Source organism: Hemiscyllium ocellatum, chromosome X (assembly GCF_020745735.1).
Source record: "Hemiscyllium ocellatum isolate sHemOce1 chromosome X, sHemOce1.pat.X.cur, whole genome shotgun sequence".
Lineage (NCBI taxonomy): Eukaryota > Metazoa > Chordata > Chondrichthyes > Orectolobiformes > Hemiscylliidae > Hemiscyllium > Hemiscyllium ocellatum.
Genome location: NC_083453.1, coordinates 5,177,486 through 5,465,843, shown reverse-complemented (window position 1 = coordinate 5,465,843; position 288,358 = coordinate 5,177,486). Strand labels below are relative to the sequence as shown.

Here is a 288,358-nt window from a genome sequence, read left to right as displayed (position 1 = left end):
GTAGGTTAGGGTGGATTGGCCATGCTACATTGTCCCATAGTGCCCAGGGATGTGTAGGTTAGGGTGGATTGGCCATGCTACATTGTCCCATAGTACACAGGGATGTGTAGGTTAGGGTGGATTGGCCATGCTACATTGTCCCATAATGCCCAGGGATGTGTAGGTTAGAGTGGATTGGCCATGCTAAATAGTCCCATAGTACCCAGGGATGTGTAGGTTAGGGTGGGTTGGCCATGCTACATTGTCCCATAGTGCCCAGGAATGTGCAGGTTAGGGTGGATTGGCCATGCTACATTGTCCCATAGTGCCCAGGGATGTGCAGGTTAGGGTGGATTGGCCATGCTAAATTGTCCCATAGTGCCCAGGGATGTGCAGGTTAGGGTGGATTGGCCATGCTAAATTGTCCCATAGTGTCCAGGGATGTGCAGGTTAGGGTGGATTGGCCATGCTACATTGTCCCATAGTGCCCAGGGATGTGCAGGTTAGGGTGGATTGACCATGCTAATTTGTCCTATAGTGTCCAGGGATGTGCAGGTTAGGGTGGATTGGCCATGCTACATTGTCCCATAGTGCCCAGGGATGTGCAGGTCAGGGTGGATTGGCCGTGCTACATTGTCCCATAGTGCCCAGGGATGTGCAGGTTAGGGTGGATTGGCTGTGCTAAATTGTCCCATAGTGCCCAGGGATGTGCAGGTTAGGGTGGATTGGCCGTGCTAAATTGTCCCATAGTGCCCAGGGGTGTGCAGGGTAGGGTGGATTGGCCATGCTAAATTGTCCCATAGTGCCCAGGGATGTGCAGGTTAGGGTGGATTGGCCATGCTAAATTGTCCCATAGAGTCCTGGTATGTGCAGGTTAGGGTGGATTGGCCATTCTAAATTGTCCCATAGTGTCCAGGGATGTGCAGGTTAGCGTAGATTGGCCGTGCTAAATTGTCCCATAGTGCCCAGGGATGTGCAGGTTTGGGTGAATTGGCCGTGCTAAATTGTCCCATAGTGCCCAGGGATGTGCAGGTTAGGGTGGATTGGCCGTGCTAAATTGTCCCATAGTGTCCAGGGATATGCAGGTTAGGGTGGATTGGCCATGCTAAATTGTCCCATAGTGCCCAGGGATGTGCAGGTTAGGGTGGATTGGCCGTGCTAAATAGTCCCATAGTGCCCAGGGATGTGCAGGTTAGGGTGGATTGGCCATGCTAAATTGTCCCATAGTGCCCAGGGATGTGCAGGTTAGGGTGGATTGGCCATGCTAAATTGTCCCATAGTGCCCAGGGATGTGCAGGTTAGGGTGGATTGGCCATGCTAAATTGTCCCATCGTGCCCAGGGATGTGCAGGTTAGAGGGGATTTGCCATGCTAAATTGTCCCATAGTGCCCAGGGATGTGGAGGTTAGGGTGGATTGGCCATGCTAAATTGTCCCATAGTGCCCAGGGATGTACAGGTTAGCGTATATTGGTTATGGGAAATTGTTCCATAGTGTGCAGGTTAGGGTGGATTGGCCATGCTAAATTGTCCCATAGTGCCCAGGGATGTGCTGGTTAGGGTGGATTGGCCATGCTAAATTGTCCCATAGTGTCCAGGGATGTGCAGGTTAGGGTGGATTGGCCGTGCTAAATTGTCCCATAGTGCCCAGGGATGTGCAGGTTAGGGTGGATTGGCCATGCTAAATTGTCCCATAGTGCCCAGGGATGTGCAGGTTAGGGTGGATTGGCCATGCTAAATTGTCCCATAGTGCCGAGGGATGTGCAGGTTAGGGGGGATAGGCCATGCTAAATTGTCCCATAGTGCCCAGGGATATGCAGGTTAGGGGGGATTTGCTATGCTAAATTGTCCCATAGTGCCCAGGGATGTGTAGGTTAGGGTGGATTGGCCATGCTAAATTGTCCCATAGTGCCTAGGGATGTACAGGTTAGGGGGGATTGGCCATGCTACATTGTCCCATAGTACACAGGGATGTGTAGGTTAGGGTGGATTGGCCATGCTACATTGTCCCATAGTGCCCAGGGATGTGTAGGTTAGGGTGGATTGGCCATGCTAAATTGTCCCATAGTACCCAGGGATGTGTAGGTTAGGGTGGGTTGGCCATGCTACATTGTCCCATAGTGCCCAGGGATGTGCAGGTCAGGGTGGATTGGCCATGCTACATTGTCCCATAGTGCCCAGGGATGTGCAGGTCAGGGTGGATTGGCTGTGCTAAATTGTCCCATAGTGCCCAGGGATGTGCAGGTTAGGGTGGATTGGCCGTGCTAAATTGTCCCATAGTGGCCAGGGATGTGCAGGTTAAGGTGGATTGGCCATGCTAAATTGTCCCATAGTGCCCAGGGATGTACAGGTTAGGGTGGATTGACCATGCTAAATTGTCCCATAGTGCCCAGGGCTGTGCAGGGTAGGGTGGATTGGCCATGCTAAATTGTCCCATAGTGCCCAGGGGTGTGCAGGTTAGGGTGGATTGGCCATGCTAAATTGTCCCATAGTGTCCAGGGATGTGCAGGTTAGGGTGGATTGGCCATGCTAACTTGTCCCATAGTGCCCAGGGGTGTGCAGGTTAGGGTGGATTGGCCATGCTAAATTGTCCCATAGTGCACAGGGATGTGCAGGTTAGGGTGGATTGGCCATGCTAAATTGTCCCATAGTGTCCAGGGATGTGCAGGTTAGGGTGGATTGGCCATGCTAAATTGTCCCATAGTGCCCAGGGATGTGCAGGTTAGGGTGGATTGGCCATGCTAAATCGTCCCACAGTGCCCAGGGATGTGCAGGTTAGGGTGGATTGGCCATGCTAAATTGTCCCATAGTACCCAGGGATGTGCAGGTTAGGGTGGATTGGCCATGCTAAATTGTCCCATAGTGCCCAGGGATGTGCAGGTTAGGGTGGATTGGCCATGCTAAATTGTCCCATAGAGTCCTGGTATGTGCAGGTTAGGGTGGATTGGCCATGCTAAATTGTCCCATAGTGTCCAGAGATGTGCAGGTTAGCGTAGATTGGCCATGCTAAATTGTCCCATAGTGTCCAGGGATGTGCAGGTTAGGGTGGATTGGCCGTGCTAAATTGTCCCATAGTGCCCAGGGATGTGCAGGTTAGGGGGGATAGGCCATGCTAAATTGTCCCATAGTGCCCAGGGATATGCAGGTTAGGGGGGATTTGCCATGCTAAATTGTCCCATAGTGCCCAGGGATGTGTAGGTTAGGGTGGATTGGCCATGCTAAATTGTCCCATAGTGCCCAGGGATGTACAGGTTAGGGTATATTGGTCATGGGAAATTGTTCCATAGTGTGCAGGTTAGGGTGGATTGGCCATGCTAAATTGTCCCATAGTGCCCAGGGATGTGCAGGTTAGGGGGGGATTGGCCATGCTACATTGTCCCATAGTACACAGGGATGTGTAGGTTAGGGTGGATTGGCCATGCTACATTGTCCCATAGTGCCCAGGGATGTGTAGGTTAGGGTGGATTGGCCATGCTAAATTGTCCCATAGTACCCAGGGATGTGTAGGTTAGGGTGGGTTGGCCATGCTACATTGTCCCATAGTGCCCAGGGATGTGCAGGTCAGGGTGGATTGGCCATGCTACATTGTCCCATAGTGCCCAGGGATGTGCAGGTTAGGGTGGATTGGCTGTGCTAAATTGTCCCATAGTGCCCAGGGATGTGCAAGTTAGGGTGGATTGGCCGTGCTAAATTGTCCCATAGTGGCCAGGGATGTGCAGGTTAAGGTGGATTGGCCATGCTAAATTGTCCCATAGTACCCAGGGATGTGCAGGTTAGGGTGGATTGGCCATGCTAAATTGTCCCATAGTGCCCAGGGATGTGCAGGTTAGGGTGGATTGGCCATGCTAAATTGTCCCATAGAGTCGTGGTATGTGCAGGTTAGGGTGGATTGGCCATGCTAAATTGTCCCATAGTGTCCAGGGATGTGCAGGTTAGCGTAGATTGGCCATGCTAAATTGTCCCATAGTGTCCAGGGATGTGCAGGTTAGGGTGGATTGGCCGTGCTAAATTGTCCCATAGTGCCCAGGGATGTGCAGGTTTGGGTGAATTGGCCGTGCTAAATTGTCCCATAGTGCCCAGGGATGTGCAGGTTAGGGTGGATTGGCCGTGCTAAATTGTCCCATAGTGTCCAGGGATATGCAGGTTAGGGTGGATTGGCCGTGCTAAATTGTCCCATAGTGCCCAGGGATGTGCAGGTTCGGGTGGATTGGCCATGCTAAATTGTCCCATAGAGTCCTGGTATGTGCAGGTTAGGGTGGATTGGCCGTGCTAAATTGTCCCATAGTGTCCAGGGATATGCAGGTTAGGGTGGATTGGCCATGCTAAATTGTCCCATAGTGCCCAGGGATGTGCAGGTTAGCGTGGATTGGCCGTGCTAAATTGTCCCATAGTGCCCAGGGATGTGCAGGTTAGGGTGGATTGGCCGTGCTAAATTGTCCCATAGTGCCCAGGGATGTGCAGGTTAGGGTGGATTGGCCGTGCTAAATTGTCCCATAGTGCCCAGGGATGTGCAGGTTAGGGTGGATTGGCCGTGCTAAATTGTCCCATAGTGCCCAGGGATGTGCAGGTTAGGGTGGATTGACCGTGCTAAATTGTCCCATAGTGCCTAGGGATGTGCAGGTTAGGGTGGATTGGCCATGCTAAATTGTCCCATAGTGCCCAGGGATGTGCAGGTTAGGGTGGATTGGCCATGCTAAATTGTCCCATAGTGTCCAGGGATGTGCTGGTTAGGGTGGATTGGCCATGCTAAATTGTCCCATCGTGCCCAGGGATGTGCAGGTTAGGGTGGATTGGCCATGCTAAATTGTCCCATAGTGCCCAGGGATGTGTCGGTTAGGGTGGATTGGCCATGCTAAATTGTCCCATAGTGCCCAGGGATGTGCAGGTTAGGGTGGATTGGCCATGCTAAATTGTCCCATAGTGCCCAGGGATGTGCAAGTTAGGGTGAGTTAGCAATGGGGAAAATGCAGGGTTGCGCGGTGGGGCTGGATCTGGGTGGGGTGTCGGGGTGGATGTGATGGGTGAAATGACCTGTTTCCGCGCTGGGGGGGGGGCGGATTCTATGATTCTCGGCCTGGCAGCAGGAGTGGAGAGAGAGAGAGAAACACAGATAACTTTTACAATCAGAATTGAAATCTAAAATATGAACTCTGTTTTCCTGTCTGTGAGGGAAGCCCCTCCCAAGGGTGGAGCCCCTCCCCAGCCTCTGTCAGAGAAACCCCGAGACCAGCCTGAAGGAGGCGCCCCAGGGTGTGAGCTGCCTTCTTGTTTCAGTTGGAAACGGCTCCAGATCAGACGCGGGTGTGGAGCCCATGTCTGGTCACCGTGCCCACCGTGTATCAGTGTGTGTTGTATGTTCTTCTCTCCCTGAGCAATTGCAAAAGGGAACCAAGTCAGGTTTCTCCTGGGGTTGGGGGGAGGGTCGATCCGTGAATGAAGAGCAATTCAACGAGCCTTTGCTCTTGTCTTTCGGGCCCGCAGGTCCATTTCACCTCGGAAGGGAGCTGGAGCATTCCCGGAAAGCGATGGCTGCATCTCCCCAAGTGCGCCCCTTTCCAAATGCCCCGCTGTCTCTGTTCTATCAAACTGCGAATTGAACCGACCGGAGATTTCCACTTTGTGGCCGGAGCCGATGTGGAAGCGCTTGACGCCTGGCGAATTCAGTGACAATCTTCATCGCCAGCCAAGGGAAGGAGAGGGAGTTGAGGGGGGGGAGAGAGAGATGTGTGATCAAGGTCAGGAAGTGCTTTGGGAAGCTGCCTCATTTCCGCCGAGAGCTTCTTCCTCGCTTTGGTTTTGTGATCTCCTGTGCCCACTCCAAATACAAACTCCCAACTCTGCTCCTTATCGATTCCGTGCTATAAAGGCAAGACATGATCACTCTTCACGCTGTGTCCACCTCTCTGCAGATCTCTGTTAACATATGCTCGCTGTTCACGCCTCTATCACTCTTAACTGCTGCTCACTTATCCAGGCAGGAACTAATCCACAATAGTTCTGGCGGCTTCAGGTGGACCTGCTCACAGAATGGTCTCTGTCCTCATGCCAATCAGCTTCAGGACTATTTTTCCCTTCACAAGTTTTCTCTTTGTCATTGCACAGAATGTCCATTTCAACCAATCATAGAGTCCTGGAGGTGTACAGCACAGACCCTTTAGTCCTACTTGCTGACCAGATATCCCAACCCAATCTAGTCCCACCTGCCAGCACCCGGGCCATATCCCTCCAAACCCTTCCTATTCATATACCCAACCAAATACCTCTTAAATGTCAGAATTGTACCAGCCTCCACCACTTCCTCTGGCAGCTCATTCCATACCCGTTCCACCCTCTGTGTGAAAAACTCACCCCTTCGGTTCCTTTTCGATCTTGCTCCTCTCACCTTAAACCTATGCCCTTTCTGGACACCATACCCTGGGCAAAAGACCATGTCTATTTACCCTATCCATGCCCCTCGTGATTTTGTAAACCTCTATAAGGTCACCCCTCAGCCTCCGACACTCCAGGGAAAACAGCCCCAGCCTGTTCAGCCTCTCCCTGTAGCTCAGACCCTCCAACCCTGGCAACATCCTTGTAAATCTTTTCTGAACCCTTTCAAGTTTCACAACATCCTTCCTATAGCAGGATTGCATGCAGTATTCCAACAGTGGCTTCACCAATGTCCTGTACAGCCGCAACATCACCTCCCAACTCCTACCCTCGTAGAACAGTACAGCAAAGTATAGACCCTTCGGCCCTCGATGTCGTGTGGGCCCTTTATCCGATCAGATGAACCTACATACCCTTCATTGCATACTCGAAGCACTGACCAATCACTACCTCCCTTCCCATCACTTCCAATCCAGTCAAACGCTGACAATGCCAAATGTTTTCTACATGACTGAGGTGAAAGTAAGTTCCCATCCACAATTTTTGGCTGTATTATAATTTAGAATCGTGCACTGACACTTTCTTGACTGCCTCAGCGTTTGTCAGCGTTTGACTGGATTGGAGGTGATGGGAAGGGAGGTAGTGATGTGCACATCCCGTGAATGAAAACAATTGCCTCTCCACAAGTTTATCCCCAACCCCATGACATATCCACAAAAGGCAGGCACTGATGGATACCTCCGGTGTTTCGCACAGGCTGTGTGGGTGCGTTGGATTTGTTGCAACCTATTTATTGTTCTGGCTGTTTGGGTGTGTGAAGTAACTCCTTTCCTTGCTGCTGTTCTCGTCTGACTGATCTATATTGTCCTGCAGAGCTTTATTCTGAATTAAATTGCGCTGTGCCAACAGAATAAAAATGCAGCATGCAGCTACAGAATGCATTTCAAGGCTGGAATCTTTATTAAAATAATCTATTTTAAACGAAGAAACGCAGTACCCAAGTTCCTAAACTACAGACAAAACAAAAACTCCCACTGTGTCAGACCAAGTTAGTCCCTTTAACTGCTAAGGATGAAATCCCACAATAATCTCCATCCCATTTTATCAATTATTTATATTTTAAATTATAGTGCAAAAGACAATTATTCACCAAACCAGCCCCTTGCTATAAAAAGGGCATTGTTTTATTTGACAACAGTAATTAAGTCGTTACCAAATGACTCATGATGAGCTGTGGCAGGAATCGGGGTCACCTTGTCGCAGTTTGTTGGAACAGCTTGTGGAGTATTCACGGCTGGGCTCTGCCTTTTCTGGTCTGAAGGTTGGAGGGAAGGGGTATTCTGCCTCAGGCCCAGGAGGTGAGCAGTGGGGGGGGGGGGAATGATGTAATTGAAAGCTGTGTTTTGATTGTGCCTCTTCCTAGCTGGGCCAGAAGACAGCCTCATAAGCCCCACGGTCTCATAATGGCGGTGACAAACAGCCTTACGAAAGGAAGATGAGAGGGGATAACACTGACAAGTGCTCCCTCCAAAAACAAAACGACAGGTCAAAATGTGCAGTCGGATGGAGCATTTGATCACCTGCTTGTTTTATTCAGTGCCCAATCCCATCGACTGCAAAGGAACGACATTTTTATCGATATTCATTCACAGAACATGGCTCGGCCCAGCATTTATTACCCATCCCTAATTACCCAGAGGGCAGTTAAGGGTCAACCCCATTGGCTGTGGGTCTGGAGTTATATGTAAGCCCAGACCAGGTAAGGATGGCAGCTTCCTTCCCTCAAGGACATTCACAAACCGAGTGAGATTTTTCCATGCTCATCAGTAGCTTCTGAATTCCAGGGTGTTTCTGGCGTATTTTTATTCAAATGCCACCATCTGCCGTGGCAAGATTCGAACCCGGGTCCCCAGAGCATTCGCTGAGTTTCTGGATAGTGATAGGATCATCACCTCCCCCATTGAATCTTCGCGACCATCTGTCTCCCCACTCTGCCAACCGGACAAAGTTCAGACTTGGCCATGACAAGTGGCAATTAACATTGACAACATACATGTGTCATGTAAGCCGGACCAGGTCAGGAGGGTAGTGTCCCTCCCTAAAGGGCATGAGTGAACCAGATGGGTTCCTCCCCCCTGACAATCAGCGATGGATTCACAGTCAATAGGCTCTTAATTCCAGATTTTGCAAAATCAAATTCAAATTCCACGTGTCAGCATTCGAACCCAAGTCCCCAGAACATTACCAAGGTCTCCAGGCCATCATCTCTCCGGGCACCAGCTGGCTCTGAAACATATCTAACCCCCCCCCCCCCCCCCCACCCCCCCCACCACCATGCCATATCTTGGGAAGGGTGACTGGGGATTTCCATAATCTCTGGACCGTGGGGTCTCTGGATAATCTCGCGGAGGGACAGGTGTTGCCACTGAGTGCCAACAGGGAACGCCACTGGGGCTGACGATTGCTTCAGACATGTGACCCATTCTGATCGCTGAAACCAGGCGTTTGAAAGTGAGGTTGCTGTCCTGACTTCGCCAGTGCTCCCAGTATTCACCGTATTGCGTGCTGCTGTTTCTTCGTAGCCGTGAACTCACTGGAATGGTGTCAGAGGGAGCGATACTGCAGGTACGAAAGACTCCTGGGCTTGACTTCTGATTGTGTGGCCATTGTCCAGCTCAGATTTATAGGGGATTGCGAATCCTGAAACAGGCAATGAGTTAAAAAAAAAGTTGGATCTATTCAAGAGAGCACTTAGAGTCATAGCAATGTACAACACAGAAACAGACCCTTCGGTCCAACTAGTCCATGCCAACCAGATATCCCAACCCAATCTAGTCCCATTTGCCAGGACTTGGCCCATATCCCTCTAACCCCTTCCTATTCATGTCCCCATCTAGATGCCTTTTAAATGCTGTAATTGTACCAGCCTCCACCACTTCCTCTGGCAGCTCATTCCATACACGTACCACCCTCTGTGTGAAAAAGTTGCCCCTCAGGTCTCTTTTATATCTTTCCCCTCTCACCCTAAACCTATGCCCTCTAGTTCTGGACTCCACCTCCCCAGGGAAAAGACTTTGCCTATTTACCCTATCCATGCCCCTCATGCTTTTATAAACCTCTATAAGGTCACCCCTCAGCCTCCGACGCTCCAGGGAAAACAGCCCCAGCCTGTTCAGCCTCTCCCTGTAGCTCAAACCCTCCCACCCTGGCAACATCCTTGTAAATCTTTTCTGAACCCTTTCACGTTTAATGACGAATGATAGCAGGGAGGCCAGAATTAGGTTCAATTCCCTACAGTGTGGAAACAAGCCTTTCAGCCCAACAAGTCCACACCGACCCTCTGAAGAGCAACCCACCCCCCTCTGATTAATACACCTAACACTATGGGTAATTAAGTAGGGCCAATCCACCCTAACCCTGCACATCCCTGGGCACTATGGGACAATTTAGCATGGCCAATCCACCCTAACCTACACATCCCTGGGCACTATGGGACAATTTAGCATGGCCAATCCACCCTAACCTGCACATCCCTGGGCACTATGGGACAATTTAGCATGGCCAATCCACCCTAACCTGCACATCCCTGGGACACTATGGGACAATTTAGCATGGCCAATCCACCCTAACCTGCACGTCCCTGGGCACTATGGGACAATTTAGCATGGCCAATCCACCCTAACCTGCACATCCCTGGGCACTATGGGACAATTTAGCACGGCCAATCCACCCTAACCTGCACATCTTTGGACTGTGAGAGGAAACCGGAGCAAACCCACGCAGACACGGGGAGAACGTGCAAACTCCACACAGTCAGTTGCCTGAGGTGGGAATTGAACCCGGGTCTCTGGCGCTGTGAGGCAGCAGTGCTAACCACTGTGCCACCGTTGTGTTTTAACATTGCTGCTGTGAGAATCCAGCTTTGTGAAGCCAGAGAATAAAGCAAGAGTTGTGTTATATGTGTGGAAAGCGAGTTCCTATGTTGATGCACAGTAGAAACATTACTGAGGGTGCTCTCTTCTGTTGACACACTCATCGGCCTAAAGTACCTCACACCTGCTAACCCTTGCACTCGCAATCCATCTCTGAGTTTGATTCTTTTCAGTTGCATGACACTGCAATCTTTTGAAATAAATTCTGTGTCTTATGATCCTGCTCCACAGTTACCTGAAGGAGTGTCGCTCCGAAAGCTAGTGTGCTTCCCAATAATTCTGTTGGACTATAACCTGGCGTTGTGTGATTTTTCACTTTGTCCACCCCAGTCCAACACCAGCACCTCCACATCAAGACTCAAGAGCAATAGTTTCACTAAAATCGTGGAATGTGCCAGTGTTTATCTTCATCTCGTTTGATCAGACCAAACAACTCCTCCCATGTATGTAAAATTAAAAAATATAGAACATAGAAAAATACAGCGCAGTACAGGCCCTTTGGCCCTCTATGTTGTGCCAACCCAAGCCCACCTAACCTACACTAGCCCACTATCCTCCATATGCCTATCCAATGCCCGCTTACATGCCCATAAAGAGAGAGAGTTGAAAATGTGTTAAAGCACAGCAGGTCAGGCAGCATCCAAGGAACAGGATGGCCAATCCACCCTAACCTGCACATCCCATAAAGAGAGCGAGTCCACCACTGCTACTGGGAGTCCACCACTCCCATATATTCCTCACAATGGATGGGACTTGAACCCAGACCACGTGGTAGAGACAGTATCACTGTGCTACAGGAGCCCTTACACACTATCCTAATATGCCATTAATACTGTATGTCTGCATTTTAATATGGGAGGAATTTGCTCTTCAAGCACTATTGGGGTTCACTCTCCTTTATCCACCACATGGGTATCACCTATCACTGGCTGCTTTTCTCCAGTTCCTTAAACCTTCTGTTATGAAGTTGAAGGCGTCTACTGTACCTTTAAGAAGACAGTGACTGCTGTTCTGAACTGACAGCTTATAAGTAACTGTGTGATATGACTAGATGACAGTCCCAGAGTGTGCTGGAAAATTGAAAATATATAACATTTGACTGTGAAATGGATACTTGAGTTTTGGTGGCTGTTTTGACAGCAATTTGTATTGAACCAATCAGTTGAAATTATGCCCCAGGATATGAAAACCCAATCGAGTAGGAATTAATTGTTTTGCCAATATCGAACCAATGAGACGATCCGATGTTGGGGATATAAAAATGCGGACATTTTGAAAACTGGAGAGAGAGCAATTGCAATAGAGATGGGAAGTTAGGAAACACTCTCTATCTCTACCTAAAAGGTACCCTTTCATGTAAAATATACTCACAGTAAAAATAAAGAAGACAACCCAGGGAGATCCTCAACTGGAAGAAGAAAGACACTAAAGATGACAGCGGCTGTGGGGTGTTGAAATTAAGTTGATGTAATTTGAATAAGTGTTTTACTGGAACAGCATATTGTTATAGAGTTTGTGGCAGATAATAAGCAGTTAAGAGAAAGGGGGAGCTAACAGTTGTGAATAGTTGCTGTTTCATGTTCACTTTTAGAGTTAAAAAATAATTTGATGTTATTTTCTTTAAATAGTGGAATTTGGGGAGTTCTCTGGCACTCATACTTTAACAGATTACAACACAAGGTGAACTTTTCTGGGGGCTTGGTTTAATTGAACAGAGGGGGGTTCACCACCGTGTCGTAACACTTGCCCCTCCTCCCTCTGAGTGTGAGGTGTTTGTGCCTCAGGTCGCATCCCTCCCCACCCCCACCCCCACCCAACGTTGAACCCACATCACGTTCTGTTCCTTTAACTGCTGCCTCCCCTCCAATGGCCCATCTCCTGTGAAAAGTCCTCGAGCCTTCTGTCAGCTGCCCAGTCTCTCTGCCATGGGTCACTAACCAGGGCTCCACCTAGCTTCCACAGCTCTTACAAGTTCCCATCAGAACCAGGAGGAGGCTGTGCGGCCTTTCGCGCCTGCTCCCACCATTCAATAAGATCATGGCTGATCTTCTCATGACCTCAGCTCCACTTACCCGCCCTCTCACTCTAACCCTTACACCCTCTACTGTTCAAACATCTACCTATCATCACCTTAACAACATTCGGTGAGGTCGCCTCAACTGCTTCACTGGGCAGGGAGTTCCACAGATTCACAACCTTCTGGGTGAAGACATTGCTCCTGAACTCAGTCTGAAATCTGCTCCTCCTCAGTTTGAGGCTATGCCCCTTAGTTCTAGTTTCAACCTCCCTGCTTTTAGCTTATGCATTCCCTTCATTATTTTATATGTTTCTCCAAGAAATCCCTCATTCCTCTAAATTCCAATGAATATAATCCCAGTCTACTCAATCCCTCCTCACAAACCGACCCCCTCAACTCTGGAACCAATATCGTGAACCCGCTCTGGTCCCCCTCCAGTGCCAGTACATCCTTTCTAAAGTCAGGAGACCCAGACTGCCCACAGTACTCCAGGAGTGGCCTCACCAGCCCCTTGTACAGTTGCAACATAACCTCCCTGCTTATAAACTCCATCCCCCAAGCAATGTTCCATTTGCCTTCCTAATTACCTGTTATACCAGCAGTTCAACCCTCTGTGATTCAAGCACAGGGGAAAATAGAATTGTTTTCTATTCTTCTATGTTCTATGACACCCAGCTCCCTCTGCACAGCTTCCATTTTTCACCACTGAAATAATAGTCCATTTTGTTGTTATTCTCTCAAAATGGTAGCTGTTGTGACACAAGCCATCTCTCCCCATCCTGATAACAGCCTTCACCCATCTCTCCACAACCTCTCTTCCTTTGTCCAGTCGGATGGCACCGTACCCATTTGGCTCCAGTCTTGCCTTCTCCCGCCGTAGCCAGCGAATCCATTTGGAAGAAAGCCGCCACCGTTTGCATTCCCGGCTCCAAGCTGTCCCCTCGTTACCAGCACCAATCTCTGGTCTGGCAGCCAGCTGAGTCCAAACCAATCGAATCCCACAGCGTGGCGCCATCGCTGATCCCGAGTTGAGCTTCCTGAAGTCTGGGCCCCAGGACAGCTCCCAAATCCCGCCGCCCCAGCCCCAAATGGGGATGAAACCTTGTGCTGAGGGTACCAATCTGATCCACATTACCCACTCTGCGAAGGAATCACAGTTGCTGTTTCTAAAAACTCAAGTATGCTTTTCATCGATAGCTCGCAGTCTGTGTGAAGCTGCAGGGAAACAGGGTTTTAGTTTCATTTTTGGTGCTGATGGTATTAGACAGGAACTTTCAAAGTTGATTTGGAGGAGACTGTTTGCAGGTAAAGGCACGTCTGGCAATTGGGAACTTTTCAAAAGTAAGAATCTGGGGCAGCACGGTGGCTCAGTGGTTGGCACTGCTGCCTCAGGCGACTGTCTGTGAGGAGTTTGCACGTTCCTGTGGGTGTCCTCCCACAGTCCAGGGATGTGCAGGTTAGGGTGGATTGCCCATGCTAAATTGTCCCATAGTGCCCAGGGATGTGCAGGTTAGGGTGGATTGGCCATGCTAAATTGTCCCATAGTGCCCAGGGATGTGCAGGTTAGGGTGGATTGGCCATGCTAAATTGTCCCATAGTGCCCAGGGATGTGCAGGTTAGGGTGGATTGGCCATGCTAAATTGTCCCGTAGTGTCCAGGGATGTGCAGGTTAGGGTGGATTGGCCATGCTAAATTGTCCCATAGTGCCCAGGGATGTGCAGGTTAGGGTGGATTGGCCGTGCTAAATTGTCCCATAGTGCCCAGGGATGTGCAGGTTAGGGTGGATTGCCCATGCTAAATTGTCCCATAGTGCCCAGGGATGTGCAGGTTAGGATGGATTGCCCATGCTAAATTGTCCCATAGTGCCCAGGGATGTGCAGGTTAGGGTGGATTGGCCATGCTCAATTGTCCCATAATGCCCAGGGATGTGCAGGTTAGGGTGGATTGGCCATGGTAAATTGTCCCATAATGCCCAGGGATGTGCAGGTTAGGGTGGATTGGCCATGCTCAATTGTCCCATAATGCCCAGGGATGTGCAGGTTAGGGTGGATTGGCCATGGTAAATTGTCCCATAGTGCCCAGGGATGTGCAGGTTAGGGTGGATTGGCCATGGTAAATTGTCCCATAATGCCCAGGGATGTGCAGGTTAGGGTGGATTGGCCGTGCTAAATTGTCCCATAGTGCCCAGGGATGTGCAGGTTAGGGTGGATTGGCCATGCTAAATTGTCCCATAGTGTCCAGGGATGTGCAGGTTAGGGTGGATTGGCCATGCTAAATTGTCCCATAGTGCCCAGGGATGTGCAGGTTAGGGTGGATTGCCCATGCTAAATTGTCCCATAGTGCCCAGGGATGTGCAGGTTAGGATGGATTGCCCATGCTAAATTGTCCCATAGTGCCCAGGGATGTGCAGGTTAGGGTGGATTGGCCATGCTAAATTGTCCCATAGTGCCCAGGGATGTGCAGGTTAGGGTGGATTGGCCGTGCTAAATTGTCCCATAATGCCCAGGGATGTGCAGGTTAGGGTGTATTGGCCATGGTAAATTGTCCCATAGTGCCCAGGGATGTGCAGGTTAGGGTGGATTGGCCGTGCTAAATTGTCCCATAGTGCCCAGGGATGTGCAGGTAAGGTGCAGTGGTTGGGGGGGGGTGGAAATGTAGAGTATTAGGAGTAGGGAAATGGGTCTGGGTGGGTTGCTCTTTGGAGGACGGGTGTGGACTTGTTGGGCCAAATCACCTGTTTCCACACTGTTGGGATGCTATGATAACGAATGTTCAGGGACAGCATGTGATGGAGAAGGATGGCAGGAGGAGGGAGGCTCTGGTCCAGAAAATGGCGGATGCGTATTTCCGGTATGGACAGCTAGGATCAAGTAAATCCCTCGAGGAGTATAGAGGGTGTGGGAGTACACTCAGGGGAAATTAACAGGGCAAAAAGGTGACATCTGACAGTTTTGGCAGTTAAAGTCAAGGCGAATCCAATAGTAAGGGCAAAAGACTAGGGCCCCTTAAAGTTCAACGAGGCCATCTATGTGTGCACTCACAGGAGATAGGTAAATGAATGGGAAGGTCCTAGGGAGTGATGCTGAACAAAGAGACCTTGGAGTGCAGGTTCATAGCTCCTTGAAAGTGGAGTCACAGGTAGATAGGATAGTGAAGGAGGCGTTTGGTATGCTTTCCTTTATTGGTCAGAGTATTGAGTACAGGTGTTGGGAGGTCATGTTGTGGCTGTACAGGACATTAGTTAGGCCACTGTTGTTGGAATATTGCGTGCAATTCTGGTCTCCTTCCTATCGGAAAGATGTTGTGAAACTTGAAAGGGTTCAGGAAATATTTACAAGGATGTTGCCAGGGTTGGAGGGTTTGAGCTACAGGGAGAGGCTGAACAGGCTGGGGCTGTTTTCCCTGGAGCATCAGAGGCTGAGGGGGGACCTTATAGAGGTTTATAAAATCATGAGGGGCATGGATAGGATAAATAGACAAAGTCTTTTCCCTGGGGTGGGGGAGCCCAGAACTAGAAGGTTTAGGGTGAGAGGGGAAAAAAATTTTAAAAGCCCTAAGGGGCAACATTTTCACACAGAGGGTGGTACGTGTATAGAATGAGCTGCCAGAGGATGTGGTGGAGGCTGGGACAATTACAGCATTTAAAAGGCATCTGGATGGGTATATGGATAGGAAGGGTTTGGAGGGATATGGGCCGGGTGCTGGCAAATGGGACGAGTTCAGTTTAGGGAAACCTGGTCAGCATGGACTGGTTGGACCGAAGGGTCTGTTTCTGTGCGGGATGACTCTGTGATTCTTATTCTTATCAGAAACATTGAGGAGGGAGTCCGTCAGTCTGTGTGTGTGTGTGTGTGTGTGTGTGTGTGTGTATATCAGAAAGTGAAGGCAGAGGCATTAAACTCTCAAGAAAGAAGTCCTATGAAACTGCTGGAAATTGTGGGATCCGACAGCTTGGGTGTGTCCTGGAGTGAGAGCAGGTTGCAGTTTGTTTTAAGTGTCTTCAAGACAGACACCAGCTGAAGAGAAGAAAAGCAGCTGGTGAATGCACAGACATGAGCCGAAAGGAAGCAGTGACAGCCTGAGCAGGAAGCCTTCGTGTGAAGATAGTGATAAATGGTCACTGGGCTTTTTTTTTTGATGGCATTTTTTTCCTGAGGAAGGGCTCATGCCCGAAACGTCGACTCCCCTGCTCCTTGGATGCTGCCTGACCTGCTGCGCTTTTCCAGCAACACATTTTCGGCTCTGATCTCCAGCATCTGCAGTCCTCACTTTCTCCTTGTTTATTTGGCGTTGTAAGGTGAGGTTGTTGAGTTTGAATCACTTCAGTGCTGGCAATGCAACCTTCCCATCCTTTCTGTCCAGTATAATATCGTTCATGCCTCGCTTGTTTCACAAGCGTTTGATTCTTTGTGTTAAAACAGGTTCTTGTAAATGGGCTCAGTACCCAGCACGGTTTAGAAGAAAAACAGATCTATCAAGCCAATTTTCACTCTAGGATCTAACTTGTTGAATATTAATATTAACTGGGATCATAACACTGCAACAACCCCAAGGATGGAATGGGAACAGTAGATGGCAACGATGGCGGTTCAAGCTTCGTTCCATCACTGGGCATTCTTATCCATAAGACTGTAAGAGATAGGAACAGAATTAGGTCATTCGGCCCATTGAGTCTGCTGGACCATTTGATCATGGCTGTTACATTGCTCAACCCCATTCTCCTGCCTTCTCCCTGTAACCCTTGACCGCCTTCCCAAGCAAGAACTTATCTATGTCTGTCTGCAATCCACGCAGTGACTTGGTCATGCTCAATCACGTCACGTGTGTGCCTTGCTGCAGTGGGATTTGAACTTGGAGCCTCGTGCTCAGAAGTGGGGACAATATCCATTGTTCTACAAGAGCTCCTCTACATCTGTACTAAGACTGCCGCAGAGATGGACATGAGTAATGTCCATCTGCCACCCCAGCCTCTGCTCATCTGTCGCCGAAGCCAACGCTGTTGCATCGAGATTTAACTGACCAACGTTCTTCTGGCTGGTCTCCTATCTCTCACCCTCCATAAACATCAGCTGATCCAAACCAGCGGTGACTATATTCGAAAAGGTGTCAACCATCCCAACATATGGGTGGCACAGTGGCTCAGTGGTTAGCGCTGCTGCCTCACAGCGCCAGGGACCTGGGTTCGATTCCAACCTTGGGTGACTGTCTGTGTGGAGTTTGCACATTCTCCCCGTGTCTGTGTGGGTTTGCTCTGGTTTCCTCCCACAGTCCAAATGTGTTCAGGTTAGGGTGGATTAGCCATGTTAAATTGCTATAGTGTTTAGGATGTATAAGTTAGATGCATTAGTCAGGGGTAAATGTAGAGTAATGGGGAATGGATCTGGGTGGGTTATTCTTCAGAGGGTTGGTGTGGACTTGTTGGGCCAAATGGCCTGTTTCCACACCGTCGGGATTGTATGATTCCCCTCTGTACGGGGGAGCCAATGTTAAAATTCTCAGTTTGTCTCCATGATCTCAGCCCTTCCGATCTCCGAAAAGCCCATGACAACCCAACCGCATCCACTCACTTACTTCGGCCTCCATGCTCCGCACCTCCTCCCCCTGCAAACCCTCTCCATCACACTCTCCGTCCCCTTTAAAACCCTCCCTCAAACTTACTGCAATGATCTTCCTTCATATCATCCCAACCCGTGTCTCCTCCATTAGCCTTGGCGTTCATTCACTTCTGATCACTTCTGGCAAAGGTCTGTGGTGTTTTTCAGTCTGCACCATTGTGGCGGTTGGAGTTAAGTTCCTGTGCACTCTCATAATATCCCATCTTCAAACCACTGAGGAGCATCTTCTGGACAAAGACGGCCTTGTAGGTTGGAAGGACCATTTTGTTTTTGAGATTAGATTAGATCCCCTACAGTATGGAACCAGGCCCTTCAGCCCAGCAAGTCCACACCGCCCTGAAGATGTTTTTTGAACAGCAGCTGTGTTGTATGCTTCAGGGGACCATACACACCAGTACCTGGTTCAAACACAGGGAAGTGACGGTCACTGGAGGAGAAAGTGAGGCCTGCAGATGCTGGAGATCAGAGCTGGAAATGTGTTGCTGGAAAAACGCAGCAGGTCAGGCAGCATCCAAGGAGCAGGAGAGTCGACGTTTCGAGCATAAGCCCTTCTTCAGGAATGAGGAAAGTGTGTCCAGCAGGCTAAGATAAAAGGTAGGGAGGAGGGACTTGGGGGAGGGGTGTTGGGAATGCAATAGGTGGAAGGAGGTCAAGGTGAGGGTGATAGGCCGGAGTGGGGTGGGGGCGGAGAGGTCAGGAAGAAGATTGCAGGTTAGGAGGGCGGTGCTGATTTCGAGGGATTTGACTGAGACAAGGTGGGGGGAGGGGAAATGAGGAAACTGGAGAAATCTGAGTTCATCCCTTGTGGTTGAAGGGTTCCCAGGCGGAAGATGAGGCGCTCTTCCTCCAACCGTCGTGTTGTTATGGTCTGGCGATGGAGGAGTCCAAGGACCTGCATGTCCTCGGTGGAGTGGGAGGGAGAGTTAAAGTGTTGAGCCACGGGCTGGTTGGGTTGGTTGGTCCGGGTGTCCCAGAGGTGTTCCCTGAAACACTCCGCAAGTAGGCAGCCCGTCTCCCCAATATAGAGGAGGCCACATCGGGTGCAGCGGATGCAGTAAATGATGCGTGTGGAGGTGCAGGTGAATTTGTGGCGGATATGGAAGGATCCCTTGGTCCCTTAAGGGGCTTGACAGGGTAAATACTGAGAGGATGTTTCCCCTCATGGGGGAGTCTCGGACCAGAATAAAGGGCACCAATTTCAGACTGAGAGGAGGAGGAATTGCTTCCCTCAGCGAGTTTGGAACTCCTTACCACAGAGAGCCGTGGGGGCAGAGTCCTTGTGTACAGTTACGGCTGAGATAGAGAGATTCTTGATCAGTCGGGAATCAAGGGTTATGGGGAAAGGGAAGGACCGTGGGGGTTAAGCAGCTCAGACACGGTTGTGGTCCACACAGGTACCAATGACATTAGATAAACTGGGCCAGAGGTTCTGCTAAGTGAGTAGAAGGAGCTAAATTATTAAGCAGGACCAAAAAGGGTAATGATCTCTGGGTTACTCCCTGAGCTAATTGGCACAGGGTCAGCAAGCTTAAGGTAAACGTGTGGCTCAAAGATTGGGGTGGGAGAAATGGGCTTCACTGCATGGGACATTGGTACCAGAACTGGGGAAGAAGGGACCTGTTCCAATGGGATGGTCTTCATCTGAATTGTGTTGGGATCCATGTCCTAGCGAAATGGGGGTGGGTGGGGTTCAGTTGGAGGGGAACTCAGAAAACCCCCAATAAAGGAGGAGGTAAGAGTGCGATGTGGTGGATGGTTACCAGACAGATCAGGTGAATATCTTTATGCACCAAGGAATTATTTTAAAAGTAGGACAATTTACCAGTAGAACAAATGCATTTAGCACTCGAAACAAAATCAATGAGTTAATTTCGCAAATAGAAACGAAAGGGTCCGATTTGGTCGTTGAGACATGATTACCAGGTCTGGCAGTTGAATATCCAAGGGTACTCAGCATTTCCGATCCATAGACTGAAAGGAGAAGGAGGTGGGATGGCCGTGCTGAGGAAGGAAGGGCTCAGTGCTGTAATGAGAAATGACCTAAGCATGGGAGATCGACATTTGGAATCAGTAAAAATAAGAAAGAGGAAAGAAGTACTTAGGATCATAGAGTCAGAGAGATGTACAGCACGGAAACAGACCCTTCGGCCCAACCCGTCCATGCCAACCAGATATCCCAACCCAATCTAGTCCCACCTGCCAGCACCCGGCCCATATCCCTCCAAACCCTTCCTATTCATATACTCATCCAAATGCCTCTTAAATGTTGTAATTGTACCAGCCTCCACCACTTCCTCTGGCAGCTCATTCCATACACGTACCACCCTCTGCGTGAAAAAGTTGCCCCTTAGGTCTCTTTTATATCCTTCCCCTCTCACCCTAAACCTATGCTCCTCTAGTTCTGGACTCCCCGACCCCAGGGAAAAGACTTTGTCTATTTACCCTATCCATGCCCCTCATGATTTTATAAACCTCTATAAGGTCACCCCTCAGCTTCCGACGTTCCCGGGAAAACAGCCCCAGCCTGTTCAGCCTCTCCCTGTAGCTCAAACCCTCCAACCCTGGCAGCATCCTTGTAAATCTTTTCTGAACCCTTTCAAGTTTCACAACATCTTTCCGATAGGAAGGAGACCAGAATTGCACGCAATATTCCAACAGTGGCCTGACCAATGTCCTGTACAGCCGCAACATGACCTCCCAACTCCGGTACTCAATACTCTGACCAATAAAGGGAAGCATACCAAACCCCTCCTTCACTATCCTATCTACCTGCGACTCCACTTTCAAGGAGCTAGGAACCTGCACTCCAGTAATCTATGGGTCCCCAATCAGGAGTTCCACAGTGGGGCACAGTATAAAGCAGGAAATATTAGAGGCTTACAAGAAAGGTACAGCAATAATCGTGGGTGATTTTAACATCGATTGGAGGAATCAAACTGGCAAGGGTAGCCTGGAGTCAGAGTTCATTGACTGTATGAGAGATTGTTTCTTAGAACAGTATATTGTAAAATTACTCTAGCTACTCTGGATTTGGTACCATGTAATCAGGAGACATTAATTGATGACATCATAATTAAAGGTACTCTCGGGAGTAGTGACCATAGTATGATAGAATTCAAAATGTAGTTTGGAGGTGAGAAAGTGGAGTCCCACAGTAGTGCTCTGGAATTAAACAAAGGAAATTACATTGGCATGAGGACAGATTTGGCTCAAGTAGATTGGACAGGAAGGCTAAAAGGTAAGACAGTTGATGAGCAGTGGCAAATGTTTAAGGAGCTACTCAATTCCTCACAACCAAAATATTTCCCAGTGAGGAAGAAAGATGGTGCTGATTGGCGGGGGGAGTGGGGTCAAAAATATCCATGGCTAAACAAGAAGGTCAAGGACAATATAAAGTCTACAACTAAAGTGGGCCATATTGCAAAGGCCAGTTGCAGGCTGGAAGATTGGGAAACTTTCAAACGTAAACAAAGGGATACTAAAAAAAAGCTGAGGTAAATTATGAAAGAAAACTAGCACAAAATACCAAAAAGGATAGCAAAAGCTTCTACAGGTATATAAAAGGGAAGAGAGTCGCTAATGTGAATGTTGGTCCCTTGGAAGATGAAACCTTCATAGTGGGGAACACTGAGATGGCAGAGATGCTGAATCAATACTTTGTCTTAGTTTTCACAGTGGAGGACAATAGTACAATTCCCACTGGAACACCGACGCTCAGTAACAGCAGTGTGTACCATCGACAAGATGCACTGCAGACACTCACCAAAGATCCTCAGGCAGCACCTTCCAAACCCACCACCATTTCCATCTAGAAGGACAAGGGCAGCAGATACATGGGAACACCACCCCCTGCAAGTTCCCCTCCGAGCCCCTCACCATCCTGACTTGGAAATATATCACCGTCCCTTCAGTGTCACTGGGACAGAATCCTGGAATTTCCTCCCTCAGGGCATTGTGGGTCAACCCACAGCACATGGACTGCAGCGGTTCAAGATGGCAGCTCACCCCCCACCTTCTCAAGGGGGGCAACTAGGGACGGGGCAATTAAACTCTGATTATCCCAGTAATGCCTAAACCCCACAATATATACTTTCTTTTTAAAAAAAAGTGAAATATTAAACAGATGGAAGCTAAAAAAAAAGTGGATTAGACACTAAACAACTAGATGGGATGACCATCACTCGCAACAAAATGGCGCTTGTTTGAAATTGGAAAAAGATAAAGTGTCTCCAACTTACTAAGCCATGGAGCACTGTGGAATTTTTGTTAAAGCGAGCTGGAGGAAAGTACCTCCTGCTGGTCCATGCCTATTAATGTTGTCCTAAAGCTGCACACCCTATTGTGAATAAAATATGGAGCATTCAGAGATGAACGCTCACTCTTAAAGGCAGCACGTTCAAATTAGCAGGAATTTGAGATTGTCTGCTGATCAGCCATTGTGGAATTCAGAGGTGTCCCACGGATATTAATTACCTGCGCACCTCAAGCATTGCCCACGGGACAAAAAGAACCAAAACCTCATGTTTGAAATTTAGAATATTAAATACTGCTGCTTTTAAGCAATGTCCCATTGGAACACAGATGCCATAAGTGCTGCTTTCACAACTAGGAGCACGACTGGCTCAGCATCGCCACCAAGAGGAAGCAGTTGAAAGTACCAGGCCATTTTCGTAAGAACAACTTAAGATTTTTTTTATAATTGCACCTTTAACATAATAACGTGTTCCAAGACACTTCGCAGAATTATCAGCAAGCAAAAATTTGAGTGCGGAAAAAACAGCAAAATGATTGCAGATAAATGAAAGCTTGGAGGCTTTTAACAGGGTCATCATAAATGTGTCAAGTCACGCATAACAGTTCCTCAAAATAGTTTTTCTGCTGGACGGAATTGGAATGCAGAGTCATTTTGTGCTGGGTGGTGTTGAGCTTTGAGTGTTGTTGGTGCTGTGCCCACCCAGGCGAGTTTTGTTTGTCGTCGTAACGAAGAGGATTGATGAGGGCAGAGCGGTAGATATGGTCTATGTGAACTTCAGTAAGGCATTTCAAAAAGAGTAGGCTGTTTAACAAGGTTAGATCCCATTGGAACACAGGGAGAACTAGCCATGTGGATACAGAACTGGCTCAAAGGTAGAAGACAGAGGGTGGTGGTGGAGGGTTGTTTTTCAGACTGGAGGCCTGTGACCAGTGGAGTGCCACAAGGATTAGTGCTGGGCCCACTACTTTTCATCATTTATATAAACGATTGGGATGCAAACATAGGGGGTAATGGTAAGTAAATTTGCAGATGACACCAAAATTAGAGGTGTAGTGGACGGTGAAGAAGGTTGCCTCTGATTGGTGGGCGGCACGGTGGTTAGCACTGCTGCCTCACAGCGCCAGAGACCCGGGTTCAATTCCTGCCTCAGGCGACTCCCTGTGTCTGTGTGGGTTTCCTCCCACAGTACAAAGATGTGCAGGTTAGGGTGAATTGGCTGTGCTAAATTGCCCGTAGTGTTAGGGGTAGGGGTATGGGTGGGTTGCGCTTCGGAGGGTCTGTGTGGACTTGTTGGGCCGAAGGGCCTGTTTCCACACTGTAAGTAATCTCTTGATCAAGATGGGCCAATGGGCTGAGTTGTGACAGATAGAGTTTAGATAAATGCAAGGTACCACATTTTGGAAAGGCAGCACTTAAACACTTCATGATTCAGCATTGCTGTACAAAGGGACCTTGGAGTACAGGTTCATAGCTCCTTGACAGTGGAGTCACAGGTAGATAGGATAGTGAAGGAGGAATTTGGTATTGTTCCCTTTATAGATCAGAGCACTGATTATCAGAGTTAGGAGGCCATGTTGCGGCTGTACAGGACATTGGTTAGGCCACTTTTGGAATATTGTGTGCAATTCTGGTCTCCTTCCTATCGGGAAGATGTTGTGAAACCTGAAAGGGTTCAGAAAAGATTTACAAGGATGTTACCAGGATTGGAGGGTTTGAGTAATAGAGGGGCTGAACAGGCTGGGGCTGTTTTCCCTGGAGCATCAGAGGCTGAGGGGTAACCTTATAGAGTTTATAAAATCATCAGGGACATAGATAGGGTAAACAGACAAGGTCATTTCCTTGGGTTGGGGGAGGGGGGGGGCGAGAGTCCAGAACTAGAGGGGCATAGGTTTAGGGTGAGAGGGGAAAGATATAAAAGGGACCTAAGGGGCAACTTTTTCATAAAGTGTGGTGCGTGTGTGGAATGAGCTGCCAGAGGAAGTGGAGGCTAGCAATGACAACATTTAAAAGGCATCTGGATGGGTATATGAACAGGAAGGGTTTAGAGGGATATGGGCCAATGGGACTAGATTAATTTAGGATAAATGGTCTGCATGGACAAGTTGGACCAAAGGGACTGTTATGCTGTATAGTACTATGACAAAGTCAGGATATTCCATCACACTCCTAACTTGTGTTGTTTAGACAGTGGACAGGCTTTGGTGGCGGGAGGGTGGTGGAGAAAGGAGTCAGGAGGGGGCTTATTCACGGTAAGATACTCTCGTTGTAAAGATAAGGAAGCAGGCATGTGAGTGAATGTTACCCCAACACCATCTACTGCCCAGACCAAAAGTAGAGGCAAAAATTAAAATACAGCAATCTAGACTAAACACAAGTACCAAAGCTTTGGTGATTAAAAAAAGGTGAAAGTACAATTAGATTAGATTAGACTTACAGTGTGGAAACAGGCCCTTCGGCCCAACAAGTCCACACCAACCCGCCGAAGCGCAACCCACCCACACCCCCACATTTACCCCTTACCTAACACTACGGGCAATTTAGCTTGACCAATTCACCTGACCCGCACATCTTTGGACTGTGGGAGGAAACCGGAGCACCCGGAGGAAACCCACGCAGACACGGGGAGAACGTGCAAACTCCACACAGTCAGTCGCCTGAGTCGGGAATTGAACCCGGGTCTACAGGCGCTGTGAGGCAGCAGTGCTAACCACTGTGCCACCGTGCCGCCCACTAAAGTCTTGCTTTTTAATAGCTCCTTCAAAACCTTTGTGATTGGCATTGAAATGGCTGAGGAGAAAGTGAGGTCTGCAGATGCTGGAGTATCAGAGCTGAAAATGCACAGCAGGTCAGGCAGCATCCAAGGAACAGGAAATTCTGTACCATCCGTGAGTACTGAGACTTGCATGGCTTAATATACCTGGGTGATCCTACCAGTAGCATATGCTTGTCTCAAAGATTAAGCCATGCATGTCTAAGTACTCACGGATGGTACAGAGTTTCCTGTTCCTTGGATGCTGCCTGACCTGCTGCGCTTTTCCAGCATTGAAATGGCTGAGCAGGATATAGGTTTGTTTGGTCATGTTTCAAACATAGTATTTGTATTTATGCAAAACCTGCACCCCAGAAATATCGCAGGCCCCACCCTGATCTGGGTCGATAATTCCAATTGTGAATGTAAGGTCTTAAATGACTCAAAATGTCCTCCCTTCCCATTTTGACTGTACTGGTCATTTCTTTAGCTGCTTAACATTAGCATTTAATTCTCCAGTCACAAGAAAGTTGCTGGATGCCAAACGTGGAGCTGTCACATACACAGTATGAGAAACTGCATGATCATGTGCCAATTCTTGTGTAATGTTGTCATTGTTCAACAATTTTAAAAAAAACACATTTAAAAATGTGTGATTGGAAGCAACTGTATTGGCGTGGCTATTTCTATCGGTGAAGGACTTTTGCCCGAAAGGTCGACGCTCCCGCTTCTCCGATACAGCCTGACCCTGCTTCTCCAACACCACTTTTTTTTTTGACAAGCAGTGCCCTTACACGCCTGCTTATTTTTAAAAAAAATTAACCCCCACACTACCACCTAACTGCGGTAGTGCTTATTTTTTCCCAGCACCCATGGGGTGTGTGTGCGCGCAGTTGTGAGAGACACAAAGTACACAAATCTTTATTCAATTTCCACCACCAGGAAGATAGGAAAACACCCGGGTGGCAACCAGTCTCTTGCCTGACCTGCAGTCCTCACTTTCATCCTGGCTAGTTAGATTGTTGCAATCGAATTCACGAGAACACTTGGTTCACCCGAACAAAACTATGCAGCAGGTACCAAAACAGATTGAAAAAAAACAGGCTGGACTTTTGTGGGACTTCAGAACTACTTTTGCAGTCAAGTTGACCTGAAATTCGAGAGTAAAATATTTTGATAAGCCAGGACGTATTCCACTCAAAGGTGGATGACAGATACACACAAAAAAAAGATGCACTGCGGATGCTGGGAATCAGAAATTTAAAAAGAAACAAAATGCTGGTCAAAGTCAGCAGCTAAAGGGAGATAAACGGTGAACCTTTTGAGTCAACATCCTGAGGACTCCAAAGAAGGGCTTCCTAATGTTACCGTGGATTTGAAATGGTTGTCACCTTGTTCTAGACTCTGCCCGTAGAAGAATTCGTCTCAGCCTACCCTCCAATGGCCATTAATGATCAACATCACAAATAGAGAATTGCCTTTTTTTTCCAAATATTCAAGGAAATATGAACCTAGTCTACACCATCTATCCTTGAATTCAACCTTTCTAGGTAGTGTTTAATTCTTGAGAACATGCAAAGCAACATCCTCGTCTGAAATAAAAGGCCAACATTCCATTAATCTATTCGAGTGCTTTGCACCCACAAAGAAGTCTGTATAATCCTCTGCACCACCAGGTCCTCACTTCCATTAACTCTTTCGGTCCAAAATGAGTCGCCTCACTCTTCCTTATAGTGAGCTCTCACCAGTCAGGGTTTTGCCTACTCACTCAATCTCGTGTCAGAACCAAAAAACCTGCAGGCGCTGGAATCCAAAACAGACAGACAGGAGGCTGGGAGAACGAAGCAAGCCAGGGAACAGCAGGAAGTGCAGAAGCGGATGTTTCAGCTGTAACCCTTCTTCAGTCCTGAAGGGGTTCCAGCCGAAACGTTGCCGTCTCCACCTCCTGACGCTGCCTGGCTTGCTGTGTCCTTCTAGCCTCCTGCCTGTCTACTCGATCTAGCACCCTGCCTTTGCAGCTTACTGTCCCGATCCATTCTGCCACTCCAATCTCATCAGCAAACTCAAAATAAAAGTTCTCCACTCTTTCATCCATGTCTGAATATATATTTTAAAAACGTCTAAGCCCCAGTGTGGATCTGTAAGGGTCTAGCACTTAAGTCTCAGCCTATCAACTGGAGAACCTTCTCTACTCCAACTTCCTAGCCATTTCACCATCAAGAGTTAACTAGTCAAATGCCTCTGGAAGTCCATACTTGATAAATCCTTTAAGATTTCAACTAATGTTTGTTAAACACGACTTGCCTGATGGAAAATACACACTGGCTCTGATCAACTCACATTTGTCCAAATTCTAAGCTTCGATCGCTTAATTTCAATGTATTAATCAAAAGCTCTTGCCACCAAGGGTAAATACAACCTAATGCTGGGGTTTAAAAAACTTTCACCAAGTGTTTGAGTCAGTCAAAAAATGGTTAAACACCATGTAAACAGGATACAGTGTTTTTATTAAACATTATTCAATCACAGTGTTGCCCAAATATTGTTAAGAAATGGTGGAAGTAGGTACCAACTTGGTCTAAGTATGGCAGACTGCTGCATTATTCACAAAGCTCAAAGGTTTGTTTTTTTAAGATTTACAAAGCAGTTAGCACAAAAAGAAAATTATTAGGAGACGAACATATACACAGAACTTCAATAAAAATGACAGGTTCGCTGCCAGAGCGTTATCTGACAGCCACAATATCTGATCAATAATCTTGGCTCTGCTCATCTCAGCAGCATGTCACCATCTCCAAGATGGCGACTTAGGTAATCCGGGTCACGGGTTTGGAGATATAAAAGCAACAGGAGACGATTATTTCTGGGGTCTGGCTTTGTAACTTGGCAGAATGTTACCATCAGGAAACAAGTACTTCCCTGGAAGCTAGTGATGGCATCAGAAAGCTGTTGGCTTTCTCTGAAGTTGGACTGTCCAGGATTCTACCACTGTCCTGATGCAATAAGCACGCTGATCTCTGCCACCAGGTTGCTCAGTTGCCTGAGTTTTTTTTTCAGCTATCTACATTCAACTTGAGAGAAATTCCATTTTGGGACAAAAATATGACATTCATTGCTGACTCTTCACATTAATGGACTGTCCTTACTTTAACTGGCTGTTGGCCAAGGAGAATGAATGTCAGCCTCAGGGTTTTGCTGATTAGATTCATTACCAAGATATACATTCATATATGTTTGTAGCACTACTCATCTGTACCAGTTCCACCCCAAAAAGATGACTGCAGCAGACAAATGCAAAATTCCACTTTAGCCGATCAATAAAAATGCACATTTCTGACTGTTCGTCTGCAGGTTTGTTTATTATCTCGTGATCGGTGATCACAAAACGTGCCATTACACATGGCAAAGTGCAAATTGACTGGTTCGTGTGCTAACACCCGAAGATGTATTTGCTTTATACTACGTTACGGATCCCTAGAAGTCCATATCATCGGAATCTGTGCTGCTCGATGACTGCGCTTCTTCTTGGCTTTCCCCCCATACAAAACGGTAGTTATCTTCCAGCTGCTGCTGTCTCTGCTGCTCTTTGTAAACTTCTTCAGTACCTCCAGTCTGTTGGGGACAAAAATACATAAACTACTTTAGATTTCCAATTACACACAGTCAGGGCATTGCCATTTGTCAATAGATGTTAATCTGAGCTTCCAGATTTCAAAAAGCAAGAAAAAAAAGGAACGACTCTTCTCAATGCTGTTCCTTTTCACAGCACTGCCTTTCCTTCATAAAAAGGAAAAGAACTGCAGACGCTGCAAGTCAGAGACAAAACCAGAAATGGCTGGTAAAGCTCAGCAAGTCTGGCAGAATCATCGGTGTTAGTTAACGTTTCAGGTCAAAGTGACTCTTCCTCAGAACTGAAGGCAGCTAGGAAAATGCTGGGTTTGTTTGTAGAAGGTAAGGGTAAGGAGGGGGTAAGGTGTAAACGATAGGTGGGGGATAGATCTCAGAGAGAGAACAGTTAGACAGGCAAAGGAGTGGATAACAACCAGCCAAGGAGAATTATGCAGCTACTAATGAGGACGGTTATTGGCTCACAATGTGTTGCATGTAATAGCAGACCATGTGATTATAAGGCCAGTGTTTGGGGGTACAGGAACACCATGGGAGAAGGTGTCTTAAACCCTGATATTGTTTAGCACAACATTGAGCCCGTAAGGCTGCTGGGTCCCGAGTGGAAACCCGTGTGCTGTTCTTGCAGCTTGCACGGAGCTTCCCTGGAGCCCTGCAGCAAGCCTGAGACAGAGAGGTTGGAACAGGGTGGGGCGTGAAAGTGGCAGGCAACTGGAAGCTCAGGGTCTTTTTGTGGACAGAACGTAGGTGTTCTGCGAACCGGTTCCCCAGGCAACACTTCATTGCCCCAGTGTAGAGAAGAGCACATTGTGAGCAGTGAATGCAGTCGTCTAGATTGTGGGAAGTGCAGGTAAAGTACTGCCTCACCTGGAGGGTGGACTTGGGCCCTTGGATACTGAGGGGGGAGGAAGGAAACAATTGCATGGGAAGGTGCTGTGTGCGCGTGAAGGAGGGGAGGGGGAAACCAGGGTGTCCTGAAGGGATTAGCCCTTGTGGAAGGTGCCAACTTCAACAAGGAGGCCACCACAATGTCGTTCTTTCTCAACCGAGCATTCCCCAACACCATAGCTGGCAGGGCCCATGGCCAGGTCCAACCCACCTCCCGCACTTCAGCCCTCACTTCCCACCCAGCCCCACCCCTTTCCAGCAACAGCGAGCATCCCCCTTGCCCTCACCTACCATCCCACCAGCATCCACAACCAGAGGATCATTAGCAGGCACCTATTTCCCTTCCCTCCCATCATCCTTCCACAAGGACCCAAACTGTACACTGCTTTCTCTCCACAGCTGCTGCCAGACCAGCGAAACATTACCAGCAATTGCTGGTAAAGCTATGTTGAGTCTTCCTTCATGTCCTTGCAGATGCTTGCAGCCAGACTGCTGTTACTCCTGCTCCATTACAGAGTTGGCTTGTGGAGCGACCTCCGTGGATCCCATTACGTTGGCACTCAGACTGGCAATAAACAAGGCAGCCAATATCACATGCCTTGGGTGGGGGAGGAATAGTTCAGCGATTGATCGCACGGAATTGGAGTTTTCACTCAATTCCCTTCTATTATTATCAGAAGTAACAGTTTGAGCTTGTTCATAATTTGGATACAAGCAAGCCTTAAAACAAAAACATACTGTCAGGTGAACTTTAAGAACTGGCCATGTTGTACAGGACATTGGTTAGGCCACTGTTGGAATATTGCGTACAATTCTGGTCTCCTTCCTATCGGAAGGATGTTGTGAAACTTGAAAGGGTTCAGAAAAGATTTACAAGGATGTTGTCAGGGTTGGAGGGTTTGAGCTACAGGGAGAGGATGAACAGGCTGGGGCTGTTTTCCCTGCAGCGGAGGCTGAGGGGTGACCTTATAGAGGTTTACAAAATGGTGAGGGGCACGGATAGGATAAATAGACATAGTCTTTTCCCTTGGGTGGGACAGTCCAGAACTAGAGGGCATAGGTTTAGGGTGAGAACAGAGCATGTAAAATATCAATGTTATTCTCATAAACAGCCCACTGACACCCCCTCTGTGGGGTCAGGGTCTTAAATTCACCCTTGTGTCTAGGAATTGAGAAGGCACTGGGGATGACTGCTCTGAACACTCCGTAGGGAAAACACCAATCTTGCTCACTGCCTTTTTTTTAAAAAAAAAAGGTTTATTCATGGGATGTGAACAGATAGGATTCAGATGCATACTTGCAATGCTAAGGCATCCAAGGCTGGTAAGTAGGATTAGAGTATTAGGTGCTTTTGTTTTGGCCAGTGCAGACTATGGGCTGAAGGGCTTTGTTTCTGTGCTGACAACCTCTATGACTATGTGGGCATCACTTGCTAGCACAGTATTTATTGTTCACTCCAAGGTGTCCCCAGGTTGATGCAACGGAACAGCTTGCTTAGCAGCAGTTAAGAGTCAACCAACCATGGTGCTGTCATTCTGGAGTCAGATGTCAGCCAGACAAGCTAACAATGGCAGGTTTCCTTCCCCGAAAGGACATTCAAACCAATCCTGCCTGGTTCCCGAAACAACCTACAATGGTTTCGCACTCATCACGTTCATTTCCAGGGCTGGTGGGATTCAAACTCCACCCCAGAACATCCTAGGTCTCTAGCTTGCCTGCCCACCAACAAAACCACTACGGCATTACCTCTGTTCCAGTTACAACATAAAAAGGCAGAAACATTGGTACCAGTAAGTTGATGAGAAGCTCGCGGAAGGATTTAGTATCTTCTTCCGATAGCCAGTGCATGTCATCATCATCGCCAAGTGATCTGGTTGTGACAATCTTCACTTCGATTTTACCTGAGAAATAAAAATATCCAGGTGTTAACTCTGTGAATTGGTATCACACCCTGTAAACCTTACTCTGCAGAAACAGCAATTTCTTTCAAAAACTTTTCTTTGTAGCCAGTAAAATGACATTTTTTGTACCTTTAATTACTACACAGTCATTGCTACTTTAGGTCAGACAAAAGTGCGCAAAGGACAGATTTGCATCCTGCTCACTAAGACTCTGCATTCTTCAGTATTCCAAGCTATAATTAGTGGGTAATGCTTCAATCTTAGCCCTTATTTAACCACTCCGTTGCTAATTAAACTTGGCTGCAGCCACTTATTCAGATTGCATGAAACGTTAACCTTGTACAGAATGGTGTCACCACTGGGAGACTACTCTTGCTTCCTGTGGCTTTAAACTTGAACAAGATGGGGGCTGAGGAACCCACCACCACTCACTCCCGCTTCCTTAAACCCCAAAAATAACTGCACATTTGCCGGACTTCCTTCCGGACTTCAGAGACCACACCCGAAACCAAACTCTAGAGAACTTGCCTTCCAGTGGAAGCAATGTCCCACAGTTGCACTAACATGCTAGTTAAGTGACTAAATGGGCAGCCCAATTTAAAAACCACTCCATCCCTTTACATTCAAAACCTGTGAAACAGTCAGATTTAAACTGAGCTCTGACAATAACCTGGAATAAACATGTCACAAATTTTTAAGTGAGCATAAATTAAGAAACAGGACAAAACAGAATTAGTAAAATGTACAGGAACAGTAGTCATGGAAGGAACTACGTAACTACATGCCCATTTCATTGTCAACTGGAACATTAGACAGAAGCAAACTGCCTCAAATACATGGGGAGAGGTCGGGTGTAGGAGTGGACTTTACTTGGGTGTTGACCAGCCAGCAAGGCCTTGGCTTATGCAAAGGGTTTAAAAAAAAGTGTTCAATAACAGGTTGCTGGCAAATCAAACTTTCAGGACAATATTTTGTTTTAAATAAAACCATATTCCCCTTCAATTGAGGGGAACAGCTCCTCAACAAATGGAGGGCGGACCTGTTTAAACTAATGCAAAACTGAAAGCACCACAATTCCAGCAAATTAAAACATCAACCTCAGGTTATCCTAATACTGCCGCAAAAAATTCTTTCATGGGGTGTAGGCGTCACTGTCTAGGCCAGCAGCATTTATTGCCCATTCCCAATTGCCCTGGAGAAAATGGCTATGGGTTACAAGTCCACATGGTGTAGATACATTTAGTGACACTGAAGGAACAGCGATATACTGCCAAGTCAGGATGTGGAGTGGCTGGGAAGGAAGCCTGCAAGCGCTGGTACTCCTTATGTACCTGCTGCCTGGAAGTGGGCTAGGTTTGGAAGGTGCTGTCTAAGGAGCCTTAGTGAATTTTGCAGTGTATCGTGTAGATGGTACACTGCTGTCAGTGATGGAGTTGAAGGCAGTGAGAATAGGGGGCCAATCAAGCGGCTGCTTTGTCCTGGATGGTGTGGAACTTCTTGGGTGTTGTTGGAGCTGCCCCCATCCAGGGGCAAGTGGGGAGTATTCCATCACCGTCCTGACTGGTGCCTTGTAGATGGTGGACAGGCTTTGGGGAGTTACTTGAAGGTACATGTGCATGTCTGTGTGTGAGAGTGTGCGCGCACACGTGGGTCTCTGTGTCAGAGTGTCTGGTCCAGCAGTTTCTGAACAACAGCATCCCTGAGGATGCTGATAATGGGGGAGTAATGATAAAGTCATTGAATAGCATGGGACAATGGTCAGACATGTTTTTCTTTCAGATGGTCATTACTTGGCACTTAAGTAGCAATAAATATTTGTGCCAACTATCAGTCTAACCTGAAAGCTGTCCGTGCTGCACATGGAGATGGACTACTTTAGTATCTGATGAGTCACAAAGAGTGCTGAAAATTATCAGTCAACATCTCAAATCCAGAATTCATGGTGGAAGACAATTGGTGAAGCAGCTGAAGGTGGTGGGGCCGAGGACACTACCCTGAGGAACAGCTGCAGCTTAGGTGACATCTCCTCCACACCACCCCCCCCCCCACAACCATCTTCCTTTGTGCCAGATAAGAGTCCATCCAGAGGACAGCTCCTTCTCTCGACTCCCACACCAAGTTGCCACAGACTCCAGCTTTGCCAGGCCACCTTGCTGCTACTGTCAAATTCAGCACTGACCACAAGGGCAGTCACTCCCCTCTCACATTGTAAAGAATTTTATGCTTACAATAATTTGGTATCTAACCTGTACAGTCTGGAAAAATGCTGAGAACCGAACCAAAATGAAAAAAAAATCATATAGCAGCCAGTCAGCCTCGAAATTGCTATTTTGAACCCTTGCATGCAGTGAGGAGAAAGTGAGGACTGCAGATGCTGGAGATCAGAACTGAAAATGTGTTGCTGGAAAAGCGCAGGTCAGGCAGCATCCAAGGAACAGGAGATTCAACGTTTTGAGCATAAGTCCTTCCTGAAGAAGGGCTCATGCCCAAAACGTCGAATTTCCTGCTCCTTGGATGCTGCCTGACCTGCTGCGCTTTTCCAGCAACACATTTTCAGCCTTGCATCCAGTGGCCCAACATGTATTCGAGCTGTGTCCATACACGTGCCCAAAAATGACAAGAGGCTCAGAGAGCATGACTAGGTCACAATCCAGTGCAGTGTTAAATAAAAACATCACCTTCTGCTCATCAAGGTGACGGAGATCAGGGCTGGGGACAGGAAGGTAGTGCCACTTCTGGCACCCACTGGTGGGGAGGGAGGGGGAGATACAGATGGAAAACCCAGCTTTATTCTGTCAGCGTTTCAGCATGACAATGTACAGCCTTCCACAGAATGCGCATTATTGATTTCCCCAAAACAAAGCTGAAATTTCGCCATTGTAGGGCTTGTATGGTTTTGCATCAAAAAGCTGCCAAACCCATTTCACATGGCTCCTTATAGCTGGCAGAAACTCATGAGAGCCACCCAAGCACTACAGCAGAACAACTGATTTTCTGGACTGCTGAGGTGGAATGTCAGAAGCCCTCCACTGGTCTTGTTTTTAAGACAATGCTTGGCTCCCATTGGCAGGAGGGGGAGATGCAGGAAGCCTTACTGTTGCAGCAGTAGAAATAGTCTCCAAACTACCTTCTGCTTTCAATCCTGCTTTCTCCAGCTGCTCTTTCACCACATTCTGAATCTGCCTGAGCTGGGGGTCTGTGCCACTCATTTCACGCACTTTCATTTCTTTATGGAGTGGGCTGCCTGGGTTGATTTTTGTGACTCGAACTTTAACGTGCCCCTCAGTATCTTCATCAGTTTCTGAAATGCAGCAAGAGGTCAGTCGCAAAGGTACAAAAGGATATTCCAGTTTATTTAAAAAAAAACAGTACATAAATCCTAGCATTTCGTAACATTGAGATTGCAGTTGCCACAAAAATACCTACATCCCCACACTTGGATAGCTGTTAACAGTTTAAGGAAATTAACGAGAGAGTAGCTCTAACAAACCAGCAGGGCACAGGACTCGGTGAAAAACATCTTCAACATCCATTTTTAAAAACCTTGGAAGTTTTTAAATCTGGCTGTGCTCCTGTCTGAAACCACCAGCTACAACCCAGAGATACCATACTTTTAAGACCAACTTCAGAAGAGATTTTGAGGACAACTTTGATTACTGGCTATTATTCAAATAACACTCCTGGACTAGTGCCTCGAGAGTAGAATTAGTAACGGGAAAAGAAAAAAAAAAGCAAGTTCCAAAGCAGCTGAAGGTGCTCAGAACTGGTGAAATAAGCAGAGATAGATGGTACATAGCCCAAAGATGGGAGACAAGAGAGATTTTTGAGGCATTGGTAATCATGAGTAAGCTACTGTTCCAGTTGGCTGAAAAACAGGCAAATAAAAGGCAATTTACAGTGCAAAATAATGAAACTTCTCAAATAACCCAGCAAACAAAAGTAAACTCTAAAGGGAAGACTTTGCTCACCAGTCCTCGAACCTTTACAATCTCAGGGAATTGCAGCAACTTCTACTACCTGGAGGTGCTGAGATTTCCCAAACAACCAAAAAAACACTTTTGCTAGCTCAAAGCGGTGGAAATTCAACATCAACGGCCAATGATAGAAAGGACAGGTACTCGACAAAGTCATGACAACGCAGAGATACAGAATGGGCTGATCCAAGGCTCAGAATTGACGCATTTAAATCAAACACTTGGATTTATAAAATTATTCAAACTTTTAGATGAAGCTAAATTAGGAAAGTTGGTCACGACAGAAAATTAGGTAACGTAAAATGCATAACATTTAAATACAAGAGGCAGATGAAATTAACACAGATATTGAAAGAACAAAATGAACAATATGTACATTCTCATGAATGGTCATTGTTAAAATGGAGACCTCAGGGCCTTAGTTGACACCAAGCTCAACATATCCAACATTGACTGAACAGCAATTAATAAAGCAAACTGAAGTCTATCGTCAATACAATAGAAAACAAGTCAGAAAGCCATGTCAGATCATATACTGCCTGGGTGAATCCAACTGTCACCAAGACACAGCAAAGACAAACGTACGCAGGGAAAGTTGCAGGAAAAGAGCAAGGAGTTTCGTTCCTTAAATTAGAGATCAGCACAATCAGGAAATCTTTGTAAAAACAGTCAGTCAGTCATTTCACCTTTCAAAAAGGACAACACCAATAGGGACCTGCAAAGCAGTGTTAAAAAAGATTAAAACTGCTGCCACCACTGCCCACTAGAAAAAGAAGGAAGTCTTTCATTAATGTCAGGATATCCTTCAAAACTGCACAAGATGCAATTCCAGAGGAGGTGTACAGCAAAAGCTCTGGAATCATTTAAGGAAAAAAAAAAGCTGTGGGTGATGAAAGAGGAAGAGATAAAGTAGAAAATTAAGGCAGAGGAGTCATGTTATGGCTGCAGAGCCCCCTTTTCTCCTCACTCCCAAATGCCTGTTACCTCCCTTTTCAACTCCTCGATGGAATCAGTTTCTCCTCTGCCAGATCCTGACAATTCAGTGGAGTTTTCATCGCCCTTCACATCTTCCAAATCAGTCTGAACAGACATCTGGCTGCTTACCAAATTGCCAGCGGAAATGTTTGCCTACTCTATTCAAAACCTCTTTTCTACTCATCAAAACCCCCTTGTCTATCTTGAAAACCAAAACCTCGGACATTTTAACCTTGTGCTTCAAAAAAAGAAGTGTTTTAACCTTTTCCAACTTCCTCACAATAACCAAGGTATCTCACTCTGATAGCATCCTGGTAAGTCTCCTCCTTATCTTAAGGCATTTCCTGAGCGTATGTATTCTGGATAATTCTAGCCCAGAGGCCTAACCAATGAGTTATGAAACTGTTTTTAATATTACACACAGCTATTTATAATCCCAAGTAAGCCATCTGCTTTTTTTAAAAACTAGTCCTGCCATCTTGAAGGATTAGTGTACATGGATCAAGGTACATCTGTTTGTCTAAACTTTATTGCATACGACCTTTCAATATTAACACATCTTCTCAAGGATCACCATAGTGAACTCCATGTGCCATGCTTGTGCCCACTAGACCATCCTTTTGAAAGGATTGTCGTGAAGTGGGAATTATCCTTGCCTAGCATTTGTGCGTCTACATGTGGATCTGCAAACTTCAAAATGCTGCTCAACAAGAACACCAAATATGCCTCCTCTACTATCACACCTACAATCTCCCCTCTTCTTTCATCCATCCTCTCCCCATGTAACGGCAAAAGCAAAGAACTCACATAGTAATGCTGTAGGTTAATAACATTTGCTGCCTGTACATGAAACAAAACCCCCACAAGAATTCTGGCAGTGAATGAAATCCATGTCACATACCATCTGTCTGTTTGGAAGCAGGACTGGGACTTCCCTTTGATGTGTCACTATCCTTTTCACCGTGTGCAACTTCCTTTTCTTCAAGTTTGTCGATGAGTTTATTTAGGGTCGTGGCCAAGGTCTTGGAGGCTTGATTGCGATCAAATTCCCCTTTGAGACCCTCTGCTTCAAGCTCATCTTGTGCCTGAAAACAATGTCATGTTAGACTGTGTCAGGGTAGAAGACTAAATGGTGTGCTACTCACCAAGGTTCCACCATGCAAACAAATAATGACAGAGAATACACAAATTATGTGGAGAGATGTTATCATCTTGTCATTTCAGATAAAGCTGAAGATCACATTAAGTCTTGGGTTATTCCTCATTGCATGCTGCAAAAGGCACAAATATGGCTACAGCAACATGGTGCCATTCATCTTCAAGTCCCAGAGTATCCCACTAAGACACAGTACCTTAACATTTTCAAAGCCCCTACTCAGATTAGTTTAGCCTCGTGTAAAGTGGCCAAACAGGAAGAATACATGCAGCAGGACACGCAAATCTTTCTACTTATCCACATAAAGGGTGATTGATATCTAAGAAGTGATGAACAGAACCGGAGGTTTCTTGTCAATACAAGTGCAATGAGAGCAATAGAACCACCACAAAAAGTTGAACCAGCTTTCCTCTCTCTGACCTTGATCAATGGTTGTTACATCAAATGAGTCACTTATTCGGCTTTCCACCCAGGACATTGCAAGGAGAGCTGAAGCAAACATTTCCCCTTGTGTATGAAACATACGCACCACAAATTTGATTTTAGCTGCTGATTTCAAATCAGTGGCCAAGCTCAAAAGGATATAATTTGTTTTCTAGCCCAGTGTGCTCTTGGTGAACCTGCACACACCACTGACAGTCAGGTCACTTTAGAAACTGCAAAATAGCATCTTACAATGAAACAAAGAGGGCAATGAGACAAATCAGCACAGGAGATGGATCATGCTGCAGATCAACTCGCTTATTTGAAGTAAGTGGCCTTGCATAGCACATGTCACAGAATCATGGAAGTGTTCCAGCAACAGGCAGACTTTCAGTCCACCACACTGGCACTAGCTCATTAACTGGGCATCATTGGCTGGTGCCAATCCCCTCCCTGCCACCCACCGTGTCATTCTAGCACCAGCACCCAGTTGAAAAAAAGGTTTGTTCTGACCCGGTCTTATCAGCTACGTTTACTGACTTTTAACTCGCATGAAAACTGCTGTAAATTCACAAAGCATATTACTCACTTCATCAATTAGATTTTCAAATTCTTTTTCCATTTCTTCCTTCACTTCTCTTTTAATTTCAGACATCTTTGATTTAGGTAGGGACACGTCTTCAAGTTCCTTTTCAAAGTCTTTAATGAGCTCATTTTCTTCACTATCAATCATCTCCTCTTGTTTTGCTGAGAAGTCTTGGTCAGTGGATTCGTCAGAAGATCTTGCAGAGGTATCCACAGTCGGATCCTTATCCTCATCACCTTTCCGCTGTCAGACACCAAACAAAACAGGGAAAAAAAAAAGTTTTAGGTGTGACATATGCACAAGTGGAAACACACGTCACTATCCTCTACACTTGTCAACCCATGGGTATTTTTAACCGGAATACATTTATTAGTATACACAAGGTGCAATTAGAATTTCTCAAGTACATTGTCACTTCCAATCTAACTGGCCAATGGAACGGATGCTTCAAATCAGACGTGAATGGATTTTATGTTTTAAAGAGAAAAGGCACAGAACTTATCATATTCTGCAACTGCTGTTCGAGCAAAGCTTTTAATACTATGACTACTGAAAAAAGACTGTACAAATTCTTAAGCAGCCAAAAAAAAAAAGACAGATTGTCTGGAATTTCTGAGCATGCCTTGGCAATGGGATTGATGTGTGGTTTTATCATGAAGTGTGCATGAGGGAGAACAAAACTGAATTCAACTAAGACTCGGTCTTGGGCTCTTGCCCGAAATGACGATTCTCCTGCCCCTTGGATGCTGCCTGACCTGCTGTGCTTTTCCAGCACCACTCTCTCGACTGATCTCCAGAATCTGCAGTCCTCACTCTCCTCCTCCTCAATTGTTGAATAGCCAACATTGGCAATCCAGGTGACTCCAAGCAGACTGGGTATTGTCTGTCAAGTAATAACTTAAAAGTTGCCTTTTTTTTTAAATGGACCAGGTTTGTGGAAAGAAAACGAGAGAAATAAACTTCCCCTTAAGTACTTTGGCATCATAAATCCAGATCAAGTGGCTCCACACCAGATTACTAGTTTTGTAATCTTTTAAACTATTTGCACAACCTCTTTCTCCGCCCCCACCCCCACCTGAAATGGAAGCTTCCTGCTTTTTCTTCCTTTGCTTTGATTTCTCTAAACTTGAGCAGCAATGAGGGAAAGGTATTAATAAAAGGGATGAGCTGAATAAATTAAACAAGCTCAAAAGAGGACAAAATTCTGGGAATGGATTGACTGCATCTACACACTTTAAATAGAATCTAGGGATGAACTCTGAGGCATTACAATTTATATTTGATAACTTGGTAGAAAGGGTTAGTCTCAGAACTGACAGATAGCGAATCTGATTCCTGCATTTCGAGAGACAGAGGGCTTTTTAAAAATAATAAACACAGGAGTTCAAGTGTGGAAAGAACTGCAAGAGGAAGTGGTGAATGCAGGTACAATTACAGGGTTTAAGAGACATTTGGATAAGTACATGAATAGGAAAGGTTTGGAGGGAGATGAGCCAAGTGCAGACAGGTGGGACTAGTTCAGTTTGGGATTATGGTCGGCACGGACTGGGTGGACCAAAGGGGCCGTTTCTGTGCTCTATGGCTCTATAATGTGTCCAGGAAATTTTAGGCTAGTCAGTTTAGCATCTGGAGTAGAAAACAGTGGCATTCGGACGTAAAAATAGAAGATCTAGAAATGAGGAATATAATGATGAATAACCAGCATAGACGGCAAAAGTGAAAGCTGAAAATTGGAGGAACAGAAAATATAACTCGTTGTAAATCAAGAGGCCTTTCAAAGGTGGCCTATAAAACACTGATGAAGGAAGTGAATGTGGAGCCGGGGGCTAGCTGGCTTCCAGTTCTAAATCACTGGAGCACAGAGCAACTTCACAGGTGGGAAGCAGTGGCCACAAGGATCAGTGCTAGCACCACTCATTCTCAAATCTTCAGCGATGATTTGAACGCAGATCAAAAATGTCTCTAACTTTGCAGATAACATCCAATTGGAAGGATACATTGGCGCCAAGGAGGACCGTGACTAGCTACAGGAGAATTCTAATGAATTTACAAAGTGGACAAATAATTGGTGAGAGAAGTTCAAACCAGGTAAGTAAGGTAGTACATTTTGGTTGGAAGAACAAAGAGGTCACTTATTAGTTGGAAGGTAAGTCGAGGTAGGATAGAGCAACAAAGGGGCCTTGAAACAGGAATACAATTACTACAAATGAAGAGGTTAAAATCAGAAAAACAGCAAGCCAAGAAGTTAGTTTTATTTTTAGTAGGGAATTTATGCTAGCCCTGTACTGAACCTTTCTTGGACCACACACAGTACTATGAACAACTTGATTATATTTTACAAAGGCTAAAAAACTGGGGAGGGTGCGAAGAAGGTATACAGGGATGCAAGCCAACACATCAGGAAAGGAACAGGCTGGGTTTCGCCAGACTTGGAAGCCAGCCACTTGAGGGATGACCAAACAAAATTAATGAATTCCTTTGTATCCACGGTTTCAAAATCTAGGTTTCCTCTGGTAGGGAAGAGCATAAAGTACAGGCCGTTAAGAGAGGGACTAAGAAATTTCTTCATCCAAAGAGCGGTGGGAATACAGTGCTTGATCCCAAAGGGAATGGATTGAAGCAAACAGTATATGAATATCAGGAGAAACTGGGCAAGGAGATAGGAATAGAGGGTTATGATGACTTACGTGAGCAAAGATGGGAGGAGATTTGAATGAAGCATAAACATCAGTGTGGATTTATTGGACCAAATGGCCTGTTTCTATGCTCTACACCCTCTGCAGAAAAGCACAGCGACTAAGCGAGGAAGTGAGATATTTATTGAAATGAATGCTAACGAGGAGCAAAAATAAATTCCATCAAGTCCATTGAGCACAAAAAGGGATATGGTTAAACTGCTACAAAATCTAGTCATCCATTAACATCCAGACAAGCACATTATAATTTTTTAAAACAGAATACCAACAAAAAAAAAGGTAACCACCTTGCTTCAAGATCAACATTTAATGACAATACCACTGGAATGCTCCATCAGTACCTTTGCAGTCTGGTCTTTTAATTCTCGAATCAACTTGAGCAGATCCTCTGGGTTCCGGGTTATTCTGAACTGGACTTCCTGTTTGCCTGAATAGAAAGTGGGTGGGGGTGTATGGAAAAATTACAAGATCACGGTCACGTCAGAACTGAACTTTAAAAGTAACTAGCTAGTAAATTATACAACTCAATGATTGTTGTTTAGCTCAAGTTAACTATGCGTGAGAAAAGTTGGATGGAATGCTTGGTCCTTTGATTTTCAGGGGTTTTTGTGATATATCGTAATAATTATATTTACCTTGGTCACCTTGAAGGTTGTCGTCCCCAGTTTTAAATGCATCACTCAATTTAGAGTCAGCCTAACAAATAAACAAAAACATTCTATTACTGTTACTCCCTGGAGTTCAAGGGGGCAGTCTTACCAATTTCCCATTGAGGGCTGAGAAGGGGCAGATGGAGTTTAATTCAGATAAATGTGAGGTGCTGCATTTTGGGAAAGCAAATCTTAGCAGGATTTATACACTTAATGGTAAGGTCCTAGGGAGTGTTGCTGAACAAAGAGACCTTGGAGTGCAGGTTCATAGCTCCTTGAAAGTGGAGTTGCAGGGAGATAGGATAGTGAAGGCAGCGTTTGGTATGCTTTTCTTTATTGGTGAGAGTATTGAGTACAGGAGTTGGGAGGTCATGTTGCGGCTGTACAGGACATTGGTTAGGCCACTGTTGGAATATTGCGTGCAATTCTGGTCTCCTTCCTATCGGAAAGATGTTGTGAAACTTGAAAGGGTTCAGAAAAGATTTACAAGGATGTTGCCAGGGTTGGAGGGTTTGAGCTACAGGGAGAGGTTGGGCCTGTTTTCCCTGGAGCATCAGAGGCTGAGGGCGACCTTATGGAGGTTTACAAAATTATGAGGAGCATAGATAGGATAAATAGGTAAGGTCTTTTCCCTGGGGTCGGAGAGTCCAGAACTAGAGGGCATAGGTTTAGGGTGAGAGGGGAAGGATATAAAAGAAACCCAAGGGGCAACTTTTTCACACAGAGGGTGGTACGTGTATGGAATGAGCTGCCAGAGGAAGTGGTGGAGATTGGTACAATTGCAACATTTAAAGAGGCATTTGGATGGGTATATGAATAGGAAGGGTTTGGAGGGATATGGGCCAGGTGCTGGCAGGTGGGACTAGATTGGGTTGGGATATCTGTCCATGCTGACCAGATTGGACCGAAGGGTCTGTTTCCATGCTGTACATCTAAGTCTCTATGACTCTGTGAGCCATCCTGACAAACACCATCAAATTGAGCACATCAGAAGTGCTGCATTATTTCAGATTAAAGGAAAGCATTGACACATTTCAAAACAGATAAGTTGAAAGAAAAAGGGGAAATCAAACATTGCAAGAAGTCAAAACAAGGGCTTAAAAAACCTGACGATTAAAAGTTACATGCCAGCTCTCAATATCTTTAATAGTACAGCAATTTGCTCAGTTAAAACATGCATATGGCATTGCAAATGCTCAAGTGTACTAGGTTTGAGGGAAAAGAACCATTAAGGTTGGGGGGCTCAAGACAAGATTCCCAACCCTTTTCAGTGGACATCAATTTCAGACTGCTCCCTGGCAGTGAAGCATATCGCCAATCTCGGAATAGTGCAAAGGATACATGCCTAACCCAATGCATTGGTAACTGTAATACTTTACACAGTGACTAGGCAGAAATTATGAACAAATAAAAGCCTTGATAATTTCACAAAAACAAATCTGAATTTGAAGTGTTGTTATTCATTTTTAGCATGACAGAGTCACGACATCAGTCAGCATTTATTGCCCATCCCTAGTTGCCCTGCAGAATGGGGTGGTGAGCTGCTTTCTTCAACTGCTGCAGGTCACTTGGTACAAGTACATCCACAGTATTGTCAGGAAGGGAGCTCCAGGATTTTGACAGTGACAATGAAAGAGAGGTGGTAGCTTGAATCAACTATAACAACAGTGTCTGGTACGTACTGGCAAATGCATACATTGGATCACCATTGAATGCAGGGTCACATTGAAAACTGGACTCCAAGTGCATTGCATTATTTACTCCACACTGCATGACGTGTCAAACATGACAAGGGATACCAAAAAACATGATTAGGTGCACAAGAGCTTATCTTGGCACATGGCTTTAACAAAGCCGATATTCACTGCAGAAATATGAAGTGATTATTCAACACTTTATACATTCTTTTGCTCAGCTCTCATCTTGTTGTGAAGGGAGTAGTTAAAACTTCCTTTAGGTGTTCTGAAAACCCAGATTAAACCCCCCTCCCCCTCCAGGTGTGGTAATTTTACACAAAAAGTAATAAACCGAACTCAGACAGTAGAGCACGATACAAGGGAAAGAATCTTCACGATGAAGGGACAAATTTGAATTTTAAAGTGCTCTTCTTCTTTAACACAAACTTGATCATTCTTTTCCGAATGCTCCCAAATTTGAAGAATGGAAATTTGTCTATCGGAATAGATCTTTATCCATTATAAACCACACTCAAAAAGTAGCAGTCACCTCAGGCCTCCTCCTTATAAATCACTTCCATATGGAAACAGGGAACAATATTGGGGATTACAGAGTTTGCTAAAATTAGAATGGATTGGGCATTTGACACAAGTCCTCGGAATAGTAAAATTCTAGATTACAGGAGAAGATTATATGCACAGAGCTAAGCTTTTTGATAGCTTTGACTAGATTCGTACTTTGCAAGTAAGAACTTTGCATGCAAAATCGGTATCATTACTTCAACATCCAGCCTACCATTGTCAAAAGTTTAAAATGTTTATTAACAGAAATCCTGACAGAATCCACTGCTTTCCCAACATGAAGGCTCACTATAACATAGATGTTTTAAAATCCTGCAATACCTCTTCTAGCTTCTCTTCTGAAAGGGGACCCTCCTCACTCACTGGTTTGCTGATTCTGTCCCAGAATTTCTCACCATTATCCTCGTCTTCTGTTACCTCCTGCGAATTTAAGGTTTCAATTCCTGGAATTCAAAGAAACCCCAGCTGTGTCAGTTAATAGTCACAGGCGCTTTGTGATTGCAGTGAAGGCAGCAAACTCATTATAGGTACAGTCACAAGTGAAGGGCTCTTTCCTGTTGGAACGACACAGATGGATTTTGTTGGGGTACAATACAATTAGTTAGCACAAGGGATTGAAGATGGGAATCTGCCACACAGCAAGAACAAGCCTCTGGTAAAATGACTGGGGGCAGTTTCAGTTCCAATTTCAGTGAACAAAAAAACCCAAAAGCCAAACCCTGCAGATGCTGGAAATTTTACATAAAAACAGAAGATGGTTCGGAGTGTGCACATTCTCCCCGTGCCTGCGTGGGTGTCCTCTGGGTGCTCCGGTTTCCTCCCACAATCCAAAGACATGCCAGTTAGGTGAAATGGCCGTGCTAAATTGCTCAGAGTGTTCAGGGATGTGTAGGTTAGGCGCATTAGTCAGGGTTAAAGAGAGGATAGGTGAATGGATCTGGGTAGGTTACTCTTTGGAGGGTTGGTGCAGGAGGGCCTGTTTCCCCACAGTAGGGATTCTAAGATAATGAAGATACACAGCAGGTCTGGCTGTTCATTGGTCCCTGAATGTTTACTTGGTCCCAGCGAAGCACATGACTGTTGTTCTATTCCATGATTACCAGAAGCCATTCCTGTCCTGCTGACATGAGTCCTCACATGTCCCCAAATCCCCAAACAGAACATACCAAAGATTGGTGGGAGATGGAGAGATGTCCAGAGAGACAGTTTGAATATTAAAAATGACAAAATAGTACTCCGATGTCTATTTGTCTAAGTGATTTTCTGCAGATCTTTGGTGTATATGAACACTAAAAGCAAGATGCTGTACTCCCAGCAGCAATTTAAGAGAGTCAAAGCAGCAGACTGAAGTCACTGGCTCAAACTTCAAATACCCAACACTGGCAAGTTTACCATTTATGCACAGAACAGTAATATTAGCATGCAGCTGGTTAAAAGACAACACAAAAGGAAAGATGCTCAGGATGTTTGTTATGCTGAGTGGTTGCCCGGTCTGGGTGGTTTGCATCATAAAATCCCGATAGTGTGGAAACAAGCCATTCAGCCCAGTAAATCTACATCACCACGGAGATTGCTATTGGAAACGGCAGAGGAGTTAACAGAAGATCTTGCTGCATTCTTCCAATTTTCCCTAGACCTGGGGAAGTGGCAGAGGATTGGAGGAGACGACAAATTTGATATTATTACAATCACGGAGTTACAGCACAAGAGGCGATGTGACCCGAGTACATGGCAGCCCTGCAGAGCAATCCATCCGATGGGTTTCCTTTCTCCTGCGGATCCAATATCCTTCTGAAATCATTCACGGTCTCTCTCTTCACCACCTTCACAGGCAGTGAGTTCTAACTCATTATCACTTACTGTATAAAAGCAGTTCTTCCTCATATACCCTTCTAAAAACTTAACCCAGTGTCTGCTACTAATGGGAACAGTTTATTTTTGTCCTATCCTATCATAGTCTTTATCTAACTTTCCACTCACCCTCCTTGGCCTGAAGGAGAACAATCCCAGCTTGGTCAGCCTAACCTTGTAGCTAAAGCTTCTCACGCCTGAAATCATTCCAGCACATCTCGGATCCGACCGAGTGTGTTACGACCAGAACCGGATCATAATCCCAGCAAAGACTGAGCCAGGGGTTTATGAAGGATGAGCATAACATCCCTGCTTTTGTATTACCTCCTAAAAAGTTTAGAACGCCGAGCGCTCACGTGCTTTGCTCATTACTATTTCAACATTTCCTGCTACCTTCAAAAGGTCAATGCTTGTGCATCCCAAGGTTACTCGGTCACTGCACGCTTTGGAATGATCTGTAACCGCCTTCTGCAAAAACGCATCACCCTGCAGTTGTGTGCTGAACTCCAGCTCCCTCTTCTCTACCTTTGCTAGCCTATCAAAAACAAATTGCTGGCAGCATCTGGGGAGAGAAAGTAGTGATAATGTTTTGGTCCAGCGATCCTTCTTCAGAACGGACTTCTCTCCACAGATGCCGCCAGGCCAGAGTTTTGCCCACAATTTCGGCTTCTGATTGCCAGCATCAGCAGCTCTTTTGGGTTTTTTGTTTGACTAGCCTATCAGCTTGTTGCAGTCGATTGCTATCATGCTCATAGTCGCCATTCCGCCAGTCTGAAAAACAACCATTTATGATGCGCTGTTTCCTGAGTTGGTGTCAAACTTTTGATACACCACGAGGCACAATTTGTTTCAGTAACGTTTTAAGTGGTACTTTGCCAAAAGCATCGTTGAGATCTACAGTGCATTCCTTGCTTTCGACATCTGTAATTTTAATTTCAATTAGATTAGTCAAGTGCAATCTTCCTTTTACAAACCCGTGCTGGCTTTCCTCAACATAAACTTAAGTGCCTGCTGATTCTTTTTTCTAAAATCTAATCCAACACAACGTTAAATTCACTAACTTGCAGTAGGCAGGAAGGCTTTCTCACTCTTTCTTGAATGAGGGCATTATATTTACCATCACCAGTCCTCTGATACCTCCCCATATCAAGGGAGAACTGGGAAGAAATACAGCAAGATCTTCTGCTGTCCCCTCTCCCATCTCCAACAGCTACATGGGATACAAGCCGCATGAACAAGACAACCACTCAGAGCAGGAGCAACACTGAATAAGTCTCCCAAAGGAACCTACAGCACTCAGCTTTCAGCCCACTGTGATAGTTGTGTCTCCTGATAGTTTGCTAGCTTTGTCTTACAATTAAATGCTGATACCACATACCCAAACATTAGTCGAGTGTGGGGTGCTGGAAAAGCTTATAGCTGAAACGGCGATTCTCCTGCTCCTCGGGTGCTGCCTGACCTGCTGTGCTTTTCCAGCACCACACACTCGACTCTGACCTCCAGCATCTGCAGTCCTCACTTTCTCCAACCCATCAAACATTAGACCTGCATTGTATCATATACCACCCTCTTTATCCCAAATACAGCCAACTTCGGGACAAATGGGAGGACTTCAGCCCACACTTTGGGCTGAAAACCATCATCAGCCTGTATGGTTACAGAAAGTGGAGACAGCCATACCTTCCAACTCCAATACGTTCTCACCAGTGTCTGAAAGCTCCTCCGTCTGGTTTTCAGATTCCAGAGTCAGGTCTTTCTCTTCATCAGTCTGTGCATTTTGGTCTTTCAACAACATTTCATCCAAGGTTTTCAACTCCTCAGAGATTTTTTCTACTTTGCGCTTGGTATCAGCTGTGCGGGGGTGGGGAGAGAAGAGAGACAGAGAGGTTGGGGGGGGGGGGGGGGGGGGGGGGTGAGAAAGGAAGAGGAGAAGAGACAGAGGGGTGGGAGAAGAGAAAAGTAGTTAACGGTACTGAAATAATTGCAAAAACAATGTTTCCCATCAACAACTGCACTCCATGTACTCCTCTTTTCCTTCAATTGTCATGTTTGAGGCAGTTGTAAACTAATTTATGGAGATAGATTACCTCAATTAGTTGACTAGTTATTTAACCTCACAGCTACTAGGCAGTGAACCTATGGACCTCAGTATCACATTTGCATTTGGTGCAATTGTATGGAACAATGGACAGACTGCAACTTAGGGAGGGTATAATTGTGAAGGGGGTGCAGGAGCAGAGGGAACGGTGGACATGTGAACATATTGAAGGTGGCGAGAACAGCTAATGAAGCAAACCTATTTCTAGGTTTCATTAAAAGAGAGTATAGAGTCCAAGAGCAGAAGGTGATGTTGAATATGTTCAAGACACATGTTAGACCTCCACTGGAGTAGCGTGTATGGCTCTGGGTGCCACTTTATGGCAAAGCTGCAAATGCAGTGGAGTGTGCCGAAGTGATCTACAAGAATGGTTCCAAGAATGAGAAACATTGATGTGGATAGGCTGAAGGAGCTGCAACTGCTCTCCTTAGAGAGAGAGGGCAGTTAAGGAGATTTCGGAAAAATAGATTCAAAATCACCAAGCAGATCGGGAGAAGCTCACAAAAAGGAACGAGAGCGCATGGATTCAAAGTGATGCACAAAAGAAACAAGGGCGATTTAAGGAAAAGGAAAACTGATACAAGTCGCTCAGATCTGGATAACATGAAGGAGGCAGAGTCAATTCAAGGAGCAAACTAGCTTGTTTGAAGAGGCAGTACAAGCAGAGTGGGCCAAATGGCTCCTTCTGTGTCAATAACAATTCAGTGACAGAGGGTGGTGAATCGTTGGGATTCTCTCTCCCAGAGGGCCATGGAAGCTCCGTGATGAGATAAATTCAAAATCAAGATTGAAACATTGCTGGTTATGACCAACATCATGGGTGATGTGGATCACAGGTGATGTGGTGTTGAGGTAGATCAGCTACGACCCAGAATGGTGAAGCAGACTCCACAGGTTGAATAGCTGACTCCTGCTCCTATGTTGCTGTACAATGAACCGTTCGAAGAATCACATATACTGTACATGTAACTGGAGTGAAAGATTAATCAGCAGAATCCATCAGAAGGGCAATTATTTAAAACTCAGGTGGGGATTTGTTTTGCTTCAACCTATCATTGAATCACCATTTATGGATATATTGTTATTGCTCACTGGAATCAATCTTAAAAATAATGATTTGAAGCTTTTTGAGAAGAAATGTACAAAAAGTAGCATTCGACATTAAAAAAATGCCCTCATCTAATGTGGATACACATCTTTTTTCCCCTCCGTTTTCTTATTTGTAGCATTTCCATTAAGAGACCGCACTTTTTAGGTCTACTGCCATAATCTTTAGCCAAGGTCCTGTTAACCAGACCTGGCAGCAAACAACTCCACCAGGAGTTGTGGCAGCTGATAAGGCACCTTCCCTTAATAGAGAATCAATAGGCATCCCAAGCCCAAAGAGAGAAAAGCCAAGGTCCCTTGACAGAGAGGACAGCGTCTTCTGCAAGGTCAACAAGCGACCTATAAATTTAATTGAGATTGTGAAGGAGGGGAGAGCAATGAGTGAACCAAATACATATCCCATACACTCGCCACCTTAAATGTTACTTCATTGACTTTAGATTAGATGTAAATGCTACTAAAGTCCAACCCTTGTTTCCTGCTTGGTTCCAAAGTTAGGGACATGAAGCATTAGGGTAGGACAGATAAAAGTCACGGATTATCAGAATACTAAGCTTCGTTAGACACAAGGCCATTACAGTTATACCTTCATAAGGAAATACAATCATGCATAAAATACTGGTGTCAGTACAGGTCTAATCATGCACAAATCATTAGCTCACCCTTGCTGATTGGAGGTATTAAAATTGTAGTACTTACTCACTTGGGCCTTGACATACTCTACGTACTGTTCTGGGCTGAGGGCAGGTTGGCATCTAATTGGTTGAGGCTTGGAAACAACAGCAGGGCGCAAGTAAGGGTGATGGCAAATCCGAGTGGTGTGTACTGTTAGCACGTAATTACACGACTGAGGCTCATCCACTCGAGCTATGTAATCCCCGGATCCTTCTTCACACATAAACTATTAAGAATACAAGTAGTAAAAAGGAAATAGAACATTTTGTTAGCATAGGAATGGCCCAAGTCATTTACCCATCAACATGATCAATAACGTCCCTGCCTTTGAAGCAATTCATTTCAAGGTCTCCCCAAAATCCAGGCATGTCAAGGAGGAATTCCACATACTGTATTCGGAGGCTAAGATTGGGTGGCTGCCAATTTGGAAGACATCAGGATCCTTTTCTCGGGGGGACTCAACGACATTTCCCAGCTCTCCTGGGTAGGTTTCTTAATGGAGTTGTTCCTGTTATCAAAAATCATGACAATTCATTGCTGTTGCTCAGGACTACCAACAGGGAGTATCTTCACCAGCGCTTTACACGCTGTTCAAAATGGTTTCTCAGGGTAGAGAAGTGAAAGAATGCAGGAAGCCAGTGTGGATATTGTAGGCTGAAGCGGCAGAAGTGCAAACCAGGTGCTTTTTGAAAGGGGTACAGTATATGTTGGGCATTATTTCAGAAGGAAATGTAGTCAAGAAAGAGAAACTGAGTTTTAACAAAAATGCAGACTAAGAGGTCATTAAAAAAGGGACCAAACATGGATTTCCATTGAGAAGCTATTTATGGAAACTGTCGCCAAACAATATCATGGCTTCCTTCTCATAGCGCCCCAATTTACCTATAGGATTCTACTTCCCAAGAGGTGATACATGGATGCTTCGATATATTAAAACAAAATCACAAGATATAATGAAGAGGGGTTGACTAATCTCAGACTTTTCTCTCTGGAGAGGAGGGAAAAAAGGTGACCTGATCGAGGTATACAAGGTAATGAGGGGCATGGATAGCCAGAGGGGTCATAGTTTTAAGATATTAGGAGGAAGGTATAAAGGAGATGTCAGAGGCAGGTTCTTTATGCAGAGAGTTGTGAATGCATGGAATGCGTTGCCAGCGGTGGTCATTAGGGACATTTAAGCGACTGCTGGACATGCACATGGATAGCAGTGAATTGAGGGGGGCAGAGGTTAGGTGATTTTATTTCAGATTAGGAGTCATCCTTGGCACAACATTCTGAAGAGCCTGTCCTGTCCTGTACTTTTCTATGTTCCATTAAACTCTAGTTCCTTTCTTTAAGCAAGCTTCAGTACTATAGAGCATGTGGAGATTAAACAGATGGTGGCATATGCATGTCAAGTCTTCCCTAGTTGGCCGAAAAATTGAACCATTAAAGTGTTACTCTTAAAAACAATGTAGTACCTCCTTAAAAGGGCTACTTCTTTTTCCCACTGAAATTATACAACTGCAGCTTTGCAGAGTGCTACAGTCACACATGCAATTAGTGACACCACATGGAACATTTAGGTACAGCACTACATAAAGGAACTAGCACTGCCCAAGGGAAACAAGAAAAAGAGGCCAGTCAGTGAATCTACACTTACTATGCTGCAATTACATCTATATTACTCTAGTATCAGACTCCCAGCTATTTCAGATCATCTTAAACTAATCATGATCAGAGATTTAGTCCTGCAAAGCAGTAGCCTGCTATTCATCCACAATGTCATATACACTACTTGAAACAGATTGTGGCACGCTTAGTTTGCAGGAGCAAATGTCAGGCTGTTTGCACATGTTTGTGTTCCGTCTCTATTCCCGACAGGTCTCGATCTACAAGAGAGGAAATACAAGCAAAAACATTTGCAAACAGCAAGACGCAGGGGACTTGCTGCACAGTGAGTTTTATGTAGAAGCCTAGATTATCTTTCATACTGAAAAGTTGTGACAAAAAAAAAGGACAAAAGCAGCTTTGCAACTTGGAAGGTTTTGGCGGAAATCCAGCTCCACTGCTGGAATGGAAGTCTTAACGGACAGCTCCAACAGTCTGGAAAACAGACACGTTCAAGCAGTTTACTGCAGTGATTACTCAAGCATGTTTCACATCAGCTGGTGTTGTAGCAAGTTAATTTACTGGGGTGTAGATGACAGGATCAAAGCAGTATTTATTCCCCACTTATACATCTCTCAAGAACAGCACAAAACCAAAAAAGTGTGTGGCTGGAGTCACATGTGGGCAGAACTGGATAAGGGTTCTTGGAGGGATATTAGTGAAACAGTTGAATTTTTTAAATTAAAAAAAAATTCAATCCCATAACTATGCTCTTGGCACCAAGCCACAAATTGATGGGATTTAAACCTCACTTCTGGGTCCTCTCTTCAATACAGTAACCACTAGGTTAATGTATTTCCTTAATCAATGCCACACTGATACAATGGAGACCAGCTAAAGTCACAGTCAAGACATGCTGCTGAGACAAACCATTGAAACCATGCTCTATACCTGTCTACGGTGTTTCATCAAGTACCCCACAGGTTAATTTCCTTTTTCTCAGCAACATATTGCGAACCCATACATTAGGATGAATGCTCCATTTCCCCCCCTCCATCTTAACTGGCAAAGCAGAATGCTGCAGTGCTGACTTTTCAATCAATACTGGAAAGGAAGCCTTTACTAAAATTATGGCAATTTCTGCGTTTCAACGCTTCAATCAATGGGATGCCTGGATTGAAGTGTACAGCTTCAGTTAGTTTCTAGGATGAAGAGCCTGTAAACTTACCCTTACTTCAGCCTCCCTTGGCTTTTCATTAAGGTCACATTTGGATCCATTTACATAAGTCTGACTATGGTATCTTTTCAACTTATGCTGCTTTGAAGCCTGCAAATAAAGGGAATTCTTAAAAAGTATATAAACTTGAGGTTTCATAACTACAAACAAAAAAAATGCATTCAACTCCTAAACTGCAAATGGTCCATGGATGATTTAAAAAAAACACATCATAGTGAGATTGGAAGCAAACCGCATTGGATAGAATTGGCCGTTCTCTGCCCCTTTAGGATGTAAAATTCAACGGACACCAGCAACCTTCCATGACCTGATCAAGTGATCATTTCTCACATGCGGATTCACAAATTTCAAACAGGTTATTCAACCAGAGCAGCAGGAGGAAACATCTGCCAACATCCATGCTTCTGGCAGCTGGGATACGTAGCGATTGGAACCCGGGTCAATTTACTCTTTCCAACTCAAAGGCCACGTCTTCTGACTGACATCAGGCAAGTCAATTAAGATCGAAGACCAAACCTAGCACTTTCCATCAGTATGGCTCAAATGCCTTGTTAGTTTAATTCGTGAGCCAAACAAGGTCACTTACCCAAGCAATAAAACAATGTTTGACACAATAACACAGTTATACCTACAAATGACACAGGAGGTTGAGTCACTTCAAATTAATGCAACATTTTTGAAATTTGCAGGCTGAAGGCAGGAAGTAAAATATTAAGAGGTATCAGATATATATTCTGAAAGCTTTTACACCTTTGACATCAAATATCATGCACTTTTTAAAAAAAAACTGCATTTCAAAAGTTAGCTAATGACAATGCCTGAACGAGAAAGTATCGATTAGCTGTTGACCGAAAGAAGGTAACTCTGGAAGATTAGCTTAATATTTGAACAGAAAATGCTGGAAATACTCAACAGGTCAAGCAGAATCTGTGCAGAGTGAAACAGAGTTAAATGTTTCAGGTTGAAGAACACTCATCAATAATGTCCTAAAAAAGTCACTAACCAGAAACACTGAATTGCTATTCTCTCCACAGATGCAAGCTGATCAGCTGAGCACTTCCAGCATTTCTACTTTAATTTCATATATCCCAGCGTCTGCAAGATTTCACTTTATTTTAGCTCAGCATTTGACGGAGGGAATTTTGTCTTTTTAAAAAAATTACAAAATTTCTGTTAAGCATTCATTTTCCATATCCACATGAAACAGAAATTAGGTAAAACCTGTCCAGGCATTAAAATGCTGCAATTGCACTGCCCTATGATCTTACCTTGCAGTCCCATGGGCTTGCAGTACTCGAGAAAGAGCAAAAACAAAAATGCATAGCTTCTATTTATTAAGGCAAGGAAATCAGAGATAGATATTTGCGCACAATTCAATGCTGCAATGGTGAACTATATATGTGGGAAAAAAAAACTTGCATTTGATTGCGCCATTTGTGGCCTCAGGAGGTTCTATAGCCAATGAAGTACTTTTGAAGTGCAGTTGTTATTGTAAAGAAATGCAGTTGCCAATTTGCGCACAGCAAGGTCCCATAAATAGCAATGAGAAACAACCAGATAATCAGTTTTAGTGAAGTTGGTGGATAGAGATGGACACTGGTCAGGCCACTAAAGAGAACTTCCTTACTCTTCTTCGACTAACATCATGGGATCTTTAATGTCCACAGAAGGGAGCAAGTATGATTTTGTTTAAACGTCACATTTGAAAGACATCACCTCCCATGGTGCAACACTCAGGACTTCACTGAAGTGCCAAGTCTCCAGAGTGGGACTGGAACCGGAACCCACAACTTTCTGACTGAGGTGAGGGGGCTACCATTGAGCCCCAGCCGACACATACCATTCAGTGTCGAGATTTGTTCAAACCTCAGAAATTCAACTTAAAATAAAAGGGAAAATAAAACCACAGAGTTAATCTTGCATCAGTTGAATGATTAACAGCCAAAGCAAATTGGCTAAGGACAGCATTTACTTAAAGCATTGATCTTTTGGGACCTGCAGCAGATTGACACCAGACTAGCCTACCTATGATCGGAATTCATCCTTACCTTGGCAGTTTCATTGTTCCAGTCAAATTCAGATTCATAAAACCCAAGATACATCACATCTCCTTTAACTTCAGAATCTGAGCACAACAAAAAAATTAAAGCTAAAATGCAAACTCTGTCTTGAAAATAAAGGAAAAATGTTGAGAACTGCATGCAGTGCGACACGAACACTGCATTTACATTATCGAGCTGACAATGTCAGCAGCCCTTTAACATTGCATGTCAATCCAGAATGACTCCTGCAGCAGAGTCCACCTTCTGGAGGCAGCTCCTTACTATGTTACTCGTTTGCATTCAGTGCTTTGCCTTCAGTCACCATTAAGTTCTTGCCTGAGCTCTCAACTCACCTGTTAAGAGGTCAGCATTACAGTTTTTACATTGCTGGCCTGTTCGAACATTATCCCTAACTTTAGGAAAGCTTTCAGGCCAGAAATCTCTCGTCATAAACAGGCCACGACCAACACTGCAGATGCAGTGATTTGGCAACGAGCCTTAATGTAGCACAGACACTTTAAATAAAACAAATTTACTTCGAGTTCAAGTCTGCCGAGCAGCATCAGGCATATGCACTGACACAGTAAAGTGAAGACAAAGAGTTGAAAAATCACACTTTTATTAAAATTATTGCTTGCATTATAATATAGACGTTCCTAGCGTAAACATCTCCAAGGGATGAGGGCAACTTTTATCTGGAGGACAGGGATAGGTTGATACCTACCATTTCAATTGCAGACATGGGTTGGGGAGTAAGGCTGACAATGGGGAAGGTAAAATATCCATTTCTCTGCACAGGTTACCAAAGTCAAAAATGAGAGCTCTGTACTGGTTTATAGTCAACCCAGATTAGTAGGAATATCATAACTACAGAGAAATATTTTGAATCTCATTTCTATTGGCAGCACACGTTAAATATTCTGAATATATGACTTTTGTGATTTTGGTTAAGTTTTGACTTTGTGGCTGTTTCTCCAAGACCAGTACCAGCACCAGAATGCTACAAACTCCTATAGCTGCTTGTTCCAGTACAAGGGAGCAAGGTTTGTCAGTAAGTCTCACCAATTAAGAAAGTTGGAGGGAAGTGGAACACCAGCTTTGCACTTGAATGGAACTGGATCAGTTTTACAAGATCAACAGGTTTTGGCAGTTTTTGAGAAGATTTGTAGCTCAGGTTGATGGTAAGTATAGAAGTAAGCTCGCTCGCTGAGCTGGAAGGTTTTCAGATGTTTCGTCACCATGACTAGGTAACATCATCAGTGAGTCCCCAGTGAAGCGCTGGTGGTATGTCCCACCTCTCTATTTATAGGTATTGGTTTCTTAAGGTGGGTGATGTCATTTCCAGTTCTTTTTTCTCCCCAAGGGAAGGTAGATGGGATCTAAATTGATGGAGTTTTGGTTAGAATGCCATGCCTCTAAGAATTCTTGTGCGTGTCTTTGTTTTGCCTGTCCTAGGAGGGGTGTGTTATCCCAGTCAAACTGGTGTCCACCTTTGTCTGTATGTATGGAAAGCAGTGAGAGTGGGTCATGTCTGTTGGTGTTCATGTATCCTGGTGGCACGTTTCCTGCTTGTTTGTCCAATGTCGTTTTTTTTAAAAAAACACCTTGTATGATATGTTGTAAACAATGCTAGTTTTGCTGGGAGTATCTAACGGATCCTTTAGCTTCGTTAACCGCTGTTTAAGTGCGTTGGTAAGTGTGTAGGCTACCGTGATGCCAGGGGACTGAGTCAATATCATAGTGGTCAGCTTGAAAATCCCGAAAGTAACCCATCACCCGAAATTTTGGGACTGGTAGACAGATAGAGAGCTGATTTAAAGTCCAATAAAATGGCTTTACAAATTTATATAGCACCTCTAGTGCTAAAAAGTTTCAGAAAATGCAGGAGGGGGAATGTGAAACGCTGAGAGCCAACATAGTCCAGTGAGAAGTTACAAACAACCCAAAACCAACATTATATTAACAAAAGCATTTTTTATTTACCTTCTGTGTGATATTGCTTGATATGTTGGCCATAACAAAATTCATATGTCCACCAGTCTTTGGTCTATAAGTAAACAGAGAAAAGCAAGCTCCAACAATGAAACAGATTTGACAGTGAACTGCAATTTAACCAAACCAAAAATACCGTTGGAAAAGAATGGGACAGTGTCATATTTTTCCGGGTCGATAAAGCATTACTTTTGTTTCAGGTTAGTTGTTCCTTTTCCTTACTACTTCAACATTTGGGAGACTGTAGGACAGGGTAGGAATTAACATTTTATGGTGTAGTTCATTACCTAGTCACAGCCAGCTTGCAGAAGCCAATGTGCTGGGCTCCATTTTCAATTGTTGTTCTACATGCAAGACTACCAGAAACCATTTTTAGCAACCTTCTCAAATCAAAGGACTAATATGGAAACACAATGATTGTGTTAGTGAAGTAAAACACCCATCTTCTGAAAAGAGATTAGGCCCTGGTTTCAACTTCTGCCACTATGTGCCTCTCTACAATACTGCACATTTGAATACGGTCTTGGAAAGTTACACAAAACAGAAACAGGTTGCAGTACACTGGCACAAAGGAAGAGTTACAGCCCTAATTACATGCAGGGTTCACGGCTCTACAATGCAGTTGGTAAACCTCACCATCAGATATCAAGGATCTCTTGTTTGACCCCTGGCTTATTCAGTCGTCCATCATCAGCCAAAAAGGGCAAAACGAAAATCCTCCAGCAAAAATAAAAAGGACCAGAAAATATTCAAGAAAAGGGAAAGGATTTCTGATCCTGGTCGTTGTTGTAGATGTAAGCATACATGGACGTTGTAGGGGTCTCTTAGGTCTTTGCTAAATTTAATGCTTCAAACCTGCAGGTAAAATAGCCAATAGGAAGAGCTACCGCAGGGTCTGCAGAGCCAGGATTATATCACAGCAAAATGGCAAATCCCCCAGGCGAAGAACATTGGGGAAGAGTTCGGTGGGAGAGAAGGCAGCTGTTCAAACAGCAATCAAAAATACTATGTATTATGACATTAGTGCTGCACAACTTTGCTCTTACAATTCAACTGCTTGGGAAGAGGGCAAGGACACCAGCAAGACGACAGAATGACTAAATAGATACAGATTTAAAAGAATAGATATTCACTTAAAGCGACAAACATTTAACTTCATTTTGCCAAAACGAGACCCTCACCTTTACAAGACAAGGTGCTGCATGCATCGGCTTCAGTAGCTCAGAGATCCCTAGCCCAGAGTAGGATTGTGTCTCATCTTCAGCTTCCTGCTGAAATTTCAGGGCTTGAGCCGGTAGCCTGCACTCATACATCTGCTTGTATTTGGAAGATACTACGACAACATCGTCGGATTGAGTCTGGATAACGAGAGGGAAAAAGGCAAAATTAGATAGTAATCGCAGCAATGTTTTTGACCCCAGACCAATGGATCAAACCGTTCCATCAATGGTCAAGATGCTGTTTAATTTTAATGTGAAGGCAAAACTTTACATGCCATAAAACCAGCTCATGTTTAACACAAATTACAGCTTCAGGGCAGCTGTTGGCATGGGAAAATATTGCCCAAGGGGCTCTCGTGGTGCAGCGGTTAATGCCAGAGTGCGCCAGAAGGCCTGGGTTCAAGCCCCAACTGCTCCATAGGTGCATCAGAAAATCAACCTCTTCAGATACATTAAAAAATCTAGAGAGATCACCATGAAGCAGGAAAGGGCTGAACCATTCTGATTAATTTCAACTAACAGGACAACAAAAACATTATATAACTTTATGAATTAATTCAATTATTAAGGAATGCCTGGCATCATTTATACAATTTTATAAATGCATAGCTGAAAATGTGTTGCTGGAAAAGCACAGGTCAGGCAGCAACCAAGGAGCAGGAGGGTCGACATTTCGGGCATGAGCCCTTCTTCAGGAATGAGGAATGTGTCCAGCAGGCTAAGATAAAAGGTAGGGAGGAGGGACTTGGGGGAGGGGCGATGGGAATGTGATAGGTGGAAGGAGATCAAGGTGAGGGTGATAGGCCGGAGTGGGGTGGGGGCGGAGAGGTCAGGAAGAGGATTGCAGGTTAGGAGGGCGGTGCTGAGTTGAGGGAACCGACTGAGACAAGGTGGGGGGAGGGGAAATGAGGAAGCTGGAGAAATCTGAATTCATACCTTGTGGTTGGAGGGTTCCCAGGCGGAAGATGAGGCGCTCCTCCTCCAGCCGTCGTGTAGTTGTGTTCTGCCGGTGGAGGAGTCCAAGGACCTGCATGTCCTCGGTGGAGTGGGAGGGGGAGTTAAAGTGTTGAGCCACGGGGTGATTGGGTTGGTTGGTTCGGGCGGCCCAGAGGTGTTCTCTGAAGCGTTCCGCAAGTAAGCGGCCTGTCTCACCAATATAGAGGAGGCCACATCGGGTGCAGCGGATGCAATAGATGATGTGTGTGGAGGTACAGGTGAACTTGTGGCGGAACTTACTTGCGGAACGCTATCTATTGCATCCGCTGCACCCGATGTGGCCTCCTCTATATTGGTGAGACAGGCCGCTTACTTGCGGAACGCTTCAGAGAACACCTCTGGGCCGCCCGAACCAACCAACCCAATCACCCCGTGGCTCAACACTTTAACTCCCCCTCCCACTCCACCGAGGACATGCAGGTCCTTGGACTCCTCCACCGGCAGAACACAACTACACGACGGCTGGAGGAGGAGCGCCTCATCTTCCGCCTGGGAACCCTCCAACCACAAGGTATGAATTCAGATTTCTCCAGTTTCCTCATTTCCCCTCCCCCCACCTTGTCTCAGTCGGTTCCCTCAACTCAGCACCGCCCTCCTAACCTGCAATCTTCTTCCTGACCTCTCCGCCCCCACCCCACTCCGGCCTATCACCCTCACCTTGACCTCCTTCCACCTATCCCACCTCCATCGCCCCTCCCCCTAGTCCCTCCTCCCTACCTTTTATCTCAGCCGGCTTGGCTCTCTCTCTCTTATTCCTGATGAAGGGCTTATGCTCGAAACGTCGAATTCTCTATTCCTGAGATGCTGCCTAACCTGCTGTGCTTTGACCAGCAACACATTTGCAGCTGTGATCTCCAGCATCTGCAGACCTCATTTTTTACTCTTCCATAAGTACCAAATCTTGGAAATTCGGTTCCATTAGTTCTGGTTGTCCTCCAGGTACCTCACCCCGTACTGGTTCTAGACAGCGCTGTGCTTGAGCCATTTTGCAGCAAAGGTTCACCACGCCAACTCTTGTTTCAAGGTAAGGCTGCAAGCTGGTTTCATAAACCGGAACATGGCAAACATCAAAACGTGCTGCGTGAGGAGCTCTGGCTTTTCACTTCAGTGGATCTTTCTTTTCAGATACAGGCACAGTGCGCTAGTCCTCCAATGCATGGTATAACTGGTGCAACCAGAGTGTGTCTGGTCAGAGAAGAGTACAGACTGCCCCTCCACTTAGCACAGAAAGCAAAGATTAACCTGTAGTTTCTATTCGGAGGAGTTCCACATATTCCTTTATCAGAGCAAAAATGGAAGAAACTTCTTTATTCAACAAGACGAACTGCAGGATGAGGCTTTTAAATGGCACCTCTCAGAATGGACACCCCAGCTAACCCACAATGCAAAGTTTAAAAATCACACCAGGTTATAGTCTAACAGGTTTATTTGGAAGCACTAGCTTTCGGAGCGCTGCTCCTTCATCAGGTGGTTGTGGAGAAGAAGATTGTAAGACACAGAATTTATGGCAGAAGTTGACAGTTGTGATGTAACTGAAATTGTATATTGAAAAAGACCTGGATTGTTTAAGTCTCTCATCTTTTAAAATGACAAACAATCCAGGTCTTTTTCAATATACAATTTCAGTTACATCACAACTGTCAACTTCTGCCATAAATTCTGTGTCTTACAATCTTCTTCTCCACAACCACCTGATGAAGGAGCAGCGCTCCGAAAGCTAGTGCTTCCAAATAAACCTGTTGGACTATAACCCAGTGTCAAAATTCACTGTTCCAGACATGTCATTTTTGATGAAAACAGCCGAGTAGGAAAAACAGCAATTTAATAGTGAGGTCCTTTCACCGCCTATCTCCCAAGGAGGTGACAGAAACGGTTTTGAAAGAGGAATTTAGGCAGTTAGAAAGGACAGCAACAGCTCTCCATTTTCCCCCTGCTCCCATCCCACCCAGGCACACAGAGCACAATTACTAACTCTTCACAGCACCCCATCACTGGAACTGGAAAACACAACTTGGCAACTCAGAGGCCTTTGGTTGGATGTTTGCCAAAACTACATGGCATGCAGCTTAGCATACTGCAGACACAAAAACATGCATGAACGTGGTGGCATTTTGTAATTAAATAAGCATACAAAAACTAATCAGTTAGCAGGGAAGCAAATTATTAAAATGAAAATATCAAAATGATTTAAGTTACACTACACATGCCATTACTGTTGTGGCAAGATAGGATCTTGCAATCTATAAACAATACTGTTCCCTTTTAATTCTGTTCTTGGTGGGGCTCCAGGTAAATCAGGAACAACCTGACATTTGACTGCAAGAATTAAACACATCTGTTTACTTTCAGATTTAGCAATAGGTTAGCTAAATGCAGAGCAGAACAAACCACTTCAAATCAAATAGAGAAGCACAATGTGGCGCGGCTTGGTTTTATTATATAACAACATCCACTCATTTAAACAAATGGCTTGCACCGTGTAATTTTAGATCGGACCTTTTCAGACTCTACAGTCACTACTTTGAACCAATACCCAGTGGCTTTCCCGCTCGTGCTGAGCTTTTTGATACTCAGCATTAATTCAGGTATCTGAGAAATGGCATAATTACAAAGTATGTTGCGTGTCGATATCACCTTGCTTGCCTAGAAAAGTTACCAGTTGTATAACAATCCTGATAACAGCATGAATACGGAGAAAAACTCAAAGATGTATTTGGAACTTTTCGATAATTATCACATTGGAAGTCAAACCATATTGCAGACCGAAGTCACCTTTCCAACCTATCCATGGCAATGTCTGCTGCAGTGGCCTGGCCAGAGGCCTGCATTGGTGGCTGACTAGGAAGAAACCGGAAATGCAGCCTAACTAGCATCACATCCACATTTCAAAAAGCCTGATAACTGTCAAGATAATCAAACCCACAACTGCAAAGGAAATACTACTTGGTGAGTAACACTATTTTTGAAAGCTGTGTATTCAAAAACAAGACAAAAACATAAAAGTGCGTCCAAAATATATTTGCAAGGATGACACCAGAATTGAGATAATACAAACTATTGGGAAAGACTGAACCATACAGGGCTGCAGACATTTCAAATAAATACCTAGAGGTGATCTTGTAGAGCTCCTGAAAATGATGGGGGAGATGGACAGAGCAGAAGTGGAAATGGAATTCCAAATTGGACCATAATTAGATCCTTGCCAATCAATTCAATGGAGAAATAGGGAAAAATTAACCAAACAATGACAAGGTTGTAGAACTCATGACCACTAGAATGATATCAATGATATCAATGCATCTAAAAGAAAACTAGGTCTGTACACAAGAGGAAAGGGAACTAGGATATGTACTGACAAAATTACAGTAAGGTAGATAAACCAGGTGGTGGAACATATCAGGAAGCCGGTTTCTTTCTGTATCTAGCTTCCTGTAAATTGCATCTACACTTTTTGTCTGACTCCCTATGGGGACAAGGTCCACATTCCAACAACTTCCAACTTAAAAGAAACTTTCTTCTAAATTCCCATTTCATTTATTCATGGCTGGTTTATACTTATGGCCCTTCACCTGGTCACCACAAGATAAAGTATCTCGTCATGTCTAATCCATCAAACCACTCCTACCAGGTCACCTTTCTTTTTTGAGCGGTATAAGTCCTAGCCTGTTCAATCTCAATTCCACATGTTGCAAATAACCCTTGCATTCAGTCCAAGAAAACAGACATTTTTGTCACTGCAAAAAATCAACAATTCAGTGCAACCTAAAGATGTCTGTGCATTGGTTAACCCGCTGAATTTTGCACTCCCTCACCAACATTTGATACTATAAGACATTTCTACCTTGCAAATGATCCTGTCACACACTATTCTGCACACACAGAAGTTTCTGGAAGTCAAGGACAGTCAGTCAACAGTACTAGAATTGAACAGCTGCTAAGCTATTTTAATTATGGTTTCTTCAATTTGCATAAATTAGTGTGAGGGGTTTAATTTTGGCTTTTAAAAGAGGAAGGTGGCTCATTGTAGTACTGCTGCCACTCAAGCAGGGAGGAGATGGTCGAGCCAAGAACAGAGTCAGCCATGCTGATCCAAGAAACTGAAATTTGAAACCAAGTTTATTTTGGGGTCTAACTTGCAAGGTTTTTGGTTTCACTCATTTCAGGACAGGAGCTCAAATTTGTTCTGAACAGTGAGTCCTTTGAGAAATTATAGATTTTCAGTTTTTCACCTGACTGTTTTGACAATTTGCGCTCCCCGAAGAATGTAGTTGCTACAATCCTCTTACCGTTATCCCAATCAACTACCACCAAGTACCAGCAGACAGCAGTGAGGTATGCGCACTCAATTCACAGCATGACCAATTCAGTCTCTCTCACATACTGCAGTAGAAAGTTACTGAGTGAACACTTGGCACTGTGCACATGGGCAGAAAGCAGAGGCAAGACCAATTACCATCTGATCAGTCAACTCTCAAATGATCAGTCAAGTGATGGGAGGGGTCACCAATGGTGCTTGTGTCACAGTAACCTGCTCACTGACACTCCGTTTGGATTCTGCCAGGGCCACTCAGCCCCTGACTTCACTACAACCTTGATCCAAACATGGACCATAGAGCTGACAAGAGGAGAGTAACTCCACATAATATCAAGGTCGCAGCAGACCAATTGTGGCACCAAGGGGCTCTCTCAAAGCTGGAGTCAGTCGGAATTGGAGGGCTCCTCTGTTGGTTGGGGTCATACCTCGCACATCGGAAGATGCTTGCAGCTGTTGAGAGGTCAGTCATATCAATTGCAGGGTATTTCTGCACAAGCTCCTCAGGGTAGTGTCCTTGGCTCAACCATCTTCAGTTTTATCAATGACTGTCCCTCCACCATAAGTTCAGAAATGGGGATTTTCACCAAAGATCGCACAATATTCAGCACTATTCACCACTCCTCAGGTACTGAAGCACACCACGTTCGAATGCAACAAGACCTGGGCTGACAAGTGGCAAGGAACATTCACACAATAACCAAGAAGATGGAACCCAAATTTAGAATTAGATTACTTTGTCACATATTCTCTAGCACAAAAGTACACAGTGAAAAGTGTACAATGTTGCCATTCCTGGCATCATCATAGATACAAAGGTACCTCAGTACAATAGTACAAACACAAAGCATGGAAATAGAGAAACAGAGTTAAATATTACAGTCCTTCTTAGGACTAAGCTAAAAATTCCTTCTTTAAGAGTTTAGCCATACAGGGTTCACACTCCCTCCAAGGGCTTGATCTCCTCCATTTTGGCCCACTCTCCAGGAGACCTCAGTCTGCCTACTCTCCCCACCATTGCCACAGATGCCAGGGAACCCCCCTCACTGCCACATTGAGCTCAATCTCCAACTGTCAAAGTCCTGACCCAGGTCCCCAGCTGCTGCCATGCTCCAGGTCGCAACAAGCTGCCAACTGCCAACCTCTTCAAAGTTTGTGCGAAGATTTGTAGCTCAGGTGCTTGTTGTAGTGGTTCTGTTCGCCGAGCTGGAAGTTTTAGTTGCAAACGTTTCGTCCCCTGGCTAGGAGACATCATCAGTGCTGTGGAGCCTCCTGCGAAGCGCTTCTTTGATGTTTCTTCCGGAGAGTGCCAACCTCTCCACTCTGGACCTGGCAAAGCTGCGATGGTCACTGTCTCCGTGACAGAGCGTTCTCCAGAAGGCAAGTAGAAAGAAACCAAAAAAAAGGAAAAGATCAAGGAAAAAGAAAAGCAGACAGAGTGGATTAGCCTACTCAACTGCTGCTAAGTTGGATTAAACAATCTAACCATTCCCCTTTGACACTTGAGGATTAACTAAATCCCCTCAAATCTTCCCAGCACAGGATTATCAGTATTGCAGCTTAGCATTGAGACCTTAGGATCCAGACTCAAATTTTCCCTTTTGAAAAGCAATGCAACAGAACTGACCAACAGACAACAGCTGAAAATACAGGCACTGAAAGATGACAGATGAAAACCTAGAATGGAGCAAGCTCAGAGTCCAACAGTCACATTGCCAGATTTTGACTAGGACTCATACTGGGGTTTGTGTGGGTTATGCAGAAAAACACCAATAATCATTCGAACGCCTCTATAGAAGAAACAGTGTATTTTATTAAAAAACAAGCTGCAATCTTCAGACATGATCCTGTTTATCCTTTTCAATGGGTCCAAGAGATCCAATGGTATTATTTACACGAGTAGGGAAGTTCTACTGGCCAATATTAGTCCATGAATTGGGAAAGAAATGATCCGGTTACTTGCCCGAGTGGTCTGTGGAACAGGTTAAAAAAAAAGGACTGCAGATGCTGGAAACCAGAGTCTAAATTTGAGTGGTGCTGGAAAAGCACAGCAGGTCAGGCAGCATCTGAGGAGCAGGAAAATCAACATTTCGGACAAAAGCCCTTCATCAGGAATAGAGGCAGAGTGCCTGCAGAGTAGAGGGATAAATGAGGGGTGGGGTGAAGGTAGCAGAATACAATGGGTGGAAGGGGGTGGGGATGAAAGTGATAGGTCAGAGGGGAGGGTGGAGTGGATAGGTGGGAAAGGAAGATAGGCAGGTAGGACAGGTCATGGGGACAGTGCTGAGCTGGAAGGTTGGAACTGGGGGAGGGGGCGGGAAGGGGAGGGGAAAATGAGGAAACTGGTGAAATTCACATTGATGCCCTGGGGTTGAAGTGTCCTGAGGCAGAAGATGAGGCGTTCTTCCTCCAGGCGTCTGGTGGTGAGGGAGCAGCGGTGGAGGAGGCCCAGGACCTCCATGTCCTTGGCAGAGTGGGAGGGGGAGTTGAAATGTTGGGCCATGGGGCGGTGTGGCTGATTGGTGCGGGTGTCCCGGAGATGTTCCCTAAAGCGCTCTAAGAGGCACCTGCAGGTTTTGCAATTCCTGCAGGGGCAGGGGATGGTGCCAGAAGGGAGGGTGGGTTGTTTTGGAGGAAGGGGGGGGGAGAGAAGAGGAGAGGCGAGGACCTAAACAGGTAGTCACGGAGGGAACGGTCTTTGCGGAAGGCAGAAAGGGGTGGGGAGGGAAATATATCCCTGGTGGCGGGGAGTGTTTGGAGGTGGCGGAAACGTCGGCAGATGATTTGGTTGGTGCGAAGGTTGGCAGGACAGAAGGTGAGCAACCAGGGGCGTTCTGTCCTTGTTACAGTTGGAGGGGTGGGGTTTGAGGGCAGAGGGGCAGGATGTGGACAAGATGCGTTGGAGGGCATCTTTAACCACGTGGGAAGGGAAATTGCAGTCTCTAACGAAGGAGGCCATCGGTGTGTTCTATGGTGGAACTGGTCCTCCTGGGAGCAGATACGGCAGAGGCGGAGGAATTGGGAATACGGGATGGCATTTTTGCAGGAGGTAGGGTGGGAGTCGGTGGGTTTGTAAAACCCACCGTCGGTGGTTTGTGGAACACTGCTGTGTACGTCTGCCTCCATTACAACTGCAGAAATATTGCAGTAGGTCATTGGTTGTAAAACATTTTGGGCCATCTTAATCCTACATACATTCCAGTTTGACTAAGTTAAATGGAGCGATCAAGAGATTAGATTCACAGAAATAGCAATGCTAGGAAATGTAGGCTGGAAGTCAGGTAAAACAAGTTAGTTGAGAGAGTCCAATGAGCAGTCACCTATTGTGGGGAGGACATTTCTATTCAACTGAGCCAGTATGAGGCAGTTGCAAAATAAAACATCGGCTATACAAGATGTCCAATTTTCTCAGGGCAATATATGTAGAGTAGAAGGTGGTGCTGGAAAAGCACAGCAGGTCAGGCAGCATCGGAGGAGAAAGAGAATCAACGTTTCAGCCATAAGCCCTTCATCAGGAATCCTGCCGATTTTCCTGCTCCCCTGGTGCTGCCTGACCCAAAAGACGTAGAGTTGCTCGCGTCACCCACAACCTACAAATTGGAAACAAAATATAAAAAGCCAAGACAACAACAACAGGTCCAACAACGCCACGCCATTGATTAGATGATGAGTCTCATGAGCCATTTTCTCCTACCAGAAGGAGTGCTAACTCCTGGGGCAAATGGAAATAAAAATCTAAAATAAAAGAACTGCAGATGCTGGAAATCTGTAATCAAAGAAATTGCTGGAGAAACTCCAGTCTGACAGCATCTCGAGAGAGGAGGTTAACATTTCAGGTCCAGTGATGGATGCTCAGAGCATTCTGAAGGGTCATTGGACCAGAAACATTTATTCTGCTTGCTCTACAGATTCTGCCAGACCAGCTGAATTTCTCCAGCAATTTCTGATTTTGCTACAGGAATCTTTTTTCAGGTCACCTGATGAAGAGGTAGTGCTTCGAAAGCTAGTGCTTCCAAATAAACCTGTTGGACTATAACCTGGTGTTGTGGCCTTTAACTGCGTTTAGGAGAATGAAAGATGACCTTACTGAACCACACAAGCGTCTTCAAAGATTTGACATGGTAGATACTGAGATGTTATTTCCCCTTGTGGGATAGTCTAAGACTAATGGGCATAATCACAGAGTATGGAATCACTCATTTAAGATAAATGAGAAGCAAATTTCTTCAGTGAATCTGTGGAATTTGTTATCACAGAGGTCTGTTGAAATTGGGTCACTTCATATATTTAAGGCAGAGATAAACAGATTTTTAAATCAATAAGGGAATTGAGAGTTATAGGGAAAAGGCAGGAAAGTGGAGTTACCAATTACAGGGCAACCCCCCCCCCCCTCAATCCGCAGAATCATTTTCTGCGGTTTCCCATGGCCCATACATATAAAAGGGAATGTTCCAGAACCAGGGAGCAGGAGGCTGCTGGGAAGGTACTCTTCCCATTTAAATGGATGGGATTGCTCCTATCTGTGGTTGATCCTGGAATGCATCCCTCGCAGGGGGGTGGGGGTAAGAATCTGCTCACCATTGTTTCATTGGACCAAATGTCTAACTTCTGCTCCTAAATTGTCAGGCCTTATGCAGAGACAGTCACAGGCACATTTGATTGTATCTGTGCAAATTACAGCCTTTTTCCAATTCAGGCAAAATGCCACTTTTCTAATAGCTACCATCTCACTTTGCCCAAATTACACTGAGGTACACTGTAATTAGTACACTAAAGGCAAACAGGCAGCAGAGTGTTGCTTTGACACATTTCAGTTCAATTCGAGGATTGTTATAAATGGATTTAATATGCTCCCAACATAATTTCTGCTGAATGAATGAGGTTTGAACTGAAGTAGCAATGTCAGACATTAAACCCTCAGTTCTATAGGATAGAACAGATACCAAAAAGCTGTTGAATCTATTTCCTTCTGTCTGCCAAGACCTATTCCAGAATCTAATTAACATTTCTCATCACCTGCCTACACCAAGGTCTGTTGAGCAAGAGAATGGATTTCAATTACCTTTTAATGCATTGACGGTGTGCTCACTGGAGTGAACTTACAGGAATACACAAGTGTAAACCTATTTCCTTTGTCAAATTTGGTTTCAATTGGAACCTTTGTTGCTGTATGTCAGCACTGCACAAATTACCCATCATCTGAAATAACCTCCATCCACACTAAATTGTCTTTTTGTTTTGATCTAAGCAAGTGTAAAACATTGTCAAAAACACTTAACATATTAAAAGGTGTAAAGCGTGGCAAAATAGGCATAAATCTTAGCCGCCTCAAGATTGGAGCACACAATTTAGACTGGCAGCCCTGTGTATTGACTGTGCAGTCAGTCGTTCCTCTTTTCGAATGAACCGAGAAACAAACCAGGGGACCAGCACCAATTCAAAGACAGCGTCAGAGTGTATTACCAGAAGCAGCAATAGGCAGAGCTAAAAACAAGGCCCAAGGTGAAAGCTACAACACAGGATGATTTGTATGCAAAACAGCGGGAGCAGCATGCAATAGATGGGGCTAATAGATTTCACAACCAACAGATCAGATCAAAGTTGTGCAGTCATGATGGTGATGGACAGTTAAACAACTAAAGGAGGCAGCTCCACAAATATCCCCATCCTCAATAGTGGGGGAAGCCAACACATCAGTGCAAAAGGTTAGGCTGAAGCATTTGCAACAAACTGCATCCAGAAATGTGAGTGGATTTCCACAGCCTCATCCCAGATGCTCGTACCTAGCCAATGAGATTCTCTCCACACAATATCAAGAAACAACTGAAGGTACTGAATATTGCAAATGCTATGGGCCCCTGCCAATATGCTGGCAGTGGTCCTGAAGACTTGTTCGAGAACAAGCTGCACTCCTGGCAAAGCTGCTCCAGAACAGAAACAATACTGGCACCTACCTGGCAATTTGGAAAGTGGCCCAGGTACATTGTGTCCACAAAAGACAGCACAAACTCAGTGCTATTAATTACCGCCTAACCAATTCACCATCATCAGTATTGAAATGAAAGAATCACCACAGAGTTATCTATAGACACTTAATACAACCGGCTGACAGATGCTCAGTTTAGTATCTGCCAGCTTTCCTCACTTCATTAGAGCCTTGAGTTGGGGGCAGTCAGTCTAAACATCATTTCATCAAGTCTTCTTAGCAAATTGAAGTTGATGAGAATCCACCAAAGAACTCTGAACAAGCCTGAGTCATATGGAGCACAAAGGTTGTGGTTGTTGAAGCAAATTACCTTAGCACTGGGACATTGCTGCAGGAAATCTTCAGGGGATTATATGTTCTAGTAAGTCTGTTCAACGACATTATTACACACTTCTGAAGTAGGATTTGAACCTGGGTCTCCTGACACAAGACCCCAGTTCTTCAGGACAGGTATGTTATCAAATCTGCTGAGAGACATCTTTACACACTTCTGGAACAGGTAGGACTTGAACCCCAGCCACCTGGCTCAAAAGCTCATCAGGATAATATTCTAGGCCTAGTCATCATCAGCACCTTCCAGCCCCATGACCATGGCTACCTATAGAAGGACAAAGGCAGCAGATACATGGGAACACCACTATCTGCAAGTTCCCCTCCAACCTACACCATCCAGATTTAGCAACTATATGGCGCAATTTCACTGTTGCAACATCCTAAGCCTCCCTCCCTAACAGTACTGTGGGTGTACCTGGGCCTCACCACTGCTTCAAGGGCAATTACAGTTTGGCAATAAGTGCTGGCCTTGTCAGCAATGCTCACATCCTGCAAATATTTGTTTTAAAAATTAAACCCGACACTGCAGAAAGCCTGGAGTATGAGAAGTGCCGAGGTGAAATTCAAATGGAAATTAGGAAAGCAAAGAGGGGGCATTAATTTGGACACTAAAGCTCAAAGATGTATAAATGCATAAAGGTTAAAACGATAGCTCAGGAAAAAGTTAAGCCAATTAAAAAAGATAACTTATGCACAGTGGAGGAAGATATACATGGGCATGCTTTGTAATGATTACTTTGTGTCAGTCTTCACAAAAGAGGGACAATGCCATTTTTGTAGTTAACAAGGCAAGATGAGAACTGTCAGCTGGGATAAACAGAGCTGAAAATGTGGTGCTGGAAAAGCGCAGCAGGTCAGGCAGCAACCAAGGAACAGGAAATTTGACATTTCGGGCATAAGCCCTCATCAGGGCTTATGCCTGAAACGTCGATTCTCCTGCTCCTTGGATGCTGCCTGACCTGCTGTGCCTTTCCAGCACCACATTTTCAGCTCTGATACTCCAGCATCTGCAGACCTCACTTTCTCCAGCTGGGATAAACAGACAGGAAACATTGAGCTATTTAACATCCTTGAAAGTAATTACATTGCCAGACCTGGATAAAATATATCTCAACCTGTTAAGGAAAGAAACAGTGAAGACCCTGACCATCATTTTCCCATCCTCTCTGGACATTGGATAGTTACTTTAAAAGTGAGCAACAGTTAACCAGATGAAGTACTCACCAGTCAACTTAACCTGATGAGAAAATCAGATACAGATTAGTCAAGGACAGTTGGCATGGATTTTTTTTTAAAAAAATGTTAGATGGTGAATGACTAACACAACTAAAGCTTGTGTATTCATGGATAGGGTAAATGCACTCAGCCTTCTTCCCAGGGTTGGGGAATCGAGGACTAGAGGGTATCAGTTTAAGGTTAGAGGAGAAAGAATAAAAAGGAACCAGAGGTGCAACATTTTTTTTTTAAAAAACAGAGGGTGGTACGTATATGGAATAAGCAGCCAGTATAAGTGGTTGAGGCGTACACATTAACAACATTCAAAATGCATTTGGATAAATACATAGATAGGAAAGGTTTAGAAGGATATGGGCCAAGTGCAGGGAAATGGGGTAGGCCCAAACTAATCCATGCCGAAGGCCCGGTCTCTGTGCTATAGGACTCTATAATGACGATCACAGAGATGAGCACCTTTAAGTCTACCTAGGTTTCGACAAGGCTTTTGACAATACCCCACATTGATAGACTGGTCAAAAAATTGCAGCCCACGGGATCGAAGGGAAAGAACCAAAATTGGCTCAATGCAAGGAGTATAGGAAAACAGTCAGCTGGTATTTGCAAACATACAACTGCTTTCAGTAGGGATCCGCAGAGCACAGTCCCAGGTACCATGCAAAGAGTAGTATATATCAATGATGCCAACTTAAATGTAAGGGCATAATTAAGAAATCCACAGGCGCTAAGAATTTAGTCGAGAGATCCTCAAGGAAGAAAGCTGGAGACTATAAAAAGATACTAATGCACTGGTCAGGTAGCAGAAAAACAGCAAAAGGAAGTCAATCCAGTAACGTGTGACGTAATACCTTTGGGGTAGACAAATAATTGAGGAAACATACAAGAAAACTAATAGGATTCTGAAAAGAGAGAGGAATAGATAGGACCTTCAAGGTCCCTAACAGGTTAAACACAGTGGTTAAGAAGCCATATGTTTATCAACAGTGGCCTAGGGGATAAGAAGAGAGGCTGCATTAGAGGGGGCATGGAGAAGATTTACTAAGGATGGCATCAGCAATGGAGAATTTTTATTATACAAAACAAACTTTTGAAACAGAAGCAGCCATGAGAATATTTGATTGAGGGACAGAAAATCATGAAGGGGCCAGGGAGTGAAAATGGAGGTCTTGTAACATAGAAGGTACAGCTCCTGCCCTTTGAGCAGTGTTCGAGTCTCATTCCAGAACTTGATGGCCAAGGAAGCCATGTGCCAAAACAAGTTGATTATCAACCTGCAAATCCTTCCATCATGTCTACTGTTGGCAGTAAGAACAGGAGTGTCTCCTGGTTAGCCATGCTTAATGACAGGCTGATGACCTGTTCCAAAGCAATTTAACCAACGTAAACAGGCAAATACTGCTTCGTCAACCTCATCCAGCACTGGGTACAAAGGGAATTAAAAATGGACGGAGTGTGGATAGGAATGATGCACTTTTGTTGGTAGAGGTTTCACTAACCAGGAAGACCAGAAGTGAGTCAAACATTTTTTTCACCCAGATAGTGAAGGAACCCACTGCCTGAAAAGGGGGTAGAAACAAAGGCTTTGCGATTTGAAAAAAGACATGCGAACATGCATTGTAAGCTCCAGAGCTAAAGGCCAAGAACTGGAAATTGGGATTCAGCAAGACAGCTGTTTTAACCAACACAGACGGACAAGGCAAGGCAGCTTCCTTCTATGCTCCAAAGCTCTGATACCTACATTAGAAAACTATTTTGAAGATTAGATTACTTACAGTGTGGAAACAGGCCCTTCGGCCCAACAAGTCCACACCGACCCGCCGAAGCGCAACCCACCCATACCCCTACATTTACCCCTTACCTAACACTACGGGCAATTTAGCATGGCCAATTCACCTGACCCGCACATCTTTGGATCACGCAACGTTTAATCGGTTAACATTGAAATCATTAAGAACAAGTCAAGGTCGACCTATGGCCCAAAGTACATTATGTAAACAATAAACGAATTCATCATAAGACAAAGAGCAGATTCTTTTCCCTCCACCTTTTAACATACGTCAGGTCAACCACAACACCGTCACTCATATGCAGTCATGACAAATAAAGAACGAAAGGTCACCCAGCGTTTACTCAACTAGCTGAAAGTGAAGTCAATACATTGGAATCAGGCTAAAGGGTAGTTGTCAATGAGAAGCCTCCGTTGGCACGCCGGCCAGCGGCACTGGAGGGTAGCAGCGCCAACCCCCGTTCTGGCAGCACTCGTCAACTCGCCTGTCCTTTAATGATAGGATCCGAGAGGATCTCGATTCCGTATTTCATCTCGTTGAGCTCTTCGATGTTGAGGAAAGCCGATAGGCACAGGAACTGCATCGACCAGACGCCCGCAAGTACGAAGGCCCTTGCCGCAGCCGCCATCTTGAAACATTCGCCGAGAAGCCTGGGCTGCTCAGCCGAACTTTAATGGCACTGCTCCCGCCTCCCCACCGAAGCTATTGGTCAACAGCTCCCGCAGAGACCAATCGGACGGCGACGCGACGTTGTCTCAAAGCTGAGTGGCTCCACTGTCACGTCACTCTGGCGCTGCAACCCAACCCTGCTTGCGGCTGCCTGGCAACCAAAGCCTGGCCTCTCCAGCTCCTATGCCTGAGTGGGTAATGCTCTTGTCACTCCCAATGGGAGGCCTTCTCCGATTGTCCGATTCCACGTCCGTCATGGCTGAGACGTGCCTCCAGCCCCCCCGTCTTTCCCTTGAACAAGGACATTTGCCGCTCGGTGATTGTGGGACTGAAATGTCAATCGTCGGGGGAACGACTTCCCTCCAAAGGCAACAAATCTTGCGGATGCGGGAATTCTAAAATAGAGAGAGAAAAAAACACTGTGCCCTGGCATTCATCTTCAGGTCTGGTAAACTCTGTGGGGAGAGAGAAAAAATAAGTTATCGTTTCCAGCCCATGGCCTTTCACCGGAATTGAAGGAAGATGTGGAAGAGATGTTCTGCAAGTGATAGGTCCTGAAACCCCTGTCTGACTCCTTCCCTCCATAGGCTCTGGAATCCTTCCAGAGCTCCAAACTCATCCAAATGGCCTCTTGTACATCCCCAATTTTAAATACTATTGGTGGCTATGCCTTCCACTGCTAAAGTCCCATACTGTAATATTTCTCTGTTTAGTCATATCAACCTCTCCTTCTTATGTGCCACTTTTTACCTATTATTTACTTATCTATGCTACCTAACTCTGTGATCTACCTGTATTGCTCACAAGACCAAACTTTTCACTGTGCCTCAGTACAAGTGACAATAAATTCAATGCAATTCAGAATCGGAGTGGGAATAGGCCATTCAGCCCATCAAGCCTGTTTCCCCATTCAATATGTCTGATCATCCAACTCAGTCCCCTGTTCCCACATTCTCCCCAAACCCTTTCATCCCCTGAGCTTTAAGAACTATTATCAAACTCCTTCTTGAAAACACTCAATGTTTTGGCCTCAACTGCTTTCTGTGGCAGAGAATTCCACAGAATTCCCACTGTCTGGATGAAGACGTTTCTCCTCAGCTCAGACCCATACGCTTAGGTTTCAACTGTTGACACTTCATAAAACGTACAGCCCGGAAAGAGGGCCTTGTATCATAGAATCCGCACAGTGTGGAAACAGGCCATTTGGCCCAACAAGTTCACATTAACCCTCTGAGGATAGGATAATTAGACAAAGTCTTTTCTCTGGGGTGGGGGGAGTCCAGAACCAAAGGGCATAGGTTTAAGGGAGAGGGGAAAGATATCAAAGAGACCCAAGGGCAACTTTTTCATGCAGAGGGTGGTACATATATGGAATGAACTGCCAGAGGAAGTGGTGGAGGCTGGTACAATTGTAACATTTAACAGGCATTTGGATGGGTATATGAATAGGAAGGGTTTGGAGGGATATGGGCCAGGTGCTGGCAGGTGGGACTAGATTGGGTTGGGATATCTGGTCGGCATGGACGGGTTGGACCAAAGGGTCTGTTTCCATGCTGTACATCTCTATGACTAAGAGTCACCCACCCAGACCCATTCTCCTACCCTGTTGCTCTACATTTCCCATGACCGATCCACCCTAACCTGCACATCTTTGGTCTGTGGGAGGAAACCCACACAGACACAGGGAGAACGTGCAAACTCTACACAGACAGTCACCCAAGGCCAGGATTAAATCCAGGTCCCTAGCATCGCAAGGTCACAGTACTAACCATTGAGGCACAAAGGGCTTTGGACCATCTTTTCCACATCAGTCAAACATCCATCTGTTCTAATCCCATTGCCCAGCAATTTGAATTGATCTAGACTAATATCTTCTTATGTGGCTGAGTTTCACATTTTGTTTCCTTAGTTGGTTTCACAATAATGAAAGGATTACAGAAATATAAAACACTTAGCTTTTGCCAAAACAGGTTTCAAAGACTAACAGGGGTAAACCTAAAATCAGGCTTATCAGCATCTCATCTCCAGAGCATTTTTGTTGAGGTAAGAAAGGCTACCCACCCTCATGTTGCTGGGAGCTACTGATCAAGCTAATAAAGAGCCTTATTAAGTCCAATTAAAATAAGCTAATTTGGATTTTCCAATCTCCAGGTCTTTGATGTGGCTTTTGCCTCCAGAGTATTTCCTTGATCCTAGTAAGCTGTTGTGTGGAACATGGTATTGAAAAATCTAACATATTATACTACAACTGCCTGTTTTAAACAAATATTACACTCACAGGCACATCATCTGGACTAATATTAAGCTATTATATTACAAAGAGCAGTGTGCAATTCTTCAGGTGATCTGTTTAAGACAGAGTACAAATTTTGATACCCTCAGGTCACATGCAGTGATGATATCACGAGCGTGTATTTGACTTACACTCTGCACAGTTTTAGGAGTTCTCTCACTGCTTGCTTACCGTTGGCTGTTGGGCAAACTCATCTGAGCATATTTTATGCTGAGGATGATAATCCCTTCCCTGCATTTTCATGCACCCTTGGAGTGACAGTCCTATTTTGTGGCTTGAACTTAATGATCATTGAATTGGTCGGAGCATATCATATGTTCACCATGGATAGCATACGGTAACAATGTGATATGGGTCACTCCCCACTTAGTATACTTGTCTTGAAATGGTTTGCTTGAAATGACTTGAAATCATCAGACACTATTCCTTCCAAGATTTTGAATAAACTGAAAATAGTGCTGATTGTGTCAGTGACCAGTGCACTTGTTGTGTTGCTAAGTTGTTGACTACAGGAGTGTTAAAGCAGTAATCTGTCGCTGGGATGTAATCTCACCCATGCACTGTGAATGGCTTTGTTGTCAATGGAGTGGATAGGTCATTGTGTTGATGTACAGTCACCCCCCTGGGGTTTGTATGTTAGGCCTCCCTCACAAGCATTTGTGAGTTATGGAATATCCTGGCCAGTACGGATTCACCTGCGAGCCTACTTGTGTTTTTAATACTTATGTGTCCCTGGTGGAACATGGGGTCATGATGTATCTTGGTGTAGTGCATTTAGTATTAGGACTTGTTAGCCCTAGAAAATGACTTGAAATACCAAGTTCATCTCTACATAACCAAACTTAACAACTCTTCACAGGTCCTTCTTTAATAATGTCAGGCTACCTCTGGATAACGATCTTTGTCAAGCCTTGAAGTTGCTCATCTTTGGCATCTCCTCAGACCATGAGGCCATTGCAGTGGTGGGCATGGGCTATTTGGACTTCACATGAGCACCAGGAAGGACATAATGGAAAATTTAAATTCAAGTAATTAATTTTTTTAAAATTTGGAATTGAAAGATAGTCTGTTTTTTTTAATTCATTGATGGGACGAGGGTGGGGCATTTCTTGTCCATCCCTAATTGCATTGAGGGCAGTTAAGAGTCGACCACATTGGCTGTAGGTCTGGAGTCACGTGTAACTCAAACCAGGAAAGAATAGCAGATTTCCCTCCCTAAAATACATTAGTGAACGAGATGGGTCTTTATGACAATGGGTTCATGGTCATCATTTAATATGAGATTTTTATTGGATTTAAATGCTACCATCAGCCATGGCTGACTTCAAACTTGCCCCCCCACCCTCCAGAACATGATGTGGGTCTCTGCATTTATGGTCTAGTGATAATCCCACGGGGCCAACATCATTATCATCATCAAAAACTTCCTCCTCTTCCTCCTCATTCTTCTCTTCCTCATTATCCTCCTCATTCTCCTTCTCCTCTTCCTCATCATCATTCTCCTCCTTCTCATCATCATCCTCATTCTCCTTCACCTCATCCTCCTCATCATCCACCTCCTCCTCATTCTCCTTCACCTCATCCTCCTCATCATCCACCTCCTCCTCATTCTCCTTCTCTTCATCATCATCCTCCTCACCATCCACCTCCTCCTCATTCTCCTTCTCTTCATCATCATCCTCCTCATCATCCACCTCCTCCTCATTCTCCTTCTCTTCATCATCATCCTCCTCACCATCCACCTCCTCCTCATTCTCCTTCTCTTCATCATCATCCTCCCCACCATCCACCTCCTCCTCATTCTCCTTCTCTTCATCATCATCCTCCTCATCATCCACCTCCTCCTCATTCTTCTTCTCTTCATCATCATCCACCTCATCATCCACCTCCTCCTCATTCTCCTTCTCTGCATCATCATCCTCCTCACCATCCACCTCCTCCTCATTCTCCTTCTCTGCATCATCATCCTCCTCACCATCCACCTCCTCCTCATTCTCCTTCTCTTCATCATCATCCTCCTCATCATCCACCTCCTCCTCATTCTCCTTCTCTGCATCATCATCCTCCTCACCATCCACCTCCTCCTCATTCTCCTTCTCTTTATCATCATCCTCCTCATCATCCACCTCCTCCTCATTCTCCTTCTCTTCATCATCATCCTCCTCATCATCCACCTCCTCCTCATTCTCCTTCTCTTCATCATCATCCTCCCCACCATCCACCTCCTCCTCATTCTCCTTCTCTTCATCATCATCCTCCTCACCATCCACCTCCTCCTCATTCTCCTTCTCTTCATCATCATCCTCCTCATCATCCACCTCCTCCTCATTCTTCTTCTCTTCATCATCATCCACCTCATCATCCACCTCCTCCTCATTCTCCTTCTCTGCATCATCATCCTCCTCACCATCCACCTCCTCCTCATTCTCCTTCTCTTCATCATCATCCTCCTCACCATCCACCTCCTCCTCATTCTCCTTCTCTTCATCATCATCCTCCTCCTCCTCATTCTCCTTCATCATCATCCTCCTCACCATCCACCTCCTCCTCATTCTCCTTCTCTTCATCATCATCCTCCTCACCATCCACCTCCTCCTCATTCTCCTTCTCTTCATCATCATCCTCCTCACCATCCTCCTCCTCCTCATTCTCCTTCATCATCATCCTCCTCACCATCCACCTCCTCCTCATTCTCCTTCTCTTCATCATCATCCTCCTCACCATCCACCTCCTCCTCATTCTCCTTCTCTTCATCATCATCCTCCTCACCATCCTCCTCACCATCCACCTCCTCCTCATTCTCCTTCTCTTTATCATCATCCTCCTCATCATCCACCTCCTCCTCATTCTCCTTCTCTTCATCATCATCCTCCTCATCATCCACCTCCTCCTCATTCTCCTTCTCTTCATCATCATCCTCCTCATCATCCACCTCCTCCTCATTCTCCTTCTCTTCATCATCATCCTCCTCACCATCCACCTCCTCCTCATTCTCCTTCTCTTCATCATCATCCTCCCCACCATCCACCTCCTCCTCATTCTCCTTCTCTTCATCATCATCCTCCTCATCATCCACCTCCTCCTCATTCTTCTTCTCTTCATCATCATCCACCTCATCATCCACCTCCTCCTCATTCTCCTTCTCTGCATCATCATCCTCCTCACCATCCACCTCCTCCTCATTCTCCTTCTCTGCATCATCATCCTCCTCACCATCCACCTCCTCCTCATTCTCCTTCTCTTCATCATCATCCTCCTCATCATCCACCTCCTCCTCATTCTCCTTCTCTGCATCATCATCCTCCTCACCATCCACCTCCTCCTCATTCTCCTTCTCTTTATCATCATCCTCCTCATCATCCACCTCCTCCTCATTCTCCTTCTCTTCATCATCATCCTCCTCATCATCCACCTCCTCCTCATTCTCCTTCTCTTCATCATCATCCTCCCCACCATCCACCTCCTCCTCATTCTCCTTCTCTTCATCATCATCCTCCTCACCATCCACCTCCTCCTCATTCTCCTTCTCTTCATCATCATCCTCCTCATCATCCACCTCCTCCTCATTCTTCTTCTCTTCATCATCATCCACCTCATCATCCACCTCCTCCTCATTCTCCTTCTCTGCATCATCATCCTCCTCACCATCCACCTCCTCCTCATTCTCCTTCTCTTCATCATCATCCTCCTCACCATCCACCTCCTCCTCATTCTCCTTCTCTTCATCATCATCCTCCTCCTCCTCATTCTCCTTCATCATCATCCTCCTCACCATCCACCTCCTCCTCATTCTCCTTCTCTTCATCATCATCCTCCTCACCATCCACCTCCTCCTCATTCTCCTTCTCTTCATCATCATCCTCCTCACCATCCTCCTCCTCCTCATTCTCCTTCATCATCATCCTCCTCACCATCCACCTCCTCCTCATTCTCCTTCTCTTCATCATCATCCTCCTCACCATCCACCTCCTCCTCATTCTCCTTCTCTTCATCATCATCCTCCTCACCATCCTCCTCACCATCCACCTCCTCCTCATTCTCCTTCTCTTTATCATCATCCTCCTCATCATCCACCTCCTCCTCATTCTCCTTCTCTTCATCATCATCCTCCTCATCATCCACCTCCTCCTCATTCTCCTTCTCTTCATCATCATCCTCCTCATCATCCACCTCCTCCTCATTCTCCTTCTCTTCATCATCATCCTCCTCATCATCCACCTCCTCCTCATTCTCCTTCTCTGCATCATCATCCTCCTTATCATCCACCTCCTCCTCATTCTCCTTCACCTCATCCTTCTCATCATCCACCTCCTCCTCATTCTCCTTCTCTTCATCATCATCCTCCTCACCATCCTCCTCCTCATTCTCCTTCTCTTCATCATCATCCACCTCATCATCCACCTCCTCCTCATTCTCCTTCTCTTCATCATCATCCTCCTCATCATCCACCTCCTCCTCATTCTCCTTCTCTTCATCATCATCCTCCTCATCATCCTCCTCCTCCTCACCATCCTCCTCATCATCCACCTCCTCCTCATTCTCCTTCTCTGCATCATCATCCTCCTTATCATCCACCTCCTCCTCATTCTCCTTCACCTCATCCTTCTCATCATCCACCTCCTCCTCATTCTCCTTCTCTTCATCATCATCCTCCTCACCATCCTCCTCCTCATTCTCCTTCTCTTCATCATCATCCACCTCATCATCCACCTCCTCCTCATTCTCCTTCTCTTCATCATCATCCTCCTCACCATCCTCCTCCTCATTCTCCTTCTCTTCATCATCATCCACCTCATCATCCACCTCCTCCTCATTCTCCTTCTCTTCATCATCATCCTCCTCATCATCCACCTCCTCCTCATTCTCCTTCTCTGCATCATCATCCTCCTCATCATCCACCTCCTCCTCATTCTCCTTCTCTTCATCATCATCCTCCTCATCATCCACCTCCTCCTCATTCTCCTTCTCTTCATCATCATCCTCCTCATCATCCACCTCCTCCTCATTCTCCTTCTCTTCATCATCATCCTCCTCATCATCCTCCTCCTCCTCACCATCCTCCTCATCATCCACCTCCTCCTCATTCTCCTTCTCTTCATCATCATCCTCCTCACCATCCTCCTCATCATCCACCTCCTCCTCATTCTCCTTCTCTTCATCATCATCCTCCTCATCATCCTCCTCCTCCTCATTCTCCTTCTCTTCATCATCATCCTCCTCATCAACCACCTCCTCCTCATTCTCCTTCTCTTCATCATCATCCTCCTCATCATCCTCCTCTTCATCATCATCCTCCCCCCTTCGTCTTCCTCCCCCCTTCATCATCATCCCCCTCTTCATCATCCTCTCCTCTTCCCTCGCCTCCCCGTCCTCCTCCTTCTCCACCTGATCATCCTACTCCTCACCATCACCATCCTTCTCATCATCCTGCCTCTGCTCCTCCTGACCATCATCCTTCTCATCCTGCCACTCCTGGTCATCCTCCTCCTCATCTTCATCATCCTCATTGTCCTGTTTATCATTCTCCTTCTCCACCACTTTATTCCCTTCATCCTCCTCCTCCTCGTCCTCCTCCTCCTCCTCCTTAAACCCATCTCAGTTACTCATGCCATTTAGAGAAGGAAATCTGCTGTCCTGACACTGTCTGACAGTGATGTCGTTGACTCTTAACCTGAAGTGGCCATTCTGTATGTACAGAAGATATTTAAAATTAAAACAACAGTTGGTTCTGATATAACGTGACAGTTCCATTCTCGTGCGATCTCGCGTTATAAGAAAATCCCACAATGGCCGCACCATCTGAATGAATGGGGCCAGAATCGCGTTCTAGCCAGTACAGGTAAGCAAAGCTCATGTTCTACAAAGAACAGTTAAAGCCGACTCATGTTTAAGAAAGAGACCTTATCGCGGAACCGACTGTACACAGAAAGGTCAAAAAGGGGTCAAACGGATTGGACCACACTTCAGCACTGGAAACTCGCAAGGTGAACCCAGGCCAGTCACCTCTGCAAAACCCTTCTTCCAAACATCTGGGAGCCTATGCACAGTGGGAGGGCCGTTCCACCTGTTAGTTAAGTAACAGCCTGGCATGGTTATACTAATTATATCTTACAGCATCTCAGATTTCACCATCGCCATCCCTCGATGTTATCTGTCCTATCCCACCTGCACCACCTGCACCCACAAGACCAGAATTAGGCCATTCAGCCCATCAAGTCTGCCCGCCATTTGATCATGGCTGAAATGTTTCTCAACCCCATTGTCCCGCCTTCTCCCTGTAATCCTTGATCCCCTTTCCAATCAAGAACCTATCTGTCACTGTCTTAAAGGTATTCAATGACCTGGCCTCCCCAGCCCTCTGCAGCAACACGTCCCACAGATTCCCCACCCTCTGGCTGATGATATTCCTCCTCATCTCAGTTCTAAAAGCTCGTCCCTTCACTCTGAGGCTGTGCTCCCAGGTCCTAGTGTCTCCTATGAGTGAAATGTCAGAGAGTCCTAGAATAATACAGCATGGAAATAGGCCCTTCGGCCCAGACTGGTTCATGCTGACCCCAGTGTCCATTCAGCTCCTTCCAATTTCCTACATTTGGTCCATTTCCCTCTAAACCCCTCCCATCCATCTACCTATCCAAACGGTTTTTAAATGTTGCTATTGTACCTGCCTCAACCACTTTCTCTGGCAGCTCATTCCATACACACACCACTCTCTGTGTGAAGACATTGCCCATCAGGTCCTTCCTAAATCATTCCCCTCTCACCTTTAACCTATGCCCTCTAGTTTTCCGTTCCCCATCCCTGGGTAAAAAGACTATCTGCGTTCATCCTTATCTATGCCCCTCATGATTTTATACACCTCATTCTCCTGTTCCAAGGGAATAAAGTCCTATCCTGGCCAACCTCTCCTGATAACTCAGGCCTACTAGATCTGGCAACCTCCTCGTAACTCTTCTCTGCACTCTTTCCAGTTTAACTATGTCTTTCCTATAACAGGGTAACCAAAACTGTACACAATACCCCAAGTGCAGCCTCACTAGCGACTTACACACCTGTAACAGAGCGTCCCAACTCCTATACTCAATAATTCAACCGATGAAGGTCAGCATGCTAAATGGCTTCTTCACCACCCTGTCTCCCTGTGACACCACATTCAACAAACTATGTACATGTACTCCTCACTTCCTGTGTGCCACAACAGTCCCCAGGACCTTACCATTGACTGTATAAGTCCTACCTTGGTTTGACGTTCAAAGGTGCAACACCTTACACTTATCTGTCTTGAATTCCATTCACCGATCCTCAGCCCACTTTCTCATCTGATCAAGTTCCCTCTGTAATTTTGGATAACCTTCCTCGTTATCAACGATGCCTCCTCATTTTGTATCATCCACAAACCTACTAATCATGCCTTGTACTTTCACATCCAGATCATTTATGAAAATAACAAATAAGAAATGCCCCAGCACTGATTCCTGTGGCACACCACTAGTCACAGGCCTCCAGTCCGAGAAACGACTTTCAACCATCACCCTCTGCTCCCTACCATTGAGCCAGTTCGAATCTAGTTAGCTAGCTCTCCCTCGATCGCATGCGACCTCACCTTCATGACCAGCCTTCTGTGCATCTTCTCCATGTCCACTCTATCCAGGCCTCTCAGTATTCTGTACGTTTCAATCAGATTCCCCCTCATTCTTCTCAACTCCATTGATTACAGACCCAACACTGCTCACCAATATCCCAAATAATGTCTGACCAGAGCCTTATACAGCCTCAGCAGTACATCCCTGCTCTTATATTCTCACCCTCTTGGAATGAATGCTGACATTGCATTTGCCTTCCTAACTGCCAAGTGAACTTGCACGTTAACCTTGCAGCGTGGGTTGGTACCTGGGATTTCGATGTTGTGGCGATTACAGAGACGTGGGTAGAACAGGGACAAGATTGGCTGTTGCAGGTTCCAGGGTTTAAATGTTTTAGCAGGGTCAGAGATGGGGGTAAAAGAGGGGGAGACGTGGCATTGCTTGTCAAAGATAGTATTACAGCGGTGGAAAGGACGATGGAGGAAGACTCGCCATCTGAGGTAGTTTGGGCTGAGCTTAGAAATAGGAAAGGTGAGGTCACCCTGTTAGGAGTTTTCTACAGGCCTCCTAATAGTCCTAGAGACGTAGAAGAAAGGATTGCGAGGATGATTCAGGAGAAGAGTGAAAGTAATAGGGTGGTTGTTATGGGGGACTTTAACTTTCCAGATATTGACTGGGAAAGCTATAGCTCGAGTACGTTAGATGGGTCGGTGTTTGTCCAATGTGTGCAGGAGGGTTTCCTGACACAATATGTAGACAGGCCAACAAGAGGTGAGGCCATACTGGATTTGGTTCTAGGTAATGAACCAGGCCAGGTGTTAGACTTGGAGGTAGGTGAGCACTTCAGGGACAGTGACCACAACTCGGTGGCTTTTACTCTAGTGATGGAGAGGGATAAGATTAGATTAGACTTAGATTAGACTTACAGTGTGGAAACAGGCCCTTCGGCCCAACAAGTCCACACCGACCCGCCGAAGCGAAACCCACCCATACCCCTACATTACCCCTTACCTAACACTACGGGCAATTTAGCATAGCCAATTCACCTGACCCGCACATCTTTGGACTGTGGGAGGAAACTGGAGCACCCGGAGGAAACCCACGCAGACACGGGGAGAACGTGCAAACTCCACACAGTCAGTCGCCTGAGTCGGGAATTGAACCCGGGTCTTCAGGCGCTGTGAGGCAGCAGTGCTAACCACTGTGCCACCGTGATAAGTGTGCACTGTAGGGCAAGAGCTATAGCTGGGGGCAGGGAAATTATGATGCAGTGAGGCATGACTTGGGATGCGTGGCTTGGAAAAGTAGGCTTCAAGGGAAGGGTGCAATCGATATGTGGAGCTTGTTCAAGGGACAACTATTGAGTGTCCTTGATAAGTATGTACCTGTCAGGCAGGGAGGAAAGGGTCGTGTGAGGGAGCCCTGGTTTAATAAGGAATTGGAATCCCTTGTGAAAGGGAAGAGGGCGGCCTATGTAAAGATGAGGCGTGAAGGTTCAGTTGGGGCGATTGAGAGTTATAAGGTAGCCAGGAAGGATCTAAAGAGAGAGCTAAGAGCAGCAAGGAGGGGACATGAAAAGTCCTTGGTTGGTAGGATTAGGGAAAACCCAAAGGCTTTCTATAGGTATGTCAGGAATAAAAGGATGACTAGGGTAGGTATCGGTCCAGTCAAGGATAGTAGTGGGAAGTTGCGTGTGGAGGCTGAAGAAATTGGGGAGACACTGAATGAATACTTTTCGTCAGTATTCACTCAGGAGCATGACATTGTTGCCGATGTGAATATTGAGTCACAATTAATTAGAATGGATGGCTTTGAGGTATGTAGGGAAGAGGTGTTGGAAATTCTGGAAAGGGTGAATGTAGATAAGTCCCCTGGGCCTGATGGCATTTATCCTAGGATTCTCTGGGAAGCAAGGGAGGAGATTGCAGAGCCATTGGCCTTGATTTTTATGTCCTCGTTGTCTACAGGAATAGTGCCAGAAGACTGGAGGATAGCAAATGTGGTTCCCTTGTTCAAGAAGGGGAGTAGGGATAACCCTAGTAACTATAGGCTGGTGAGTCTTACTTCTGTTGTGGGCAAAGTCTTAGAGAGAATTGTAAGGGATAGGATTTATGAACATCTGGATAGGAATAATGTAGTGGTAGTTTGGCGCACTGACCTTTATACCGCTGAAGCCAAACGCCAGCTCGCGGACGCCTCCTCTTGTTGCCCCCTTGACCATGACCCCACCTCCCACCACCAAACCATCATCTCCCAGACCATCCATGACCTCATCACCTCAGGGGATCTCCCATCCACCGCCTCCAACCTCATAGTCCCACAACCCCGCACCGCCCGTTTCTACCTCCTGCCCAAAATCCACAAACCTGCCTGCCCTGGCCGACCCATTGTCTCAGCCTGCTCCTGCCCCACCGAACTCATCTCCCAATACCTCGACACGGTCCTGTCCCCTTTAGTCCAAGAACTCCCCACCTACATTCGGGACACCACCCACGCCCTCCACCTCCTCCAGGATTTTCGCTTCCCCGGTCCCCAATGCCTTATTTTCACTATGGACATCCAGTCCCTGTACACCTCCATCCCCCATCACGAAGGACTCAAAGCCCTCCGCTTCTTCCTTTCCCGCCGCACCAACCAGTACCCTTCTACTGACACCCTCCTTCGACTGACTGAACTGGTTCTCACCCTGAATAACTTCTCTTTTCAATCCTCCCACTTCCTCCAAACGAAAGGAGTTGCCATGGGCACCCGCATGGGCCCCAGCTATGCCTGCCTCTTCGTAGGATATGTGGAACAGTCCATCTTCCGCAACTACACTGGCACCACCCCCCACCTTTTCCTCCGCTACATCGATGACTGTATCGGCGCTGCCTCGTGCTCCCACGAGGAGGTTGAACAGTTCATCAACTTTACTAACACCTTCCATCCCGACCTGAAATTCACCTGGACTGTCTCAGACTCCTCCCTCCCCTTCCTAGACCTTTCCATCTCTATCTCGGGCGACCGACTCAACACAGACATCTACTATAAACCGACTGACTCCCACAGCTACCTGGACTACACCTCCTCCCACCCTGCCCCCTGCAAAAACTCCATCCCATATTCCCAATTCCTTCGTCTCCGCCGCATCTGCTTCCAGGAGGACCAGTTCCAACACCGCACAGCCCAGATGGCCTCCTTCTTCAAGGACCGCAGATTCCCCCCAGACGTGATCGACGATGCCCTCCACCGCATCTCCTCCACTTCCCGCTCCTCCACCCTTGAGCCCCGCTCCTCCAACCGCCACCAGGACAGAACCCCACTGGTTCTCACCTACCACCCCACCAACCTCCGTATACAGCATATCATCCGCCGTCATTTCCGCCACCTCCAAACGGACCCCACCACCAGGGATATATTTCCCTCCCCTCCCCTATCAGCGTTCCGCAAGGACCACTCCCTTCGTGACTCCCTCGTCAGATCCACACCCCCCCACCAACCCAACCTCCACCCCCGGCACCTTCCCCTGCAACCGCAGGAAATGTAAAACTTGCGCCCACACCTCCACACTCACTTCCCTCCAAGGCCCCAAGGGATCCTTCCATATCCGCCACAAGTTCACCTGTACCTTCACACACATCATCTATTGCATCCGCTGCACCCGATGTGGCCTCCTCTATATTGGGGAGACAGGCCGCTTACTTGCGGAACGCTTCAGAGAACACCTCTGGGCCGCCCGGACCAACCAACCCAACCACCCCGTGGCTCAACACTTTAACTCTCCCTCCCACTCCACCGAGGACATGCAGGTCCTTGGACTCCTCCACCGGCAGAACATAACAACACGACGGCTGGAGGAGGAGCGCCTCATCTTCCGCCTGGGAACCCTCCAACCACAAGGAATGAACTCAGATTTCTCCAGTTTCCTCATTTCCCCTCCCCCCACCTTGTCTCAGTCGGTTCCCTCAACTCAGCACCGCCCTCCTAACCTGCAATCCTCTTCCTGACCTCTCCGCCCCCACCCCACTCCGGCCTATCACCCTCACCTTGACCTCCTTCCACCTATCCCACCTCCATCGCCCCTCCCCCAAGTCCCTCCTCCCTACCTTTTATCTTAGCCTGCTTGGCTCTCTCTCTCTTATTCCTGATGAAGGGCTTATGCTCGAAACGTCGAATTCTCTATTCCTGAGATGCTGCCTAACCTGCTGTGCTTTGACCAGCAACACATTTTCAGCTGTGATCTCCAGCATCTGCAGACCTCATTTTTTACCATAGGAATAATGTGATCAAGGATAGTCAGCATGGTTTTGTGAAGGGCAGGTCGTGCCTCACAAACCTTATTGAATTCTTTGAGAAAGTGACTAAGGAGGTGGACGAGGGTAAAGCGGTTGCTGTGGTGTATATGGATTTTAGTAAGGCGTTTGATAAGGTTCCCCATGGTAGGCTACTGCAAAAAATACAGAGGTATGGCATTGAGGGGGAGTTGGAGGTTTGGATTAGGAATTAGCTGGCTGGAAGAAGACAGAGGGTAGTAGTTGATGGTAAATGTTCATCTTGGAGTGCAGTTACCAGCGGTGTTCCACAAGGATCTGTTTTGGGACCATTGCTGTTTGTCAGTTTTATAAATGACCTGGAGGAGGGGCTAGAAGGTTGGGTGAGCAAATTTGTGGATGATACGAAAGTCGGTGGATTTGTTGACAGTGAGGAAGGATGTGGCAGGTTACAGCGGGATATAGATAAGCTGCAGAGCTGGGCAGAAAGGTGGCAAATGGAGTTCAATGTAGCTAAGTGTGAAGTGATTCACTTTGGTAAGAGTAGCAAGAAGATGGATTACTGGGCAAATGGTAGGCTACTTGGTAGTGTGGATGAGCAGAGGGATCTTGGTGTCCATGTACACAGATCTCTGAAAGTTGCCACCCAGGTAAATAGTGCTGTGAAGAAGGCATATGGTGTACTGGGCTTTATTGGTAGAGGAATTGAGTTCCGGATTCCTGAGGTCATGTTGCAGTTGTATAAGACTATGGTGCGGCCGCATCTGGAGTATTGTGTGCAGTTTTGGTCGCCATACTATAGGAAGGATGTGGAGGCACTGGAACGGGTGCAGAGGAGGTTTACCAGGATGTTGCCTGGTATGGTTGGAAGATTGTTTGAGGAAAGGCTGAGGCACTTGGGGCTGTTTTCATTGGAGAAAAGAAGGTTTAGGGGTGACTTGATAGAGGTGTACAAGATGATTAGGGGTTTAGATAGGGTTGACCATGAGAACCTTTTTCCACGTATGGAGTCAGATATTACGAGGGGGCATAGTTTTAAATTAAGGGGTAGTAGGTATAGGACAGATGTTAGGGGTAGATTCTTTACTCAGCGAGTCATGAGTTCATGGAATGCCCTGCCAGTAACAGTGGTGGACTCTCTCTCTTTATGGGTATTTAAACGGGCATTGGATAGGCATATGGAGGAAAGTGGGCTAGTGTAGGTTAGGTGGGCTTGGATCGGCGCAACATCGAGGGCTGTATTTTTCTATGTTCTATGTTCTATGTTAACCTGAAGAGATTCTTGAACTAGGACTCCTAAGTCAACTTTGTGCAGGTCAAACATGGGCAAGGAAACATTGCCTCAATCTTCAGCTTCTCCAGGTTGAACGTCACTTGGAGAAAGCACTGAGGTGGCAAGGCCACAGAACGTACTCCGGGTGGGGGACATCAATGTAAAACTTCTATGAGGCAAGTTGGTCATGTTGTGAGAAACGTATTTGCCAGACTGGGCCTGAAGCACGTAGTGAGGGAACCAACATGAGGGAAAGACCTCGAATTTCCTGTTCCTTGGATGCTGCCTGACCTGCTGTGCTTTAACCAGCAACACATTTTCAGCTCTGATCTCCAGCATCTGCAGACCTCATTTTTTACTCACTAATCCATAACTTACAGTGACAACTGTCCACGATAATATTGGCAGGATGGACCATTTGGAATGTTACAATGTCTCACAAACCTGATTGAGTCTTTTGAAGAAGTAACAAAGAGGATTGATGAGGGCAGAGTGGTAGATGTGATCTATATGGACTTCAGTAAGGCGTTCGACAAGGTTCCCCATGGGAGACTGGTTAGCAAGGTTAGATCTCATGGAATACAGGGAGAACTAGCCATTTGGATACAGAACTGGCTCAAAGGTAGAAGACAGAGGGTGGTGGTGGAGGGTTGTTTATCAGACTGGAGGCCTGTGACCAGTGGAGTGCCACAGGATCGATGCTGGGCCCACTACTTTTCGTCATTTATACAAATGATTTGGATGTGAGCATAAGAGGTATAGTTAGTAAGTTTGCAGATGACACCAAAATTGGAGGTGTAGTGGAAAGCGAAGAGGGTTACCTCAGATTACAACAGGATCTAGACCAGATGGGCCAATGGGCTGAGAGGTGGCAGATGGAATTTAATTCAGATAAATGAGGTGTGCATTTTGGGAAAGCAAATCTTAGCAGGACTTATACACTTAACGGTAAGGTCCTAGGGAGTGTTGCTGAACAAAGAGACCTTGGAGTGCAGGTTCATAGCTCCTTGAAAGTGGAGTCGCAGGTAGATAGGATAGTGAAGGAGGCGTTTGGTATGCTTTCCTTTATTGGTCAGAGTATTGAGTACAGGAGTTGGGAGGTCATGTTGTGGCTGTACAGGACATTGGTTAGGCCACTGTTGGAATATTGCGTGCAATTCTGGTCTCCTTCCTTTAGGAAAGATGTTGTGAAACTTGAAAGGGTTCAGAAAGGGTTTACAAGGATGTTACCAGGGTTGGAGGATTTGAGCTATAGGGAGAGGCTGAACAGGCTGGGGCTGTTTTCCCTAGAGCATCGAAGGCTGAGGGGAGATCTTATAGAGGTTTACAAAATTATAAGGGGCATGGATAGAATAAATAGACAAAATCGTTTCCCTGGTGTGGGGAGTCCAGAACTAGAGGGCATAGGTTTAGGGTGAGAGGGGAAAGATATAAAAGAGACCTAAGGGGCAACTTTTTCACACAGAGGGTAGTACGTGTATGGACTGAGCTGCCAGAGGAAGTGGTGGAGATTGGTACAATTACAACATTTAAGAGGCATTTGGATGGGCATATGAATAGGAAGGGTTTGGAGGGATATGGGCCGGGTACTGGCAGGTGGGACTGGGTTGGGTTGGGATATCTGGTTGGCATGGATGGGTTGGACTGAAAGGTCTGTTTCCGTGCTATACATCTCTATGACTCTATAACTAAAGATCCAAATATGGAGCTATCCTAGAGGATGCTATCCAACAGGTTTCGATATGTGCGATCTTCTTTAAGCCAGCAGTTAGTGGTGTCGATGGTAGCCATGATTTGAAGATGCCGCTGTTGGGCTGGGGTGTACAAAGTTAAAAATCACACAACACCAGGTTATAGTCCAACATGGGAATCTCCAAATCATGGAGCTATCCCAGTTGGTATATCTCTCAACTGACTCTTCTCAACTTCTACTAGAGGGAGCCAGACTCAAAGCCATGTAACTGGGTCCACTACGTCTGGTCAGCTTTCAGTCAAAGGAGTCCAATCAGTTGAGATTATTACCATACGTTAACAGATTTATTCCTCATTCATTTTTAGCTCAATTCCCAAATCTTCTAAGGGTCTGGGGGAAATCTGCAGTAAATATTCCTCTACCAACAGGGATTAGGAACTGGGTTCACTGCATGCTTAATACAGAACATGCTGATGTCTCTATTGTTTCCATTTAGATGGGGTGACACAATGGCTCCGTGGTTAGGACTGCTGCCTAACAGCGCCAGGCACAGGGTTCGATTCCAGCCTTGGGCGACTGCATGGAGTTTGCACATTCTCCCTGTGTCTTCCTCTGGCTGCTCCAGTTTCCTCCCACAATCCAAAGATGTGCAGGTTCGGGTGAATTGGCCATGCTAAATTGCCCATAGTATTCAGGGACGTGGAGGTTAAGGTGGATTAGTCAGGGGTAAAGTAGAGTAATAGGGGTAGGGGAATGGGTCTGGATTGGAGGGTTGGTGTGGACTTGTTGGGCCAAAGGGCCTGTTTCCATACTGTAGGAAACAATTTAAGTTTTCAGTGCCCAAATGAAAAAGCATGTGACTTGGTGGTTAAATAAAACTTGAGTCACACAAGCAAATAAATCTCAAAAGGGGAACATAGTCAGTTCTTATTTTTTATGACTGAATCCAAACTATAAACAATAAAGAAAGTAGGAATATCCATCCAGTACAGTAGAACCCCCATATCCGAGGATTCAGTTTCCATCATTTGAGTTATCTGAAAATAATACATGGAACATTCCAGAAATAATTCCAGTGGGCTGCCAGGGAGGTACATTTCCCATTTAAATGATCGCAATTCGCTACTATCAGCGGTTTTGAGCATCGGCGGAAGGTTTTGGAATGTATTACCCATGGATATGGGGGTACACCTCTACTCACTTAACATTCCCTTCATCTTTCAGTTTGTACGTGACTGATTAGGTTCAGAACAAATCTGAAATGAATGTAAGCAAATCTCATTTGTTCTGATGAAGAGTCAGCTAGACCTCGTGGGCGGCACGGTGGCACAGTGGTTAGCACTGCTGCCTCACAGCACCAGAGACCCAGGTTCAATTCCTGCCTCAGGCAACTGTCTGTGTGGAGTTTGCACATTCTCCCCGTGTCTGCGTGGGTTTCCTCCGGGTGATCCGGTTTCCTCCCACAGTCCAAAGATGTGCCGGTTAGGGTGGATTGGCCATGCTAAATTGCCTGTAGTGTTAGGTGAAGGGGTAAATGTAGGGGAATGGGTCTGGGTGGGTTGCGCTTTGGAGGGCCTGTTTCCACACTGTAAGTAATCTAATCTAAAAAAAACCTTAGCTCGCCCTCTCTCCATGGACGCTGCCTGACCTGCTGTGATCTCCAGCATTTGTTGCTTTCAGTACAGATTCCAGCGTCTGCAGTAATTTGCCCTTAAGCAAATCTAAAGTTATTTGAGTTATTTTGAAATATTTATAATTTTCTGAAGGGGTTATGCAATTAATTGTTCGGTGAAAGATCTTCATTCAATATTCGCACACAGGACGATGGTTGTGGTCGTTGGAAGTCAGTCATCACAGGACATCTCTGCTCAGCACCAAGCCGGAGAGGAGCTAGGGTGGGGGGAGCAGTGTCAGCAATCAAGGACTTGGCCCACATACACAGGGTGGAATCGGACCGGGGGACAGGTGGGTGGCACACAATGATCCTCAATGGCCAGACACTGCAGAGGTGTAGTTACACTGTGGGGAACCCAACTATTCAAGGTTTGTGCGAAGATTTGTAGCTCGGGTGCTCGTTGTTGTGGTTCTGCTCGCCGAGCTGGAAGTTTTTGTTGCAAACGTTTCGTCCCCTGGCTAGGCAACATCATCAGTGCTCTGGAGCCTCCTGCGAAGCGCTTCTTTGATGTTTCTTCCGGTATTTATAGTGGTCTGTCCTTGCCGCTTCCAGGTGTCAGTGTCAGGACCCAATATACCAACCACTACAGCGGACAGCTGAAACTGACACCCGGAAGCGGCAAGGACAGACCACTATAAATACCGGAAGAAACATCAAAGAAGCGCTTCGCAGGAGGCTCCAGAGCACTGATGATGTCGCCTAGCCAGGGGACAAAACGTTTGCAACAAAAACTTCCAGCTCGGCGAACAGAACCACAAGAACCCAACTACCTCAAGCAGGAGAATGTCTGGCTGGTCCTATGGAGGGGTTGGTGGGGGCCATTGGAGAGTCCGATCCAGCACCCTTGGGATCTATTGGAGAGGAGCTCACACCTTCACCATTGGTCCTTGGGACTGAAGGCATGGTGAGAGGGGGACAGGGAACCTGGCAAGGACTCCAGCTGTCCCTTCCTCACGAGGAGAGCGGGCAGTGCCAGGAAGGACCCAGTGAGAGGAGTAACCACACACAAGGCCTTGCAGAATTCTCCTCTCAGGATGCCCCGGGGGCGGCTGAGCCCACTATCTCCACCCTGACGTTTGGAAATCCAAGCTGAGGTGGATCCACTTGCTTCTGGTAAGAAGACCCTCAACATTTCAGGGACATCCAGGTACAGATGCCTCTGGGATCATTCCAGCGATCCTCCAAGGATAATCGAGTGCACTATCCAGGGAAGCACCCAGAGCCGGGATGTGCACTGAGACAGAGTGGGAAGGAGAGAACGGGAAAAACACTTTTGGAGGGCACTTCAGTGACAATGCACTGCATATGAAGTATCACATTTATATTAACTTACTTGTTTTTGTACTAGACCTGTTTGTTTGAATCTCTGTGTAGCCCACAATGTAACTAAACCAGCATCCCACTGAACATCATGGCCACACAGGATGGACCATGGATCATGTCTATGTTGAGCTTCTTGGAAACAAAATGACCCAGACGAATGTAGGGCAATAGGTCTCAGTGCCACCATTGCCCCTAGTCCTAAAACACCTCGATTCTTTCCCTGGCCTCCCTGGTGTGAATGAGTTGCTCAGTGATGTTGAGGGCAGGGTGCTGCTCAGTAAACATTAAGATCACCAAGGATTAAGGACCCCACAGCTCTGTGTCCTGGATAGTACATGGTTCTGTGGAATGTCCATCATTGGTGGGTCTTCCATCCGTCTCCCTCCTATATCCCACCCACTCTGGGTGTGGTCACAGCCATTTCCTCATCTTTTGAATTTTCTTTCTTGCTAACGGGCGTGTTTATTGGATGTTACTACATCAGAATTATTAATAAGTAATAGTTACTGTATCTATTGTTCTGTTAAGTTTTAGAGTTGTTATTCTAAATTCCTCTTTCTTTGATTGTATTTTAACTAGAGTGTTTAAATAAATTGTGTTTTGCTCAAGTGTGTTCCACTCGCATAGCATTTGGAACATCTGTCTTTAAAAATAAGAAAACATTAGGCTCTAGGTTACCTTCTTACAATATTTTGAGGGGGTCTGGTCTGGTCCATAGCAGTGCCCATTCCAGCCTGCACCTCTGCACATCCCAAATTCCTTCCTGATAGTTCTCCCCATAGGATTCGCCTCCTCCAGGTCTCCACCAACCCATCTCTATAAGGGTGCACCTCCCTTTTTTTAAATATTCACTTACAGGATGTGGGCAGCACTGGCCAGGCCAGCCTTTATTGCCCATCCGAATTACCCAGAGGGCAGTTAAGAGCCAACTCCATTGGCTGTGGGTCTGGAGTCACGTGTAGGCCCAGACCAGTTTCCTTCCCTGAAGGACATTAGTGAACCAGATAGGGTATTCCCCCCAACAATTGGCAATGGATTCACCATAACGTTCTTAATTCCGGATATTTATTTCACTCAAATGCCATCATCTGCCTGGCGGGATTCGAACCCAGGTCCCCAGAACATTCCCGGGGTGTCTGGATTAACAGTCCAATGGTAATACCACCAGGCCATCACCTCCCCATATGAGTTGACCATGCCAAGAAAGGTCACACACTTTACCCTCCTTGAAACCAGGGTGCCCCTGATTGTGGATGAGTCTCCCTCCCCCATTACGCCATTCCTATCCAAACTATACCGAAAACCCCTTATACAGATACTGTTATCTCCCTTCACAATCAGCATTCCCCCCCCACCCCACCCCACCCCACCAGCCTGCAGGTCCCAATGCTCACAGACATGTTCCCATCACCCTTAGTTTCCCTGGATGGAACCAACAGACAGACCATGGACCATCCCTCTTGAATGACCTAAGCCGACAGCCATGGACAAGAAGTGTCCAGAGCCCTGAATGGTGGCTGCCCATCTCCCTGACCATGTTAGACCTACTGCACACCCCCAGACTGGCTGCGATGGAGCCACTGATCATGACTCACTCCCTGCACCCCAGGAGCACCTGACTGAGAGCATACTCTTTCTGAAGAAGGTTACTGGACCTAAAACATAAACTATTGTTGTCTGTCCTCAGACCTGCTGAGTTTCTCCAGCAGTTTCTGTTTGTGTTGCCTGTTTCTCTTAGAGTGTATGTGAAAATGTACTGCTCGGAAGATGTCTTCTCTCAAATATGTAATTTCTAGTGTCATTTGCTGGACGTATGAATTTGTTTATCCACACACACATGTATAATTGGCTTGACATCTTTATATTTCTCAAGTGTTTTGAGAAGAGTACTTTCAAACCAAATAACACACAGAAAGAGAATAGGAACAGGAGTAGGTCACTTGGCCCTTCGGCCCTGCTCCACCATTCAATAGGATCGTGGTTGATCGTCCAACTCAGTCCCCTGTTCCCAATTTCTCCCCCATACTCTTTGATCCATTTTGCCCTAAGAATTATTTCTAACTCCTTGGAAACATTCAATGTTTTGGTTTCAACCACTTCCTGTGGCAGAGAATCCCACAGGCATTGAAGACATTTCTCCTCAGCTCAATCCTGAATGGCCCAACCTGTGTCCTTAGACTGTGGCCCCCTGGTTCTGAACTCCCCCACCATCGGGAACATTCTTCCTGTGTTTACCCCGTCTAGTCCTGTCAGAAGTTGACAGGTTTCGATGTGATTGCCTTCGATCTTCTAAACTCCAGTGAATATAATCCTAACTGATTCAGTCTGTCTTCATCCATCAGTCCTGCCATCCCAGGAATCAGTCTGGGAAACCTTTGCTGTACTCCCTCCATCACCAGAACATCCTTCCTCAGATAAGGACACACAAACTGCACACAATACCCCAGGTGTGATCTCACTAAGGCCCTGTCCAACTGCAGCAAGACATCCCTGCTCCTGTACTCAAATCCTCAGATATTTCTGCTCCTGTTGTTGAATCCTCTTGCAGACCATTTACACTGGCTACCCAAGTAAAAACGTTGCAGTGGAAAGAGCAGTAGCTGCTTTGATGAAGACACCCAGTCAATAAAGCTTTCAGGGAGACAGCTTGACCCAGTTTATTGATGTAATCGTAAAGCTTTGAACTCACAGTCCGTGAGAAACAGATGGATCCCTCTCTCTTTCTCTCAAGTTTCTCTCATTAAAGGTTGTGATTTGAAAGCCCGTCAGAAGACTTTGCTCCTGCAAGCTGTGAGTTCTTAAAGGGAACTGAATCACTTGCTCTGAATCAGCGCAACTATCTGCAAGAGAACAAGAGAAATCAATCAGCCATGAAAACGCTGGGACCAAATTTTACATTAAAAATACCACAACACCAGGTTATAGTCCAACAGGTTTATTTGGAAGCACTAGCTTTCAGAGCGTCGCTCCTTCATCAGGTGGTTGTGGAGTATAAAATCGTAAGACAGAATTTATAGCAAAAGTTTACAGTGTGATGTAATTGAAATTATATATTGCAAAAGACCTGGATTGTTTGTTAAGTCTCTCAGCTTTTAGAATGACCATGTAGGTTTCACTTCTTTCATATGTAACTCCCAGGACTTTGTTAAAGTGACATTCTCAAGTGAACTTTAACAATTGGTGTCATGTCGGCCCAGAGAATACATTTAATGTGTGAGGTGCCCAGTGTGAGACTGTGTGTGACACGATGTTCAGACTGACTCTAATCTAAAGAAACAGATTTACAGAATCTTACATGGAGTTTTTGAGCAAAATAAAATGTAATTCTGCAAGTACAAATTCTGTGTGTGTGTGTGTGTGTGTTTTGCAGTGGGGTCACCTGAATGTGACATGGACCCAAGGTCGTGGTTGAGGCCATCCCCATGGGTACCAACTTGACTATCAGCCTCTTTGCTGCCTGTCCCAAAGTCCGCCTTGGAGGGCGGTCACCCAAAGGTCCGAGGTCGAGTGTCCCGGACCGCTGAAGTGTTCTCTGACTGGGAGGGAACACTCCTGTCTGGTGATTGGTGTGCAGTGTCCATTCACCCGTTGCCGTAGCCTCTGCTCGGTCTCACCAATGTACCATGCCTCAGGGCATCCTTGCCTGCAGCGTATGAGGTAGACAACATTGGCTGAGTCACATGAATATCTGTCACGTACATGGTGGGAGGTGTCCCCACGTGTAATGGTGGTATCCCTGTCCACACTCTGACACGTCCTGCAGCATCTACTGTGACAGGGTTGTATGGAGTTGTCCTGAAGGCCAGGCAGTTTGCTATGAACTGTGATCTGTTTGAGGTTTGGTGGTTGTTTAAAGGTGAGAGGTGGAGGTGTGGGGAAGGTCTTGGTGAGGTGCTCATCCTCATTGATAATGTGGTGCAGGCTGTGAAGAACATGGTGTAGTTTTTCAGCTCCTGGGAAGTACTGACCAACGAAGGGTACCCTGTCGGTTGCAGCACGTGTCTGTCTCCTGAGGAGGTCATTACAGTTCCTTGCTGTGGCATGTCGGAACTGGCGGTCGATGAGTTGAGCGTCGTACCCTGTTCTTATGAGGGCATCCTTGGGTACTTCCAGGTGCCCGTCACATTCCTCCACATCTGAGCAGATCCGGTGCACACGTAGGGCTTGTCCAGAGGGGATGGCTGTTTTAATATGTTTCGAGTGGAAGCTGGAGACAACCAGTTCTTCATCCAGACACACGGAACAGCCATGGGGACCAAATTTGCACCCGAATATGCCACCATTTTCATGCACAGCTTTGAACAAGACTTCTCGACGCAGGACCTCCAACCAACATATACACCGGATATATTGACAACATTTTCTTCCTCTGGACCCATGGCGAGGAGAAAAAACTACAGTGATATCAACAAGTTTCATCCCACCATCAAACTCCCCATGGACTACTCTCTACCATCTGTCTCATTCTTGGACACATGCGTCTCCATCAAGGACAGGCACCTCAGCACCACATTCTACCACAAACCCACGGATAACCTCACAATGTTACACTTCTCCAGCTTCCACTCGAAACATATTAAAGCAGCCATCCCCTCTGGACAAGCCCTACGTGTGCACCGGATCTGCTCAGATGTGGAGGAATGTGACGGGCACCTGGAAGTACCCAAGGATGCTCTCACAAGAACAGGGTATGATGCTCAACTCATCGGCTGCCAGTTCCGACGTGCCACAGCGAGAAACCGTAATGACCTCCTCAGGAGACAGACACGTGCTGCAACTGACAGGGTACCCTTCGTTGGTCAGTACTTCCCAGGAGCTGAAAAACTACACCATGTTCTTCACAGCCTGCACCACATTATCAATGAGGATGAGCACCTCACCTTCCCCACACCTCCACCTCTCACCTTTAAACAACCACCAAACCTCAAACAGATCACGGTTCATAGCAAACTGCCCAGCCTTCAGGACAACTCCATACAACCCTGTCACAGTAGATGCTGCAGGACGTGTCAGAGTGTGGACAGGGATACCACCATTACACGTGGGGACACCTCCCACCATGTACGTGACAGATATTCATGTGACTCAGCCAACATTGTCTACCTCATACGCTGCAGGCAAGGATGCCCTGAGGCATGGTACATTGGTGAGACCGAGCAGAGGCTACGGCAACGGGTGAATGGACACTGCACACCAATCACCAGACAGGAGTGTTCCCTCCCAGTCAGAGAACACTTCAGCGGTCCGGGACACTCGACCTCGGACCTTTGGGTGACCGCCCTCCAAGGCGGACTTTGGGACAGGCAGCAAAGAGGCTGATAGTCAAGTTGGTACCTTGGGTCCATATCACATTCAGGTGACCCCACTGCACCACACACACACACACACACACACACTCATGCAGACCCTCTCTCATACACAAGCCGTCTCTCATACACTCACACGCACACACCCACCCCCTCACAGACTTAAACCCCTTTACACTCACACTCACACACACACACACTCTCTCACAGACACTCATAAACCCCCGCCTCCCCTCCCCCCACACACACACGTTTGTGGGGTGAATTTGTACTTGCAAAATTACATTTTACGTTGCTCAAAAACTGCATGAATCCGTGTAAGATTCTGTCAATCTGTTTTGTTTAGATGAGAATCAGTCTGACAGTGGGGCACAGACAGCCTCACACAGGACAGCTCACACCTTCAATACCTCATCTGGGCCGACATGACACCAATTGTTAAAGTTCACTTGAGAATGCAACTTTAACAAAGTTCTGGGAGTTATATATGAAAGAAGTGAAACCAACATGGCTATTCTAAAAGATGAGAGACTTAACAAACAATCCAGGTCTTTTTCAATATATAATTTCAGTTATATCACGCTGTAAACTTTTGCAATAAATTCTGTGTCTTACATCTTATACTCCACAACCACCTGATGAAGGAGCGACGCTCCGAAAGCTAGTGCTTCCAATTAAACCTGTTGGACTATAACCTGGTGTTGTGTGATTTTTAACCAGGTTTATTTAGAAGTACAAGCTTAAGGAACGCTGCTCCATCATTAGGTAGCTAGTGGGGCAGGATCAGAGGACAATTTATAATAAAAGATCAAAGTATCACACAACTAATGCGAAGTATTGCACAAACCTAGATTGCTGTTAAGTCTTTAGTCATTTAGAATGAGGATGCAGGTTTCGATTAATTAATATGTAAATTCCAGAACTTCTTTCAAGTCACATTCTTGAGATAACTTAAGGTTTTATGTTAGTGAAAAGGTGACCTCTCAGCCCAGGCGATGCACTCGAGGTGTGTGGTTCGATTCTGTCTCCATCCCAGCCTTGAGTCAGCCTGATTCAATTTCCAAAGTAGGAATTTATAAAATGTCACACGGACTGAACTGTCTATAGATTGGGTGTTTTTCAAACAAAATAGTATATACCTGCAAATGCAAATTCACCCTATAGATTGAAATGTGTCTCTGCGTGTGAGGGAGACAGAGACAGAGAGAGAGAGTATGCATGTGTGCGTGAGTGTGACACAGTATATGCCTGTGAGAGGGCGTGAGTGTGTATGTCTGCGTCATAGTCATAGAGATGTACAGCAGAGAAACAGACCCTTCGGTTCAACTCATTCATGCCGGCTGGATATACTAATCGAATCTCGTCCCACCTGCCAGCAACCCGGCCCATAATCCCTCTAACCCCTTCCTATTCATATACCCATCCAGATGCTGTAATTGAACCAGCCTGCACCATTTCCTCTGGCAGCTCATTCCATACACACGTACCACCCTCTGTGTGAAAAGGTTGCCCGTTAGGTCCCTTTTATATCTTTCCCCTCTCACCCTAAACCTATGCCCTCTAATTCTGGACTCCCCCACCCAGGGAAAAGACTTTGCCTATTCACCCTATCCATGCCCCTCATGATTTTATAAACCTCTAGAAGGTCACTCCTCAGCCTCTGAAGCTCCAGGGAAAACAGCCCCAGCCTGTTCAGCCTCTCCCTGTAGCTCAAACCCTCCAACCTTGGCAACATCCTTGTAAATCTTTTCTGAACACCTTCAAGTTTCACAACATCTTTCCAATAGGAAGGAGACCAGAATTGCACGCAATATTCCAACAGTGACCTAACCAATGTCCTGTACAGCTGCAACATGACCTCCCAACTCCTGTACTCAATACTCTGACCAATAAAGGAAAGCATACCAAACACCTCCTTCACTATCCTATCACTGAGACTCCACTTTCAAGGAGCTATGAACCTGCACCCCAAGGTCTCTTTGTTCAGCAACACTCCCCAGGACCTTACCATTAAGTGTATAAATCCTGCTAAGATTTGCTTTTCCAAAATGCAGCACCTCGCATTTATCTAAATTAAACTCCATCTGCCACCCCTCAGCCCATTGGCCCATCTGATGAAGATCCCATTGTAATCTGAGATAACCCTCTTTGCTGTCCACTACACCTCCAATTTTGGTGTCATCTACAAACTTACTAACTATACACCTCTTATGCTCGCATCCAAATCATTTCTATAAATGATGAAAATTAGTGGACCCAGCACCGATCCTTGTGGCACTCCACTGGTCACAGGCCTCCAGTCTGAAAAACAACCCTCCACTACCACCCTCTGTCTTCTACCTTTGAGCCAGTTCTGTATCCAAATGGCTAGTTTTCTCTGTATTCCATGAGATATAACCTTGCTAACCAGTTTCCCATGGGGAACCTTGTCGAACGCCTTACTGAAGTCCATATAGATCACATCTACCACTTTGCCCTCATCAATCCTCTTTGTTACTTCTTCAAAAACTCAATCAGGTTTGTGAGACATGATTTCCCACGCACAAAGCCATGTTGACTATCCCTAATCAGTCCTTGCCTTTCCAATAACATGTAAATCCTGTCCCTCAGGATTCCTGCTGAAAATGTGTTGCTGGTTAAAGCACAGCAGGTTAGGCAGCATCCAAGGAACAGGAAATTCGACGTTTCGGGCCAGAGCCCTCAGGATTCCTTCCAACAACTTGCCCATCACCGAGGTCAGGCTCACTGATCTATAGTTCCCTGGCTTGTCCTTACCACCCTTCTTAAACAGTGGCACCACGTTAGCCAACCTCCAGTCTTCTGGCACCTCACTTGTAGCTATCAATGATACATATATCTCAGCAAGAGGCCCAGCAATCACTTCTCTAGCTTCCCACAGAGTTCTAGGGTACACCCGATCAGGTCCTGGGGATTTATAAACTTTTAAGCGTTTCAAGACATCCAGCACTTCCTCCTCTGTAATATGGACATTTTTCAAGATGTCACCATCTATTTCCCCACATTCTGTATCTTCCTTGTCCTTTTCCACAGTAAATACTGATGCAAAATATTTATTTAGTATCTCTCCCATCTCCTGTGGCTCCACACAAAGGCTGCCTTGCTGATCTTTGAGGGGCCCTATTCTCTCCCTAGTTACCCTTTTGTCCTTAATGTATTTGTAAAAACCCTTTGGATTCTCCTTAATTCTATTTGCCAAAGCTATCTCATGTCCCCTTTTTGCCCTCCTGATTTCCCTCTTAAGTATACTCCTACTGCCTTTATACTCTTCTAAGGATTCACTCGATCTATCCTGTCTATACCTGACATATGCTTCCTTCTTTTTCTTAACCAAAACCTCAATTTCTTTAGTCATCCAGCATTCCCTATACCTACCAGCCTTCCCTTTCACCCTGACAGGAATATACTTTCTCTGGATTCTCGTGATCTCATTTCTGAAGGCTTCCCATTTTCCAGCCGTCCCTTTACCTACGAACATCTGCCTCCAATCAGCTTTCGAAAGTTCTTGCGTAATACCAAAGTTGGCCTTTCTCCAATTTAGAACTTCAACTTTTAGATCTGGTCTACCCTTTTCCATCACTATTTTAAAACTAATAGAATTATGGTCGCTGGCCCCAAAGTGCTCCCCCACTGACACCTCAGTCACCTGCCCTGCCTTATTTCCCAAGAGTAGGTCAAGTTTTGCACCTTCTCTAGTAGGTACATCCACATACTGAATCAGAAAATTGTCTTGTACACACTTAACAAATTCCTCTCCATCTAAACCCTTAACACTATGGCAGTCCCAATCAAAGTTTGGAAAGTTAAAATCCCCTACCATGACCACCCTATTATTCTTACAGATAGCTGAGATCTCCTTACAAATTTGTTTATCAGTTTCCCCCTAACTATTAGGGGGTCTATACTACAATCCCAATAAGGTGATCATCCCTTTCTTATTTCTCAGTCCCACCCAAATAACTTCCCTGGATGTATTTCCGGGAATATCCTCCCTCCGTACAGCTGTAATGCTATCCCTTATCAAAAATGCCACTCCCCCTCCTCTCTTGCCTCCCTTTCTATCCTTCCTGTAGCATTTGTATCCTGGAACATTAAGCTGCCAGTCCTGCCCATCCCTGAGCCATGTCTCTGAACTTGCTGCGATATCCCAGTCCCATGTTCCTAACCATGCCCTGAGTTCATCTGCCTTCCCTATTAGGCCTCTTGCAGTTCTCTGCTTTGTCCCTGCCTGCCCTGACTGTTTGACTCACTCCCTTTCCCAACTGTAACAGTCTCAGATTGATCTCTTTCCTCACTATCTCCCTGGGCCCTACCATCAACGCACCCCCACCCCCCCCCAATCCACCTGACTGGTTTAAATCATCCTGAGCAGCTCTAGCAAATATCCCTGCCCTATGTTGTTGCCTTCCAAATCATATGCAATCTATCCTTCGTGTACAGGTCACCTCTATCCTCGAAGCGATTCCAATGATCTAAAAATGGGAATCCTTCTCCCATACACCAGCTCCTCAGCCACTCATTCATCTGCTCTATCCTCCTATTCCTACCCTCACTAGCTTGTAGCACCGGGAGTAATTCAGATATTACTACCCTCAAGGACCTCCTTTTTATGTGCAATACTTTGCATCAGTTGACACTATGATCTTTTACTACAAAGTCTGTGTCCTATGATCCTGCCCCACTAGCCACCTGACAAAGGATCATAACCTGGTGTTGTATGCTTTTTAACTTTGTCCACCCCAGCCCAACACCAGCACGTCCGCATCATGGCTACCCAGTCTTAAGAGCTGAAAATGTGTTGCTGGAAAAGCGCAGCAGGTCAGGCAGCATCCAAGGAGCAGGAGAAATTGACGTTTCGGGCCTGAGCCCTTCTTCAGGAATGGCTTCCTGAAGAAGGGCTCCTGCCCGAAACGTCGATTCTCCTGTTCCTTGGATGCTGCCTGACCTGCTGCGCTTTTCCAGCAACACATTTTCAGCTCTGATCTCCAGCATCTGCAGTCCTCACTTTCTCCTCGAAGATTTGTACCCAGTCTTACTCTGCACGTCTAGAGGGGGAGATCGTGTTGCATGTTAGTTTTTGCATTCCTGAGTAGTTGGGTGTTTTTGGACAATGAAAACGTTTTTGTTAATATTTTCTGTGCCCTTGTCGACTTGAGTTTAGTGGTAAAACTAAGCCTTTACTTATTAACTGAAAAACCAGTTTTCTTATTTCTTATGCCAGGTTACACACAATGAAGTACTTATCACTTCAGTTAGCAATGTCATCTTTTTTTAAAAATTCAAACTCTGTTGTCACCAACTGACAAGAGGAGTCGGTCCACTCATCTTGACTTGGTTAGCTGAAAGACATTTTCGAGGGGAGGGTAACATCCAGATGTAATCAGAAGCAAAACTACGAAAAGAACCTTATTACAGAACGTGGGACCGCAGAAGGACAGCAAGTAAGAAAGGCTCCCAAGGAGAGCCAGGGAGGCATAGAGGTTTGCAGCATGGAAATGGGCCCTTCAGCCCAACTTGTCCATGCTGCCCCATTTTCGTAATTAGTCGAGGCCCATTTGCTCCCATTTGGTCCATATCCCTCCGTACCCATCCCATCCATGTACCTGTCCAAATGCTGCTTAAATCGAAAAAATCGTACTCGTCTCCACCACTAGCTCTGTCAGCCCGTTCCAGACACACCACCCTCTGTGTGAAAACAAATTGCCCTTCAGGACTCTCTTTGGTATCTCTCCCCTCTCACCTTAAACCTATGCCCTCTAGTTTTAGACTCCCCTACCCTGGGGAAAAGCTTCGAAAACAGACGTTGCTGGAAAAGCTCAGCTAGTCTGACAGCACCTGAGAAGAAAAATCAGAGTGACCCTTCCTCAGAGCTGATGGTAGCTCGGAAAAGGGAGCTGATGGTAATCGGTTTGTCCGCTGCAGATAGGGTGGGGTGAGGGGATAAGGAGTAAATGATCGGCAGGGATGGAACCCAAAGGGAGAGAACAGCATGACCCTCTCTCACTAATAGTCTTACATACGGATGAGGAAGGACACCACTTCGACTGGGACAACACATCCATCCTAGGACAAGCCAAACAGAGACACACACAAGAATTCCTAGAAGCATGGCGTTCCAGCCGGAACTCTATCAGCAAACACATTGACTTGAATCCCACCTACCACCCCTTGAGAAAAAGAACCGGAAATGACATCACCACAGGAAATTGCATCACCAACCCAAAGAAACCCAAACATAGAAATAGAAAGCAGGAAACATGCTTTGTACGGAGGCTCACTGAAGATGTTACCTAGTCTAGTGACGAAACGTCTGAAAATGAATCTTCCAGCTCAGCGAGCAAACCTACATCCAGAGAGAACAGCAGTTGCACGGACGAAGGAGTGGATAACGATCTGGCTGGGAGGGTGAATAGCTGTTGATGGAGACTGTCAGCGGTTAACAATAGGTATTGTGTAATGGTAGACCATGTGATAACAAGCATTGGCATGTAGGGTAAGGGGCTAGGACAGGGGAGAGTTCAGACCCTCAAATTATTGATCTCAATATTGAGTCCAGAGGGTTGCAGGGTCCCCGAGTGGAAAATGAGGAGCTGTTCTTGCAGCTTCCCTGGAACACTGCAGCAAGCCTGAGACAGAGACGTTGGCCTGAGGACAGAGAGAGGTGTTAAAGTGACAGGCAACTGGATACTCAGGGTCTTGTTTGTGGGCAGAACATAAAGGTACACCGGGAAAACGAGCGGAGACTGGGTGACCACTTCGCAGTCATGTTGCGGCTGTACAGGACATTGGTGAGGCCATTTTTGGAATACTGCATTCAATTCTAGTCTCCCTGCTACAGGAAAGATGTTGTGAAACTTGAAAGGGTGCAGAAAAGATTGACAAGGATGTTGCCAGGGTTGGAGGGCTTGATCAAGGTTTGTGCGAAGGTTTGTAGCTCGGGTGCTCGTTGTTGTGGTTCTGTTCGCCGAGCTGGAAGGCTTGGAGGGCTTGAGCTATGGGAGGAGGCTGAACAGGCTGGGGCTGTTTTCCCTGGAGCGTCAGAGGCTGAGGGGTGACCCTATAGAGGTTTCTAAAATCATGAGGGACATGGATAGGGTAAATAGACAAGGGCTTTTTCCCCAAGGTAGGGGAGTCCAAAATTAGAGGGCAAATATTTAAGGTGAGAGGGGAAAGATTTAAAAAGGACCTAAGGGGCAATGTTTTCACACAGAGGGTGGTACGTGTATGGAATGAGCTGCCAGAGGAAGTGGTGGAGGCTGGGACAATTACAACATTTAAAACAAACCTCTGGATGGATCTATAAATAGGAAGGGTTTAGAGGGATATGGGCCAAATGCAGGCAAATAGAACTAGATTAATTTTGGATATTTGATCAGGATGGACCAATTGGATTGAAGGGTTTCCACGCTGTACATCTCTGTGAATCTGTGTACAGGTTGGGTAGATTGGCCATGCTAAATTGCCCCGTAGTGTTCAGGGATGTGCAGGTTAGAACATAGAACATCGAACAATACAGCACAGGACAGGCCCTTCAGCCCTCAATGTTGTGCTGACCTGTGAACTATTCTCAGCTCGTCCCCCTACACTATCCCATCATCACCCATGGGCTTATCCATAGATGTTTAAACCTCCCTAATGTGACTGAGTTGAATTGGCCAACTAAGTAGGTTAGTTGGATTGGCCATTGCTTACAGGTTAGGGTGGATTGGCCATGTTATGTTGTCCCATAGTATCCAGGGATGTACAGGTTAGGGTGGATTGGCCATGCTATGTTGTCCCATAGTATCCAGGGATGTACAGGTTAGGGTGGATTGGCCATGTTATGTTGTCCCATAGTATCCAGGGATGTACAGGTTAGGGTGGATTGGCCATGCTATGTTGTCCCATAGTGTCCAGGTACGTACAGGTTAGGGGGGATTGGCCATGCTATGTTGTCCCATAGTGTCCAGGTACGTACAGGTTAGGGGGGATTGGCCATGCTATGTTGTCCCATAGTGCCCAGGGATGTGCAGGTTAGGGCGGATTGGTCATGCTAAATTGTCCCATAGTGCCCCAGGGATGTGCAGGTTAGGGTGGATTGGCCATGCTAAATTGTCCCGTAGTGCCCAGGGATGTGCAGGTTAGGGTGGATTGGCCATGCTATGTTGTCCCATAGTGTCCTGGGATGTGTAGGTTAGGGTGGATTGGCCATGCTAAATTGTCCCAAAGTGTCCAGGGATGTGTAGGTTAGGGTGGATTGGCCATGCTAAATTGTCCCATAGTGCCCAGGGATGTGCAGGTTAGGGGGGGATTGGCCATGCTAAATTGTCCCATAGTGCCCAGGGATGTGCAGGTTAGGGTGGATTGGCCATGCTAAATTGTCCCATAGTGCCCAGGGATGTGCAGGTTAGGGGGGGATTGGCCATGCTAAGTTGTGTCATAGTGCCCAGGGATGTGCAGGTTAGGGTGGATTGGCCATGCTAAATTGTCCCATAGTGCCCAGGGATGTACAGGTTAGGGTGGATTGGCCATGCTAAATTGTCCCATAGTGCCCAGGGATGTGCAGGTTAGGGTGGATTGGCCATGCTAAATTGTCCCATAGTGCCCAGGGATGTACAGGTTAGGGGGGATTGGCCATGCTAAATTGTCCCATTGTGTACAGGTTAGGGGGAGATTGGCCATGCTAAGTTGTGTCATAGTGTCCAGGGATGTGCAGGCTAGGGTGGATTGGCCATGCTAAATTGTCCCATAGTGCCCAGGGATGTGCAGGTTAGGGTGGATTGGCCATGCTAAATTGTCCCATAGTGCCCAGGGATGTGCAGGTTAGGGTGGATTGGCCATGCTAAATTGTCCCATAGTGCCCAGGGATGTGCAGGCTAGGTGAGTTAGCCATGGTCAATGTGTGGTTATAGGGAGAGCTGGGTCTGGGGGGGATGCTGTTCAGAGGGACGGTGCAGACCCAATGTGCCGAGGGGCTTCTATTTGCACTGTCGGAATTCTATGAAAAAAAACCAGCAGAAATTGCCTCTGACTGTTCAGCTCTGTACAATATCCCATTTCAATAAGTGGTCCAAACAAAAATATCACAGCTATAGTTATCTTTCCAAAATCCTAGCATATAAAAACGAAAGGGTTGCATTGCAAGAAACATGGAGGACCCAGTGCCCCATTGAATTGAATGTCCAAGATGGCTGCTCAGCACCGCCTTCTCAAGGCTGGTCCAGTTCGTGAAGGCCACATCCCACTGACTAAATAACAGGAAGTGCTGAATGCATGCAAACTGGCCAAACTTGATCAAACTGCAGCAATCAAACTGAGGAGCAAACAAAGACACACGTCTGGCGTCCACGTGAACTGGAACTCTTCCCTGAACTGAAGAAGGACTTTAAAGTTAATTAATCTCCACGTCTAAATCAAATTAGCAAGAAAGAAAACCAGCAATACTTCAAATGTGGTAATCTCCAGTTTTAATCTCTCACTCTACATTGCTCACAGAATTATTCATTAATTGTAACTGAAGCAGATGTTACTGAAACCCAGGGGTATTCTCATGGGCAGAATGACACACTGTCATCTGAGTGTGGGTTTAATGTGTACTGCATAGATTGGAGTGCTGTACATTTTGCTGCCTTGTTAAATTCTGATTGTGTTCCCCTATCCTGATAAACAATAACGATCCCATGGCTCGGTTTGCCAAGGGACAGTGGTCGTCTGGCCAAAATTCCCTTCAAAATCTCCTCCAACTACTCGCCTCACTCGGGACTGAGAGGTAACGAAGATTTGCCAGCCTTTCATTGTGTAACCATGCAAGTAATCTTCCATAAAGATGCAGCCAATAGAGGGTCACTGTAATTAATGCTCCTCTCATCTCCCCTTCACTCAACTGTTCTGTAACAATAATGCAAGGTCTTATTTATGCTTTAAATATTCATGATTGTATCATGATTAATAATTAAAGCTTCCATATTCCCTTGCAGAGATATCTGCTTATTGATTTCATAAATGTTGAATGGAGACATTTTTCTGCTTCTCTCTGTCTCTCCCCCATTCAGTGAAGCTGAATCACTGGGACAAAGAGCAAACAAGTGTTTTTTTCCCCCCAAATCAGTCTACTCAGGGTTGTTCTCCCACCCTTCTGGAGGCGGTGGGAATTGACTATCTCTTAATCGACAGAAACACTACCACTGCACGACATGAGCCCCAGCAAACAAGTGCTTGGGGCCAACTTTCACCTCCTGCTAACGGGAGGCATGGTGCCTCAGCGGTTAGTACTACAGGGCCAGGGACCCAGGGTTCGATTCCAACCTTGGGCGACTGTCTAAATGGAGTTTGCACATTCTTCCCCGGGTCGGCATGGGTTTCCTCCCAAAGATGTGCAGGTTAGGGTGGATTGGCCATGCTAAATTGTCCCATAGTGCCCAGGGATGTGCAGGTTAGGGTGGATTGGCCGTGCTAAATTGTCCCATAGTGCCCAGGGATGTGCAGGTTAGGGTGGATTGGCCATGCTAAATTGTCCCAAAGTGCCCAGGGATGTGCAGGTTAGGGTGAATTGGCCATGCTAAATTGTCCCATAGTGCCCAGGGATGTGCAGGTTAGGGTGAATTGGCCATGCTAAATTGTCCCATAGTGCCCAGGGATGTGCAGGTTAGGGTGGATTGGCCATGCTAAATTGTCCCATAGTGCCCAGGGATGTACAGGTTAGGGTGGATTGGCCATGCTAAATTGTCCCAAAGTGCCCAGGGATGTGCAGGTTAGGGTGGATTGGTCATGCTAAATTGTCCCAAAGTGCCCAGGGATGTGCAGGTTAGGGTGGATTGGCCATGCTAAATTGTCCCATAGTGCCCAGGGATGTGCAGGTTAGGGTGGATTGGCCATGCTAAATCATAGTGTTAGGTGTGTTAGTCAGGGATAAATATAGGGTCGGGGAATGGGTCTAGGCGGGCTACAATTTGGAGGGCTTGTTTCCACACTGTAGGGAATATCAGATAGGCCTCAGAAATGGGGCCAGGACCCATGACTATTCCACAAGCCTCTGCAAGACATCTTGGTCAATTTGGGCGTAAGGGCTAGAACAGTGCCTACAATGTGGTTAGCACTGCTGCCTCACAGCGCCAGAGACCCGGGTTCACTTCCCGCCTCAGGCGACTGACTGTGTGGAGTTTGCACATTCTCCCCGTGTCTGCGTGGGTTTCCTCCGGGTGCTCCAGTTTCCTCCCACAGTCCAAAGATGTGCGGGTCAGGTGGATTGGCCATGCTAAATTGCCCGTAGTGTTAGGTAAGGGGTAAATGTAGGGGAATGGGTGGGTTGGTCTTCGGAGGGTCAGTGTGGACTTGTTGGGCCGAAGGGCCTGTTTCCACACTGTAAGTCGTCTAATGGGAGTAAGAACTGGAACGGTATGAGGAATAGGAATCCGAAACAAAAGAATACAGAAAAAAATCCAGAATTGGAAGTAGATAAGGAAAGATTTAGAGGCAAATGGGTCTAGTTCAGTGGACAATATGGGCCGAAAGGCCTGTTTCTGTGCTGTGTGACTCTAAATACAAAAGTTGCCAATCTTCCAGGATTAGGCCTGGCGTTTCCTTGAATTGATGATTAACCCTTCGGCTGCTCCACTTTGAAGAAATAAAGTCAAAGGGACATCAAAAGCAAATGTTTTTTTTTTGATCATTTTCTTTGACCAGATAGAAAAATATTGAACGTGGAGAAAATAAATGGCTGTTTGGCAGCCAAGCACCATCCAGTTGGTAACATGTCTTTCTGCCTTCCAACTGACGTCACAACCTGTTGGCCATGTCACGGCTGCAGCACCGGCCATGAAATGGGATGCAAGCTCCAGAAATGTATTTAGTCACGGCTCGGCAACCGTGACTCGGCAAGTCCGGCAGCGTTTGTGGGGAAAGGCCAATGCCCTCTCATCAGAACAGGACCCAGTAGGTACACGGTGCACAGGAACGAGAGGGAGAATTGGAACAACAGCAAATAAAGTCATCAGCGCTCTGTGTGGGAGCAAATGGCTGCAGCTGCTGGAATCTATCCTGAGAACAACAAATGCTGGAGATCACAGTGGGTCAGAGCAAGCTAAGGTTTCGAGTCTGATTTCATCTCGACTCGAAACGCTCGTTTGCTCTCTCTCCATGAGTGCTGTCTGAGCCAGTGCGTCGCTTGTTCTCGGTAGTCATAGCCCTACTCTCTCATTCGCAAGGCGACCAGTTTAACCTGAGGGTGGCCACGTCGCAGGCAAGGGGCTGAGGTCAAGGAGGACAGACCTGCACGGCAACTTCACATGCTGTGGGAACTCAACCCATGCTGTTGGGACCACTCTGCATCGCAAGACAAATGAGCTCACCAACCCCTCTACAACAAGACAGGTATAAACAAGGAGAAAGTGAGGACTGCAGATGCTGGAGATCAGAGCTGACAATGTGTTGCTGGAAAAGCGCAGCAGGTCAGGCAGCATCCAAGGAGCAGGAGAATCGATGTTTCGGGCATGAGCCCTTCTTCAGCCCTTCCTGAAGAAGGGCTCATGCCCGAAACGTCGACTCTCCTGCTCCTTGGATGCTGCCTGACCTGCTGCGCTTTTCCAGCAGAGTATAAACAAGGGCAGAATTAGAGAATCATCGAATTGTATAGCATTGAAGTTATAGCATTCACTCCATTGAGTCTTTCAAAGAGCTAGCTCATCCAATCATGGAATCATGCAGTCGAGAAGAGGCCATTCAGCCCATCAAAGTCTGTAGCACCAAAACTATGTCACTGATGAGCTACTACTGAACTAATTCATCTCACTCTCATGTTTGATCCAATTCCTTTCTCTCACCTACTCGTGAATATGCATTCCAAACCCGAAATACTCATTGCATAAAAACCTTTTGTCATGTTGTCACTGTGTTTGCTTAATAATTATCTAACATCTGTGCCCTTTCATTCATTCTTGATCCAAATTGGATTCGGATTTTCTTCATTCGCTTTATCTAAACCCTTCTAAGAATTAGGCCTGGAATTAACCGACAAAATGACATGGTAGATAGGACAGTGGAGAACACATTTGGTACCTTTGTTGGTCAGTGCATTGAGTATAGGAGGTCATGTTGCAGCTCTACAGGACATTGGTTAGGCCTCGTTTGGAATCCTACGTTCATTTCTGGTCTCCCTGCTATAGGAAAGATGTTGTGAAACTTGAAAGGATGCAGAATAGATTGACATGGATGTTGCCAGGGTTGGGAGGTTTGAGGCTGAACAGGCTGGGCCCATTTTCCCTGGAGCGTCAGAGGCTGAGGGGTGACCTTATCGAGTTTTATAAAATCATGAGGGACAGGGATGGGGTGAATAGCCAAGGTCTTTTTCCCTGGGGTGGGAGAGTCCCAAACTAGAGGGGCATAGGTTTAAGGTGAGAGGGGAAAGATTTAAAAGGGACCTAAGGGGCAGCTTTGCCATGCAGAGGGTGGTACGTGTATGGAATGTGCTGCCAGAGGAAGTGGTGGAGGCTGGTACAATGAACATTTAAAAGGCATCTAGATGGATATATGAATGGGAAGGGTTTAGAGGGATATGGGCCAAGTGCTGCAAAATGGGACAAGATTAATTTTGGATATCTGGTCAGCATGGAGGGGTTGGACCGAAGGGTCTGTTTCCGTGCTGGATATCTCCATGACTCTATATCATTTGGAGGGAACCACTGGCGACTGAGTGTGACTGTCCCCCTGGGAAATTCTGTGTCACAGGTCATGGGGTTCAGTGGGTCGTGTGTGGACAATCCGAGAGCCGCATCTCCTGCTGTCCATTTGACAGGAGCTTCCTCCAGGTTGGTTTCTTCTGAGCGAGAGACTCCCACATGTTGACATCTCTGCTGGATGTCTTCAGGGAAGCCTTCAGGGAGTCTTTGAAATGCTTCTTTTGACCTCCTCTCATCCCAATGCCTTTCCCTGAGCTGGGGCGAGGAAGACTTGCTTTGGCAGTGGGAACTCAGTTAGCCCAAGCACATGGCCGGCCCAGCCAAGTTGCTTTCAGACGATCATGGCCTCGAGGCTGCTGCTATTGGCTGCTTCACGGTCTCTGATGTTACTAGACTTGTCCTCCCAAGTGATGCAGAGAATCCATCTCAAACAGCATTGATGGTGCTTCCAAGGGTCTGGAGGTGGGGTCGACACATAGTCCAAGATTCAGAGCGATATCGAAAGTCAGAAGGAGAGTGCCATATCAACAAGGATCTTGGGATCAGCAGGGATGTCAAAGACTCTCATCTTTAGGCTTCTAAAGGCATGCTCGCAAATTCAATGTTGGATTGCCGCATTGATGTCAGCATTAGATGAGAGATAGCTTCCCAGATAAGGAAGCCATTCCACATTTGGGAGGGTTGATGTTCAGGAAGCAGAGCGGAGGGCACGCCCCGGTCCACATCAATGCAGATGAGGTCGAGTGGGTCAGGTTCCTCAGAGTGACGATCACCAATGTGGCCTGGAACTCCTACATTGATGTGTTAGTCTAGAAGGCACAGCAAGTCAGGGGGCGAAGGAAATGGGGCATGCCCATGAGAACCCTCACCAACTTTTATAGATGCACCATAGATCCGGGTGCATCACGGCTTGGTACAGCAGCTGCTCTGCCCAGGGCTGTAACAATCTACAGGGAGTAGTGAACACAGCCCAGTCCCTCGCACAACCCAACCTTCCATCCACTGACTCTGTCTACACTTCCCACTGCCTTGGGAAGGCAGCCAACATCATCACAGACCCCTCCCACCCCGGGTACACCCTCTTCCCCCCCTCTTCCATCGGGCAGAGAAACTTAAACACACGTACCAACAGATTCAAGAACAGCTTCTTCCCCGTTGTTATCGGACTCCTCAATGGACTGCGCAAATTTCAAATCGAAGGTGCAACATCTCTGCAGCCGTAACGTTGTATTCCTGGCTCTGTTCTAGCACCCTGATAGGCTTTGTATGGTATCGTCTGCCTGCAGTGCATGCAACACACAACTTTTCACTGTACTGAGGTACATGTGGCAATAAGAAATCAAATCTAAATGAAGGGAATCATTTACCTTGGGCTGCAATCATGGTTTAATGTTCCGACCTTTTGTCCAGTCAAGAACCAAGGGTTCAAAGTGTGAGATATTCCATGCTCTCAGTCTTCATTTTGATGAATGTTATCTGTCCACTTTTCAAAACTTTATCTTTCAGTTTGTGTAGTAATGGTGATGAATGGTTGGATTCTCAGCAAATAGACAATTGCTGATTATATGAGGAAGCGTTTTGCTGTCCAATCCACACCTTCTGCAGCTTTATTTTGTCCTTTCCCCTCAATAAGCAATGAGGGTGGCAGGGTGGCTCAGTGGTTAGCGCTGCTGCCTCACAGCGCCAGGGAACTGGGTTTGATTCCAGCCTCGCGTGTGGAGGTTGTATATTCTCCCTGTGTCTGCGTGGGTTCCCTCTGAGTGCTCTGATTTCCTCTCACACTCCAGGGATGTGCAGGTTATGGTGGATTGGCCATGCTACATTGTCCCATAGTGCCCAGGGATGTGCAGGTTAGGGTGGATTGGCCGTGCTAAATTGTCCCATAGTGCCCAGGGATGTGCAGGTTAGGGTGGATTGGCTGTGCTAAATTGTCCCATAGTGCCCAGGGATGTGCAGGTTAGGGTGGATTGGCCATGCTAAATTGTCCCATAGTGTCCTGGGATGTGCAGGTTAGGGTGAATTGGCCATGCTAAATTGTCCCATAGTGCCCAGGGATGTGCAGGTCAGGGTGGATTGGCCATGCTAAATTGTCCCATAGTGTCCTGGGATGTGCAGGTTAGGGTGGATTGGCCATGCTAAATTGTCCCATAGTGTCCTGGGATGTGCAGGTTAGGGTGGATTGGCCATGCTAAATTGTCCCATAGTGTCCTGGGATGTGCAGGTTAGGGTGGATTGGCCATGCTAAATTGTCCCATAGTGTCCTGGGATGTGCAGGTTAGGGTGGGATTGGCCGTGCTAAATTGTCCCATAGTGTCCAGGGATGAGCAGGTTAGGGTGGATTGGCCATGCTAAATTGTCCCACAGTGCCCAGGGATGTGTAGGTTAGGGTGGATTGGCCGTGCTAAATTGTCCCATAGTGTCCAGGGATGTGTAGGTTAGGGTGGATTGGCCATGCTAAATTGTCCCACAGTGCCCAGGGATGTGTAGGTTAGGGTGGATTGGCCGTGCTAAATTGTCCCATAATGTCCAGGGTTATGTCGGTTAGGTGCATTAGTCAGGGCTAAATGTAGAGTAATAGGGTAGGGGAATAGGTCTGGGTGGAGTTGTTGGGCCAAATGGCCTATTTCCACACTGTAGGGATTCTATGATAAAAGTAGGAAAAGTCCACACTTATTACATTCAAACTAGACCATCCATGAACCATTTATCATGCTGGTGCATTCAGTTCTTCTCTACAGTAGGTTTTACTGAAATCCCACTGAACTAGTTGGCTAAATTCATAACTCACGCATTCTCATCACTTGTGTAGCTGTACGACTGAATGGAGAGAAACTGCAGAAAGCTGCAACACAAAGAGATGTGAGGGGACTGGTGCCTGAAACACAGAAAGCTAGCACACAGGGGCAGCAGGGAATCAGGAAGGGTCAGGGAATGTTGGCCCTTATTCCAAGGGGGTTGGAGTATAAGAGTAGGGAAGTCTCACTGTGTACAAGGTGCTGGGGAGACCACATCTGGAACACTGTGAGCAGTTCTGGCCCCTTATTTAAGGAAAGGTATCATTTCATTGGAGGCAGTTCAGAGAAGGTTCACTCGGATGATCCCTGGTGTGGAGGGATTGTCTTATGAGGAAAGGTTAAACGGATTGGGACTCTACTCACTGGAGTTGAGAAGGATGAGAGGTGATCTCAGTGTTGGATTCCTCAGGGGCTTGGCAGGGTAAATGCTGAGAGGAGGTTTCCCCCTCCTGGGAGAGTCAAGGACGAGAATAAAAGGTCCCCAATTGAAGACTGAGATAAGGAGGCATTTCTTCTCTCATAGGGTTTGGACCTCCTCACCACAGAGAGAGCTGTGGGGGCAGAGTCCTTGTGTATAGTTCAGGCTGAGATAGAGAGATTCTTGATCATTCGGGGAATCCAGGATGATGAGGACAATTGGCCTCCAATTTCTGAACCATTTCAGCCATGTTCCAATTGAATAGCAGAGCAGGCACAAGGAGTCTTGTGGCCTACTCCTGTCTTCATTTCTGATGGCCTTTAACTCCTTTGTCACTTTTCAGAACCTCCTTATAGTCGAGTTTTTCAAGTTGACTGATCATTTCTAAATCAACCCATTTCGCAATGTGACAGCGCACCGAAAGGTGGGGCTTGAACCTGGATCTTCTGGCCTCGAGGTAGTGACATTACCACTGTGCCACAAGTCCCTTTTCCTTTCCAAATTCCACCAGCTACCATGGTGGGACTTGAACCCATATGCTGGCAACATTAACCCAGGTCTCTGAATTACTCATCCAGTGGCATTAGAACACATTATCTCCCCTCATGGGGCTTTGATGATAGAATCCCTACTGTATGGAAGCAGGCCAGCAAATCATTCATGACATCAAGTCCACACCGACCCTCCAAAGTGCTTCCCACCCATACGCAACACCCCTGTCACCCTGCACTTCCCATGGCTTACTCACCCTAACCTGTCCATCCCTGGACATCACGGGCCAATCCACCCTGACCTGCACACCTTTGGACTGTGAGAGAAAACTGGAGCACCCGGAGGAAACCCACGCAGAAGCGATAGATAGTCACCCGAGGATGGAATTGAACCTGGGTCCCTGGCATTGTGAGACAGCTGTGCTAACTACTGAGCCACCACGCCATCCGTAATGGGGGGGGGGTCTGACGATTCATTCATAGCCTCCAATTTCTTAACCATTTCAGCAGCTATTTGGGTTGAGTTTTGGAAACTCAACCAGCATTCCTATTTCTTGCATTGTGAAGGTCATCAGTAACCCCACAGGGAGCTGGAACATATTCTTTGCTGCTTTCCTTTTGTTGCATTATCTAATTTTATGAGCAGCCTGGGATCCATTATTAAGTAGTTAGAGAATCTTGGAATCACATATGACCTCAAAATGTCTAATCACTGGGTAGATTTTCAGACAAACAGCATCAAATTATCAATCCAATTTTGCAATTTACTTTCCCAATTAATTTAACTCCCACCAAGGATCAATACAGAGCTCCAAATGTCTTCCTCAAATTCACCAAGACTGATATAATCTCATTCTAGCTTATTTGAGATCCACTTTTGCTTGTTATTATAATTAGATGATCTGCATTTACTAATCAAATAATACCCAGCAGTCTTTTTTGATATTAATTTCCAAGCCTACCTTCTGATGGAAATTTGCACGCACTTTTATTTGTGAGCCATTTCATAAATCAACATCCTCACACAAAGCAAAGGCTGTACGATTTGCTGACGCATTATTGGTGCCCATTTTGATACCTGTTCCCTTTTCCTCCAGGGTATACAGTAAAATATCACGGTTTCAGGGGCTTTTAACTCCTTGACCAATACAAGTTCACCCATGTTACATCACAACGGATTATGACTCCAAATTGCTCATGGATATGTAATTTTTAAGTACACATATACATTTGAACATAAAGCCAAAAGATGGTCGAGTGTACCATTTCAGTGGTTGTATGGGAAAATCCCTGGCACCGAGTCCTGAGGGGAAGCACAGACTGTCACACCCGAAGTGTGTCAAGGGAACCTCAGACTTTAACACAGATCTATTCAAAGGCTGAGCTGTGATCTTCCTGTGGGATACCTCCCAGACTGCAGCCACGATGTGAGTTGGAGGAAAGGCTGCTTGGAGCAAACGACATGTTTATGTCTTAGCCCTCCGGCAATACTCACAAAAGAGGGTTCAAACTCGACTACAATCTTTGGTCTCTGCAGTGATTGGAACCAGGTTGACCTCCTTGACTACGAGGTCATTGATTGCCGCTGTGAAGCTGGGCCAATCAGGAAATCCCCAGCAACCAGAGACAACAGGTCCAGGCAGCGGGGTGTGGAGGGGGTCGTTAGGCCCAATTACCTGCCCCTCTTCCGTGGGTATGTCCGTGCCCGGGTGTCCCTGGAGAAGGAGCACACAGTCTCCACCAACACTCTTGAGCTGTTCAGGCAGAGGTGGGCACGGCAGGGAGTGGAGTGCATCATTTCCCCCTCCAACTCTATTTTGATTTAGTCCCTGCCCTCCCCTTCACTGTTTGATCACGCAGCATTGCCCTTTGATGTGAAGGGCACGGCTTGTCACAGGCCACTCGGGTGTTTCCTTTCTTCCTGGTGGTGGAAATTAAATAAAGATTTGAGCACCTTGTGTCTTTCGCTGTGTCTCACACCCGCACACACACACACAAGGTGGGGAAAAATATAAGCACTGCCGCAGTTAGGCGGTAGTGAGGGAGGGAAAAATAAAAAAACCAGGAGATTTAGAATCTCCTCAAAATAAAACAGCCAGAGATAAAATGGCGGCCAGCTGGGAGGGAGGGAGGCCTGGGGCCTTAGAGCCAACCTGAGAACATCCAACCGCAGTGAGTAAGGACTCTCCTTCACAAGCTTTGGTTGTGACAAGCGGACAATGGTATCTCAACTTTCCACCGTCAAAGACCCAGGTATATGGAGCCTGGCTGACAGGGGACAGCACAGTTGCTCAGCGGTTTGCACTGCTGCCTCCTAGCACCAGGGACCCGGGTTCGATTCCAGCCTTGGGTGGCTGTCTGTGTGTAGTTTTCACGTTCTCCCTGTGTCTGCGTGGGTTTCCTCCCACAGTCCAAAGATGTGCAGGTTAGGGTGGATTGGCCATGCTAAATTGCCCCAGAGTGCCCAGGGATGTGCAGGTTAGGCTGGATTGGCCATGCTAAATTGTCCCATAGTGCCCAGCGATGTGTAGGTGAGGGTGGATTGGTCGTGCTAAATTGTCCCATAGTGCCCAGGGATGTGCAGGTTAGGGTGGATTGGCCATGCTAAATTGTCCCATAGTGCCCAGGGATGTGTAGGTTAGGGTGGATTGGCCATGCTAAATTGTCCCATAGTGTCCAGGGATGTGCAGGTTAGGGTGGATTGGCCATGCTAAATTATCCCATAGTGCCCAGGGATGTGCAGGTTAGGGTGGATTGGCCATGCTAAATTGTCCCATAGTGCCCAGGGATGTGCAGGTTAGGGTGGATTGGCTGTGCTAAATTGTCCCATAGTGTCCAGGGATGTGCAGGTTAGGGTGGATTGGCCATGCTAAATTATCCCATAGTGCCCAGGGATGTGCAGGTTAGGGTGGATTGGCCATGCTAAATTGTCCCATAGTGCCCAGGGATGTGCAGGTTAGGGTGGATTGGCCATGCTAAATTGTCCCATAGTGTCCAGGGATGTGTAGGTTAGGGTGGATTGGCCATGCTAAATTGTATTGTGCACAAGTCAATGCAGGGTGATGGGAGACCAGCCTCTGTGCAGTTATTTCAGTCTCTGTGCGCTAATGTGTGAGAGTATGTTAGTTTTTGGGTCAAACCCAACTGTACTAAAACATGAAAGGATACAGCTGACAGCTGCCCACCTCCAGGTAAAACCAAAGAATGTCTTCCTGTGAGCAAATCAAATCAGACACTGTTTGAGGAAAGTCGGCAAACCCGTTTAATCGAGCATCAGAACGAAAACTCTCCAAACAGCCACTCGCTCGCCAACGTCAGCGCGACCAACATTTCTCCCCTCAACCAACTGCTTCAGATTTTGTTTTTTTTTTCCCTTTCACTTTTCAGAGTCAGCTCTCACTTCGAATCTGTGTGCACCTGTCCCATGTTTTATGATCTTTTCGGAAAGAAGCAAAGTTTTCCTCGAAAATGAGCCCCTGGCTCACCTGGGACCTTCGGGGATATCCCCGCTGAAATCACAACACATTGGGGATCCTCACCCAAGCACCGTTTCTGACAATTGCCCCTTTCAGTAGCCATTGTCAGATCACTGGAGAAACTTCCAATAAAGGGCCTGAAATTAAACTGTTGGCACAATCAGGGCATACCTATACCATGCCAATGATATCATCCCAGTTTCATACCATGTGATCTGAGGGTTCTCAAACTCCATCTTACCCCAGGATCACCTGAAGCATAACATGTTACTCAGTGCTGCTTTGTTGTAATCTAATGTCTGTGTCATCATCACCATCGCAGAAGAGGATGACTCTCCTCCATTCTCAGGGTAAAGTGAGGTCTGCAGATGCTGGAGATCAGAGCTGAAAATGTGTTGCTGGAAAAGCGCAGCAGGTCAGGCAGCATCCAAGGAGCAGGAGATTCGACGTTTCGGGCATAAGCCCTTCTTCAGGAATGAGGAAGGGCTTATGCCCGAAGCGTCGAATCTCCTGTTCCTTGGATTTCCTGAAGGAGGGCTTATGCCCGAAACATCGAATCTCCTGCTCCTTGGATGCTGCCTGACCTGCTACGCTTTTCCAGCAACACATTTTCAGCTCCACTCTCAGAGTGACTCACTTTGTCATACAGAACTGGAGGGGGAGCAGAGGGGGTTCACTGGGGTGATTCGGAAGTTGAGGGGGGTTGGCTTACGAGGAGATACAGAGGAGACTGGGATTATAGTCATTGGAATTTCAAAGAATGAGGGAGGGGGGGATCATCGAGAAACATATAAAATGATGAAGGGAGTAGATAAGATAGAAGTAGAGAGGATGTTTCCACTGGTGGGTAAAGGTAGGACAAGAGGGCACTGCCTCAACATTCAGGGGAGCAGATTTAAGACCGAATTGAGAAGGACTGATGCAGCTACGACAAGCTCTGTTACAACGAGTTTTGAGAAGATTTGTAGCTCAGATTGAGGTCCTGGATGTAGGTTTGTAGTTTAGATAGTTGAAACTCTATCAACAAACACATCGGGTTAGACCCCCATCTACCACCCCCCTGAGAAAAAGAACAGCAAATGACATCACCACAGGAAATGATGTTGGCACAGGAAATGACATCACCAACCCAAAGAAACCCAAACATACAAAAAGAAAGCAGGAATCATGTACAGTGCTTCGCCTGAGGCCCACTGAAGATGTTACTGAGTAGGGTGACGAAACGTCTGGAAATGAGCCTTCCAGCTCAGCGAGCAAGCTCTGTTACACTTGGGGCAGAAGGTGGTCATGGGAAGGGGTGAGTGGGGCACCACGCTCCTTTCACCCAGCTTCCACTTTTTTCCAAGAGCAAGTCTCGAGGCGCTCGACGCCTTCCCGGGTGCTCCTCCTCCACTCTGAATGGTCTTGGGCCAGTGATTCCCAGGTGTCGGTGGGAATGCTGCACTTCCCCAGTAAGGCCTTGAGGGGGTCCCTGAAGCACTTTCCTTGGGGCTCACCTGCTGTTTCAGAGCTGGCAGTAGAGCACCTGCTTGGGGACCCTCGTGTCAGATGACGTGCCCAGCCCATCGCAGTCGATCAGGGGTGGTCAGGGCCTCATAAGAGCATAAGGACTAGGAGCAGGAGTAGGCCACCTGGCCCCTCGAGCCTGCCCCACCATTCAATAGGATCATGGCTGAGCGTTTTGAAGCCTCAGCTCCACTTTCCCACACTCTCACCACAACTCTTAATTCTTTTACTGTTCAAAACATGATCTCTCTTAGCTTCGAAAGCATTTACTGAGGAAGCCTCAACTACTTCCCTGGGCAGGGAATTCCACAGATTCACAACCCTCTGGGTTCCTTCTCAATTCGGTCTTAAATCTGCTCCCCTGAATGTTGAGGCAGTGCCCTCTTGTCCTACCTTTACCCACCAGTGGGAACATCCTCTCTACTTCTATCTTATCTACTCCCTTCATCATTTTATATGTTTCTCGATGATCCCCCCCTCCCTCATTCTTTGAAATTCCAATGACTATAATCCCAGTCTCCTCTGTCTCTCCTCATAAACCAACCCCCCTCAACTTCCGAATCACCCCAGTGAACCCCCTCTGTTCCCCCTCCAGTGCCAATACATCCTTTCTCAAGTAAGGAGACCCAGACTGGACACAGTTCTCTGGGTGTGATCTCACCAGCCCCTTGTACAGCTGCAACATAACCTCCCTGCTTATAAACTCCGTCCCTCTAGTAATAAAGGACAATGTTCCATTTGCCTTCCTAGTTACCTGTTGAACCTGTAGACTAACCCTCTGTGATCCATGCACACGGACACCCAGCTCCCTCTGCACAGCAGCACGCTGCAACGTTTCACCATTCAGGTAATAGTCCTTTTTATTATTATTCCTCCCAAAATGGATGACTTCACATTTATTAACATGTCAACCTTTGCCCACTCACATAAACTTTTTTGTGCCCCTTTGCAAAGTTTCCCAGTCCTCTGCATAATTTTGCTCTACCACTCATCTTAGTGTCATCAGCGAACGTTGGCACACCTGATGTGATCCCCAACTCTAAATTGTGGATAACTGTGGTCCCCAGCACTGTTCCCTGAGACACACCTCTATTCACTGATTGTTAACCAGAAACGCACTCATTCCTCTGCACCGCTGCCTCCTGTTAGTAACCAATCCTCTATCCATGCAGGAAGTTAGACCGAATGGTGTGTTCCCGTGCTGTATGACTCTATGACTCTATGGCTTGGAAAGGGTGGACGCTCGGAAATTGTTTCTGTTAGGTGAGGAGACTAGGACCCGTGGACACAGCCTGAGAATTAGAGGGGGTCAATTCAGAACAGAAATGCGGAGACATTTCTTCAGCCAGACAGTGGTGGGCCTGTGGAATTCATTGCCGCAGAGTGCAGTGGAGGCCGGGACGCTAAATGTCTTCAAGGCAGAGATTGATAAATTCTTGATGTCACGAGGAATTAAGGGCTATGGGGAGAATGTGGGTAAGTGGAGTTGAAATACCCATCAGCCATGATTGAATGGCGGAGTGGACTCGATGGGCCGAATGGCCTTACTTCCACTCCTATGTCTTATGGTCTTATTGTAGACACCAATGTGCTGCAGGTCTGGATATCCTATGGAAAAGTGCCGTGGAGGTAGAACTGGGAAGTGAAGGGTTAAAATCCAGATGGAGAGCACAGCTCAGGGGAGATGTCCAGCTGCTGTTCCTAAAGCAGGCTTCGAACCCAAGTTGAAATGCAGAATCTAGCTGTGGAATGTGTGGATCACTGTCCCAAAGTTTAAAAATGATTTTCAAATGTTATCGTCTTCTTTTAATCCCGAGGACTTCGTGGTGCAGAATGGGTTTAAAAAGGAGCACTGACCGAAAATGATCCCAGAAATCAGCTCGTTAACCCAGCATTGTGAAATCGATGTGAAATAAACAAAGATTATCGAAGGTGAAATAAGCATTCGATCAAAAGGCACTGATGCAAAGACATCAGTCAGATGAAAAGAGACCCTCATATCCGATTTTAACTTACACCTGTATGATAAGTTTCACATGTTGGAGATGAAAGGCATTCTCTTCAATTTCCAAGCCTGAAAACGAGGAACTCAGCCATTGAAATTGGGAAACCAGCTGTATTTCAGGGAACCACTTCTGGCAGGGCATCGAGTCATCGAGTCATACAGCTCGATGTGTCTGTGTGTGTGTTTGACATTGTGTCTTTGTTCATTTTCTTGGGATTAGCAAGTCAGAAGGTTGCTCCTCTCTGCACTCGTAAAAACCTCATCACTGGCTTCCAATTGTTTCTGGCGAGCTCATGAACTCTACTTGCATTCGAGAGCGGTATAACCACATGGCAGAAAGAAAAGCAGAAAAGCTGAGTTGAGGCCAATGATGGAGATGGACGTGACCGGGTCATTCACACTCCATCAGGACGTAGCTTTTCTGGATTGACTTTATCCACTAAATAATGAAAGGTTTGATGCTAATCTGCACCCTGTCACTTGCTCAAACTCTGTTACATTTCTGCTGTTCCTCAGTTCCCCCAGTCGTAACCCCACCTCTTCAGATGTGGCCTCAACTGTGAGTGTTTCCAATATTTCCATAAGCCTATAAGACATAGGAGCAGAAATTAGGCCATTTAGCCCATCAAGTCTGTTCCGCCATTTAATCACGGCCGATATGTTTCTCAATCCCATCGTCCCACTTTCTCCTCATAACCCTTGATACTCAAAAACCTATCAATCTCACTCTCAAATCTACTCAATGACTGTCTATGGCAATGAATTCCATAGATTCCCCACTCTCTGGCTGAAGAAGTTACTCCTTATCTCCATTCTGAAAGGCCTTCCCTTTACTCTAAGGCTGTGCCCTTGGGTGCTAGCCTCTCCTCCCAATGAAAATATCTTCCCAACATCCACTCTGCCGAGGCCATTCTGTATTCTGTATGTTTCAGTTAGATCCCCCCACCTCCCCCATCCTTCTAAACTCCATCGTGTTCAGACCCAGAATCGTCAAACATTCCTCATGTGTTAAGCTGTTCGTTCCTGCGACTATTTTCACGAACCTCCTCTGTTCCAGGGCCAGTCCATCCTTCCTGAGATATGGGGCCCAAAACTGAGCACAATGCTCCAAATGTGGTCTGACCAGATCCTTATAGATATATAAATAAATAAATAAGGGAACCTCGATTACCCGAACGAGATGGGCAGGCACTACTTCATTCAGGTAATTGATTATTCGGCTAATTGATTCATTGCCTCTCCTCTGGGACCTGCAGTTTTCTGTAGTTTCCTATTTCCTCCCTCTGCCTGCCTTGCTCCCTCGCTCTCTCTCTCAGGGTTTGTTTCTGAGCAGACACACACTTGCGTGTACGGGAGCTGCAGCATTACTGAAGCCTCTCCCCGCTGCTGCTTCATTTCAATGGGACTGGCAGAGTGAGCTATGTCCGCTCCCCGTTCAGGAGACTAGACAGCAGCACACCCCACCCACCGCCCCACCCGCCTTCCCCCTCGCCCCCGACACCCTGCACACCCCCGACACCCCCTCCCCTCCCACCCCACGCGCCCCTGCCCTGCTGTCCCCTGAACGCCCCAGTCCCCTCCCCCCACTCCCCTCCGAGTGTAGAACTCCAGTGAGAATGTGAGGGGGGAGAGAGAGAGAGAGAGAGAAAGGGCGGGAGGTCAGCCATTTGGAGACGGTGCCTGGGCTCCCATCGATGTCTGGGACTGTTTCTGGCAGTATTTCCGGAAGCCGGGTTCATTTTTAATCATTGTAAACAAAAGACACAGTCAGGGTTGGAAACACCACTTTGACGTAACGTTTCTGTCAGGACCTTGAGATTGAGATCTTCTTCGGATAATCCGAAATTCAGATAATTGATATTCGGATAATCGAGGTTCTTCTCTATGTGTGTGCACATATATATATAGTATGTATATGTATGTATTGGTTCAAAGTTTGTGCGAAGATTTGTAGCTCGGGTGCTCGTTGTTGTGGTTCTGCTCGCCGAGCTGGGAGTTTTTGTTGCAAACGTTTCGCCCCCTGGCTAGGCGACATCATCAGTGCTCTGGAGCCTCCTGCGAAGCGCTTCTTTGATGTTTCTTCCGGTATTTATATTTATTTATATATTTATATTATTTATAAATACCGGAAGAAACATCAAAGAAGCGCTTCGCAGGAGGCTCCAGAGCACTGATGATGTCGCCTAGCCAGGGGGCGAAACGTTTGCAACAAAAACTTCCAGCTCGGCGAACAGAACCACAGCAACGTAGGTATTGGTCTATATATCCTACTTTGAGCATCTGCGGGGCCTTGCTTTTGTATCAGTGAGTTGGATTAACAAACAATAGGCCGAGTGGTCTCCTTCTTTACCATCTATCATTCTTCAATGCTTTAATCACTCAGGGACCCTGGCCTGTCATGATATGCTGCTGTTTAGTGCTCAGAGAAAAATGAGATAAAACATTCCTCATGCTCAACCAGGGACTGCCTTGGGGTTGACTGTTGCTGCACTGCCATTCCTGTGGTGCTTAGTAAAAAGCCTCCTCTCGACTCAACCTATCCTTGGTCAATGAGGATCTGATTTGATTCATTATTGTCACATGTGCCGAGATACAGTGAAAAGTATTGGTTTGCGTGCTATCCAGACAAATCATCCTTTCCATCAGTCCATCAGGGTAATAGAACAGCATCCAGAAGACAGTGTTACAGCTAAAGAGAAGGTGCAGAAAAAGGTCAACTCTAGTATAGGAGAGGTCCAACAGTGAGGAAGAAGTTGTTCCTGAATCTGTTGGAACGTGTTTTCAACCGTTTGTATCTTCTGCCTGACGGAAGAGAAGGGGGGAAGAGAGGGTACCCGGGGTGGGAGGGGTCTGTGATGATGTTGGCTGCCTTCCCAAGGCAGTGGGAAGTGTAGACTGAGTCAATGGATGGAAGGTTGGGTTGTGTGAGGGACTGGGCTGGGTTCACCACTCCCTGTAGTTTGTTACGGTCCTGGGCAGAGCAGTTGCTGGACCAGGCCGTGATGTTTCCAGATAGGATACTTTCTACAGGTCAGCTGCAAAAATTGGTCAGAGTCCTTGTGGACATGGCGAATTTCCTGAGGACGTAGAGACATTGTTGTACTTTCTTGACCCTTGCGTCAATGTGGGGTGGAGCAGGACAGATTGTTGGTGACCATCACTCCTAGGGACCTGATGCTGTCAACCACCTCCCCCTCAGCTCCATTGATACAGACAGGGGTGTGCCCTCCCACTGCCCTTCCTGAGGTCAATGAGCAGCTCCTTTGTTTAGCTGACATTGAGGGAGAGATTGTTGTCATCACACCATGCCCTTACATACTCTGCCTCCCTCCTGTGCTCCGTCTCGTCATTGGTTGAGATCCGAACTATACCTTCAATGCAAGTGGTGTCATCAGCAAACTTGCAAATGGAGCGAGACCAGAATTAGGCCACCCAGTTGTGAGTATAGGAGGGGGCTGAGTATGCAGCCCAGTGCTGAAAGTATTGTGGGGGGGAGGTGTTGTCACCTACCCTTACTGGAGACATCCTGCCCTTGTTCAAAGCATGTTGTGACGTTTGGCTCAGCAATCACAGCCCAAACAAGCTAACTGGAGATGATTATTCAGGATAGAATTAACAATCACACAGATAAAAGTGGATCGAATTGGAAGAGTCATTCATTAAGGAAATATAACGTCCAACAAAATTGCTCAATTTTGAGGTAACCAGCTGCTCTAAGAATCCATCTCTGAGGCACACCACAAAGTCTCTTTTTTGAGGTCCAGTACCATCCTGATTCTCCCAGTCTACCTGCATGTTGAAATCCCCCAAAGCAACTGGAGTAACATCTTTGCGACAGGCCAATTTCAGCTCCTGATTCAACTTACATCTGACATCCAGACTAGTGTTTGGGGGCCTGGAGATCACTCCCAAGAGGGTCTTTCTACCCTTAGAATTTCTCAGCTCTATCCACACTGACACTACATCCCCTGATTTGAGGTCCCCCCCACGCAAGGGACTGAATATCATCCCTTACCACCATGGCCACCCCGCCCCCTCTGCCCGTCAGTCTGTCCTTACGATAGCACGTGTAGCCTTGAATTTCCCAGGCCCTGTCCACTTGAAGCCGCAGTGTGGAGGTGCCAGTGTTGGACGGGGGTGGCCAAAGTCACATGACACCAGGTTACAATCCAAGAGGTCCTGAAGCCCTGTGGTCACCTGACAGTGCTCCGAAAGCACTGTAACCCGTGTGACCTCTGAATTTGAAGAGGGGACACAGAGAGGATTGAAGAGGGTAACGCTGTTGATGTGGTGTACCTAGGCTCCCTAAAGACACTAGATACAATGCAACACAACAGACCCGTGAGGAAACTCTTCGGTCATCGACTAAAAGGGACAGTGGCAAAATGGTAACCAATTTGGCTGAGTGAAAGACAATTACAACAGTGAACAGTCACTGGATATTGTTTTTCAGCTGGAAGAAAGCTTGTAGTGGAGTTCTCAGGGATCCTGGCCTTTCCTGATGTATGCAAATGGTCGACATCTTGCAAGGCTGAAAATGTGTTGCTGGAAAAGCACAGCAGGTCAGGCAGCATCCGAGGAGCAGGAGAATCGATGTTCCGGGCGTGAGACCTTCTTCAGGAAGGTTTATCCTTGTAGAGGGAGGAAGAGAGCTTCTTCAAGGAAGGCATCCTTGCAAGAGGATTCGCAGTCGGTTAAAATCTTCGAGGAGAAAGTGAGGTCTGCAGATGCTGGAGATCAGAGCTGAAAATGTGTTGCTGGAAAAGCGCAGCAGGTCAGGCAGCATCCAAGGAACAGGAGAATCGACGTTTTGGGCATCAGCCCTTCTTCAGGTATGAAACGTCGATTCTCCTGCTCCTTGGATGCTGCCTGACCTGCTGCGCTTTTCCAGCAACACATTTTCAGCTCGGATCTCCAGCATCTGCCAGTCCTCGCTTTCTCCTCGAACATCTTGCAAGGGGCAATATCAAAGTTTGGGAGAACTGTAAACTGCGAGGGAACGATCAGAAGGACATTGATGAGTTGGAGGGGTGGGCAGTGGGATGGGCAGTGGGGTGGGCAGTGGGGTGGGCAGTGGGGTGGGCAGTGGGGTGGGCAGTGGGATGGGCAGTGGGATGGGCAGTGGGATGGGCAGTGCAGAGAAGTATACATTTTGGTGTCCAAAATATGGAGAGTTTAATATAATGGGTGTGCATGTTGTAAGGGGTGTGCAACAGCAGAGAGACCTGGGTGTATTCCGGGCTTTTATAAATAGAGGTATGGAATGCAAAATGAGGCAAGTTCAGACGAATTTATATAAAATACCGATTAATCTCAGCTGGATGATTGTGTCCAGGTCTGGGCACTGGACTCGAGGAAGGAAGAATTGGAGGCAGTGCATATGAACGGTTCCAGGGATGAGAAAGCTATGAGGATAGATCAAAGAAGTTCTCCTTCCACAGGAGCAGGCTAAGAGAAGTTTAGGTGAGGCCAGGGTAGTGTAGTTCGGGAAAACGTGTTCCCACTCAGAAAACAGATCGAGAATCGGAGGGCACAGATGGAAAGTGCGTTGCAAAAGAATTAAATGCGAGGTGAGAAAAAAAAAACTGTCTTCACCCCAGGGAGTAGTTCGGGCCTGGCATACATGGCTCAGAAATATGGTGGAGGCCGGTTAAATCGAGGCATTCGAGAGGGGTGTTGGGATGGTTATTTAAATAGAAATGATGTACAGGGTGACAGCAGAGAAAGCAGGAGATTGGCAGAAAGTCAAAACGTCAAGACGGAATTCTGTGAGTCTGCAAATAAATTGGAACTTCCGAGTGGGTGAGTCCCATCACTCCTGAATTTCAGGCCAATCTTCTGTTATTTCATATCTTGCAGGACCTGAGGTACAGGTCGCTAAGGGCCAAGGCTTATGGGCCCCATTATCTCTAAAAAGGGCCATCTGTTTTGATGTTGATAGTGGAGGAAGGAATTTTGACCAGGAGATCAGAAGTAAACTCCTTGCCAGAGGATCTTTTAAGTCCACCCTGTTGACCAGAAGCAGCAACGAGAATGTAGCACACTTGGAATCTTTTCTCCATTATTCAACACTAATGGCCGAGAGTGGGGTTTAACTGAGAAGTGACATTGCTATTGACTGAGCCCAACTGGAACTCATACAGAGCAAAGCGTCAGCTTTGAAACTATAACAGTCAGCTCAACAAAACAAACCAACATACGAACAAGCAATAGTATTAGGCTGCTTGGGCCTTCGGGCCTGCTTCCCCACTCCACAAACTGTGACTGATCTGATTTTAACCTCACCCTTCCATCCCTCTATATCCCCCCTCCCCCCTGTCCGGATAATCTTTTAGGAATCGAGAATCTCTCTCCCTCTGCCACAAAAAGATTGAAAGGTTCTGTATCCACTGCTTTTTGAGGAAGGGAATTCCAAAGACCCATGGCCCTCTGAGACAGAAATGTTTCCCCCCCATCTCCGTTTTAAATGGGCGCTCTGACCCCTCTGACCCCTCGTTCTGGAGTCTCCCACAGGGGAAACATCCTTTTCCACACCCACCCGGTCACATTCCCTCAGGATCTTATACGGTTCAATTCAGCCACCTCTGACTCTACTAAACTCCAGAGGATACAGGCCTAGCCTGTCCAGCCTTTCCTCCGAAGGGAATCTGCTCATTCCAGGGATTAGTCTGAGAAACCTTCTCGAAACTGCTTCCACTGCGTTAACGTCCTCCTGTAAGTAGATGTGGTCCTGCTACTGCCCTGTATAACTGAAACATAACCTCCCGACTCTTGTATTCAATTCCCCTCGCAAGAAACCATCACAATCTATTCCATGCTGTACCTGCAGACTAACTTTCTGTGATCCACACACTGGGACACCCTCGTCTCTCTGCGCATCTCAGAGCACTGCAACCCCTCATTGTTTAGACAGCACCATTCTCCTTGATTATTCTCAGGACCCAAAGTAAGACTGGACCAGAGGAGGTCTCAGCGTTGTTCCCACTGCACCGTGGTGTTTGATGAAGCTGATGTGATCACAGTTCCTCATCAGTGCTTGATTGCCTTTGCTTGCAGATGGAGCTAGTGAGTCAAGGCACTGTCTTCCCAACTCGAGGGAAGTTTTGGGGGAGGGGGGCGGGGGCACGGTGGTTAGCGCTGCTGCCTCACAGCGCCAGAGACCCGGGTTCAATTCCCGCCTCAGGCGACTGACTGTGTGGAGTTTGCACATTCTCCCCGTGTCTGCGTGGGTTTCCTCCGGGTGCTCCGGTTTCCTCCCACAGTCCAAAGATGTGCGGGTCAGGTGAATTGGCCATGCTAAATTGCCCGTAGTGTTAGGTGAAGGGGTAAATGTAGGGGTATGAGTGGGTCGCTCTTCGGTGGGTCGGTGTGGACTTGTTGGGCTGAAGGGCCTGTTTCCACACTGTAAGTAATCTAATCTAATCTAAAAAAGCTCCTAGTTACACACACATATATATTGAATGTTCTGTAACGTATTAAGGTGTTTTAAATTGGTGGCAATAAATAGTTTGACTTTAGAACTATTTCTGCATTCCTCTGGAGATAATTAATGCAAACTGTTATAAAACAGAGGTCGACCCCCACCATCCCTCGAGAATTAAAACCCAAAGTGTTCCCCAAAAGGATTCAGGAAAGTGGTGTACCCTGCTTCTCGGCAACTTCTAGTGGCTCAACAAAATAAATCCCTGACACTGACTTTAAAATCGACAGGTAACAATTTATTTATTTAACTCTTAAATTAACAAATCTATTAACAAACAGAATAAATCCCTTCTCGCTACTAATGATTCCCAAATAAAGCAAGATTCTAATGTATGCTGTTCCAATAAATACAAATCCCAATCATAGTTATCAAAGATAGAATTTAGTCTTCCAAAATTGCAGCCAGGTTGCGTACCTTCCAGCATGTTCCGGGTCTTCTTCGTCAATTCTCCTGTCAGGAATGCTTTCTCCGTCGTTGGTACCATTGTTATTCGAATGGTGCTATCTCCAAGACACAGATGAAGCTGTGAGAGCCAGTGATTCTTTCTCTCTCTCTTTCTGTGTGTCGAGAGAGAGAGAGAGAGCTAAGAGCCATCAGCTCTGGCGGATGGCAGTTTGCGCTGGGGTCTTTGTCCAAGCTGATCCTTTCTTTTAATAATAATAATGACATACCATTATTTCTTACAATAGGATTGGTCCTATGTTGTCAAAACTATCAGATTTAAATTTAATAGGTTTTTGGTATTGAAGTACCTGGTTCAAATTGGTTGGTTAAATTCAAAAGCCTGTTGTCTTGGTTAACAGCTGCTGCCTGGCCCTGCTAACTGTACGGTCTTTCGATATGTTTCAATTCGGGTGCTCTCTGTGTACCCGCAAACTTTCAAGCTGCTGCTCACTGACAACTATTGAAAATCTCGAAGCGCAGAAAAAGCACACGATCGTTTAAAGGGGCCACGCAATGCTTTCCCCATTTGACAATTTTACCATTTTCAGATTCTAACTTCCTGCCTCCCAATCTGCAATTACTCCACCGCACTTCACAATAAAACATGACACTCGCCCCCTTTCAGCATGGCTCCCAGCATTTTGGCTTGGATGCATTTTGCTTGATAAAATCTCATTGCTTGAAAAACAGACATAGTAAGATCAAAATCACAAGTGCTAATGAGCAATTGGCAAACTCCACTTTGGAGATGTGGCAGGTGGGTTCAGTAACCGATAGCCCCAGGGACCAATCTCTGAACCATATGGTTTGGGGACATTCTGTATGTCATACCAGGAAAAACCTTCGAAATGCAAATACTGGCAATGCAAAAGCCTACACCTGTTCCTGGATTTATACCCAGCCGTTCTGAGTGTGCATAATAACTTTAACATCAAAATCAGCCTTGTTCATGAACTAAAAAGCCTCACAGGTGTGGTCACTGAATGAGCCGCACGCTCGACATTCCTGACTAATGTGGCCCTTGTTGGGAGCAACTTCAAACAAGAGATATAAATCTTCCATATATCTGTCGCTGAATCTGGAAGCTCTTTCATCTGTGAGGTGCAATTATTGAGTGGACAAAGTTTGATGCTCTTGCGCGTCAAGGGACACACATTGTTAATGAAGCAGAAAACATCACAATATTCTAATCCTGGGCATACGTTTGCAGTGAGTCAATGCCAATGATAACAGAGGTCGGAACATCAAGATTAGACCTCTGGAACAACTGTTACTTCAACTTGACCTCTTCAGACATGATCACAACCAGAATTGAAGAGTTTACATCAAGCTGCACACATGGTCCAACTTGTCCACTACCAACATTAAAAGCAACCAAATCTATTCCAAACCATAGCCACCTTTAAAGATAACTCTTTTTTATTCATTTGCGTGCGTCACTGGCTAGTATTTATTGCCTGGTCCCTAATTGCCCCCTTGGGAAGGTGGGGGTGAGCTGCCATCTTAAACACTACAGTCCATGTGCTGTAGGGTGACCCACAATGCCCTGGGGGGAGGGAATTCCAGGATGTTGACCTAGTGACACTGAAGGAACAGGGATATTTCCAAGTCAGGATGGAGGCATCAGGAACTTGCAAGGGGGTGGTGTTCCCATGTATCTGCTACCCTTGACAATCGAGATGGGAGAAGCCATAAAGTGGCAGATTGTCCACATATTGTGCTGGTGTCCAACTGAACAGACATTTGGAGGATAATTGTCCCCTAGCGTGTTCCCCATGGCAACACATCGGCAAAGAGTTGGCATACCTGTCTTGAATTTTAACCTGTCTTGCATTCTCCTAGGCAACATCCCTGCCCAACAGAGTTCACCTGGTTAGGTTGGTCCCTTTGCAATTTGGCATTCTTGTGATTCAGTCCTGATGAGTGCAAGCTGAAAACCCTTTGACGGCACGTCTCTTTTCTCAGCAATAGTCAAGTGCTATCCAGCCAAAGCAGCTATCTGTGCATCTGAGACCCAGAGGCACCGAGGTTGGAAAGGACTAGCATTCTGAACTCTTATTTTTCGAATTTATTGCCAGACTGCTTCTCTCTACATGTTTCTAATTTTTATTTCCCTAAGAATGTTTACTTAAGGATCTGGACCTAGGTACCTTGGTCCCTCAGAGAGCACTGTTAGTGGCGATTTGCAAACCTTTCACTGTACTCATGGGAGTATATGTGACAATGAAGCTCATTCTCATTTGGAACAAAGATCAAGCTCAGCATCTCAACAACCAAGGTTGACTCACGAGGTTGGCTATTGGATATCTCTGAGACCTTATTAGATCCAAGGTTGTGTTAGATCTTGTTTCCAACTGCATTGACAATACTGAAGTGAGAGAAGTCATGGCCATGAGCCAGCCAGCAAGATGACGAGATTCGACAGACTGGGAGTCGGGTTAAGAATTTACATGGCATCCTTTGCTGTGCTTGGTGCGAGGTGCACAAATTTCTTGCATTGGCATTCGTGTCGCTATGTTGCCTCAGTAGTGAGGAAAAGGCTTGGCATAATCATCTGTGACAAGCTTTGTTAAACTAACATTAAGCAAAACCCACATTGCTCAGAATGAGCTGCATGTCATCCCTGCTGGAGAACACGTGGCCAGACTTGCCTTGCCTGGTGGCGCATCTGACATGACACGTGCATGTGGCATATCCAAGGCACACAAAAGTAGGAGCCCTCATTGTATTGCTGACTGGTTCTGCACACAATGAAGGGGCGAAACAGTTGGGAGAGTTGCTACAGTCAATTCCGAGTGAGATTTCCACACGTATGGTGAAGGACTCACAGCACGGAAACAGACCTTTCACTCCAACTTAGCCACGCCGACCAGCCATCCCAACCTGACCTAGTCCCACTTGCCAGTGTTAGGCCCAGATCCCTCTAACCCCTTCCTGTCCACATACCCATCCATTCGCCTTTTAAATGCTGTAACTGTACCAGCCCCCACCACTTCCTCTGGCAGCTCATTCCATACACGCGCCACCCTCTGTGTGAAAAAGTTGCCCCTTAGGTCCCTTTTAAAATTTTCTCCTCTCACCTTAAACCTATGCCCCTCTAGTTCTGGACTCCCTCACCCCAGGGAAAAGATCTTGTCTATTTATCTTTTCCATGCCCCGCCTGATTTTATAAACGTCGATAAGGCCACCCCTCAGTTCCTGGCACTCCAGGGAAAACAGCCCCAGGCCTATTCAGCCTCTCCCTATAGCCTGAAACCTCCACACCCAGCAACATCCTTATAAATCTTTTCTGAACCCTTTCAGGTTTCACAACATCTTTGCTATAGGAGGGTGACCAGACTTGTCTGCAGTATTCTTAAATTGTAGGATCATTTCGCAATGTTGTAACTGAAAACAATGCCATACCTATGTGCTTTGTTAACACTCAGAGCCTATTTGCTAATGCTACCATTTGAAGACACCATACACAGTAGCGCTCTGTTGCCACATCATGATGATCAAGACATGCCATCTTGTCTGAATCTGAATTCATTGAGCTGACAAACTCAGCAACTCACGCAACTGAGTTCAGTTTGAACGACCTCCCGGATAGATTATGTCACTATGGGGATTCACCTTTAGGCCCTCTGCTCCCTGCAGCCAGTTGGATTCAACATCTTCTGTTCCAAGATCATTTCCTGCCATCGTCCTTATCCCAACGTGCCAACAATGCCTCCCCAGCACCCTTCCCTTCTTGCCTATCCTTTTGGAAAGGTCATGTACCCCTGAATATTTTGTCCCCAGCTCTGATCTCCTAGTAACTATGCCTCTGTAGTGTAACATGGTGGCTCAGTGGTTAGCGCTGCTGCCTCACAGCGCAAGGGACCCGGGTTCAATTCCACCCTCCGGTGACTGTCTGTGTGGAGTTTGCACATTCTCCCCGTGTCTGTGTGGGTTTCCTCCCACAGTCCAGGGATGTGCAGGTTAGGGTGGATTGGCCATTCTAAATTGTCCCATAGTGCCCAGGGATGTGTAGGTTAGGGTGGGATTGGCCATGCTAAATTGTCCCATAGTGCCCAGGGATGTGCAGGTTAGGGTGATTTGGCCATGCTAAATTGTCCCATAGTGCCCAGGGATGTGTAGGTTAGGGTGGGATTGGCCATGCTAAATTGTCCCATAGTGCCCAGGGATGTGCAGGTTAGGGTGGATTGGCCATGCTAAATTGTCCCATAGTGCCCAGGGATGTGCAGGTTAGGGTGGATTGGCCATACTAAATTGTCCCATAGTGCCCAGGGATGTGCAGGTTAGGGTGGATTGGCCGTGCTAAATTGTCCCATAGTGCCCAGGGATGTGCAGGTTAGGGTGGATTGGCCATGCTAAATTGTCCCATAGTGCCCAGGGATGTGCAGGTTAGGGTGGATTAGTTGGGGGTAAATGTAGGGGGATGGGTCTGGGTGGGTTACTCTTCAGAGGGTTGGCGTGGACCTGTTGGGCCAAAGGGCCTGTTTCCTCACTGTGGGGATTCTGTGCCATGTACCTCCTTCATCTATTCTATGCAGTAGGATTGTACCCATGAATCTGTATGAATGCTGTTAATTTATCTCTTTTGTTCTGAAGACTATGCACATTCAAGAAAAAAGCTAATATTTTGTTTTTTGTTCCCCCATTTTTTTGTCTTTTGACCCAATCAGCTGCTGTTGGATCTGGGGTGGGGTTTTATTCCTGCTCGTGGGAGGTGATATGTGGTGGATTTGAAAAGGGTTTGAGTTCTCAAGCGAGGCTGGACAGGCTGGGCCTGTTTTCCCTGGAGCCTCGGAGGCTGAGGGGTGACCTTATAGAGGTTTCTAAAATCATGAGGGGCATGGATCGGGTAAATAGACAAGGTCTTTTTCCCCCAGAATAGTCCAAAACTTGAGGGCACAGGTTTAAGGTGAGAGGGGAAAGATTTCAAAGGGACCTGAGGGGCAACTTTCTCTCACACAGTGCAGCTCATATGTGGAATGGACAGCCAGAAGAAGTGGTGCATGCTGGGTACAGTTACAACATTTAAAAGACATTGGTACTGGGTCTGGGAGGGCCAGGTTTCACCTGATGAGGAGTCCGTTCCCCATCAGCAACTCCACTGACTCTATCCCTGTCGTTGTGTGAGGGGTGGTTCGATAATCCGACAAGAATTGGGACAGTTTGATATTGGATGACGCTGCAGGCTGCTTCTTTAAGCCTGCCTTCAAAGTTTGGATTGCTCTTCCCGCCAGGCTATTGGGTGATGGATGAGTATGGAGTTGTCCTCATATATTGTTCGACTTGAGGAAATACTCAGATTCCTTGCTGGGAAAGGTTGGCCTGTGCCCAACACTTCCGGGAGCCCGTGTATTGCACCTTTTCTATCGGCGTTCTCATGTTTGAAAAACGTACTCTATCCACCTCCAACGAGTGTGCGTGGAAATCCACAATGACGAAGAACATTGAGCCGAACCAGCAGAAGCGATGTGCAACGATGCCCGGGGTTTATCCCGCCATTCCCACGAATTCAGGGCGGGGGGCAGCTGCTGGTGGCAATTTGCGTTCCTCGTTGGCGCTCTGGGCACTGCCCCCGGCAACGTGGCTATGTCGGCATCCAATCCTGCCCACCAGACATAACCTCTCGTCAGCATCTTCAGTTAACCCCCTGGTGGAGTTCAGCCAGTATCTGGTGGCGACCTTTGCTCTGGACAAACCGCTCCTGGCTCCCCGTAATAGGATGCCGCCCCCCCCCCCCGACTGCGATCTGGTCTCCCTGGGTCCAAAAAGGTTTCCAATCTCTTTGTGATGGCCGTTCGGCTTCTCCCTTCACCACCAGCTGTTCCATATTAGCCAGGACTGGATTTGTTCTGTGTCCAGAGTCTGATATTGTCAACTGTGCCCAGAGGGGTATCCAGAACATTGGTGGTGCATCTGCCAGCGGGTGGTGGCATCTGCGTTTGCCACCTGGCCGTCTGGACTGTGTTCCACCTTGTAATTGTACGCAGCCAGGCAGACAGACTGAATTCGACCTGACGCTATTGGGTGACACAGCTTTGACCTTTTGCGGTAACCCCAGCAGGGGCTTGTGGGCCGTTCCCATGATCAATTTATGTCCGTAAACAGATTGGCGGAACGTTCTCCCACCACAGCCAGAGTCCAGGAAGCATTGGGCTCTCTGTGAGTCAACACTTCCCCCGATACTGGGCGGGGGAGGGGAGGGCGTGGGGGGGGCAGTATCACTTGTCAGCACCAGATCTCACTTGGCATCATAGTGTGCCAATGCCTCCGCTGGTGTCAGAGGTCACACTGTTGACACGACATTTCCACCACCTCCATAAAGACCCCACCGCCAGGGATATATTTCCCTCCCCACCCCTTTCCACCTTCCGCAAAGACCGTTCCCTCCGTGACTACCTGGTCAGGTCCACACCCCCCTACAACTCACCCTCCCATCCTGGCACCTTCCCCTGCTACCGCAGGAACTGTAAAACTTGTGCCCACACCTCCTCCCTCACCTCTATCCAAGGCCCTCCACTAATATCAATTATTGTATCCGTTGCTCCCAATGCGGTCTCCTCTACATTGGGGAGACTGGGCGCCTCCTAGCAGAGCACTTTAGGGGACATCTCCGGGACACCCACACCAATCAACCACACCGCCCTGTGGCCCAACATTTCAACTCCCCCTCCCACTCTGCCGAGGACATGGAGGTCCTGGGCCTCCTTCACCGCCGCTCCCTCGCCACCAGACGCCTGGAGGAAGAACGCCTCATCTTCCCCCTCGGAACACTTCAACCCCAGGGCATCAATGTGGACAGTTTCCTCATTTCCCCTTCCCTCTCCTCACCCTGGTTCCAAACTTCCAGCTCAGCACTGTCCCTATGACTTGTCCGGACTTGTCCGACCTGCCTAGCTTCTTTTCCACCTATCCACTCCACCCTCTCCTCCCTGACCTATCACCTTCATCCCCTCCCCCACTCACCCATTGTACTCTATGCTACTCTCTCCCCACCCCCACCCTCCTCTAGCTTATCTCTCCACGCTTCAGGCTTTATTCTTGATGAAGGGCTTTTGCCCGAAACGTCAATTTCGCTGCTCGTTGGATGCTGCCTGAACTGCTGTGCTCTTCCAGCACCACTCATCCAGAATCTGGTTTGCTCACACTGTCTAACACTTCTGGTCAACGGCAGAGACTCCTTCTTGGACACCCCACCCACACCGGCGGTCTGATCTGCACTCCCTGCCAATGAATTCTGCGTCTGCGCCCCTCCCCCCGCGCTCTCACTTCACTTGACGAAGGGGACCGCGCCCTGAGGGCTTGTGCGATTTCCAATGAACCTGTTGGACGATAGCCGTGTGATGTCTGACTTTGCCCATCCCCCGGTCCAACACCGGCACCTCCACATCCTTTGGCGACGATGGCTGCTGCTTCACTTCCTTAAAAGGTCACGCCTTGGCGAAGTGACCTTTTCCAGGCTGACCCACCTTCAATCGGGTGCCGGGACAGAGGCCAGAGTAGGTCTGAACTGGAATAATTTGCCAACTCCAGCAAGGATATAAGCTCAGGTACCGACATGAGAGCTGAAGATGTGTTGCTGGAAAAGCGCAGCAGGTCAGGCAGCATCCAAGGAGCAGGAGATTCGACGTTTCGGGCATGTGCCCTTCTTCAGGAATGAGGAAAGTGTGCCCAGCAGGCTAAGATAAAAGGTAGGGAGGAGGGACTTGGGTGAGGGGGCGATGGAGATGTGATAGGTGGAAGGAAGAAGATTGCAGGACCTCTCCTGTTCTTCATCCACAGAAGAATCCATCCACTAAACAAGCAGTTCTTCCTTGGCCACATCTCCTTCCTCAGCACCTGCCTACGGAACCGACTGATCCCGCACGGACTCCGGACTACGTTCCGACCAACACAATTTGGACCCAACCAGGACAACCTGTACCTACAGCAAATCCGAAGCCTCCAGCAACAGACCTCCCTCCGGATCCTCCGCTCCACCCTTGCAGCCATGCGTCGCTACCTTCATTCCCTGCAATTAGCCCTATCCCAGCTCAGGACAACACTCTCACCGACCTGCACAGGGCCTCTACTTTTCTTCATCCACAGAAGAATCCATCCACTAAACAAACAGGTCTTCCTAGCCATATCGGAAATTAAAGACAGTAAGTACCAAAAACTTTCATGTCCTTACCCCTACACTCTGGGTTCCTCAACTACCACAGCTACAGGGTACCTTCGGTTCCCCTCACTCGGCCTTCCAGCCGGTGTGACCCGGCCTTTTTGACTCTGTAACCCCGCTGCGGTGCCTGGGACACACATTTTCCCCTCTCAACGTTTATGCCTGCCTCAGAGAAACAACGGCGGCACGGTGGCACAGTGGTTAGCACTGCTGCCTCACAGCGCCTGAGACCCGGGTTCAATTCCCGACTCAGGCGACTGACTGTGTGGAGTTTGCACGTTCTCCCCGTGTCTGTGTGGGTTTCCTCCGGGTGCTCCGGTTTCCTCCCACAGTCCAAAGATATGCGGGTCAGGTGAATTGGCCACGCTAAATTGCCCGTAGTGTTAGGTAAGGGGTATATGTAGGGGTATGGGTGGGTTGCGCTTCAGCGGGTCGGTGTGGACTTGTTGGGCCGAAGGGCCTGTTTCCACACTGTAAGTAATCTAATCTAAACAAAGCACTACCTCTGCCTTCTCCAAGTGCTCCTTATTGGTCTTCCCTGTTACATCCAGATTAATGGCTGACCTGGGGTAGACCTTGGAAAGTGTTCCCTGCTGGGAAATGGCACAGGATGGCGATACCCCCAAGTGGCAATATTGGCACAAACTCTTCTGGGCATAACTGTAGCTGGTCGCCACCAGATACTGGCTCAACTCCACCAGGGGGTTAACTGAAGATGCTGACGAGAGGTTATGTCTGGTGGGCAGGATTGGATGCTGACATAGCCATGTTGCCAGGGGCAGTGCCCAGAGTGCCAACAAGGAACGCAAATCGCCACCAGCAGCTGCCCCCCCCGAATTATGGGAATCCTGTTCTAACCGCAATGGCGGGGACACAGGGCTCCAGCCTGAAACATGGATTCGCCTGCTCCTCGGATGCTGCCTGCCCCGCTGTGCTTTTCCAGCACCACGCTCTTGGCTCAGGGCCAGCTCCGTGAAGGACTCTCCACCCCCCGCCAGCGTTGCGTAGAAATCCTCTCTGCGAGGGTTTGGGGATTTATCCAGCTGCAAGAAGTGATTTGCCTTTTTGTTTAACATCCTCGCAGTGTGGAACTGACCCGCTGGGTTTTACAATCAGTGTGAATGGGGCTGCCCATTCCACAGACTGCACTGGTTTGATATCCCTTTGCTTTCCAGCCTCCTGACTTCGGCCTCCTCTTTTACCCAGAAGGCAAATGGCAGTGGGCGGGCCTTGCAGCATCCTGGTCAACACGCAGGGTGGCCTTGGCTCCTTTGATCGTCCCTGGATCTTCCTGAAAAACATTCCGGTATGTAATTAGGACTTCACTCAGGGAGCCATTTTCCAATGATAAAGCCAGTTATCAGGCCTGTTGGAAGTCCAGTTGGGTTTCAGCTAGTATGGTTTTGTATGGTTACATCATTAATCCCACAGGCCAAACGGTGTCTCATTCAGGGCGAAACTAAAGCCACATGCCTCTTAGTCATCTCAAACTTGTCAAAAGTCCTGATATGGATTCCCCTGGTTCTCATATTGCTGAGTAAATCCAATAACATCTCAGGATCATAGGAAGCTTGGGGGTCATAATATTCCTGAAGTAAATCTGCCAACTCTTGACAAGTTTTTAATACCTGTGCCTCAGGGAGAGTTTGGCTCCGATTAACTGAAAAGGCTGCGGGTCCGGAAGCTGTCCGGACAATTACTCATCGCTTTTCCTCTGCCCCAATGTCAGGCGAAATAACGCATCCTTTCCACACACCGGGCCCAGTCTTCGAGGGGAGGACAGAACATGTCAACATTCCCAAGTGATGCCAGAAATGCCGACCCCAACTCCAAGATTACTGTTGTGACCAAATATCTTCAGCAGTGGATATCTTTGTGAAATAATAACTGCAGAGTGGCTGGTATCCTGTCACCAAATCCCCCTTGATTTCCACATGGAGAGGCACTGACACTGACCCAGCTCCCTCAGAGCCAGCCCTCAGAGTGAGAGTGAACCTCTGACCCTCCTGTTTCGATCTGTGGGACTGAAGGGTCTGTTTCCGTGCTGTATGACTCTATCTCTGTCCACCTGACGGTCCTCACTGCACTCACTCCAACAGCAAGGCAGCAGAAAGCTCTCACTAACGAACTATCGAACGGACGAACTTACTGACGGATTCGCAGTATTTCCTCTCGTTCCTTTTTGGGCACTCCTGCGGTTCAGTGGGAGGGTCGGCACACCTTCCAGTTGGAAGTGGTGCCCACATGTTTGGCCTCTCAGAGGAAGGTTCACACCCGTCCAAGCTTCTGTTACGCTCCCACGATGATTCGGTGGTGAACAGTTCCTTTCATTTTCCTCCCTCAAATTAAGATCGTGAACGCCAGCGGAGGCAAGAGATCATCTCGCCAAGACTGAGGGAGTCAGTGTATGTCTGTGTGTGTATGTGAGGGAGTCAGTGTGTGTATGTGTGTGTGTGAGGGAGTCAGTGTGTGTATGTGTGTGTGTGTGTGAGGGAGTGAGTGTGTGTGTATGAAAGAGTGTTTGTGTGTGAGAGAGACTAAGTGTGAATGTGTGTGTGAGAGAGTGTGTGTCAGAGAGAGAATGAGTGTGTGTGTGTGTGTGTGTGACAGAATGAGTGTGTGTATGTGTGAGAGAGAGTGAGTGACTGAGTGTGTGTGTGCGACAGGGAGAGTGTGCGCGCATGTGTATGTGTGAGAGAGGGTGTGTGTGTGCATGTGTGTATGTGTGTGAGAGAGCGTGTGCGCGTGTGTGTGTGAGAGAGAATGTGTGCATGTGTGTCTGAAAGCGTGATGTCACTGTCTGTGAGAGAGTGAGTGTGTTTGGGTATGCGTGTGAGAGAGAGTGTGTGCATGTGGGAGAATGTATGTGTGTATGTGAGAGAGTGTGTGTGTGAGAGAGAGTGTGTGTGTGAGTAAGTGTGTGTGAGAAAGTGTGCGTGTGTGAGAAAGAGAGTGTGTATCTGTGAGAGTGTGCACATGAGAGAGTGTGTGTGTGTCAGTGTATGAGAAAGTGTGTGTGTGTAAGAGATTGTGTGTGTGTCTGTAAGAGTGTGTGTGTATGTGTGAGAGTGTGTGAGTATGTGTGAGAGAGAGATTGTGTGCATGTGAGAGAGGGAGTGTGTGTGAGAGAGGGAGTGTGTGTGTGAGTGTGTGCGTGTGTGAGAGAGGGAATGTGTGTGTGTGAGTGTGTGTGTGTGAGAGAGGGAGTGTGTGTGTATGTGTGTGTGTGGGAGAGAGAGAGATTGTGTGTGTGTGAGAGAGGGAGTGTGTGTGTGAGAGATGGAGTGTGTGTGTGAGAGAGAGGGAGTGTGTGTGTGTGAGAGAGAGTGTGTGAGAGAGGGAGTATGTGTGTGTGTGTGAGAGAGGGAGTGTGTGTGTGAGCGCGTGTGTGTGAGAGAGAGGGAGTGTGTGTGTGAGAGAGAGGGAGTGTGTGTGTGTGTGTGTGTGTGTGTGTGAGGGAGAGAGTGTGTGTGTGTGAGCGCGTGTGTGTGAGAGAGAGGGAATGTGTGTGTGTGAGAGAGAGAGAGATTGTGTGCATGTGAGAGAGGGAGTGTGCGTGGGTGTGAGAGAGGGAGTGTATGTGAGTGTGTGTGAGAGAGAGGGAGTGTGTATGTGAGAGAGAGGGAGTGTGTATGTGAGAGAGAGGGAGTGTGTGTGTGTGTGCGTGTGTGAGAGAGAGCGCGATTGTGTGTATGTGAGAGAGGGAGTGTGTGTGAGAGAGAAGGAGTGTGTGTGTGTGAGAGAGGGAGTGTGTGTGTGAGTGTGAGTGTGTATGTGTGAGAGAGGGAGTGTGTGTGTGAGTGTGTGTGTGTGAGAGAGGGAATGTGACTGTGTGTGTGTGAGAGAGAGGGAGTGTGTGTGTGAGTGTATGTATGTGAGAGAGGGAGTGTGTGTGCGTGAGAGAGAGAGAACGATTGTGTGTGTGTGAGAGAGGGAGTGTGCGTGGGTGTGAGTATGTGTGTGTGAGAGAGGGAGTGTGTATGTGTGTGAGAGAGGGAGTGTGTGTGTGAGTGTGTGTGCGCGAGAGGGAGTGTGTGTGTGAGTGTGTGTGTGTGTGTGTGTGTGTGTGTGTGTGTGTGTGTGTGAGAGAGGGAGTGTGTGTGTGAGAGAGAGAGTGTGTGTGTGTGAGTGTGTGTGTGAGTGTGTGTGTGAAAGAGTGTGTGTGTGTGTGTGTGAGAGTGTGAGTGAGTATGTGTGTGATAGAGGGAGTGTGTGTAAGCCAGGTCACAGCGAATCCCTATTTTCCTTCATCAGCTGTCCTCAGCTCCGTAATCCGTGATCCCATTGGATGGTCTCACCCCTAAAGGGCCCAGCTGTAATCGAAGGCTCTGTCCCCTTGGTGTGGAGTAATCCAGGCTGTGGCTGTGTAACTGATCAGCTGCTGCACTCAGAAACACCTCTGCTCATTCCGGAGCGTTCCCATTGTCAGTGAGACGGACCTGGTCTGTTTCTGAACAACACCCTTACAATTCGGTTCGGCTGAGGCTACAGGAAGGGACTCTCTGACCTCGGACGCTGCGAGATAGCTCCATTCTTCCTGATGATTTGCACAAATCCAGACCATGAGAAATACAATGATGTGAAGGAGGAATTCTGCCCACAGCTCTCTGTGAAATCAGTCCGAGAACCTGGGATTTGGGATGTCTGGAATATTACTGCCCCCTTGCAGCCCCAGTGAAACCTTGATTTGGGGACGCTGGTATTGGACTGGGGTGGACACAGTTAAAAATCCCACAACACCAGGTTATAGTCCAACAGGTTTATTTGGAAGCACTAGCTTTCGGAGTGCTGCCCCTTCATCAGGAGGTTGTGGAGTACACAATTGTAAGACAGAATCTATAGCAAATGTTTCCAGTGGGATGTAACTGAAATGATACATTGAGAAAGACCTTGGTTGTTTGTTGAGCCTTTCATCTGTTAGGATAGTTTGATAGTTTCACTGCGTTCATGTGTAAATCACAAAACCGTTTTTTGAAAACTGACATTCTCAGGTGAACAGTAACAATTGGTGTCAGCCCCCGGGCTCCCTGTCTGTGCCATCAGCTTTAGACCGATTCTCATCCAAAACGTGAGTTACCAGAGACTTACACACACACTCACACACACACACTCACACTCACACACTCACACAGACACACACACAAACACTTTCACAAACAGAACAGACACATACACACACTCACATACACACACACAGACACAGAGACACGCACACACACACTCACTCACACAGACACACACACTCACTCACACAGACACACACACACACAGACACTTTCAAAAACACACACACTCTCTTTCTCTCACACACACACACAGACAGACATAGACACACATACACTCTCACACAGACACACACTGTCTCTCACACACACACACACTCACACAGATGCACACAGACACTTTCTCACACACACATTCACAAACAGACACAGACACACGCACACACAGACACACACTCACACAGACACACGCACACACACAGGCACACACACGGAAAGACACACACAGACACAGACACACACACAGTCTCACACAGACACTCACACTTTCTCTCTCTCACACACACATTCTCTCTCTCACACAAACTCACTCACACACAGTCACACAGATACACACACTCTCACACAGACATACACACTCTCTCTCTTTCACACACACACAGATACACACAGACACTTTCTTACACACACACTCTTTCTCACACACACTCACAAACAGACACAGATAGACACAGACACACGCACACTCTTAAACAGACACACACACTCTGTCTCTCTCTTACACACACTATCACACACACACACTTTCTCACACAGACACACACAGACACTTTCTCACACAGACACACGCACAACGTATCATCCGCCGCCATTTCCGCCACCTCCAAACAGACCCCACCACCAAGGATATATTTCCCTCCCCTCCCCTATCAGCGTTCCGCAAGGACCACTCCCTTCGTGACTCCCTCGTCAGATCCACACACCCCACCAACCCAACCTCCACTCCCGGCACCTTCCCCTGCAACCCGCAGGAAATGTAAAACTTGTGCCCACACCTCCTCCCTTACCTCTCTCCAAGGCCCCAAGGGATCCTTCCATATCCGCCACAAATTCACCTGCACCTCCACACACATCATCTATTGCATCCGCTGCACCCGATGTGGCCTCCTCTATATTGGGGAGACAGGCTGCTTACTTGCGGAACGCTTCAGAGAACACCTCCGGGCCGCCCGAACCAACCAACCCAACCACCCCGTGGCTCAACACTTTAACTCTCCCTCCCACTCCACCGAGGACATGCAGGTCCTTGGACTCCTCCACCGGCAGAACATAACAACACGACGGCTGGAGGAGGAGCGCCTCATCTTCCGCCTGGGAACCCTCCAACCACAAGGTATGAATTCAGATTTCTCCAGCTTCCTCATTTCCCCTCCCCCCACCTTGTCTCAGTCGGTTCCCTCAACTCAGCACCGCCCTCCTAACCTGTAATCCTCTTCCTGACCTCTCCGCCCCCACCCCACTCCGGCCTATCACCCTCACCTTGACCTCCTTCCACCTATCCCACCTCCATCGCCCCTCCCCCAAGTCCCTCCTCCCTACCTTTTATCTCAGCCTGCTTGGCTCTCTCTCTCTTATTCCTGATGAAGGGCTTATGCTCGAAACGTCGAATTCTCTATTCCTGAGATGCTGCCTAACCTGCTGTGCTTTGACCAGCAACACATTTGCAGCTGTGATCTCCAGCATCTGCAGACCTCATTTTTTACTCACACGCACTCACTCACTCACTCACAGACACACACACTCTCTCACACACAGACACACACAGAGACACAGACAGAAGCACAGACATAGACTCACACACACACTTTCACACACACTCACACAGACACACACACACTCTCACACAGACACACACACACTCTCACAGACGCGCACACACACTCACACAGACACACACACACTCACACACACACACACTCACACAGACACTTTCTCACACACACATTCACAAACAGACACACACACATTCACACATAGACACACACTCACACGCACACAGAGACACACACACAGACACACTCTCACACAGACACACACGCGCACACTCTCTCAGACACTCTCTCAGACACACACACTCACAAAAACATACATACACACACAGACATACTGTCACATGGACACACACACGCACACACACTCACACAGACACACACACAAACACTTTCTCACATACACATTCACAAACAAAACAGACACATGCACACACTCACATACACACACTCACACATACACAGGGACACTCTCACACAGACGCACACACAGACACTTTCTCTCACACACACACAGACAGACATAGACGCACGCACACTCTCACACAGACATACTGTCTCTCTCACACACACACACTCACACAGATGCACACAGACACTTTCTCACACACACATTCACAAACAGACACAGACACACGCACACACAGACACACACTCACACAGACACACAGACACACACACACACAGGCACACACACGGAAAGACACACACAGACACACACACAGTCTCACACAGACACTCACACTTTCTCTCTCTCACACACACATTCTCTCTCTCACACAAACTCACTCACACACAGTCACACAGATACACACACTCTCACACAGACATACACACTCTCTCTCTTTCACACACACACAGATACACACAGACACTTTCTTACACACACTCTTTCTCACACACACTCACAAACAGCCACGGACAGACACAGACACACGCACACTCTTACACAGACACACACACACTCTGTCTCTCTCTTACACACACTATCACACACACACACTTTCTCACGCAGACACTTTCTCACACAGACACACGCACACACTTTCTCACACAGACACACGCACTCACTCACTCATAGACACACACACACTCTCACACACAGACACACACAGAGACACAGACAGAAGCACAGACATAGACTCACACACACACTTTCACACACACTCACACAGACACACACACACTCTCACACAGACACACACTCTCACAGACACACACACACTCTCACACAGACACACACACACTCTCACAGACACATACACACACTCTCACACAGACACACACACACTCTCACAGCCACACACACACACTCTCACACACACACATACTCTCACACAGACAAACACACACACACACACACACAGACATACACACACTCTCACACAGACACACACACCCTCTCACAGACACACACACACACACGCGCACACACATGACAAGAGCAGGTCAGAGGTTAGGAATCCTGCAGTGAGTAACTCCCCTCCTGACTCCCCGAAGCCTGTCCCACCATCTCCAAGGCACCAGTCAGGAGGGTGATGGAATACTCCCCACTTGCCCCTGGATGGGGGCAGCTCCAACAACACTCAAGAAGCTCAACACCATCCAGGACAAAGCAGCCGCTTGATTGGCCCCACATCCACAAACACCCCCTCACTCCCCCCACCGATGCTCAGTAACAGCAGTGTGTACCATCTACAAGATGCCCTGCAGATATTCACTGAGGTTCCTCCAACAGCACCAGACCATTCCTTTTCATTTTTCAATGTTTTTGATTGCAGGCTGAAGTGGGAAAAGGTCTGTGTAAAACCGAGGATGCCTGAAAGATCACTGCACTTTTTAAACACTACTAAACGTCCACCCACTGCAAGTGTCTTTTTACACAGCTGCCTGTTCCAGCATGGAGGCTTGCAGATGAACTGGAGCCAAGAATAGAACTTTAGCTGGCAACAGGTAACTGATTGGTCTCTTCTCATGATCAGTCATTGATGACAAAGGCCTTCTGCCCGGCAACAGCTATATGATTAGTTCTCAGGGAGGTGACCAGTTTGGGGCTGTGAATGCCTTGGCCGAAAATATTGGACCACTGGAGATGAAGGAGCTTTTTCGCTCGGTAATATTGTTATGAAGATGTAGGTGCACTGTACCTTTAAGAGAGTTAAAAGCTAACAGAAGTGCATGACAGCCGCAAGTGTTTTCAATGAGTTAACAATGTAACATTTTGTCGAAAGCTAGGGTAGCTGGTTGTATGGAGACAAAAACAGATTTGAATTAAGTCAATCAGTTCAAATTATACCCTGAAAAATATCAAATTCCTTTGGAGTTTGAATCGAGTATAATGACAATCTTAAAAGCCAATGACACAATCCAACGTTTTGGGGGGTATAAGACCAGGAAAAATTGAACAGTTAGGAGGAGAACTACCACGCCACCAACAACATAGCTCTCTCATAGGTACCTTTATCAATCAGTGACTGGTGAAACATAATCCCTAAAAAGAAAAAAAGACACAGGAAGATCCAATAGAAGATCCAACAGCTGGCTAGAAGCGAAGATAAAAGATAGCTTAAAGAAAGGTTCATTATTCTCTGTTATACTTTAAGAAATAAAGTTGTGAATTTTTACTTTAAATAGTTCTTGGCCTCTCCGATTTTCACAGATTCCTGCCTGAGACAAATCTTTTCTGCATCGCTGGGTTAAATTAAGCGGGAGGGTTTACCCTGTGTCGTAACAATATGATCAGTTGCTCTCTCCTCATCAGCTGCGATAAGCTGTAACTTCCGATTGATAAGTCAAGGACCTTCCTAAAACGTGAAGCAGCCATCCTGTACCTCCTGAAAAGAAGTGAAAACACCCAGAGAAGGGAGATCAGGAAATCGGGTTTCTGATCAGCACACCCTGTGGACACTGAACTCTTTCACAGTCTTTCGCTCCATCCATAACATCAAGACGCTTGAGTACATTCTAACTCGTTCTAACTATCGTGACCATTCTGGGAAGAGTGGAGTCTTGATTTCCAGTATGCTACTCCAATACCAACCACAACCAGTTCTATCTAGAATGACAAGGGTAGCAGGTACATGGGAACCCCTGCAGGTTCCCCACCAAGCCACACACCATCCTGTCTTGGACATATATCACCATTCCTTCGGTGTGGCTGGGTCAAAATCTGGGAATTCTCTCCCTCAGGGCATTGTGGGTCAACCTACAGCACATGGTAATGCTGCTTCTTCAGCAAGGTTACTCTGCCCTGGTTTTTTTTTTCCTGAGAGGGGTCATAAAGGCAGAGGTGCCGAAATGTCTGAACTGACGACTTTAATAATGGCTAACAACAATCAGAAAAGGCTTTCAGTTTTTTTTCAGCAATTGTATAATGAAAGGGGAGTGGCCAGTTATAGTGTCATAGAGATGTACAGCATGGAAACAGACCCGATAGCTCAAACCCGCCAACTCTGGTAACGTCCTTGTAAATCTTTTCTGAGCCGTTTCACAACTTCTTTCCAATAGGAAGGAGACCAGAATTGCACGCAATATTCCAACAGTGGCCTAACCAATGTCCTGTACAGCCGCAACATGACCTCCCAACTCCTGTACTCAATACTCTGACCAATAAAGGAAAGCATACCAAACGCTGCCTTCACTATCCTATCCACCTGCGACTCCACTTTCAAGGAGCTATGAACCTGCACTCCATTCTCCTGGTTCAGGGGGTTTTTGGTTTAGCTGGGGACCCAGAGAAACAGCTCCACGCTGATCTTCTCTCTCTCTCTGACATCTCTCTCCTTTTTTTTTGACAAAGGGGTGTGTTATGGGATGTGGCAGGAAATGTGAACAGCTCTTTGTTCAGTTGTATTTTCTTGTCAAATAGTTTTTTTTTCAAGTAGTTATTCTAAATTCAGGCTTCTTTTGTTCATATGTGAATAAATTCTGTTTTGTTTGAAACTGAATGGTTTGATCAGCTGTGTCGCGCCTGGGATATCCACTGTACATCTGCTTAAAACAACGAGAAAAGTTCAGTTCCGGGCTACATTCTTAAAGCGTTTCGAGGGGGTCTGGCCTGCTCTATAACGACAGCAGATGGACTGCAGCGGTTCAAGATGGCAGCTCACCCCCACCTTCTCAAGGGGGCAACTAGGGACGGGGTAATAAATGCTGGGCCCAGGCACATCTCTTGAATGAATAAGGTGACCAAACAAGTCCTATTTCCATTTCAAAGGAGCCACGTGTGGTTGGTGGTCCCACCTGTATCCCTGAGGAAGGGCTTTTGCCCGAAACGTCGGTTTTCCTGCTCTTCGGATGCTGCCTGACCTACTGTGCTTTTTCAGCACCACTCTAATCTTGACTGACAGTCAGATCAGAGCTGAAAATGTGTTGCTGGAAAAGCGCAGCAGGTCAGGCAGCATCCAAGGAGCAGGAGATTCGACGTTTCGGGCACGAGCCCTTCTTCAGGATTCCGAAACGTCGACTCTCCTGCTCCTCAGACGCTGCCTGCCCAGCTGCACTTTCCCAGCACCTCACTCTTGACAAAGAAAGAATTGTGTACTTCAGCTCAGCACGAAAAGCAATGGGAGACGGCGACCTTCAAACGTGTCCATCGACGACAAATACCGCACGAGATACCGGCTTCAGCAGCACACATCGGAAAGGAGAAAGAAAGATTTCTCTTTCCATGAAAACCTTCAGGACCTCGCAAAGTGCCCTGTAGCAAATTGCGTCCCCCCCCCCCCCCCCCCCCCCATCCCCCCCACTTGAGAAGGTGGTGGTGAGCTGCTTTTTTGAACCATTGTAGTCCATGTGCTGTAGCTTTTACTGATAATAGCAGAGGGACAAATATTAACCACGAAATAGGACCATTCGATACCTTAGAGTCATAGAGGTGTACAGCACGGAAACAGACCCTTCGGTCCAACCCTTCCATGCTGACCCAGATATCCCAACCCAACCTAGTCCCACCTGCCAGCCCCCGGCCCATATCCCTCCAAACCCTTCCTACTCATATACCCATCCAAATGCCTCTTAAATGTTGTAACTGTACCAGCCTCCACCACTTCCTCTGGCAGCTCATTCCATACACATCCCACCGTCTGTGTGAAAAAGTTTCCCCTTAGTGGGAGGTAAGGGTCATCTCTAGTGTCCCTGCCGATCTCATCTGTGGGAAGTGCACTCAACTGCAGCTCCTCGAGAACTGGAGCTGGAGCTGGATGCATTTCGGATCATTCGGGAGGCAGAGGGGGTTGTTCAGAGGAGTTACAGGGAGGTGGTCACTCCTCAGGTACAAGAGGAAGGTAGATGGGTTACCGTCAGGGGATGGAAAGGGAACCGGCAGGCAGTGCAGGGATCCCCTGTGGCCATTCCCCTCAACAACACGTATACCGTTTTGGGTACTGTTGGTGGGGAACAACTTACCAGGGGGGACAGGTCTCTGGCACAGAGTCTGTCCCTGTTGCTCAGAAGGGAAGCGGGGAGAGGAGCAGAGCATCAGTCATTGGGTACTCCATTGTTAGGGGGGACAGATAGGAGGTTCTGTGGGAACTGAGAGAGACTCACAGTTGGCGTGTTGCCACCAAGGTGCCAGGATCTGGGATGTCTCTGATTGTGTTTTCGAGATCCTTGAGGGGGGAGGGGGAACAGCCCCAAGTCGTGGTCCACATCCACACCAATGGTGTAGGTGGGAAGAGAGATGGGGATTGAAGGTAGAAATTCAGGGAAATCGGATGGGAGCTTAGAGCATAAAGAGTTGTTATCTCTGGTTTGTTGCCCATGCTACATGCTAATGAGGAACGGGGGAGAGCGCGGAGCTGAACACGTGGCTGGTGCAGGAGGGAGGGGTTTGGATTCTTGGATAACTGGGGTTCTTTCTGGGGGGGGTGGAATTTGCGAATGCACTTCGGAGAGGGTTGGGGGGGGAGTTAAACTAATGCAGCAGGGGGGTGGGAACCTGAATTGTAGTTTCAGTGTACAGGGGGTTGAGAGTAGTGAGGTCAGGGATAGGTTTAGCAAGAGGGCACCGGCAATTAGGCTGTTGGTGTGAAATGTGTGTACTTCAACACCAGGAGCATCCGGAATAAGGTGGGAGAACCTGCAGCATGGGGTGGGTACCTGGGATCTTGATGCTGTGGCCATTTCAGAGACATGGGGAGAGGAGGGGCAGGAATGGTTGCGAATTCTGGGATTTCGATGTTTCAGTAAGAATTTCTACCTTCGATCCCCATCTCTCGCCCTACCTACACCATTGGTGTGGATGTGGACCAGGACTTGGGGCTGCTCCCCCTCCCCCCTCAAGGATCATCGGAAACACAATCAGAGACATCACAGATCCTGGCACTATGGGCTAAGTTGCCCGTAGTGTTAGGTGAAGGGGTAAATGTAGGGGTATGGGTGGGTTGCGCTTCGGCAGGTCGGTGTGGACTTGTTGGGCCGAAGGGCCTGTTTCCACACTGTAAGTAATCTACTCTAATCTAAGCAGAATAGATGGTGGGATGGGGTGGGAGGGCATTGTTAATCAAGGGTAATGTTACAGCAGCTGAGATAACACTTGAGGACTCATCCACTGAGGAAGTTTGCTGTGAAGTTGGAAACAGGAGAGAGGAGAGGAGAGGACACCCTGTTGGGAGTTTTCTATCGGCCTCCGAATAGATCCAGAGATGTAGAGGAAAGGATAGCAAAGATGATTCTGGATGGGAGCGAGAGTAACAGGGTAGTTGTTATGGGGGACTTGATAACTTTCCAAGTATTGACTGGAAATACTATAGTTCTAGTACTTTAGATGAGTCAGGTTTTTGTCCAATGTGTGCAGGATGGTTTCCTGACACAGTAGACAGGCCAACAAGGGGCAAGGCCACATTGGATTTGGTTCTGGGTAATGAACCAGGCCAGGTGTTAGATTTGGAGGGAGGTGAGCACTTTGGCGATAGTGGCCACAATTCGGTTATGTAATGGGCAGGGATAGGTATATACCACAGGGAAAGAGGTATAACTTGGGGAAAGGCAATTATGAAGTGATTTGGCAGGATTTAGGATGTATAGGATGGGGAAGGAAACCGCAGGGGATGGGCACAATTGAAATGTGGAGCTTATTCAAGGAACAGCTACTGTGTGTCCTTGATAATTATATACCTATCAGGCAGGGAGGTAGTTGTCGAGAGAGGGAGCCGTGGTTTACTAAAGAAGTTGAAGATCTTATCAAGAGGAAGAGGAAGGATTATGTTCGGATGAGATGTGATGGCTCAGTTAGGGCATTTGAGAGTTACAGGTTAGCCAGGAAAGACCTAGAGACAGAGCTTAGGAGAGCCAGGAGGGGACATGGGAAGTCGTTGGCAGGTAGGATCAAGGAAACCCCTAAGGCCCACTATAGGTATATCAGAAATAAAAGAATGACTAGAGTAAGATTAGGGCCAATCAAAGATAGTAGTGGGAAGTTGTGTGTGGAATCTGAGGACATGGGGAAGCACTTAATGAATACTTTTTGTCAGTATTCAGATTTGAAAAGGGCGATGTTAGCAAGAATACGGAGACGCAGGCTACTCGATTAGATGGGATTGAGGTCGACAAAGAGGAGGTTTTAGCAATTTTGGGTGATCTGAAAATAGATAAGCCCCCTGGGCCAGATGGGATTTATCCCAGGATTCTCTGGGAAGTCAGGGAGGAGATTGCAGAGCCTTTGGCTTGAATCTTTCTGTCGTCATTGTCTCCAGGAACAGTGCCAGAAGACTGGAAGGTAGCAGATGTTATCCCCTTGTTCAAGAAAGGGAGTAGAGACAACCCTGGTAATTATAGACCAGAGAGCCTTACTTCAGATGTGGGTAAAGTGTTGGAAGGGATTATAAGAGATAGGATTTATAATCATCTGGAAAGGAATAAGTTGATTAGATAGCCAACACGGTTTTGTGAAGGGTAGGTCATGCTGAACTAACCTTATTGAGTTCTTTGAGAAGGTGACCAAACAGGTGGATGAGGGTAAAGTGGTTGATGTGGGGTATATGGATTTCAGTAAGGGGTTTGATAAGGTTTCATAAGGTAGGCTAATACACAAAATACGGAGTTTCGGGATTGAGGGTGATTTAGCGGTTTGGATCAGAAATTGGCTAGCTGTAAGAAGAAGATGGTAATGGTTGATGGGAAATGTTCATCCTGGAGTTCAGTTACCAGTGTGTGCCACAAGGATCTGTTTTGGGGCCACTGCTGTTTGTCATTTTTATAAATGATCTAGATGAGGGCATAGAAGGATGGGTTAGTAAAGTTGCGGATGACACTAAGGTTGATGGAGTTGCGGAAGGATGTTGCAGGTTACAGAAGGACATAGATAAACGACAGAGCTGGGCTGAGAGGTGGCAAATGGAGTTTAATGTAGAAAAGTGTGAGGTGATTCACTTCAGAAGAAATAACAGGAATGCAGAGTACTGGGCTAATGGTAAAACTCTTGGTAGTGTAGATGAGCAGAGAGATCTCGGGATGTACGTGCATAGATCCCTGAAAGTTGCCACCCAGGTTGAGGGGGTTGTTAAGAAGGCAGATGGTGTGCTGGCGTTTATTGGTAGGGGGATTGAGTTTCGGAGCCACAAGGTCATGCTTCAGCTGTACAAGACACTGGTAAGGCCACACCTGGAGTATTGTGTACAGTTCTGGTCACCCCATTATAGGGAGGATGTGGAAGCTTTGGAAAGGGTGCAGAGGAGATTTACCAGGATGTTGCCTGGTATAGAGGGAAGGTCTTACGAGGAAAGGCTGAGGGACTTGAGGCTGTTTTCGTTGGAAAGAAGAAGGTTGAGTGGTGACTTAATAGAGACATACAAGATAATCATAGGGTTAGATCGGGTGGACAGTAAGAGACTTTGTCCTTGGATAGTGATGTCTAGCATGAGGGGACATAACTTTAAATTGAGGGGTGATAGATAGAGGACAGATGTCAGAGATAGGTTCTTTACTCAGAGAGTAGTAGGAACGTGGAATGGCCTGCCTGCAACAGTAGTAGACTCGCCAACTTTTATTGGTAGGCATTTAAATGGGCATTGAACATACATATGGATAATAATGGAACAGTGTAGGTTAGATGGGCATCAAGTTAATTTCGCAGGTTGGCACAAGGGACGAAGGACCTGTACTGCGTTGTATTGTTCTATGTTCTATGTCCCTTTTAAAGGGCCTTTGGGGTGGCACAGTGGCTCAGTGGTTAGCCCTGCTGCCTCACAGCCCCAGGGACCCAGGTTCAATTCCAGCCTCGGGTGTCTGTCTGTGTGGAGTTTGCGCATTCTCCCCGTGTCTGTGTGGGTTGCCTCCCACAGTCCAAAGACGTGCAGGTCAGGGTGAATTGGCCATGCTAAATTGTCCCATAGTGTTCAGTGCATTAGTCAGGGGTAAATGTTGGGGAGGGAATGGTGTGGACTTGTCGGGCCGAATGGCCTGTTTCTATGCTGTAGGTAGTCTAAATCTTTCCCCTTAAACCTATGCCCTCTAGCTCTGGACTCCCCGATCCCAGGGAATAGACCTCGACTATTTACCCTATCCGCGCCCCTCATGATTTTATAAACCTCTAAAAGGTCACCCCCTCAGCCTCCAACGCTCCAGGGAAAACAGCCCCAGCTTATTCAGCCTCTCCCTGTAGCTCAACTCTTCAACCCTGGCAATATCCTTGTAAATCTTTTTTGCACCCTTTCAAGTTTCACAACATCTTTCCTATAGCAGAGAGACCAGAATTGAATGCAGTATTCCAAAAGTGACCTCACCAATGTCCTGTACAGCCACAACATGGCGTCCCAACTCCTACAGTCAGTGCACTGACCAATAAAGGCAAGCATACCAAACGCTTTCTTCACTATCCCGTCCAACTGGGATTCCACTTTCAAGGAGCTATGCACCTGCACTCCTAGGTCTCTTATGTTAAGCTGGGATAGCAGACAGAACCTTGGGTCAACGGCCAGATCTTGCAGGGAAGTAGTGTCACGTAGACACTGATTGCAATTGCAACTACATGTGGACCTTTCCAATGGGCTACAGCAGATCTTTCTCTCCCAACCCCAGTGTAGATCCATTGGTGAGGCTTCGGGTTGCATCAGCCTGAGACATACCTGTATGGGGTCTCCCTCCAGTGAGCTGAGAGATATTCAGTTTTCCTCATTCAACATATAATCCTAGCTCCTCTCTGCCTGACTCCCTGGGCCTACCTTCCCCAATTCTCCCAGCCCGCACTCCCAATTCCTCTCAACGACCCTCAGCGCTTCTCCCACCCCAGTCAGGCGGTGGGGAGGGGGTGTTGGCTGAGTGGGAGCAGGGTCTGGAATTCTGAGGTGAGGATGCGGGACAATGGGGGAGCTGATAGGTTGTGACACTCGTTCTGGTCTAAAGCACTGCACCGTGGGCTCCCCTGGAGGGAGGATAGGTTTAATAACCGTAGGCAACAGGTGGGAAAACAGTGACGTTGTGGTTATGTCAGTGGCTTAGCAATCCAGGGATGTAAATTAATGCTTTGGGGACAGAGGTTCAAATCTCTGGTTGGTTAAATTTAGATTGAATAAAAATCTGGAATAAAAACCAAATCTAATGACCATTATCAATTGTTGATAACCCCTACATTCATCATAGCTTTGCTCACTCTACTCCCCTCCAACCTCCAAACCCTTTTATCTCCCCTCTGACCCTGACCCCCCCTCCCCATCTCACCCACGTACAACATAAACAGAACACGCAATGACATTTGGAAGCCTTTGTAAAGCTGTCAAAATAAACAAACATTAGTTGAACAGGCATTTACATTCCATTAATATGAGCCTTTTCAGAAGCTCATAAATCTGTCAAAACAAGCAAACACACACTCCCATAAGCAACTATGCAAACAACCATTGCAAAGCTGAATCCCCTGGTGGATTGGAGGGAGGTGAAGCCATTAAACTGACATTCCCATGAAGTATGGTGCAAATAAATTCACCAGAACAGAATCGGAAATAACTCCACAGAGGTCGGTATCCTGTCACCAAGTCACCCTTTGTGAGCATGTGCATGGTGTATGACACTGACCCAGCCAGCTCAGAGTGGACAGAACCCTTAGTGTTCCAGTTGATTTTTTTTTCCTTCTTTCTTTTTTTTTAACCCCCACACTCCCGCCTAACTGCGGTAGTGCTTATTTTTCCCCCAGCAGCCATGTTTTGTGTGTGTGTGTGTGTGTGTGTGTGTGCGCAGGTGTGAGACACAGTGAGAGACACAAGGTGTACGAATCTTTATTCAATTTCCACCACCAGGAAGATAGGAAACACCCGAGTGGCCAGTGACAAGCCGTGAGAGTTCCAGTTGATTTTTTTTCTCTGGAGACAGGCACACCCTTGCTGTTCCCATGTCCAAATGTATTGGCCTGAATGTGCTGATCAGCCTTGGCTGCTGTAGGCAGGTGCATTACAAGTATGGTTGTAATGTTGGCCAGGAACTGGGGACTCAAATATACCACAGAGGCTGGTATCTCATCACTAAGTGATCCGTTATTTATCTGTGGCGAGTCCTTGACACTGATCCAACTCCCTCAAAGTCAGCACTCAGAGTCAACAGAACATCTGACAGCCATGTTTTTTTTTAACAAACAACAAAAAATAAAGACAACCAAAAACCAAAAACGGCGACCTGAAACAAGGGGGAGAGAAAAAGGAAATTCTCCTCCTTAGGAGAAAACCAACTGCAGTAACACACACACACACACTGGTCCAGACAGCACAGAGACAATCCCCTCCCGAACACAAAATGGACCACTGACAGTCTGATTTATTTTTATTTCTCTCTTTTTTTATCCTTTGGATATCTGATTCTCCAATTCCTTTTTTTTGTTCTTTTTCCCTTTGAAGGTTTTTTCTTTTTTTTTCAACCCACACTCCTGCCGAACTGCGGTAGTGCTTATTTCCCCCAGCCCCCATGGTGTGTGTGTGTGCGGGTGTGAGACGCAGTGAAAGACACAAGGTGTACGAATCTTTATTCAATTCCCACCACCAGGAAGATAGGAAACACCCGAGTGGCCAGTGACAAGCAGTGCCCTTCACATCAAAGGGTAATGCTGTGTGATCAATCAGTGAAGGGGAGGGCAGGGACTAAATCAAAATAGCGTTGGAGGGGGAAATGATGCACTCCACTCCCTGCGGCGCCCACCTCTCCCTGAACAACTCCAGGGTGTTGGTGGACACCGCGTGCTCCTTCTCCAAGGACACCCGGGCTCTAACGTAACCGCGGAAGAGGGGCAGGCAGTCGGCCCTAACGACCCCCTCCACGGCCCGCTGCCTGGACCTGTTTATGGCCAGTTTGGCCAGGCCCAGGAGCAGACCCACGAGGAGGTCTTCAGACCTGCCCTCCCTCCTCCGCACCGGGTGCCCGAAGATCAGGAGCGTGGGACTGAAGTGCAACCAAAAGCAGAGGAGGAGGTTTTTAAGAAAATCAAAAAGGGAGTGCAAACGCCCACACCCAACATACACATGGTCCACGGACTCCACAGCACCACAGAACAAGCAGTTGGGCTGGGAGTCCGTGAACCACCGCAATCTGCGGTTGCAGGGGACTGCTGCATGCAGCACCCTCCACCCCAGATCCCCGAGAGAAAGGGGGAGGACTCCTGCGTAGAGGGCCCTCCACTGGGGATCCCCACCGCCCGGTGGCAAATGGGCACGCCAGGGCGTGTCCGGGCAGTGGATGAGGGAGAAGAGGTGGACGGTGTGCAGCAGCAGTCTGTACAGGACCCGCCTTTTAACGTCCTTGAAGGGGACAAAATTAAAATTTCGGAGGCGGCTCAGGTTGTGGGGCACAGGCTCCCATGGGAAGTACGGGACCTTGGGGCCGATGTGAAATTCCGTCCGGGCAGGGGTGAGCGCGGACGGGATCCCACCGCACACCTGAGCGTCCTCCAACTGGTGCACTACGTCGGGTCCGAGCACCGCCGTTTTAAGGCATCGGATGCCGGTGGCCACGTACTGGACATCTACCGCTGCCCTGCTCGCTATGTCTTGCGGCAACGTCCAGCCCAGGCCCCCGGCACCCAGCACGTCCCCGACCCTGGTCACCCTCGCCGCCACGGCCCTCCCCTCCGACAGCCACTCGAACCCGCGAGCACGGAGGTGCGGATTCCTGAGCAACGGCTCCCTGACGACAGCCGCTACTCCTGCCGGAGGGTAGGCGCGGCGCGATTCGACCATGTTTCAGACAGTGATCAGGTCCTGGTAAAAGACAGGCAGCACCTTGAGGGCGACCTCCAAACCGTCACGATCGACGAACAGGAGCTGCGTGTCGTAGTTGAGGTTACGCACCTGGCGGAAAAAATACGTCGCCAGGGCGCACCACCTAGGAGGAGGCTCGACGTAAAGGTATCGCTGCAAGGTCTGAAGGCGGAAGGTTGCGACCTGGGTGCGGACGCACACCAGCAACTGACCGCCCTCCTCAATGGGGAGACTCAGAACCTGCGCAGCGACCCAGTGCATCTTTTTGTCCCAGAAGAAGTCGACCAACGTTCTCTGGATGTCAGCGACAAAGCCAGGAGGAGGGACCAAAGTGACCAGCCGGTACCACAGCATGGCGGCCACCAGCTGGTTTATGACCAGCACTCGGCTCCTGTAAGATAGCACTCGGAGCAGTCCTGTCCAGCGGCCTAGGCGAGCCGAGACTTTGGCCTCCAGCTCCTGCCAGTTGGCCGGCCAGGATTCCTCGGTCGGGCTGAGCGTTCCAGTTGATCTCTGTCAGCTAAAGGTCCCTGATTGGACCAGGTCAACAGCTCCAATCAGGGAACTCATATTCTATAAGGTCTACTGGCTGGCCTTATTATGATCACTGCCGAATCCTTCAAGTATTTACAGCCAGCCAACAGATCAGACATCTGTTAGAGCTTTGAAACAGCCAAACAGATGGCTGTGAGCTGTTCTTTACCAAGTTAGTACATGTCATGAGGAGACGATTTGTTCTGGTGATGCTTGTTTAGCCAGTGGCTAATCTTTTATTGTAGATTGACCAGTTGCCAGAAGTAACAAATTGATAGCCACATGAAGTAATGGCCGTATAGCTTCTGCAGTCACAGCACTGTCATGAAGTATTTTAGCTAACCTGAATATGACTCAGGCGATGGCATTTTGCAATGAACTTTAAAGAGAGCGATGCCATTTTTACCTGGCTTTAGATTCTTTCTGCCTCTGATTTGTGGTTCATGTCTTCACACAAATCTGTTTCCCAGATGTAGCTTAAAAAGGCTTCCAAAACAGAGGCTACACAAGTTTAAACTGGCAAGGTATTTCCCCCAGGGTCGGGGAGCCCAGAACTAGAGGGTATAGGTTTAGGGTGAGAGGGGAAAGATTTAAAAGGGACCTAAGGGGCAACTTTTTCATGCAGAGGGTGGTGCGTGTATGGAATGAGGAAGTGGTGGAGGCTGGTACAATTACAACATTTAAAAGGCATCAGGATGGGTATATGGATAGGAAGGGTTTGGAAGGATATGGGCCGGGTGCTGGGAAAGAGGACTGGATTAGGTTGGGATATCTGGGCGGCATGGGTGGGTTGGACCAAAAGGGCTGTTTCTGTGCTGAGTGCCTCAGACACTGGATGTCCATTTCCAAAATGGTGCCACCACCTTGGAGCAATCCCCAACCCCTATCTGCTCCTGCCTGACTGAAACATGGGCATGGGACTTCCGGATTCACTTTCTGGCCAGCAATGTCTCCTTGCACCCAAACGGAGCCTGCACCTTCCCGCTCCATTGTCTCCCCATATCAGCATTCGCTGTCGTTGGAACCTCGGAATCTTGGCCATTGTGTGATCCGAAAGATTGCTCGTTCAGTACGACACCAGAATGTCATCCTGGACTCGGTCTCTGGAATGGGAGTGAAACCCACGGAGTTTGGACTCCGAGGTGAGTGTGCCGCCAACTGAGGGAAGATTTTTTTCATACGTCACTCATTGTGTGTTATTCAAAATACCCAGAATATCAGCAGAATTCTTTGCATTAAATATAGTGCAGTGGGGGAAACTACAACTCCACTGACTGCATCCTTCAACTGTGCATCTCTAGGACTTTAGAATCATCGACTCCCTACATTGTAGAAGCAGGCCATTCAGCCCATTGAGTCCGCACTGACCCTCCAAAGAGCATCCCGCCCAGACCTAACCCTGTAACCCTGCATTTTCCATTCAAAATTCTGGAATTCTCTCCCTCAGAGCATTGTGGGTCTACCCACAGAACATGGACTGCAGCTGTTCAAGATGGCAGCTCACCCCCCACCTTCTCAAGGGGGGCAACTAGGGACAGGCAATAAACGCTGGGCCCAGACAGCTACGCCCACGTATGAATTGAAATGCCCTTTTTAAAAACTAGCTTTCAGTTCCTAACCCGCCTAGCCTGCACACTACAGGCAACTTCCCATTACTAATCCCAGCTAACCTACCCATCTTTGGACTGTGGGAGGAAACTGGAGTCTCCCAGATGGCATAAGACATGGAGAGAATGTGCAAACTCCCCAGTCACCCAAGAGAAGGGAATCGAACCTGGGTCTCTAGTGGTGTGAGTCAGCAGCACTAACCACTGAGCCAACATGCTGCACTCTGCTAGGAAGTTTAACGTTTCTGTATATCTCTTCATTATCCCCATCATGTTCCCTTTTCTCTTGACGGTCTTGCATACTCTCGCTTCCTTTTCGATTTTGTCATTCATAAACGTTTCTCTCTCCATCTGTCTCTGTCTTGCTCTCAGTCTGTTGGTTTCTGTTCCTGCAAGTGGGCCATCTTTCTGTGAGATCTTAATAACCCCTCGCTGGCAGGAATGCAGTACCATGCACTGACAGCGACTGTTCCGAGTGTAACTGGTTGAGCGTTTCAGAACTGCAGTCAGGTCTTCAGAAAAATGAGCTTCATTCCACAAGCTAAGCTTCCCAGGATATTACTTTGTGATATAACCATGAGGTGTTTTTCCTTATTTGGCTCACATGATATCTTAACTCCATTAAATCATTGGCTCGTTGCGGCAGAATTCAATCCTCCTTTTAAGGGAACGTATCGGATGATCAGCATTAAATTCCCTTCTTCCCAATCAAGATTCCCTGGCACCAATCCATGTGGTCATGCAAGAGCGTGTGTCAGGAAACTGCAAGCACAGCGATTGGATTATCAAATCCATATCCTGGGAAGCTTAGCTAGCGGAACGAAGCTCATCACAGTGACCCCAGGGTTCAGTGCAAAATCTGACAGATCTTCTCAAACTCCTGAGTGGCTCAGAGAGAGTAGATTGGGGGGGGGGAGGGGAGATGATTTCAGTGCATAAGAGATTAAAAACGAATGAGGGGGCATGGAATTAAAGTGGAGGGAGATTTAAAAATGAGGGGCAATTTGTTTTAGGAGAAAGTGAGGACTGCAGATGCTGGAGATCAGAGCTGAAAATGTGTTGCTGGAGAAGCGCAGCAGGTCAGGCAGCATCCAAGGAGCAGGAGAGTCGACGTTTCGGGCATAAGCCCTTCATCAGATAATTTGTTTTACACAGAGGGTGGTTCCTGTGTGGGATGAACTTCCTGAGGAAGTGGTGGGTGTGGGGACAGTTACAATGTTTAAAAGATATTTGGATAAGGACGTGACTAGGAAAGGTTTGGAGGGAGATGGGCCAGGAGCAGGCAGGTGGGACTAGATTAGTTTGGGATTAGGGTCGGCATGGACTGGGTGGACCGAAGGGTCTGCTTCTGTGCTGTATGATTCTATATCATGCAATGAGTGATGCATGAAGTAAATCTCCCTCATGGTGGCTCAGTGGTTAGCACAGCTGCCTCAAAGCACCAGGGACCCAGATTCGATTCCACTCTTGGGCGACTGCCTGTGTGAGTTACCTCCCACAGTCCAATGATTTGCATATTAAGGTGGATTGGTTGTGCTAAATGGTCCCATAGTGCCCAGGGATGTGCAGGTTAGGGTGGATTGGCCGTGCTAAATGGCCCCATAGTGCCCAGGGATGTGCAGGTTAGGGTGGATTGGCCGTGCTAAATGGCCCCATAGTGCCCAGGGATGTGCAGGTTAGGGTGGATTGGCCTTGCAAAATGGCCCCATAGTGCCCTGGGATGTGCAGGTTAGGATGGATTGGCCATGCTAAATTGTCCCATAGTGACCAGGGATGTGCAGGTTAGGGTGGATTGGCCATGCTAAATCGTCCCATAGTGTCCAGGGATGTGCAGGTTAGGGTGGATTGGCCGTGCTAAATGGTCCCATAGTGCCCAGGGATGTGCAGGTTAGGGTGGATTGGCCGTGCTAAATGGCCCCATAGTGCCCAGGGATGTGCAGGTTAGGGTGGATTGACCATGCTAAATTGTCCCATAGTGCCCAGGGATGTGCAGGTTAGGGTGGATTGGCCGTGCTAAATTGTCCTATAGTGCCCAGGGATGTGCAGGTTAGGGTGGATTGGCCATGCTAAATTGTCCCATAGTGCCCAGGGATGTGCAGGTTAGGGTGGATTGACCATGCTAAATTGTCCCATAGTGCCCAGGGATGTGCAGGTTAGGGTGGATTGACCATGCTAAATTGTCCCATAGTGCCCAGGGATGTGCAGGTTAGGGTGGATTGGCCGTGCTAAATTGTCCTATAGTGCCCAGGGATGTGCAGGTTAGGGAGGATTGGCCGTGCTAAATTGTCCTATAGTGCCCAGGGATGTGCAGGTTAGGGTGGTTTGGCCGTGCTAAATTGTCCTATAGTGCCCAGGGATGTGCAGGTTAGGGAGGATTGGCCGTGCTAAATTGTCCTATAGTGCCCAGGGATGTGCAGGTTAGGGTGGATTGGCCACGCTAAATTGTCCCATAGTGTCCAGAGATGTGCAGGTTAGGGTGGGTTGGCCATGCTAAATTACCCCATAGTGCCCAGGGATGTGCAGGTTAGGGTGGGTTGGCCATGCTAAATTGTCCCATAGTGCCCAGGGATGTGCAGGTTAGGGTGGATTGACCATGCTAAATTGTCCCATAGTGCCCAGGGATGTGCAGGTTAGGGTGGATTGGCCATGCTAAATTGTCCCATAGTGCCCAGGGATGTGCAGGTTAGGGTGGTTTGGCCGTGCTAATTTGTCCTATAGTGCCCAGGGATGTGCAGGTTAGGGAGGATTGGCCGTGCTAAATTGTCCTATAGTGCCCAGGGATGTGCGGGTTAGGGTGGATTGGCCACGCTAAATTGTCCCATAGTGTCCAGAGATGTGCAGGTTAGGGTGGGTTGGCCATGCTAAATTACCCCATAGTGCCCAGGGATGTGCAGGTTAGGGTGGGTTGGCCATGCTAAATTGTCCCATAGTGCCCAGGGATGTGCAGGTTAGGGTGGATTGACCATGCTAAATTGTCCCATAGTGCCCAGGGATGTGCAGGTTAGGGAGGATTGGCCATGCTAAATTGTCCCATAGTGCCCAGGGATGTGCAGGTTAGGGTGGTTTGGCTGTGCTAATTTGTCCTATAGTGCCCAGGGATGTGCAGGTTAGGGAGGATTGGCCATGCTAAATTGTCCCATAGTGTCCAGAGATGTGCAGGTTAGGGTGGATTGGCCATGCTAAATTGTCCCATAGTGTCCAGGGATGTGCAGGTTAGGGTGGATTGGCCATGCTAAATTGTCCCATAGTGCCCAGGGATGTGCAGGTTAGGGTGGATTGGCCATGCTAAATTGTCCCATAGTGCCCAGGGATGTGCAGGTTAGGGAGGATTGGCCATGCTAAATTGTCCCATAGTGCCCAGGGATGTGCAGGTTAGGGAGGATTGGCCATGCTAAATTGTCCCATAGTGCCCAGGGATGTGCAGGTTAGGGTGGTTTGGCCGTGCTAATTTGTCCTATAGTGCGCAGGGATGTGCAGGTTAGGGAGGATTGGCCATGCTAAATTGTCCCATCGTGTCCAGAGATGTGCAGGTTAGGGTGGATTGGCCATGCTACATTGTCCCATAGTGTCCAGGGATGTGCAGGTTAGGGTGGATTGGCCATGCTAAATTGTCCCATAGTGCCCAGGGATGTGCAGGTTAGGGTGGATTGGCCATGCTAAATTGTCCCATAGTGCCCAGGGATGTGCAGGTTAGGGAGGATTGGCCATGCTAAATTGTCCCATAGTGCCCAGGGATGTGCAGGTTAGGGAGGATTGGCCATGCTAAATTGTCCCATAGTGCCCAGGGATGTGCAGGTTAGGGTGGTTTGGCCGTGCTAATTTGTCCTATAGTGCCCAGGGATGTGCAGGTTAGGGAGGATTGGCCGTGCTAAATTGTCCTATAGTGCCCAGGGATGTGCAGGTTAGGGTGGATTGGCCACGCTAAATTGTCCCATAGTGTCCAGAGATGTGCAGGTTAGGGTGGGTTGGCCATGCTAAATTACCCCATAGTGCCCAGGGATGTGCAGGTTAGGGTGGGTTGGCCATGCTACATTGTCCTATAGTGCCCAGGGATGTGCAGGTTAGCGTGGGTTGGCCATGCTAAATTGTCCCATAGTGCCCAGGGATGTGCAGGTTAGGGTGGATTGTCCGTGCTAAATTGTCCCATAGTGCCCAGGGATGTGCAGGTTAGGGTGGATTGGCCGTGCTAAATTGTCCCATAGTGCCCAGGGATGTGCAGGTTAGGGTGGGTTGGCCATGCTAAATTGTCCCATAGTGCCCAGGGATGTGCAGGTTAGGGTGGATTGGCCATGCTAAATTGTCCCATAGTGCCCCAGGGATGTGCAGGTTAGGGTGGATTGACCATGCTAAATTGTCCCATAGTGCCCAGGGATGTGCTGGTTAGGGTGGCTGGTTCCCTTTGCTTGGCATTTTTGTAGGTCATTAGTCGGCGGGTGGGGGGGCGGGGTTGAGGCAGAGGTGCATCACAGGTGCTAACTCACTGTGAAAACCTGTCCCTTCCACCCCACTGGCCCATACAAAGCGACAGCTCCGAGTTTGGAAATAGTTCCCCTGTCCTGGGACTGTTTGCTTTCTCCCCACTGGTGCTGAATCTCTCCAGCCTCCTCGGTGTCTCCTTCAGATTTCCCGAACCTGCTGTATTTTTTGCTGTGGAAGGCATGCGGCCCATTGCTCACTGCCCCTTGAGTTGGTGGGTGGTGAACTGCCTTCTTGAACCAAGTTAAAGTGCTTCTAGCCCCACTAGTTCCCTGATGAAGGAGCGTCGCTCCGAAAGCTAGTGCTTCCAAATGAACCTGTTGGACTATAACCTGGTGTTGTGTGATTTTTTACTGTGTACACCCCAGTCCAACACCAACATCTCCACTGCAGTGGGAAGGTAACAGCTTAGGGGGAAGGTGGTGGCCCAGAGGTATTTTCATTGGCCTGTTGACCTAGTTAATGTTCTGGAGACGCAGGCTTTAATCCTACAATGGTTGAATTTAAATGTAATAAAACCAATCTGGAATGAAGAGTCAAATGGCGACCATGAATCCAATGTCAGAAAACCCCGTCTCTTCACTAATGTCCTTCAGGGAAGGAAGCTGCCCTCCTTACCTGGTCTGGCCTACACGTGACTCCAGACCCACAGCAATGTGGTCGACTCTTAACTGCCCTCTGGGCAATTAGGGATGGGCAATAAATACTGGCCTGGCCAGCAACACCCTCACCCTGTGAATGAATTTTTAACAAAAAGTCTTTGTGCTGTGGGTTGACCCACAATGCCCTGAGGGAGGGAATTCCAGGATTCTGTCCCAGTGACACTGAAGGAACGGAGATATATTTCCAAGTCAGGATGGTGAGGGGCTTGGAGGGGACCTTGCAGGGGGTGGTGTTCCCATGTATCTGCTGCCCTTGTCCTTCTAGATGGAAGTGGTGGTGGGTTTGGAAGGTGCTGCCTGAGGATCTTTGGTGAATTCCTGCAGTGCATCTTGTAGATGGTACACACTGCTGTTACTGAGCGTCGGTGGGGGGAGGGAGGGGATGTTTGTGGATGTGGGGCCAATCAAGCGGCTGCTTTGTCCTGGATGGTGTCGAGCTTCTTGAGTGTTGTTGGAGCTGCCCCCATCCAGGGGCAAGTGGGGAGTATTCCATCACACTCCTGACTTGTGCCTTGTTGATGGTGGACAGGCTTTGGGGAGTCAGGAGGGGAGTTACTCACTGCAGGATTCCCAGCCTCTGACCTGCTCTTGTAGCCGCTGTGTTTATGTGGTGAGTCCAGTTCAGTTTCTGGTCCAAGGTAATCCCAGGCTTGATAGTGAGGGATTTGGTGATGGTAACACCACTGAAAATCAAGGGGTGGTGGTCACATTAAGATTTTAACTTAATTTCATTTCAGGTTTCCAGCATCTGCAATGTTTTAGCTTTGATTTAATGTGCCGTATGATTGAACTATTTGGCTGATGCTCCAACATGGTGAATCTGCCCTGGATAATGGAGGTAACAGCATCTCCAGCACCAAACAGAACACCGCTCCAAGAGTCACAATGCTGCCGAGGACTATTGGTAACTGGGCATTCTGTTGAAAATAACAGGCAACGAACCACAGACAGCCAAGGAGGTGTGAGACATCATTGTATCTCTTCCAAGACAGCTGGCATGCAGGCAGAGTGGGCCGAATGGTCTCCTTTGGAGCTGTAACAATTCTGCTCAATGGTGCTGGCCCTTGAATGCCTCCAGTGCTCACACAGCAGCATTGCTTTGTGCGTCAGTTCAGAATGACATCAGGCTCAGAAACGTGCCCCCTAGGGTTGGAACCCAGTTGGCACTCCATGCACCATTCCCCTGCCTGCTAGCTTTGAGCCAGCCACTGAGTGCTAGTACCTCCTCACCAATGGCATTCCTCTAGGGACATGGGTGAGCCAAGCTTAATGGGTAGTCATAGAGATGTACAGCATGGAAACAGACCCTTTGGTCCAATTCGTGAGTCTGACCTCGGTGGTGGGCAAGTTGTTGGAGGGAATCCTGAGGGACAGGATGTACATGTATTTGGAAAAGCAAAGACTGATTAGGGATAGCCAACATGGCTTTGTGCGTGGGAAATCATGTCTCACAAACCTGATTGAGTTTTTTGAGGAAGTAACAAAGAGGATTGATGAGGGCAGAGCGGTAGATGTGATCTATATGGACTTCAGTAAGGCGTTCGACAAGGTTCTCCATGGGAGACTGATTAGCAAGGTTAGATCTCATGGAATACAGGGAGAACTAGCCATTTGGATACAGAACTGGCTCAAAGGTAGAAGACAGAGGGTGGTGGTGGAGGGTTGTTTGTCAGACTGGAGGCCTGTGACCAGTGGAATGCCACAAGGATCAGTGCTGGGTCCATTACTTTTCGTCATTTTGTGATTTGGATGGGAGCATAAGAGGTACAGTTAGTAAGTTTGCAGATGACACCAAAATTGGAGGTGTAGTGGACAGCAAAGTAGGTTACCTCAGATTACAACAGGACCTTGATCAGATGGGCCAATGGGCTTAGAAATGGCAGATGGAGTTTAATTCAGATAAATGTGAGGTGCTGCATTTTGGAAAAGCAAATCTTAGCAGGATTTAGCCACGTTCCTCACCCCACCCCCTCCAATATTTGTAGGGCAAGGAAATTGGGGGAAATGGTACAGACGTGGGCAAATGGAAGGCTGCTGCCAGTCATGCCCTGGCGAGGAGGCCTTGGCCACTTTATTGCCCACGTCTGTTCCCTTTCCATCACTATTGTTGGCAGAACTCCTTTTCCTTCCAGTGACTCACCATATAGAAAGCGCCAGCTTGGGTAGAGGTTGGGGAAAAATGGGACTGAACTGTGATGGTCCTGACACTGGGGGTGCCCGCTCACATTCCTGAATATCTCATTAACCAACTATCCACGTGCAATAGGGTCAAACAGCCACGTTCCTTCCCCCCTCCCATATTTGTAGGGCAAGGAAATTGGAGCTTTTGTCGCACAGAGCTAATGTCCCTACCTCAGAGGCAGGAGACCCAGGTTCAAGCTCCACTTGTTCCAGAGTTGTGTCATAACATCCCTGAGCAGGCTTGACCTAAAATATCTGGAGCAATAAGTTACACATCTTGCCTTTCAGTTCCCCTGTGGTTTTATCCACGGGGTTCAGTTTCACTAAATGCTGGTGTCGCCCTGGAAACCCGATCCATGTGAATAATCTTTGTCTACATTAATATTAATTAACCTGCTTGGATACAGGAATGACACACCTCCAGGGACTTGGGCCAGGATCCCCTACACGAGAGGTAGAGTCACTGCCATGGCACTGCAAGATGCTTACTGCTGGCCAATGGGAGCATGAAACTACGAAAAGCTCACAGAAGCCCCACAGGCCATTCAGCCCAACAGGCCCACACTCACCCTCGGAAGACATTCCTACCCAACCCATCCCTCCTATCCTATTACTCTACATTGCCCCCTGACTAATGCACCTAATCACCACATCCCTGGGCACTATGGGACAATTTAGCATGGCCAATTCACCCTAACCTGCACATCCCTGGGCACTATGGGACAATTTAGCATGGCCAATTCACCCTAACCTGCACATCCCTGGGCACTATGAGACAATTTAGCATGGCCAATCCATCCTAACCTGCACATCCCTGGGCACTATGGGACAATTTAGCATGGCCAATCCACCCTAACCTGCACATCCCTGGGCACTATGGGACAATTTAGCATGGCCAATCCACCCTAACCTGCACATCCCTGGGCACTATGGGACAATTTAGCATGGCCAATCCACCCTAACCTGCACATCCCTGGGCACTATGGGATGATTTAACATGACCAATCCACCCTCTACACATCCTTGGACTGTGGGGAGAAACCGGAGCAAACCCACGCAGACACGGGGTGAATGTGCAACCTCCGAGGCTGGAATCAAACCCAGGTCCCTGGCGCTGTGCGGCAGCAGTGCTTCCCACTGAGCCATCCTGGAAAAGCCACTGGGCTGTAACCTAGAAGACACAAAGGGGTGACCCAGTGCTGACTGCAGGGTCAATGGTAGAACTGTAAGAGACTGCAGAGAGGACAGTGCAGCACAGAAGGTCATTTGGCTTATAGCCTGCACCCACTGGCCATTGCATCCCAATCTTAAGCCCTAGAAGTGCTCCTTTGGCGAGGAGGCGACATGGGCAAGGCTGGCCGAATGGCCTATCTCTCAGTTATTGTGTGTTCAATGCTTTCTCGGGTCAGAGATGCTCGGCCGAAAATGCTGCCCCCTGCCCCTGAAGCTTGACTCCCTGTCCAATTTGTAAGTTCCTACAGCACAATGTGAACGCAGCCCCAGTATTAGTGTGCTGCTCTTCCCTCCCGCTCCCCCCCCCCCCCCCGACCAGGCAGGACGAGGTCACCTAGCTCAGAGGCTGGGACACTACCACTGCACCACAAGAGCTCTCCCCCAAGTCTGCAACGAATGCAATCTTTGCTTGGCTCGGGATTCCAAAACACAGCAAGTTCGCCATCCCTCTCAGTCTGTTTTGCCGGATTTGCTGAGAGCCGTGGTCCACCACTAACTGCAAGCATTTCCCCTCTCGCCCTTCCCGACCAACCGCAGGAAACAAATGCACAGTTCTGGAGAGATCTGCGGAAAGTTGCTGGCGAATTGATAGGGCTGAGAAGTGCAGGTTAAAATCTTCGAGTAAAAGAGCTGGGTTCCCGTCTGTTGCTGGAGAGACGTGGGGTAAATTCCTGTCTGTGTGTGTGTGTGTGTGCTATTCTGCAGCTATCCCACTGGAGGGAGCGAATCCTAGCTCTGGGCAACAGCCGCACTCTCATTGACCGGGAAACGTTGCAGAGAAAAATCAGAATGTGGGGTACGTCTGTCTGTCTGCAGAGAGAGAGGAGGGATACCGCTAACTGCATAACAGGTAAGGCAAGTCCTGACGAGCCAGAGGGGGGGGGGGGAAACACAACATCTTTTGTGTTCCTTTTGATCTGATTTTTGTTTTTGCACCCATGATCTTTTAGCGAATGAACAAAAAACATTCCCGCTTTGGATGTTCATCCGGTGATACTGAGAAGGTAAGCAGTGCACTCGCTTCAGCCCAAATGCAGAATTGTCCTTTGTGTGGCTGCTGGTCTGTTGTCAGATTTGCAAACCGCTGGAGTGGGGTCTATTCGAAATTCCCCCCCCCCCCCCCAGAACTTCAACGGATCAGATAGATGGGTTTCCACAGAGTCCCTGAAATAGCTTTTTCCCAATAAAAACCACCCTAGACGGGGATCATGTTTTAAACGCAAAGCCAGCTCAGATTTGGGCATGTTTTGTAAAAGGAGAATGACTTTGGCTGTTTGAGGAGGGGGGAGGGTGGTTGAGGGGGGGGGGGGTATATGGGCATTCGCAGGCTGCAATATCATCACGTGGGCAGCCCAGTGCCTGCGTGTTCAGAAGGGCAAGTTGGAGAACGGGATTTTATTTCTCTCTCTCAGCAGAGCTGTAGTTTGCTGGAATGTGGAAGGTTTAGATAACACTGTAAGAACTCTCCCTCCGATCCCCATTCGGATTCTTTCCGGCCAGCAACTGAATTTATGTAGCCCCTTCACAGGAATGTTCTCCCACCCAATCTCTCTCCAGTACCTACCAGATCTTACAGTCATAGAGATGTGCGGTACCTCTTGGTCCAACCCGTCCATGCTGACCAGATATCCCAACCCAGTCTTGTCCCATTTGCCAGCACCCGGCCCATATCCCTCCAAACCCTTCCTATTCATATACCTATCCAGATGCCTTTTAAATGTTGCAATTGTACCAGCCTCCACCACATCCTCTGGCAGCTCATTCCACACACGTGCCACCCTCTGTGTGAAAAAGTAGCCCCTTAGGTCCCTTTTATATCTTTCCCCTCTCACCCTAAACCTATGCCCTCTCGTTCTGGACGCATGACCAAATGGGAGGACAAAAAGGTGAAGAGGTCAAACAGCTGTGCCCCTCTCCAATATGTGTAGGGGGAATGAATTTGGGTTTTTTTGTGGCACAGTGATATGTCCTTGCCTCTGAGCCAGGAGACCCAGGTTCAAGCCCCACTTTGTTCCAGCGTTGTGTCATAACATCTCTGAGCCCATTGATTTTATTGCACATTTATATAGAGCCTTCCTAGGATGCTACAATAAAGCCCAGCAATACCTGGAGCGTCGGAGGCTGAGGGGTGACTTCAGAGAGGTTTATAAAATTGTGAGGGGCATGGATAGGGTGAATAGCCAAGGTCTTTTCCCTGGGGTGGAGGAGTCTAAAATTAGAGGGCATAGGTTTAGGTGAGAGGGGAAAGGTTGAAAAGGGACAACTTTTTCACACAGAGGGTGGTACGTGTGTGGAATGAGCTGCCAGAGGAAGTGGTGGAGGCTGGTACAATTACAGCATTTAAAAGGCACCTGGATGGGTATATGGATAGGAAGGGTTTGGAGGGATATGGGCCGGGTGCTGGCAGGGTGAGACTAGATTGGGTTGGGATATCTGGTCGGCATGGACGAGTTGGACCGAAGGGTCTGTTTCTGTGCTGGACCATCTCTCTAAGTTTGATTCTGGCTTCTTCAGTGGCCTCCCATTTTCATGTCCCTGCCACTGCTAGCCATGCCCTGAGCTGCTGAGGGCCCTGTAAACTCCGCAACTCTTTCCGAAATCTTTTTTGCCTCACTTTCCCTCCTTTTGAAATCTGCTCGTTTGGATCACGAATCTCTTCAAAATTAAGTCAAACTTGCGGATGATGCCTTCTTCTTCCTCACTTGTTGGCAGAGAGTTCCAAATCATTACCACATACTGCGTTCAAATAAATGTTGTCTTCCCATTACCTCCCCTCCCCTCCCCCCACCAACAACGCATCATTTGTCTAAAGCCTTAAAATCGTGGACCCCCACCTCCCTTACTCCTTGTACCATAAGCGAATGAAAGCAGATTGAACTTGGCTTTTTTGTTTAAGCTCATTATCCTCTTAGTATCCCTCCATTAGTGAGGTAGGGCAGGAGACTCTGTCAACCTCGACTTCAGTAAAGCCTTCGACAAGGTTCCAACATGGCAGACTAATTAGTAAAGTTAGGGTCACATGGGATTCAGGGTGGGCTTACCAATTGGATACCAAATTGGCTTGATTAAGGAGACAGAGGGCGGTGGTGGAGGGTCGTTTCTCAGACTGGAGACCTGTGACCAGCGGTGTTCCACAGGGATCGGTGCTGGGTCCTCTGCTGTTTGTCATTTATATAAATGATTTGGATGTCAGTATAGAAAGCATGGTCAGTATGTTTGCTGATGACACCAAGATTGGTGGATGTAGTGGATAGTGAAGAAGGTTACGTAAGATTACAAAGAGATCCTGGGCTGAGGAGTGGCAGATGGAGTTTAATTTGGATAAAAGTGAGGTATTTCATTTTAGTAAAACAAACCAGGGCAGGCCTTCTACAGTTAAGAGTAGGGCCTTGGTTAGTGCTGTAGAACAGAGAGATGTTCAGGGACATTCTTTGAAGTTTGCATCACATATACATAGTTGAAGAGTGTGGTGCTAGAAAAGCACAATCAGTCAGGCAGCGTCCGAGGAGCAGGAGAATCGACAATTTGAGGATTCCTGAAGAAGGGCTCATGCCTGAAACGTTGAATCTCCTGCTCCTTGGATGCTGCCTGACCTGCTGCGCTTTTCCAGCAACACATTTTCAGCTCTGTCCTTTGTGTGGCTTTGGTATCACTGGGGTACGAGACTGCCCTTAGGGCTTTGGGACAGCTGTGTTGATCTGCTGCAGGAAGCTTATTGTCAGTTTGTCTTGGAAAGTGTATTCCCTGGTCTGCGAGTGACTGTGGTCATGCCAGATTTCCCTTGACAGCCTATTTGGTCAACGCTGAGGCATTCTGGGTGTTTCTTGTATGGTCTGGACAGGCTTGATTTCTGTGTTCTGTGTGGCCATGCTATGGATAGGCAGACTGGCAGATCTTTGCCCACACCAGAACCACACTTTTCAACTCTGACCTCTAGCATCTGCAGTCCTCACTCTCCCCTAATCACATATAGACAGGGGGGTTAAGAAGGTGTGTAGCATGCTTGCCTTCATTGCTCAGTCCTTTTGAGTGTAGGAGTTGGGACGTCACGTTGAGGCTGTACAGGACATTGGTGAGGTCTCGTCTGGAGAACTGTGTCCATTCTGTGCCCTGTTACAGGAAGCATATTATTAAACTGGAGAGGGTTCAGAAGAGATTTACCAGGATGTTGCCGGGATTGGAGGGTTGAGTAATAAGGAGAGGCTGGATTGCTTGGGACTTTTCTCACTGGAGTGTAGGAGGCTGAACGGTGACCTTGTAGAGGGCTTAAAAATCATGAGGGGTATAGATATGGTGAATGGCAGGTGGGGGTTTGCAAGGTTAGGGGGCATTTTTTAAGGTGAGAGGAGAGAGATTTAAAACAGATATTGCGGCAATTTTTCTTACACGGAGTGTGGTTTGGGTGTGGGGACAGTTACAATGTTTAAAAGACATTTGGATCAGGACATGAATAGGAAAGGTTTGGAGGGAGATGGGCCAGGAGCAGGCAGGTGGGACTAGTTTAAGGCTGGCATGGACTGGTTGGGCCGAAGGGTCTGTATCCATGCTGTATAGTTATTTGATCATATCTTCTCTCGATCTCCCTTACTCCAAGAACAGTCCCGTCGTCTCTTTCTCCCTAACCTCGGAGCTAATATCCCCAATGCCTGGAATCATTGTGGTAAATCTCCTCTGCATGCCACCCGATCCTCCCCCAACCCCCAACTTTCTTCCTGGCAACCAAAGGCTGAAACTTTGTTACATTTATTGGAACAAATCCAAAGGAACTTTTGTTGATGAACTATGTTGTGTCTGAACTAAGGAAAACTTGCTGCTAACTTTAAAACTGTTCCACTCCAAGTCCCGAACTGACCTCTGATGTTACAGCTCTCTCTTGACCACAGCACTCAGTAAGTGTTCAGTGAAAGCTGAGGTTATAGTTATGTCTTCCTTAAGGTGATGCAAGTGTGTGATTTATCTGTATTCATTTAGATATTGAACCTGAGCTGGTAGCATTTGGATTTTTGTTCTGCATGTCTATGAAGCGGTTCAATAATTAACTTGCAGGATATCTTTCGAAACATCAGATTAGGAAGGGACTTGCCTGAAGAGTAATGGGGTTTTATTTCTATTAGAGGAGTTCATGAGCAGACAACCCATTATGCCTTCAGATAAAAGGTTAGGTGAGACAGTCACAGTTTCGAATAAAAGCCTTTTTAGTTTCAATGTCTGCAGAAATATTGGCTGAATCTGGATGTCTAAAACAGTTGCTCCTGAGGGAAGGAGCTTGTTTAGAGCTGTTAAGAAAGTTGTTGCCTCAACATGAGGAATTTAGTTTAAAAGTTCCAGATCAGAAATGTTTGGTTGAAACCCTGCAGGGGTTATTTGAAACTGAGAAAGTCTGAGCTCTGCTGTACAAAGGCTGCTGGGAAGAGGCTGTCAGATTCTCAAGACAGGGAATCGAAGCAACCATCAAATTATAAGCCTCAGAGATGTGAAGTAGACTGGAGTTTTTCTTGGCCTGAGCACTGTGAAGGAGGATTTTGGGATTCATGGGATAGTATTTTACAATCGAGTGTCTCAAAATCTTTAAATTTGTGTTGTATAGTTTTTTTTCTATTTTATCCTCATTTCTTTTCCATAAGAAACTTTGTGAAACTTGGATCTGCAGTGTCACATGTTTGTGTTTTAGTGACTGACTACCTTTGTTTAAAAGGAGAAAGTGAGGACTGCAGATGCTGGAGATCAGAGCTGAAAATGTGTTGCTGGAAAAGCGCAGCAGGTCAGGCAGCATCCAAGGAGCAGGAGATTCGACGTTTCGGGCAGGAGCCCTTCTTCAGGAATGAGGAAAGTGTTTCCTCATTCCTGAAGAAGGGCTCAAGCCCGAAATGTCGATTCTCCTGCTCCTTGGATGCTGCCTGACCTGCTGCACTTTTCCAGCAACACATTTTCTACCTTGTTAAAAACCAAACAAAACCAGTCATCAATTAAAGTTTATCCGGTAGTAATGTCAGCTGGGTTCAAATAATAATGCCTTGGGGGAAAATACAAACTTAATGGTCTTAGCAGAGAGTGACTGGCAAGCAAGGAAGAGAAATACATTAATTTATTGATAATTTTAGGAGCGACAGAATAAGTCAGACAGAAGAAGAAAAGAACACAAAATAGGGTTATGTTGACGTAGCAACTTTTGCAACTCCATAGGATTGATCATTGGCGTTTATGAAGCAATTCGATTGTGAATGCTGCAGAATTAGTGAGTGTGAGCTCTGTGATGAGATTACTTACAGAGTGGAAACAGGCCCTTCGGCCCAACAAATCCACACCGACCCGCCGAAGCGCAACCCACCCATACCCCTACATTTACCCCTTACCTAACACTACGGGCAATTTAGCATGGCCAATTCACCTGACCCGCACATCTTTGGACTGTGGGAGGAAACCGGAGCACCCGGAGGAAACCCACGCAGGACATGCCAAATTATTTCAGTTAATCAAATAATTTGGGAGTGTAGTCCCTGTTTAATATAGGCAACATGGCGATGGGTTTGTGTACATTGAGCTCCCACACCCAGCAATGAGATAGACATCTGTCTTTGGGACTGGTGATGAATATTGTGGTTTTGACGGGCTGTGCACTTTGTCTGTGTTGCAAATCAGAAGTGAATCTGATTATTTGTGATCTCAATGGCGAGAGAGAGAGTGTCCTGGATCCCAGGGAGAAATAGCCCCCTCTTCAAAATAGTGCCGTGGGGTCTTTACTTCAACCCCTTTTGGAATACTGTGTTTAGTTCTAGTCTCTCTGCTATAGGAAAGAGGTTGTGAAAAATTGAAAAGGGTTCAGGAAAGATTTGCAAGGACGTTGCCAGGGTTGGAGGATCTGAGCTACAGGGAGAAGCTGAACAGGCTGGGGCTGTTTTCCCTGGAGTGTCAGAGGCTGAGGGGGTGACCTTTTATTGAGGTTGATAAAATCATGAGGGGCATGGATAGGGTGAATAGCCAAGGTCTTTTCCCCAGAGTAGGGGAGTCCAAGGGAGGCACAGGTTCAGGGTGAGAGGGGAAAGATTTAAAAGGGACCTGAGGGGCAACGTTTTTACACAGAGGGTGGTACGTGTATGGAATGAGCTGCCAGAGGAAGTGGTGGAGGCTGGTACAGTTACAGCATGTAAAAGGCTTCTGGATAGTAACATGAATAGGAAGGGTTTGGAGGGGTATGGGCCAAGTGCTAGCAAATGGGACTACATTGGGTTAGCATATCTGGTCGGCATGGATGAGTTTGAAGGGTCTGTTTCCGTGCTGTACATCTCTATAACTCTATTTAATAGAATCCATACAGTGTGGATACAGACCATTTAGCCCAGCACGTCCACACCAACCCTCTGAAGGGCCCAGAGCCATTCCCCCGACCTTCTTACTTAACATTTTTCCTTGACTAATCCCCCTAACCTACACATCCCTGGGCACGATGGGACAATTTAGCATGGCCAATCCACCCTAACCTGCACATCCCTGGGCACTATGGGACAATTTAGCATGGCCAATCCACCCTAACCTACACATCCCTGGACACTGTGGGACAATTTAGCATGGCCAATCCACCCTAACCTGCACATCCCTGGGCACTATGGGACAATTTAGCATGGCCAATCCACCCTAACCTGCACATCCCTGGGCACTGTGGGACAATTTAGCATGGCCAATCCACCCTAACCTGCACATCCCTGGACACTGGGGGACAATTTAGCATGGCCAATCCACCCTAACCTGCACATCCCTGGGCACTATGGGACACTTTTGCATGGCCAATCCACCCTAACCTGCACATCCCTGGGCACTGTGGGACAATTTAGCATGGCCAATCCCCCCTAACCTGCACATCCCTGGGGCACTATGGGACAATTTAGCATGGCCAATCCCCCCTAACCTGCACATCCCTGGGCACTATGGGACAATTTAGCATGGCCAATCCACCCTAACCTGCACATCCCTGGATACTATGGAACAATTTCCCATGGCCAATCCACCCTAACCTGCACATCCCTGGGGCACTAAGGGACAATTCAGCATGGCTAATCCACCCTAACCTACACATCTCTGGGCACAATGGGACAATTTAGCATGGCCAATCCACCCTAACCTGCACATCCCTGGGCACTATGGGACAATTTAGCATGGCCAATCCACCCTAACCTACACATCCCTGGACACTGTGGGACAATTTAGCATGGCCAATCCACCCTAACCTGCACATCCCTGGGCACTATGGGACAATTTAGCATGGCCAATCCACCCTAACCTGCACATCCCTGGGGCACTATGGGACAATTCAGCATGGCCAATCCACCCTAACCTGCACATCCCTGGGGCATTATGGGACAATTCAGCATGGCTAATCCACCCTAACCTGCACATCCCTGGGCACTATGGGACAATTTAGCACGGCCAATCCACCCTAACCTGCACATCCCTGGGCACTATGGGACAATTTAGCATGGCCAATCCACCCTAACCTGCACATCCCTGGGCACTATGGGACAATTTAGCACGGCCAATCCACCCTAACCTGCACATCCCTGGGCACTATGGGACAATTTAGCACGGCCAATCCACCCTAACCTGCACATCCCTGGGCACTATGAGACAGTTTAGCATGGCCAATCCACCCTAACCTGCACATCCCTGGGCACTATGGGACAATTTAGCATGGCCAATCCCACCCTTACCTGCACATCCCTGGGCACTATGGGACAATTTAGCATGGCCAATCCCACCCTAACCTGCACATCCCTGGGCACTATGGGACAATTTAGCATGGCCAATCCACCCTAACCTGCACATCCCTGGGCACTATGGGACAATTTAGCATGGCCAATCCACCCTAACCTGCACATCCCTGGATACTATGGAACAATTTCCCATGGCCAATCCACCCTAACCTGCACATCCCTGGGGCACTAAGGGACAATTCAGCATGGCTAATCCACCCTAACCTACACATCTCTGGGCACAATGGGACAATTTAGCATGGCCAATCCACCCTAACCTGCACATCCCTGGGCACTATGGGACAATTTAGCATGGCCAATCCACCCTAACCTACACATCCCTGGACACTGTGGGACAATTTAGCATGGCCAATCCACCCTAACCTGCACATCCCTGGGCACTATGGGACAATTTAGCATGGCCAATCCACCCTAACCTGCACATCCCTGGGGCACTATGGGACAATTCAGCATGGCCAATCCACCCTAACCTGCACATCCCTGGGGCATTATGGGACAATTCAGCATGGCTAATCCACCCTAACCTGCACATCCCTGGGCACTATGGGACAATTTAGCACGGCCAATCCACCCTAACCTGCACATCCCTGGGCACTATGGGACAATTTAGCACGGCCAATCCACCCTAACCTGCACATCCCTGGGCACTATGGGACAATTTAGCACGGCCAATCCACCCTAACCTGCACATCCCTGGGCACTATGGGACAATTTAGCACGGCCAATCCACCCTAACCTGCACATCCCTGGGCACTATGAGACAGTTTAGCATGGCCAATCCACCCTAACCTGCACATCCCTGGGCACTATGGGACAATTTAGCATGGCCAATCCCACCCTTACCTGCACATCCCTGGGCACTATGGGACAATTTAGCATGGCCAATCCCACCCTAACCTGCACATCCCTGGGCACTATGGGACAATTTAGCATGGCCAATCCACCCTAACCTGCACATCCCTGGGCACTATGGGACAATTTAGCATGGCCAATCCACCCTAACCTGCACATCCCTGGGCACTATGGGACAATTTAGCACGGCCAATCCACCCTAACCTGCACATCCCTGGGCACTATGGGACAATTTAGCACGGCCAGTCCACCCTAACCTGCACATCCCTGGGCACAATGGGACAATTTAGCACGGCCAATCCACCCTAACCTGCACATCCCTGGACACTATGGGACAATTTAGCACGGCCAATCCCACCCTAACCTGCACATCCCTGGGCACTATGGGACAATTTAGCACGGCCAATCCACCCTAACCTGCACATCCCTGGGCACTATGGGACAATTTAGCATGGCCAATCCACCCTAACCTGCACATCCCTGGGCACTATGGGACAGTTTAGCATGGCCAATCCACCCTAACCTGCACATCCCTGGGCACTATGGGACAATTTAGCATGGCCAATCCCACCCTAACCTGCACATCCCTGGGCACTATGGGACAATTTAGCATGGCCAGTCCACCCTAACCTGCACATCTGTAGATTGTGGGAGCACCCAGGGGAAACTCGCACAGACAGTCGCCCAAGGCTGGAATCGAACCCGGGTGCCTAACCACTGAGCCACCTATTGTGCCGTAAGAATGAGAGAACAACATTGTCGCTTCTTTTGGTGTTTGAAAAAAGTTGATTATTAAATGCTTCAAATTTCCGTGGATGAATGGAAAAATTCAGTACAAAATTCAGGACAGGGGCATATAGAGGTAGAATGTAACGTGAAGGTTGGAGTTCAGAGCATGCGGAAGATGAAGGAGTGATGGCAGACCGAAGGGATGCAGAATGTGGATAAGGAGCATATGCCATAGATATGACAATCAAAGGGAGTTACTAGATGTGTCGGGGGACCCTTGAGGAGAGAGAGAGAGATCGTTGAGGATAATGGGAAATGAGCAGATATGCGCAACAAATCTCTTACTAGAATGTTTGCTTTCGTTCTGAAAAAAAGAGCCATTTGGGCTTGAACCACTGACTCCGTCTGTCTGTCTGTGTCTGTCTCTCCACAGACACTAGCAGGACCTGCTGCGGTTCTCCAGCACTTTCTGTTTTGGTGACTGTGAGGATATATGTTGATCATTAGTCATCAGGCAAATCACAATCTCAGTCCCTGTGATGTACTGGCTGTGAAACTATTGAAATGAAAAATACATTGAGAATCTGGCAGTTTGAAATGATTCTGAGCCCTTTATGAATGACGTAGCAGTAACAATATTCCTCTGTGTCACTGGAGAGTGAGCACCATCAGTGAATCAGAAATTTCAGTATTCTCCATGTTAAATTATTATTTTTTTTCAGTTGGCTTTATTTCCAAGGCTGGGGATTTGTAGCTTGTTGTGTATTTTTAAATATCAAAATGGCAAAATATGAAATATTAAATTTTAAATATTAAAATGTATCTGCTTAGTATCTCTAACTTTATTTCCACTTAATGAGATAGAACATACAATGCTACAGCGCAGTACAGGCCCTTCAGCCCTCAATGTTGTGCTAACCTGTGAACTTCATCTGATGCCCATCTAACCTACAACGTTCCATTATTACCCATATGTATGTCCAATGCCCATTTAAATGCCCTTAACATCAGTGAGTCTACTACTATTGCAGGCCGGCCGTTCCATGCCCCTACTACTCTCTTGAGTAAAGCAACTGCCTCTGATATCTGTCCTATTTCTATCCCCCCCTCAATTTAAAGCTATGTCCCCTCATGTTAGCCTACACCATCCGTGGAAAAAGGCCCTCACTGTCCACCCTACCTAACGCTCTGATTGTCTTATACATCTCCATTGAGTGACCTCCTTCTCTCTAATGAAGTTAAAAATCACACAACACCAGGTTATAGTCCAACAGGTTTAATTGGAAGCACACTAGCTTTCGGAGCGACGCTCCTTCATCAGGTGACTACCTGGTGTTGTGTGATTTTTAACTTTGTACACCCCAGTCCAACACCGGCATCTCCAAACCATAACTACTCTCTAATGAAAACAGCCTCAGTCCCCTCAGCCTTTCCTCACAAGACCTTCCTTCAATATTCCAGATGGAGGTGTAACTCATTTCGCTGAGGATATAATTTTCTCCCTTATTAGGTTCAAAATGCTCCTTTTGGCCCCTTTAGCCAACGTGTTCTCAAGTGCAACTTGCTTTCACGAGTCAGTTGGTAATAATGTGGTCTGGAACCTCAGTGAAAGACTGCAGGTCAATCTCCTTCACAGACGAGAATGAAGGATTGGGGGGAAAAAGCAGATGACAGAAAGTGATCAAATCGAGTATACACGAGAGATGAAAACAAATATTGGATTGAGAGCGAGAAATGGAGACAAAGAGAAGGGAAAAAAACGGGGGTTGAAATGTTAAATGTAAGGACAATTTAAGACATGTCAAAATGAGATTGAACAGTATCACTTCCTTGTTCCTCTCCTGACTGCAGAGGTCGATTGGCGTTGGATAGAAAATTCGTTTTAAAAAGATCCTTGCGCTGCTAATTGCTAGACCTAATTTTCTGCAGTGAGTTGAAATGACAGTCACTGTGCCATTTCAGTCACTGAGCAAGCCTGAGACAAGTGGCAGAGGGCTTTATGTTGGCGAACGCGTTCAGGAGATTCGAGAGCTATAAGCTGTCTCTCACTCTCCTAAATGTGCTGGCTGATTTGCACATCTATCGTGTTGTGTATCATGAAATGCTGTTATTTTCCCAGCCGTGTGCAGCCCATCTAGATAGGATCCAAAGAACTGACTCATATCTGTCACCATCTGTGATTTAGTCAAACCATACCCATGCTGGGACATTTTTTGTATTCATTCAACTTTGGAAAATGTCCGTCTGCAATTACAAACTCATGATGTGTGATGGAATGTGATACATCTTCTATAGAATTGCAGTCATGAATTAGTTACACAGACAAAGACACACAAAAGTGTTCGCCATTGTGAGGGGAGTTGGCGTGATGGGTTCACAAACCGTTTTCTCACTGCTAAGACCCATGTTCACATCTACCAACGATCCATGGGATGTACCATTGCTCTTTGCTGAATTGAACTTAACGCCCTGAGGGAGGGGAATTGAGAAGGTGGGGGTGAGCTGCCATCTTGAACCGCTGCAGTCCGTGTGCTGTGGTTTGACCCACAATGCCCTGAGGGAGGGGAATTCCAGGATTCTGACCCAGTGACACTGAAGGAACGGTGATATATTTCCAAGCCAGGATGGTGAGGGGCTCGGAGGGGAACTTGCAGGGGGTGGTGTTCCCATGTATCTGCTGCCCTTGTCCTTCTAGATGGAAGTGGCCGTGGGTTTGGAAGGTGCTGTCTGAGGATCTTTGGTGAATGTCTGCAGTGCATCTTGTAGATGGTACACACTGCTGTTACTGAGCGTCGGTGGGGGGAGGGAGGGGGTGTTTGTGGATGTGGGGCCAATCAAGCAGCTGCTTTGTCCTGGATGGTGTCGAGCTTCTTGAGTGTTGTTGGAGCTGCCCCCATCCAGGGGCAAGTGGGGAGTATTCCATCACACTCCTGACTTGTGCCTTGGAGATGATGGGACAGGCTTTTGGGAGTCAGGAGGGGAGTTGCTCACTGCAGGATTCCCAGCTACTGACCTGCTCCTGTACCCACTGTGCTTATGTGGTGAGTCTAGTTGAGTTTCTGATCAATCGTAATTCCCCCCAGGATGTTGAATGAGGTGATTCATTGACAGTAACACCGCTGAATGTCAAGGGGTGATAGTTAGATTCTGTCTTGTTGGAGATGGTTAGAGCCTGGCACTTGTATGGTGCTTGTCAGCCCAAGCCTGGGCATTGCCCAGATCTTGTTGCATTTGGACATGAACTGCTTCAGTACCTGAGGAGCTGCGAAAGGTGCTGAACACTGTACAATCATCAGTGAACATCCCCCACTTCTGACCTTATGATGGAGGGAAGGTCATTGATGAAGCAGCTGAAGATGGTTGGGCCCAGGACACTACCCTGAGGGACTCCTGCAGAGATGTCCTGGAGCTGAGATGACTGACCTCCAACAACCACAACCACCTTCCTGTGTGCAAGGCTGTAATGAGGTCAGGAGCTGAGTGACCCTGGTGGGACCCAAACTGGGCGTCACTGAGCAGGTTATTGCTGAGCAGGTGCTGCTTGATAGCACTGTTGGTGACACCTTCCATCACTTTCCTGATGATCGAGAGGAGACCGATGGGGACGGTAATTGGCCGGGTTGGATTTGTCCTGCTTTTTTGTACAGGACATACCTGGGTAACTTTCCACATTGTCGGGTAGATGCCAGTGTTATAACTGTACCGGAACAGCTTGGCTGGGGGAGCAGCAAGTTCTGGAGCACAAGTCTTCAGTCCCATTGCTGGAATGTTGTCAGGGCCCATAGCCTTTGCAGTATCCAGTGTCTCCAACCGTTGCTGATATCACATGGAGTGAATCGGATTGGCTGGAGGCTGGGATCTGTGATGCTGGGGATCACTGGAGGAGGCCGAGATGGATCATCCACTCAGCACTTCTGGCTGAAGATTGCTGTGAAAGCTTCAGCCTGACCTTTTGCCCTGATGTGCTGGGCTCCTCCATCATCGAGGATGGGGAGATTTGTGGGGGCTCCTCCTCCAGTGAGTTGTTTAATCGCCCACCACCATTCACCACTGGATATGGCAGCACTGCAGAGCTTAGATCTGATCCAGTGATTGTGGGATCGCTTAGCTCTGTCTATCACTTGCTGCTTCTGCTGTTTGGCGTGTAAGTAATCCTGTTTGGTGGCTTCACCAGGTTAACATCTCACCTTCAGGAATGCCTAGTGCTGCTCCTGCCATGCCCTCCTGCACTCTCCATTGAACCAGGGTTGATCCCCTGGCTTGATGGTAATGGTTGAGTGGGGGATATTGCCGGGCCATGAGGTTACAGATTGGGCTGGAGTACAGTTCTGCTGCTGCTGATGGCCCACAGAGCCTCATGGATGCCCAGTCCTGAGTTGCTAGATCTGTTTGGAGTCTGTCCCATTGAGCTCAGTGATAGTGCCATACAACACGATGGAGGGTATTCTCAATGTGAAGGTGGGACTTTGTCTCCACAAGGACTGTGTGGTGGTCACTCTTACCGATACTGTCATGGACAGATACATCTGCAGCTGGCAGATTGGTCAGGATGAGGTTGAGGATGTTTTTCCCTCTTGTTGGTTCCCCCACCACCTGCCGCAGACCCAGGGTAGCAGCTATGTCCTTTAGGACCTGACCAGCTCGGTCAGTAACACTGCTGCTGCTGAGCCCCTCTTGGTGGTGGACATTGAGATCCCCCACCCAGGGTACACTCTGTGACCTTGCCACCCTCAGTGCTTCCTCTAAGTGCTGTTCCATGTGGAGGAGTACTGATTCATCAGCCGAGGGAGGATGGTACGTGGGAATCAGCAGGAGGGTTCCTTGTCCAGGTTTAACCTGAAGCCATGAGACTTCATGGGGCCCAGAGTCAATGCTGACAACTCCCAGGGTAACTCCCTCCCGACTGTATCCCCACCTCAGCTGGGTCTGTCCTGCTGGTGGGACAGGATGTATCCAGGGATGGTGATGGTGGTGTCTGTGTGGGTTAGTCTTCAGAGAGTCGGTGTGGACTTGTTGGGCCGAAGGGCCTGTTTCCACACTGCGGGGATTCTATCTTCTATCTGTGATCGGGGAGGTGGGGGCCTGAACTGGACATGGTTCTCCAGAAATGGCCTCACCAATGTCCTGAACAACCTCAACATGACATTCCCACTCCTATACTCAGAGGACTGAGCAATGAAGGCAAGCATGCTAAACACCTTTCTATATGTGATACAAACTTCAAAGAATTATATACCTGAGGGGGCTTGACAGGGTGGATGCTGAGAGGCTGTTACCCCCTTATGGGGCAGCATCTCCCAATAAGGGAGCAGCAATTTGAAACCAAAATGCAGAGAAATCAGTTCATTAAGGGTTTTGCAAATCCTTTGAATCTCCTACTCTCTTACTTTCATCAGTGGTGGTGTAGAGTATAAGAGCAAGGGGGTGATGTTGGAGTTGTACAGAGCGTTGGTCAGGCTACCACTGGAGCGCTGTGTGCAGTTCAGGTCACCTCACTACAGGAAGGATGCGATCGCAGCAGAGGGGGGTACAGAGGAGGTTCACCAGGGTGTTGCCTGGGATGGAGTAATCGAGCTAAAAGGAGAGACTAGACAGGCTTGAATTGTTTTATCGAGTTATTCCTCTCGCAGCTCATTCCATACACACACCACCCTCTATGTGAAGAAGTTGCCCCTTACATCTCTTTTAAATCTTTCCCCTTTCATCTTAAATCTATGCCCTCTACGTAGAACAGTACAGGCCCTTCGGCCTGCGATGTTGTGCTGACCTTTTATTCTACTCTAAGATCAAACTAATCTTCATTGTCAAATAGTTCAGGACTCCCCCACCCCAGGGAAAAGACTTTGTCTATTCACCCTATCCATGCCCCTCATAATTTTATAAACCTCTATAAGGTCACCCCTCAGCCTCCGACGCTCCAGGGAAAACAGCTTCAGCCTGATCAGCCTCTCCCTAGAGCTCAAACCTTATAACTGCTTTGTAAAAAAGATTAGATTAGATTACTTAGAGTGTGGAAACAGGCCCTTCAGCCCAACAAGTCCACACCGACCCGCAACCCACCCATACCCCACATTTACCCCTTACCTAACACTACGGGCAATTTAGCATGGCCAATTCACCTGACCTGCACATCTTTGGACTGTGGGAGGAAACCGGAGCACCTGGAGGAAACCCACGCAGACACGGGGAGAACGCCTGAGTCGGGAATTGAACCTGCAGCAGTGCTAACCACTGTGCCACCGTGCTGCCCACATCTTTTCTGAACCCTTTCAAATTTCATAACATCCTTCCTATAGCAGGGAGACCAGAATTTCAAGCGAGGAGATTCCCTGGCCTTTTCGTTTTAAGTCACAACAGGGTTTGTTTCTGATTCAATTTTTTAAGAAAGTAAAATGAATGCTGGCCATTCTTTTGAGTCGAAAGTAATTGCAGCCTCTATTTTATATTTCAGCTCATTAATCAGACAGATGAATTACTGAGTGTTTGAAAGGATGGGTATGTGAATAGGAAGGGTTTCGAGGGACATGGGCCAAGTGCTGAGGAATGGGACTAGATTGGGTTGGGATATCTGGTCGGCATGGACGGGTTGGGCCGAAGGGTCTGTTTCTGTGCTGTACATCTCTGACTCTGGATAGGTCCACCTCACAAACTGGCAAGGCACACATATGTCAGGCATGAGATGGGCTTTTATGGTGCATTGGTAGTGTCCCTACCTCTGGACTAAGAGGCCCGGGTTCAAATCCCACCTGCCCCAGAGGTGCATCTGGCCATCTTTGACGAGGTTGATTAGAAACTATGACACAAACGACGGGAACAAGAGTAGGTAGCTTATATTCAGGATGGGGAGACGTACTGCCTGGGACTGTCTTCGATTTTAATCGTGGCCCTTCCCAAAGGAATTTGATCATTTGCCTGGAAGAGGGGAAACAACGTTGCAGCGGGCAGAGGTGGTTTAAGGAAGCAGACATTGATGTGCCAGAGGCTGAGTGGCCTCCATCTGTGCTGAATCGTGCTTCCTTTCGGAAACACTTCAGCCGATAAGAATTGTACAGAGTGTGGAATCGGTGCAGGATTGTTTCTTTTCTGTCTCGTGTGCCCGCTACATGGGGTTGGCAGAATGCTGGCCTTTGTGTGTCGTTGCTGTGTGTGGAGTGTGTTGCTTGTCCCGTTTAACATCAGTAAAATGTGTGATCCACTTGTTCGCCGTTGAACAATGTGCTACTTTGTCCTCTGAAACAATGGCTTTTTGAGAAGTGTCAGGGGAAGTAGGGTCTCGGGCCTAATCGTGAAAGCCGGTGCCAGAGGTTGATAGGACGAGGAGAGACGAGCAGGGCAGCAGTGGTTGGTTGGGGCATTTTGGATGGTTGGGGCAGGGTCGGAATTTTCACCTGATAGCGGGCGGTCCTCAGAAACAAAGACTGGGAAGGTGAAGATTTGCAGCCTTGAGAATTGATTTGAAGATGGCGACGGTGCACTACAACGCCATGAGGATAGAACGGGGAGGACGAAGGGATGAGAGGAAGCTCAGTTGGAGCTTAAGCACAAACACAGACCTGTCTCCTCTTTACAAATGTGGAGGGAGGGGTTGGGGGGCGGTGGGGCGGATTGTCACACAAGCGCTGACCACAGCGGTGTGGACGAGATTGGGAAAGCGAGAGCAAGACAATGAAAATAAACAGAGTTGAGAACGAGAGGAGGCCATTCGGCCCAGTCAATCCTCCTCTGCCGTTCGATGAGTTTGTGACCGATTTGATTATGGCCTTAACTTTCCCATCTGCGCCAACCTTTAACTCCCTCATCAACCAAATAAAAATCAATTAAATCAAAGGAGCTCAGTGACTCCGCCCCTTCTGGAGAAGGGAATGGGAGACTGATTAACAAGGTTAGATCCCACTGGAATACAGGGAGAACTAGCCATTTGGATACAGAACTGGCTCAAAGGTAGAAGACAGAGGGTGGTGGTGGAGGGTTGTTTTTCAGACTGGAGGCCTGTGACCAGTGGAGTGCCACAAGGATCGGTGCTGGGTCCTCTACTTTTCATCATTTATATAAATGATTTGGATGTGAACATAAGGGGTACAGTTAGTAAGTTTGCAGATGACACCAAAATTGGAGGTGTAGTGGACAGCAAAGAGGGTTACCTCAGATTACAACAGGATCTGGACCAGATGGGCCAATGGGCTGAGAAGTGGCAGATGGAGTTTAATTCAGATAAATGTGAGGTGCCGCATTTTGGGAAAGCAAATCTTCGCAGGACTTACACACTTAATGGTAAGGTCCCAGGGAGTGTGGCTGAACAAAGAGACCTTGGAGTGCAGGTTCATAGCTCCTTGAAAGTGGAGTCGCAGGTAGATAGGCTAGTGAAGAAGGTGTTTGGTATGCTTTCCTTTATTGGTCAGAGTATTGAGTACAGGAGTTGGGAGGTCATGTTGCGGCTGTTCAGGACATTGGTTAGGCCACTTTTGGAATATTGAGTGCAATTCTGGTCTCCTTCCTATCGGAAAGATATTGTGAAACCTGAAAAGATTTACAAGGATGTTGCCAGGGTTGGAGGGTTTGAGCTACAGGGAGAGGCTGAATAGGCTGGGGCTGTTTTCCCTGGAGCGTCGGAGGCTGAGGGGTGACCTTATAGAGGTTTATAAAATCATGAGGGGCATGGATAGGGTAAATAGACAAGGTCTTTTCCCTGAAGTAGGAAGGTCAAGAACTAGAGGGTATAGGTTGAGTGAGAGGGGATAAATTTAAAAGGGACCTAAGGGGCAACGTTTTCACACAGAGGGTGGTACGTGTATGGAATGAGCTGCCAGAGGAAGTGGTGGAGGCTGGTACAATTACAACATTTAAGAGGCATTTGAATGGGTATATGAATGGGAAGGGTTTGGAGGGATATGGGCCGGGTGCTGGACTAGATTGGGTTGGGATATCTGGTCAGCATGGATGGGTTGGACTGAAGGGTCTGTTTCCGTGCTGTACATCTCTATGACAAGTATGTAGAACAGTACAGCACAGGAACAGGCCCTTCGGCCCACCGTGTCTGTGCTGGGATGTCATTCTCAACTCATCCCATCTGCCTGCACACTGTCCATATCCCTGTATTCATGTGTCTGTCTCAATGCCTCTTCATCCCTGATGAAGGCCTTATGCCTGAAATGTTGACTCTCCGGCCTGGGTGCAGTCTGACTGGCTGTGCTTTTCCAGCGCCACACTTTTCGACTCCATGCCTCTTCGATGTTGCTTCCACCCTCTCCCCCTGGCAGCGTGTTCCAGATACCTACTGCCCTCTGGGTTTTAAGAAAACCTTGCCTTCTACATCAACTTTCCTCCTCTTGCCTTAAACCTATGTTCCCCTACATCTCTCCATGAGGAGACCGAACTCTATCCAGTAATGGTAGAGATTGGAGGCTCAGGAAGGAACACTCACTCAGTATGGACGTACATGGAGTAGTGTAGGTTAGATGGGCTTCAGATTGGTATGACAGGTCGGCGCAACATCGAGGGCCGAAGGGCCTGTACTGCGCTGTTTTGCTCTATGTCCTGTCCAGGGCTTGGGAGGCTGGTTCTGGCTGCTTTCCCCCATCAGTCCCGGACACATTGTGCTTACTTTCATCGACATTAAGCTGCCGAAAGAGCTGGTAAAGTTGAAAGGACAGGGATTCGTGGGCTCACAAAGTTTTTTTTCCCCCCCCTTCTGTTTGACGATGGAGGAGGTATCCGCCTTTGCTTTCCGAAGGCTCGGAATGTCATTGGGTGGACAAAGTGCCAAACGTGGAGCCCTCTGGGCAACGGAGTTTTTAGGCTGGACCTTGTGAGAGATGGCGAAAACTCCCACAACACCAGGTAACTAGTTATGTGATGAAGGAGCTGCACTCCGAAAGCTAGTGCCTCCAAACAAACCTGTTGGACTATAAACTGGTTTAGATTAGATTACTTACAGTGTGGAAACAGGCCCTTCGGCCCAACAAGTCCACACCGACCCGCCGAAACACAACCCACCCATACCCCTAACCTAACACTACGGACAACTTAGCATGGCCAATTCACCTGACCCGCACATCTTTGGACTGTGGGAGGAAACCGGAGCACCCGGAGGAAACCCACGCAGACACGGGGAGAACGTGCAAACTCCACACAGTCAGTCGCCTGAGGCGGGAATTGAACCCGGGTCTCAGGCGCTGTGAGGCAGCAGTGCTAACCACTGTGCCACCGTGCCGCCCACCTTGTTGTGAGTTTTAACTTTGTCCACCCCAGTCCAACACCGGCTCCTCCACATCTAATGAGAAATGTCACAGAGCTGCAAGATGGAAGTGGGGAAGACACTGGTGCTGGAACATGGATGTGCGAGGGGCTATTCACTCCGGTCAGCCATCGCTTCGAAGCCATGGTGACACGCTGGAACTCTCTTGAATTGAAGCTGACCTAACGATGACCTTGAAAGCACTGTCATGTCCATCCCAGCCGTAACTATACACAAGGACTCTGCCCCCACGGCTCTCTGTGGTACAGAATTCCAGACTCACTGAGAGGAGCAATTCCTCCTCCTCCTCACTCTGCAATTGGTGCCCCTTTTTATTCTGGTCCTAGACTCCCCCAGGAGGGGAAACCTCCTCTCAGCATTTACCCTGTCGAGCCCCTGAGGAATCCAACATGTTACACTGAGATCAGCTCTCATCCTTCTCAACTCCAGGGAGTAGATTCCCAGCCTGTTTCACCTTTTCTCCACAGCAGGGATCATCCGAGTGAATGTTCTCTGAACTGCCTCCAATGAAATGATATCCTCCCTTCAATAAGGGACCAGAGCTGCTCCAGATGTGGTCTCCCCAGCACCTTGTACAGTTACAGTGAGACTTCCCTACTCTTATACTCCAACCCCCTTGGAATAAGGGCCAACATTCCCTGACCCTTCCTGATTCCCTGCTGCCCCTGTGTGCTAGCTTTCTGTGTTTCAGGCACCAGTCCCCCCCCACAAGTTCCCTTTGTGTTGTAGCAGTTAGTTTTAAGGGCTGATCTATTTTTAAATCTAGTCAAGTTTTAACTGAATTGTAATATTCAATTGTAGTTTCTTTCTGTCTTGGTTGGTGGTAACATTTAAATTCAGTGCCAAGGTTGAATTGGATTCCTAGTCAACAGAGCTTGACTTGTATCTTTGGAAATTCAGTCAGTGGAAATACAGGAGCAAATATGAGGTTGGATCTTATGGGATTCGGGGTAATCTATTGGCCTGGATAGATGACTGGCTGATAGACAGAGAGTCGGGGTAGAACATAGAACATAGAAACATAGAAAAATACAGCGCAGTACAGGCCCTTCGGCCCTCGATGTTGCGCCGATCCAAGCCCACCTAACCTACACTAGCCCAATAACCTCCATATGCTTATCCAATGCCCGTTTAAATGACCATAAAGAGGGAGAGTCCACCACTGCTACTGGCAGGGCATTCCATGAACTCACGACCCGCTGAGTAAAGAATCTACCCCTAACATCTGTCCTATACCTACCACCCCTTAATTTAAAGCTGTGCCCCCTCGTAATATCTGACTCCATACGCGGAAAAAGGTTCTCACGGTCAACCCTATCTAAACCCCTAATCATCTTGTACACCTCTATCAAATCTCCCCTAAACCTTCTTTTCTCCAATGAGAACAGCCCCAAGTGCCTCAGCCTTTCCTCATACGATCTTCCTACCATGCCAGGCAACATCCTGGTAAACCTCCTCTGCACCCGTTCCAGTGCCTCCACATCCTTCCTATAGTATGGCGACCAAAACTGCACACAATACTCCAGATGTGGCCACACCAGAGTCTTATACAACTGCAACATGACCTCAGGACTCCGGAACTCAATTCCTCTTCCAATAAAAGCCAGGGTAAATAGGTTTTGTTCTCTGGACGGCAAGATGTAACTAGTGGAGTGCCACAGGGTTCAGTGCTCGGGTCCCAGCTATTTCCAATCCACATTAACGACTCGGATACAGGGATAGAAGGAGAGTGGACCAAAATGTGGCAGATGGAGTTTAATGCTGATAAGTGTGAGGTACTGCATTTTGGTCGGAAAAATGGGAAGGTGACTTATTATCGAAATGGGGAGAGAGTTTGGGGCGCTCCGGTGCAGAGGGGAGTTGGGTGTACCTGTTCATGAGGCACAGAAAACTAGCACACAGGTACAGCAGGTAATAAAGAAAGCCAATGGAACATTGGCTTTTACAGCTAAAGGAATAAAATATGACGGTAAGGAAGCACTGTTGCAATTATACAAGGCATTGCTGTGACTGCACCTGGAGTATTGTGCACAGTTTTTTGGTCTCCTTATTTGAGGAAAAATGTAGCAGCATTGGAGGCAGTTCAGAGGAAGTTCACCAGATTGATCCCAGAGGATTGTCAGATGAAGAGAGATTGAACCGTTTAGGCCTATACTCTCTGGAATTTAGAAGAATAAGAGGAGATCAAATTGAGGTAATTAAGATGATGTAAAGGGTGGATAAAATACGCCTGGAGTGGATGCTTCTTCCTTGAGGGGCGTTCTGGGACAAGAGGTCATCATCGTAGGATAAGGACTGACAAATTTAAAACAGAGTTGAGGAGAAACTACTTCTCCCAGAGGGTTGTGAATCTGTGGGAATTAGTTACCCCAAAGTGCGGTGGATGCTGGGACAGTGAGTAGGTTTAAGCAGAAGTTAAGACAGATTTTTAATTGGTGATGGGTTGGAGGGATAAGGAGCGAAGGCAGGAAAATGGGGGTGAGGAGCGTATCAGCGATGATCGAGTGGCGGAGCAGACTCAATGGGCCGAATGGCTTAATTCGACTCGGATGTCTTGTGAACTTTTGATGATGCACAATATAAACAGTCCCGTTTGACAGAGTGTTACTCGACTCACAACAAGGGAAGATTCCCTGTCTGCCTCTGGTAATGGAGAATCAACAGAGCGGTTGAGAGGAGTATAAATTGGGGATTATCAAGGCAATAGTGACCATAATACGGTTTAAGATGAAGGTCGAGCAGTGGGGCGAAAATCAAAAGATTTAATTGCAGGAAAGCTGATTTTGAGTAAATACAAGCCGAAAGAAGTGCAGACGCTGTAAATCAGAAACGACAACAGAAATTGCTGGAAAAGCTCAGCAGTTCTGGCACCACCTGAGGAGAGAAATCAGTTAACGTTTCGGGTAGTGTGACCCTTCCTCAGAACTGATGGTAGCTGTGAAAATATTGAAGTTTAGGCAGAAGAGAGGGTGGGTGGGGGGTGGGGGTGGGATAAGGAGTAAAGGATAGATGGGGATACGGCCCAAAGAGAGAGAAGAACAGTTGGACAGACAAAGGAGTGGATAGCGATCTGGCTGGGAGGGTGAATAGCTGTTCATGGGGCCTGTTAGTGACTAACCATGGGCTGGGTGATAGCAAGGCCTGGTGTGTGGGGGTAGGAGTAAGGACATGGGAGAGCTCAAGCCCCAAAGTTATTGAACTCGATAATGATCCTAAAGGCTGCAGCGTTCCCGAGTGGAAAATGAGGAGCTGTTCTTCCAGCTTGTGCTGAGCTTCCCTGGAACACTGCAACAAGCCTGAGACAGAGACGTTGGCCTGGGGACTGGGTGGGGTGTTCAACTGACAGGCAGCTGGAAGCTCAGGGGTCTTGTATGCAGGCAGAACATGGGTGTTCTGTGTAGACGGTCTACACTTTGTTTCCCCAATGTAGAGGAGAGCACATTGTGAGCAGTGAATGCGGTAGACTAGATTGTGGGAAGTGCAGGTAAAGTGCTGCTTCGTCTGGAGGGTGTGTTCGGGCATTTGGGTACTGAGGATTTTCAGTGGCTGATAATAGCACTTGAGAAAATGGCCCAGGTGACTATATTGACAGAAAACAAAAGGGGAAACTTTTATATAGTGTTAACAGAGTTTGTGCGTTTGTGTATGTGTGAGTGTGAGAGGGGGGAGGCGGGAAGGGGGATATACTTTCCGAAAAAGTAACAAACTAAATACGACTCAGACTCCATAAGTACATAAGAGAACAGTTGAGGGTTAGATGCAGATATTCAGGACACAGACTGCAGGGGGTAGAGAGTAAGTGGTTTGGAGAGACACAGCATAAAGCAGTTAGGAAAGCAGAGAGAAGGAAGAGAATTAAATTATCGGAGAGCGTAAAAGAAACACGACTGTTTTACAAGCACATCAAGAAGAGATGGAAGGATCTGATGGGAAAAGGACGGTTAAGAAATAGAGCATGATAACATCTGGATGTAGGTTTGCTGGAAGGTTTGTTTTCAGGTGTTCCATCGCCATACTAGGCAACATCATCGGTGAGCCTCTGGATGAAGCACTGGTGGCACGGCCCACTTTCTCTTTATTGTTTGGGTTTCCTTGAGTTGGTGATGCAATTTCCTGTGGTGATGTCATTTCCTGTTCTTTTTCTCAGGGGATGGTAAAAGGGATTCGAGTCAATGTGTTTGTGGATAGAGTGTGATACTATCTCAAGAAAATGATAATGCGGTGACAGAACTATTATATGATTATTTCGCTTTGGTGTTTACCAGGGAGAGAGAACACCCATAAGACTGACTTGGACTGATGAGATGAGGAATGAGGTAAGTGCAATTCCAACGTTTTAAAAGTGTGGAATGGATTGAATAAATGTTCAGCTCGTTTCTGTAATTCCTATACTAAAGCAGGGGGTCAGAGCATACCCAAGGAATGATAGACCAGTTAGTTGACCAACAATGATAGGAAAGATGATGGAATTCTGACCAAAGGAGAGAATAGGAGAACATCAAGAGAAGAGAACTATCATAATTAATAGCCAGTCGTACTTCAGATGGGGAATTCTTGCTTGACCAATCCTATTGAGCCTTTTACAGAAGTCCGAGATAGTGGAGAATAGCAAAGTACTGGATATAATTGATCCAAAGACTTTTGGTAAGGTGCAAACTGCAAAGGCTATGGGCCCAGACAACATTCCAGCAATGGGACTGAAGACTTGGGCTCCAGAACTTGCTGCTCCCCTAGCCAAGCTGTTCCAGTACAGTTATAACACTGGCATCTACCCGACAATGTGAAATATTGCCCAGGTATGTCCTGTACAAAAAAGCAGGACAAATCCAACCCGGCCAATTACCGCCCCCATCGGTCTCCTCTCGATCATCAGGAAAGTGATGGAAGGGGTCACCAACAGGGCTATCAAGCAGCACCTGCTCAGCAATAACCTGTTCAGTGACGCCCAGTTTGGGTCCCACCAGGGTCACTCAGCTCCTGACCTCATTACAGCCTTGGGTCAAACATGGACAAAAGAGCTGAACTCCAGAGGGGAGGGGAGAGGGACAGCCCTTGACATCAAGGCTGCATTCGGCCGAGTGTGGCATCAAGGAGCCCTGGCAAACCTGGAATCAATGGGTATCGGGGGGCAAACTCTCCGCTGGTTGGAGTCATACCTGGCACATAGGAAGATGGTTGTGGTTGTTGGAGGTCAGTCATCTCAGCTCCAGGACATCTCTGCAGGAGTCCCTCAGGGTAGTGTCCTGGGCCCAACCATCTTCAGCTGCTTCATCAATGACCTTCCCTCCATCATAAGGTCAGAAGTGGGGGATGTTCACTGATGATTGTACAGTGTTCAGCACCATTCGCAGCTCCTCAGGTACTGAAGCAGTTCATGTCCAAATGCAGCAAGATCCGGGCAATACCCAGGCTTGGGCTGACAAGTGGCAAATAAGATTCACACCACACAAATGCCAGGCTATGACCATCTCCAGTAAGAGACAATCTAACCACTGCCCCTTGACATTCAATGGTGTTACCATCACTGAATCCCCCATTATCAACATCTTGGGGGTTTACCAATGACCAGAAACTCAATTGGACTCCCCATGTAAATACTGTGACTACAAGGGCAGGTCAGAGGCTGGGAATCCTACAGCAAGTAACTCCCCTCCTGTCTCCCCAAAGTCTGTCCCACCATCTCCAAGGCACAAGTCAGGAGTGTGAGGGAATACTCCCCACTTGCCCCTGGATGGGGGCAGCTCCAACAACACTCAAGAAGCTCCACACCATCCAGGACAAAGCAGCTGCTTGATTGGCCCCACATCCACAAACACCCCCTCCCTCCCCCCACCGACGCTCAGTAACAGCAGTGTGTACCATCCCCTCCCTCTCCCCACCGACGCTCAGTAACAGCAGTGTGTACCATCCCCTCCCTCCCCCCACCGACGCTCAGTAACAGCAGTGTGTACCATCCCCTCCCTCCCCCCACCGACGCTCAGTAACAGCAGTGTGTACCATCCCCTCCCTCCCCCCACCGACGCTCAGTAACAGCAGTGTGTACCATCCCCTCCCTCCCCCCCACCGACGCTCAGTAACAGCAGTGTGTACCATCCCCTCCCTCCCCCCCACCGACGCTCAGTAACAGCAGTGTGTACCATCCCCTCCCTCCCCCCACCGATGCTCAGTAACAGCAGTGTGTACCATCCCCTCCCTCCCCCCACCGATGCTCAGTAACAGCACTATGTACCATCCCCTCCCTCCCCCCACCGACGCTCAGTAACAGCAGTGTGTACCATCCCCTCCCTCCCCCCACCGACGCTCAGTAACAGCAGTGTGTACCATCTACAAGATGCCCTGCAGGAATTCACCAAAGATCCTCAGGCAGCACCTTCCAAACCCACCACCACTTCCATCTAGAAGGACAAGGGCAGCAGATACATGGGAACACCACCCCCTGCAAGTTCCCCTCCAAGCCCCTCACCATCCTGACTTGGAAATATATCGCCGTTCCTTCAGTGTCACTGGGACAGAATCCTGGAATTCCCTCCCTCAGGGCATTGTGGGTCAACCCACAGCACACGGACTGCAGCGGTTCAAGATGGCAGCTCACCCCCACCTTCTCAAGGGGGGCAACTAGGGACGGGGCAATAAATGCTGGGCCCAGCCAGTGACACCTACACCCCCACAAATGAATAAGTTTAAAAAAAACATCAACTAGTGAATAAAATCAGAAAATATGTGAGTCACTGAGAAGTGACAGACCCGATTGCAGAGCAAGGCTGGGAGTTCAGGGCAGGCTGGTAGAAGGTTGGATGTGGCGGGGTCAGGATTGGAACCACTGCTGGTCACAATTTCCGCGGATGATTGGGAATTTTGAATCAGAAGTGCAATTTCTAATTTTGCGGGTGACACCAAATTGGGGGAGAGTAGCCATTTTGAAGAGGGCTGCGACAAATTCCAGGGGTCAGATTCATACACTTGCAAAATAATGAGCTCAGCTCAAATATCCAGAAATTGAACATGAATCTTCCAACACTGGAGGAAGTGGACATTAAAACCATTTTCTGACTGACTAGACAACACATGGGAATGAACTGGTACCCCTAACACAGTTGCCCGCATTTCAGTCAGCCCGGGTACAGAGGGCACCTTGAGGATTGGTGTGTCGGGCATTAAGAGAGAGAATGAAGACATTGTGTGGGGGGGAGGGGCATGCTTGGAGGGTACTTGAGCTGTGAACTGTCCAGGTAGAGGTCCTGTCCGAGATGGCAGCCCCTCAGTCAGTGCGGCTGTTCAATCCCTGGCTAAAACCAGTCCAGAGCCGTCTTTGCCCCTTTTATTGCAGTCAGTTCCACAGAGGTGGTGCTGCATTGCGAGAGGCAGAACAGGCCATTGCAAAGTCCTCATTGGCCCTGATCCAGCCTGACCGTGCCACCATCTGGTACCCGCTCGGCTTGGTACGCTTGCCAACCAGTGACACTCATCTGACTGGCGCTGCTGAGTCATGATGACAGCATTGGCTGGAAAGAGATCATGTGACCCTGGTTACAAAAAGCGGCTAAGCTGTTTCGAGACGGTAGCCCACTTCTAATTCTGGTTTGGAGCAGCTGGCTGTGCAGATCAAGTCCCAATGTTTTTTACGTTTGAAGCTTAACAATTAGAAATGGAGACAAATCATCTAACTGTCACTGTGCATCGCACATCACTGCTGTTGTTTGAAATGCAGCAGAACGTAGGAACACGAATGACTTTTTGAGGAAAGTGCGTTAAAATTAGAAATGCAGCGCGGGGGCAAAGGCTTCTGGGTAGCAGTGGGGTTATATCCCAGCAACCGTCACAAGGTTTGGAGGAGGAAGGGATGAAAAGGAGAAAACGTTGGTTCCTTTTGTAAGAAGTTTGTTGCTGTGAGTAGTGAGCCTGCCTCTGAGCTAGGAGCTCCAGGTTGGAGTCCCATTCCAGGAATTGACAGGCCAGGAAGGTGCATTCAGAGACGTGGTCAGAGAGGTTGAGGACTGAACCCGTGCGCCCCCCTCCGATGGTAGGCAGTATGACAGGGAGACATGCCTGCTCAACCACATCGGCGTCACCACAACCACTCTCCAACGCTCCAGGCTACAACACGGGTAAAGGTGTGTGTTCCCACGGCAACGCCAGCTCACTGTCTGATCTCCGTTACACCAGCAAGAGGTTTGTCTCAGCACGGCAACAGAACCTTCAGCCCAACCAGTCCATGCCGACCCTAATCCTAAATTAATCTGCCCGTTTGCCCCCTATCCCTCTAAACCCTTCCTATTCATATACCCATCCAGATGCCTTTTAAATGCTGCAATTGTACCAGCCTCCACCACATCCTCTGGCAGCTCATTCCACACACGTACCACCCTCTGTGTGAAAAAGATGCCTCTTACGTCCCTTTTAAATCTTTCCCCTCTCCCCTAAACCTATGCCCCTCTAGTTCTGGACTCCCCCCACCCCAGGGAAAAGACCTCGACTATTTACCCTATCCATGCCCCCTCATGATTTAATAAAACTCTATAAAGTCCCCCCTCAGCCTCCGACATTCCAGGGAAAAAAGTCTCCGCTTATCCTCCCTCTCCTTTGAGTTCAAACCCTCCAATCCCTCCAACCTCACACATCAGAATCTTTCTTGCGATCCCCTCGTGCTGATCTTTTTTTTTGCCGATCGACAGATTTTCTGAGGAGCCCGATGTTGAACTCAGTGGTTCGCGTTTGTCAAAAAGTCCCTCACTCCCCCCAAAAAAACACACGCAGTCCAGACTGTGCTCCACCCCTACCCGAGGGAGATGAAAAGTACCTTTAACAATAAAAGGGGAAGGTAGAGATGCTTTAAAAAAAAAGAAAAATATAAAATTCAGAGGGAGATGCAGGTCACTGTAATCTCCAGTTTAGTTGTACCTCTGGACTTTCAGAGATAGCATTGAAAAGTTTGGCAGGTAGAACAGGTGGACAGATTTCTTCTGTCAGTGACGTTGTGGCATTAGTGGACGAATGTTTTACTGGGCTGCGTAAGCCAGGACTCAAAGCTTAGTTATGTGAATAAATGTGGAGTTACAGTCAACAGGGCCTCGGTGAATATCTGCAGTGCACCTTGTAGATGGTACACACTGCTGCTACTGAGCGTCGGTGGGGGGAGGGAGGGGGTGTTTGTGGATGTCGGGCCAATCAAGCGGCTGCTTTGTCCTGGATGGTGTCGAGCTTCTTGAGTGTTGTTGGAGCTGCCCCCATCCAGGGGCAAGTGGGGAGTATTCCCTCACACTCCTGACTTGTGCCTTGCAGACAGGCTTTGGGGAGACAGGAGGGGAGTCACTCACTGCAGGATTCCTAACCTCTGCCCTGCTCTTGTAGCCGCTGTGTTTATGTGGTGAGTCCAGGTCAGTTCCTAGTCAATGGTAACCCCCAGGATGTTGATAGTGGAGGATTCAGTGATGGTAATGCTGTTAATAATCCAGGGATGGTGATTGAATTAAAATTTTATTTCAGGTTTCCAACATCTGCAGCATGGCTAGTCCAGTTGAGTTTCTGGTCAATGGTAACCCCCAGGATGTTGATACTGGGGGATTCAGTGATGGTAACACCATTGAACACCAAGGGATGATGGTTAGATTGTCTCTTTTTTGCGATAGTTATAGCCTGCCACTTGTCAGCCCAAACCTCAGTATCATCCAGACCTTGCTGCGTTTGGTCACTGACTGCTTCAGTGTCTGAGGAGATGGCAATGGTGCTGAGCATTGTCCAATCATCAGTGGATTGGTGGACTGTTGATCATGTGTGCAATGTCCAGTTTCTGGCTGAGATACGCTTGCCGCAGGTCGATGGGCCCAGACACTCTGGCGATCTTGTTTTGGAGCTGTTTAGCTCCATCAGCTCCTGACACTGTCAGACCGTTGCGCATTCGTGCCACGGACCTGGCAGAAAGACAACCAAACGGACAAGCTTTAGGTTTCTTTTGAAGGGCAAGTACCTCACAACAGTGGTTTAAATGCCAGGTGTGATTTGTTTTAGATTACTTACTGTGTGGAAACAGGCCCTTCGGCCCAACAAGTCCACACTGACCCGCCGAAGCGCAACCCACCCATTCCCCTACATTTACCCCTTACCTAACACTATGGGCAATTTAGCATGGCCAATTCACCTGACCCGCACATCTTTGGACTGTGGGAGGAAACCGGAGCACCCGGAGGAAACCCACGCAGACACGGGGAGAACGTGCAAACTCCACACAGACAGTCGCCTGAGTCGGGAATTGAACCCGGGTCTCAGGTGCTGTGAGGCAGCAGTGCTAACCACTGTGCCACCCACCAATCATACAATCCCTACAACGTGTTTAAGAGGCCACTTGGCCCATCGGGTCTGCACCGACCCTCTGAAGGCCATCCCACTCAGACTCACCCTCTCCCTGTAACCCTGCATTTCCCTTGGCTAACCCACCTAACCTGCACATCCCTGGATACTATAGGGCAATTGAGCATGGCCCACACATCTTTGGACTGTGAAAGGAAACCAGAGCACCTGGAGGAAACCCACGCAGACACGGGGAGAACGTGCAAACTCCACACAGACAGTCGCCTGAGGGGGGAATCGAATCCAGGTCCCTGGTGCTGTGAGGCAGCCGTGCTAACCACTGAGCCACTGTGCCACACGACAACTCTGGGTGAGAGAACCTGGAAGAAGTTTTTTTCATTAAATCATGGCTAGGCAGCATTTATTGCCTGTCCCTAATTGCCCAGAGGGCAGTTAAGAGTCACCCACATTGCTGTGGGTCTGGGGCCTTTGATAAGGCTCATCACCTCGTGGGGAAGCGGTGGCACATTGGTAACACTGTTGGATTGCCATGCCACTTGGTAGAATTGAAATTCACTGAATAAATTTAGATTTAAGCTGGTCTTAGTGATGGAGGACATGATAACAAACAGTGATTTGTCATAAAAACCCATCTAACATCCTTGAGAGAAGGAAATCTACCATCCTTACCTGGTCTGGGCCTACAAACGCTTCCAGACCAACAGTCAATGTGGTCAACTCTCAACTGCCCCCTGAAAAGGCTGAGGGAAGGCCTCTGTTCGAAGGGCAATTAGGAACGGGCTGGACTTGTCAGTGACCCTCACACGCCCTGAAAGGCAACAAAAAACAATCTGCCATAGGTGGAGACCAATCACTGAAAACATTTCTGTGTGAGCAGGACAAAATCTACCTTCTGACTTGCCTGCTTCCTCCATTTTGTATTTCACAGCCGATCACCACTGAGACAAACCAGTAGAGCTGGTCAGATGTCCTCTTGAGCTAAAATACCTCTTTTCTTCTGTCTCTCGGGTCCTGTACTCATAGAAACACCTCTGATTCATTAAAAAAAAGATGGTTGCATCATAGAAGGAGGCAATTCAGTCCATGGTGTGTGTGCTGGCTGTCCCCATGCCTTTAGCCATTCTCTCCAGACACGATCCAGTTCGTTTTTGGAAAGCGATTGGCTGAAACAGTATCCACCAATTTCCCAGGCACTGCAGTCCAGATCCTGACTGCATGCTGAGTTCAAAATCATTTTTTCCCTCCTGTTGCCTTTGGTTCTTTTCATCAACCACTTCTGGTGCTCTGCCTCCACCAATAGGGGGCAGTCTCTGTGGATCTGCTATGTCCAGGCTCATAATGGTTCAGCTGGCGTCCATCCCAGCTCCTCTTGGAGGGAAACAACCCAAGCTTCATCTGTTGAATGCTACAGGAATACTCTTAGCTTCTCACTTCCCCCTCCATTGCGAGAGACTCTTCGAAGGCTGACTTTCCCTTTGGCGGTTTAAGTTCCATGGCAACAACTTGCTTTGACACGATGGAGTAAAATCTCCCATGGCACAGCGACTGGTGAAACAACCCTTTTGGCATTGAGCCACGGAAAGGGTTTCGGAGAAGGAGCCGAAATGATGAAAGGGATGTGCTTTGTTCCAGAACACCTGAGAGGTGAACAGAATGGGAGCGAATCATTCAAGAGTCAAGCATCGGTCCCTTCCCCCTCCATTCTCCCACAACAAAATCTTCCGTTGAACTGACATACCCAGTGGAGGCTTTGATAAGGTCGGGAATGGTCGTGAAGCTTAGAGGCCAAGGGACCCAAGCAAAGTTGTCAAATTGGTTCCAGAATTGGCCAAATGGTGACAGTCAGGGGTTTTTATTTTCCAACTGGAAGCCGGTAACCGATTTGGTTCCACAGGGTTTGGTGTTGGGGCCCTTGTAATTTGTGTTCTACAGGAATGATTTAAATGTTGGGAGGCCATGTTGTGGCTGTACAGGACATTGGTCAGGCCACTGTTGGAATACTGCATTCAATTCTGGCCTCCTATCGGAAAGATGTTGTGAAACTTGAAAGGGTTCAGAAAAGATGTACAAGGATGTTGCCAGAGTTGGAGGATCTGAGCTACAGGGAGAGGCTGAACAGCTGGGGCTGTCGGAGGCTGAGGGATGACCTTATAGAGGTTTATAAAATCATGAGGGGCATGGATAGGGTAAATAGACAAGGTCTTTTCCCTGGGGTCGGGGAGTCCAGAGCTAGAGGGACATAGGTTTAGGGTGAGAGGGGAAAGATATAAAAGGGACCTAAATGGGCAACTTTTTCACACAGAGGGTGGTACGTGTGTGGAATGAGCTGCCAGAGGAAGTGGTGGGGGCTGGTACATTTACAACATTTAAAAGGCATCTGGATGGGGACATGAATAGGAAGGGGTTAGAGGGATATGGGCCGGGTGCTGGCAGGTGGGACTAGATTAGGTTGGGACAAGATTCGGCTGGGATATCTGGTCAGCATGGACAGGTTGGACCAAAGGGTCTGTTTCCGTGCTGTACATCTCTATGACTTGATTGTAGGAGGGTTAATCAGTAAGTGTGTGAATGATGTGAACATTGATAGGGAGGTAAACAGTGAGGAGGGTAGTCTTGGCTTCCAGGAGGATAGATGTGAAAAGCGCAGCGCTGGAAAAGCACAGCAGATTCGGCAGCTTCCAAGGAGCAGGAGAATTGATGTTTCAGGATATGGCAGGCTGATCAAAGGCACATACGTGGGTCTCTTACGGTATCAGGACAGGTGAATAAAGTGGTAACAAAGACATCTGGGATACTTGCGTTTATTAGCTGAGGCAGAGAGCTTAAGAGCAGGGAGGTGATGCTGGAACTGGACAAAACATTGGTTCCTCCAACAGCTCGAGTATAGTGAAGAGTTCTGGAGTCCACATTATAGGAGGGATGTGACTACACTGGAGAGGGGGCAGGGGAGATTTACCAGGACATAGCCTAGTCTGGGGCAGTGGGGATTTACCAGGATGTTGCCTAGTCTGGGGCAGTGGGGATTTACCAGGATGGTGCCTGGTCTGGGGCAGTGGGGATTTACCAGGATGGTGCCTGGTCTGGGGCAGGGGAGATTTACCAGGATGTTGCCTGGTCTGGGGCAGTGGGGATTTACCAGGATGTTGCCTGGTCTGGGGCAGGGGGATTTACCAGGATGGTGCCTGGTCTGGAGCAGGGGAGATTTACCAGGATGTTACCTGTCCTGGAGCAGGTGGGAGTTACCGGGATGTTGCCTGGTCTGTAGTGTTTCTGTGATGGAAAAAGATTGGACAGACTGAGGTGTTTTCCTTGGAGATTGAGGAGGGGACATTACTGAGATGTATCCAATACTGAGCGATATAGACGGGGTGGACAGGAAGGAACCTTTCCCCTGACAGCAGGATCAATGGCCAGGAAGCGTCGACTTAAGACAAGAGGCAGTATGTTCAGAGGAGATGGGGAAAGACCTTTATCCCAAGTGCGTGGTGGGAATCTGGAACTCCCTGGGGTGGGAGAGGCAGAAACCCTCAGCGCATTGAAGAAGGATTTAGATGCAGACAAGGCTCTGGGCCCAGTGCTGGGGAATAGTCAGCGGGTTGTTTTTGACCAGCACAGACAGGCCCAGTTTGGAATGGAAGGCCTGTTGTTCTGCTGGTGACCTTCTATAAATCGGTGACGCTGCAAAGCGAAGTCCCGTTGTTTGTGAATGAGCTCCTGATCGTTTACTCAGTCGATCGACGGTGTAGCTATTTGCAGTGTCTTTCTGAAAGGAATGATTGGTCATGTTCCCTTGCTTCCAGCATGCGTCCTGTCAGGAATCCCCTGTGCTGTCTTTTGCTGGTCACGTTGCCTCTGGGAATTTTCTTCCTCTGCCTTTGGTCGCTGAAGCCTGACCGTGTTGTCGACGTCAGGTACCGATTTCCTGGGATTTCTGAGGGACATCTGCGGCAAGCGGTTTGGGAACCGTCGGAGAAATATGCCCACATCTCCTACAAAGTGAAAGAGATCGTGGCTGGGTGAGTCCGTACTTGCCTGTCTCAGCATTTCCATCACGTGGAGGGAGCCCCGGCCCTCCTGGGACTTCCAAACATTCGGTTTGCCTTCTGTACCTGAGGATTCAGGTTTCCATATCCACATGATCACAACTGGGGGGGGAGGGCGGAGGTGTGCCTCAGTTGAGGACTGAGCTGAAGGGGGGATGTCTTCACCCAAAGAGTGGGCCAGCCTGGGCAATACTCTGCCACAGCAAGTGGCTGAGGCCAATACGTTGGTTTCAAGCAGTTAGATTTCGTTAGAATCAAAGAATAGTCATAGAATCATTGACTGAAGTGTCCACACCGACCTTCCAAAGAGCATCTTGCCCAGACCCACCGTATCTCCTGTAAACCCCACATTTTCCCCATAGCCAACCCACCCTAACCTGCACATCCCTGGGCACTATGGGACAATTTAGCACAGCCAATCCACCCTAACCTGCACATCCCTGGGCACCATGGGACAATTTAGCATGGCCAATCCACCCTAACCTGCACATCCCTGGGCACTATGGGACAATTTAGCACAGCCAATCCACCCTAACCTGCACATCCCTGGGCACTATGGGACAATTTAGCATGGCCAATCCACCCTAACCTGCACATCCCTGGGCACTATGGGACAATTTAGCATGGCCAATCCACCCTAACCTGCACATCTCTGGGTACTATGGGACAATTTAGCATGGCCAATCCACCCTAACTTACATATCCCTGGACACTATGGGACAATTTAGCACGACCAATCCACCCTAACCTGCACATCCCTGGACACTATGGGACAATTTAGCATGGCCAATCCACCCTAACCTGCACATCTCTGGGTACTATGGGACAATTTAGCATGGCCAATCCACCCTAACCTGCACATCCCTGGGCACTATGAGACAATTTAGCATGGCCAATCCACCCTAACCTGCACATCTCTGGGTACTATGGGACAATTTAGCATGGCCAATCCACCCTAACCTGCACATCCCTGGGTACTATGGGACAATTAAGCATGGCCAATCCACCCTAACCTGCACATCCCTGGGCACTATGGGACAATTGAGCATGGCCAATCCACCCTAACCTGCACATCCCTGGGCACTATGGGACAATTGAGCATGGCCAATCCACCCTAACCTGCACATCCCTGGGCAGTATGGGACAATTTATCATGGCCAATCCACCCTAACCTGTACATCCCTGGGCACTATGGGACAATTTAATTCTTGAACGTCCGAATGATTGCCTTTATTAATTTTGGTTTCTGAAGCTAGTTGTGAAGAAGTATCCAACATGTGTCCAGCCTTTGAGTTGTCAGTGTGTTTTGACGCCCACAAAACTCTTTCTCCTTAGGCTTCTTCCAAAGAATGGCTGCCGATGTGAGAAAGAGGAGCCTGTGATAAATCTCCCATTTGCCAAGCACCTTTTCCACCAGGTTTCCGTCCAACAGTTTGAGCAGGTCTTCAGAGAAACTGAACGGGAGGAATTGAAGAAAAGGAGGGAACAGGAGTATCAGCAATTTCTGCAAAGGTATGTCGTCCTAACTAGCACCACATCCATCAAGGCCTTTGCCGTTTTGCAAGCATAAAATAGATATGCAAATGTTCAATGAAGACTGACAGCCGGTCCCACAGCAACGGCCTCCATGGTGATAGAAGCCCCAGTATAGGTGTCCAGAGCCTGTGCCTGAATTTGTTCATACATTGTTCCCTTTTCACTCAGGAATCAGTAAGAGAGGCTGCTAATTCTTGCTTGTAACGGCCTGAACAATCCGGGCCTACGTTCTTGATCTGAATTTAATTAGCTAACAAAGGTTGACCGTTAACAGTTCCTGCTGTATCTCCATGCCAACCTTGGCTCAACCAGTCAGCACCCTCTTCTCAAACTGTACAACTTGATATTCCGTTTTTAAGTTTGGCTCCTGTTGAGGGTGCCAAAAAACACTTCAATTTTATTTCTCGTTTTAGAAATATTTAGGTTCTGCATTACCCAGCGATTTATTCTTCACAGGAAATGATGCCGTGTCACATGATAGCACCCTCCCTCACAACCCTGTGGCAAGATGAAGCCTGCAGGAAAGATGTTTCTTAAACGTTGCTGACTCCTTCCCTACTGTCTGCAACCCACACCCACCTTCCCCCAGCTCCAGATTGACAAGGCCCACCACTGCTTTTTGGAAGGTTTGAGGTATCCGTCCAGGGCACCTGGAGGTGGCATTGTCAATGTCACCCCCTGGTGCTGCCAGTCTCCCCATCCATGGGAACGCTGATCAGTCAACAGTGGCTCAGATATTGGTGGGTGTTCTTAAGGAACTGGGAGAGGTCAAAGGGGGCTTTTCCAGCAACAGAGAACCTCAAGTTAACAAGTCAAGCAGTCGATCACCTGCAAAACTTCACTACATCGTTAGTCTTGTGATGGTACTGTGGCTTTAAGGGGTGTGTTTTGGTCAGATTTCTTTTGGAGAGAGAGATTGGGGGACAGGCGCTGAACAGTCTGAGAAGATAAACACCTTGTGAAGCCTCAGGTTTTTTGTTTTAAGAAAGAAGGTTGGAACAATAGAAGCGGTCTGAACGGGTGGGGTCAAACTCCCATGGAATGAGGATTTTCAGTTTTAGCTGTCAGCAGTTGTTGCTGGGTTCCCAGCAGTGTTAGAAGCTGTGGGAAATCTCTGCCCGGCTCCAACACTAGCTCAGAATTTTCTCCAAATGTTTTTCCTCTTGGGGTCACAGAGGTGCATGTGAGACAGCCTGTGTTCTGAATTTGCCTTTTGCCAAGGGTGCGTTTATGGTGGTACTATAATGCAACAGTTTATTTGTAGCACTGAGTTCCGTTCTGGTCACCACCTTATAGGAAGGATGTGGAAGCTTTAGAGAGGGTGCAGAGGAGATGTACCAGGATGCTGCCTGGGCTGGAGGGCAGGTCTTATGTAGAAAGGTTGAGGGAGCTAGGGCTTTTCTCATTGGAATGAAGAAGGATGAGAGGTGACTTGATAGATGCATACAAGATGACGAGAGGCATAGATACAGTGGATAACCAGAGGCTTTTTCCCCAGGGTGGAAATGTCTGTCATGAGGGGGCATAACTTTAAGGTGATGAGAGGAAGGTTTAGGGGCGATGTCAGAGGTAGGTTCTTTACACAGAGAGCGGTGGGTGGGTGTGACACGGAGAGCGGTGGGTGTGTGTGACACGGAGAGCGGCGGGTGTGTGTGAGACGGAAAGCGGTGGGTGTGTGTGACACGGAGAGCGGCGGGTGTGTGTGACACGGAGAGCGGCGGGTGTGTGTGACACGGAGAGCGGCGGGTGTGTGTGAGACGGAGAGCGGCGGGTGTGTGTGACACGGAGAGCGGCAGGTGTGTGTGACACGGAGAGCGGCGGGTGTGAGACACGGAGAGCGGCGGGTGTGTGTGACACGGAGAGCGGCGGGTGTGTGTGTGACACGGAGAGCAGCGGGTGTGTGTGACACGGAGAGTGGCGGGTGTGTGTGTGAGACGGAGAGCGGTGGGTGTGTGTGACACGGAGAGCGGCGGGTGTGTGTGACACGGAGAGCGGCGGGTGTGTGTGACACGGAGAGCGGTGGGTGTGTGTGACACGGAGAGCGGCGGGTGTGTGTGACACGGAGAGCGGCGGGTGTGTGTGTGACGGAGAGCGGTGGGTGTGTGTGACACGGAGAGCGGCGGGTGTGTGTGACACGGAGAGCGGCGGGTGTGTGTGACACGGAGAGCGGCGGGTGTGTGTGAGACGGAGAGCGGCGGGTGTGTGTGAGACGGAGAGCGGCGGGTGTGTGTGACACGGAGAGCGGCGGGTGTGTGTGACACGGAGAGCGGCGGGTGTGTGTGAGACGGAGAGCGGTGGGTGTGTGTGAGACGGAGAGCGGTGGGTGGGTGTGAGACGGAGAGCGGTGGGTGTGTGTGAGACGGAGAGCGGCGGGTGTGTGTGAGACGGAGAGCGGCGGGTGTGTGTGACACGGAGAGCGGTGGGTGTGTGTGACACGGAGAGCGGCGGGTGTGTGGTAGGAGAGTCAGAGACATGAGGGACATTTAAGCGGCTCTTGGATAGACACATAGTAGAATGAAGGGTGTGTAGGTTAGACTGATCTTAGGGCAGGATAAAAGGTCAACACAACATCTAGGGCCGAAGGGCCTGGATTGTTCTATGTTCTCATAGTTACTGTATCTATTAGTCTATTAAATTTTCCAATACAGTTCTTCGTTCTTCTGTTGAATTTTAACTGTGTTTTGGACCAATCAAATTGCATCCGGAATGCAACGTCTTACATTGAAAATAAGAACGAAGTTAAGGTCGAGACGACCTTCTGACTATTTTGAGGGTCTGGTCCAATCCACAACAGCCTGCAGCGAGCTCTCGATTGGGATTAGCTTCTGAAGTGATGTCTGTTTTCCTGAGCGCCTCTTGCTTTCTGTGCTGTTTACACAGGTCCCATTCCTCTGCCGACGTCATGATCATCGCCAAAGCCAACACCCCTCTGGAATACCCCACGCAAGGGCTACATGTCCAGCCCCTCAAAACCATCGTCATCCCAGGTCAGAACCCACGCACTCTCAGTGGCTGCGCGAGATATCTGGCAACCTTTTCAGACTGTCATCGCTGAAGGTGGTTTTCATTTTTGGCTAAACGTGCAGGTTCAAGGAAAGGGGCTGAATAGCCTGCTGTTCCTGTGTGACAGGCTGGAGGAGAGGGGCTGAGTGGCCTCCTGCTGTTCCTGTGTGACAGGCTGGAGGAGAGGGGCTGAGTGGCCTCCTGCTGTTCCTGTGTGACAGGCTGGAGGAGAGGGGCTGAGTGGCCTCCTGCTGTTCCTGTGTGACAGGCTGGAGGAGAGGGGCTGAGTGGCCTCCTGCTGTTCCTGTGTGACAGGCTGGAGGAGGGAGAGGGGCTGAGTGGCCTCCTGCTGTTCCTGTGTAACAGCCTGTTGCAATCCTACGGCTTCCTCCGTGTCGCTCCTAATCCAAGAGAGCGATGAACGGCCCGAACAAACCGCTCAGCACAAGGGACAGCACCAAACACTGGCCTTGTGTGTGATACCCACACCCCACCAAAGAATTAGCGAAAGGTTAATGCATCCAGCTTGCTTTTAAAGAGGACTGCCTGGAGTTAGATTTCAGCAGCTGAGGCAGACCATGTTTGTCAGGGATGTCAGGTAAGGATCATGCATTTCTGCAGTACCTTTCACGACCACAGGATGGCGGAAAGCCCTTGACAGCCAGTAAATGACATTGCGCAGCACAGTTACTGTTGCAACCTGGGGAAAATGGCAGGCAATTTGGACAACAGCACTGTGATCAGTGGCCTAGTCATCCATCTCTTGTGAGGTCGGTCAAAGGATGTATCTTGGCCCTCATTTGAAACAGCCCCACAGGGAGCTTTTCTGAGGGCAAATGGGGTCTCCGTTTGCCAACTTATTGGTGAACTGGTCCTTCTAACAGCACAGCACTCCCTCAGTACGACACTGGGAGCCTTGGCTTGGAATCGAAGTACTGCCAGGGGGTTTGAACCCTTAACATTCAGACTCTGAGGTATAAGAGTTACCACTGAGCCCCAGCTGCAGTACATAACCGCAATTTAATGGAAAACTGAGGTTTGACACCCAATTCACAAGTGTTTGGTGAATTAAGCTGAGCAATGGGAGTAGAGTTTTATGAATGATCAATAAACTCAGTGATTTTTGCAAGGTTTGTGAAGGTTTGTAGCTCAGGTTGAGGTTTAGGGTGTAGGTTTGTAGCTCAGGTTGAGGTTTAGGGTGTAGGTGTTGCTCGCTGAGCTGTAGGTTTGCTATCCAGACGTTTCATTACCTGGCTAGGTAACATCATCAGTGGTGACCTCCAAGTGAAGCGAAGCTGTTGTCTCCTGCTTTCTATTTATATCTTTCTCCTGGATGGGGTTCCTGGGGTTTGTGGTGATGTCATTTCCTGTTTGTTTACTGAGGGGTTGATGGATGGTATCTAGATCTATGTATTTGTTTATGGTGTTGTGGTTGGAGTGCCAGGCCAGAGACATGCCAGAGAATTCCTAGAGGCCTGGCAGGTTGTGAGTTGAAGTCCTGCCCTGACCGAGATGTGAATCTTTGCCCCTCCCCAGTTGCCATCAGGCAAACTGTCATAAAAACTGAACTTGTTCGACCGAGGAAGGAAGACTGGCTCAGTCTGGCCGACATGTGATTCTAATCCAGTCCCAGTACAATTGGCTCCCTCTGGGCATCCCGGGACAGGCAATAAAGTGGCGTTGCTCACCTCCCGCGAACATGTGTTTAGAGGAAAGAAAAATTCACGTGAAGCCAAATGCGACCTTACTCCTAATGTGTTTTGTTTCTTGCAGGTTTAAGTTTACAAGCTCCGTCCAGGAAACTGTATCGGGTAAGATATCTACAAGCACTCTTTGCCTGGTTTAAAAATCCCACAACACCATAAACTAGGTTATAGTCCAACAGGGTTCATTGGAAGCACACTAGCTTTCAGAGTGACGCTCCACGAACACCTGATGAAGGAGCGACGCTCTGAAAGCTAGTGTGCTTCCAATTAAACCTATTGGACTATAACCTGGTGTTGTGGGATTTTTAACTTTGTACACCCCAGCCCAACACCGGCATCTCCAAATCTTTGCATGGAGCTCGTTGTGAATAGGTTTCATCCCTTTCCTTCTCTGTGCACCTGAAGAGTTGAATATTGCAGTTGCAGGAACAAAGGGGCCTCCTGTCTGTTGCCTTACACCTGTCCGTTGCGGAGTTAACTTGCAGAGTTAACCTGTTATTTGCTGAATGTCAGTTGTCTCTGGACATGAGGTCAAGCCGTACCCCCAGCACGGTTTGTTCCTGCGCTGACGTCTCCCTATTGACCACCCCACTGATATATCCGCCAGCTTCAAGGGAGTGGGATCTGGCTGTGCGCAAATGGGGGCGCTGCCTTTTCGACACTTTGCCTGCGCAGGAAAGCGCTTCCTCAGCTGGAGTGGGGCCCTGCCGTTGTGCAAAGCGCTAAATAAACGCAGGACGTCCTTCGCATTAAGGCTGCTATTTGAGCTGGGCAGCTGTCAAAGGTGGGAGAAGTGGCTGTGGGGGTTGGGGGGGGGAAGGTGGGGAAGGTGGGGAAAGGAAATGGGGTTGATCTTTGAGCCTGGATCAAGGGGGCTGGTAGTGAGCTGCCTGGGACTGCAGAGCCCGGGGTGGTTTTGTCCATGTGGTCAGTGCACTGTCACCTCCTCCCGTTCCTGAATGCACAATACTGGATACTGGCTGTGATCTAACCTGACTGTGGCTCTGAAAGGAGCTGATGGGTCCCTTTCAATCAGTGACCAAAACTAAGGGCATAAATTCCCTTAGGGTTCAATTCCCGCCTCAGGCGACTGACTGTGTGGAGTTTGCACATTCTCCCCGTGTCTGTGTGGGTTTGCTCCAGTTTCCTCCCACAGTCCAAAGATGTGCAGGTTAGGGTGAATTGGCCATGTTAAATTGCCCACAGTGTTGGGTAAGGGGTAAATGTAGAGGTACAGGTGAGTTGCACTTTGGCGGGTCGGTGTGGACTGGTTGGGCCGAAGGGCCTGTTTCCACACTGTAGGTAATCTAATCTAAAAAAATATTGTTATTATTATTAAATTCCATGGCATAAGCAGTGGGAATATGGAACTTGCTCCTACAGGGAGAGCACGTAAGTTGAACATGATCAAAAGATTGTGTGTGTTTTCCAGCCCCTGCTGTGAACTGGGTTGGGGGGCGGAATCAGATCTCGTGATATTTTTTCCACACTCCATGGCCAATCTATGAAATAGTTACACCGTGTCAAGGAACAGGAAAAACAAATGGTATAGATTTTCTGGGCTTTGAAAGCATCTTCTGGCTCCCCATATTAACGAACGGTTATTGCTCATAGAATCCCGACAGTACAGAAACAGGCCATTTGGCCCAACAAAGCCACACCGACCCTCCGAAGAGTATCCCAGCCAAAACCATTTCCCCAACCCTATTATTCGACATTTCCCCCTGACTAATGCACCTAATCTACACATCCCTGGGCACTATGGGACAATTTAGCACGGCCAATCCACCCTAACCTGCACATCCCTGGGCACTATGGGACAATTTAGCATGGCCAATCCACCCTAACCTGCACATCCCTGGGCACTATGGGACAATTTAGCATGGCCAATCCACCCTAACCTGCACATCCCTGGGCACTATGGGACAATTTAGCATGGCCAATCCACCCTAACCTGCACATCCCTGGGCACTATGGGACAATTTAGCATGACCAATCCACCCTAACCTGCACATCCCTGGGCACTATGGGACAATTTAGCATGGCCAATCCACCCTAACCTGCACATCCCTGGGCACTATGGGACAATTTAGCATGGCCAATCCATCCTAACCTGCACATCCCTGGACACTATGGGACAATTTAGCACGGCCAATCCACCCTAACCTGCACATCCCTGGGCACTATGGGACAATTTAGCATGGCCAATCCACCCTAAACTGCACATCCCTGGGCACTATGGGACAATTTAGCATGGCCAATCCACCCTAACCTGCACATCCCTGGGCACTATGGGACAATTTAGCACGGCCAATCCACCCTAACCTGCACATCTCTGGGCACTATGGGACAATTTAGCACGGCCAATCCACCCTAACCTGCACATCTCTGGGCACTATGGGACAATTTATCACGGCCAATCCACCCTAACCTGCACATCCCTGGGTACTATGGGACAATTTAGCATGGCCAATCCACCCTAACCTGCACATCCCTGGGTACTATGGGACAATTTAGCACGGCCAATCCACCCTAACCTGCACATCTCTGGGCACTATGGGACAATTTAGCACGGCCAATCCACCCTAACCTGCACATCTCTGGGCACTATGGGACAATTTAGCACGGCCAATCCACCCTAACCTACACATCCCTGGGCACTATGGGACAATTTAGCACGGCCAATCCACCCTAACCTGTCCATCTTTGGACTGTGGGAAGACACCGGAGCACCCGGAGGAAACCCACGCAGACACGGGGAGAATGTGCAAACTCCACACAGACAGTCGCCCCGAGGGTGGGTTTGAATCCAGGTCCCTGGCGCTGGGAGGCAGCCGTGCTAACCACTGAGCCACCGTGCCACCCATAAAGGGGATAGAGAGAAAGGTTACTGATCAGTCGGTGACTGCACTGTTGCATCTCACGAAATTCTGAGCACTTCATGCAACTGAAAGATGGGTCCCATCAGGGATGGGTTTGTTTCAGGCATAAGAGATCCTGCCGTGAGAGTAGGTCTTCTGAGAGAGGAAGCCCTAATATTGTCAGTCATCAGCCGGAGCGTATTAATGGGAAAGGGGTGAGGCTTTGAATGATGCTGAGAAACATTCCTGGGGGTAAATTGGGTGGAAATTGTTTGCAGAAAGATCAAGGTCAGATGAAGGGAACAATGCACAAAAGGAAAAGAAACATCTCGGACGTGGGGAAAACAGTACTGGGATTGCCAGGAGTTGAATTAGTTTGCATACGAGCCCTGAGCCTGATAGGAACAAACAAGGTGGGCAAGACAGCTGCTGGAGATGATTCTGACCAGTCGCTCTACATAAGTGCAACAGGTTTGTAGCTGGTTTGGACAGCGAAGAGAGTTACCTCAGAGTACAACGGGATTTTGATGGGATGGGCCAATGGGCTGAGGGGTGGCAGATGGAGTTTAATTCAGATAAATGTGAGGCGCTGCATTTTGGAAAGGCAAATCTTAGCAGGATTTATACACTTAATGAACAGGAAATTTGACGTTTCGGGCATAAGCCCTTCATCAGGATGAAGGGCTTATGCCCGAAACGTCGAATTTTCTGTTCCTTGGATGCTGCCTGACCTGCTGCGCTTTTCCAGCAACACATTTTCAGCTCTGATCTCCAGCATCTGCAGACCTCACTTTCTCCTTATACACTTAATGGTAAGGTCCTGGGGAGTGTTGCTGAACAAAGAGACCTTGGAGTGCAGGTTCATAGCTCCTTGAAAGTGGAGTCACAGGTAGATAGGATAGTGAAGAAGATGTTTGGTATGCTTTCCTTTATTGGTCAGAGTATTGAGTACAGGAGATGGGAGGTCATGTTGTGGCTGTACAGGACATTAGTTAGGCCACTGTTGTTGGAATATTGCGTGCAATTCTGGTCTTCTTCCTATCGGAAAGATGTTGTGAAACTTGAAAGGGTTCAGGAAATATTTACAAGGATGTTGCCAGGGTTGGAGGATTTGAGCTACAGGGAGAGGCTGAACAGGCTGGGGCTGTTTTCCCTGGAGCGTCAGAGGCTGAGGGGTGACCTTATAGAGGTTTATAAAATCATGAGGGGCATGGATAGGGTAAATAGACAAAGTTTTTTCCCTGGGGTGGGGGAGTCCAGAACTAGAGGGGCTTAGGTTTAGGGTGAGGGGGGAAAGATATAAAAGAGACCTAAGGGGCAACATTTTCACACAGAGGGTGGTACGTGTATGGAATGAGCTGCCAGAGGAAGTGGTGGAGGCTGGGACAATTACAGCATTTAAGAGGCATCTGGATGGATAGGAAGGGTTTGGAGGGATATGGGCCGGGTGCTGGCAGGTGGGACTAGGTTGGGTTGGGATATCTGGTCGGCATGGACGGGTTGGACCGAAGGGTCTGTTTCCGTGCTGTACATCTCTATGACTATAACCAGTGAAGAACTGTCGCTCCAACTCACCAAGGCAATACTCTTTCCTGACTGCAATGGTTTGTGGAGAGTAAGGCAGTTTCCTGATTCTGTTCTGGATACCATTCAGGAGGTCCGCACGGTTAGGTACAGTTTGTGACCTTTCCACTGCTCCGAAAGCATCTGAACACAGACAGCGTGAGGTTGGTCTGGAAGTGAGTATGGCTGATGTACTGCTCTGTGAGACATGATGGAAACCGCGATCACAGACCGCAAGCAGAACCTGGTGCAACTTCTCAGAGGGAACTCACCAGATAAATCTGAAGCTGAACAAGCAAGCAACGTAACTGAAGCTGCCCAAAGCCGTGTACATTGTTCCGATCCTGACACAGTGAGAGATGGAGCAGAGAGGCAGGTCTGGAAGCAAGGCAATGAGGTTTTGGATGCATGAACTATTTTGCAACATCAAATCAGAATCAGAGTGTGAACCTGTGCACCTCATTGCTCTGATGTGGAGTGGTTTTGAGGCACGGACCAAGAAGCCACTTACACTGGAACCAACAGATGGCAGAGATGTGAGGAATAAGGCTTTTTGCGCCCCTTGTTTGTCAGTATTTTAATCAATACCTGTTTGAGAGGGGCAAAGTGAAGATGATCATAGAAATGATAGAATCCCTACAATATGGAAGCAGGCCATTCAGCTCATTGAGTCCACACTGACCCTTCGAAGAGCATCTTACCCAACCCACGATCCTATCCCTGTGGCCCCACATTTCCCATGGCCAATCCACCCTAACCTGCACATCCCTGGGCACTATGGGACAATTTAGCATGGCCAATCCACCCTAACCTGCACATCCCTGGGCACCATGGGACAATTTAGCAGGGCCAATCCCACCCTAACCTGCACATCCCTGGGCACTATGGGACAATTTAGCATGGCCAATCCACCCTAACCTGCACATCCCCGGGCACTATGGGACAATTTAGCATGGCCAATCCACCCTAACCTGCACATCCCTGGATACTGTGGGACAATTTAGCATGGCCAATCCACCCTAACCTGCACATCCCTGGGCACTATAGGACAATTTAGCACGGCCAATCCACCCTAACCTGCACATCCCTGGACACTATGGGACAATTTAGCATGGCCAATCCACCCTAACCTGCACATCCCTGGGCACTACGGGACAATTTAGCATGGCCAATCCCCCCTAACCTGCACATCCCTGGGCACTATGGGACAATTTGTCATGGCCAATCTACCCTAACCTGCACATCCCTGGGCACTATGGGACAATTTAGCGTGGCCAATCCCCCCTAACCTGCACATCCCGGGGCACTATGGGACAATTTAGCGTGGCCAATCTACCCTAACCTGCGCATCCCTGGGCACTATGGGACAATTTAGCATGGCCAACCCACCCTAACCTGCACATCCCTGGGCACTATGGGACAATTTAGCATGGCCAATCCACCCTAACCTGCACATCCCTGGGCACTATGGGACAATTTAGCATGGCCAATCCACCCTAACCTGCACATCCCTGGGCACTATGGGACAATTTAGCATGGCCAATCCACCCTAACCTGCACATCCCTGGGCACCATGGGACAATTTAGCATGGCCAATCCACCCTAACCTGCACATCCCTGGGCACTATAGGACAATTTAGCACGGCCAATCCAACCTAACCTGCACATCCCTGGACACTATGGGACAATTTAGCATGGCCAATCCACCTTAGCCTGCACATCCCTGGACAATATGGGACAATTTAGCATGGCCAATCCCCCCTAACCTGCACATCCCTGGACACTATGGGACAATTTAGCATGGCCAATCCACCCTAACCTGCACATCCCTGGACAATATGGGACAATTTAGCATGGCCAATCCACCCTAACCTGCACATCCCTGAGCACTATAGGACAATTTAGCATGGCCAATCCACCCTAACCTGCACACCTGTGCACTATGGGACAATTTAGCATGGCCAATCCCCCCTAACCTGCACATCCCTGGGCACTATGGGACAATTTAGCATGGCCAATCCAACCTAACCTGCACATCCCTGGACAATATGGGACAATTTAGCATGGCCAATCCACCCTAACCTGCACATCCCTGGGCATTATAGGACAATTTAGCATGGCCAATCCACCCTAACCTGCACATCCCTGGACACTATGGGACAATTTAGCATGGCCAATCCACCCTAACCTGCACATCCCTGGACACTATGGGACAATTTAGCATGGCCAATCCACCCTAACCTGCACATCCCTGGGCACTATGGGACAATTTAGCACGGCCAATCCACCCTAACCTGCACATCCCTGGACACTATGGGACAATTTAGCACAGCCAATCCACCCTAACCTGCACATCCCTTTACAATATGGGACAATTTAGCATGGCCAATCCACCCTAACCTGCACATCCCTGGGCACTATGGGACAATTTAGCACGGCCAATCCACCCTAACCTGCACATCCCTGGACACTATGGGACAATTTAGCATGGCCAATCCACCCTAACCTGCACATCCCTGGGCACTATGGGACAATTTGTCATGGCCAATCTACCCTAACCTGCACATCCCTGGGCACTATGGGACAACGGATCATGGCCAATCCACCCTAACCTGCACATCCCTGGGCACTATGAGACAACGGATCACGGCCAATCCACCCTAACCTGCACATCCCTGGGCACTATGGGACAATGGATCATGGCCAATCTACCCTAACCTGCACATCCTTGGACTGTGGGAGGAAACTGGAGCACCCGGAGGAAACCCACACAGACACATAGAGAATGTGCAAACCCCACACGGACAGTCGCCTGAGGCTGGAATCGAACCCACGTCCCTTGCGCTAGAAGGCAGCCATTCTAACTGCTGAGCCACCGTGCCGCCTCATCTGACAGCAAACCAGCTCTCCGCCTCCCTCCCCCCACCTGGAGACCATTTTGGCCTGGTTACCTGTCCTAATGTCTCCCTGTGTGGCTTGTTGTCAACTGTTATTTGTGATGATGGTCCCTTGAGGCACCTTGGGATGTTTGACTAGAAATCACCTGTCCCTGCGAATTATCGGGAAGGTTTTGATACTGTCCAAATTACCAGCACCAGTAATTTCTCGGACGAAGACATGAGCTGCTAAACTTTTTGTATTTTCTCCCTTCTCAAGGCGTAGTTGTTTGATTTGAGTGTTGGCTGGGTGCTTTGAAAAGTAACTCCCTCCTGGGAGCTGTTCAGACCCGTCTGTTAGAAGGCAAGAAGACGGAATTTGTATCTTTTTATCACAGGTATTGCAAAAATGTTGCATTGCTGGTTCTTTTTCTTTTGCCTGGAGTGTGTCGACTCTGCCTTTCCCAGTCCCCACTTGTCTCTCGACCACACCCCAGAGCTCCAGCTGCACTGTATATTTGCCGAGATTGATTAACCCATAACTGCGCTGATTTCAACTGGAGCAGTCTTCCTTTTTCATTGGGCATGGGCATCGATGGCTGGGCCCAGTATTTATTGCCCCTGTCCCTAATTGCCCCCGCCACCTTGAATAGCAGCAGTCCATCTGGTGGAGGGACACCCCCACAATGCTATGAAGGAGACTGGATCAGGCTGGGTCGATCAAATGCTGTACTCATGTACTGTTTGTCAAGGGGTGTGAGGCAAAGATGGAAGCAGGGAGGTACATTACAGATTAAGCCATTAAATGGCGGGACAGAGCCGGTCGACCCCGATTTCACACCCCTGTTCTTGTCACAGGTCCCTCTCCAGGCTCGTCCACATCCAGAAACTGTAGATTGTGATTGTTATCGGTGAGGAGCAAGGACTTTGTTGCCAAGGGGCAGGGGTGTAGCTCACCAGCAGATTGAGGCTCATCCTGTCCTTTGTACAGGGCTTCGGGGGTGACGGCTGCACGCTCAGCCTCCATATCTAAGGAGGGATCGACTTGTATCGGGGGGTGGGACAGGGACCACGTTCTGATCTCTGTGTCTAAGGAGGGATCTACTTGTATCGGGGGGTGGGACAGGGACCACATTCTGATCTCTGTGTCTAAGGAGGGATCTACTTGTATCAGGGGGTGGGACAGGGACCACGTTCTGATCTCTGTGTCTAAGGAGGGATCTACTTGTATCAGGGGGTGGGACGGGGACCACGTTCTGATCTCTGTATCTAAGGAGGGATCTACTTGTATCAGGTTTGGGACAGGGACCACATTCTGATCTCTGTGTCTAAGGAGGGATCTACTTGTATCGGGGGGTGGGACAGGGACCACATTCTGATCTCTGTATCTAAGGAGGGATCTACTTGTATCGGGGGTTGGGACAGGGACCACATTCTGATCTCTGTGTCTAAGGAGGGATCTACTTGTATCGGGGGGTGGGACAGGGACCACGTTCTGATCTCTGTGTCTAAGGAGGGATCTACTTGTATCGGGGGGTGGGACAGGGACCACATTCTGATCTGTCTGTACCTAAGGAGGGATCTACTTGTATCGGGGGTGGGACAGGGACCACGTTCTGATCTCTGTGTCTAAGGAGGGATCTACTTGTATCAGGGGGTGGGACGGGGACCACGTTCTGATCTCTGTATCTAAGGAGGGATCTACTTGTATCAGGTTTGGGACAGGGACCACATTCTGATCTCTGTGTCTAAGGAGGGATCTACTTGTATCGGGGGGTGGGACAGGGACCACATTCTGATCTCTGTATCTAAGGAGGGATCTACTTGTATCGGGGGTTGGGACAGGGACCACATTCTGATCTCTGTGTCTAAGGAGGGATCTACTTGTATCGGGGGTTGGGACAGGGACCACGTTCTGATCTCTGTATCTAAGGAGGGATCTACTTGTATCAGGGGGTGGGACAGGGCCCACGTTCTGATCTCTGTATCTAAGGAGGGATCTACTTGTATCGGGGGGTGGGACAGGGATCACATTCTGATCTCTGTGTCTAAGGAGGGATCTACTTGTATCAGGGGGTGGGACAGGGACCACGTTCTGATCTCTGTATCTAAGGAGGGACCTACTTGTATCAGGTTTGGGACAGGGACCACATTCTGATCTCTGTGTCTAAGGAGGGATCTACTTGTATCAGGTTTGGGACAGGGACCACATTCTGATCTCTGTGTCTAAGGAGGGATCTACTTGTATCGGGGGGTGGGACAGGGACCACATTCTGATCTCTGTGTCTAAGGACGGATCTACTTGTAGCGGGGGTTGGGACAGGGATCACATTCTGATCTCTGTATCTAAGGAGGGATCTACTTGTATCAGGTTTGGGACAGGGACCACGTTCTGATCTCTGTATCTAAGGAGGGATCTACTTGTATCGGGGGGTGGGACAGGGACCACGTTCTGATCTCTGTATCTAAGGAGGGATCTACTTGTATCGGGGGTGGGACAGGGACCACATTCTGATCTCTGTATCTAAGGAGGGATCTACTTGAATCGGGGGTGGGACAGGGACCACATTCTGATCTCTGTGTCTAAGGAGGGATTTACGTGTATCGGGGGGTGGGACAGGGACCACGTTCTGATCTCTGTATCTAAGGAGGGATTTACGTGTATCGGGGGGTGGGACAGGGACCACATTCTGATCTCTGTACCTAAGGAGGGATCTACTTGTATCGGGGGTGGGACAGGGACCACATTCTGATCTCTGTATCTAAGGAGGGATTTACGTGTATCGGGGGGTGGGACAGGGACCACATTCTGATCTGTCTGTACCTAAGGAGGGATCTACTTGTATCGGGGGTGGGACAGGGACCACATTCTGATCTCTGTATCTAAGGAGGGATCTACTTGTATCGGGGGGTGGGACAGGGACCACGTTCTGATCTCTGTGTCTAAGGAGGGATCTACTTGTATCAGGGGGTGGGACAGGGACCACGTTCTGATCTCTGTATCTAAGGAGGGATCTACTTGTATCAGGTTTGGGACAGGGACCACATTCTGATCTCTGTGTCTAAGGAGGGATCTACTTGTATCGGGGGGGTGGGACAGGGACCACGTTCTGATCTCTGTACCTAAGGAGGGATCTACTTGTATCGGGGGGTGGGACAGGGACCACATTCTGATCTCTGTACCTAAGGAGGGATCTACTTGTATCGGGCGGTGGGACAGGGACCACATTCTGATCTCTGTGTCTAAGGAGGGATCTACTTGTATCAGGTTTGGGACAGGGACCACATTCTGATCTCTGTGTCTAAGGAAGGATCTACTTGTATCGGGGGGTGGGACAGGGACCACGTTCTGATCTCTGTGTCTAAGGAGGGATCTACTTGTATCGGGGGGTGGGACAGGGACCACATTCTGATCTCTGTGTCTAAGGAGGGATCTACTTGTATCAGGGGGTGGGACAGGGACCACGTTCTGATCTCTGTACCTAAGGAGGGATCTACTTGTATCGGGGGGTGGGACAGGGACCACATTCTGATCTCTGTACCTAAGGAGGGATCTACTTGTATCGGGCGGTGGGACAGGGACCACATTCTGATCTCTGTACCTAAGGAGGGATCTACTTGTATCGGGTTTGGGACAGGGACCACGTTCTGATCTCTGTGTCTAAGGAGGGATCTACTTGTATCGGGGGGTGGGCAGGGACCACATTCTGATCTCTGTGTCTAAGGAGGGATCTACTTTTATCGGGGGTTGGGACAGGGATCACATTCTGATCTCTGTATCTAAGGAGGGATCTACTTGTATCAGGTTTGGGACAGGGACCACGTTCTGATCTCTGTATCTAAGGAGGGATCTACTTGTATCGGGGGTGGGACAGGGACCACATTCTGATCTCTGTATCTAAGGAGGGATCTACTTGTATCGGGGGTGGGACAGGGACCACATTCTGATCTCTGTGTCTAAGGAGGGATCTACTTGTATCGGGTTTGGGACAGGGACCACATTCTGATCTCTGTATCTAAGGAGGGATTTACGTGTATCGGGGGGTGGGACAGGGACCACATTCTGATCTGTCTGTACCTAAGGAGGGATCTACTTGTATCGGGGGTGGGACAGGGACCACATTCTGATCTCTGTATCTAAGGAGGGATCTACTTGTATCGGGGGTGGGACAGGGACCACATTCTGATCTCTGTGTCTAAGGAGGGATCTACTTGTATCGGGGGGTGGGACAGGGACCACGTTCTGATCTCTGTGTCTAAGGAGGGATCTACTTGTATCAGAGATGGGACAGGGACCACATTCTGATCTCTGTATCTAAGGAGGGATCTACTTGTATCGGGGGGTGGGACGGGGACCACGTTCTGATCTCTGTGTCTAAGGAGGGATCTACTTGTATCGGGTTTGGGACAGGGACCACATTCTGATCTCTGTGTCTAAGGAAGGATCTACTTGTATCGGGGGGTGGGACAGGGACCACGTTCTGATCTCTGTGTCTAAGGAGGGATCTACTTGTATCGGGGGGTGGGACAGGGACCACGTTCTGATCTCTGTGTCTAAGGAGGGATCTACTTGTATCAGGGGGTGGGACAGGGACCACGTTCTGATCTCTGTACCTAAGGAGGGATCTACTTGTATCGGGGGGTGGGACAGGGACCACGTTCTGATCTCTGTACCTAAGGAGGGATCTACTTGTATCGGGGGGTGGGACAGGGACCACGTTCTGATCTCTGTACCTAAGGAGGGATCTACTTGTATCGGGGGGTGGGACAGGGACCACATTCTGATCTCTGTACCTAAGGAGGGATCTACTTGTATCGGGGGGTGGGACAGGGACCACATTCTGATCTCTGTACCTAAGGAGGGATCTACTTGTATCGGGGGGTGGGACAGGGACCACATTCTGATCTCTGTACCTAAGGAGGGATCTACTTGTATCGGGGGGTGGGACAGGGACCACGTTCTGATCTCTGTACCTAAGGAGGGATCTACTTGTATCGGGGGGTGGGACAGGGACCACATTCTGATCTCTGTACCTAAGGAGGGATCTACTTGTATCGGGGGGTGGGACAGGGACCACATTCTGATCTCTGTACCTAAGGAGGGATCTACTTGTATCGGGGGGTGGGACAGGGACCACATTCTGATCTCTGTACCTAAGGAGGGATCTACTTGTATCGGGGGGTGGGACAGGGACCACATTCTGATCTCTGTATCTAAGGAGGGATCTACTTGTATCGGGGGGTGGGACAGGGACCACATTCTGATCTCTGTATCTAAGGAGGGATTTACGTGTATCGGGGGGTGGGACAGCCAAGGTTCATGCGAGCAATCCTCGAGATAAGAGGATTGTGCTGTGGTGAGAGACTTAGTCACCTGGATCAATATTGTCTGACGTTTCGCAGAAGGCGCGGGCCTCTCCCAGAGGTAGATTTGATTCCGAACTGTTTAACAACTACTTTAATCTTCTCCGAAAAATGATATGAAGAATTTCCCAGAAATCCTGGAGAAGCCAATGTCTTTTGTGGGAAAAACGAAATTATCAGCAATTGTTGTTTGTAATAAACTGGCCCAGTCCCCTGGGCTGAATGGGATTTATCCCAGGTTTTTCTGGGAAGCCAGGGAGGAGATTGCAGAGCCTTTGACTTTGATCTTTATACCATCATTGTCTCCAGGAACAGTGCCAGAAGACTGGAGGATAGCAAATGTTATTCCCTTGTTCAAGAAGGGGAGTACAGATAACACTGGTAATTATAGACCAGTGAGCCTTACTTCAGGTGTGGATAAAGTGTTGGAAAAGGTTATGATTAGATTACGTACAATGTGGAAACAGGCCCTTCGGCCCAACAAGTCCACACCGACCCGCCGAAGTGCACCCACACAGACCCATTCCCCTACATATACCCCTGCACCTAACACTACGGGCAATTTAGCATGGCCAATTCACCTGACCTGAACATTTTGGACTGTGGGAGGAAACCGGAGCACCCGGAGGAAACCCACGCAGACACTGGGAGAATGTACAAACTCCACACAGACAGTCGCCTGAGGCGGGAATTGAACCCGGGTCTCTGGTGTTGTGAGGCAGCAGTGCTAACCACGGTGCCACCGTGCCACCCAAAAGATAGGATTTATAATCATCTCAATTGGAATATGTTGATTAGGGATAGTCAGCATGGTTTTGTGAAGGGTAGGTCATGCCTCACAAACCTTACTGAGTTCTTTGAGATGGTGACCAAACAGGTGGATGAGGGTAAAGCGGTTGATGTGGGGTATATGGATTTCAGTAAGGGATTTAACAAGATTCCCCATGGTAGGCTATTGCACAAAATACAGAGACATGGGATTGAGGGTGATGTGGCAGTTTGGATCAGAAATTGGCTAGCTAAAAGAAGACAGAGGGTGGTGGTTGATGGGAAACGTTCATCCTGGAGTTCTGGTATGAGCAGTGTACCATAAGGATCTGTTTTGGGGCCACTGCTGTTTGTCATTTTTATAAATGACCTGGATGAGGGCGTAGAAGGATGGGTTAGTAAATTTGCGAATGATACTAAGGTTAGTGGAGTTGTGGACAGTGTGGAAAGATATTGCAGGTTACAGAGGGACATAGATAAGCTGCAGAGCTAGGCTGAGAAGTGGCAAATGGAGTTTAATGCGGAAAAGGGTGAGGTGATTCACTTTGGAAGGAGCAACAGGAATAAGGAATACTGGGGTCATGGTAAGATCCTCGGTAGTGTAGATGAGCAAAGAGATCTCTGCGTCTACATACATAGATCCCGGAAAGTTGCCACCCAGGTTGATAGGGTTGTTAAGGAAGCATACAGTGTGTTAGGTTTTATTGGTAGAGGGATTGGAGTTTCGGAACCATGAGGTTATGCTGCAGCTGGACAAAACTCTGGTGCAGCTGCACTTGGAGTATTGTGTATAGTTCTGGTCACGGCATTATAGGGAGGATGTGGAAGCTTTGGAAAAGGTGCAGAGGAGATTTACCAGGATGTTGCCTGGTATGGAGGGTAGGCCTTAAGAGGAAAGGCTGAGGGATTTGAAGCTGTTTTCATGAGAGAGAAGAATGTTGAGAGGTGACTTAATTGAGACATACAAGATAATCATAGGGTTAGATAGAGTGGACAGTGAGAGCCTTTTTCCTCAGATGGTGATGGCTAGCACAAGGGGACATAGCTTTAAATTCAGGGGTGATAGATACAGGACAGATATCGGAGGTAGTGTCTTTACTCAGAGTAGTAGGGGCGTGGAGCGCACTGCCTGTGACAGTAGTAGACTCACCAACTTTAAGGGCATTTAAATGGCTGTTGGATAAATGTATGGATAAAAATGGAACAGTGCAGGTTAGCTGGCCTGTAACTAATAGAACAGATAAGGGGGAACCTAGTGGATGTGGTGTATGTGGATTTTCATAGTAGGCTAAAAGGTTGGCACAACATCGAGGGCTGAAGGGCCTGTACTGTTCTATGTACACTGGCACATACCAGTCTATTGCCACTTAAATCATACTCTGCTGTTCTGTTTGTCTTGTGCAAGTGGGAAACCTCTGCTGTACATATTTACCCACCCGCTCAACTTATCTAAGTTGCCTGGAAGCCCGTTTATGTGCTCCTCATTCCTACAATGCGCACCTTTGGGTTAATTGCTACTCGGGTCCCCCTTATCTGTTCTATTAGTTCCAGCCTCAATACAAAACCCCAGTCGGTTTGCCGAACCCACGCAGACACGGGGGAGAACGTGCAAACTCCACACAGACAGTCGTCTGAGGCTGGAACTGAGCCCAGATCCCTGGTGCTGGGAGGCAGCAGCGCGAACCACTGAGCCCCGCCCCCCCCAGTTCGAGAGGCGGTCTTGTTAAAATTCTGACTGGGATGGTCAGAATGAGAGCAGGAGAACTAGGAGCAGGAGTAGGCCATTTGGCCCCTTCAAGCCTGTTCTGCCATTCAATACAAGCACGGCTGATCCTATTGTGGCCTCAGTTGCATTTACCTGCTCGCTTACCATAACCCTTCATTCAAAAATCTACCTATCGTCGCCTTTCAAAACCTTCAACAAGGTGGCCTTAACTGGGCGGGGAGTTCCACAGATTCACAACCCTTTGGGTGAAGCTTAGAGGTGCAGATGAGAATCCCCCATCCAGAACGAGAGGCCGCGGTCTCAGGATTTGCGTTCACCCACTTCGGACTGAGATGAGACCAAATCACTGCGGAGACTTCAGAGGGGAATCGAGTCCTCCAGGCCGAACGGTGTCAAAGCCCTTGGGGGGCAAGAGAACGGCTTTGAGATCCAGGGTCAGCCATGATCGTATTGAATGGCACATCAAGCTCGAGGGGCTGAATGGCCTATTTCTGCATCTGTTTTCTATGTTTCTACAACAGGGTCACTCCTGAGAGGTCATTCCCACCCCCATTTCCCCCCAGCATTGACTAGGGAATCTGGAACACCTGAGGATAGTCTCAGGGTAAGGGGATGACCATCTTGGATTGAGATTGGCAGACATTTCTTTGCTCTTGCCTTCATTCTGAACTGGACGCAAAACTCCAGTTGCCGTCTAACCAGAGCTTGGTTACGGTCTTGTATCATTCCTTGCTTCTGTACTCCACGTCTGCCTTTCTGAAGCCCAAGATCCCGTCAGCTTCGGGGACATAGAAACTGGGGTTAAAAGCGGGTCATCCAAGCCTGACCTGGGCTGATCCTCCTATCTCGATCTCATATTCCCACTTTCTCGCCATCACCCCTCCACGCCTTCCAAAATATAAACACCTATCTATCTCTTTTTTTTTTGTTGTTGTTGTTCCAGTGGCTTGACCTCTGCAGCTTTCTGTGGATGAGATTTCCACAGAATCCCAACCCTCGGAGCGAAGGAATGCCTCCGCAACCCCAGTCCGAAATTGCCTACCCCGTGACTGCGACTCCCGGTTTTGGACCCAACCAGGGGATAACATGCTCCCCGCATTCCGGCCTGTCCAGCCCAGTTAGGATTGTGCGCACTTTAATTGGATTCCCTCTCATCCTTCGACACTGATGCGGGCCCAATTGACCCAATCCCTTCTCCTAGGGTGTAGACCTCCAATAACCATCCTCTCAATATGTTCAAAGATCTCTGCCCCCCCCCTCACCAGGTCCCTCTGTTCCAAACTCTGTAATTAAGTGGTCATTACCCGTCTGTCCGAATGCATCAGCTCACCCCATCTCCGCGTTAAAATGCGTCTGTCACTGACGTTCTCCAACAGAGATCTGACAGTCCCTTGGCCTGTTACTTGGTCAGGACACCCAAATTGACCTGAGCTGCCTCTCACAGATCTCTGCTGGCTCTCTCCTTAACGGACCCCCAACACCCAGAGTTCACCCGTTGACTTGTTTCCGCCTCACATTAAACCAACCGGCCTTGGTTGCCCGATTTCTGCTCACACCCATCTCTTGAACTCCACAGGTCAACCTGACGGCGACGCTGGGCACCTTTGACGTGGCGGCGGAGGTGGACGAGGTGACGATCCGAGGCGACGGGCAGGTGCACATGTCCCTGTCGAGCTCTCGCCTCGACAACCTCAACCGGCAACTGCAGTTCGTCACCTACAGCAACACCATCTTCAACCCCAACACGGCCGACACAGGTACGTGGCTGCACCGTCACATGACCAGGGAGGGAGGGGAACGTTACCTAACAATGTAGGCCACGAATAGAGTCAAAGGGGGCGTGGGGAGGAGGCTGGCAGACTATTGCTACCATTGTATCTTTTCTGTGGTGATTTTCTTTTTTTATTTGCTTAGAACGCTTGCCTTCATTGCTTTTGAGTACAGGAGTTAGCGCGTCGTGTCGGGGTGGGAGAGGATGTGGGTGAGGCCTCTTCTGGAATACAGTGTCCAGTCATAGAGTCCGACAGCACGGAGACAAGCCCTTTGACCCAAACTGGTCCATGCCGACCAAACTGTCCATCCACACGAATCCCATTTCCCTGCACTTGGCCCATATCCTTCTAATCCTTTCCGATCCCATGTATTTGTCCAAAGGCCTTTTAAATGTTGTTAATGTACCCGCCTCAACCACTTCTGCTGGCAGCTCATTCCATATGCGTAACACCCTCTGTGTGAAAAAAAAACATTGCCCCTCAGGTTTCCTTTTAATCTTTCCCCTCTAACCTTAAACTGATGCCCTCTCGTCCTCGATTCCCCAACCCTGGGGGAAAAAAACTGAGTGCATTCACCCTACCCATGTCTCTCATGGTCATATACAGCTCTATAAAGTCCACCCTCAGTCCCCTACTCTGTCAAAGAAAAAAGTCCGAGCTTGTCCGACCTCTCCCTATAACTCAGACCCTTGAGTCTTGGTAACATGGTTGTAAATTCCTTCTGCACTCCTTCCAGTTTAATAACATCCTTCCTATAGCAAGGTGACCAAAACCTGAAATCGATACTGCTGGTCACTGTATCACTAAACTGGAGATTAGGCTGGGACGTTTTTCACTGGAGCGGAGGAGGTTGAGGGGTGACCTTACAGAGATTTAAAAATCACGGGGGGGTATAGGTAGGGTTAATGGTAGGTGTCTCTTCCCTAGGGTGGGGGATCTCAAGGCTCGAGGTCAGATTTTTAAGGTGAGAGGAGAAAGATTTTTTTCAATTTTTGAACACTGAGAGTGGTTAATGTGTGAAATGAACTTCCTGAGGAAGTGGTGGATGCAGTATAGTTACAAGATTAAAAGATATTTGGATAAGTACAGGAATAGGAAAGGTTTGGAGGGATATGGGCCAGGAGCAGGCAAGTGGGATTAGTTTGGTATGGGATGAGGGTCAGCATGGACTGGTTGGGCCGAAGGGCCGGTTTCCGTGTATGACTTTGTAATCTGCAGTCTTGAGCATGGTTATGCTGTGTTTAACATGGCCTACTCCATTAAGAGACCTGCTCAGTGGAGGGGATGGTTTAATCTGAAGCTAAGTGGGGATCTTATGGTTTGGTGGTAGCATCCCTACCTCTGAAGGAGCAGCCCTGAGTTCAAGTCCCACCTGCTTCAGAGGTCGGTCCCAGCATCTTTGGATTGGTTGATTAGCAAATAGCCATTCTGAAGTCAGACAGAAGATATTTCTTCCTCATAAATTTGCCTTTATAGGGAATGGGCAGCATGTCAAAGTATAAACGCATTGAACAGAAAAGATTTGCAACGGTTTGCTGGGAGGTTTGAGCTGTAGAATGAGGCTGAATAGACTGGGGCTATCTCCCCTGTAGTGTCTGAGGCTGAGGGGCGACCTGAGAGGTTTATTACAAGATGAGGGGCATGGATGGGGTAAATATCCTTTTCCCTGGGGTGGAACAGTCCAAATCTAGAGGGCATAGGTGAGAGGGGAAAGGTATAAAAGAGACCTGAGGGGTAACTTTTTCACACAGAGGGTGGTATGTGTATGGAATGAGCTGCCAGAGGAAGTGGTGGAGGCTGGTACAGTTATAGCATTTAAAAGGCTTCTGGATGGGTATATGAATAGGAAGGGTTTGGAGGGATATGGGCCGGGTGCTGGCAAATGGGACTAGATGAATTCAGGACATCCAGTCAGCATGGACAAGTTGGACCAAAGGGCCTGTTTCCATGCTGTTTATCGCTATAACAGTGCCATGTCTGAAGTATTTTAGGTCTGTACTAGATTTTTTTTCTGCTGTCTGACTTCGCTCCGAAAATGTTGGAGACTCTTTGCTTAACCTTCTATACAGTTGACAGCACAGAAAGAGATGGGGGGCATTGTGGTGTCATTGCACTGGTAATCCAGAGGCCCAGGCTGATACGCTGGGGGAGCTGGCTTCATTTCCTACTCCGGCAGCTGGTGGAATTGAAATTCAATAAATCAGGAATCAAAAACTACTTTGGTAATGTTGACCATTGATATTTATAACACACACATCGGGGTCACTAATGTCCTTTTCGGGAAGGGCATCTGCCACCCTTCCCTGGTCTGGGCCTACACGTGACTCCAGACCCACAGCCAATATGGCTGACTCTTAACTACCGTCAAATAGCTCAGAGAGCCACTCAGTTCAAGGGGCAATTAATGATGGGTAATAATGACCGGTTTGCCCCATGAAAGAATTCATTGTAAACAAAGGTCATTTGGAGCCGAGATTATGTGTGCCTCCTCTTATCATACCTCACCTAACCTAGCTCACATATCCTTCAGTACCTTTCTCCCTCATGTGTTTATCTGGTTAAATGCATCCATGCTATTCACCATAACCATTCCTTGTGATAGCAAATTCAAACCACACCCTCTTGGGCAAAGGTAGGGCTTTTTGTCAGAATTTGCTGTTGCATTCCTTCTTATCTTTGTTTCATACCTCTGACCTCCTCCTTTTAGTCTCTCTCGCAACTGCAAAGGTCACTTTAGAGCAAAAAAAAGTCCCCTTCACTACACTTTCTTTGCAGAGGCTTTGATCTAATTTTCCACAGTTGTGCAGGAGTGGACGCGATATGCTGTGCTAACAGCAGGCCTTGGCATATCTCGTGAGTTAGCCTCCTTTCAGCCTTGAGAAACCCCTGAAAGATGAGTATTGTGTGGGGTCTGTCGTCAGCGCAAATCTCCTGAGGTGAGATCACGAGCTTGGTGGCCAAAGAGCTCTCCAATTGAGGCTTCACATGTGGGCCGGAATCTCCATTGGCAACGGGGCCTGAGCTGCCCCTTCTGAAGCAGGCCCAACTTCTGGCAGTTGGACAATTCTGCAGATGCCAGTAGGACCTCCCCCTGGAATCAGGCCCCAGGAGATCCTCTGCTCAGCAGCGCCACTGACGAGGCAGTGGCTGCTGTCGAAACAGCAGTCCAGGCATCCAGCAACAAAGGAGATGATGGGAGTGTTAAGTTTTCCCACTGTTTATTTTGTAGTCTTCTGGGAATACCACACAGATACAGGCCCACTTGCGGCTGGTTTGATGCCAGCATAAATTCACGGATGCGGAGATTGTGACCTGTTGTGAACTCTGATTTTGAGGCTGGGGTTTTTTACAATGGGCAGAGAGTCAGGAGCTGGGGAGCTGTTTACAAGTGAAGCTGACTGGTTCTCAGCTAACTGAGCAGTTTAGAACTGGAAACAAAGGAGAGAGAGAACGACAGACGTACATATGCCACAGACAGAGAATGCGTAGTTGTTCTTCCCAGCAAAGTTGCCTGTTCTCTGAAGTAAAAAAGCTCCTTTTATAAGAGTGGCACAGTGGCTCAGTGGTTGGCACTGCTGCCTCACAGCACCAGGGACACGGGTTCGATCCCAGCCTCGGGTATCTGTCTGTGTGGAGTTTGCACATTCTCCCTGTGTCTCTGTGGGTTTCCTCCAGGTGCTCCGGTTTCCTCCCACAACCCAAAGACGTGCAGATCAGATGGATTGGCCATGCTACATTGTCCCATAGTGCTCAGGGATATGTAGGTTAGGGCGGATTGGCCATGGGAAATTGTCCCCTAGTGCCCAGGGATGTGCAGGTTAGGATGGATTGGCCATGCTAAACTGTCCCATAGTGCCCAGGGATGTGCAGGTTAGGGTGGATTGACCATGCTAAACTGTCCCCTAGTGCCCAGGGATGTGCAGGTTAGGGTGGATTGACCATACAAATTGTCCCATCCTGTCCAGGGATGTGCAGGTTAGGGTGGATTGGCCGTGCTAAATTGTCCCATAGTGCCCAGGGATGTGTAGGTTAGGGTGGATTGGCCATGCTAAATTGTCCCATAGTGCCCAAGGATGTGTAGGTATGGGTGGATTGGCCATGCTAAATTGTCCCATAGTGTCCAGGGATGTGCAGGTTAGGGTGGATTGGCCGTGCTAAATTGTCCCATAGTGCCCAGGGATGTGCAGGTTAGGGTGGATTGGCCATGCTAAATTGTCCCATAGTGCCCAGGGATGTGCAGGTTAGGGTGGATTGGCCATGCTAAATTGTCCCATAGTGCCCAGGGATGTGCAGGTTAGGGTGGATTGGCCATGCTAAATTGTCCCATAGTGCCCAGGGATGTGCAGGTTAGGTGCATTTGTCAGGGAGGAATGTAGGGGAATAGGTCTGGGTGGGTAACTCTTCAGACGGTCAGTGTGGAGTTGTTGGGCCGAAGGGCCTGTTTCCAAACTGTCGGGGATTCTCTGCAGCATGAAAAAGAAAGCCAGTCACTCGCTGCAGCGATTACTGTGAGCTGTGATGTTTGAGATGATAAGTCAGAGATGTGTTTCAAGTGAACCAGTCACTTTGTGTTTCTTACAAACCGGTGGTAACTTCCAGAGAATGAACACCAAGGGTCTGGCTATCCGAAGAAAACCTGTTTCTGTAATAAAGCACACAAATTGCGGATGCTGGAGATCTGATGAAGAATCACAGGATTCTGCTTTCTTCCCACAGATGCTGCAATTTCTGTTTGTATCCCATTTTTTTCCTAACTCCCCCAATAAACTATTTTCCAAAACATTTCGTGTGTGCGCAAAGGAATGTTTATAAGGCGATTAGGCTTTCCGTTGAGTTTGTCTGCCAGAGTTTTATATCTGTAGCTATAATTACTTAGAATAAATACAAAGTCCTGTTCGGTGCTGAAACCTAGGCTGTGCTTTCTGTGAAGTCAGGTAAATTGGGAACTAATCGCAGACAATTCTCCTTACGTGGGTAACGGTTGATGACTTCCAGGAGATTTTGGTCCTGTGCAATGCCTTGATTATGGAATTTCCAGTCATGAGATTAACGTTTAAACCTGAATGGCAGCTAAAAGGATTTGCAAAAGCTATTTTGAACTGGTGAGACCGAAACCCCCTTCTTTTATTGATGGGCTCTGCTTGTTGTTCATGCATGATTACTCATTCATCGTTCCTTATTGGGAGGTTATCCAGCTCCTTTCCCATTGACACATTCATGACCTGTTGCGTTGTGACTTTTGTTTTGAAAGATGAGATTCCCTACAGTGTGGTAAGTCCACACCGACCCTCTGAAGAGTAACCCACCCAGACCCATTTTCCCCCTGACTAATGCACCTAACACCCATGGGCAACCTAGCATGGTCAATTCACCCTAACCTGCACATGTTTGAAACCCACACAAACACTGCGAGAATGTGCAAACTCCACACAGACAGACACTCAGGTGAGGCGGGAACCAAACCCAGGGCCCTGGCACTGCGAGCCACTGTGCCACCCAATCAGAAATGCGGAGACATTTCTTCAGCCAGAGAGTGGTGGGCCTGTGGAATTCATTGCCGCAGAGTGCAGTGGAGGCCGGGACGCTAAATGTCTTCAAGACAGGGATTGATAGATTCTTGTTGTCTCGAGGAATTAAGGGCTACGGGGAGAATGCGGGTAGGTGGAGTTGAAATGCCCATCAGCCATGATTGAATGGCGGAGTGGACTCGATGGGCCGAATGGCCTTACTTCCACTCCTATCTCTTATGGTCTTATGCATTATGCATGTGGAATTTCAGCCATGTGTTCTTCATTACGTTTCATTATATATCTGATTTGATGTATTATTGTCACATGCACCTCGGTACAGTGAGAAGTTTAGTTTTGCGTGCAGTACAGGCAGATCGTACCATACAAACTGCATTAGGGTAACAGAACGGAGTGAGGAATACAATGCAATGAGCGAGATGAACATTAGATTTGAAATTTGAGTGGTCTGGTCAGGAGTCTAATAACAGTGGGGAAGAAGCTGTCCTTGAGTCTGCTGCTCTGTGTGTTTACACTTTTGTACCTTCTGGATGGTAGAAGAGTTTACATCCAGGGTGGGAGGGTTTGGAAGGAGATTTAATTATGCTCCGATAACAAAATGTTGGCTCGGGTGGGGGGGGGAGCTGCGTGTTGGCAAGGCATCTCTCGAAATGAAAGGCTGTGAAAAGTGTGCAACCCTCGGGGCCCCGGTTCTGTTGTTTTTGGAAATAACACGGTCGCAGAAAATGGCCGTCGAAACGTAGATGTTGGAAATTAAGAATTTGTTGATGGCTAAAATGCATGATGGGAAATGGCTGAAAGAAAGGGTGTGTTTACCTGCCCTCCAGGTGCACTCAGAGTCGAACCATACAGCCAGTGAGAGAACGAGGTAGATTTGGAGACGTTTGTTATGCCTATGTCAAAACGGCAACAGGACACAGTCTCATTGCTGCTTCCAACCAAAGGATTTGTCTGAGCTGGATGCCTGTTACCTGGGTAGAGGCAGGGGTGTGGGTGGCACGGTGGCTCAGTGGTTAGCACTGCTGCCTCACAGCACCAGGGACCCAGGTTCGATTCCAGCCTCAGGTGACTGACTGTGTGGAGTTTGCACATTCTCCCCGTGTCTGCGTGGGTTTCCTCCGGGTGCTCCGGTTTTCTGTCTCAGTCCAAGGATGTACAGGTTAGGGAGGATTGGCCATGCTAAATTGTCCCATAGTGCCCAGGGATGTGCAGGTTAGGGTGGATTGGCCATGCTAAATTGTACCATAGTGTCCAGGGATGTGTAGGTTCGGGTGGATTGGTCATGCTAAATTGTCCCATAGTGCCCAGGGATGTGCAGGTTAGGGTGGATTGGTCATGCTAAATTGCTCCTTAGTGCCCAGGGATGTGCAGGTTAGGGTGGATTGGCCATGCTAAATTGTACCATAGTGTCCAGGGATGTGTAGGTTCGGGTGGATTGGTCATGCTAAATTGTCCCATAGTGCCCAGGGATGTGCAGGTTAGGGTGGATTGGTCATGCTAAATTGCCCCTTAGTGCCCAGGGATGTGCAGGTTAGGGTGGATTGGCCATGCTAAATTGTACCATAGTGCCCAGGGATGTGTAGGTTCGGGTGGATTGGCCATGCTAAATTGTCCCATAGTGCCCAGGGATGTGCAGGTTAGGGAGGATTGGCTATGCTAAATTGTCCCATAGTGCCCAGGGATGTGCAGGTTAGGGTGGATTGGCCATGCTAAATTGTCCCATGGTGCCCAGGGATGTGCAGGTTAGGGAGGATTGGCCATGCTAAATTATCCCATAGTGCCCAGGGATGTGCAGGTTAGGGTGGATTGGCCATGCTAAATTGTCCCATAGTGCCCAGGGATGTGCAGGTTAGGGTGGATTGGCCATGCTAAATTATCCCATAGTGCCCAGGGATGTGAACATTAGGGCGGATTGGCCATGATACATTGTCCCATAGTGTCCAGGGATGTTGAGGTTCGGGTGGATTGGCCATGCTAAATTGTCCCATAGTGCCCAGGGATGTGCAGGTTAGGGTGGATTGACCGTGCTAAATTGTCCCATAGTGCCCAGGGATGTGCAGGTTAGGGTGGATTGGCCGTGTTAAATTGTCCCATAGTGCCCAGGGATGTGCTGGTTAGGGTGGATTGGCCATGCTAAACTGTCCCATAGTGCCCAGGGATGTGCAGGTTAGGGTGGATTGGCCATGCTAAATTGTCCCATAGTGCCCAGGGATATGCAGGTTAGGGTGGATTGGCCGTGCTTAATTGTCCCATAGTGCCCAGGGATGTGCAGGTTAGGGTGGATTGGCCGTGCTTAATTGTCCCATAGTGCCCAGGGATGTGCAGGTTAGGGTGGATTGGCCGTGCTAAGTTGTCCCATAGTGCCCAGGGGTGTGCAGGTTAGGGTGGATTGGCCCTGCTAAATTGTCCCATAGTGTCCAGGGATGTGCAGGTTAGGTTGGATTGGCCATGCTAAGTTGTCCCATAGTGCCCAGGGGTGTGCAGGTTAGGGTGGATTGGCCGTGCTAAATTGTCCCATAGTGCCCAGGGGTGTGCTGGTTAGGGTGGATTGGCCATGCTAAATTGTCCCATAGTGCCCAGGGATGTGCAGGTTAGGGTGGATTGGCCATGCTAAATTGTCCCATAGTGCCCAGGGATGTGCAGGTTAGGGTGGATTGGCCATGCTAAATTGTCCCATAGTGCCCAGGGATGTGCAGGTTAGGGTGGATTGGCCATGCTAAATTGTCCCATAGTTCCCAGGGATACATAGGTTAGGGTGGATTGGTCATGCTAAATTTTCCCATAGTGCCCAGGGATGTGCATGTCAGGTGAGTTAGCCATGGAAATGTAAGGTGACAAGGCAGGGGGCTGGATCTGAGTGGGATGCTCTTCAGTGCAGACTCAGTGAGCTGAATGGCCTGCTTTTGCACTATTGGGATTCGAAATGAAGATGAGCCATTCCATTGAAGTGGAAGGTTGGGTTAGTAAGTTTGCCGTTGGCCCGAAGGTTGATGGAGTGATGATAGCGTGGAGAGCTGTTGTAGGTTGCGACGGGACATTGACAGGATGCAGAGCTGGGCTGATGGAGTTCAACCTGGAAAAGTGTGAAGTGATTCATTTTGGAAGGTGGAATTTGAATGACGATTACCGGGTGAAAGGCAGGATTCTTGGCAGTGTGGAGGCACGGTGGGAATTTGGGGTCCATGTCCAGAGATCCCTCAAAGTTGCCACCTCAGTTGTTAAGAAGGTGTGTGGTGTGTTGGCTTTCATTAGCAGGGGGATTGAGTTTAAGAGCCTCGAGGTTATGCTGCAGCTCTATAAAGCCCTGGTTAGACCACACTTGGAATATAGTGTTCAGTTCTGGTCACCTCGTTATAGGAAGGATCTGGAAGGTTTAGAGAGGGTACAAAGGAGACTTACCAGGATGCTGCCTGGGCTGGAGGGCAGGTCTTATGTAGAAAGGTTAAGGGAGCCAGGGCTTTTCCTATTTGAGTGAAGAAGGATGAGAGATGACTTGAGAGAGGTGTATAGGATGACGAGAGGCAAAGATACAGTGGATAACCAGAGGCTTTTCCCCCAGGGTGGAAATGTCTATCAGGAGGGAGCATAATTTTAAGGTGATTGGAGGAAGGCATAGGGGAGATGTCAGAGATAGGTTCTTTACTACCACTGCTGGCAGTGCATTCCACGCACCCACCAAACTCTTTGTACAATCAGGTACATTCGGGACATTTAAGTGACTCTGACAGGCATGTGGATGATAGTAAAATGTCGGGTAGTTTGATCTTCGAGTAAGATAAACAGTCAGCACAAAATCGAGGGCCGAAGAATGTAGGACACTACAGGCCTATCAAACTTCTCCTTATACATGAAACCCTCCATTCCCGGCAACATCCTGGTAAATCTTTTCTGAACCCTCTCCAGCTTAATAATATTTTCCAGTATTGGTCCAAAGCTATGTATATTGTGGTGTGTCATAGAGATGTATAGCATAGAAAACCAACTGTTCGGTCCAACCCGTCCATGCCGACCAGATATCCCAACCCAGTCTCGTCCCACCTGCCAGCACCTGGCCCATATCCCTCCAAATCCTTCCCATTCATATACCCATCGAGATACCTTTTAAATGCTGTAATTGTACCAGCCTCCACCACTTCCTCTGGCAGCTCACTCCACCCTCTGCATGAAAAAGTTGCCCCTTAGGATCATTCCCACCTCACTTTAAACCTGTGCCCTTTAGTTTTGGACACTCTCATCCCAGAGAAAAGACCTTGTCTATTCACCCTATCCATGCCCCTCATAAATTTGCAAACCTCTATAAGGTCACCCCTCAGCCTCCGACGCTCCAGGGAAAACAGCCCCAGCCTGTTCAGCCTCTCCCTGTAGCTTAAACCCTCCAACCCTGGCAACATCCTTGTAAGTCTTTTCTGCACCTTTTTAAATTTCGCAACATCCTTCCAACAGCAGGGAGACCAGAATTGCAAACCGTATTCCAAAAATGGCCTAACTAATGTCCTGCACAGCCACAACATGGCCTCCCAACTCCTGTACTCAATGCACTGACCAATAAAGGAAAGCACGTCAAACGCCTTCTTCACTATCCTATCCACCTGTGACTCCACTTTCAAGGAGCTATGAACCTGCACTGTAAGGTCTACCTGATGGTTCCTCAATATTTTGAAAGTTCCTGCCTCTAGCAGCCTTTAGGGCAGTGAGTTCCAGATACCCACTTCCTGTCCCTTGCCTTCATATCGTGCCGCCTAATTATTAACCCTTCGACTGAGGGGAAAAGTTTGGCCCGAGCTACTTTATCTGTTGTTCCTCAGAACATTGTACACCCAAACAATACAGGCATCCAAACAACAGGGATTAAATCCGTCAGCCACAGATTTAATTTAGCCGTGCAGATCAACAATCCGTGCAATTCCCCCATTCGGCCCCTCAACTCGAAACCTTCAAAGAGCATCCCACCCAGACCCACTGCCATACTCTGTAACACTGCATTTCCTCATGGCCAATCCCACCCTAACCTGCACATCCCTGGGCACTATGGGACAATTTAGCACGGCCAATCCACCCTAACCTGCACATCCCTGGGCACTATGGGACAATTTAGCATGGCCAATCCACCCTAACCTGCACATCCCTGGGCACTATGGGACAATTTAGCATGGCCAATCCCACCCTAACCTGCACATCCCTGGGCACTATGGGACAATTTAGCATGGCCAATCCACCCTAACCTGCACATCCCTGGGCACTATGGGACAATTTAGCATGGCCAATCCACCCTAACCTGCACATCCCTGGACACTATGGGACAATTTAGCATGGCCAATCCACCCTAACCTGCACATCCCTGGGCACTATGGGACAATTTAGCATGGCCAATCCACCCTAACCTGCACATCCCTGGGCACTATGGGACAATTTAGCATGGCCAATCCACCCTAACCCGTACATCCCTGGGCACTATGGGACAATTTAGCATGGCCAATCCACCCTAACCTACACATCCCTGGGCACTATGGGACAGTTTAGCACGGCCAATCCACCCTAACCTGCACATCCCTGGGCACTATGGGACAATTTAGCATGGCCAATCCAGCCTAATCTGCACATCCCTGGGCACTAAGTGCAATTTATCATGGCCAATCCCCCCTAACCTGCACATCCCTGGGCACGATGGGACAATTTAGCATGGCCAATCCACCCTCACCTGCACATCCCTGGGCACAATGGGACAATTTAGCATGGCCAATCCACCCTAACCTGCACATCCCTGGGTACTATGGGACAATTTAGCATGGCCAATCCACCCTAACCTGCACATCCCTGGACACTATGGGACAATTTAGCATGGCCAATCCACCCTAACCTGCACATCCCTGGGCACTATGGGACAATTTAGCATGGCCAATCCACCCTAACCTGCACATCCCTGGGCACTATGGGACAATTTAGCATGGCCAATCCACCCTAACCTGCACATCCCTGGGCACTATGGGACAATTTAGGACGGCCAATCCACCCTAACCTGCACATCCCTGGGCACTATGGGACAATTTAGCATGGCCAATCCACCCTAACCTGTACATCCCTGGGCACTATGGGACAATTTAGCAGGGCCAATCCACCCTAACCTGCACATCCCTGGACACTATGGGACAATTTAGCATGGCCCATCCACCCTAACCTGCACATCCCTGGGCACGATGGGACAATTTAGCATGGCCAATCCACCCTAACCTGCACATTCCTGGGCACAATGGGACAATTTAGCATGGCCAATTCACCCTAACCTGCATATCCCTGGGCACTATGGGACAATTTAGCACGGCCAATCCCACCCTAACCTACACATCCCTGGGCACTATGGGATAATTTAGCATGGCCAATCCACCCTAACCTGCACATCCCTGGACACTATGGGACAATTTAGCATGGCCAATCCACCCTAACCTGCACATCCCTGAGCACTATGGGACAATTTAGCACGGCCAATCCCACCCTAACCTACACATCCCTGGGCACTATGGGACAATTTAGCATGGCCAATCCACCCTAACCTCCACATCCCTGGACTCTATGGGACAATTTAGCATGGCCAATCCACCCTAACCTGCACATCCCTGGACACTCCGGGACAACTTAGCATGGCCAATCCATCCTGACCTACACATCCCTGGGCACTATGGGACAATTTAGCATGGCCAATCAACCCTAACCTGCACATCCCTGGGCACTATGGGATAATTTCTCACGGCCAATCCACCCTAACCTGCACATCTTTGGACTGCGGGCGAAAACCCACGCAGACACGGGGAGAATGTGCACACTCCAAACAGACAGTTGCCTGAGGGTGCAATTGAACCCAGGTCCCTGGCGCTGTGGGGCAGCAGTGCTAACCGCTGAGCCCCCATGCTTAGGCATCTAACTTCAAGTTCTTTTTGTGACAAGACATTCTCATAATCCATTCTCCTATGTCAACCATATCTGCAGCTGATTGGTTAATATGTTAGCATGATTCATATGTAGAATGTGGGTGTCACTGGCTGGGCCCAGCATTTATTGTCCCGCCCCTAGTTGCTCCCTTGAGAAGGTGGGGGTGAGCTGCCATCTTGACCCGCTGCAGTCCATGTGCTGTGGGTTGACCCACAATGCCCTGAGGGAGGGAATTCCAGGGTTTTGACCCAGTGACACTGAAGGGACGGTGATATATTTCCAAGTCAGGATGGTGAGGGGCTCGGTGGGGAACTTGCAGGGGATGGTGTTCCCACGTATCTGCTGCCCTTGTCCTTCTCGATGGTGATGAGTCATGGGTTTGGAAGGTGCTGCCTGAGGATCTTTGGTGAATATCTGCAGTGCATCTTGTAGATGGTACACACTGCTGTTACTGAGCGTCGGTGGGAGGAGGGAGGGGATGTTTGTGGATGTGGGGCCAATCAAGCGGCTGCTTTGTCCTGGATGGTGTCGAGCTTCTTGAGTGTTATTGGAGCTGCCCCCATCCAGGGGCAAGTGGGGAGTATTCCCTCACACTCCTGACTTGTGTCTTGTGGATGTTGGGACAGGCTTCGGGAAGTCAAGCGTCCCAACAGCGTATGTCTCTGATGTGCAGGGTTTGTTCCTTATGTGGTGTTGTTCTTCGAAGTCTTATTCAGTTCCTCATCCTTCGGGGCTGTGGTGTGACATTATTGATGACCTTTTCGATTCTTTCCCCGTCCAAAATATTGATCTCTCTCTCTGGGACCCTCGAGCCTGCAGCTTCCTTCCTTATCCGAGGTCGTTCCTCTGTTCCTTGTTACATTTCGCCTTAACTCTTTGCTTGAAGACGCATCCTGTCTTGCAATCAACTCCTTCAATTCTTTAGCAGTGCAGTTACTTGTCCTTCTGGCCTACTGCAGCCAGTTAGTGAGCAGATGTCAAAATGGTTTTGTTCATATAGCTAGTTGCTTTCAATTCCCTATGTAACAGCATGTCTTTGTCGCTTTATTCCAGAATTATTGCTCATCCCTGTATCTTCTTTCATCCCGGATGGATGGACTCCTTCCATCCAAGAGCAGTCATTAAAGAGTCCTAAAGTTTATTATATCACACCCATCTCTGTGGACCTCTTCCCTCCCATACTTATCTGATTTCCATTTAAAATGAGTTGCCATCTCCACTTTCACCACCTCCATGCCCAGTCACTGGGTTAAAAACAAAGTTCTCCTTCACTTTTCTCTCTGCTGGCTCCCCAGCCACTGCCCAAAACCAGAAATCTTAGTCCCCTAAGCCTTGTACCAGGAATAATGTTTTCTTATGTAAACCTTATAACCTCGATCAATTCTCCCCTCAATCTCCTTCGTTCCAAGGAACTCGACTCCAGCCTCTCCAATCCAAGCCTCTAACTGACCCCCCACCCCAACAAGACTTTGGAAATATTTGGGGCGATCCCCTTCCTAAAGTGCGATGATTGGAACTCAGCAAAATCCTCCAGTTGTAGACCGGCCAGAGTGTCCCTATTAAGTTCCATATGGCACTCCAGGGAACGATAGGCCATTTTGTTTAACACCTGTCTATTGTAAAGGATGTGCAGTCATAGCAGAGCATTTAGCTCCACATAATGTAATCAAGCAGGGTCAGCAGGGTTCCAGGAAGGGGAAATGATGTCTGACAAACTTACTGGAATTCTTTGAGGAGGTCACAAGCCGGAGAGATAAAGGGGGGGTGGTGAGTGTAATATATTGGATGTTCAGAAGGTTGTTTGATAAGGTGCTGCACATGAGGTTACTGAATAAGATAACAGCCCATGGTGTTGGGGGCAGTAGATGAGCATGGTTTGAGGATTGGTGAACTGAGAAAAGACAGAGAGTCGAGATAAGGGGTCCATTTTCAGGATGGCCACCTATCACTAGGGGAGTACCACGGGGCTCAGTGCTGGGGTCACAGTTATTGCCAATATCCATTACTGGATGGGGAAAGTGCATGTACCGTAGCCACGTTTGTGAATAACACAGAAATAGGTGGGAAGGCAAGGGGTGAGGTTGACACACTGAGTCTGCAGAGGGATCTAGACAGGTTAGGCCAGTGGGCAAAAACTTGGCACATGGAAAACAATGTGGGGAAAACTGTGAGGTTATTCACTTTGGCAGGAAGAATAGAGGAGCTGAATATTATTTAAATGGAGAAAGACTGCAGAAAGCTACAGAACAGAGAGATTTGGGAATCCTCATCCGTGAATCACAAAAAGCTAGCATCCAAGTCCAGCGGGGAATAGAGAAGGCCAAGGGAATGTTGGTCTTTATTCCAAAGGGATTGGAGTATAAAAGTCGGGACGTTTTGCAAGGCACCGGTCAGACCACAGTGGGAATACTGTGAACAGGTTTGGGTCCCCTTACCTGAGGAAAGACAGACTGACATTGGAGGCAGACCAGAGAAGGTACACTCGGCTGATCCCGGGTATGGAGGGACTGTCCCATGAGGAGAGGTTGAGGAGGTTGGGCCTGGACTCATTGGGGTTTAGAAGAAAGAGAGGTGACCTTATTGAAACATCCAAGATTCCCTGGGGGACTTGACAGGGGGGATGTGGAGAGGTTGTTTCCCCTTGTGGGAGAGAGTCTAGGACCAGAGGGTACAATCCCAGAATAAGGGGTCACCCATTGCAGGCAGAGATGAGGAGGAATTTCTTCTCTCAGAGGGGAGTGAGTCTGTGGAATTCTTTCCCACAGAGGGCTGTCGGGGCTGGGTCAGTGAGTATATTCAAGGCTGAGACAGAGGGATGTTTAATCAGGAAGGGGAATGGAGGGGTGATGGGGAAAAGGCAGGAGAGTGTAGTTGGGGATTATCGGATCCGTCGTGACCTCTTTGAATGGTGGAGCAGACTCGATGGGCCGAATGACCTAATTCATCTCCTCTGTCTTATAGAGCTCAGAAAGACACTATCATTTTAAGGCAACTAGTTGACATCACACTGTAGAGTGAGTCTTCATCTTACTCTCTGCATTCAATTAGTAGACAGCGAACTAGTCAGTAAACTATGTTTGCAGTATTAAAGTAAGCAGCTGATCGGATTTTGTGGTGTAATGGTAAGGGTCCCTACCCCTGGACCCAGAGGCCTGGGTTCAAGGTCCACCTGCTCCAGAGCTGTGTCATAATATCCCTGAACAGGTTGGTTTTAAAAATACTTTCCACTCTACGTTGGGGAACACAGTAAGTCTGTATAGTTGGGAGCAGGAGAAGGGGACATTGGTAGGTCAAATGAGCAGGCACAACTGTGACAGTTCAGGCTCTAACCCAGACTGTATATTTAAGTGTGAGAGGTCATATTTGTATACATTGTGGTCAATAAACTTCCAGATATCTGACTCAATAATATGCCACCTCCGTGCTCTATGTTACATGGTCTAACCCATAGAAAATTAGAAGAAGCATATCAGAACCTGACACCAGTGAGGAACACCGATGTGAGCACACTGAAGACTGGAATTGTATCTGTCATCTTCATGCACCAATCATCATAACGTAGCCTGGGAGTAACGTAGCACATTTATGAAGCAACTATTCCTGAGTTGCCCAGGATCTTGCTCCATCTTCCGCACAAAACGACGCTGGATCTTCCTTTCGTTTCGCATATTTTCTCTCCCGTGGTAGGGAGGGAGCTGAGTCACACACATCTCCCTCAGGCAGCTGGAGGCTTGAATGGCTCAGCCTCGGATTTTGCCTCTGTCTTTCCCAGGAGGCCTTACTCTGGCGGAGTTGGTGGGGAAATTGGGAATGACGTTCGCTAAAACTCTGCCTGTTGCGTGCAGTGTGTCAGGAGGCGGAGACGCTGCTCGTTTGCTGTCAGCCTTCATGCATCGCCAACGCGTTGTGCTTTCCCGCCTCCCTGAGAGCCAACCAGAGGGAGAGGTTACCACTGTTGGCGGGTCCCAGGGAGAGACTATGGGAGAGGAGGGTGACAGACATAACACCGCTTACCATCCATCGAACCTCACCTCCCCCACCTCCCCTCCCACCCTTCCCTCCCCAACCATTGATCAGCTGTCCCCTCTCCAGTGTTCCATATAAAATCTGGACCAGATTCTCAATGAACTGCAGAATTCAGGACTGCCAAATCTCCCAATACAAACTTAAAACATAGAACAATCCAGCACAGTACAGGCCCTCTGGGCCTCAATGTTGTGCTGGCCTTTTATCCTGCTCTAAGATCAGGCTAACCTACAAACCCTTCATTTTGCTGTCTTCCAAGTGGAATTGTTTCTCCAGCTAAATGCAGTCAGTGAAGGAGGGTGACAAAATACAAATGACGTTTGTGAGATCGATCCTGCTGACAGGCAACAGGGTCACTGAGGACATTACCTGAGCATCTCTGTTCTGGCTATGGCTTAGATCGTGGTGGGCAGGGTGACATTTAATAGCTGCCTGCCTTGATGGCTCGTTTGGGGGTGGATTGGGGCTAACTTTGACAGGAGATGCTCAGAGACCCCGTTTTTGTTATCGCCCTGTCCTCTAGGGGGCTTCCGCTCTCCCCACCCCCCCCCCAAAGCAACTTGGGAGAGTTCCCTCAATCCATCTGATTTGTAATGGATTCTCGCCCAGCCATGAAATTGTACACAGTACCCACGCTCAAACAGCAGAGTCCCCCGCTGTTGACTTTTACCCAGTGACACACTCCGCTGTCACACACACACCCTCCTCCAGGCAGTGGACAGGGGGTGAAAACTAGTGAGGGTTAAAAGTTGTGGATGAATTGTCCAGCCTCATGTGTGAATCATATATCCTTGAACTCAGAACCAGAGGCTGTTGCTATGACACTATATTCTGCATTCTGTTGTATTACCCTGAGGTCCTGACGTCAGGGATGGTTTGTCTAGATAGCACACAAAACAATACTTTTCACTGTATCTCGGGACATGTGACAAGAAGAAATCAAACACTGTAGAACCCGCGAATCCTCAGCTATGGTCACAAAACAAGGAACCAGTTTTAAATAAGGATCGAACCTTAAATAAGGTTAGAGTGAGCACTGTGCGATTTCAGGACTGGCCAGTCACGAGAGTCTAAACTGAGTCCTGTTGACAGTCCAGTATGTAACGCGTTAACCCCTGCTGGTCTCAGTGTGTGTATTTTACATCTTCCAGTGCAGCTCGAAACAGACGGACACCAGGCATTTTTTGTCATCAAAATCCGACATGCCACCATCCCAAAACTATACAGCTCTGAAGACCAGCCAGGTCAGTGTTTTTAATCCAGGGCTAATGGACATCTTCTGTATAAATCCCACAACAGAACCAGCCCCGTGTAGAGTAGAGCCCGTGTCTTTAGTGATAGGGTAGCTTTTAATGCCACCTCTGAAGGATGTGGGATGCCTCTTATTTTCCGACTTTCGATTGGCAAGGGTTGGTTTCAGTTGGCATCTGCCAGCGGAATTTTTATTTTCCTGTCAGTTTTGCTCCCGAGACCACAATGCTACTGTGTCATTCTTGGGTGGGAGGTCGCGGCATAAAAATAGGAGTCGAATGCTATTGGAACGGGACAGCACTGGTTTTGTGTGCGCAATGGCGCCAATTTTGACTGAAGCGCTCAAAAAGGAAAGCTTGCAATGCCTGCTCTCACTGTTGCAGCGTTTAAAATCTGTGCGAAGCATTTTATTCTCCAGCTCCTCTTTGCCCGGGCCCTCTGGGTCAACATGCCTGCGCCAGTGTGCTTCCCCTGCCAGCTGCTTGTGCCAGGGACAGCTCTGTCCCCACTCCCGGCTGGGATCAATAACGTGTGCATCCTTGCTCTCTCTCCTTTGAGAGAGAGAGAGAACACCTAACCCGACCTTCTAAACTTTGCAAAGTCTTCAGTTGCTAAATTGCTCTTGTGCAGACCAGAGACCCAAGTTAATCCTATGGGGCATGGGTTCAAATCCCACCGTGGCCAATGGTGAAATCTGAATCAAATAAAATACCGAATGAAGAGTTGGTTTAATGGTGGCCATCGTTAATTGTCGTTTAAAACCCATCTGGTTTCATTAATGCCCTCAAGGAACATGTAGGGAAGGAAATCTGCTGTCCTTACCTAGTCTGGGCCTACATGTGCCTCCAGCCCCACAGCCAGTGTGGTTGACCTCTGAAATGGTCCTGGCAAAACTACTCAGTCTAGGGGATAATTAGTGGTGGGCAATAAATGCATCTTGAACTGCTGCAGTCCATGTGCTATTGGTGGACCCACAGTGCCTTTAGGTAAGGAATTCCAGGATTTTGGATCCAAAACATTTAAGGATACCAAGCCTACAGTTTTCTGGCTGAAGCTCTGCCTGAGCAGACAATGTCTCAGTGGTTAGCACTGCTGCCTCACAGCGCCAGGGACCTGGGTTCGATTCCTGCCTTGGGTGACTGACTGTGTGGAGTTTGCACGTTCTCCCCGTGTCTGCGTGGGTTTCCACTGGTTTCCTCCCACAGTCCAAAGACGTTCAGGTTAGGGTGGATTGGCTGTGGAAAATTGCCCATAGTGTTCAGGGATGTGCAGGCTGAGTGGATCAGCCATGGAAAATGTTGGGTTACAGAGTCTGAGTGGGATGCTCCCCAGGGGGTGGATACAGACTCGATGGGCCAAACGGTCTGTTCCCCCACTGTAGAGATTCAGGCAGTTTAACGGAGTCAAAATACTGACCCCATTGGAGGAAACTCGGGCAGCATCGGTGTAGAGAGAAAGGGGGAAAACAGTTAATGTTTCGAATCAGGTATAACACTTCATCAGGATTCTGCCCTGAAGAAGGGTCACTGAATTTGGAAATGTTAACTCTGCTTTTCTCTCTCCACAGGTCTGCCAGACCCTGCTGAGTTTCTCTGGGCAATTTGAAACAATGGCCCCTCTTGAGAATGGCAGCCTCATGAAATGCTTAATCTCGAAAGCAAAGCTTATGGTTTCAGGATGTCCCTAGGGTAAATATGGTCACCATTTGGCAGCAAACATGCAGATGAGAAGCACCCACCAACAAAAGTCTGAAGACCCGATCACCTATTTTTGTCATGTTGACTGAGACAATAAGTATTGACCTGGAAAAAAAAACCCCTTCGATACAATGCCGTAAGATCTTTTGTTTAACATCCTTTCCAGTACTTCTAATACAAATGGCTGGCAGACTGGCAAAGCCAGTTTGGAAGCGGTGGAGTGCGGGTTTTCCGCAGGAAGAACGATCGGATCATCACTGAGGAGCGCCTAATTGGGGTCAGGTGTGAGCAAAGGCCAGGCTTCCGGCCTACAGTTGCAGGTGTGGTCCTGCCTGTTGCCAGGTGTCCAGTGCAGCCCGAGAGTCCTCTGAGTGAATTCATTGTAGGCTCACCTTCTTCTTTAAGAGAAACTTTTTCGGAACACCTTGATCAACCGAGAGAGAGAGAGAAAAAAAACTGCTAGATTTAGGAAGAAAAAGAGATTGGAAGGAAGGTGAAAGCAGGCAGCACAGTGGCTCAGTGGTTAGCACTGCTGCCTCACAGCGCCAGGGACCTGCATTCAATTCCAGCCTCGGGCGAGTCTGTGTGGAGTTCTCCCCGTGTCTGTGTGGGTTTCCTCCGGGTGCTCCGGTTTCCTCCCACTGTCCAAAGATATGTAGGTCAGGGCGGATGGGCCACACTGCGTGCAGTTTAATTGGGTTAGCCATGGTTCATGTCGGGTTTCAGGGATTCGGTGGGACGCTCTTTGGAGGATCGCTGTGCAGTCAATGGGCCAAATGGCCTACAACTGTAGGAATTCTAGAAATGCATTAAGTCCTGACCAGTGCACTGCCTCAAGAATTGAACTCAACCAGTAAGAAAGATATTCTGCTTTAACACAGTAATGGTACAAATGAGCGAGGATCTAATCTAATTGATTATGTGTCTGAAAGACATCCTCCTCTTCAGGACGATGGGGCAGATCTGAAACATTTACACCTCTTGTTGACAAAAGGGTGTATTATGTATATTGATATATTTGACAATAGGTTCAAAGGGAAGTTGCTCACAAATTGTTCTCTGTGTGTTTTAGGCTATAACATCAGTGGCTTGGTGACTATAGCAACCAAAACATTTCTGAGGTATGACAAGCTGAGGGAGCTGATCTCGAGCATTAGGAAGTATTACCCCAATGTCACCATCGTTATCGCGGATGACAGCGACAAACCACAAAAGATTGAAGGAGACTTTATTGAGCAGTACTTCATGCCATTTGGGAAGGTGCAGTATGATTTTTTTTAACGACACGATGAAAAAAGCAAGCGAGACAGTTGAAGTGCAAAGTGTGTGGTCACATGGGGACTATAGTGAGCAACTTAGGAATGACTCAGTAAAACGAATAAGAGTGGGCCTATGTTAGGGGAGGCGATGGCCTAGTGGTATTAAATTGGACTGAGTAACCTGGGCAATGCCCTGGGGATCTCGGTTCGAATCCTGCTATGGTAGCTGGTGGGATTCGAGCTCCACAAGAATCGGGAATGAAGACTCCAATGTTGACATTGGAACCATTGTCAGGAAAAACCCACCTGATTCACTAATGTGAGGGAAATCTGCCATCCTTAGATGGTCTGGCCTATATGTGACTCCAGATCCACAGCCAATGTGGCTGATTCTGAACTGCCCTCAGGGTAATTAGGGATCGGTACTAAATGCTGGGCCTAGCCATCAACGCCTACCTCCCATGAATGAGTTTTTTCGAAACTGTATATTCTGGAGTGGTTCAAGGTAACAGCAATCTATAAAACAGAGCGTGAAATATGGCCTTTGTGCAGCAGTCTCTCATGACTTGAGTTCCCTGATCACTCTAGGTGGTTAGCTCTGTGCCTCGCAGTGCCAGGGACCCAGGTTCGATTCCACCCTCAGGTGACTGTCAGTTTGCACATTCTCCCTGTGGACTTCCTGCGGGTGCTCCGGCTTCCTCTCACAGGCCAGAGGTGCGCAGGTTAGGATGGATTGGTTAAGTTGGCCCATAGTGTCCAGGCTAGGCGGGTTCACCATGGGGAAATGTGGGATTATAGGGCGGGTGGGGTGAGTCTGGTTGGGATGCTCTTCGGAGGGTTGGTGTTGACTCGATGGGCCGAATGGCCTGCTTCCAAACTGTAGGGGATCCCAGTGACTCCAATGAAAGGGAGGCAAAGACTAGAGTCACAGTCCTATTGCCTTCTGACTGGGCAGTCTGAGCGTTCTGTAAAATGACTTTCTCCCAGCCAGCTTAGGTTTGCAAATGCTGAGGCAAGGGAAAGGTGTGAGATGGGGGCGACCCGTAAGAAACAAATCCAGGGGAGTAAAAATGATTTCAGAAGGGAGTGCGCTGTTACTGAGTTCAGAAAATGGACGCAAGGCTCAACAGGTCTCCAATGTTTTTCCTGGTGGGAGGAAGCAGTAGGTGAAGTGAAGGAATGACGCAGTCACAGAGTCATAGAAATGTCCAACATGGAAACAGACCCTTCCGTTCGGCTCATCCACGCCAACCAGATATCCCGAATTAGGTGAAAGTGGGTACTGCAGATGCTGGAGGTTAGAGTGGTGCTGGAAAAGCACAGCAGGTCCTGAGGAAGGGCTTTTACCCGAAACATCGATGTTCCTGTCCCTTGGATACTGTCTGGCCTGCTGTGCTTTTCCAGCACTATTCTAACCTTGACAGATATCCAAAATTAATTGAGTCCCATTTGCCAGCTGTTGGGCCGTATCCCTCTAAACACTTGCTATTCATCCACCACTTCCTCTGGCAGCTCATTCCACACACGTACCACCCTCTGCGTGAAAATATTGCCCCTTAGGTCCCTTTTATATCTTTCCCCTCTCACCCTAAACCTATGCCCTCTAGTTCTGGACTCTCCCACTCCAGGGAAAAGACTTTGCCTATTTACCTTATCCATGCCCCTCATGATTTTATAAACCTCTAGAAGGTCACCCCTCAGCCTCCGACGCTCCAGAGAAAACAGCCCCAGCCTGTTCAGCCCCTCCCTGTAGCTCAAACCCTGCCAATGTGTGCCTGGTAGAATCTTCTCAAGCTTTCAGGCCGAAGTTTATTGTGGGCATTCATACACAAAATCCAGTAAGGAAATAAAGACCCAAACATTGATAGTTCTGAGAATATTCAACCACAAATGTACTCATTAATTGCATTGTTCTAGATACCATAGCTATTTCTGAAACCATGGAAAAGTTAGCTCACAGAAAGAGGCCATTCAGCTCATCATGTCCATGTGGTTGAATACACTAGCCCCCTGCTCTAACTCCACTTTTGAGCCCTTGCTCTGTCGCCCTTCAGGTTCCTAGGCTGCAGGGGCAGGTTTCTGTCTCCACCATTAAACTGGGCAGTGACCCAGACACCTACCACCCCCTGGGGTAAAGGATTTACCTCTAACCCTTCCACCAATCACCTTCAATCTGTGGCCCTTGCTAAGTGACCTCTCTGTGAGGAGAAACTGACCTACCTTGCCCACTCTGTCCAAGCCCCTCATTATTTTGTACATCTCCATTCAATCACCCCCCCACCCCCACCCCAGTCTGTTCTGTTTCTGCAGCTGAAGTGAGACCACAAATTTCAGAAATAATCCCAGAAGCTGCAGTTCTAAGAAAGAAGAACTTGTATTTTTTTTAAAACATAGCACTTTTCATGACCTCTGGCCGTCTCATAGCATTTTGCAGCCATTAAGGTGTTCCTTTGAGGTTAGTCACTTTTCTTTCAAGCGAGCAGATTCACAGGAAGTGGGTGTTGTTGACTGAGGCCTAGCAATTATTGCTTGTTCCTAGTTGCCCCTTTGAGAAAATGCCCTGTTCATAGACTCACAGTGCCCTGAGGAAGGCAATCCCAGTGACACTGAAGGAATGGGAATATATTTTGTGAATATATGTTGGAGGAGCTGCCTAGGACTTGTTAAATAAATAGTTTTGCGTCTTCGAGCAGAACCTCAGAGAGGAGTTGGATTCATTTGAAGCTGCAGTGTGACTGACCGACTGCTTTACTACTGAAACAAGATCCCTGCAATTTGTGAGGAGCTGAAAATGTGCTGCTGGAAAAGCGCAGCAGGTCAGGCAGCATCCAAGGAGCAGGAGAATCGATGTTTCGGGCCTGAGCCCTTCTTTAGGAATTGAAGCCCGGCAATTTGAGACTCTTGCACACCCCTGTTTCCCATGCATCTGTATTTGGAGGGCCAGCCCTCAGCTGCCCAGACTCTGCCCTCTGGAATGCCCTCCCCACACCCCTGCTTTGCCCAGTAAATAAGGAGCTCCTTTCAAACCCAGCTCAGGCATTTGGCTGCCAGTTCAATCATCTCCCTGCGTGGAATCGGGCCCTGGACGAGAATTGTTCCTGCAAAGCATCTTGGGAGGTTTCATTACATTAAAGTTGCTGCCTAAAAGCCAGTTATTGTGGCTTTCGCTTTGAGATCACTGTATGGTAATGTTTATGTGCTGCTTTAATGGGCTCTCAGTTACATCGATTCTGAGCAAAAAGCATCTCTCTTTCTGTTAGCATCGGGCATCCAGGGTAAGGGGGACAGGGTGAGTTCCTCACCACAGGTGGATTTTGGAGGACCTGCGGTTATATTCCCAGTGAAGTACTTTGCAATTACTTCAATCCTTGAGCAACCTTTTCCACTCTCATCAATCAGCGATATGACTGCATTTGAATTTCCCCTGGTAGCCTCCGCCACAGAATGCCTGTTACTAAGGAGGAAATTTATAAGCGATTCTCCCCGAGCTCAGTTAATGTTGGAGATAATGACAGCAGAGGAAATGTTGCTTTTATCTCGGAGGCTTAAACAACTCCATTTAGTGAACCACAGTGTCTCAGTTGAGAAAATGATGCGTCACCCCTGCTTCACTTGCCCTTTCGATCCTGTCGCCAGTTACAACTCGATTCGAAGCAAGTCTTTGTGTGGAGAGACTCTCTGTGTCGACTCTCTGTGTGGAGTTTGCACATTCTCCCCGTGTCTGCGTGGGTTTCCTCCGGGTGCTCCGGTTTCCTCCCACAGTCCAAAGATGTGCGGGTCAGGGTGGATTGGCCATGCTAAATTGTCCCATAGTGCCCAGGGATGTGCAGGTTAGGGTGAATTGGCCATGCTAAATTGTCCCATAGTGCCCAGGGATGTGCAGGTTAGGGTGGATTGGCCATGCTAAATTGTCCCATAGTGCCCAGGGATGTGCAGTTAGGGTGGATTGGCCATGCTAAATTGTCCCATAGTGCCCAGGGATGTGCAGGTTAGGGTGAATTGGCCATGCTAAATTACCCCATAGTGTCCAGGGATGTGCAGGTTAGGGTGGATTGGCCATGCTAAATTACCCCATAGTGTCCAGGGATGTGCAGGTTAGGGTGAATTGGCCATGCTAAATTACCCCATAGTGTCCAGGGATGTGCAGGTTAGGGTGGATTGGCCATGCTAAATTGTCCCACAGTGCCCAGGGATGTGCAGGTTAGGGTGGATTGGCCATGCTAAATTGTCCCATAGTGCCCAGGGATGTGCAGGTTAGGGGGGAATTGGCTATGCTAAATTGTCCCATAGTGCCCAGGGATGTGCAGGTTAGGGTGGATTGGCCATGCTAAATTGTCCCATAGTGCCCAGGGATGTGCAGGTTAGGGTGGATTGGCCATGCTAAATTGCCCCATAGTGCCCAGGGATGTGCAGGTTAGGGTGAATTGGCCATGCTAAATTGCCCCATAGTGCCAAGGGATGTGCAGGTTAGGGTGAATTGGCCATGCTAAATTACCCCATAGTGCCCAGGGATGTGCAGGTTAGGGTGGATTGGCCATGCTAAATTGTCCCACAGTGCCCAGGGATGTGCAGGTTAGGGGGGATTGGCCATGCTAAATTGTCCCACAGTGCCCAGGGATGTGCAGGTTAGGGGGGATTGGCCATGCTAAATTGTCCCACAGTGCCCAGGGATGTGCAGGTTAGGGGGGATTGGCCATGCTAAATTGTCCCATAGTGCCCAGGGATGTGTAGGTTAGGGTGGATTGGCCATGCTAACTTGGCCCATAGTGTTAGGTGAAGGGGTAAATGTAAGGGGAATAGGTCTGGGTGGGTTGTGCTTCGGCGGGTCGGTGTGGATTTGTTGGGCCGAAGAGCCTGTTTCCATAGTAAGTAATCTAAGTAATCTAAAACAAAAATCTAAATGAGGTGGGGAGGTGGAGTCGGTTCCAGAAAAGGGATCCCTCGGAGCAAGCGATATCCCGTGGTTTGCTTTTCCCAAAGGGAGCAGGGCATGTGACGAGAGCCTTTGTGTAGCTATCCTGAATTCTGTGGCATCTGATCAATGTCTGTTCTCTCTGCAGGGCTGGTTTGCTGGACGCAACTTGGCGATTTCCCAAGTCACGACGAAATATCTACTCTGGGTCGACGATGACTTCATTTTCACCGCAAACACCAAGCTGGAAAAGCTGGTGAACATCCTGGAGAAGACAACACTGGATTTGGTAAGATGGCCACACCGATCGCGGCACGAGCCAGCCGGAAAGGTTTGCCGTTTTCGTTGGTTGTGCAACAACTTTGTTATTGGGAATCATGTTCCCAACTGGCCTCTCCTGCTGACATCTTCTTTCTAATTTCCACGACCTAGAATCACACTTACCCGCTGCTCCGTCAGCTAAAGCCTTCCGTTGTGAAAAGACCTATTGTTCCAGTTCTGAAACAGGTGGCAATTGTTGCAGAGAATGTGGTTTCCATGTCATTTGGGCAACTGAGGAACTGGTCACTGGAAGGATAATGGTTTGTGTAGCGTTGCTTTGAAATCTCCAGATATTTCACATTAAGTAATACATTATTAAGGAGAAAGTGAGGGCTGCAGATGCTGGAGATCAGAGCTGAAAAATGTGATGCTGGAAAAGCGCAGCAGGTCAGGCAGCATCCGAGGAGCAGGAGAATTGACGTTTCGGGCGTGAGACCTTCTTCAGGAAGATTTATCCTTGTAGGGGGAGGAAGAGAGCTTCTTCAAGGAAAGCATCCTCGCAGTCGGTTAAAATCTTCGAGGAGAAAGTGAGGACTGCAGATGCTGGAGATCAGAGCTGAAAATGTGTTGCTGGAAAAGCGCAGCAGGTCAGGCAGCATCCAAGGAGCAGGAGATTCAACGTTTCGGGCATGATCCCTTCTTCAGGAAGGGCTCATGCCCGAAACGTCGATTCTCCTGCATTCCTGAAGAAGGGCTCATGCCTGAAACGTTGAATCTCCTGCTCCTTGGATGCTGCCTGACCTGCTGCGCTTTTCCAGCAACACATTTTCAGCTAATACATTATGAACACCAGCTCAGATATAGCTTACCAATTTGGACTTATTGAACCCAGTTTGGCATGCGCTGACTCACATGCCTTTTACACAGTGTCCTTGACACAGTGACCCTTACTCACGCTCTCTTCCTTCCCAGCTCCCTGCAGGTTAGCGTACCTTGGTTTCAATGTGGATAAGTGACCCTGTTTATACTCGAGAGGGATGGTTTGAAGTCCTGGCCCAGGCTGTACAGAACCAGTTCAGAGCACCAGGCCACAAATAGATGCCTTTCTTCTTGCTATGTACTGAAGGATAGATTCAGCAAACTCTCTGGTTGAGAGATAGAACTCAAAGCTGCAATGGTCAGTGACGTTTTAATCTGCTGCATTTTGAAATGTGGCTCCCCACTCAGATGTACGAAAGTACATGAGTACAGTGGAAAGTAGTACAGGAAGTGTGAGTAGTACAGAGTACAGGAGAACGTGGCCACACATGACACCATCTCAGGTACAAGTACCTAGATACAGAATCATAAGAGCAAGATAGAAAGAAAGAACAAAGTTAAAAGTTAAACACTGCAGTAATTTTTGGCAGAAAATAAAGAAATAAAGCTGAAAGTTCAAACATTACAGTCTTTCTTAAGTGCTTAGCAACGGTGGGACCACGCTTCAAGGAATCACCTCAAGACTGGAAGTCCATGCTGAAGCCACACTGGGCTGAGAGACTGCCACATACCACTGGAAGACTGCCATGCCAGGCTGAGAGACCGCCACACTAGGCCAAAAGACCTCCATGTTAGGCTGAGAGTCCACCCCAATGGACCAGTGAGAGACTGCCATGCCAGGCTGAGAGGCCACCATGCTAGGCCAGGAGATTGCCCTGCCAGGCCGCCTCGCTGGGCCTGCACCGAGTCCAAGCCTGGGAGTCTGAGGCCGGGAGAATAAAAAAGAGAAAGGAAGCAGATGGAGCGGATGAGCTCCGTCTGAAATGTCCTATTCCGCCGCCTTCTTGGGATATGATCCTCAGATGTTAACTGTCCCCTTCCTTGCTCTGTCCCCTTCTCCACTCTTTTTGAGTTGCCCCAACAGTGACACCCTTGCTATCCATGAGTTGGCTCATCAATAATGACTGGTCTGTCATCCAAAAACAACCCTGCCAGGCTGCACAGTGCCAGGGATGCAGGGTGGCACTCATCTCAGGTCTCTCTTCCCAACGTTAGCTTGCACCTGGCCATGACAGGATAGGAGCAGGCTTTTCCAATCAGCCAGTCTGTGTTGGTCCGCACGAGTAGGCTGAATCTCCGGCTCGGACCTCTTCCTCATTCCCGTTCCCTCCAACCAACCCTTGGTTTCTGCTCCAATCATTAATTCAGGGTGAACGCTGCACCCTCACGTTCCCGTATAGAAACATTTCTCTCGCTTTTTTTTCTAAGGCTGTTACATTTAATAACTCTGTACCGTTATTCCAGAACCACTCAATCATTGTGAATAGGTCCACCCTTTCACAACTTTAACACATCCATCAATCCTCAGTTACTTCTCTCTGTCCTTATGAAGACTAGATTAGATTTCCTACAGTTTGGAAACAGGCCATTCGGCCCAGCAAGTCCACACCGACCCGCCGAAGAGCAACCCACCCAGACCCATTCCCCTACCCTATATTAACCCCTGACTAATGCACCTAACACTAGGGGCAATTTAGCGTGGGCAATTCACCCTAACCTGCACATCTTTGTGATTGTGGGAGGAACTGGAGAAAACCCACGCAGACACGGGGAGAATGTGCAAACTCCACACAGACAGTCGCCTGAGGCTGGAATTGAACCCGCGTTCCTGGCGTTGTGAGGCAGCAGTGCTAACCACTGGGCCCTTGAAACAGCCTTGATTTATCAAGTATTTGTATCCTCCTCACAGCTGGCGTGATCCGAATGAATCTGTTCCCTATCCTAACCATTTCCTCAATTATCTTCCTGTTGTGGTTGTGTTCGCCGAGCTGGGAATTTGTGTTGCAGACGTTTCGTCCCCTGTCCAGGTGACATCCTCAGTGCTTGGGAGCCTCCTGTGAAGTGCTTCTGTGATCTTTCCTCTGGCATTTATAGAACATAGAACAGTACAGCACAGAACAGGCCCTTCAGCCCACCATGTTGTGCTGACCACTGATCCTCATGTATGCACCCACAAATGTCTGTGACCATATGCATGTCCAGCAGTCTCTTAAATGTCCCCAATGACCCTGCCTCCACAACTGCTGCTGGCAACGCATTCCATGCTCTTACAACTCTCTGTGTAAAGAACCCGACTCTGACATCTCCTCTATACTTTCCTCCAACCAGCTTAAAACTATGACCCCTGGGAAATAGTCTCTGGCTATTTATAGTGATTTGTATCTGCCGCTTCCGGTTGTCAGTTCCAGCTGTCCGCTGCAGTGGCTGGTATATTGGGTCCAGGTCGATGTGCTTATTGATTGAATCTGTGGATGAGTGCCATGTCTCTAGGAATTCCCTGGCTGTTCTCTGTTTGGCTTGTCCGATAATAGTAGTGTTGTCCCAGTCAAACTCACGTTGCTTGTCATCTGAGTGTGTGGCTACTAAGGATAGCTGGTTGTGTTGTTTCGTGGCTAGTTGGTGTTCATGGATGCGGGTTGTTAGCTGTCTTCCTGTTTGTCCTGTGTAGTGTTTTGTGCAATCCTTGCATGGCATTTTGTACACTACGTTGGTTTTGCTCCTGCTGGGTATAGGGTCCTTCGTCCTGGTGAGTTGTTGTCTGAGCGTGGCTGTTGGTTTGTGTGCTGTTATGAGTCCTAGTGGTCGCAGCAGTCTGGCTGTCAGTTCGGAAATGCTCCTGATGTATGGGAGTGTGGCTAGTCCTTTGGGTTGTGGCATGTCCTCGTTCCGTTATCTTTCCCTTAGGCATCTGTTGATGAAATTGCGCGTTTTTGGCGAATACATTGTAGAGGTGTTCTTCTTCCTCTTTTTGCAGTTCTGGTGTACTGCAGTGTGTTGTGGCCCTTTTGAACAGTGTCTTGATGCATCTTCTTTTGTGTGTGTTGGGATGGTTGCTTTCATAGTTCAGGGCTTGGTCTGTGTGTGTGGCTTTCCTGTACAGAAAACATCAAACGAAGAATTCACCACAAAGGCATACAGGAAAGCCACACACAGTGCGGGCAGAGACAAACCACTACAAAAGCCGGAGGAAACATCACAGAAGCGCTTCACAGGAGGCTCCCAGGCACTGAGGATGTCACCTAGACAGGGGACAAAATGTCTGCAACATAAATTCCCAGCTCGGCGAACAGAACCACAACAGGGAGCACCCGAGCTACAAATCTTCTCCCAAACTTTGAGTATCTTCCTGTAGTGCAAAGCTCAGACCAGCTATGGTCAAACAAGGTTGGTACAGACTTAAAGTCTGGTTGAAGGTTTGTAGCTCGGGTGTCCGTTGTTGTGGTTCTGTTCGCCGAGCTGGAAGTTTTTGCTGCAAACGTTTCGTTCCCTGGCTAGGGAACATCATCAGTGCTGTTGGAGCCTCCTGTGAAGCGCTGCTTTGATGTTTCTCCCGGTATTTATCGTGGTTTGTTCTTGCCGCTTCCGGGTGTCAGTTTCAGCTGTAGTAGTTTGTATATGGGGTCCAGGTCGATGTGTCTGTTAATGGAGTTTGTGGATGAATGCCATGCCTCTAGGAATTCCCTGGCTGTTCTCTGTCTGGCTTGTCCTATGATGGTAGTGTTTTCCCAGTCAAATTCATGTTCCTGGTTGTCTGAGTGTATGGCTACTAGAGATAGCTGGTCGTGTCGTTTTGTGGCTAGCTGATGTTCATGGATGCGGATTGTTAGCTGTCTTCCTGTTTGTCCTATATAGTGTTTTGTGCAGTCCTTGCATGGTATTTTGTAAACTACGTTAGTTTGGCTCGTGCTGGCTATTGGGTCCTTTGTTCTAGTGAGTTGTTGTCTGAGTGTGGAAGTTGGCTTGTGTGCTGTTATGAGTCCTAAGGGTCGCAGTAGTCTGGCTGTCAGTTCTGAGACGCTCCTGACGTATGGTAGTGTGGCTAGTCCTTTTGGTTGTGGCATGTCCTCGTTCGTGACACCCGGAAGCGGCAAGAACAAACCACGATAAATACCGGAAGAAACATCAAAGCAGCGCTTAACAGGAGGCTCCAGTAGCACTGATGATGTTCCCTGGTACAGACTCACCACGACATTTTGCCTGAGAAAGAAGATTCTATAACTCTTGCCTTTAAATTTCTAATTCCATTCATTTTTTTGTTTTGTTCTAATCCACCCGAGGTGTTGTTTTCAGTCTCAGACTGACCTGAACCCCACCCCCCGTCTGTTTTTTTTCCCCTCATCGTACCAATGTTTCCTGATGCTCCCTTTATTCCTCAGAATTAGTTCCTCTGCAATTGGGATGACTGTTACTTTAAATTTATTCACTCGTGGCATGTGGGTGTCACTGGCTGGGCCCAGCATTATTACCCCATCCCTAGTTGCCCCCCTTGAGAAGGTGGGGGTGAGCTGCCATCTTGAACCGCTGCAGTCCATGTGCTGTGGGTTGACCCACAATGCCCTGAGGGAGGGAATTCCAGGATTCTGACCCAGTGACACTGAAGGGACAGCGATATATTTCCAAGTCAGGATGGTGAGGGGCTTGGAGGGGAACTTGCAGGGGGTGGTGTTCCCATGTATCTGCTGCCCTTGTCCTTCTAGATGGAAGTGGTGGTGGGTTTGGAAGGTGCTGCCTGAGGATCTTTGGTGAGTTTCTGCAGTGTACCTTGCAGATGGTACACACTGCTGTTACTGAGCGTCGGTGGGGGGAGGGAGGGGATGTTTGTGGATGTGGGGCCAATCAAGCGGCTGCTTTGTCCCAGATGGTGTCGAGCTTCTTGAGTGTTGTTGGAGCTGCCCCCATCCAGGGGCAAGTGGGGAGTATTCCATCACATTCCTGACTTGTGCCTTGGAGATGGTGGGACAGACTTTGGGGAGACAGGAGGGGAGTTACTCACTGCAGGATTCCCAGCCTCTGACCTGCTCTTGTAGCCACTGTGTTTATATGGTTAGTCCAATTCAGTGTCTGGTCAATGGTAGCTCCCACTATGCTGATAGGAGGGGATTCAGTGATGGTAACACCATTGAGTGTCATGGGCAGTGGTTAGATTTTCCCTCATTAGAGATGGTCATTGCCTAGCTTTGTGTGACATGAAAGTTACTTGTCACTTGACAGTGTCTGACGAGTTACGAATGGTGCTGAACATTCTACAGCAAGCACCCCCCAATTAGAGTCATAGAGATGTACAGCACGGAAACAGACCCTTCGGTCCAACTCGTCCATGCTGACCAGATATCCCAACCCAATCTAGTCCCACCTGCCAGCACCCGGCCCATATCCCTCCAAACCCTTCCTATTCATATACTCATCCAAATGCCTCTTAAATGTTGTAATTGTACCAGCCTCCACCACATCCTCTGGCAGCTCATTCCATACACGTACCACCCTCGGGGGGAAAAAGTTGCCCCTTAGGTCTCTTTTATATCGTTCCCCTCTCACCCTAGTCCCTCTAGTTCTGGACTCCCTGACCCCAGGGAAAAGACTTGTCTATTTATCCTATCCATGCCCCTCATGATTTTATAAACCTCTATGAGATCACTGCTCAGCCTCCGACGCTCCAGGGAAAACAGCCCCAGCCTGTTCAGCCTCTCCCTGTAGCTCAAACCCTCCAACCCTGGCAACATCCTTGTAAATCTTTTCTGAACCCTTTCAAGTTTCACAACATCTTTCCAATAGGAAGGAGACCAGAATTGCACACAGTATTCCAACAGTGGCCTAACCAATGTTCTGTACAGCCGCAACATGACCTCCCAACTCCTGTACTCAATACTCTGACCAATAAAGGAAAGCATACCAAACCCCTCCTTCGCTATCCTATCTACCTGCGACTCCACTTTTAAGGATCCATGAACCTGCACTCCAAGGTCTCTTTGTTCAGCAACACTCCCTAGGACTTACCATTAAGTGTATAAGTCCTGCTAAGATTTGCTTTCCCAAAATGCAGCACCTCACATTTATCTGAATTGAACTCCATCTGCCCCTTCTCAGCCCATTGGCCCATCTGGTCCAGATCCTGTTGTAATCTGAGGTAACCCTCTTCGCTGTCCACTACACCTCCAATTTTGGTGTCATCTGCAAACTTACTAACTGTACCTTTTATGCTCGCATCCAAATCATTTATGTAAATGACAAAAAGTAGAGGACCCAGCACTGATCCTTGTGGCACTCCACTGGTCACAGGCCTCCAGTCTGAAAAACAACCCTCCACCACCACCACCCTCTGTCTTCTACCTTTGAGCCAGTTCTGTATCTACATGGCTAGTTCTCCCTGTACTCCATGAGATCTAACCTTGCTAACCAGTCTCCCATGGGGAACCTTGTCGAACGCCTTATTGAACGCCATATAGATCACATCTACCACTCTGCCCTCATCAATCCTCTTTGTTACTTTTTCAAAAAAACTCAATCAGGTTTGTGAGACATGATTTCCCACGCACAAAGCCATGTTGACTATCCCTAATCAGTCCTTGTCTTTCCAAATACATGTACATCCTGTCCCTCAGGATTCCCACCAACAACTTGCCCATCACCGAGGTCAGGCTCACTGGTCTATAGTTCCCTGGCTTGTCCTTACCACCCCTCTTAAACAGTGGCACCACATTAGCCAACCTCAAGTCTTCCGGCACCTCACCTGTGACTATCGATGATTCAAATATCTCAGCAAGAGGCCCAGCAATCACTTCCTGAGCTTCCCAGAGAGTTCTAGGGTACACCTGATCAGGTCCTGGGGATTTATCCACCTTTACCTGTTTCAAGACATCCAGCACTTCCTCCTCTGTAATCTGGACATATTGCAAGATGTCACCACCTATTTCCCTACAGTCTATATCTTCCATATTCTTTTCCACAGTAAATACTGATGCAAAATACTCATTTAGTATCTCCCCCATTTTCTGCAGCTCCACACAAATGCCGTGTTGCTGACCTTTGAGGGGCCCTATTCTCTCCCTAGTTACCCTTTTGTCCTTAATGTATTTGTAAAAACCCTTTGGATTCTCCTTAATTCTATTTGCCAAAGCTATCTCATGTCCGTGTTTTGCCCTCCTGATTTCCCTCTTAAGTATACTCCCACTGCCTTTATACTCTTCTAAGGATTCACTCGATCTATCCTGTCTATACCTGACATATGCTTCCTTCTTTTTCTTAACCAAACCCTCAATTTCTTTAGTCATCCAGCATTCCCTATACATACCAGCCTTCCCTTTCACCCTGACAGGAATATACTTTCTCTGGATTCTCGTTATCACATTTCTGAAGGCTTCCCATTTTCCATCTGTCCCTTTACCTGCGAACATCTGCCTCCAATCAGCTTTCGAAAGTTCTTGCCTAATACCGTCAAAGTTGGCCTTTCTCCACTTTAGAACTTCAACTTATAGATCTGGTCTATCCTTTTCCATCATTATTTTAAAACTAATAGAATTACGGTCGCTGGTCCCAAAGTGCTTCCCCACTGACACCTCAGTCACCTGCCCTGCCTTATTTCCCAAGAGTAGGTCAAGTTTTGCACCTTCTCTAGTCGGTACATCCACATACTGAATCAGAAAATTGTCTTGTACAGACTTAACAAATTCCTCTCCATCTAAACCTTTAACACTATGGCAGTCCCAGTCTATGTTTGGAAAGTTAAAATCCCCTGCCATAACTACCCTATTATTCTTACAGATAACTGAGATCTCCTTACAAGTTTGTTTCTCAATTTCCCTCTGACTATTGGGGGGTCTATAATACAATACTAATAAGGTGATCATCCCTTTCTTATTTCTCAGTCCCACTCAAATAACTTCCCTGGATGTATTTCTGGGAATATCCTCCCTCAGCACAGCTGTAATGCTAGCCCTTATCAAAAATGCCACTCCCCCTCCTCTCTTGCCTCCCTTTCTCTCCTTCCTGTAGCATTTGTATCCTGGAACATTAAGCTGCCAGTCCTGCCCATCCCTGAGCCATGTCTCTGAACTTGCTGCGATATCCCAGTCCCATGTTCCTAACCATGCCCTGAGTTCATCTGCCTTCCCTGTTAGGCCTCTTGCATTGAAATAAATGCAGTTTAATTTATTAGTCCTACCTTGTCCCTGACTGTTTGACTCGCTTCTGTTCTCAACTGTACCCGTCTCAGATCAATCTCTTTCCTCACTAGCTCCCTGGGTCCCATCCCCACCTTACTAGTTTAAATCCTCCCGAGCAGCTCAAGCAAATCTCCCTGCCAGTATATTAGTCCCCTTCCAATTTAGGTGCAATCCGTCCTTCGTGTACAGGTCACTTCTACCCCAAAAGAGATTCCAATGATCCAAAAATGTGAATCCTTCTCCCATACACCAGCTCCTCAGTCAAGCATTCATCTGCTCTGTCCTCCTATTCCTGCCCTCACTAGCTCGTAGCACTGGGTCTGAGAGATTACACTGGGGGCAGTCCAGAGAAGGGTCACTCGGCTGATTCTTGGTTTGGAGGGTCTGTCTTATGAAGAGAGGTTGCGTCGGTTGGGCCTATACTCATTGGTGTTTAGAAAAATGAGAGGTGACCTTATTAAAACATGGAATTCTCGACTTGACAGAGTAGATCCAGAAAGATAATTTCCCTTATGGGAGAGTCAATGAGCAGAGAGTATCATCTCAGAATAAGGGAACGCACAGAAAAGGCAGACAAAGAGAGGAGTGTGTCTGTGGAATTCTTTCCCACAGAGGGCTGTCGGGGCTGGGTCAGTGAGTATATTCAAGGCTGAGACAGAGAGATGTTTAATCAGGAAGGGGAATGGAGGGGTGATGGGGAAAAGGCAGGAGAGTGGAGTTGGGGATTATCGGATCAGTCGTGACCTCTTTGAACTATTGCCAATATCCATTACTGGATGGGGAAAGTGCATGTACCGTAGCCACGTTTGTGAATAACACAGAAATAGGTGGGAAGGCAAGGGGTGAGGTTGACACACTGAGTCTGCAGAGGGATCTAGACAGGTTAGGCCAGTGGGCAAAAACTTGGCACATGGAAAACAATGTGGGGAAAACTGTGAGGTTATTCACTGTGGCAGGAAGAATAGAGGAGCTGAATATTATTTAAATGGAGAAAGACTGCAGAAAGCTACAGAACACAGATTTGGGAATCCTCATCCGTGAATCACAAAAAGCTAGCATCCAAGTCCAGCGGGGAATAGGGAAGGCTAAGGGAATGTTGGTCTTTATTCCAAAGGGATTGGAGTATAAAAGTCGGGACGTTTTGCAAGGCACCGGTCAGACCACAGCGGGAATACTGTGAACAGGTTTGGGTCCCCTTACCTGAGGAAAGACAGACTGACATTGGAGGCAGACCAGAGAAGGTACACTCGGCTGATCCCGGGTATGGAGGGACTGTCCCATGAGGAGAGGTTGAGGAGGTTGGGCCTGGACTCATTGGGGTTTAGAAGAATGAGAGGTGACCTTATTGTAACATCCAAGATTCCCTGGGGGACTTGACAGGGGGGATGTGGAGAGGTTGTCTCCCCTTGTGGGAGAGAGTCTAGGACCAGAGGGTACAATCCCAGAATAAGGGGTCACCCATTGCAGACAGAGATGAGGAGGAATTTCTTCTCTCAGAGGGGAGTGAGTCTGTGGAATTCTTTCCCACAGAGGGCTGTCGGAGCTGGGTCAGTGAGTATATTCAAGGCTGAGACAGAGGGATGTTTAATCAGGAAGGGGAATGGAGGGGTGATGGGGAAAAGGCAGGAGAGTGGGAGTTGGGGATTATCAGGTCAGCCATGATGTCATGAAATGGCAGAACAGACTTGATGGGCTGTAAGACCGACTTCTGCCTTGAGGTCTTCTATAATCCTCAGTGTGGAAGCAGGCAATTCGGTCCATCGAGTCCACTCTGACCGTCTGAAGAGCATCCCATCCAGACCCCCCTGCTCACCCCACCTTATAACCCTGATTTCCCATGGCTAACCCACCTAGCCTACACATCCCTGGGCACTATGGGACAATTTAGCACGACCAATCCACCCTGACCTGCACATCCTTGGACTGTGGGAGGAAACCCACACAGACACGGGGAGAATATGCAAACTCCACACAGCCAAGGTTGGAATTGAACCTGGGTCCCTGGCACTGTGAGGCAGCAGTGCTAACCACTGTGCCACCCTGGGCACAGTGCTGCTCATGGCCAATGGATTGTGTAAACACAGGGGTGTTCAAACAAAAATCATCCGAATAAGCAGCCACTGGTCTGTGATGGCTCCGTGGTTTTGCACATTTGGGGTTAGGGATCTCTTTCATTCCTGCATGTTCTGGCGTTCAGTTGACATCCTCTACAGCACTTGAATTCACACTTTCGGGCGGACCTATCGCGGTAACGTGAGCTTCCAGTCGTCACAATCTGGTGTTCGTTAATGCGAGTAGGCCGAGGGCCATTCCATTTATAGCTCCCCCCCCCGACCCAAAGACTTCTAGCGTCCTGCTCTTGTGTTCTGCTGTAGGTTGGAGGAGCAGTGCGAGAGAAAACGGGGTTTTCCACCACTTTCCGTCACCAGATCAGCGTGGAGCAAGGAGGAGAGGAGGGCGACTGCCTGCACACCCGCATGGGCCACTACCACGTCCTGCAGGGCTTTCCAAACTGCGTGGTGACCGACGGCGTTGTCAATTTCTTCCTGGCCCGTACGGACAAGGTGCAGCGGGTGGGCTTTGACCCTCGGCTGACTCGGGTAGCCCATTCAGGTAAGCGAGCGTCCAACTTGGCACAGACCTGTCACTGCCCACCCATAGAGATATACAGCACAGAAACAGACCCTTCGGTCCAACTCATCCATGCTGACCAGATATCCCAACCCAATCTCCTCCTATTTGACTCAGTGGTTCGCACTGCTGCCTCACAGCGCCAGGGACCCGGGTTCGATTCCAACCTTGGCTGTGTGGAGTTTGCATATTCTCCCTGTGTCTGTGTGGATTTCCTCCCACAGTCCAAAGATGTGCAGGTTAGGGTGGATTGGCCATCCAGATGCCTTTTAAATGCTATAATTGTACCAGCCTCCACCACATCCTCTGGCAGCTCATTCCATACACGTACCGCCCTCTGTGCGAAAAAGTTGCCCCTTAGGCCTCTTTTATGCCTTTCCCTTCTCACCCTAAACCTGCGTTCTCTAGTTCTGGGCTCCCCCACCCCAGGGAAAAGACCTTGTCTATTTACCCTCTCCATGCCCCTCATGATTTTGTAAACCTCTATAAGGTCATCCCTCAGCATCCGACGCTCCAGGGAAAACAACCCCAGTCTGTTCAACCTCTCCCTGTAGCTCAGATCCTCCAACCCTGGCAACATCCTTGTAAATCTTTTCTGAGCCCTTCCAAGTTTCACAACATCTTTCCGATAGGAAGGAGACCAGAATTGCACGCAATATTCCAAAAGTGGCCTAACCAATGTCCTGTACAGCCACAACATGACCTCCCAACTCCTGTACTCAATACTCTGACCAATAAAGGAAAGCATACCAAACCCCTCCTTCACTATCCTATCCACCTGCAACTCCCCTTTCAAGGAGGGTGTAGGTTTGCTCGCTGAGCTGTAGGTTTGCTATCCAGACATTTCATTACCTGGCTAGGTAACATCATCAGTGGTGACCTCCAAGTGAAGCGAAGCTGTTGTCTCCTGCTTTCTATTTATATCTTTCTCCTGGATGGGGTTCTTGGGGTTTGTGGTGATGTCATTTCCTGTTTGTTTTCTGAGGGGTTGATAGACCATATCTAGATCTATGTGTTTGTTTATGGCGTTGTGGTTAGAGTGCCAGGCCTCTAGGAATTCTCTGGCATGTCTCTGATCTCCAGCATCTGCAGACCTCACTTTTACTCAACTAATCACCGTCCAATCAGGCCACCAGGATTCTGTTCAATGTCCAATTGGCCAACGAAGACAGGGCCCTGTGAGACAAGCATTAATGGATGACCACTTTGGGAATACTGCGCTGATTTCTGGTCTCCCTACTATGTTGTGAAGGGTTCAGAAAAGACTTACAGGCATGTTGGAGGGTTTGAGGTATAGGTGTGGCTGTATTGATGACACAGTGTGGCTGTATTGATGATTCAGGGTGGCTGTATTGATGATTCAGTGTGGCTGTATTGATGATTCAGTGTGGCTGTATTGATGATACAGTGTGGCTGTATTGATGATACAGTGTGGCTGTATTGATGATTCAGGGTGGCTGTATTGATGATTCAGTGTGGCTGTATTGATGATTCAGTGTGGCTGTATTGATGATACAGTGTGGCTGCGTTGATGATGCAGTGTGGCTGTATTGATACAGTGTGGCTGTATTGATGATTCAGTGTGGCTGTATTGATGATGCAGTGTGGCTGTATTGACAATACAGTGTGGCTGTATTGATGATTCAGTGTGGCTGTATTGACGATTAATTGTGGCTGTATTGATGTTTCAGTGTGGCTGAATTGACGATTCAGTGTGGCTGTATTGACGATTAATTGTGGCTGTATTGATGTTTCAGTGTGGCTGTATTGACGATTCAGTGTGGCTGTATTGACGATTCATTGTGTCTGTATAGATGATACAGTGTGTCAGTATAGATGATACAGTGTGGCTGTATTGACGATTCAGTGTGGCTGTATTGATGATACAGTGTGGCTGTATTGATGATTCAGTGTGGCTGTATTGATGTTTCAGTGTGGCTGTATAGATGATACAGTATGGCTGTATTGACGATTCAGTGTGGCTGTATTGACAATTCAGTTTGGCTGTATTGATGATTCAGTGTGGATGTATTGAAGATTCAGTGTGGCTGGATTGATGATTCAGTGTGGCTGTATTGATACAGTGTGGCTGTATTGACGATTTAATGTGGCTGTATTGACGATTAATTGTGGCTGTATTGATGTTTCAGTGTGGCTGTATTGACGATTCAGTGTGGCTGTATTGACGATTCATTGTGTCTGTATAGATGATACAGTGTGTGTGTATAGATGATACAGTGTGGCTGTATAGATGATACAGTGTGGCTGTATTGACGATTCATTGTGTCTGTATAGATGATACAGTGTGGCTGTACAGATGATACAGTGTGGCTGTATTGACGATTCAGTTTGGGTGTGTTGATGATACAGTGTGGCTATATTGATGATACAGTATGGCTGTATTGACAATTCAGTGTGGCTGTATTGACGATACAGTGTGTCTGTATAGATGATACAGTGTGGCTGTATTGACGATTCAGTGTGGCTGTATTGATGATTCAGTTTGGGTGTGTTGATGATACAGTGTGGCTGTATTGATGATACAGTGTGGCTATATTGATGATACAGTATGGCTGTATTGACAATTCAGTGTGGCTGTATTGACGATACAGTGTGGTTGTATTGATGATTCAGTGTGGCTGTATTGACGATACAGTGTGGCTGTATTGACGATTCAGTGTGGCTGTCTTGATGTTTCAGTGTGGCTGTATAGATGATTCAGTGTGGCTGTATTGACGATTCAGTGTGGCTGTATTGATGATTTAGTGTGGCTGTATTGATGATACAGTGTGTCTGTATAGATGATACAGTGTGGCTGTATTGACGATTCAGTGTGGCTGTATTGATGATTCAGTGTGGCTGTATTGACGATTCAGTGTGGCTGTATTGATTCAGTGTGGATGTATTGAAGATTCAGTGTGGCTGGATTGATGATTCAGTGTGGCTATATTGATACAGTGTGGCTGTATTGACGATTCAATGTGGCTGTATTGACGATTCAGTGTGGCTGTATTGACGATTCATTGTGTCTGTATAGATGATACAGTGTGTCTGTACAGATGATACAGTGTGGCTGTATAGATGATACAGTGTGGCTGTATTGACGATACAGTGTGGCTGTATTGATGATACAGTATGCCTGTATTGACGATTCAGTGTGGCTGTATTGACGATTCATTGTGTCTGTATAGACGATTCAGTCTGGCTGTATTGATGATACAGTGTGGCTGTATTGATGATTCAGTGTGGCTGTATTGATGATACAGTGTGGCTGTATTGACAATTCAGTGCGGCTGTATTGATGATACAGTATGGCTGTATTGACAATTCAGTGTGGCTGTATTGAGGATACAGTATGGCTGTATTGACAATTCAGTGTGGCTGTATTGATGATACAGTGTGGCTGCATTGATGATACAGTATGGCTGTATTGACGATTCAGTGTGGCTGTATTGAGGATACAGTGTGGCTGTATTGATGATACAGTGTGGCTGTATTGACGATACAGTGTGGCTGTCTTGATATTTCAGTGTGCCTGTATTGACGATACAGTGTGACTGTATTGATGATTCAGTGTGGCTGTATTGATGATACAGTATGGCTGTATTGACAATTCAGTGTGGCTGTATTGACGATTCAGTGTGGCTGTATTGACGATTCAGTGTGGCTGTTTTGACGATTCAGTGTGGCTGTATTGATGATACAGTGTGGCTGTATTGATGATTCAGTGTGGCTGTATTGACAATTCAGTGTGGCTGTATTGACAATTCAGTGTGGCTGTATTGACGATTCAGTGTGGCTGTATTGACGATTCAGTGTGGTTGTATTGATGATACAGTGTTGCTGTATTGATGAAACAGTGTGGCTGTATTGATGTTTCATTGTGGCTGTATTGATGATTCAGTGTGGCTGTATTGATGATTCAGTGTGTCTGTATTGATGATACAGTGTGTCTGTATAGATGATACAGTGTGGCTCGATTGACGATTCAGTGTGGCTGTATTGATGATTCAGTGTGGCTGTATTGATGATTCAGTGTGGCTGTATTGATGATTCAGTATGCCTGTGTTGACGATTCAGTGTGGCTGTATTGATGTTTCAGTGTGGCTGTATTGATGTTTCAGTGTGGCTGTATTAATGATTCAGTATGCCTGTGTTGACGATTCATTGTGGCTGTATTGATGTTTCAGTGTGGCTGTATTGATGATTCAGTGTGTCTGTATGGATGATACAGTATGGCTGTATTGATGATACAGTGTGGCTGCATTGACGATTCAGTGTGGCTGTATTGACGATTCAGTGTGGCTGCATTGACGAAACAGTGTGGCTGAATTAATGATTCAGTGTGGCTGTATTGATGATTCAGTGTGGCTGTATTGATGATTCTGTGTGGCTGTAATGATGTTTCAGTGTGGCTGTATTGATGATACAGTGTGGCTGTATTAATGATTCAGTGTGGCTGTATTGACGATTCAGTGTGGCTGTATTGATGATTCAGTGTGGCTGTATTGATGATACAGTGTGGCTGCATTGATGATACAGTATGGCTGTATTGACGATACAGTGTGGCTGTATTGATGATACAGTGTGTCTGTATTGATGATACAGTGTGTCTGTATTGATGATACAGTGTGTCTGTATAGATGATTCAGTGTGGCTGTATTGATGATTCAGTGTGACTGTATTGATGATACAGAGTGTCTGTATAGATGATATACTGTGGCTGTATTGATGATTCAGTGTGGCTGTATTGACGATTCAGTGTGGCTGTATTGATGATTCAGTGTGGCTGTATTGATGTTTCAGTGTGGCTGTATTGATGATACAGTGTGGCTGTATTGACGATTCAGTGTGGCTGTAATGATGATACAGTGTGGCTGCATTGATGATACAGTGTGGCTGCGTTGATGATGCAGTGTGGCTGTATTGATGATACAGTGTGGCTGTATTGATGATTCAGTGTGGGTGTGTTGATGTTTCAGTGTGGCTGTATTGATGATATACTGTGGCTGTATTGACGATTCAGTGTGGCTGTATTGACGATTCAGTGTGGCTGTATTGATGTTTCAGTGTGGCTGTATTGATGATACAGTGTGGCTGTATTGACGATTCAGTGTGGCTGTATTGATGATTCAGTGTGGCTGTATTGATGATACAGTGTGGCTGCATTGATGATACAGTATGGCTGTATTGACGATACAGTGTGGCTGTATTGATGATTCAGTGTGGCTGTATTGAGGATACAATGCAGCTGTATTGACGATACAGTGTGGCTGTATTGATGATTCAGTGTGGCTGTATTGATGATACAGTGTGTCTGTATAGATGATACAGTGTGGCTGTATTGACGATACAGTGTGGCTGTATTGACGATTCAGTGTGGCTGGATTGATGTTTCAGTGTGGCTGTATTGATGATTCGCTGTGGGTGTGTTGATGATGCAGTGTGGCTGTATTGACGATTCAGTGTGGCTGTAATGATGATACAGTGTGGCTGTATTGATGATACAGTGTGGCTGTATTGACGATTCTGTGTGGCTGTATTGATGTTTCAGTGTGGCTGTATTGATGATATACTGTGGCTGTATTGACGATTTAGTGTGGCTGTATTGATGATTCAGTGTGGCTGTATTGATGATTCAGTGTGGCTGTATTGATGATGCAGTGTGGCTGTATTGACGATACAGTGTGGCTGTATTGACGATTCAGTGTGGCTGTATTGACGATTCAGTGTGTCTGCATTGACGATTCAGTGTGGCTGTATTGATGATACAGCGTGGCTGTATTGACGATACAGTGTGGCTGTATTGACGATACAGTGTGGCTGTATTGATGATGCAGTGTGGCTGTATTGATGATACAGTGTGGCTGTATTGACGATACAGTGTGGCTGTATTGATGATACAGTGTGGCTGTTTTGACGATACAGTGTGGCTGTATTGATGATACAGTGTGGCTGTATTGACGATTCAGTGTGCCTGTATTGACGATTCAGTGTGGCTGTATTGATGATTCAGTGTGGCTGTATTGACGATACAGTGTGTCTGTATTGACGATTCAGTGTGGCTGTATTGACGATTCAGTGTGTCTGCATTGATGATTCAGTGTGGCTGTATTGATGACACAGCGTGGCTGTATTGACGATACAGTGTGGCTGTATTGATGATACAGTGTGGCTGTATTGACGATTCAGTGTGGCTGTATTGATGATACAGTGTGGCTGTATTGATGATACAGTGTGGCTGTATTGACGATTCAGTGTGGCTGGATTGAGGATACAGTGTGGCTGTATTGATGATACAGTGTGGCTGTATTGACGATACAGTGTGGCTGTCTTGATGTTTCAGTGTGCCTGTATTGACGATACAGTGTGACTGTATTGATGATTCAGTGTGGCTGTATTGATGATACAGTATGGCTGTATTGACAATTCAGTGTGGCTGTATTGACGATTCAGTGTGGCTGTATTGATGATTCAGTGTGGCTGTTTTGACGATTCAGTGTGGCTGTATTGATGTTTCAGTGTGGCTGTATTGATGATTCAGTGTGGCTGTATTGACAATTCAGTGTGGCTGTATTGACGATTCAGTGTGGCTGTATTGACGATTCAGTGTGGTTGTATTGATGATACAGTGTTGCTGTATTGATGAAACAGTGTGGCTGTATTGATGTTTCATTGTGGCTGTATTGATGATTCAGTGTGTCTGTATTGATGATACAGTGTGTCTGTATAGATGATACAGTGTGGCTCGATTGACGATTCAGTGTGGCTGTATTGATGATTCAGTGTGGCTGTATTGATGATTCAGTGTGCCTGTGCTGACGATTCAGTGTGGCTGTATTGATGTTTCAGTGTGGCTGTATTGATGATTCAGTGTGGCTGTATTGACGATTCAGTGTGGCTGTATTAATGATTCAGTATGCCTGTGTTGACGATTCATTGTGGCTGTATTGATGTTTCAGTGTGGCTGTATTGATGATTCAGTGTGGCTGTATTGATGATTCAGTGTGTCTGTATGGATGATACAGTATGGCTGTATTGATGATACAGTGTGGCTGCATTGACGATTCAGTGTGGCTGTATTGACGATTCAGTGTGGCTGCATTGACGAAACAGTGTGGCTGAATTAATGATTCAGTGTGGCTGTATTGATGATACAGTGTGGCTGTATTAATGATGCAGTGTGGCTGTATTGATGATTCAGTGTGGCTGTATTGATGTTTCAGTGTGGCTGTATTGATAATACAGTGTGGCTGTATTGATGATACAGTGTGTCTGTATTGATGATACAGTGTGTCTGTATAGATGATACAGTGTGGCTGTATTGACGATTCAGTGTGGCTGTATTGATGATTCAGTGTGACTGTATTGATGATACAGAGTGTCTGTATAGATGATATACTGTGGCTGTATTGATGATTCAGTGTGGCTGTATTGACGATTCAGTGTGGCTGTATTGATGATTCAGTGTGGCTGTATTGACGATTCAGTGTGGCTGTATTGACAATTCAGTGTGGCTGTAATGACGATTCAGTGTGGCTGTATTGATGTTTCAGTGTGGCTGTATTGATGATACAGTGTGGCTGTATTGACGATACAGTGTGGCTGTATTGACGATTCAGTGTGGCTGTAATGATGATACAGTGTGGCTGCATTGATGATACAGTGTGGCTGCGTTGATGATGCAGTGTGGCTGTATTGATGATACAGTGTGGCTGTATTGATGATTCAGTGTGGGTGTGTTGATGTTTCAGTGTGGCTGTATTGATGATATACTGTGGCTGTATTGACGATTCAGTGTGGCTGTATTGACGATTCAGTGTGGCTGTATTGATGTTTCAGTGTGGCTGTATTGATGATACAGTGTGGCTGTATTGACGATTCAGTGTGGCTGTATTGATGATTCAGTGTGGCTGTATTGATGATACAGTGTGGCTGCATTGATGATACAGTATGGCTGTATTGACGATACAGTGTGGCTGTATTGATGATTCAGTGTGGCTGTATTGAGGATACAATGCAGCTGTATTGACGATACAGTGTGGCTGTATTGATGATTCAGTGTGGCTGTATTGATGATACAGTGTGTCTGTATAGATGATACAGTGTGGCTGTATTGACGATACAGTGTGGCTGTATTGACGATTCAGTGTGGCTGGATTGATGTTTCAGTGTGGCTGTATTGATGATTCGCTGTGGGTGTGTTGATGATGCAGTGTGGCTGTATTGACGATTCAGTGTGGCTGTAATGATGATACAGTGTGGCTGTATTGATGATACAGTGTGGCTGTATTGACGATTCTGTGTGGCTGTATTGATGTTTCAGTGTGGCTGTATTGATGATATACTGTGGCTGTATTGACGATTTAGTGTGGCTGTATTGATGATTCAGTGTGGCTGTATTGATGATTCAGTGTGGCTGTATTGATGATGCAGTGTGGCTGTATTGACGATACAGTGTGGCTGTATTGACGATTCAGTGTGGCTGTATTGACGATTCAGTGTGTCTGCATTGACGATTCAGTGTGGCTGTATTGATGATACAGCGTGGCTGTATTGACGATACAGTGTGGCTGTATTGACGATACAGTGTGGCTGTATTGATGATACAGTGTGGCTGTATTGACGATTCAGTGTGGCTGTATTGATGATGCAGTGTGGCTGTATTGATGATACAGTGTGGCTGTATTGACGATACAGTGTGGCTGTATTGATGATACAGTGTGGCTGTTTTGACGATACAGTGTGGCTGTATTGATGATACAGTGTGGCTGTATTGACGATTCAGTGTGCCTGTATTGACGATTCAGTGTGGCTGTATTGATGATTCAGTGTGGCTGTATTGACGATACAGTGTGTCTGTATTGACGATTCTGTGTGGCTGTATTGATGATACAGTGTGGCTGTATTGATGATACAGTGTGGCTGTATTGACGATTCAGTGTGGCTGGATTGAGGATACAGTGTGGCTGTATTGATGATACAGTGTGGCTGTATTGACGATACAGTGTGGCTGTCTTGATGTTTCAGTGTGCCTGTATTGACGATACAGTGTGACTGTATTGATGATTCAGTGTGGCTGTATTGATGATACAGTATGGCTGTATTGACAATTCAGTGTGGCTGTATTGACGATTCAGTGTGGCTGTATTGACGATTCAGTGTGGCTGTTTTGACGATTCAGTGTGGCTGTATTGATGATACAGTGTGGCTGTATTGATGATTCAGTGTGGCTGTATTGACAATTCAGTGTGGCTGTATTGACAATTCAGTGTGGCTGTATTGACGATTCAGTGTGGCTGTATTGACGATTCAGTGTGGTTGTATTGATGATACAGTGTTGCTGTATTGATGAAACAGTGTGGCTGTATTGATGTTTCATTGTGGCTGTATTGATGATTCAGTGTGTCTGTATTGATGATACAGTGTGTCTGTATAGATGATACAGTGTGGCTCGATTGACGATTCAGTGTGGCTGTATTGATGATTCAGTGTGGCTGTATTGACGATTCAGTGTGTCTGCATTGATGATTCAGTGTGGCTGTATTGATGACACAGCGTGGCTGTATTGACGATACAGTGTGGCTGTATTGATGATACAGTGTGGCTGTATTGACGATTCAGTGTGGCTGTATTGATGATACAGTGTGGCTGTATTGATGATACAGTGTGGCTGTATTGACGATTCAGTGTGGCTGGATTGAGGATACAGTGTGGCTGTATTGATGATACAGTGTGGCTGTATTGACGATACAGTGTGGCTGTCTTGATGTTTCAGTGTGCCTGTATTGACGATACAGTGTGACTGTATTGATGATTCAGTGTGGCTGTATTGATGATACAGTATGGCTGTATTGACAATTCAGTGTGGCTGTATTGATGATTCAGTGTGGCTGTATTGATGATTCAGTGTGTCTGTATGGATGATACAGTATGGCTGTATTGATGATACAGTGTGGCTGCATTGACGATTCAGTGTGGCTGTATTGACGATTCAGTGTGGCTGCATTGACGAAACAGTGTGGCTGAATTAATGATTCAGTGTGGCTGTATTGATGATTCAGTGTGGCTGTATTGATGATTCTGTGTGGCTGTATTGATGTTTCAGTGTGGCTGTATTGATGATACAGTGTGGCTGTATTCATGATTCAGTGTGGCTGTATTGATGATTCAGTGTGTCTGCATAGATGATACAGTGTGGCTGTATTGACGATTCAGTGTGGCTGTATTGATGATTCAGTGTGACTGTATTGATGATACAGAGTGTCTGTATAGATGATATACTGTGGCTGTATTGATGATTCAGTGTGGCTGTATTGACGATTCAGTGTGGCTGTATTGATGATTCAGTGTGGCTGTATTGATGATTCAGTGTGGCTGTATTGACAATTCAGTGTGGCTGTATTGACGATTCAGTGTGGCTGTATTGACGATTCAGTGTGGTTGTATTGATGATACAGTGTTGCTGTATTGATGAAACAGTGTGGCTGTATTGATGTTTCATTGTGGCTGTATTGATGATTCAGTGTGTCTGTATTGATGATACAGTGTGTCTGTATAGATGATACAGTGTGGCTCGATTGACGATTCAGTGTGGCTGTATTGATGATTCAGTGTGGCTGTATTGATGATTCAGTGTGCCTGTATTAATGATTCAGTATGCCTGTGTTGACGATTCAGTGTGGCTGTATTGATGTTTCAGTGTGGCTGTATTGATGATTCAGTGTGGCTGTATTGACGATTCAGTGTGGCTGTATTAATGATTCAGTATGCCTGTGTTGACGATTCATTGTGGCTGTATTGATGTTTCAGTGTGGCTGTATTGATGATTCAGTGTGGCTGTATTGATGATTCAGTGTGTCTGTATGGATGATACAGTATGGCTGTATTGATGATACAGTGTGGCTGCATTGACGATTCAGTGTGGCTGTATTGACGATTCAGTGTGGCTGCATTGACGAAACAGTGTGGCTGAATTAATGATTCAGTGTGGCTGTATTGATGATTCAGTGTGGCTGTATTGATGATTCTGTGTGGCTGTATTGATGTTTCAGTGTGGCTGTATTGATGATACAGTGTGGCTGTATTCATGATTCAGTGTGGCTGTATTGATGATTCAGTGTGTCTGCATAGATGATACAGTGTGGCTGTATTGACGATTCAGTGTGGCTGTATTGATGATTCAGTGTGACTGTATTGATGATACAGAGTGTCTGTATAGATGATATACTGTGGCTGTATTGATGATTCAGTGTGGCTGTATTGACGATTCAGTGTGGCTGTATTGATGATTCAGTGTGGCTGTATTGATGATTCAGTGTGGCTGTATTGACAATTCAGTGTGGCTGTAATGACGATTCAGTGTGGCTGTATTGATGTTTCAGTGTGGCTGTATTGATGATACAGTGTGGCTGTATTGACGATACAGTGTGGCTGTATTGACGATTCAGTGTGGCTGTAATGATGATACAGTGTGGCTGCATTGATGATACAGTGTGGCTGCGTTGATGATGCAGTGTGGCTGTATTGATGATACAGTGTGGCTGTATTGATGATTCAGTGTGGGTGTGTTGATGTTTCAGTGTGGCTGTATTGATGATATACTGTGGCTGTATTGACGATTCAGTGTGGCTGTATTGACGATTCAGTGTGGCTGTATTGATGTTTCAGTGTGGCTGTATTGATGATACAGTGTGGCTGTATTGACGATTCAGTGTGGCTGTATTGATGATTCAGTGTGGCTGTATTGATGATACAGTGTGGCTGCATTGATGATACAGTATGGCTGTATTGACGATACAGTGTGGCTGTATTGATGATTCAGTGTGGCTGTATTGAGGATACAATGCAGCTGTATTGACGATACAGTGTGGCTGTATTGATGATTCAGTGTGGCTGTATTGATGATACAGTGTGTCTGTATAGATGATACAGTGTGGCTGTATTGACGATACAGTGTGGCTGTATTGACGATTCAGTGTGGCTGGATTGATGTTTCAGTGTGGCTGTATTGATGATTCGCTGTGGGTGTGTTGATGATGCAGTGTGGCTGTATTGACGATTCAGTGTGGCTGTAATGATGATACAGTGTGGCTGTATTGATGATACAGTGTGGCTGTATTGACGATTCTGTGTGGCTGTATTGATGTTTCAGTGTGGCTGTATTGATGATATACTGTGGCTGTATTGACGATTTAGTGTGGCTGTATTGATGATTCAGTGTGGCTGTATTGATTCAGTGTGGATGTATTGAAGATTCAGTGTGGCTGGATTGATGATTCAGTGTGGCTGTATTGACGATTCAGTGTGGCTGTTTTGACGATTCAGTGTGGCTGTATTGATGATACAGTATGCCTGTATTGACGATTCAGTGTGTCTGCATTGACGATTCAGTGTGGCTGTATTGATGATACAGCGTGGCTGTATTGACGATACAGTGTGGCTGTATTGACGATACAGTGTGGCTGTATTGATGATACAGTGTGGCTGTATTGACGATTCAGTGTGGCTGTATTGATGATGCAGTGTGGCTGTATTGATGATACAGTGTGGCTGTATTGACGATACAGTGTGGCTGTATTGATGATACAGTGTGGCTGTTTTGACGATACAGTGTGGCTGTATTGATGATACAGTGTGGCTGTATTGATGATTCAGTGTGGCTGTATTGACGATACAGTGTGTCTGTATTGACGATTCAGTGTGGCTGTATTGACGATTCAGTGTGTCTGCATTGATGATTCAGTGTGGCTGTATTGATGACACAGCGTGGCTGTATTGACGATACAGTGTGGCTGTATTGATGATACAGTGTGGCTGTATTGACGATTCAGTGTGGCTGTATTGATGATACAGTGTGGCTGTATTGATGATACAGTGTGGCTGTATTGACGATTCAGTGTGGCTGGATTGAGGATACAGAGTGGCTGTATTGATGATACAGTGTGGCTGTATTGACGATACAGTGTGGCTGTCTTGATGTTTCAGTGTGCCTGTATTGACGATACAGTGTGACTGTATTGATGATTCAGTGTGGCTGTATTGATGATACAGTATGGCTGTATTGACAATTCAGTGTGGCTGTATTGACGATTCAGTGTGGCTGTATTGACGATTCAGTGTGGCTGTTTTGACGATTCAGTGTGGCTGTATTGATGATACAGTGTGGCTGTATTGATGATTCAGTGTGGCTGTATTGACAATTCAGTGTGGCTGTATTGACGATTCAGTGTGGCTGTATTGACGATTCAGTGTGGTTGTATTGATGATACAGTGTTGCTGTATTGATGAAACAGTGTGGCTGTATTGATGTTTCATTGTGGCTGTATTGATGATTCAGTGTGTCTGTATTGATGATACAGTGTGTCTGTATAGATGATACAGTGTGGCTCGATTGACGATTCAGTGTGGCTGTATTGATGATTCAGTGTGGCTGTATTGATGATTCAGTGTGCCTGTATTAATGATTCAGTATGCCTGTGTTGACGATTCAGTGTGGCTGTATTGATGTTTCAGTGTGGCTGTATTGATGATTCAGTGTGGCTGTATTGACGATTCAGTGTGGCTGTATTAATGATTCAGTATGCCTGTGTTGACGATTCATTGTGGCTGTATTGATGTTTCAGTGTGGCTGTATTGATGATTCAGTGTGGCTGTATTGATGATTCAGTGTGTCTGTATGGATGATACAGTATGGCTGTATTGATGATACAGTGTGGCTGCATTGACGATTCAGTGTGGCTGTATTGACGATTCAGTGTGGCTGCATTGACGAAACAGTGTGGCTGAATTAATGATTCAGTGTGGCTGTATTGATGTTTCAGTGTGGCTGTATTGATGATACAGTGTGGCTGTATTAATGATTCTGTGTGGCTGTATTGATGTTTCAGTGTGGCTGTATTGATGATACAGTGTGGCTGTATTAATGATTCAGTGTGGCTGTATTGATGATTCAGTGTGGCTGTATTAATGATGCAGTGTGGCTGTATTGATGATTCAGTGTGGCTGTATTGATGTTTCAGTGTGGCTGTATTGATAATACAGTGTGGCTGTATTGATGATACAGTGTGTCTGTATTGATGATACAGTGTGTCTGCATAGATGATACAGTGTGGCTGTATTGACGATTCAGTGTGGCTGTATTGATGATTCAGTGTGACTGTATTGATGATACAGAGTGTCTGTATAGATGATATACTGTGGCTGTATTGATGATTCAGTGTGGCTGTATTGATGATTCAGTGTGGCTGTATTGATGATTCAGTGTGGCTGTATTGACAATTCAGTGTGGCTGTAATGACGATTCAGTGTGGCTGTATTGATGTTTCAGTGTGGCTGTATTGATGATACAGTGTGGCTGTATTGACGATACAGTGTGGCTGTATTGACGATTCAGTGTTGCTGTAATGATGATACAGTGTGGCTGCATTGATGATACAGTGTGGCTGCGTTGATGATGCAGTGTGGCTGTATTGATGATACAGTGTGGCTGTATTGATGATTCAGTGTGGGTGTGTTGATGTTTCAGTGTGGCTGTATTGATGATATACTGTGGCTGTATTGACGATTCAGTGTGGCTGTATTGACGATTCAGTGTGGCTGTATTGATGTTTCAGTGTGGCTGTATTGATGATACAGTGTGGCTGTATTGACGATTCAGTGTGGCTGTATTGATGATTCAGTGTGGCTGTATTGATGATACAGTGTGGCTGCATTGATGATACAGTATGGCTGTATTGACGATACAGTGTGGCTGTATTGATGATTCAGTGTGGCTGTATTGAGGATACAATGCAGCTGTATTGACGATACAGTGTGGCTGTATTGATGATTCAGTGTGGCTGTATTGATGATACAGTGTGTCTGTATAGATGATACAGTGTGGCTGTATTGACGATACAGTGTGGCTGTATTGACGATTCAGTGTGGCTGGATTGATGTTTCAGTGTGGCTGTATTGATGATTCGCTGTGGGTGTGTTGATGATGCAGTGTGGCTGTATTGACGATTCAGTGTGGCTGTAATGATGATACAGTGTGGCTGTATTGATGATTCAGTGTGGCTGTATTAATGATGCAGTGTGGCTGTATTGACGATACAGTGTGGCTGTATTGACGATTCAGTGTGGCTGTATTGACGATTCAGTGTGTCTGCATTGACGATTCAGTGTGGCTGTATTGATGATACAGCGTGGCTGTATTGACGATACAGTGTGGCTGTATTGACGATTCAGTGTGGCTGTATTGATGATTCAGTGTGGCTGTATTGATGATACAGTGTGGCTGTATTGACGATACAGTGTGGCTGTATTGATGATACAGTGTGGCTGTTTTGACGATACAGTGTGGCTGTATTGATGATACAGTGTGGCTGTATTGACGATTCAGTGTGCCTGTATTGACGATTCAGTGTGGCTGTATTGATGATTCAGTGTGGCTGTATTGACGATTCAGTGTGGCTGTATTGACGATTCAGTGTGTCTGCATTGATGATTCAGTGTGGCTGTATTGATGACACAGCGTGGCTGTATTGACGATACAGTGTGGCTGTATTGATGATACAGTGTGGCTGTATTGACGATTCAGTGTGGCTGTATTGATGATACAGTGTGGCTGTATTGATGATACAGTGTGGCTGTATTGACGGTTCAGTGTGGCTGGATTGATGTTTGAGTGTAAAAAGTGAGGTCTGCAGATGCTGGAGATCAGAACTGAAAATGTGTTGCTGGTCAAAGCACAGCAGGCTAGGCAGCATCCAAGGAACAGGAAATTCGACGTTTCGGGCCAGAGCCCTTCATCAGGAATCTGGATTGATGTTTCAGTGTGGCTGTATTGATGATACAGTGTGGCTGTATTGATGATTCAGTGTAGCTGTATTGATGATTCAGTGTGGCTGTATTGATGATACAGGATGACTGTATTGACAATACAGTGTGGCTGTATTGATGTTTCAGTGTGGCTGTATTGATGATACAGTGTGGCTGTATTGATGATACAGTGTGTCTGTATAGATGATACAGTGTGGCTGTATTGATGATTCAGTGTGGCTGTATTGAGGATTCAGTGTGGCTGTATTGACGATTCAGTGTGGCTGTATTGATGATTCAGTGTGGCTGTATTGACGATTCAGTGTGGCTGTATTGATGATTCAGTGTGGCTGTATTGATGTTTCAGTGTGGCTGTATTGATGATTCAGTGTGGCTGTATTGATGACTCAGTGTGGCTGTATTGATGATTCAGTGTGGCTGTATTGACGTTTCAGTGTGGCTGTATTGACGCTTCAGTGTGGCTGTATTGACGATTCAGTGTGGCTGTATTGATGTTTCAGTGTGGCTGTATTGATGATTCTGTGTGGCTGTATTGATGATTCAGTGTGGCTGTATTGACGATACAGTGTTCCTGTATTGATGATTCAGTGTGGCTGTATTGACGATTCAGTGTGGCTGTATTGATGATTCAGTGTGGCTGTGTTGGTGTTCCAGTGTGGCTGTATTGACGATTCAGTGTGGCTGTATTGATGATTCAGTGTGGCTCTATTGACAATACAGTGTTGCTGTATTGACGATACAGTGTGGCTGTATTGACGATTCAGTGTGGCTGTATTGATGATTCAGTGTGGCTCTATTGACGATACAGTGTGGCTGTATTGACGATTCAGTGTGGCTGTATTGACGATTCAGTGTGGCTGTATTGACGATACAGTGCGGCTGTATTGACGATTCAGTGTGGCTGTATTGACGATTCAGTGTGGCTGTATTGATGATACAGTGTGGCTGTCTTGATGATACAGTGTGGCTGTATTGACGATTCATTGTGGCTGTATTGACGATTCAGTGTGGCTGTATTGATGATTCATTGTGGCTGTATTGATGTTTCAGTGTGGCTGTATTGACGATTCAGTGTGGCTGTATTGACGATTCAGTGTGGCTGTCTTGATGTTCCAGTGTGGCTGTATTGATGATTCAGTGTGTCTGTATTGACGATTCAGTGTGGCTGTATTGATGATTCATTGTGCCTGTATTGACGATTCAGTGTGGCTGTATTGACGATTCAGTGTGGCTGTATTGATGATACAGTGTGGCTGTATTGACGATACAGTGTGGCTGTATTGACGATTCAGTGTGGCTGTATTGACGATTCAGTGTGTCTGCATAGATGATTCAGTATGGCTGTATTGATGATTCATTGTGCCTGTATTGACGATTCAGTGTGGCTGTGTTGACGATACAGTGTGGCTGTATTGACGATTCAGTGTGGCTGTATTGACGATTCAGTGTGGCTGTATTGATGATTCAGTGTGGCTGTATTGACGATACAGTGTGGCTGTATTGATGATACAGTGTGGCTGTATTGATGATTCAGTGTGGCTGTATTGATGATACAGTGTGGCTGTATTGATGATTCAGTGTGGCTGTATTGATGATACAGTGTGGCTGTATTGATGATTCAGTGTGGCTGTATTGATGATTCAGTGTGGCTGTATTGATGATACAGTGTGGGTGTGTTGATGATACAGTGTGGCTGTATTGATGATTCAGTGTGGCTGTATTGATGATACAGTGTGGCTGTATTGATGATACAGTGTGGCTGTATTGAGGATACAGTGTGGCTGTATTGATGATTCAGTGTGGCTGTATTGACGATTCAGTGTGGCTGTATTGATGATTCAGTGTGGCTCTATTGACGATACAGTGTGGCTGTATTAACGATTCAGTGTGGCTGTATTGACGATTCAGTGTGGCTGTATTGATGATACAGTGTGGCTGTATTGACGATACAGTGCGGCTGTATTGACGATTCATTGTGCCTGTATTGACGATTCAGTGTGGCTGTGTTGACGATACAGTGTGGCTGTATTGGTGATTCAGTGTGCCTGTATTGAGGATACAGTGTGGCTGTATTGATGATTCAGTGTGGCTGTATTGATGATCCACTGTGGCTGTATTGATGATTCAGTGTGGCTGTATTGATGATACAGTGTGGCTGTATTGATGATTCAGTGTGCCTGTATTGATCATACAGTGTGGCTGTATTGATGATACAGTGTGGCTGTATTGATGATTCAGTGTGGCTGTATTGAGGATACAGTGTGGCTGTATTGATGATTCAGTGTGGCTGTATTGATGATACAGTGTGGCTGTATTGATGATTCAGTGTGGCTGTATTGACGATTCAGTGTGGCTGTATTGACGATTCAGTGTGGCTGTATTGATGTTCCAGTGTGGCTGTATTGATGATTCAGTGTGTCTGTATTGACGATTCAGTGTGGCTGTATTGATGATACAGTGTGCCTGTATTGACGATTCAGTGTGGCTGTATTGACGATTCAGTGTGGCTGTATTGATGATACAGTGTGGCTGTATTGACGATACAGTGTGGCTGTATTGACGATTCAGTGTGGCTGTATTGACGATTCAGTGTGTCTGCATTGATGATTCAGTATGGCTGTATTGATGATTCATTGTGCCTGTATTGACGATTCAGTGTGGCTGTGTTGACGATACAGTGTGGCTGTATTGGTGATACAGTGTGGCTGTATTGACGATTCAGTGTGGCTGTATTAATGATACAGTGTGGCTGTATTGACGATTCAGTGTGGCTGTATTGATAATTCAGTGTGGCTGTATTGATGATTCATTGTGGGTGTGTTGATGATACAGTGTGGCTGTATTGATGATACAGTGTGGCTGTATTGATGATACAGTGTGGCTGTATTGATGATTCAGTGTGCCTGTATTGATGATACAGTGTGGCTGTATTGATGATTCAGTGTGCCTGTATTGAGGATACAGTGTGGCTGTATTGATGATTCAGTGTGGCTGTATTGATGATCCACTGTGGCTGTATTGATGATTCAGTGTGGCTGTATTGATGATACAGTGTGGCTGTATTGATGATTCAGTGTGCCTGTATTGATCATACAGTGTGGCTGTATTGATGATACAGTGTGGCTGTATTGATGATTCAGTGTGGCTGTATTGAGGATACAGTGTGGCTGTATTGATGATTCAGTGTGGTTGTATTGATGATTCAGTGTGGCTGTATTGAGGATACAGTGTGGCTGTATTGATGATTCAGTGTGGCTGTATTGATGATTCAGTGTGGCTGTATTGATGATACAGTGTGGCTGTATTGATGATTCAGTGTGGCTGTATTGACGATTCAGTGTGGCTGTATTGATGATTCAGTGTGGCTGTATTGATGATACAGTGTGGCTGTATTGACGATACAGTGTGGCTGTATTGATGATACAGTGTGGCTGTATTGATGATTCAGTGTGGCTGTATTGATGATACAGTGTGGCTGTATTGACGATTCAGTGTGGCTGTATTGATGATCCAGTGTGGCTGTATTGATGATTCAGTGTGGCTGTATTGATGATACAGTGTGCCTGTATTGACGATTCAGTGTGGCTGTATTGACGATTCAGTGTGGCTGTATTGATGATACAGTGTGGCTGTATTGACGATACAGTGTGGCTGTATTGACGATTCAGTGTGGCTGTATTGACGATTCAGTGTGTCTGCATTGATGATTCAGTATGGCTGTATTGATGATTCATTGTGCCTGTATTGACGATTCAGTGTGGCTGTGTTGACGATACAGTGTGGCTGTATTGGTGATACAGTGTGGCTGTATTGACGATTCAGTGTGGCTGTATTAATGATACAGTGTGGCTGTATTGACGATTCAGTGTGGCTGTATTGATAATTCAGTGTGGCTGTATTGATGATTCATTGTGGGTGTGTTGATGATACAGTGTGGCTGTATTGATGATACAGTGTGGCTGTATTGATGATACAGTGTGGCTGTATTGATGATTCAGTGTGCCTGTATTGATGATACAGTGTGGCTGTATTGATGATTCAGTGTGCCTGTATTGAGGATACAGTGTGGCTGTATTGATGATTCAGTGTGGCTGTATTGATGATCCACTGTGGCTGTATTGATGATTCAGTGTGGCTGTATTGATGATACAGTGTGGCTGTATTGATGATTCAGTGTGCCTGTATTGATCATACAGTGTGGCTGTATTGATGATACAGTGTGGCTGTATTGATGATTCAGTGTGGCTGTATTGAGGATACAGTGTGGCTGTATTGATGATTCAGTGTGGTTGTATTGATGATTCAGTGTGGCTGTATTGAGGATACAGTGTGGCTGTATTGATGATTCAGTGTGGCTGTATTGATGATTCAGTGTGGCTGTATTGATGATACAGTGTGGCTGTATTGATGATTCAGTGTGGCTGTATTGACGATTCAGTGTGGCTGTATTGATGATTCAGTGTGGCTGTATTGATGATACAGTGTGGCTGTATTGACGATACAGTGTGGCTGTATTGATGATACAGTGTGGCTGTATTGATGATTCAGTGTGGCTGTATTGATGATACAGTGTGGCTGTATTGACGATTCAGTGTGGCTGTATTGATGATCCAGTGTGGCTGTATTGATGATTCAGTGTGGCTGTATTGATGATACAGTGTGGCTGTATTGACGATTCAGTGTGGCTGTATTGACGATTCAGTGTGGCTGTATTGATGATACAGTGTGGCTGTATTGACGATACAGTGTGGCTGCATTGACGATACAGTGTGGCTGTATTGATGATTCAGTGTGGCTGTATTGCTGATACAGTGTGGCTGTATTGATGATTCAGTGTGGCTGTATTGATGATACAGTGTGGCTGTATTGATGATTCAGTGTGCCTGTATTGATGATACAGTGTGGCTGTATTGATGATCCAGTGTGGCTGTATTGATGATACAGTGTGGCTGTATTGATGATCCAGTGTGGCTGTATTGATGATACAGTGTGGCTGTATTGATGATTCAGTGTGGCTGTATTGATGATCCAGTGTGGCTGTATTGATGATTCAGTGGGCCTGTATTGATGATACAGTGTGGCTGTATTGATGATTCAGTGTGGCTGTATTGATGATACAGTGTGGCTGTATTGATGATTCAGTGTGGCTGTATTGATGATCCAGTGTGGCTGTATTGATGATTCAGTGTGGCTGTATTGATGATCCAGTGTGGCTGTATTGATGATTCAGTGTGGCTGTATTGATGATTCAGTGTGGCTGTATTGATGATCCAGTGTGGCTGTATTGATGATTCAGTGTGCCTGTATTGATGATACAGTGTGGCTGTATTGATGATTCAGTGTGGCTGTATTGATGATACTGTGTGGCTGTATTGATGATTCAGTGTGGCTGTATTGATGATCCAGTGTGGCTGTATTGATGATTCAGTGTGGCTGTATTGATGATCCAGTGTGGCTGTATTGATGATTCAGTGTGGCTGTATTGATGATCCAGTGTGGCTGTATTGATGATACAGTGTGCCTGTATTGATGATACAGTGTGGCTGTATTGATGATTCAGTGTGGCTGTATTGATGATACCGTTGGCACCATTTTGATTTCCCTCTGTTGCAATCTGAGTTACTCCTTGTCGAGATGGTGTTCACTGAGTGCAGGTAATGGCTGTCCCTTGTGTTTTCATTTTGGCAGAGTTTTTTATCGATGGACTGGGCATTCTTCATGTTGGCTCATGTGACGATGTCACTGTGGACCACGCCACCAAGATCAAACTGCCCTGGAGCAGTGTTGATGAAAACGAGAAAACCTACAAAGAATTCCGATATCCCAAGTCATCAGAGGCTAATGTCCAGCTGAAACAAAGGCTGTTTTACTTGAAAAACAGGTTTAAGTGTATGGTCAGGGACTAAATGGACTGATGGCAAGGGGGAAGAGAAGAAAAAACATCAAAACAAATCTTTAATGTCATGCTCAAAGCAGAGAGAGCTGGGTCCTCATTACAAATTGAACAAAACACATGGATGTGTAGGTTTAGGGCCTGAATTTTTCATAACGGTAGGAACTGCTACTCATTCCATCACCTCGTGGAGAACTCTCAGATTAGCTGGGAGTTTGGAATGCAAAATAACTTATCCATGCTGGCTGCTCACAGGCAATTGGAATTCCAGAACAGGCAACTGAGAATTCTCTCTTCAATGGCTGAATTGTTCCAAGTGTTTGCTTCTCAAGGACCTTGCTGAGTTTCAAGACTGAGAATTGCCTAAGTCATGTTCTGCAATCACTCTGTCACTTCAAACAAGATGGTACCTGGACCCGGATACACCTGCAGTCCACATCTGCCTCCCTATTCCCAAATTTAACCAGACAACCAACTCAAATAATGGTGGTGCTGCTGCAGTTGATTGATGATCTCGCTGCCATTTCAACTGACCTAGTGTGTAGCTGATTAGCGCCAGTTGCTCCTGTAATCCAGGGTTCAAAATCCTGTAATAACTGACTAAAGTGTTGAGTCGAAAAGTCAAATTGTTGCTTCCCTCAGATGAATCTGGCCCAGAGGCAGATTGGGTCAAGGCTTGGCTGCTTTCTTTGAAAGACATGACTTTCTTTGCTCCCCCCCACTCCCACCACCACCACCATTGCAAGATTAGTTCCTCTCAAGACTGGACTGTGTTGGGTGAGCACCAGATGGACGTTACAATGGAGGAGTGTCTTGGGAGCATGTCTCGCTTTGAAAAAAAACATGAGTCAGCTGGCGGGGTGTACAAAGGGGCCTCTTTGCACTTTCAGTCGAAGGCCTGAAATTGCCACTCATTGAGGCCAGGGGACAACTGGCGTTTTTGACTTTGGGAACAAATGGTCACCCACCTGGCCCACCGATGAGGGCTTGTCATGTCCCCAGTTTACACACCGACCTCCTGCTGGTCAATTTATCATGCCTTCCCCCAGCTACTCCACACAGGGTAGGGTGGAGATAGTGGGCACGAAATGTGAGCTCGCGACAGAACCGGCAAGCTCTGCTGAGTTCACCGTTTTGCTTCCAGGTTGGGACTGTTAAACAGCACTGGCCTGCATTCTTGTAGCACCTCTGTGGGCGTCCCGAAGAGCCTCACGGGAGCACTATCGGAATACGATTCAGCACCAAGCCATGGAAGGATGTGGCGGGAGAGTCTTCGTCAAGGGAAATGGGTTGGAAGGTGGGGAGAGAGAGAGAGAGAAAGGGGCTTCTTTGGAA

General features: G+C 47.5%; 2 protein-coding genes across 4 annotated transcripts; one reads left to right on the top strand and one right to left on the bottom strand.

Moving 5' to 3' along the window:
* Positions 1-27,399: 27,399 nt before the first annotated feature.
* os9 (OS9 endoplasmic reticulum lectin) lies at positions 27,400-73,164 on the bottom strand. 3 transcript variants are annotated; one of them, XM_060821050.1, is made up of 15 exons: positions 72,991-73,164; positions 57,821-57,997; positions 56,631-56,694; positions 54,654-54,730; positions 52,597-52,695; positions 49,803-50,004; positions 47,579-47,749; positions 44,369-44,490; positions 41,775-41,835; positions 41,481-41,566; positions 38,447-38,686; positions 37,180-37,363; positions 34,457-34,630; positions 31,217-31,329; positions 27,400-28,525 (listed from the first exon to the last, which is right to left on the bottom strand). In XM_060821050.1, exons 1-15 carry the CDS (start codon positions 73,132-73,134, stop codon positions 28,388-28,390), a joined length of 2,052 nt encoding a protein of 683 aa, XP_060677033.1. In that variant the 5' UTR covers positions 73,135-73,164; the 3' UTR covers positions 27,400-28,387. The 3 variants fall into 3 exon arrangements, with proteins under 3 accessions (XP_060677033.1, XP_060677034.1, XP_060677035.1); XM_060821051.1 differs by having other exon boundaries at positions 47,603-47,749; XM_060821052.1 differs by lacking the exon at positions 34,457-34,630.
* A 97,327-nt stretch (positions 73,165-170,491) lies between these two features.
* Positions 170,492-287,036, top strand: LOC132805729 (beta-1,4 N-acetylgalactosaminyltransferase 1-like). The gene is made up of 14 exons (XM_060820950.1): positions 170,492-170,564; positions 170,665-170,718; positions 194,581-194,631; positions 204,421-204,636; positions 205,999-206,175; positions 209,080-209,186; positions 210,976-211,013; positions 227,643-227,823; positions 245,468-245,560; positions 248,293-248,304; positions 248,337-248,524; positions 253,584-253,724; positions 265,050-265,287; positions 286,819-287,036. Exons 3-14 carry the CDS (start codon positions 194,627-194,629, stop codon positions 287,034-287,036), a joined length of 1,614 nt encoding a protein of 537 aa, XP_060676933.1. The 5' UTR covers positions 170,492-170,564; positions 170,665-170,718; positions 194,581-194,626.
* Positions 287,037-288,358: the final 1,322 nt, after the last annotated feature.

Coding starts and splice junctions, on each gene's coding strand:
- LOC132805729 (XM_060820950.1), top strand. Junction 204,637..205,998: donor GTGAAAGAGATCGTGGCTGG/GTGAGTCCGTAC, acceptor CTTTCTCCTTAG/GCTTCTTCCAAAGAATGGCT. Junction 265,288..286,818: donor GACTCGGGTAGCCCATTCAG/GTAAGCGAGCGT, acceptor TCATTTTGGCAG/AGTTTTTTATCGATGGACTG.
- os9 (XM_060821050.1), bottom strand. CDS start 73,134: ATGGCGGCTGCGGCAAGGGCCTTCGTACTTGCGGGCGTCTGGTCGATG. Junction 50,005..52,596: donor CAAGGGAGGCTGAAGTAAGG/GTAAGTTTACAG, acceptor TATTCTTAATAG/TTTATGTGTGAAGAAGGATC. Junction 44,491..47,578: donor GAACGTATTGGAGTTGGAAG/GTATGGCTGTCT, acceptor TTTGAATTCCAG/GAATTGAAACCTTAAATTCG.